Consider the following 243793-nt stretch of genomic DNA (forward strand, 5'->3'; position numbering starts at 1 on the left):
GCATGGTACAGCATGGCTCAGCTTCAGAGCAGGCAGCCCTGTGTTCCTATACATTTCTTTCAGCGGTGCATGTGTGCAAGGAGGGAGGTCTTGGGGTGATGCTGCCTGTGTGACACCACACAAGGTGGTGGATTGATTTGCATCGAAATCTGGGTCCTGTGTACGTCTGTGCGTGGGTGGGCGTGGGGGTGCATAGGCACTCGCATGAGGCTGGGAGCGCAGGGCAGTGTGAGATCTACAGCAGGATGCTCTGCGAGCAGCACACCAGGGCAAATGCCACCCAAAGACCGCAGCCCCTCCTTCAACCTGTATACCCCCCGAGCATCACCTGGCACAGGGGGGCTGGATGAGTCACCTAGCCAAAACTCTGTGCTGGGGCTGCTCCTTCTGTGCTGACATGCCCTCCTGCTGAGCTGCACCGAGCCTCAGCTCTCCAAGAAAGCTCCTTCCCTGCCTGAGATCTGAGGGCATGGGGGAGAACGGGCTGGAGCCCATCCCCAAGATACTCTAAACAAGAAAAAAAAATAGAAAATAAAAAAGTATAAAGCAATAAAGATGACCTTTCAGTGCCTGTGGAGCCCCAAGCCACCATCAAAGGGAAGACATAGGAGCCTTGGGTCCCTGCGGTGGGCAGCCTTAGCAAGTCCAGCCACCATGATGCAAAATCCAGGGGCTCTGATATCGGGTGTATGTATAAGGCAGAGATGGGAACCCCAGTCCTGGGGGGGCAGTGGCAGGGATGGATGCAGCAGTCGTGCTTTAACACATGTAGTAGGTTCTTCACCCCACACCCTGCCTTTTCTGGGGGGTACAAATACTTTCCTTAGACACCTGGCCAGCCCTAGGGGATGCGGGTATGCTTTCCTGCATCAGGATGCTCTGCCCAAAGGCTCTCTCACGTGGCAAGTGGAATTGGGCACCTCCCACGCTGATGGCACCTGCCTGTGGGTGGACAGCAGGCTGGGGCAGCACTTGTCCGAGGGACACCTTGGAACCGGTGCAGCCACTCCTCTGCAGCGAGATGGGAGCCTGCTCCCTCCCGGCCTCACTGCAGACCATGCTGGGCTCGGGACTGGGGGCGCAGGGCACCGCAGATGCAGCCAGCAATGCACTCCCCACGCTATTCTTAGGAAGGGTAAAGTTTATACAAGAAATTTAAGCTTTAAACCCAGGCACCATAAATAGTCTATTTTTCAAGGGCTCCAAGTCAGTTGTAGGCTCAGAGCCAGAGCCAAAATTTGGCAGCTGTCTTTGTTTAATGATTAATTAAAATGAGGTAACAAAACGAGACATATCTATTAACGAGGGTATTTGCAGCGTCAGTAGAGGATTCCAAATGGCTGATTTTTTCCCCTTTTAATCTTCAAACTTCTCGTTAGGAAAACAAGCTTTTCCTCCATCCGCAGCCGGGCTGGGCGGGAAGGGCTGTGCCGTGGCCCCTCGCCCTGGTAGCGGGAGGGGAGCAGCGGGCAGGCAAGGCTTTATCTTTATGGTCCTCTTCCTTTAAACAAAGTGAACCCTCCGCATAAAGATTTTTCCAGTTTGGAAATTTTATTAGACCTTTAAGTAAACTTCAATGGAGAGACCCTTGGCTGTGACAGAGGCAGGAGGGGGGGAGGTTTGCACGTTGCTTCGGCTCTGTGCCGGCCTTTCCCCAGTGGGTGCTGCACAATAAGGACTAAAATGGGAGCGATGGAGGCAAAGGGGCATTTTCCAGGCTCTTTTTCATGTGTGCCAGACAAATGGGGACAAACCCACGTCCCCACATTGCCTTGGGGCAGCAGCACAGAGTTTTCTGGGCATCTTGGGGAGGTATGACCAGACAAGGTGAGAAGGAGGATGGTGCTGATGGAGCCTGGGAGGCTTGTTCCCATCCGCTGTGCTCTTAGCTCATCCCCTGACACTGGATACATTTTCTAGCTCAGAAAACCAAGTGGAGCACAAAGCTGGCTCGCGTGGGAGGTGCCCGTGGTCAGAGGAGGGTTAAAGTGTGCGGAGAGGTCCAGGGGCAGCTCTGGGAAGGGGGTGTGCATGAAACAGGTTCACCCTCCCCAAGGCTCCAAAGACTTAGCCACATGGGAAAGCACCCAAGTATGAGGAAAAGGGAAAAACATCCCAAAATAGTTTAGTCTTGTTTTCTGCACTGAGACGCCCAGACAGGGTGGGAGTTCTGGTTGTGTCTGAGCTAAAAATTACAGTAAATAGAGAAGTGGCTGCAAAGCCCCATGTTCTGGATAAGAAGGACATGTGCAAATGCCGTCCATCAGGGTGAAGACGTGCTGGCGATGAAGGCCCATAAATAAACGAGGAGGGGGATGGAGTTAAATGAGCTCTGTGTCGAGGGGTGAACCATCAACCGCCTGCTGAAGCATGTCTACCCCGCAGTGAGTTTCATAGGACGACGCGGAGGGAGAGGAAGTGGCTTTGTACATAGGGACTGCTCCGAGCAGAGATGGGATTCTGGCATCCCCCTCTGCACATGGGTCCAGGACTGCTGAGCCTACCTGGGAGCAAAGCGGGGCTGGTTCTGCCCCACTGGCTGGAGAAAGGAGCGGTCAGGACGGACCTGCTCCAGGCTGTCCCACTCTCTGCACCACTCTCCAGGCACATCTCAGCTGCTAGTGAAATCCCGGCATAAATACTGAAGTCTGACGTTTGGAGGAGGTGATGGGGATGATGGGTGCGTCGTCCTTGTAACAACTAGAGAGGTCCTGGGCATTTGCTCCTGCGGGGATCTGCTCCTGCAGCACACAGGCCGTGAGTGGAGACTCAGAGTGGAGGAAGGCCCACTGCTCCTCCTGGGGGGATCAGTACCCCCGGGGGAGGACAAGGGGCCTGCTTTCCATGGGATGCTCCATGGCCCGCTTTAACTGTTCAGGGATCGCCCACACCAAGCTCCAGCTTCAGGCCCCGTAGCGGGCCCTGGGATGGGTGAGCAGGTGAAAACCCAGCAGCAACTCAGGGCCCTGGGCTGTCCAAGCCGTGGTGGGAGCGGAGCTGACCCAGGGGTGAGGGTGGGAAGTGGAGCTGGTCCTGGGTGTCGTGCCATCCTCGGTGAGGCAGGGTCCCATCTCCCAGACCTCTGGGCTGCGGTGTAATGGCCGCATTGGAGGGCGCCTTCTCCAGGGGAGGGGACAGGGCACCCCATGGGGCAGAGGTCCTGCCTGTGCAGCTGCTGGAGCTGGCTTTGCTTCCCTGGGCAGGGGTCCCTCTGGGAGCCTTGGCCCTGCGTGAGGATCCGCGCTAGGGCTGCAGGGCTGGCACCGAGGGCAGCAGCGGAGGAGAGGGAAGGTGATGGGCTAGCCGGAGGGTGGGAGCTCGGTGCCGTGGGCTGGGAGGGAGCGCCCGGGGTCTCCGGATGGGGCTGAGCCCGTCTGTAGCAGCAGCAAGCGCTGGGAGGGACACGGGACAGCAAGGAGCGGGGCAGCACGACGAGCAGTGGGGCAGCCTGGGGGGGGGACACAGGGCGGCAGGAGGCAGCACAAGGGACAGCGGGGCAGCACGGGAGGCGGCAGCCGGGCAACACGGCGGCAGCGCGGCGGGCGCAGCAGGGCAGGACGGGGGAAGCGGGGCAGCACGGGGTGGCTGGAGGGGACCCGGCAGGGCTCGGGCGGCTGCGAGGACTCGCGGGGGCTGCCCCGGCCCCGGCCCGCCCCTGCCGGGCACCTTCCCCCTCCGCCCCGGCGGCAGCGGCGCGGCGGTGCCTGCGGGAGCGCGGTGCCATCTAGGGCCGAGCCCGGGCTGCTGCAGGGCCCGGCCGGGACCGGGCTGCGCGGCTGCCGCTGCGGGAGCAGGGTCGGGCGCCGTCCCGGACCCCGGGCCCCGGCCGCGGGGCAGGAGCTGGCGCAGGCTGCGGGGCCGGTCCCGGGGCGGCGGGGCCGGGCGGGACCGTACCGTGGCACCGCACCGCCCTCCGCATCAATCCTCTCCCTTCGTGCTGAACGCGAGAGCTCGGCGAGGACCGGCACCCCGGCGCTCCCCGGGTGAGGGGCGGGGGGGGTGGGGGGGCGAGCAGCCAGCGGAGCAGCCGAGGGCTCTCCCCGGCCGGGGGGTCTTCTCCCCCGGGGGTTGCGGGAGGTGGCGGGGCTCTCAGCCGCGGTGAACCGCCGGAAAGCTCTGCTCCCGCTCCGGGGAGGCAGGCAGGGCCCGGGGCTGCGGCAATGGAAAGCCGCGCTGCGCCCCAGCGCTCGCCTTCCACCGCGGCGGGGTGGTGCAGGCACGGCGGGGGGGGGGGCCCGGGGGGGGGGCTCTCGGGCAGCGTCTGGGGGAGCACCCGAGAGGAGCAGCCCCGCAGATCTGCTTCGCGACCGTTGCGACCAGTGCTAGGCTTGGCAGCCACCCACCTGCCCGGCCCCCCCGTGCTGTGCAGCCCCACCGCAGCACTGGTAGCTCTGGGCTGGTCCTGTCAGTCTCCCCAAGCCATGAAGAGCCAAGGGAGGGAAAGCTGGCTGGGGGTATGGTCTGAAGGAGAAGATGGAGGCCGCCTCCTCAGTGCGTCCCCACGGGGCTAGTCCTTGGTGGGTGATGGGGCAGCAGGTGGAGAGGTCCCAGTGCTCAGAGTTTGTCCTGGCCCTTGCAACGTGCATCTTGCAGAAGGCTCTGGGAGCACAGCTGGGGCTTTCTTGACTTTTGGCATTTAAGCCGAGGGCACGTGCGTCAGGTCTTAAGTCAGTCTCCCAAAACTGCATGTAGCCTGCTTCCCAGAAGCACACTGGTGATGATGACAGTGCTGTGGCTGGACATCAGTCTGGTCTGCAACACCTTGCTGTGCTGTGAAGCCTTCTTCCAGTCCTTGGGAAGATCAGGCAGTCTCCCTGCCCACGCGGTGGGAGGTTTCTCCACGTTGCCTCTAGCTCTCCTTTGGTTTCAGAAGCAGACTGAGCCTTACCCGCTATTTGAAACTTGGCCCTGAAGCACCCCTCAGATTGGCTTCAGTCTTGTGCAGCTTGGTCATGGGGCTGGAAGCTAGTCACATAGGCACAGTGCTGGCTCTGCACGGTGTGATAAGACCCAGATCAATCCTCTGGTGGGACAATACCAACTTCCTGGGTCATACAGTAATAAGTACAGATGTGTCTTGAGAAGAGAAAAGCGGAGCACAGCAATAAATCCCTCTGAATCAGAGACACGGGCTGTTTTCTCTATGCGTGCAATTTGCCACAACCTGCAGCTGTCAAGGGAAAAGCTAACGAAAGAAAGGCTGGACCCGGGCACGTGGAGCCTAAGGGCAGCCCAAGAGTGATGGACTGGACAGCAAGGGGCTGGAGGAGGAGGAGGGACCAGTGAGGCTGAAGCTGAGGCTGCCTGCATGCCCTGCCTATGTGTTGTTGCATTTCCAGGTGTTTGGGTTTCCTTAGCATTGATTCTACAGCAAACTTCCTGGTCTCAACCTGATTTCTACTATCTGCCCCTCTAAAGGCTTTCACTCTATGCTGCCGTCTACAGTGTTCACTTCAGTCCCAGTTTAATGAAGTTTTGGCCTGGAAAAGCAGAGAGCACAGGGCATTTTCCACTGGACATCCTCAGGACACGACTGTGACACGCAACACACCTTGACAGAGTTGTTCTTCCAATGCTGCATGCTGTCCCCTCTCCAGGTCTAAGCCACACAGTTTGCAGTTCATGGCAGGTGGGAAAAGCCTCAGTTTATACATTTCAACTGCCCTGTCTCCTGCTGTAGAAGGGGAAACTCTTTGTATTCCTGCTCACTTAACTCACTTAAAATCAGCGACAAATTCAGCTATATGGTGCTGGCTGGATTTTCCGGTGCCATGGACAGAGGACAGAGTAAATTACAGGGAGAAGGACCCTGTTCCTTCTCAAAACAACAGGAATTGATTTAATTTATAGTTTGACAGCCAGAATTGAACATAATCAAGAGCCCCTGCAGCTGGGTGCGGAGTGTTTGCCTTCCTTTTATTGAAAGAGCAGAAAGTAATATCCCCCCTGACAGGGTGACTGGGAGAGAGAGCTTTGCCTCTGCAGGGGGTCAGACATATCCATGCATCCGCTCTTCTGGCAGAAACAGGACCAGGGGGTCTGTGTGAGATTATAGATAAGAAATGTAAATGCTTTTTTAATGAAGCTCCCCAGGTTACACCTTGCTGTTCGTTCCCTGAAATCATTCTAAATTCAAGTATTTCTGTGGCCCAAGGAATTTGTTTCTTTCCCAATTAGCTGCCTGTATTTTTGCCTATTTATTTTCTGTCTCTTTGAAGGTTTTACTGGCTAAGGCAGTTCCTGTGATGTCCTGTACCACTTTGTGAGAATGTCCCCACTCCTCTGTCAAGTATTGTCATTAATTGTCGGTGAGAAACAAGGCTTTTTCAGCAGAACGCCACTAATCTGAAGGATAAATCACATTAAGGTTCACCTCCTGTGGTAATTCTATCAATTAACTCCATTCAAATACCATATTTGTGGCAAAATAAGCATTGTCAAATTGATTTCTCCACCTGGATTCCTTGGATGTCTGTTCTTGATTACTTGATGTCATTGATAACTGCAGTTACTATATCACTCAGAAACAACAGGTTTGCTGGTAAAATCCACCACCATGGTTCTGCAGAGCAGAACTCAGCAGAATTTAAAAGATATCCTTTGAGCTTTTGATCCTGCATGTTGCAATGCTGAGCAAGAGGGGACTCTCTGTGAGAGCCTGCTGTGCAATTGCCCCATGTAACACATTTTGCAGGCTCACCACAATGCACCTGGTGATTTGGGGTTTGTTACACTTGTTACTTGGAAGGCAGTCTGAGAAGTCTTATGGGGAGCAAGGTTCACTCAGGAATCTTTGCTCACATGTAATTCCCTGTCAAGGGATGTTAGAGGAGAAGATTTAGGGATAACTTAATAATAGCCCCTTTGGGGAGCTATATAACATTGTGTGAGCAGCTTGCTCTGAGGATGGTGTTTGTGACACTGTGGCTCTAGTGTCATCCCTCTTTTGTTCACTGTCATATGGGAAGTCTCTTTTCGTGGTGCATTGGCTTTTTCTCAGGACACAGGCAGAGAAGAGCATTTCTGTGGGCAGGCTCCAGCCTTGTCCATATCGCATGGTACCAGGGATAACCAGGGTGGGCTTCCCTATGGAAAGCAAATACATGGCAGGCTGCTTCTGCCACTCCGATTAACTCCACAGGTTGTAAGCTGCAGCAAAAGTATGCGTCTTGGTCTCTGCCTTTTCTCTGTGGATTTATTTCTTTTTTGCAAATACTTCTGTAGTCCCCTGGTTATAGCCCAGGCAGAGTTTGCTGTTGGCTGAAGAGCCTTACTGAGCATCACCATAACATCAGCAAACAAATATCCTGCAGTGCAGTGCTGCTTCTCCCTCAGAGAGACTGGGGGAAGAGCTAAATCAAGCTCAGGCTCCATGGATCCCTGTGTTAGCTCAGGCAGAGAGCACAGCTAGTGCCCAGAGGCCTCCATACAATGGCTTGTTTCCCTGCATCCCCCCATGCTCCAGGTTTTATTTATAATCATTAGGATAGAAGCAGCGAGATGCTCCTGCTTTCTGCTGGATCATGGCTAATGGTACTCACACTGTATTAAAAGGCCCATTAGCACTTGGATTTCTCTCTCTTTGAAGATGCACATGCGAATAATCAGGTTGTTTCTTGACCTTCATTTTGGTAACACCTGGATGATGCATGCTGGCCTTTCTGCTCTGTCTCTGCATATGGAAGAGTGTGAGCAGAACACACAGATGGGTAGCACAGACCAGGGAGCTCCAAGGATGCTTCTGCTTTGCAACTGGCTTGCAGGCGAGGTCCTGCCTGTGATGGTGAGGGCAAGGGTGTGGGAAAAGCACAGAGGATAAGGAACCTTGTATCCACACTTTTGCTATCAGCAGCATGAACTTGGAACAGCCCAGGGGAATGACCTTGGTGCTTTGAATGCCCCTCCAAGGTGCACACTGAGGACTGGAGGATGGACACTAGCTAGTAGAGAGGAGATTGGTTACTGGATCACCTGTCTGGAGGACAGATCCTGAGAAGTAAGACACCAAACAAGGATCACCACCCCAGACAATTGTCTCATTGGATGTTGCAATGGCAGGAAAGGCTTAGGGACATTCACATGAGTTCCCAGAGCATTTCCAATTTTCTCCATGTTTTGGGTTTGTGTGGTGGGGTTTTAGTAGCAGGGGAGGGCCTGCACAGGTGGCTCCTGTGAAAAGCTGCTAGAAGCTTCCCTGGGTCCAAGTCGGACCCGCCGCTAGCCAAGGCCGAGCCCATCAGCGACAGTGGCAGCACCTCTGGCAGAACAGATTTAAGAAGGGGAACCTGCAGCGGGGAGGGGAGTGGGATGTGAGAGGAACACCTATGCAGAGACTGAGGTCAGTGAAGAAGGAGGGGGAGGAGGTGCGCCAGAGGAGGAGATGCTCCTGCAACCTATGGTGAGATGGCAGGCTGTTCCCTGCCCCAGCCCATGGAGGGGAGCAGGGGAGCAGATGCCCACCTGCAGCCCAGGGAGAGAGGACCCCACGCCAGAGCAGGGGGATGACCCCCAAGATGGCCATGGCTCCATGGGAAAGCCCGCACTGGAGCAGTCTGTGACTGAAGGACTGCAGCCCATGGAAAGGACCCATGCTGGAGAAGTTCATGAAGGACTGTCTCCCGTGGGAGGGACCCCACACTGGAGCAGGGGAAGAGTGAGGAGTCCTTCCCCTGAGGAGGAAGAGCGGCAGAGACAACGTGTGATGAACTGACCCCAACCCCCATTCCCCGTGCCCCTGCACTGCTGGAGGGGAGGAGGTGGAGAAAACCGGGGGTGAAGCTGTGCCTGGGAAGGAGGGAAGGGTCGGGGGAAGGTGTTTTAAGATTTGGTTTTACTTCTGATTATCCTTTTTTTGATTTGATTGGTAGTAGAATAAATTGATTTTGTTTTTTCCCCAAGTCGAGTCTGTTTTTTGCCTATGATCATAATTGGTGAGTGATCCCTCCCTGTCTTTGTCTCGACCCATGACCTTTTCTTTATATATTCTCCTCCTCATCCCACCAGGGGGGAGGAGTGAGCGAGCGGCTTTGTGGTGCTTTGTTGCTGGCTCGGCTTAAATCACAACAATCCATCGCTCTCCCATCAGCATCATCCACCCACCAATGCTCATGACACCAGGCAAGATGTGGTCCCAGCCCTGGAGTGGCAGGAAAGCCTCCCATCCCTTGGCACAGCTGACCCTCCCAAGTGCTGGGCATGCCCCGCGTTCACCGCAGTCCTGCGTCCTGGCTCAGTCACTAATGTCAAGCCATGGTCTTCTGCAGTTTCTGGCTCAAGCGCTCCATTTTACTGGCCAGCATCACCGCAGTCTTGACAGGCAGCTGGCAAACTTCTTGTCCTTATATATTACAGGCTGCTATGGCCTGGCTTTCATTGCTGAAAAAGGAGAACTCCTTTTCCTGCAGGTAACTAATGTGTGAGGACAAAGAAGAGGTAAAACCACAGGCTCACTTTGGGCTATCTGAGGCTATTCTGTGGGAAAATCACACCTTTTTTAAGAAGTGATAGTAATTTCATGATCCAAACTGGCATGAAGGTGGATGCCACTATGGACTCCCTCGCTCAGTCCCTCTAGTCTAGGAAATTATACCATTTTTATAGGACGTTATGATGTCCTACGTGTTCCAAGGACATGCTGGAATGGTGTGAAAACACAGGTTGCTGAACAGCTGCAAGCTCTACAGTGAAACAGGAAGCTGAATGCAGCAGTGTGGGTGACTGATGGCTGGACAGTTTGTGTAGTGATGTGAACCTGACTCCACAGAGAAAGCAGAAAATGGTTCTTTGTAATCTGGCACTGCAAAATGCCACCCCATCCCCAAGCTCTCATTAATATTACTCTCACATCCAGTGCAGAAGAAGAAATGCAATATTTAGAGCAAACTCCCTGCTTGGCCCACAGCCACCTCAGGAGCGTCAGACCCACGCCGACTTCTGCACTGACTGGCAGAAAGTGCACAAGCTAAATTCACTGGAACATCACTATTGAAGAAGCCTCCATCTGCAACCCAGAATGGGCTCAGCTCTTGGCCCTGACTCTACATCCTGCCAAGGAGAGTCTACCCCAGTCTATAGCAGCTCTGCGCTCTGTCAGGACACCCTCAGCTGTGGAGGACATCACCCCTGCCGTGCCTTCAGCTTGGGCAGGATGTTCCAGACACTAGTCCGTTTGGGATTCGATTTTGTACAGTTTACATGAGCTGGACTTGCCTCTGAGGTGCTGGCAGGGTGGGCAGGAGTGTGCCTGGCCCAAAAGGCAGTGGGAAAGGGGGTCTGGGACAGCCTCATCCTGGAGTACCAATGCCCCAGGGTCATGCTGTGCCTTGCAGGGAAGTCCATCAGGCTGCTGATGTGATGCTTCTGACCATCGTTTTCACTCCTGAGCAGCAGAGTCCTCTCTGGTGCTGGGCCAGGCTTTGAAGCACCTTAAGGGCAAAGGCTGGGACCTGAACACGCTCTGCAACGCTATACCCATTCAGTACAGAGGGCATATGCACCAAGCCCTGGCTCCAAACTCTTCCAGCTGCATGCCCAACAGCACCCGTCATCACCCAGTGCCTCCTGTCACAGGGTGACATCTCCATCTCTGGGCAGCCACGAGCAGTCTCTTGCAGTGTCACAGCTTCGTGATGCAGGACAGAACTGTCCCTCAGAGTGCCCTCTCCTGCTCCCTGGTGTTTCTGGGAGAATCCCTTTGCCTGAGACCAATATATTGTTGTTATTGTTTTTCCCTCAAGGTCTTCTATTTTCCACTAATTCTGCTTTGTATCTTGACCAGACTGGTTATCTTTACAAGCAACAAATTTTACAGGAAGCCTGAGTGGGCCACTGACTCACGTTAAGTCTTCATATTGTCCTGTGTCATCTTTAATCTACAGGTAAACCTCCTCTTCTAATAAAACTCCAGATTATAGGGGATAATGGATAATGAGTATAATATACAGGCTCTGTTAGCAAACAAATCAAAGCATCAGTATCATCTTGGGAAAGTCTTGGAGATAAACATCCTCCCTTGTCTGTTCATTGTATCTGTTGGGATATTACTTTTAAATCTCTCTTGTGGCATGGCTGATGTTATCACTTCAGCTGAATTAGTTAACCAAACTCTGCATTACTGTGTGTTATTTAAGTATTAATGGGTCAGATGGGGTGCATTTCCTCGCAACCCTGAGGCAGCACTGATTTTATAATGACTCTCCAAGCTGGGGCTGATTACTCATGTGATCTTCACAAGCTGGGAAGATAAGGCATTCGGGGGAAATTAGACTGTAATTTAGCATTTATTATCAAGGGGTCGGGAGACCTGTTCCAGGAGACTCGCTTGTTCCTGGAGTAGTACTCTGCTTCACACCCCTCCCCAGCCTGGCAGGAGTTCAGAAGGACCGTGGCTTCCCAGATCACCGACAGTCGCTTGCAGACAGCCTGTTTCAAGCGCCGGCACCGCACGCAGGACGAAGGGGCTAAGGACGACACCGGGACAGGCCATGTGCCTCATACAGAGCACGAGGAGCGCTGAAAGAACACACAGATAGGAGGCTGCAAACCAGCTTGGGCTTTCCCTGGTCAGGAGGCAGGTTTTGATCTCTGTAGCCTCGGTTAGACCAGAAAGCAAGCCATTGGCCCATTAATTGGGCACCCCTGCTGGTTGCTGCTCATCGCTACAATGGTGTCAAACAGCAGCATGCTGTTGGATGTGCTCCTGACACCCTCCACAGCCACTGTCAGACAGTCTGCCTTGCATGGACCTGAGCCCTGTTTCAGAACGGGACTTTGTGCATGTGAAAGGCATGAGCCATTTTCAGCCAGTCCCTGTAGTGCTACATAAGTGATTTTGAGCAATAGAGATGTTGTCTGCAGCATTAATGTCTCTGGGTGGTCCCTGGTCCTCATCACAACCCAGGCAAAGCTCACTGCCTCTGTGCACCCAAAACATGTACCAATAGACCACAACTGTTACTCCGGATGACTTTGAGATGGATGCAAAGGATGGCTTCAACATCCAGAATTTCTCAGAGAGAACTATTCCAAACTTTTACAAGGTCATGCCAAAAATTTGAAACCAAGATCTTTCCCAGCTTAATCAAGCACCCTATCTATAAGACAAAAAAGATAGTTTTCCAAGGAAATCTGAATCACAGCAAGAATTAAGTTGGCAAAATGTGTGAGTCATTCACTTTATAAGTACTACAGGGACTAAATTCTGGGATGTCCCTACTTCTCCGCCAACAAATCTGTTAGGCTAGCACCACTCTCACCCAAAACAAGGAGGAAAACTGTAAAATAAAAGATGTTTCCTCCTTAAGCATGAACCAGTCTTTGAAATTCCTCCCCAATACATGATCTGCCCAGACAACATTGCAGCTGAAACAGCAAAGGACAGTCGTGTGCTTTCATTAGCATGAACCTCAGATGAGATTCAGTTTTTTATTTACTTCCTACAAAATCTTCGTAAGACTGTTATTACAGCCAGTTTTGTCACTTTACAGAATTTTAGTGAAGTCACAGCTCTAAATAGTGGCTTGTGCACACAAAACCAAGCCAGCAAGGTTGGACAAAATTGCCAGGATTCATTTGATGAAAAATACCACACACCATCTCAGTTATTTCACCAACTAAAGAAACATTGGCTGGAAACCCCATGCCAGCTGGTCAGAGCCCTAAAAAAGCTCTTGTGCTCCCAAAGGTATTAAAAAAATGCATTAAGCACAAAAAAAAGGTATTTTCATACTTCCTAATTATTCACCTGAGCAGAAAATCATTGGCACAGGGAGGAAATGATGCAGCAATGGGGCAGGAATGCACAGATAGAGCGCTTGCCTTTGGGGAACTTCAACTTTTATTGGGAAACAATTTAAGATCTAAACTGGTTTCCCTTCCTATGTGGCTACAGGGAGCAGAGCCAAGTGCTGTGAGTGAGCTTTAGGCTGCAGGACTGTAACGTTTAAAACATGCGTGAACAAAGAGTTTGCCATTCAAAGGAACAAACCTTTTATTTCATCCAGAAGTGGGGAAAACCGGGAAAAAAATACCATGCTAATTTGAGCTATTGTGTGAAGAGATGGGAGTCAGAAGGAGAGACGGTAAGTGAAGTATAGGTTTGAAGGAAGACTGACAGAACAGATGTAAACAGCCACGGCAAGATCTGGAGGTTTGGACAGGTCCCCACTCAAAGTGCTTGCTTGGATCACTGGAAAAGAAAGGGGAGAGCATTGGCACTTAGAATAAAGGGAGACAGTGTTTGGAAAGCAAAGCACTGAGAAAGATAAGGTTTGCCTTTGGAAGTAAGGAAATAAAGGGATATTGATGATTAGGATTGTTTATGTTGGGGTACTCTGGTTACAGTAAAATATAGTGGTTCTTTTTGAAACAAACAGAAAGCCCGAGAAAACTCAAAGAGTGGGTTTAGAGAGCTCAAAAATAAACAGAGCTGTGGCCTGGATTGTCTAGTATTTGTAAACAGGCCCTGAACAAGGCTCATATGGAAGAGAAGATTGTGAGCCATGGGGAAATGGACGAGACTGCACAATCACAGGGTAATCGGGGTTTGGAGGGACGTCGGTAGGTGCAGCCTCCTGCTCAGAGTTGGGTCCGCTCCGGCGTCGAACAAGGGCGATCAGGGCTTTATCCAGCCTGGTCCCGACAACCTCCTGCGAGAGGGACGGTGCAGCCCTGCCGGGTACCTGACCCGGCGCCTCACCGTCCTCACAGGGAAGACGCTTTCCTTCCCCCCGGCTGGCACCTCCCGACACGCTGTGAGGAGCTGGGCTCGGGCTCCTTGATAGCAAAGCCGCGGGGCCCCGTCCCCCGCGGCCTGTCCCGGCCCCGCAGGCCCACGGCACGGCAGCTCCCCGCGGCGGGTCCAGGCCGGTGGGGGGGGGGAGGGGGAGGTGGAGGGGAGGCCGCTGAAAAGGGCGGGGTTGCTAGGCACCCGCGTTGCTAGGCTCCGCCCCTCAGCGTGACTGCAGGCAGGGGAGTTCCGGTTGGGTAAGCCCAGTCGCGTGACAGCGGACGGTGGCCGAGCCGGGCCCGCGAGCGACGCCTCAGGGGCGGGTCGGTTGGCGAGGCCTCTGGCTTCTCATTGGCTCGCCCGCATCACATGGCGAGGGGAGCCGCCGAAGCCGCCGCGCGCCTATTGGCGGCGGTAGCGGCGGGGGTGGGGGCGAGGGTGAGGGCGAGGGGACGCGCGCGCGGATGTGGGCCCGAGCGCGGGCGCCGCCGCCGGTTTTCGGCCTTGCGCGGCGGCTGGTGGCGGGCAGGGCCATGGCCGAGGGCTCCTCGGCGGCGCGGCCGGCGCGGCGGCCCAAGGACGTGCCGCGGCACGTGTGGGCCCGCGAGCGGCGGCGGAGCGCGGGCACGGGCCTGGCGGGGCCCAACACCGTCTACGTGCAGGTGGTGGCGGCCGGGAGCCGCGACGCGGGCGCCGCCGTCTACGTCTTCTCCGAGTTCAACCGGTGAGTGTGAGGCCGCGGGGGCGCCCCGCTGGGGGGCTGGGGCGCCTCGTCCAGGCCTGCCCTGACGTCCCTTCCCCTCAGGTATCTCTTCAACTGCGGCGAGGGCACGCAGCGGGCCATGCAGGAGCACAAGTAAGTGGGGGGCTACCGGGAGGGGCCGCCCCGGGGCTGCACCGGTCCCTGCTCACCCCCATCCTGCCCCCATCTCGCCCCTCAGGCTGAAGATCTCCCACCTGGACAGCATCTTCCTCAGCCGGGTGGCCTGGGCCAACGTCGGTGGGCTGCCAGGTGAGGGGGGGGCCGGGGGGGGCTGGCTGGGTGCCCCGGTGGCAGCCCGGCACGGGTTCCTCTCGCAAGGTCCAGCCACAGGCAGCAGCCTGTCTAGGCCAGAGGTGGTTGCTTTGTAAGCTGCCTGATGGGTGGCGCGTGGGGTCTTTTACGGGGCGGTGGAGAGATGGAAAGCGCTGTCAGAACGGCTGGATTGCACGTGGGGCTCTGCGGTGCTCTCAGATGCATCGTGGTCTCTGCGACAGTGGATGTCAGCACGTGGTGGAAGAGGCGCAGCCTCCCCAGCGTGCATGCCTTTACCTTCCCAAAATCTTTTAGAGTAGAAGGCATTACCAGTGTTGCATTGCTAGCAGGGAGCTATTTGTGAGTCAGACTAATTTGAGTTCAAAGGGAGCTGCAAAGGTTTCTGGCCCACTCCTGTCCTCAAAGCAGGGTGACATTACAACAGATTGCATAGGATCTTGTCTATTAAAATTCCAGATATCTTCAAGAAAGGAAGAGATTAACAATCTGCCCGGGTAACTTGCTCCAAATTGTGACTGTCAAGATTTGTAGATATTTTCTTTATCTGTGGAGATGAGTGACGTTGAAACTGCCACAAAGCTGAGGCAAAATTGAATTTGGATCCAAGTTAAGTCCTGGCCTTCATGGAAGAGGCCCAGCACTCCTGGGTGGTGAGAAGGATCTTTCTTGTGTGATCTAGTGGGGCTGTGATAAAGCTGTTTCTCTGCTTTCTTTCAGGTATGATTCTTACATTAAAGGCTATGGGGCTTCAAAGATGTGTTTTCCTAGGGCCACCAAAGCTGGTAAGTAGGGGAAGCTTGCAGAAGGGAGAGCGAACCCTTCAAATGTCAAAGCTTACCTTGGAATTGGGAGAGCTGGTGTCAAAGGAGTGAATCATCGTACAGGTGTAAAATGCTGGTCAGAGTTAGTGCCAGCCTGAAGGTTCTTCCAGAAGGGCTGGCTTTAAAAAAACAAGTCTCTTCAGATACACACAGGACAGCATCAGACTTTTGCTCCTTTAAAACTGTCTTGTCAGCTAATATTCTAGTGAATCATGTTTTGGAAAAAATGCATCCTCTGTTCTTCTGTCTGCTTCCTCCTCATTTTCTTTTAATAGAAACTTGGTCTCTGATCTCCTGCTTAATGTGATCCTTGCCAGCCTAATGCCATGTCTAGGCTGAAAATGTCCAATCCTCAGCGTTGTTTTAGTTCCTTGCAATATCTGCTGACTAATTATATTGATGGAAGGGATGGGGAGAGTGGTTCTGTATTTTCCTTTCTCTCTCTAAATGAATAATGCTCACTGGAGGTAGGGCACCTTCCCAGTGCTTTCTGGCTGGCTGTGTGCTGCCCAGGTTTTGCCTGACTTGGCATTGAGCCTTTGACTTCATTGAAAGTAACTGTAACTCCTGAAAGTGGCTTGTAATTGCTCTGCCTGGGCATGGTCTCCTGATACACTGTCTCTTTTCCAGCAAAACTACTTGAAAGCCATTCGACTCTTTCCTGGGCCCCTAAAAAGGATGGATTTAGGTATGTAGGTCAGTGATGTGTAGTGAATATGAGCTTGTAATTTCTTTTTGTTTCAGCTGTAGTCAAGGTTTCATTGAACAGGAACAACTTTTAAATAAATGCCTCTGGTTTAGATCCACTGAAAGAAAGTTTTAAACATTTGTTTTGATCTGACGCACTGTTCAAATCCATCACAAGAACTGCCTGGAAGAAAAACAGTGTTTCCAGCTCTGTTTCTGGTAGGCCACTGCCAGTCCGTCTGACTAGTAAACAGCATTTGGTTTTAAAGCACTGTAAAGGCAGTTTGCTTCCAGAGTCTGCCAGTGAACTTGCTTACTGTGGTATCATGGACTACTTTTTGTGGATGGTGGGCCTTTAAGAACTTTAATTATTCATTGATCTTTGCAGTTGGGCAGAAAAAGGGAAGGGGGACATTCAGCAGGTTTTGTTTAAGAAAGAAAAAAAGATATCTTCCTGATTGAAATTCTTGTAGAGTAGGAATCTCTTCTTATGAGCTTGTTAATGCTGGTTTCTGATCTCTTTCCAGCTGTGCAATTGCACACAGAACCTGAGTATAAGGATGAGACGATGACGGTCTACCAAGTACCTCTTACAGGTGAGCATGTGATGCTGTAGTCAGACAGGAGAAGCACTTGTTCAGTAACTATGCTTAAGGTGGTTAAAGGAGAGGCTTCTGTTTGCAAGCCTGAGTAAGGAGAGGTTTATTAATTTGCATGTTTTTCTCAGGAGGAGGATCTCTTTCAAAGAAACAAGACCTGCTGAGTCAGGGCCCTGGTTTGTTCCTTTAGGTGTGGGTGTATAGAATGACATGTGAAACATCACTGGATTTGGCTTTGTTAGCCAACTGAGTTTTCTTACTGCTGGAAACTGTGATACTTAGAGTATAGGCACAGACTTGACAGATTGTAGCAATTTTGAGAGAATCTGAAGGACTTGGATGATGGATGGCTCCTGAAATAAGTGACTAGAGTATGCACACGTAAGTCAGACTGGGGGGAAGAGCTCTGTATTCTGGTGCAGTTTAAACATGACTGTCATGGAAGAGGGAATGCTACTCATGCTTTTCTTATCTGTCCCTTTTGATTGGGTGATCTTCGTCTGGTTTTATTGGATTTGGGACAGGAAAACCACTAGCTGCTGAAAGTACGTTGCCTCAGAGTCCTGGAGCATCAACCCAAGGTGGAAATAGCCCTAAAGGGGACATAGGGCCTGGATCCCCAAGAGCTGCACAGCAAAGCTTGGAGGAGGGCAAGGAAAAAGAAAGCCCAAAGAAAACAGGTGAAAAAAGTGGAATGACCTTTTTAACTTTAACGAAATAACACCAAATTAAGGATTTGTCCTCTGAGCTGTTTGCTCTCTGGATGTGAGGTCTGTGGAGAAGCTCAGCTGAAGGATTACACAGAGCAGAATGAGTTCTGGTACTTTGGAAGCTGACGCAGAACTAATAAGGCCTAGAAACTGGATATGATTCCTACTTGGGGTGAGATTAGTCCTTGTAGTAGTTTACCCCTGGCTGGAGTGGGTGCCTCAGCCTTTGTAATTTAATTACGAGTGGATGTTGAGGTTGATTGCTTTTCAGTCTTGGGCTTTATTTTGGTTTCTCATAGCTGAAACCATGGGCTCTCTGGCCTTAGGCGCTTGTAACATTTTGCTGCTGGGCTCCAAGTTGGCTGGATGATGTTGTCCCTGTTAATACTTTAGTAAACATTGACATGTTTTGGCTTTAAGAAAAATGATAGTCAGTGATGATTCTAAGTAGTTTTGCTTTCTTTTACAGATGACGAACAGAAGTGTGCAAGCAGGCATTCTGATCTGGTGATGGCTTTCCTTTGTAAAGTAAGCTTGGACACAAAGATCTCTAAATCAATGTAGAATAGAATACAGAATAGAATAGAGTATTTCAGTTGGAAGGGACCTACACCGATAATCTAGTCCAACTGCCTGACCAATTCATGGCTGACTAAATGTTAAAGCATGTTATTAAGGGCATTGTCCAAATGCCTCTTAAACACTGACAGGCTTGGGGCATCAACCACCTCTCTAGGAAGTCTGTTCCAGGGTTTGACCACCCTCTCTGGAAAGAAATGTTTCCTAATACCATTAGGACATTTCATCCCGCTAAATAGATTTAATTTGAGATAGCATTTTCAAGCCAGACTTCGAAGCTATTTTGTGATTCTACTTTTCAAAGGTCAGTGTAACTGTAGCGTGAGTAGGAATGTGTAAAAACTAGAGGCGTTTTTTAGAAGTGTTCTTTATAGAGCAGCCCATTAAGAGTATACAGGTTCTGTTCTTGCTTAATGTTTACAGTAGGGAAGTCTGTCTTGCTTACTTGGCTAAAGAAGGAGCAAGAAGCAGCAGCGTGATCTCGGAAACCAAAAAGTCTAGTAAGAGCTTTTGGGGGGTAAATTAGACTAGTGGCTGTGGAACTGAAAAAGAAAAAAAAAATTCCCTCGGCTTGTGGGGAAACACTTAAACTGGAAGTATGTGGATCTTGTTTCCTGGCCCTCTTTATGTGGCTGATAATTCTGTTTTATTTTACTCTGTTCAGATTCACCCGAAGAAGGGAAAATTCCTAGCAGCTAAAGCACAGGAGATGGGCCTGCCAGTGTGAGTACAAGATCCCAGCCTGGCGGATGGGGCAACCCCAGGTGTGTTGATGTTCGCAAGCTAAATACTTCTATGGTCTTGTTTTCAGGGGAACTCCAGCCATTCTTCCCATAATTACAGCTCTCAAAAATGGGGAAAGCATCACTTTTGAGGGCAGAGAGGTAAGATGTATCTGTACTTTCTGCTGTGGCTTTGCCATCTTCCTTCCTTCACTGGGCTCCCAGGGTGACAATTTTTTTGTTTTGCCTACCAATAGGTATTGGGATATGTTGGATTTTTTTGTTTGTTTGTTGGGTTGCAGGTTTTTTTTTGTTGCCTTTTTTTGTTTTAGTTTTTTTTTGTTGTTGTTTTTTTGTTGTTTTTTTTTTTTTTAACACCCATCTTGAGGCAAGGGTGGATGATAGTTGTCTGCCTATTCCCTCTCATCCCTGCTAGGAGGTTGGCGTGGGTTTTGAGTGCCTACTTCTGGTTAGTAAGTGGTCTCTGTTTCAGCCCCAAGTTGTTGCTGAATGTGGCTCCTGTTGGGCGCATGTCTGGGGCTGTTGCAGGGGTATGATTAGGGAAGTACACTCTGAAATTAATTCGTTTGTGAGTATGGCTGTGTGTCTGCTAATTGTTAGACCTTCTTCACGTCCCCTTCCCAAAGCTGATACAGGTCTAGGAGTGAACTAGTGGAGTTAATCCCTGCATGTTTTAAATCTGGGGTTTGAATGCCTATGTAACTATCACTCCATTGTAACTCTGTTTGCACCTCTTGGACCAAAAGAAGTTCAGTAGTTCCTGTGTGCAGGGTCTTAATCTCTCAAGCACTAGTTTGAAGTGAGAGGCAGAGCCAGCTCTGGCCATGTCCCAGATGATCTGTAAGTGAAGATCCTAACCTGGGAGATAGGATTGACATATCTTTGCATCATAAGAATTTCTCAAAGCCTTTTTTTCTTAAGCATGCTTTTGCTACCATCTGAATCTGCTGTGGGAACCTAGACGCTGCTAAAATTCCCTTCCTTACATTAGGGTGTGGTTTGCTCTGAGACCAGGGTTGGGATTTGTTGTTACACAGCGAAATGCAAACTTGTGTAATGAGAGCAGAAAGGGAACAAGAACTGCAGTGGCTGGGTTTGCTGAGCATTGAGCCTGCTTGAGGCTGGCTAATACAGCACCTGCTGAAAGAGTCAGACATAATGATGCAAGAAGGGCTGCGTGTGTAGCTTGATTGTGGTGTGATATTTGTGTATCTGCCTGCAGCTCTTTCCTGAAGAACTGTGTACCCCGGCTGACCCTGGCCCAGTGTTCATTGTGCTGGAGTGTCCTCATGAGGGCTTTGTGGATGCCATCTGTGAAAATGAGACCTTCCAAAGGTAGTGGGACTGGATGACCTGGAGTGTTTAGGGGAAGGCATCTGTGCTGAGCTCTGCCAAAGAGAAGTTCTTGTCCTATCCTAGATGTGTTGGTTCTTGTGACTGATGTCTGAGCTGTTTGGCACTGTTAAGGAGCTAGAGACGCGAGAAAGGACTGGTGGTGCATTTTGAGCCTTTTAGGAAAGGCAGGCCTGTGCAGGACCTGTGGGGTTCTCTAACTGTCACAGGCCTGTCTTCCCTCAAGAGCCTCTGGAGAAGGAAATGTGCACTGGTGTCTTGCTGGGGAGCAATGTAGAGACTGCTCCTTCCCTGTGTGGTGGAAGCATGGACTGCATGTAACGGCATGTTAGGCTTCTGAAAGGCTCTGCAGATGTTGGTGCTCTTGGAGGAGAGGAGCTGCCTTGGGGGTAGAGTGGAGGTGTCAGCAAATGGCAGGCTTGACACTCATGAAGCCTTCTGCCTACTGCAATGTGGAGCCTAAAGCTCCTGGGCTGTGCTCTGAAGATCTGTGCTCTGCCTGCTTCAGGGGGAGCATCTCTGGTAGCACCAAGATGGAAGAGGGGAGGGGGTGCCAAGGTGATGGAGGACTGAAGTGCAGGTATTCTTTCTGTATTTGAATGTGCCCCAGGTACCAGGATGGACTTCCTGGGAACCAGGTGGCCTTGGTTATTCACATGACTCCAGAGTCAGTGCTTCGAGACAGCCGCTACCAGCAATGGCTGGAAAGGTATGTGATCTTCTGATTACTTGGTTTACTGTCACTGTTGGGCAGCAGTGTGTTCTTATGGTGCAAATGTTTTTCCTGGAGTAGAAATAGCTGTTGGCTGGCAGCAGGGCTCTGCTGGCTCCAATGAGATTTTAGCTAATGGCTCAGGCGTGCACATATGCCCAACTCTTACATGGGACTGAAGCTGTTGTGCATTTTATTGTCCTCCTACAGATTTGGACCTGGAACTCAGCACTTGGTGCTCAATGAAAACTCCTCTGCAGTGCACAACCCACGCAGCTACAAGATCCAAACTCAGCTGAACCTCATCCACCCAGAGATCTTCCCTCTGCTCACAACCTACCAGAGCAAGGTAGGCCAGGCCCTGCTTGCCTGTGTACCTCATGCTCCTGAGCAAAGAATGTGTTTAATGTCACTTCTCCCTGTAGGAAGAAGAGGCAGTGTGTAGTGTGCCCATTGTGCGAGGAGAGTGCCTCTTGAAATACCACTTCAGACCACAACAGGAGTGGCAGAGGTCAGTGGGAGTCTTCTTTTGACTTACCAGGTTTTGGGTGTTGGCTCAAAGCAGCTTTTCAGTGTGAGTCTGTGCTGAGGGAAGACTGTGCATCAGCACCCTTTGCAGATTCTTACTGACTGGGGTAGCTGCCAAGCTATCAACTGTGTTTTGGGGGTGTGTGTCCCTGTCCCTGAAAGTCTCACACAAGGTGTAGGACACGGATGAGTGAACCACTGAAAACACCACCTGGCCAGTGGTTTGGGATGTTGTTTCTGTCCCTTGCTCTTTTGTAGCCTTGTGCTCCTCTGTCCTTTGTTTTGATCTCATATGTTGTGCACCCAACCGTAGCTGTGGCAGAGCAGATGGTGGCAGGGAGAGACTTTTTGGGGAGTCAGGTGAAAGTCTTATCAGGCTTTCTGGGTCTTCAAATGGTATCAGAGCCGAAAGCCCTGGGTGGTTAAACAGTTGCAGACTTCTCCACTGATGCCTGCTTTGTGGGCAAGTGAAGCTGCTCAATGAAGATCTTGAGGGCCGGGGACCACATGGTGCAAGGGGGTACCAGCTGCCATGGCTCAAATTTGTGGCTCTGTTGGGCAGAATAAGAGGACCCTGATGCCAAGAAGAGTTTAAGTTTCTCAGCTTAAGGTGTCTGAAGGCCTGTAGTACTGCACATGCTCTGATGCAGGACCAGGACACAGGTCCCTTATGCTTTTGAGTGGTGCCTGGAGCCTTTTTAGGTGGTTGTTCCCCTTCCAGCAGTCTCCATGCTGCCTTGCAGTGCCCTCTAGTGTCTGGCAGCTCTCTGGATCTGGACAGTGCAGGGCACATAGTGCTGTCCCAGGAGCTTCTCCAGTTTAGTGGAATGATTATTTCTGTGGTGCGGTTCAGCCCAGCTGGGCCTTTTTGGTGCACACCATGCTTGTGGATGTATCTTCTCTCACCCTTCAAAATGGAACTTGGAAGGAACATTTGACTTTTTTGTTGTAAGGCTGTTTTGGCATGGTAGTTTGGCACTTTGCTGTAAGAAGCGCTGTCTTTTCAGTTCCTACCCTGCCCCATCTGTTATGTCCCAATTTCTCAGGACGATGACTCAGGTTTGCTGATTCCCAGGTCAGGATTAAGGTGAAACGACACCAGGAATCCTTTAACTCAACAAAACTCAACTTTTATTGGCTCACAACAAGAATTGGCATGCTCACCACAAAAATTGGTATGCTCACAACAAAAATTGGCAGGAAACTATGTCAGTAAACTGTGTAACATGTGCTTACCATGCATCACCAAACATATACTACAGGCCTTGCTTATCTGGGAATCAGTTCAGGAAAGACAAGAAGGAGAGCCCTCCCATTGATTCATGAGGTTCAGAGCGGACCCCCTTGCTTTCTAGACTCCTCAGAGAGGAGCCTAGGGGTGGCTGGATCCGCTCTTAGTCCCAGACGTGGTCAGCGGTTTATGTCTAAAGGGATGAGGTGTAAGGATTATGGAAAAGGGAAAGAGAGAGAGAAGAGAAAAATTTCACTGGTCCTGGGTCCAGCGTTGGTTCCGTCAGCTGAGGGGTCCAGTCTGCTGAGGGGTCTGATTCCGGTGGGCTTGTGCATGTGGGGCTTCAGTTTGTGTCCTTTTATCATTCCTGCCCTTCCTTCAGGCGGACATTAGGCTAATTAGGTGTCATGCGCGGTTTGTGAGCCTTTGGGCTTGGGGGTTGTTTGGGGAGTAACTTCCTCTTCCCTGCATGGTGAGTTGCCCTGTTCAGCATATCAGAACAGGGAGCTGTGCACCCTCCAGCACACCCTCCCCCTCCTGTTGCTGATGGGTGCTGATCGGCTTCTCTTTACCTGTGGTTCCTTGCTAGGCAGAGTTACTTGTTAGGTAGAGTTAGTCATTAAGCAGAACTTGTCCCACCACAATGTTTGAGACATTTAACTCTTTCAGTCTCTCACACCCATCCTGATACATGGCCTGTTCTTTCAGAGATGCTGTGACTGTCTGTGATCATGATGCATTTGTTAGTGAAGCCTTGGATCTCCCTGACTTCCAGACTCGTGTGAAGGAGTGCAAAGAGAGCCTCTCTGCTCTACCAGGTAAGGATCAGGAACTTGTCTTGGATCAGTGTAATGAGAATTAGGAGGTCTTGGTGACCCGCTGCTTTAGAGCCCAGACAAAGCTGTGAACATGCAGTTTTCCTGCTGCCTGTGAGGTGCTCCTAAGTCCTCCTGGAGCTGTGCAGAGGACAGGCTTAGTGCAAACTGAGTTAGCTCATTTCAGTTGGATTTACGCAGTGTTGTGCTTCTGGTTTTCTGAAGCTGCTAGGTTTGGGAATTGAGTGTCGTTGGGGGCAATTAGAGACAAAGCAGCTGTGTGTTATTTCTCTGAGTTGATCAGAGCTCTGCTCATGTTGAATGCTGTCATAGCAGCCACAGTGTGAATCCCTATGTCTGGGAGAAGTCTTGGTCTTAGAACCAGCTCCTGGTGGGGCATTTGGCTCTGAATTTCAATTGTCCTGTTGGCAGTGAGGCTTTCATGACATGACACAGCACCGCTCACTTGCTGTCTGGATCCTGATTCTGGGGAGAATCAGGGCACCATAGAGCAGGAGCCAGGTACTGTCATGAACTGCCAGCTCTGTCATGGGCAATGAGCAAGAGTCCTTGTTTGCCTGCCTTTGCATATACAGTTATGCGTTGTGATGTGTTTTCTTGGTGGTGCTTATTCTGTCTTCTGTCTTCCCTTGTAAACCTTGCTGCTGTAGGAAAGCCAGAAGCTGAGGGAGGCAAAAATGAACATGCTGACCATGTAGACTCTGGAGTTACTAGGCTGTTGAACTAAATGGTGTCTGACTGGGCAGTATGTGGATAACATTGACTTACAAATCCTTGTTGTCTGTTTTCTCCAGGTAATGTGGGTGCTTATCCTGAAATTGTGTTCTTGGGAACAGGATCTGCAATTCCAATGAAAATCCGAAATGTCAGTTCTACGCTGGTAAATACCAGGTAAATCCCAGTGTCATGCATTCTGCTTGGAGAGGCTCAGTGTCTCAAGAGGGTGTTGCCCAAGGGCTGGTTTGACTGGTGTGTTGATGACACAGGGAGAGTGCCCCTATTGTGGAGTCTGTAGGACTTCAATTTCGGGCACCTGTGTCTCCCGTAGGTGGGGAAGACTTGAGAGCCACCTGTAAAGACAAACATTTAATGTCTTCATTCATTTTACCATCTGCCCTAAGGGTGTGTTCAGCATCAACACAAGACCAGAATGAGCTATGCAGACGGAACAGTCTTTCTAAAGCCTTGGCTAGTAGGACTGGAGTAGCATTTAGAGATGTAGAGCACTAAGAACTCTCTGCCTTCCAACCCAAAAGATCCCCCTCCTTGAATGGACCCTGGTCAGAGCTCATACAGTGGCTGCTAAATGTCTTTGTCACTTGTCTTGCCAGCTCTACCCGATCCCTGCTCTTGGACTGTGGAGAAGGAACATTTGGACAACTCTGTCGCCACTATGGAGAGCAAGTTGACCAAGTGCTGTGTAACATAGTAGCTGTGTTTGTGTCTCACATGCATACTGATCATCATTCGGTAGGTTGAGTGTGTTGGAAGAAGGGGTTCTGTGCAGGCATGCTCTGCTGTTTGGGATTCAATGTAGCAGCAGCTGATGAATGTAGGCTGCCCTGCTGTTAGGGCTGCACTTCCCCTCTGCATCTCCCAGACACTGCTGAATCTGTGTTTCTACTCACCTCCCTTACTGTTAGGGGTCCCCTGCAGACTTGCTGGGATCATCCAGAGTTGTATTTTTTTTAGTAGTGTCCAACCCAGGTCACAGAAGTACCAGTTGGTCTATTCTAGGACTTATCAGGGCAGGCTCTTTGCTGGTCTGCTGTCTTGTGTCTGGAAACCACACTGGGTCTAAGATGTTGGGTAGAGACTTTCTGCTCTCTGCCCTTCTTTTGGAAGCAGACACAGCAGCACTGGGAAGGGCTGAAGGGCTTGTGTTGTGGGCTGCTGGCCACCAGCTTGGGGCATAAGCAGTGACAGTGTTACAGCAGCTCAGCAAGTTTCCAAAAACTGCAGCTTGCTGAGCTGCGGTAGCGCTGTTGCCACTTACGCCACAGATATTTCTGACTACAGCTTGCTGTCTTGTTTATTCCCTTTGCAGGGGTTGTTGAACATCCTGATGGAGAGGCGGAGGGCTTTTGTAAGTAGTACTGTTGTTTCACTGCTCCTGAACATGTCATGGAGTGAGGGTAGGGTAACTTCTGAGTAGTGGAAAAGCACCATCGTTTCCCTAGGTATTTCTTCTCTCTGATTTGGCATATACCTAGTACTGATTTTTTTCCCCCTGCCTCTGCTTTTCCAGGCAGCCCTTGGTCAGGCTTTCAGCCCTCTGTTTCTGGTAGCACCTGAACAGATCATGCCTTGGCTACATGAGTACCACAATCACTGTGAAGAGATTCTCGGAGACATCAGGTGAGTGTTCTGTGTGGTATGCAGAGAAATGTCCTTGCTGAGTCCTTATTCAAGGTGAAGTACTGTCATCCGTTCCCCCTACCCCTTTGTTAAAGGCAACTCTGACTCCTTCCACTGTGTGTAGAATTAGGATGTGCAGTTTGCAAAGGAGAGGATAGGGTTTGTCACTCAGTTGTGCTACTTAATAGAGGCTTACATGCAGGCTTTCCTTTTCCTTAGGAAAGGGGATTTGGGCAAGTGAAAAAAGATTCCTGGAAGAGAGTATTTGACAGTGGGGAAGATGTAGTTGGATGAGTTACTGCGGCACTGGATAGTGAAAGCAAGGGGGAAAAACAGATGGGTGCACAAAAATGTCTTGTTTGTAAGGTGCTGAACTGAGAAGGAGAAATAGGCTGCTTAAAGATAAGATCAGGTTTTACTTTGTACCTGTCCTTAGTTCTCTCTTCTCCCTTCCCTCACAGAATGATTACTTCCCAGTCTCTTGTGAAAGGCTGTGAGAACATCAAACCTAAAGCCAAATGGTTTGTCAGTTCTCTGTTAGAGAACTACGGCTTGGCTGAGGTAAGCTCATGAGCTGACAGGGTCAGTTGCGAAGAGGGGCAAGAGGGAACCCGAGGTGTAACACTTGTATCCTTGTTCAGTTTCAGACTTGTGAAGTCCAGCACTGTAAAAATGCTTTTGCATGTTCAATGATCCACAAATCTGGCTGGAAAGTAGTCTATTCTGGTGACACAATGCCCTGCATGGCCTTAGTACAAATGGGTAGGTGACAAAACCCCCCTGCTTCAAGAATCTCGGGGAGAAATGTCTTGAATTGTTAGTATCCGAAGCAGGCATGCATGAACCCTTGGTGCTATGCCTGCAACACAGTGAGGGGTTAAGGGGAGGAAATGAGAGTTCATGTAGGCTGTTGAACTAGTCTATATTCAACTGAAGAATGAATATATGATTATTTGCACAGGTAAAAATGCTACCCTGCTGATCCATGAAGCAACATTGGAAGATGGCATGGAAAGAGAAGCTATAGAGAAGACACACAGGTGGGGTGTGTTCTGCTGCCTATCACTATTAGGAAGGCAAAGATGCTGAGCTCGGTTTTGTCCTTGGAGCTGGCGGTGCAGGGCCCAAGTCCTGTAGATGGTTCTGGTGTGCGTAGAGCTCTACAACACTAAAAATGGTGTGTTACTCATTGCACCAGCTCTGTAACCCTCTGTCACGTCCCAATTTCTCAGGGCGATGACTCGGGTTTGCTGATGCCTAGGTCAGGATTAAGGTGAAATGGCACTGCGATCCTTTAACTCACAAAACTCAACTTTTATTTGCTCACAACGAGAATTGGCATGCTTACAACAAGAATTGGCAGGAAACTACATCAGTAAATTGTGTAATGTGCTAACCGTACATCACCAAACATTTACTACAGGCCTTGCTTCTATGGGGATCAGTTCAGGGAAGACAATAAGGTGAGCCCTCCCATTGAGTCACGAGGTTCAGAGCGGACCCCCTCGCTTTCTAGACTCCTTCTCAGAGAGGAGCCCGGGGTGGCTGGATCCACTCCTAGTCCCAGACTTGCTCAGCGGTTTATGTCTAAAGGGATGAGGTGTAGGCATTACAGAAAAAGAGAGGGAGACAGAGAAGAGAAGGATTTCACCAGTCCTGGGTCCAGCACTAGTCCAGTCCGCCAAGGTGCCCAGTTCCAGTGGGCGTGTGCACGTGGGGCTTCAGTTTGTATCCTTTGTCACCTCCTTGCCCCTCTTGCGGGCGGGCACTCAAACTCATTAGGCTAATTAGGTGTCATGCGCGGTTTGTGCTTCCAGAACCTTTGGGAAATGGGTCGGTGGGCTTGGGGGTCGTTTGGGGAGTCGCTTCTCCCTCCTGGCAGGGATGACCGACCTTTGACCTTTGTGCCATATCTGGTGAGCTGCCCCGCTCAGCCTATCAGAACCGCGCGCCCTCCGGCCTGCGGACTTGTGCAGTCCGTTGCTGGGCAGGGTTCGCTGTTCTGCAGAGCAGAACTTGCCCCACCACCCTGTTTGAGACATTAGCTCCTTCAGCCTCTGACACCCTCACAGCTCCTCTGAACATCCCCCAAGAGGAATGGGGAAAGGTTTTAAGTATATGGTAGTAACTCTACAAATAGACTAGCCCAAAGGAAAGGCCCTCTGCTTGATCACATTTTAGGGCTAAGCTCAAGAAGTAGAAGAGTCACCTTACCCCTGCAGCCAGCCACGCAATTCAAACTGAGCGTTGCAGCCAGCGATACCGAGTGCTGCCCCTAGCAAAAGTGGGGAGACCTGAGAGGAGCTTCTTGGAATTACATGTGAGTTACAATGCAAGAGAGCTGGGCTTGTTGGCACCCCTGGGATGAGTGTTTGAATAAGCTCATGTCCCCAGTTCGTGGAGCTCTTAAATGCAGAGCTCCAAGTAATTACAGCCGCTTTCCTGTACTCAGAGTCATTTGGAAGTCAGAGACTTGCCACCAGTGCAGGTTGTCAGAGGAAGAGGTGCCTGGGTGTACCTGCAAAGAGCAGGGACACCTTGTGCTCAGCAAGTGTTAGATGGTATCCGCTGTTGGTGTGATCTGACAGATGCAAAGCAGCCTGCCCTGCCCAGTTGGAGGGCAGTACTAGCCAACCTGTGTGTGACCGGGGTATGCGGTGCCATGTTCCTCTTTCTTTTGCAGCACAACCTCCCAGGCGATTCAGACTGGGATGAAGATGAATGCAGAGTTCATCATGCTCAATCACTTCAGTCAGAGATATGCCAAGATCCCACTGTTCAGTGAAGACTTCAGTGAGAAGGTTGGAATTGCATTCGATCATATGAGGGTAAGTTGCGAGCTTTGAGCCAGACTGTGGGAAAGGTTTCAGTGTTACTTTGGGATGGCTGGTGTCGTGGTTTAACCTAGCCAGCAACTAAGAACCATGCAGCCACTCGCTTACTCCCACCCCACCCAGTGGGATGGGGGAGAGAATTGGGGAAAAAAAAGTAAAACTCATGGGTTGAGATAAGAGCAATTTAATAGGACGGAAAGAAAGACACTAATAATGATAATAGCAACAATAATAAAATGACAATAATAATAATAAAAGAATTGGAATATACAAAACAAATGATGCACAATGCAGTTGCTCACCACTTGCCAACTAATGCCCAGTTAGTTCCTGAGCAGCGATCCACATCCCCCCCAGCCAACTCCTCCCCAGTTTAGATACTAGGCATGATGTCACATGGTGTGGAATACCCTTTTGGCCAGTTGGGGTTAGCTGTCCTGGCTGTGTCCCCTCCCAACTTCTTGTGCCCCTCCAGCCTTCTTGCTGGCTGGGCATGAGAAGCTGAAAAATCCTTGACTTGGTATAAACACTACTTAGCAACAACTGAAAACATTAGTGTGTCATCAACATTCTTCTCATACTGAACCCAAAACATAACACTATACCAGCTACTAGAAAGAAAATTAACTCTATCCCAGCCAAAACCAGGACAACTGCTTGTGAATTAAATTCTTCACTTGCAATGTATCAACACACCATCTCCTGAAGAGGAGTCTCCTCTGAAACAGCTCCTTTTACTGCTGGCAGCAGACATCACCAATGTGGGGAAAGAGTGGCACGGAGTGAGACAGGTGCTGATGGCTCTTGAGAACAGAAGTCTACTCTTAACATACCGGGTACTTGCCTCATGTCACCTCTTTCCTGTGCATGCCACTCCCAGCTGAAAACCTAATTTTGCTTCCATTCCCACTCCCTTCTCAATTGGTGTGTTGCTTTAATGGCTTTCTGCAGAAGACCTCCAGAAGCCAAAAGCTGCTGCGATTGGGTTGAACGCAGTCATAGCAGTGAGAATAGCTCACTAATTGATCAAAACTTGTATAGTGTCCACATCATTTCTTGTGAAGAAAATGTAAATAACTTGGCATATGGGATCTGTGGACTGACTGCTGTAGGGTCTAAAATTATGACCTGCCTGCTAGTGTCAATGCAGCTGAAAATTGTCAGCAATGTTAGGGCTCCTCAGTGCTGGGTGCTGCACAGAGGAATAGGCAGTGCCCTGCTGTCTGAACAGGCAAAAGATGGGGCAGGAGGAAGGGAAACAAAAAGCAATTCTAATGCAGGTGCTCCTGTGCTTGATGTATTTCAGGTACGTTTTGGTGACTTTCTGACCATCCCGAAGCTGATCCCACCTCTGAAGGCTTTGTTTGCGGATGACATAGTAGAAATGGAGGAGCGGAAGGAAAAACGGGAGATGCGGCTTCTGAAGGAGACTGCTATAGTCTTGGACAATCTGACTGGTGGTGAGAACAAGGAAGCACCATGCCAGAAACGGAAACAAGCCAAGAACCATCAGAAACTACCAAATAAGAAGCTTAAAACAGTAAACTGAAAGAAACAAGGTTGAGAATGCTCTGCTCTGTAAGAGGTGCCCTGCTCTCTGCAGGCCTTGGGAGTGTGCAGTGCCGCGGGCACCATGGAAAAAGGGGCTGGCCTCAGCGTCTGGGTTTGCTTGGTCATCAGTGGATCTCCGTGGGCTGAAGCTACCAAGCATGCTGTTAGCAGTGCGAGTCCTTGCGGCAACAGTATCTGCCCATACAGTTCCTGTTCCTGGGTTTCACCAGTCCATGTGTCATTTTTCTTTTAGCCAAAAGTTCTTCTCTCTGAACTGTTTTAATTTTTGGTTTTATGCTACAAGCTATTATTGATAATGTAACAGCAGCAGTTTTGACCTTTGCAAGAGATCAGGTTTGAGAAGCCCTTGAGGGGCTGTGGATTTGCCAGAGTAAAGTGGGCAGGCCTCTGGATTATGAGGAGTGTAACTAGGTATTAGAACCCAGATCACAGGAGCAAATTTCACATTAAAATGGGACCCAATTAATTTTTAGGTTAAATTAGGGATGTGAATGCTACAGTGTTCCCATTTTATTTTGGTTTTCTTGGCTGATTTTTTTTTTCTCATAAGATCAGTTTTCCAAAACCTTTATTTGGAATCTGAATAAACCCCTCGACATTGTATAGGAACCTGTGTTTTGTCTAGATTGCTAATGAGGACTTAGTGAGGGAAAAGAAATACCTGAATTGCTCCAGAGAATTGCCTCGGTTGGCTGTTTCTGCATTACAGCATTGGTGTAAAGACCAAGATCTCACCCTAATGCTGGAGCTTTATGCCTGTTCTAGCTGTGTTCTGTGCCAGCAAAATCATATCTGTGTCCGTTACCTTACAGGCAGGAGCTTCACTTGTCAGTTCAAGCTGGTACCAACTGGGGGTGGCTTTTGAATGGCTCCAGAACAGACAACTGTGAATTGCCTCAGGCAGATTCCAGTTGTGGATGCAGGGGATGGGAAAGCTCGCAAAGCAGGCAGGTATGGGGAAGGTCTGTGCTTAAGAGGAGTGTTTTCCAGGCTTTCTGTGCGTCAGCTTTGCTTCTGCCCTTACCAGTGCTGTAACTGTGCACGCGTTAGGAAGCAGGAGGGGGAGCTTTGCACTGTTTCAATTAAGGAGTTCAGTTTCAGAGGCAACTCAAAGGCACTAGGCCCCCCCGCACTGCTCAGCAAATGATACCAGCATATATTAAAGATTTAAGACTTCATTTTAAGGTGATGGAAAATTAAGGCACAAACCGGCAGCAAAGCGTCTTTTGTTCATTAGCTGCGCTTTAATATTATGCTCGTCTAAAGCAGAAACTGGGTAATTGACACAGCTGGGTACTACAAAAGAGGTCTGCTGGGCTTTTAAGAGTAGCAGGGGATGGGGAAAGACTAAGCAGGTACTTGTTATTGCACAGGTGTAAATAGGATCACATTGGGGGGCCCAGGGGAGGGGCACGGTTACTGCTGTGGTACAACAAGCAGCCCCTGCGCTACACCAGCTCCCCCTGCTTCTTTTCAGAGAAGTAAAAAAGGGTCTTCTATTTAGAAAATAATGAACCACTTCTCACGTAGAGGTATTAATAAAATGCAAATACAGCCGTGTTAGGAGACCAGAATGGACAAGATACAGCTCCGGGTGGCTGGTGCAAGTAGGGCGGTGTTGTGGAGCAACGCGATAGGGGCCTGTGCCTGGTGTAGAAAACTGAGGCGGGCCGGGGCTCGCCAGCTTCCCCTCGCGGGGGAGATTGCTTCTGGGGACCCCCAGCTGCGCCGGGGTACCGAAACACCGCGCTGCGAGGAGAGAAGCCGGCGTGAAGCCCCAGCCCGGAGAAGCTGCGTCTCCCGGGCGCTGGGGCCTGCCCTCGCCTTCCCGGCAGGAGGCCGGGGCCGGCCCCCGGGGAGTGCCGCTCCCGCCCGGGGCCGCGTCCCCCGGGCAACGGCGGCTCCTCCTCGCAAACAGCCGCCGGTGCCGGCCGGATGGAGGCGGCGGAGCCGGAGCCCGAACCCGAACCCGAGCCCGAGCCCGGCGCCGGGCGGCTGGGGCGGTGCGCGGCGCGGGGGCTGGGGGTGCCGGCGGAGCGCTGGGAGCGCTGGGCGGGCGGCGGGGCGGCGGGGCCGCTGCTGCGGGGCTTCCTGAGGGGGACGGCGGGGCCGGCGCTGCTGGCCTGGCGCGGCCCCGGCGGGGAGCTGGCGCTGGGGCCGCCGCCGCCGCCCCCCGCCGCCGCCCGCCACAAGGCCATCTTCTTCCTCCGGCCGCCCGGCGCCGGCGCCGGGGAGCTGCTCTGCGGGGACCTGCCCGCCGACGCCCTGGGGCACTTCGCCGCCCTCGTGGAGGAGGTAAGGGCCGGGCGGCCCCGCAGCGGCGGCCCCGGGCACCGACGGGTACCCCTGGGGCCGAGCGCCGGGGCCGAGCGCCGGGGCCGGGCACTGCCCCTCGCAGGTGGCCGCGGGGAAGACGAAGGCTCCTGGGCCTCCCTCCTGGCTCTGCTGGTGCGCTCGTACCCTCGACTCTGCCCCCGGCGGCACCTCCTGGCCCGCGGGGGTCTTTAGAGTTCACTCAAGCCTCCTAAACCCTGATCCGCATCAGCTCCGGGCCTGTCTAATGGTGGTGTCCTGGTGGGACTGATCCACACCGCAGAATGACAGAGGGGCAGGTGCTGGAAGGGACATCTCCAGGTCATCTGGTCCAGCCCCCTGCTCGAGCAGGGCCACCCAGAGCCAGTCGGCCAGGACCATGTCCAGGTGGCTTTTGAATATCTCCAAGGGTGGAGACTCCACAACCTCGCCGAGCAACCTGTGCCAGTGTTTGGTTACCCTCACAGTGAAAAAGTGTTTCCCGATGTTCAGAACGAGCCTCCTGTAGCTCAGTGCCCGGTTACCTCGGGTGGGCTGATGTTTTGCCAAAGGTCCGAGTGCTTTCTCTTTCCTGTGTTAGTAGCATGAACCAGACAGCATTGTCTAGATTTATTCCTGATGGCCGCTGACCCGGAGAAGTCTCAGCAGTGAGGCTGTAATGAGAAAGTAGAGGAGCTGCTTGATTTGAGAAGCTCTGGTGATGCTGTTGGTATATTAAGATGGTGACCGACAGATTGGATTCCCAAGAGCAGGCTGCCAGACTGGTTATCTTGGTTTTGTGGGATAACACAGGAGCTTTTGTTTTGAGGTGTTTGATGAGCCCTGCGGTCTTGGTAAGTCTGCACAAACAGCGGTTTTTGCATCGTGGCTTTGTTTGTAAATGATGGCAGATAGCATATGATAGGCATTGTAAACACCATCTGCTACGGGGAGACTTTGGGGTAGGAACACTTCAGCAGATCCTGTTAGATCTTCTTTTCTGGCTGCCTTCAGCAGCTGGGATTGTGCAGTCCTGACTGCTTGTTTGCAGGCTTTTCTCTCCGCTCTGCGCAGACAGATGCGGTATTTCTGTAGGGAGCAGATCGTGCCTGCGTTTGGTCCCACTTTCCCCTCAAACTTTAAGGAAAACAGAGCGGTGGTGCTGGGTCAGGAGGACGGGGTGGGTCTGCGCGAAGGAGAAAAAGGTCTTGGATTTTCTAAGGTTGGGGACATGCGTTGCGCTGCCTGCTGCACAAGCACTTCTTGCAGAGTTTGTTATCAGAGGTTTTTAGGACAGTCTTAGAAGAATTTGTCCAGTGAAAGAAATAGTTTGTGTCAAACTTTCTGTGGGTCATTTAGGATATCAGGAATAGACACACCAAAACTCTGTCTGTATTCAGTGAGGAAGTGCACAGCTGAGCTGTGGGTCACAGCTGGGGTGACCTTGTCTGCTTGGTACACTTCACTCTTGTGATGGCTGAAGGGAACACACCTCCGCTCTGCAGAGCTGGGGGTTCATTGTGAGTCTGGTTATCGTTTGAACAATCAAAAAGAAAATGAACAGCTATCATTTGACTGGTTACAACATTACTAGCATTAGCAGTCCACATGATTTAAGTAATAGAGACAAATCTTGCTAATAATGTAGCTAAAACTGTTGGAGGTGAACTTGGCAGTACCTGCCTGTGTTCCCTGGGGTTGTGGTCACCGTTTCCGTGGCTCCCTGGGCATGAAGGTTGCCGATGCCAGTCTTCCTCAGGTCTACAGTGCCAGTCATGGTTACGAAGAATCTGCAGCACCTTGGGAAGGCACCATGGCGGTGCTGGGCTGCTTTATTCCTTTTCAATTTTGTGTCTATTTGTAGCTATTTTTATACCTTTAGTCTCCCCTGAGCCTGGTAACACAAAGGGCTGTTGTTTGTCACCATGGACAACCTGGCTTTGCCAGGCTGTTGCCAAAGGCTGGTCCCAGAGCGGAGTAGGTGACAGACACTGTGCTGCTGTCACAGCTCAAACAAGCCAAAAGCAGCTCAGGTCCAGACAAGCTCAGCCCAGCTGTGAGACCCCACACTGTTGGGTCAGTACAAACCCTGGGAACTTTCACTGATAAAGACAGAAATCTTATTTAGTGGGCTGCAACTTTGGAAAATAACCTAAAAAGTAGCTGTGCTCAAGACGTGCAGTACAGTTTGGATGGGGACCTAGGGGACCCTCACCAACAGTAGATCCCGAGAGGTACAAGAAGACCTTCCCTTTCAGCACACTGGGGATTGCCATCAAGGGACAGCCTGTGGGTTCAGCCCAGCCCTGCTAGTCTTGAAACGCTGCCCAAAGCCTGTGACCCTGCCTCCCTCCCCTGCCCACTGGCAGTGAAATGGGAAGCAAGCACCAGGAGGTGTTGTGAGGGCATGGGGACAAGAGCCTGTGGAGCTGTCTCTAGTTGCAGGTTTGAGAGGCTGGGAGAGCCTGAGGACAGGGCTGCTCACTTTGTCTGCTGGTTTCCACCCTTCTCAGCTGCTTGGATTCGGGGAAGAGGGTGTACTAGTATACGAAGTGGGCCTGTAGAGAGGCTCACTCATCATCTACCCTTGTTTCACATAGGTAGGGAACTGCTTGAGACAGCAATAATATGGGTCTCCAGGCTTGGTGAAGCAAGAAGCTCGGAGCCTGGTGGCCTGTCCATCTCCTGCAGCACTTGTTTCTCCATTGCTGTTTCGTGACTCCTGCTATAGGTGATTGTGCCCATCCTGACAAACCAGAAGAACCATCAGGGCTGGCCACAAGTGGTGTCACAAGACATTATGCGTCATGTCCACAGCCTAAAAAGTACTGTTTTCATGGTTGTTGGCCAAGTAAAGGGCAAGACCTTGCTGCCTCTTCCAGCTGGCTTGGAGAGAATTGAGGACATTGATCTGGAAAACAAGAAATCGTGAGTACCACCCCTGGCTCTCCGCTGGGTTTTCTGCTGCTGATGCATGTGCTACGTCTTCTAGAGATCCTCCTCCCCAGTCATGGGCACTCTTCTTGCTCCCTGTCATCTGCTGCTCATTCAGACTGCCAAGATGGGTGTATTTTGCTCTACCTGCTCTCTAGTTTATGGGCTTCTTCTTTGGGAACTGTGCAATAGTACAGGCAGGAAAAACTCAGAAAGTGCAAAGGCATGTGGGCACACAGAGAAGCAATGAACTGCTTGGATCAGTGAGGAAAAAAAACCAACAAACCCTGTTGGCAAAACCTCTCCTGTTTTCCTGATGCCACTGAACAGGAAGGCAGGATTCTCTATTTCTCTGGCTTCTGTCTGTCAAAGCATGCTCCCAAGGTGCACTGTTTAGAAGTTAAATTACTCGCTTGTGAGTGATTCATGCTGCATGCTTGGTCAGGACTATTCTGCCTCCCTTTAAAACTGGATTTGTCATGCAAAGGTACAGGAAAAAAACACCTACAACTTCCTGCAAGCTCCTAAACTGTTCATGGTCCCATAGAGAGATTTGAAACCCGTTGCATCTGTCCTCCTGGAGAAGTAGGGTGACTTCCCAGACACCCACTGCATTTCCTTGTGTTTCTCTTCAAGAAGTAAAGGAATGACTTTGATAATTTTGGTTCTCTCCATTCAGAGTTAGACCTCCCTGGTTGCTGTCGTGATTCTGAAGTTCATTCACAGTCCTTGAGGGATAATCCCCAGTAAAGCCACCCCAGACTTTCTGACTAGTTAGAATCATAGAATAGAATCATAGAATCATTTAGGTTGGAAAAGACCCTTAAGATCATCAAGTCCAACCGTAAACCTAACACCGCCAAGTCCACCACTAAACCACGTCCCCAAGCACCACATCAACACGTCTTTTAGATACCTCCAGGGATGGTGACTCAACCACTTCCCTGGGCAGCCTGTTCCAATACTTGACAACCCTTTCAATGAAGAAATTTTTCCTAATATCCAATCTAAACCTCCCCTGGAACAACCTGAGACTGTTTCCTCTTGTCCTATCACTTGTTACCTGGGAGAATAGGCCGACCCCCACCTCGCTACAACCTCCTTTCAAGTAGTTGTAGAGAGTGATAAGACCTCCCATCAGCCTCCTTTTCTCCAGGCTAAACGACCCCAGTTCCCTCAGCCGCTCCTCATAAGACTTGTGCTCTAGACCCTTCACCAGCTTTCTTGCCCTTCTTTGGACATGCTCCAGCACCTCAATGTCTTTCTTGTAGTGAGGGGCCACAAAACTTAACACAGTACTCAAGGTGTGGCCTCACCAGTGCCAAGTACAGGGGGATGATTCCTGCCCTAGTCCTGCTGGCCACACTATTTCTGATACAAGGCAGGATGCCGTTGGCCTTCTTGGCCACCTGGGCACACTGCTGGCTCATAGCTGGCTGTCAACCAACACCCCCGGGTCCTTTTCTGCCAGGCAGCTTTCCAGCCCCTCTTCCCCAAAACTGTAGTGTTGTATGGGGTTGTTGTGACTGAATTGCAGGACCCGGCACTTGGCCTTGTTGAACCTCATGCAATTGGCCTTGGCCCATCAATCCAGCTGGTCCGGATCCCTCTGTAGAGCCTTCCTACCCTCAAGCAAATCAATGCTCCCACCCAACTTGGTGTCTGCAAACTTACTGAGGGTGCACCCGATCCCCTTGTCCAGATCACTGGGCAGCCATGGGAGGCTAAGCCCCATGTGCAGCCGCTCTTTATCCTGCCAGATGTCCAGCAGTTGAAGAATCCCCATCCTTTGCTACCTGATACGTCTGGCAGGGTGCTCACATTGCAGCTGGGGGGAACTTCCACCTGGTCCTCCCAAGAAGCCAGGTTGGTGCCCAGAGCTGGGAGTGGAAGGAGTTTGACTGTTGCAGTGCTGTGAGCCTGGCCTAGTCCAAAATAACTGAGTCTGGAAGATCCACAGAGGCATATGCATTCGCCCATTGTGTCATTGTCATGTCTGGGCTGTATGCTTGCACCTGTGGAACCTCAGGAGATGTGTTAGTAAGTGCAGTGGAATCAATCACTCCTTAAACAGGATGTGGTGCGGGTGGGATTGTGTGAGAAGTTACTGCTTCCAAGGCAATGGGGTGACCTGTCCTCAACATGCCAGCCCACTTTGTGTAGTTTCTTTCTGAATTAAGCCAGTTAATGACTGTGGGGAGATAGAATAGATTCAGGGAGAACAGTACAGGGAGAGATAATCTTGCTGGAGGTATGGCTTTCCAGGTTAGACCCTGAACCTGAATGGATCTGATGCGACAGTGATTGGCTGTGCAGAGGTGGCAACTGGCTTTTCATTTCCACCATTCATTTTATGAACAATGTATTGTTGCCTGCACTACTGCAGACCTTCATCCCTTTTCTCTACAGTGTAATTCCTGTATTAAAACAATGGCAAAATCTTATGGGTTTTGATTGTTTTGTGGTTTTGAAACATGAAGCTAGACTGTAGTCTGTAAAAATCCAGCTGCCCACAGGGTCATTTGAAGTAGATCCAATTGGACAATGCATTTCAACAAGTGGAAAGGAACGTTAGCCATGTGGTTTCTTTCTTGCAGCCTGGAGCTGATAGATAAATCTCTTGTACATGCCACTGAGTCGGCCATCATAGATTGGAGCTACCAGATCCAGGGAGCACTGAAGAAAGAGTCTTCAGAGCCCCTCCTGCAAGGCAGCAACCCTAACCCGAAGGTGGAACTGGAGTTCTGGAAGAACAGGTACCCTGGGCAGCCTGGCCAGGGCATGGTGATTGCTGACGTTGGTTTTGGGTGGAGGAAAAGTGCTGGTAACAGAGCTGCTACTTCTATGAGTTGAGAAGAGCAGGCTGCCTCGGGTTCATATAAAGATTTGAGCTAAGGAAAATTGCTCCCGCACATAAAATAATCATGATCTGCAAAGTGTCTGGGAGGTAACTGGGCAGCTGGCTGTGTTTTAACTTAGCCCCAGCACAGGGGCTACACCTCAAGGGAATTTTTTTGGAAATGCTCTTTCTGTCACTGTTCACTAGGAACCAGCCACAGGAGTAAGAGCTGATGGACACCTTCTGTAGGGCCTTCTGGAAATGGTGCACCTCAGCTGCCTACTGCTGTTCATCTGCCGATGCCAGAGGGGGTTTAGATGCTCAGGAGCCAGGGAGTGGAATTTCCTCCTGCCCTTTGAAAACCTTTGTGCCGTGTTGGTTTGGGCTGACTCAGGGCAGAACCCTACCTGCTGGAGAGCTGTTGGTAATGCCTGCAGAAACACCTTATGGCTTCTTTCAGCAGTGTCCTGCCAGTGACGGAGCTGCTGTCATGCTGAACCCCAGCAGCGTCTCTCTGTCCTGTAGGGTTTGTCCGTGCCTCCTACAGGAGCTTCTTCCCATTTCCTTTCACTGTTGGGACTCAGTCCATGTGTAGCTGGAGGAAATCCTGAATCAGGCCCAGGGGAAATGGATGGTGTGGGCGGACAGCTGATGCTATCCCAATGTGGGCTTGTAATGTGTCTTGGTTGCTGTAGGTGTGATGACCTGCAATGCATTTACGATCAGCTGAGAACAAGGAAGGTGAGGAACATGATGGAGGTGCTGGAGAGAGTTGAGAGCAGCTATGTCCCGGCCTTCAAAGCTATGCTCATGGATGTTGAAGCAGGTGAGATGCTGGGGCAACTTCACCCTAGTGCTGACTTCTGGCCTTTGTTCATAGCCTGGTTTTACTGGTTTCAAGCCCAATGTGGCTGTAATGGCACTGGTCATATGGAGTTTGCTGTGACTGTGGGGACTGCCACCTTGTTTCTGGACCTCCTTCTGGTTCATGGAGTGAAACTGGGCTGCTTGTACTTGATCTGATGCTTTTGTTTCCAGGCTGGGACAAGCATGATCACTGATCTGTTGAGCCGGACCCTTCCCAAAGGTCAGGGTGAGTGGATTTGGGAATTCACTCTACTGTAATAAAGCATTTGCATTATCCAGCAGGACTCACCCCAGCTTTCACCAGCTCCTCTGGTATCAGTCTGGAGGAATGGGGGTTCAGAATAACAGGACAGATTTTGTAGTTAACTGAAACAACTTTGCTAGACCGCTATTTCCCAGGCTTTGGCTACTGCAACCCGAGCCTCCTTGCTAAAGGAACAGCAGTTTGCACTGTAGGATGGGGACCTTTGAGCATGACGATTTCAAGGCCTCTGATGAAAGCAGGCAGGTGTTGTCACCTTTGTCACACCACAGGAAAGAAGGGTCCCTGCAGTTGTGCAGAAATCCAGGCAGAGCTGGGCAGAGGCAGAGCTCTGCATCCTGCGTTGTAGCAGTGTGGTGGGGAGGTCTGTTACCTGTGGAGGGGCTGCAGCGTGGGAGTGAGAGTGATGCACAGGGAGCATGGCCTCCTGTCCCACAGTCTGTCCACATCCCCATCCAGTAACGTCCTCCCAGGGTTGCAAGGGCTGGCCAGCTCGCAGCTCTCCTGGCCACCTTGTCAGGGATTGTTGCAAGGATGCCAATGGGATGGGTGACCTGTAGGTGGTGGTGTGCAACAGCGGATCTGCCTTCTCCTCTCCCTGATTTTGCCAATCTGGCATAATGCAGTAAGACAACAGAGCTTTGAGCAGAAAAAATGACAAGTTTGCATTTCCCAGTTTAGGGAATTAAAGACCTTTTTTTTCATTCATAAGAGGACATATAAGAAAGGATTATTTTTTGCCTGTAGGTGAAGCAAAAGTCTACCTTAAGAAATGCAGCTCTCTTGAATCAAGCACCATCTTTTTTTCTGGTGAACTTTGCTTAGGGGAGTTCAGTCCAGCCAAAGGAAACACTGCAAATTCCCCTCCATAGTGAAAAACAGTGTAGTCCTGCTGCTCCTTCCCCTGTGGACCAATATAGCTGACCCTCCATGTCCATCTTCAACCCAGCTGCTCCCTGGCAAGACAAAACCATTCAGACTTTGCTAGCTATGTATATGCTGACAGATAATGCTGTTCTTCACCTCTTCACGTGGAAACATTTAATCTTTTAAGGAACTTTGTCACACTCTACACTGTGCAATTTATACAGGCTAGAGAAACATGCCTTATATAAAGAGCCAAGAGTTTGTTGACTAATTAATGCTTCAAAGGTCTAATCAAAATACAACAAATACTTGGTTTTAATCCAGTTACAGCAATACTAACCCTAACTGGATAATTTGGACTAAACCCTAACTGGATAATTTGGACTGTAATTGTTAATTTCTGTTACAGCACAGTTCAGATTTATATGCACCTGCTTTTAAGTCTCTGCCCCTTTCCCTGGTATTGTGCCCTCCCTGCTGATGTGGTGGTGTGGCTGTTGTCTGTCTTTGCTGGGAGGATAATGTTGATAGTGGGAGTTTCTTCTTCCTTGGTCTTGGGTGTTGGGGGTTATTTTTATAGGCATTCAACCACTTCCATCACTTCTCTTCTTGTTGGTCCACAGGTTTAATTGCACAACAATCACCTGGTTTTATTAATGGTTGTACTCTGGGATAATTCTTCAGAGTAAAACCACACAGCTGTACAAAGCTAAACTAAAGCTTTCAACTAGTCAGACATTAGTTAACTTGCTATTGACAGGTTTGCTGTTACAGCCAGATCAAGTGGGACCATGATCATCTGCCCACTGGGCAAGTGACTGCTGTAGCCAAACCTGAGCTAAAATGAGCTCAGGCCAAGACCTGTGATGCTATATAGCCTGTGATGCTATATAGCCTGCAGTGCTATGTGGCAAGGCCTGTAGCCTGCTCATAGCAGTGGCAGTACTGTATTTTCAGTGCTGCTGGGCATGTTCCCTGCAGCTCATTTAGCAGTTGTGGACTCAGCTTCTGCACAAAGCCCTGTCCCAGCTCCCTGTCCCTTGCCTTCATGTCAGCTTATTTCCTGCTTTGGTTACTGCCGTAGCTGAGCAATGTTCAAGGGTGAGCAATCTTTAGCACACAGGTAGGTGAGTGTGCTTTGTGCTTGTCAGGACTGTTTGTTTTCCCAGGCACCTTTCCATCTGGTGAGGTGAGACCAGCATCCAACTTGTAACCCAACGCACCACAGCTTGGTGGATCTTACCACGTCTCCCATCTCTTAACACAGCTTTGACCGAAGCTCAGGACATTCACCTGCACCTGACACCCCTCAAGCACCACTTAGAAGACATAGAGATGGTTGAGTTCAGTGAGGTGAAGCCTTTCCTGGTCCCTCTGCTCCATGTGGTGTGTTTGGTCTGGGTCACCTCCAAGCACTACAATGTGCCCGTGCGGATAGTAGTGCTGCTCCAGGAAATCTGCAACCTACTCATTCAGCAGGTGTGTGGTCGTGATGCCTGCGTTTGCCAAGGTGTTGTGGTTTAACCCCAGCCGGCAACTAAGCACCATGCAGCCACTCGCTAACCTCCCTCACAGTGGGATAAGGGAGAGAATCAGAAGGGTAAAACTGAGAAAACTCGTGGATTGAGATAAAGACAGTTTAATAGGTAAAGCAAAAGCCACACACACAAGCAGAGCAAAAGCAGGAATTCATTCACTACTTCCCATCGGCAGGCAGGTGTTCTGGCATCTCCAGGAAAGCAGGGCTCCATCACGCTTAATGGTTATGTGGGAAGACAAAACACTGTAACTCTGAATGTCCTCCATTCCTTCTTCCCCCAGCTTTATATACTGAGCATGATGTCATAAGGTCTGGAATGTCCCTTGGGTCAGTTGGGGTCAGCTGTCTCAGCTGTGTCGCCTCCCGACTTCTTGTGCACCCCCAGCCTCCTCACTGGTGGGGTGGGGTGAGAAGCAGAAAAGGCCTTGGCTCTGTGTAAGCACTGCTCAGCAGTAATGAAAACATCTTGGCATTATCATGGGTCTGTGTTTTCAGCACAGATCCAAAACACAGCCCCATACTAGCTACTATGAAGAAAATTAACTCTATCCCAGCCAAAACCAGCACACAAAGGAACTTTTTTTAATGAAAGTCCCCTCTCTCCTGCTTTCCCCGTCCTCCCCTGGCAAAGTGATTCTTAACTTGAGAAGTAGGTTCAAACATGTTCAGTGCAAGAAGTCACCGTTTTCTGTGATGGCAGAAGTAACCTCTCGGGTATGATTTTGCTCTTCCAGGCCCTGGTGTACCTGTCTCCAGAAGACCTTCTGAAAGGGGAGATGGAAGAGAGCCTGGGCAAGGTGCAAATGGTGCTTGGCATCCTGAATGCATTCAAAGGGGCATTTGAGGAGAGAAGGGAAAAACTGCACACATATTATGAACCAGGCCAAGAAGTCAGGGAGTGGGACTTCCACGCCATGATGGTGTTTGCGAGGCTGGACAGCTTCCTGAAGAGACTGGAGGTGGTGGAGGTGAGACTGTGGTCTTGAAAAATATTACAAGCCTTCAGGAGAGCTCTGTAGCCATGAACTCACTTGCTGGCATCTTCCCTTCCTGTAGCTTCACCTGATGCCAGGGGATGAGGCTGCTCTTTTTGCTGTTAGGTCTTCTGCTACAGCAAGGCTAGGACCTTTTTTTACCATGTCCTGCTTGGTGCACGTGTAAGATACGCAGTCGTGTCCTTCTGGTCAGGTTGGTAGGTGTGTCATTGTTCCCAAGAGTCCCTTTGGACTCCTCGCTTCTGTTGGGGCAGGGGAATGGGAATTACTGGGGCCTGTGGTTTGCACGGCTGTAAATAAAGCAATACACTCTCCTAGTCCTCCTGCTGCCATCAGAGACACCCCAGAGCTGGGTCCTGTCTGACTTGGAGAGGCCACATGCTCACCTTGTGGCTGGGCACCACATGGCTGTGCCACATGGGCCTGGGAAGGAGTGGGGACATGTTCCTCACCAGGTCATCCCTTCATGTCCCAGTGATCTGTCCAACTGGGGTACTGTGGCTCAAGGGTGTCCCTGTTTGCCAAGGCTTGTCACTGTGAGATGGTCATCTGAGGCAGGGACATCTGGTGTCACGAGTCCCATTGTCCCTCAGCTCCCAGCATGGCCGAGGGCTCCTCGAGCCGGAGGGGATGTTATTCTGCAGAGAGCAGGTCTGAATGTGTGGGGACGGCCCCGTGCATATGAGCGCTCTCCTTGTCGGGTGGCTGCGTCTGGAGACCACAGACATACAGACATTGTATATACCTCTTATCTCTCGCGTGGTTAACAGCACACATTCATCTGCTATCCACACACTTCTGAAATGAATCTCTGTTTATCATTGCCATGTTTCTGGTGTGTAGAATCAGATGTGCAGTGTACCAGCTGCTGGCAGTTGCCTATTCAAAGGAAGGTCTGCGTTGTTTTTCTCTTTCTCTTGTTTTCTCCAGTGGAACAGAAGGTTTTACTGGTTTAAACAGACTGTACAACTTTATGCATTCTTTAATTAACTATGTTGAAAACCTCTATGACTGATGTCTGTTTTAAAACTATTCATAATGATAGTTTCCAATAGGATTCGGTGTGCAGTTAACCAAATCATGCTGGCCAGTGTAGAGAGGAATATAAGTAAACTCAGGAGTAACTGCAGGTTGTGAGAACAGTATGAGTGACAGTAATTACGCACTATCACTCTGCAAAGGCTCTGGGCACTGATTGCTCATTGCTTGGGTACTATGGATGTAGGCTACAGAAAAAAGCCAGAGGTTTTGAGCTACACATGCTTTTTGGCTGGTGCCCGTGACCTCCTTCCCTGTCTGTCCCACCCTCCCTGCAGTCAGAGGCCTGTGGAGTGAGCTGTAAAATAATAATTAAAAGCATAGCGCACACCAGCCTGTTAATGAGGAAAGCTTCTGCCTCTCCCCATCCCACCCCCCCTCCCCCTTCTTTTCAAGCAACCTTGCAAGACAAAGCAAGGAGCAGCTGTTATTTCTATGTTATTTTTGCCTTACAAGGTATTTGTTGAAGTGAATGTGCTCTTACTAAATAGTGTGTCAGCATTTGTTTTTGAAATTCATAAAAGCTGCAATTGTGCTGATTGCACGGGTAGCCCATGAACACATGCAGAGAGAAGTGGCTCTTTCCCCTGGTTCATCTCACTGTTTTGCATTGCATGTCTGTTGTAAAGCCTGCCGCCTGGCTGGGGAGGCTCTCTGCTCGCACCCTCTTCCCTCAGAAATGTGGGAGGTTCTCAAAGCAGCGGTTGTTTAGCTGTCAGGGACCTGTGAGCAGTTGTTCTCTTGGCTGGAAGCTGTTCCTGATAAGCCTGACCATGGCAGGAACTGTAAGCGTGCAGCATCTCTCTATCTCTGCCTGGAGCATCATGGGGTGGCACCAAAGCCTGGTGATGCCTCAGCGCAGCATGGGACGCTCTGGGCCATGGGCTGTGTCCTGGGCTGTGACCCATTTGGCAGCCCCTGTCTGAGAGGCACTGGCACTGGCTAAGTGCCATCTGTTTGGGGGTGAAGCTCTGTACCTGCTTAGCTCTGCTTTCGAGGTTGTCCCCTGAGCTCAGTGAGAGCAGGACTGCTGCCAGCACATTCCTGTGCTTGAGATCAGCACATTTCTCCTGGTCCTCTGGGACAATGGACATTCAACCAGCCCTTGCTTAGCCCTACCAAAAGAGATGGATGGGGTGGTGTGGTGGCAGGGCTGCCCAGTGCTGCTGCCATAGCTGGTTGAGAGGGGCATTTTCCTGAAAGGTGGCACCATGGGGGCAGGCCATGCCAGGCTGCAGAGAATGGGAAGGGAAGGATCCATATTCCCATCTCAGCAGAGCAGGCTAGCTGGGCAGGGCCAGTAACATCCACTTGGATGCATGGAGGTTTGGCTGAGCAGGAGCTTTGGACAGTTCAGGTACCTGTGAACATCACAGGTCTCTTCTTGGTTAATACCTCTGAAATTGGGATTCTTAGCTATGCTGGATGACATATCAGGGTCTCGTATGTTGCTTTGGATCTGTCCTCTAAATACCCTTAAAAGCAATTTTACAGTTGGCATAGTATTTCTAGTGGCATCAGCAGGTCCCACTAGGGAGGGACGTGTTATGAGCAGCCACTGATGCCCAGGACAGGTAGGATCTGGCTCCCCTTTCCCATTTGTGCTACTCAGCTTGAGCACCAGCGGGGTGCTTGGGGAGGTACTTTGGCATAACAGTAAGCACAGCTCTGTGTTGTGACAGCTGTTGTCGTCTTCATTTGTCAACATCCTAACCTGTGCGTGCCTCCATTGAATTTGCAGGATCTCCTGGCAACTGCCCTGGACCTGATGAAGCTGGAGAAGATTGAGTTCAGCGGGATTAAAGGGAAGGCCCTGAGCCAGCAGGTGCTGGACATGTATGAAGAATTCCAAGAGGTGTACAAGGTGTTTGCAGAGCGAACCTATGACTGCCTTGAGCTGACCAACATGGTAGGTGGGACCAGCTTGTGGGAACGCCAGCAACATGTGCATGTTTCCAAAGCAGCAGCTTCCTCTGTGATGAAGCCTTGGCTCATGTGCAGTCCTGCTGACTTCTTCCCAGCTCCTTCCTCCTTTCATTATGATCTGATCTGTCACTGTAGGGAACAGGCTGCCGCTGGACTTTCCTGCAGAGATTTGGGAGTTCTTGCAGGTCTATATTTAGCATATCTTGCTAGTGCAGGACCTTAGACCAGTGCAGCTGGGAAACCTGGATTTCCATGCCTTTTACACAAACTTTCCGTGGACCTGGTGCTTGCTAGTGTATATGAGCTGTACCAACATCCACGTCTCTTTGCTTTCTTGCTTTTGGTGTCTAGCTCGCCTGATGAGGGCCAGCTCAGGTAATCTCTGGGGGTGTGTTTGCTCTTGTCTGGATGAATGCATGGCATCTGGTACTCTCAGAATTTAAGGACTCTATATTTTATTATCAGTAGTGCTTTAGTTAAAGGAATATTCCCGGCCTTCTGGGTCATGGCTCAATGGCCATCCGGATCACAGATGCTCACAGTAGCGTATGTCGTACAAGCAGGGCAGAGTAAACATGCCATGGGCCTCCTTATTGTCTATTCGGAAACTCCTGGTGTTGGCTTTGACACCGAGCAGCATAGCCTGGGTGAGCTGTGAAGGAGGGGTGGGAATGACATTTTTGAAGGGGTCTGTGTCCCATAGTTGTGTCTGATCTTAGAAGATCTTTGACTTCTGCTGCTGCTTGTCCTGTTTGCCCTGGGGTCAGTTTGCTGTGTCTGGTGAGTGGGACAGGGTTAGGCCTGTCCACACATCTAGAGGAGGGAGTGCTAAAACTGGAGTGACCGTAGGGAAGCTCCATGGTGAGGAGCTCCACTCTCACACTGCTCATGGGGCAGCCATTCATGGAAGACATCCAAGTGGAAGGTAATCCTGGGGCAAAGTCCTCCCTCCAGCAGGCTCCTGCCTTGCTCCCTTCAAAAGGGCCACACTGGGGTGAAGGGTGGCTGCGCTGGCAGTGGGACACTGTCTGGTGTGGTGATGGGTGGCTTGTGCTTTGTTTCCTGTAGTTCCCGGTGCATTTCTGCAGTGGGTGGCACGTCCCCAGTGCTGCCTGGGAGGATCTTGCTGGAAAGCTGCTTGCTCCATGTCACCCCTCCTTCAGGAGGGAGGGCACAGAAAGAGTGGTGATGGTGGCTGTGCAGGAGCTGACTTGTTTTCAGTGACCCCACGGCCTTTTGTGTGACTCTGAGTCATGCTTGTTCTTTCAGTGCTTGAATATTGCACCCTCTGTTAACTTTTTAGAACCTCTTTTAGCTAAAACATGGCATCTACTTCTACTGGAGCTCAGCAGTGATAATAGCAAAAGCTGTTGCCTTATGCTTTGTCCTTTCAGAAAAGAGACACATGGCCTAATTTTTAGTGCTTTTGTCCAAGCTAGGACAGAAGGACTGAAGTCTCCCAGTTTGTCAAGTTCAGTCTTTGATTTGGGTCCTTTTACCTGTAGGAAAACAAACCTAGATTTTGTTTATGAACTTCAAAGGATTTATTACAATTGGAGCAAGAAAAGCAGTGCCAGAAGACGATGGAAATTACAGAAGCTGTCGAGGTTGGAAAGGACCTCTGGAGATCACCTAGTCCACCTCCCCAGCTCAAAGGAGCTCAGCTAGAGCAAGACTGTGACCAGTCAGGTTAATTGTGTCCAAGGTTGGATATGTCCAAGGGTGGAGACTCCACAACCTCTCTGGGCAACCTGTGCCAGTGTTTTGAAACTGCCTTTATTGTTACTGCACTTACAGCCAGCTCATGATCAAAACCACAGGCTTGATTTGGCTTGAAAGTAGATTGGATTTGGAACTCAGCAGGTGCATCTGTGGGTTTTCTGGATGATGGTGTGGTCTTCAGGCCAAGCTGGGAGGGAGAGGGCATGGAAATAGTCCATCTTGCCCCTAGGCTGAAGTTAGTGCTCGTTGGACTGTGGAAAGCTCTCAGGACCAAAGGATCCATCTCAGAGGGCCATGATCTTAGCTGTGGGACAGTACAGAAATGTCCTCAGGCTCCATGGGGCTTTGCTATGCTACAGTGGCTGAAGGTTGGCCAGAGGAGTGGTTTAATTCATGGTGAATAAAAAGAGGACAGATCTCTGGATCAGGAGGCTGCAGGTACCTTCCTGGTGCAGTCTTGCAGCCTCACAGCTTGGTGCTTTGTCTTCCCACAGGAGTTTGAGCAAGACGCCTTTGATTTCCAGCAGAAAGTAGAAGACATCGACCGGCGGCTGGGCAGTGTTTTCATCCAGGCTTTCGATGATGCCTCGGACTTGGAGCACGCCTTCAAGGTTTGTTTGTCACATCCCATCTGTTTTGTAGAAGGGAAATCAGGGCGCCTATGATTTGCCTCAGTGTGAATCACACAGAGGAGGCTAGGCAGTGCTGTAGCTACAGGCACACAGGGCTGGTGTTTGCTGATGGGAATAGACAATGGGACAATGAGACTCGTAGCTTTTCAGCTGGTCTTGGTTAGCGATGCTCATGCTTGTGGGTTCCTTGCAAACTGTCAAGCCATGGAGCTGGCAGCAGTGAGTTTGCTGAAAGCTTTGGGAATATTTCTGCTCTTCCCATTAAGACATAAACAGAATAGACCTTTGTTCAGTTTTACAAGGAGTAGTCAAAGAAGTTATTCAAATCAGGCTTTCGGATGCCAGGAGTTTCACTTGTGTCTCTGTCTGTGAGCTGGAGGAAATTATGATTTTTCTAGGATTTTCTGGTTAGAACTGTGGTTAAAAGCCAGGTGACTATTGTTAATATCAATTTGTTAATATTGTTAATACATGGATGTATTTTAATTTTGGAAACTCAGGTTTTCTAGAAACAAGGCTGTTTTGTTTACCAATTAATCTGTCTTGCAGAGAAAGTAAATGGTGTTTTCTGAAAAATTTCAATATAAGTGTTTGTAGAAAAGACTGTAGAAAGTGATAGTATTTCTCTTTCTAAGGTTTTTGAAAAAATAGCAAGTTTTGAAGCATTTGAAGAGTAACAGTTGGAATATGGTTCACCCACAGAGAAAGTATGAGCATGTCTGTAACAAAGGGAGGGACTACTTGGAAAAGCAGGGTAAAGGAAAGAAATTTCCCTTTTCCAAAGTTCCTATCAGTGCAGACATCTGGGCTAGTGAGGAAGATGAAGCATCTGGGCTAGTGAAGAAGAGCCCAGTGGGGCTCTCTGCAGAAGTTGGGTTTGTGAATTTTTTCCCCTTTCTTTCCCTCCTTCTTCACCTCCACAGTTGCTGGACATGTTCGGGAGCCTTTTGGAACGACCACTAATTGCTGCAGATGCTGCTGACAAATACTCTGTCCTCATCAGCATGTTCAACAGTGCCTTGGACCATGCTAGGCTGATCTATTCCAGGCACATTCAGGCAGAGCTGGAGCTCGGTGGGTGGCATGTGCTGAGTAAAATTGATTTTACAGGAAATTGGATTTAGATTAATTTTGCGGGGAAAACAATTTGCCTTTTCTAAGGAAACCAAAACTTCCCAAATTGCAAATGTTTTCGGCCTCTATAGCTGCTGGTGGAAATGGAAATGCCTGGGAAAGCTCTGTTCTTAGTACTAAAGCCAATAATCTGTTGGGGGGGAAAATATTCTTTTTTAAACATGTATACGTGATATGTGATTGGTCACTTCAGACACATGCTAAGCTTTTCCCCCAGCAAGGCTATGATAAGGGGTTTCTCTCCACACTTGTGTGCTGCCTCAATGTGCCCTCCCCAGGTTCCCCCCCTGTGCACAAGAACATGCCACCGGTAGCTGGGGCGCTGAGCTGGGCTCAGGAGCTGTGAACACGAATCCAGGTGCCATTTGGTCACTTCAGACACATCCCACATCTGTGCCTGTCTGTTCTGGCTAAGTTGCTTTATGAAATGGAAATTCCTGGGAAAGCTCTGTTCTTAGTATTAAAGCTAATAATCTGTTGTGGGGGAAAATATTATTTTTTAAATGTGTATACGTGATACGTGATTGGGAATGAAGACACATGCTAAGCTTTTCCCCCAGCAAGGCTATGACAGGGGGTTTCTCTCCACACTTATGTGCTGCCTTGAACACCCCATGGGACTTGCAAACCCACTCATGTGCTCTGCAATATGAATTTATTGCGTTTCCCTTGTAATGCTGTAAATGCAAAGTATGCAAGTGGGACTTTGTAACCAAGAGTTTAACCAGCCTTTTCCAGGTTTATTATTTCTCACGAATGTTGGCACTGGATGAATGGGTAGACTCGTGTCAGATTATGAGGATCAGAGTGTGTCTTTTTGAAGAGCAACCTGTTTACTTGCCTCAGAAAGACTGTACTGGAACTAGGCAAGTCCATAAGAGGCAGCACTGCTGGAACCAGTGCAGGTTAACAAAGGGAATGGAGAGATTAATGTAGGATGACTCCATCATTTACTGTGAATTTGGGAGATGTTGTTCTGTGGGTGTGAAATAAGATGGTCAGAACTAGCTCCTGGTCAGAAATCCCTACCTCAGTGTTTATAGGGAGCAGGGAATGCATCCCAGGTAAAGGATGCCTCTCTATCAGCTCTGTTTCTAATATATGCCAGGCTTCTGCTTGGATCTCAGGTCCTTATTCAAGGTCTATAGGCACTAGGAGACTTGCCCTGGTCACAGACCTACATCAGTGTAGCAGATGTTGGGTTTTAGGAAGGAAGCTGGGAAATCAGACCAATTTTGTGCAGATGAATTTCTGTTGGTGTATCTTTGGGGTTACAAGTCGAGTGTTCAATCAAATGCTGTTTAAATGTGCCCTCCCCAGGATCCCCCCCTGTGCACAAGAACATGCCACCGGTAGCTGGAGCGCTGGGCTGGGCTCAGGAGCTGCGAGCACGAATCCAGGTGCCATTTGGTCACTTCAGACACATCCCACATCTGTGCGTGTCTGTTCCAGCTAAGTTGCTTTATGACCATCTTGATATATTTTCTCTAATCAATCTGATTTTCTTTCTGTGTTGAACATTATCCAATGGTTATAGCTGAAATAATTCTTAGTCAAAGAGGTGTAAAGTGATTTCACTGGTGCTATTCAGCTTCCCTGTGATCATTTTTCTTTAAGAAACTCATTAATTGGATTTGTTTTGAAGTGGTTAAGAGGCACAGTGGGATAGTACATAGGCTATTCAGCTTTCAGACATAGTCCTAGGTTGCAATTGAAAGAGGTATTGGAACCTTTCCCACTACAATCCCACTCAGCATGTTCTCCAGGACATCCCTGGGAGCAGCCCAACCCTCGGCTGCAAGCCCCAGTTCTGGCATCATCCAAGCTGTGAATGGCAGAGAGGTGCTGGACTCAACTCATCTAAGATGGATCGATGGAGCTTAATTTCCAGGTTGGTGAACAGATGAGGACTTCTCTAGGCACTGACAGAAGACAACTTTCTCAGCATTAAACAAAGGAGCACTCTCCCAAGATCAAGGGAAGAAACTAGTGCTGGAATACTTATCACCTGAATGCTTGTTGTTATGGGTGGTCTTGGAGAAGTGTGGCCCCACACTTGCAGCTGCCACGTCTCATGGCACCATATGAGACAGCATTTAAGAGCCTTGGAAGCAAAGCAGTGTTGGACTTAGGACAACTGAAGGTGTATTCTGCAGCAGTAAAGACATCAGTGCAGTGAAACAAGCTCTTGGACCGTTCCCAGCACAGAGCCCAAGTTACCATGTCTGGTTTGAATCTGAATGGCAAATTTTGTAAACCATGAAGAAGGACCCAGATCTGCATTTTGCATTGATTTTCTTTCCTCCGTTTAGAGCAGTTAATAACATGCCCTGCAGCGGGGCTGACGTGATGCTCTTTCCTACGTGCAACTTGAAAGGGAAAAAGGATTAAAAAGGAAAAATTAAGATGGTTTTGCTGGAGTTTGCTTAGAGGACTTGTTTACTTCCAGAAGGTTTGATCAGCACTTGCCCAGTGGTGACTGTTCAGGCACTCCCTTTGCTAGCTTTTGTTTAAGTTAATTCAGGTTTTGTCAAAATGTCCTCCAAAATCAACAACCATTTTCAGGAAAACTTGGATATTGTAGATGAAACAGTGGGGAAAAGATGGCCTGATAGGAATTACTCTGGCCGGCTGCCTCCCTGGGTTCGGAGGCAGTTGTACAGCCCAGGCAGCGTGGCCAGGGTTCCGCCTCCCACGCTCTGGGATGCCTTTGCTCTTCACTACCCCTACAGTTTGAGGGGCACAAGTTTGGCACTGCAAAGAGCCGCATCTACCAGAAGCCACATGCTGCTTCCTTCTGAGCCTCTTTGATCTTAGAAAGTGCTGGCTGATAAGCAGAGATTGCCATGCTTTGTGCAAATACGGAGTGTGAAACTGGAAGATTTAGGTATGTTAAAGAGACCAGTATTCCTCCAGCAGCACTGAGCCCTTCTTCTCCCCTCAGGATGTGGTTCCCATTTTGCAGGTTGCCATGCAAACACCCGAGAGAGCGCACTGGGGCTTGGATAGCCTTTGTGCAGTGAAATGATTTTTAGGTGATGTGGTGGGGGTGAAATCCAAGGTCCCCGCTCAGAGTCTGCCTGCAGACTTGTGGGTGATCTTGGGAAGGGGTAAATACAGACTACAGCCTCACAGAGCTAAATGTAATGCTGAGATTGTCTGTTGTGCTACCAGCTCCTTGGACTCTGCTGAAGGAAGAAGGGTGATAGAGAAGTATGAAGAAATGATCCAGCTGCTCAACAGGTAAGTGGTGGCTGAGGCAAGGCTGTAACTGTATGAAGAAACATTCTCCTCCTCCAAGCCACCTTCCAGCACACTTGCCAGCCCAGGGCCTGGGAATGTCTCTTTCTAAGCCAGAGGGAATTTTCTGGTGGGAGAGCAGGAATCCTGTTGCTATATACCACAGTCTTTCTGTGGTGTCTCAAAATGAGAAGTTTGCGTGGGAAGAAGAGCTGTACAGCCTAGCAGAAATGTTAGTAAGAGCTTCTGTTGGTTGTAGAAGCTGCTGTGGTAGAAAACCTGGGCTGACCAGAAGTCTCAATCCATTTGTGCCCATTCACAGAGTGTATTTACAGTGGCTGTAATGTGTATATTCCACAATTTGGAGTGGGATTCATTGCCCCAGACTTAGTATGTTAATGTTTGGTAAATCTGAACTAGTCGCTCTGGGCTTTCCCTTGGGAAGAGCTACCTCCCCAGGAAGGAGATGGCTCTGCAGGGCCTGCTTTCTGTCAGCAATGAAGGGAGCTGAGACATCTGGCTGCTGGGTACCACAGTGGAGTTGGAGGGAGCTCTGTTTGTCATTACCAAAACAAAGGCTGAGTAATGCCTTCGTCTGCTGGCTTGGTAGCTACATGGTGGATGCTTGGTTTTTTTGTGTTTTTTTTTTCTGGCAGGTATCAGGAAAAGCTCTATGTAGGCTGGTCCCAGACAGTCTCTGAAAAATCACAGTACAACCTCACTCAACCGCTCATCCGTCGAGATCCAGAAACCAAATTGATCATGGTCAATTTTGATCCCCAGGTAAAAACTGCTGCCACTTAACTTTCCTGCCTGCCTGTGGGGATGTCTCCAAGCTGTGTGCCCCACTGTGCCTGGGAGATCTGGTGGGATTGGTACTAGATCTGTTCTGCTGAGGTCTATGGAGCTCCTTCTGTGGTGGGTAACATGAATTTACCGTCCTCTATGTGGGTTCTATGTCCTGGGAAAATATCAGGATTACAGTTTAAGCAGAGCAAATTCTAGTTAAAGCCAATGGCAGAAAGCCCCTGAGCAGCCAGATGTTTAACCGGTGTGAGCATCTCTGGACCAGATTTGATACTGGTGTGGGGAGTGTTGGGGCATCATCTACAGAGGTGGGTTCGTGTTATGTGTACCTGAAATCTGAGTTTCCTGAAAGGGTATAAATATTCCAGGAAAGGTTTGTTTTGTTACTCCAATGTTGTGGCTGTTGGATTTCCTTTATTGCAGTGCATGAGGCTTACTTCAGATTTAAGATCTTTTCTCCGTCTCCCTAGAGCTCCCCTAAAGCCTGTTTCCAGCACAGGGAGGATTTAGCATCCACCTCACCCAAAGCAGAAGCAGGGGTCCAAGCCAGCAGTGTGCATAGGTGGACTGAAATCTTCTGGGGCCTGGTGGGAGCCAGGGTCTGTCAATTGTAAAAGGGCCATTTGCTGGGGAGGTTCTGAAACTCAGGGGCCTGGGAAACGCTGGCATCAAAAACTTCCCCTGTTCCCTGGGACATGCTGCTGTTAAAGGAAAGTGTTTAGGTTTTAGAGCTCATTCAAGCTTTGCCCTCAGTCAAAGGATTTGTCCATCTCTTTGGAAGCTCCTTGCTAAGGTAGGAGCCAAATGGCCCCAGGGGATGTTTTCAACCCTTCACCCTGGTGACATGGTTTGGAGCCTGTGATGTGCTGACCATGCCTGTTCTCAGCTCCACTCTTTGAGTGCTTCTGCACTGCTCTTCTCAGCTTTCCATACTGAGGACTGCCTGATGTCCTCAAGTGCCTGCTTAGCAGCCCTTCATGCCCTCCAGAATAGGTAGGAGCACCTCATGTTGCCTAGAGGGAAGATGTTTTTGCAACCCTTCGGCATGGAAGACTTCCAGAGCTCACCTTCCATGGAGGAGAGGGAAAGAGGGGAAGACACCCTTGACCCCATGCTGCAGATGTCCCAGACATTCCAGTGCAAAGAAAGGAGGGGAGCTTGGTTCTATCTTGCTTGCCCTCTTGCTCCCTCAGTCCCCTGGTTTAACCTTTCCTCCCACTCCATCCTCCTCCTTCTACCTTTCCAGAGTGCCCCCTACACCCTTCTTAAGCCCTTCTTTCTTTCCTCTTCTTGTCACTGTGTTCATTGTCACTTTAGTATTGTAGATGCTCAGAGTGTGTTACGACTTATCTTCCTGACTTGCATTGCATGTTCCTCCCCTTTGCTGTCCCTGCAAAGGGAGCATGCTTCCCAGGTGCCTTGGTCAGTTCTGCTGGATGTTGGGTTTTGGCTAACATCAGGCAGTGGTGGAGAGGTTTCACTAACCCCTGTCTGTCACCCAGGGCAGTGACAAAGGTTCCTGGCCATGCAGTCCCTGTGCTTGTGGCTTCACCTACTTCTGTTCATACCTGGAGCTTTTTCCTATCAAAAATAGGGGCAGGGAACTGGGACCAGGGGGCATGAATGGGATGAGATCAGAGAGAGATTTCTTCCCCACATCTTTACAGGAAGGGATGATACAATCTGCCAGCCTAAGGGAAGGATGATTTTTAGGGTAAGCTCAGATGCATCCAGGAGTGGTCCTCACCCCTGCCATTGCCCATACAATGTACTGAACTTCTGTCACCCTGCCAACATGTGCAGTTCCAGGAGCATTTTACATCTCACTAGCCACTAAACTGAGCAAATATTTTTAGTCTTAGAAGTGATACATCGCAGTGGAAGACCTTGTGGCTACCTTTGTTACAGGGACTTACTTATACTTGGGTTTATAATTTAATAATCCCTCTCAGTCTGGTCCCATCACAACTCAAACATGCACTGCCACTGAGTGCTTTTAGTTGAGCTGGGAGAAGTGTCCAGAAAAAATCTTTGGTGGAAGGTAACCACAGGAGGATTTGAGTCACTGAGTTTGGAGCCTTTTTTTTATTTTTTTTTTTTTTTATGCCAGTCAGCCCAGCAAACCAACAGAACTGGGGCCTTATTATCTTTCACTTAGATAATTGCTAAGCTCTGCTTGCAAGCACGGTATTGCTGAAAGACTCTATTGATGAGGATAGCTGAGAGGACCAGAGATCATCATGGCTTTTAGAGGCTGCCTAGAGTTGGCTGGCTGCGTGGTGAACAGAGCTGTCTGTCTTTGGTTGGGAAGAAAACCAGAGGCAAAGATCAATGAGAGACAGATGGTACGGACTAGGAGGTGTCCAGGTCCTTTTCAGAGCATGCTGTTTTGTGAATAAAACAGCAGGAAACCCCTAAGATGCTCAGAATTGATTGGAGAGTGTCTGCCAGGTAAATGGGGAGGATTGTCTCATGTTCAGCTCTCTGCCTTGTTTCTCCAGCTGGTTTCAGTGCTGAAGGAGGTGAGCTACCTGTCTAGCAGCCAGATGGGAGCCATCCCACTGACAGCAGCAGAAATCTATTCCTCCAAGGAATCGTACCGGCAGATGGTGGCCAACTTGGAGCTGATGGTGAACAGATACAACAAGGTCCTGAAGACAGTCCTGGAGGTCGAATACCCTCTAATACAGGGGCAGCTGCAGGGTATTGACTTGAAGCTGAAAGAGGCAGAAGAAACACTGAACTGGAAGATGGAAGGTGAGCTAACTCTGTGTTAGGGGGGAAAGAGTGCATACACTTGGGTCTCATCAGATTCCCCCATGTGCCCAACCTCTGTCACCCGGTTCTCAACTGCAGTTCCCAGCAGGGCAGGGGACTCTCCAGCAGAGCCAGCACTGGGGGGATGAAGGGTAGCCCACAGCTTGCCTGCTCCTTCCCACTTTCCCCTCATCTGCTGGGGCTGTGGACAAGATCCTGCTCCCTTCAGGTTCAGCCTGGGCTTTTGGGGAGGAGAGGCTGCCCTGTAAGCAGTGCCACCAAGGAGATGGCAAGTCTTGGGTTTGCAGGAGCTGGCAAGGCTGGGGTTGAAGCGTCTGCTCACTGCCTGCGCTGGCCTCCCTGTGCCAGCCCAAGTGACCCACTGTGTGGCTGTGTGCCTGTGTCCCCGAGGCACTGCTTTCTCACCCAGTTGTGCAAGGTTTGGGAACCCTTGGCCCAGTCATCTGGTACTGGGATGGACTTGTCCCAGTGAGAGCCAGGGCCACCTTGTTATCTTTTCCAGAAGGATGAAATACTGCAGCTAGAGGTGGGTTTTGTGCACTGTGACTTTGGGATGATTTAACCAATGTTCTTGCCTGATCAGTTTTAACTGCAAAGCACAGCGGAGGAAGACAATTTGTTTCCTCTTGGTGAAAGCAAACTGCTCACAGGTGAAATATATATTTCTGTCATCAAGCTTGTGGTATGCACAGGAACAAGTGTCATCCCTTGGGAACATGCAAAGCAGAAGTCCTCATGCTGAAAAACTTTTTCTCCATTGCACAATAAAGATGAAAGGATTTTCCTACAGACGAATCCTAAGTTCCCTGCATCTAAATGCAGCCCTCGGTGGTATCCGGGGCTGGCACAGCCTGTGTGTTAGGGCTATGGGTCCCTGCTCTAGTGATGGTGGCAGTGACACTCAGCCTGATGTACTCATCCTCCCCATGCTGCTCTCTCTGGTAGCAGTCAGTGAGAGATCAAACCTGGACAGAGGGAAGTGGGAACTGTCAGACATCCCCACAGTGGTGGTACTCCTGGCTGAAAGCACAGACTGTGGCTGTCTATACCGTGGCTTGTTGGGGTAGGAGGGAGCTAGAAGTGGCTCTGTTGGTTAAGGTGGTAAGTCTTATGTGTTAATGATGGGTGAGAAATACATGAGACCACAGGGAAAAAGTCAGAGGCTGGCCTTAAGGAGGATGCACAAGAGCTCGACCTAGCAACTCTGAAAACAAATAGTCAATCATCTCATTTTTTACCAGGTGTCTGGGATCACATCTCCATGGTGATGTATGGTGTACATGACCTTGAACGGAGGATACAGAAAGCCAAAAACAATGTTGAGGAGATCCAGACCATCGTGCAGTCATGGGTGTCACCCATATTTGAGAGGAAAGATTGTAAAAGAGAATCACTGCTAAGCCTAGAGGACTGTCAGGACCGTCTGGAAAGGCGTTACAGCCTTGTCAGAGAGTCAGGGCAGAGGATTCATTCGCTGGTGAAGGTGAGGGGGGACCTTCCCTGGGCATTTGTTGGCTTTTCATAGGCTCTGTGTGTCTCTCTGGTCTGGTGAAAATGTCCAGAACTGTTTCACCTTAAAATTAACTCCCTTAACTCATTTGAAAATCTTACCCAGTGTCAATTAATGATAGCTTTGATGAGTGAGCGGGTATGGCTGTGTGGTGTGGGGCTGCTGGCTGGGCACCGCTGGGCACCCAGTTCAGGGCAGGAACAGGAGCAGCTGCAGCCCAGTGAAGGAGCCTGGCTCCCAGTCCTGGCTGTTGTGGAGCCACTAGAGGGGAGCCGTGCATCAGGCTTTGGGATCCTGCTCAGAGGAAAAATCCCCCTCCGAAATATTAACCTGAAAAAATAGAGAGGCAGCTGGCTGTGACTGACCTTTCAGTTTCAGATTTTTGTCCCTCTGTGGGAGCAGAAGGTGACGCTGACAGTCCAGGACGAAGCTGAGTGACAGGAGAATAGTTGCTGTCTGAAACCTCGGTGCTTTCCAGTGGCTTTGTCAGAGCTGCGAGTCCTCTTTGCAGGCCAGGAGAAAGCCCAAAGCTCTGCTCCTAACCTGCCTGGAACAAGGTGTTATGCATGTCAGGGGCAACACCTTGGCCTGGAGGGAGATGGATTTTAGATCCAGCCCTCTCCTGAGGGTCACCATCTGGCCTTGGAGTCTGGAGAGAACGAGCTGACCCTCTCTGGGACACTGAGCTCTTGTTGCTCACCTTACCTTGCTATCTGCAGTCAGCCCTGGACCTCTAACCCCCTTCTCTGCACACTGAAACCGTGGTGATGATTTTACTATGCTCATGTTGTTCTGCTGCCACAACTGTAACAGGCTCAGCCACCTCCAGCTACCACTCAGAAGACCAGGGTACTTGCTAGATTGGCCAAGGAGAATATGGGGTTGTTGTCATGGCAGGAGGGCTGGCACCACTGGTGTGGTGGGACTGCCAATGCTGCTCACAGGGGCAGGACCAACTGCAAAGCAGCATGAAGCTCCTGGGGAGGGAAAGGCACCATGGCCCAAAATGGGGTGTCCCCATGCCTCTGTCCTGTTGTACTGGTCAAACCTGGAAGAGCAGCAGCAGAGGGGCCAGGAGCTGGTCTGCTGGGCTTCCCTTGGTAGTTCAAGTCTTCCTGGGGGCAGGTGAGTCTTGAGGCTGCTGAGAGAAGCACAGTGAGCGTTTGGGTACGTGCACCAACAGGCAAAGGCAGGACAGCTAGATGCTGGCTTTCATTGCTCTTCTTTCACCAGGATGAGGCCTCTGGAGTAAAGGCTCAGTAAAACACTAGTAACAAGGGGACATTATCAAATACAAGGACAGGGAATGATGAAGAGAGGGGGTGCTTTCAGATAGGCATTCCCACAGAGTTCATACCTACGAAGTTCCCCTTTCTCTCATGTCAGCAAAACGCAGCCAGGGTGAGTGTGCAAGGGGCCAGAGCCCTGGCTTGCTCTGTTGAGACTTTAAGCACCCAGCTATGACGTGTCAAGTTGGGGAGCAGCAACTTTGGGTTGAATCGAGCCCAACTGGCAATGCTGCTCTCATGTGTGCCAAGCTGCCGTGTCAGCGCTGGGAATGGCACCCTCTCCTGTGCCCCCATACATGAAACGTTGCCAATGTTGACCCCCCAGCAACAGACAGTGTGTGTTGATTTCTGCTCACTGCAAGCTGGACCTTTTTTTTGCAACTGTGCCTGTGTTAAGAGCCCCCGGCAGGCTTAGGAGAAGAACCACTCAGAGGGCATAGCAAGGCAGGGGACAGGATCACAGCAGAGCCTGGGAGGCTGCTGGAAGGTGCAGGGAGTGGGTACACAGCCTGGCCTTGTTGGGATGGAAAGACTAAACCCAGGAAGTGTCTTGAGTCCTGTGTTCAGTTTTGGGCCCCGCACTACAGGAAAGACATTGGGGTGCTGGAGCGTGTCCAGAGAAGAGCAAATTGGTGAGGGGCCTGGAGCACAAGTCTTATGAGGAGCGGCTGAGGGAGCTGGGGCTGTTTAGCTTAGAGAAGAGGAGGGTGAGGGGAGACCTTATCGCTCTCTACAACTACCTGAAGGGGGGTTGTAGTGAGGTGGGTGCTGGTCTCTTCTGTCAGGTGGCTGGTGATAGGACGAGAGGAAACAGCCTCAAGTTGCGGCAAGGGTGATTTAGGTTAGATATTAGGAAAAACTTCTTTACTGAGAGGGTTGTCAGGCATTGGAACAGGCTGCCCAGGGAAGTGGTGGAGTCACCGTCCCTGGAGGTATTCAAAATGCGCGTAGACAGGGTACTCCAGAACATGGTTTAGTGGTCATGGATGTTGGTTGGACTCGATGATCTTGAAGGTCTTTTTCAACCTAAATGATTCTATGGTTCTATAGGATGGGTCCCTCCTATGACCCAGAAAACCCTGAATTTCCTGACTGGGAGCTTCCCTGGAGGAAGGGATCTCAATAAGCTGAGCCGGAAGGTTGTTAGCCAACCCTTTGTCTTCTGATCCCAATCTTTATCTGTTTTCACGTGGTTTATTTAAAAACCATTGCTTGGATTTAGAAGTTCTCTGGTCTTGAGATAACCATTTGTAGGGCAGAGGTGTAAGCAGTCCACTTTGAAGGGCTCATCCACTCAAGGTAACATTATGCGGGCCGCCAGGGCTGGGTCTTCATGCATTGGGATGAGACTTTGAGACCCCTGAGTGCTCCCTGCCCCAGATGTGCAAAGCACCCTTGAGCCCTGTGGCCTCAGAGAAGAGGGAGGAGAACATGTCGCAGAGCTGCTAAGCCTCTTCTGCACTCCATTTTTACCTGGCAATTATTTTGAGTTGTTTTAGACAACAAAGCAGCCCTTGACAGAAGGAGCAAATTGTGGCCATGCCACTAGCAGCAACATCTGTCTGTCTGGTTTCACATCCCTCCATGAGGCTGGTACCCATGTGCTCACTGGCATCAGTCCTTTGCTGTGGGCAGGTCTCTTGTGGGATAGACTGAGTCCCACTGTATTTGAAGGAATCTTCTTTTTCTTCCAGGAAAACCAGAGCCTTTTACTTGCAGACCCAGCATCTGATATCTGGAAGGCCTATGTGGATTATGTGGATGAGATAGTCCTGGACGGATTCTTCGCTGCTATTGAGTGCTCACTCAAGTACCTCCTGGAAAACACAGGTGACTGCTGGTTCCTCTCCCCTGGTTGCAGTGGCTGCTTCAGTCTCACTAAAGGGAGTTTTCTCTTTTGTGCTCTCCCTCATGTCTAAGCGTTGCTCTCTTCTTCCTGGCTTTCTGCTGTGCCTCTTGCACTGTCTACAGCAAGTGCTATGGGAGCCTTCAGACAGGGTGGGTGACTCCATCCCCCAGTCACTGGAGCAAAGCATTGCTCAGGGGAAAGGATAGAGACAACTATGCACCATTTGCAGGGATTAATGGACAGACAAAATTGAGGTGTCATCCTAAGTCTGTGCTTAGGCATCAGCCATCTCCCACCCTCACATGCACAAAGCATCAAGGTGATGCAATCTTTCATTTGTGGGGAGTCTCAAGAGCTGGTTCTGCTGATGAAAGGCATGAAAGAAAAACCTGAGCATTAGTCCAGTGAAGAGATGAGATGGGTTCAGGAGTCACTAAATCAGACCTCCTGCCTAAGGCCACCATAGAGGTTCATTCACACTGTTGAGAGCAACTTGTGTCCAGCTAAATCACATCTCCAGGAATGCTTCCCTCCTGGATGTGGAGGCACACTGAGTTGGAGAATTGCATCCAGTTCTTCACCATCTTGTTAAAAACATGCACATAATTTCACATTTGCATTTGGCTTCAGTTTCCAGTTGCTGCTTTTTTTTCATGCCTTCCTCCACTAAATGAAAGAGCCTCTTGGTTCCTGTTGTTTTTCTCCTCTGCAAGTACTTATGTGCTGTAATTGTTCAGCTCTCAGACTCCCTTTTGATTAGCTAAAGAGCCTAGTCTCTTTAAGGCTTTCCTCCACAGCAAATTTTCTGGTCTTTAATTCACGTGTGTCTCATCTGTTCTCCAGTATCTCCTGTGCGTACCAGAACATCAGCTAGTTTGCCAGCATCCCCTCCATCTTGTGTGCAGACACAATGTCACTGGACCCAGTGAGTAGGTGTCTGTGATCACACCTGCCTGGTGTCCCTGTGGGGCATATGTGCATCTTGTGGTGGGATGTTAGTGGTGGCTCAAGATCACTTTTCTCCCCTTGAAAAAGATCCTGGCATCTCTGTTCTTCCCTACCAGATCCCAAGGCAGGGCTCGCTCCCCTGTTTGAGGTGCAGCTGGATTTGGTGATCCCAGATTTGATATTTCATCCCTCCTTGGACCCTGGCACAAACGATGGCTTCTATGACATGGTGGAAAGTCTTCTCAATGATATCTACCGGATCTCATCACTGGTGCCCAGGCTGGCCGAGCACAGTGGCTTCCCCCACTACCAGGTCCGTGGCTGTGGAGCTCCCTCGTGCTATGTGGCAGTGAGGAGGTACCATGCTGCTCCTGCATCGCTGCGCTTTCTTCTCCTCTCTTATCCTAGGCTGACATGGAGGACATGGCTGATCTGGCTGACATGCGCCGTGACCTGATGGGACGTGTGCAGGCCGTGATGGTGGCCTGCTGCGATTACCGCAGTGCCTTCGACCACTACTCCTACCTCTATGGGGATGACAGAAAGGAGTTCTGCCGCCAGTTCCTCCTCTACGGGCACATCCTCACTGCTGCAGAAATTGAGGCCCATGGGGAGGACGGGGTCCCTGAGATGCCTCCCACACTGCAGCAGTTCAGAGAGCAGATTGACTCCTATGAGAAGATATATGAGGAGGTGAATTGCATTGAGCCCATCAGCATCTTCCAGAGCTGGATGAAAGTTGATGCTCGGCCTTTCAAGGCATCCTTGCTGAACGTGATTAAAAGGTGGAGCTTGGTGTTCAAGCAGCATCTCGTGGACCATGTCACACACAGGTAAGAGCTGTTCCTGCCTCCTCTCCCTGGGACCTGTGCTGACCAAAGGGGGTTTCTCTTGTCTTGGCTGGGCTTTATTGTTTCACATTGATAACCAATAGGTTAAAACAGGAGCAAGAGAAGGGGGCCCATACTACATGCCAACTCCATCACATCCCCTGTATCTTCCATCCCCTGGTGTTTGCTGGGAATTGGTACAGCTGAGTGTGTAAAGTGCAAACAGTTATATGGACTTGGTACCATTGACATCCCACAAGCCAATGCTCCTGGGACCTGCTGTGTGGTGTTAGATAGGACATCTGTTTGTCCGTTCATCCTGATCCAACTAATCTAATCTCTGCTAGGGCTCTGTGCTTACTTTGTTGAATTTGATATTAGCCATCAGTAAAGCTGCATTAATGCCATGAGATACTTGCTCTATTTCTAAATGCATCGCTCTTTTGAGTGCATTCTGTAAAAAAAAAAGTAATTCAGGTTGCCTGGCATGAGCAGTCATGGGGAGGTAGTTTCAAGGTTACAAAAAGGAGGAGTTCTGGATATAAGTTTTGAATTGACATGTATTCCCTGCTCTGAATAGCTGCTCAGTCACCAGGTCTGTGCAGGACGATGTGTCAGGTGATTTATTTGAGTATTTGCAACTGAGGCATCTTGGATGCTTATGAAGAAGTATTTATAGACATATGTAGTAGTGAAGGCTGCTGCATGAGGTGGATGATATGATCTCTTGTGTTCTTTTCAGCACCATAATTATGTTACATAATTTCTTTGCAAAGAGGTTTTTGTGTAGCTTAGAATGGGCATTTAGAAGTTCTTATTAAGAGTCCCTCACTCAGCAGTTTAGTCTTTATTAGGTGAGGTATTTAAGGATACATTTTGGCCAAGCAGCATCCACAGAATTTAAGTGGTCACTTAAAAAGTAAGTGTTTTGAGAAGAGGAGAATGACTGTGCTCAAAAGCACCAGAGATCCAGGAGACCATCATGCCTCTGCTGACAGTGCCTAGTAGCTGGCAAGATTAAAAACGGGGTAAGCAGGTAGGGAAACTTCCCCTGAATACTCTCCTTGTATCTAACGATTTATAACTCAAGGACTTGGAGAGGCAGGGGTCATGCATTTGTATTTAAAGACCTGGATGGATTTTTTTTTCTCCCACAAACATTCGGTTGCTTTTCTGAACTGCTGTGAATTTTTATCATCTGCATCCTCCTGCAGCAGGGAGTTACCCTGTGAAATGAGGCAGTGTGTGAAGAAGAATCCCTGTTTGTTGTAGCTTTGCAACCTGCCAGGTTCATTTGGGGATCTTGAATTCCTGCATTGGAAGAGATGAGATGAAAACTGTCCTTTCAAACTCACTCTCTCCAGACCACTCCTGAGCTCACAGGTCTCCGTTATGCTCCTTCTCAGATAACTTTTCTCCAACCTGAGAAGTCCCAACCTTTTTATCTGTTCTTTGCAGGAAGCTGTACCACGTCTGTGGATTTCTTTGAGCACGAATCATGGTTCTGATGCCCTCAGCATGTTGCCATGCAATGGACAGGGTTAGCCAGGCCTTTCCCCTGTCCATGACAGTCCAGCTGCCTGGCATAAGGCTGATAATTATTTCAATAGGAACTGCTCTCATTTTGTGCTTTCCTGCTTTGTGTTATATAGCTTGGCTGACCTTGACGAGTTCATAAAAACTGCCGATAAAGGTTTGAGCAAAAAGGTTGAAAAAGGCGATTATGATGGCTTGGTGGAGGTTATGGGTCATCTCCTAGCTGTTAAAGAAAGGCATAGTGTTGCCGATGCCATGTTTGAGCCCCTGAAGCAAACCATTGAACTGCTGAAGACATATGAGCAACAGCTGCCGGAGGAAGTCTATAAGCAACTGGAGGTGGGTGGAAACTTGTGGTGGACACACCGATTTGCTGAGTAGCAGACGTCAAAGAGAGTGTGAGCTTGAGAGCATTGCAGGAATATTTAGGACCCCACTCCCTGTCATTAGAGGGCCTCAGTGGATAGTATTTTGCTATTGCAGGATGTGCCTTAATAGCTCTAAATTTTGGAGTTATATTGAGATTTTTCTTTTAAAGCAGAGATTAAGCCTTTTGTTATGTATGAAAAACATAGAATTGCCTGCTCCAACTCCCAGCGATTACTCTTGAAAAAAATTAATGCATTTTCAAATACATCTGTTAATTAGGTTGAATTATAATTATTTTTAAATAAGCCAGTTCTTGGCAACTGTGGAGATGGGAAGGATAATGTTGGCAGAGGAGTTGCCTTCTCATAGGACTTCAGTCCTTCACTGGGTCTGTAAGACCAAATCTGCTTGGCCCAGAGGACATCACTGGGAGCAGGTTATGAAAGTACTTTGGCACCTTTCCACATCTGGCTCTGATGAATCAGGGTTTTTTGGGAAATTTTTTCTGGAAAGGAGACAATGAGATGGAGGTTAGAAAAGACTGCGAGGTGCCCAGCCAGCCTTGGGGAACAGGAGACAAGCACTGGCAGCAGCCAAGATGTTACAGTGGAGAAGCGTGTGGCTACATGCTGATGGATACCCTGTAGTCATGGGGTGCTGTGGGCAGAGGGGTCTGTGTAGAACACAAGGTTTAAAGCAGGAGCTTTTGGGGAGATGCTCCTGCCCTATGCACCTGTGCAGCAAAGGCTCCAGTTCTCTGCTGTAGGCTTGGATGGGAGCCGAGTGGGGTTTAGCAATCCCCTAGTTTTCTGCTTGTGCAACCGTGATCCGTAGGTGGTTGGGTCACCAAATCTGGAATAGTTAAGGGTTCTAAAGATACCTAGGTTCCCACAGACTCCCTGAAAACCAGGACAGCTGCATTACATGGATGGTCTGGCTGCTGCAACAGCTTCAGTCCAGCATAAAACATGGTGCTGTGGGGAACCCAGCTCTGCTAATTCCTCTGCCCGAGACCTGCTTGTTTGGTGCCTATTTGTGCAAGTACATTCAAATAACTGATTTATTTTTCTGATAGAAGAAATGAGGGATGTGGGGCAGCCATTCAGATGCAGGAGATAACAAAACAGTTTTGTTCTTTCTGGCAAGTGACAGCAACACGTAGTTGAATGATTCATTCACTCCTGTATATGGTGGGAAAACCAGAAATAAGTTCCTCGAGGTACTGCTCCCTCCATGGCTGTGAAGATGGGTGGGCTGGAGCTGGTAGTTTGTGTGAGAAGGACAAGGAAGCAGCTCCATGTATGCCCTGCTGTGGTCGTGGATAGTGATTTCTGTTGAGACTGGAATATAAAGTGTCAGAAAGAGACCCGTCAGGAGGGACTGGCCCTGCTCTGGCCATCTCTGCTGCCTCTGAGCTGCCTCCAGGTTATTTCCCTTCTTTCCATAGTATTGGTGGGTCTCCATTAATCTCCTCAACTATGTGAACTGGGATGAAAAGAAACCCAAAGGCTTCCCTGTAGGCTTGCACAGTACATGGGGAAGTGGGCTTTCTGAGAGCAAAGTACTGGGACTTGAGGACAGCAGAGCCCTTGGCTGGTGTCAGTGTCTGAGCTGAGACACTTGCAGCTTGGATGCAGACCTGAGAAAGAAACCAGTCTTATTTACTACTAATATTATATACACAGGGTGAAGGGATTTGCCTCAGAAAGCTCTCTAGAAGCCCTTCTGGTGTAACATCTTCTTCTGCTCTAAGAGCTGCAAGGAAGTTTCCCAGGATCTGTTTCTTAATTAGCTCTGGGAAGCCAGACAATCTGATGAGCTTGCATCCACAGCCCATCCTCCTGCCTTCAGCCACTCCCAGCAGGCTCTGGGTCCCACTGGGTTTGGTGTTAGGATCACTGTTCTCTCTGAAGCATGAACTATCCTGGGAGCCCAGGATCTGTCTGGAACCCTTCTTCTGAAGTTACTGAACACGTTTTTACAATCAGAGCAGTCAGTTACAAGGTCTCAGTCTTCATTAGTCTTCAAAATTGTGAGTAACTGGTAAGTTTTATCCCAAATTGTGTGTTTAGCCTTTGCATCAGAACAAAACTTCCTTACAGTTTTAGACATGGAATCTGTTGCTTTTCCTGTTCTGTGATTATCCATAACAGATCAGATGCATTGCATAGCAAATACTGCCTACCAGCATTTCAATTTTGCTTCCAGGAGCTGCCAGAAAAATGGAACAATATAAAGAAGCTGGCGATAGCTGTGAAACAGCATGTGGCTCCTCTGCAGGCAAATGAAATGACGGTTCTGCGCAAGAGCTGTGCGGCGTTTGATGTTGAGCAGCACAGATTCAGAGAGCGATTTCGGAAAGAAGCACCGTTCAGGTATGGGCAAATTACAGCATCAGAGAAGCCCTGAGGAAAAAATGCTTTATGGAATCATCTCTGAATGTCCTGAGGACATATGCTCGAGCCCTTGCATACATTTCCTACCTTCTTACAGTGTTGTATCTGTTGTGCCTGGGCTGTTTTGTCCCTGGGAACACTGTCCAGTGTTAGCAAGAGATTGCATTTGGATGCTGAGTGCACAATATCGCTTTAAGGTGGTGTCAGTAGTGCCATGTGGCTCTACCATCAATGTGTACTATAGATGTTTCATCTCTGCTTTGTCTCTTACAGGCACTGTTTGTTTTATGTTTTCTTTAGAAGTTGTTACAATATCACTTATGAAGAATAAACATTTCTTTCTAGGTTTGACACTGAAAAGCCTTATCAACTGCTGGATGCAAAGCACATTGAGATTAAACAAATGGAGTCAGCCATGACCTCGATTTATGAATCAGCTGGTCTGTTTGAAGTCATGGTGCCAGATTATAAACAACTGAAGCAGTGCAGAAGGGAGCTGTGTCTTCTCAAAGAGCTCTGGGATATGATCTCCCTTGTGAACACTAGCCTTGATGACTGGCAGACCACCAAATGGGTGGATATTAATGTGGAAAACATGGATCTGGAGTGTAGAAAGTTTGCAAGAGAGATTCGGAATTTGGATAAGGAAATGAGAGCATGGGATGCTTTCACTGGGCTGGACAGCAAGGTGAAGAACATGCTGACAGCTCTGAAAGCAGTGGCAGAACTTCAAAATCCTGCCATTAGAGAAAGACACTGGAATCAATTGATGCAAACAACGGGTGTGAGGTTTGTGATGGGCTTGGACACCACGCTGGCTGACCTCCTGAAGCTCAACCTGCATAACTTTGAGGATGAGGTTCGTGGCATTGTGGACAAAGCAGTGCGAGAAATGAGTATGGAGAAAGTCCTGAAGGAGCTAAAAATGACTTGGAGCACCATGGAGTTTCAGTATGAGCCTCACCCACGGACGAACGTCCCATTGCTGAAGTCAGATGAAGAACTCATTGAAACTTTAGAAGACAACCAGGTGCAGCTGCAGAATTTAATGACATCCAGATATATTGCTTTCTTCTTGGAGGAAGTGTCTGCATGGCAGAGGAAGCTGTCCACCGCGGACTCCGTCATTTCTCTCTGGTTTGAAGTGCAGCATACATGGTCTCACTTGGAGAGCATATTCATAGGCTCAGAAGATATACGGGCACAGCTTCCCAAGGTATGAAACCCCAAATCCTATTTTTCCTGTTTGAAAAGTGTTGAAGAAGAGCCTCCATTATACAAAATAGGGTTATCTATAATGCCAAGTTCTCCAAAGCAGGGCTTTTCTCCCGCTGCCTTGCTTTTTTGGAGGCTCCCTTAGTGCTATGGTAGTTTCCCTAGTGCTGCCCCAGGATGTTTTTGTACTGTAGGTTGTGCTTGAGCCATGCTGAGAAGCTGATTTTCTCCCCTCCACCACTGCATAGCAAATACAGAGTTCCTGGAGACTGAGCATGAAGCTGCTGGCTTCCTTCAGTGCTGCAGGCGTGTTCCCTCTTTCCTTGGAGGGAAGAGGACCAGCATAATTACTCAGACATTGCAAATCATCAAACCAGAGCTGGACCAGGCAGCTTTGGCAGCATCCCCTTCCCTGCCTTCAGCGCTGGTGAAGGGCGAGAGCAGCTGTTCTCCCACTCCTGCTTCGGAAAATGGAACAGAGTTGTCATTGGTGACCTCCTCAGGGGTGTCTTTGAGTCCAGCTTCCAGTCTTATTCCAGATTCCTTTGATTATTAAGAAAATCTTCCAAGCTTGTTCCTGGCCCTGCTGGACCACTTGCAGCCGTGCTGAGGAACCTGTCTTTCACTCATGAGTGAACTGCAGTTGACTGTGTCACTGTTGTCCCCATCCATGTGCAGCTTCACTGACAGCACTGCTGGGGTACTGACACCCAAGAGGGGGTGTGCACAGCCCAGTGACACCCAGACGATAGACCACCCTGTCTCCATCCCTTCACTCTGGTCTGCTTGGGCTGTTCCTCCCTCTGCTTTGGAAAGCACTGGGCACACCTCACTTACTGGGCAATGTATACAGGTGCTAATAACCAGTGCTCTGAAGGCTGTACTGTGTGCCAGCAAGCTGTTAATATCCAACAGCTATCTAATGGCATGTATGAAATCGTATCATGATTTAAATCTGCATCCTACTGGGCAGCTGTCTGCATCTCAATACTTGTCTGGCAGGTGGCACGAATCAGCAGCCTCTTCCCTTCCCTAGAAGAAAAGATGGAGCTCAAAGCCTCTGGAGGCTGAACCTCCTTGGGATGCATCCAGGGCTGGGGGAGGATGTGCTGGTAGGGCATGGGATCCACATCGGAAGCTGGCTACCCGGCTTGCATGCAGGGAGGGGCTGAACCCTCCAGCCAGAGCCTTGCTACCGGGGCTGAACACAAGTTAATGTGGAATTGTTACCAGGAAAGCTTGGAGCACTTTTATTCAGTGTCCTGGCTCACTCGGGAGGCCTGGCTTGGGAAGAAGGGAGGAGCAGAGACATTTTGAACATAGGTTTTTTTATTCTTCACTGTTAACTCCAGAAATTCAGGGTCCCTGTAGGTGCAGAGCATTAATTGTCAGCATGCTCCTCTGTTGCCAACGTGGGGCTTCCATGGCCTTACTCAAGGCAAGGAAGGGCTCTCCTCTGCAAGTGTCATCATACCCAGTTCAAGGATGGGCACTGGGACTCCTGTATTGTAGCAAGAGGGGAAGAGAGAACTCAAATGCAGTTGGTAGCCTTTCCCCCATATGGGAGCATCTCCTGCTGCTGTGGCCAGGGAAACTTGGTATTTCATCTGGACATGGGAGAGGAAGAGTTATGAGGAGACATTCAAAGGGGAGTTCAATCCCAAGAAAGTGGTTGGTCCTAGGCATTGGCTTCTGCATGGATCACTTTATCCACGACTCCTTTGGGATACAGTGAGAAGATGGCAAGTGCCCTATTGGAGACTTGTTTCAGGCACATGGCTGGAAGAGCCCTTCTGAAATGGTGGAGGGGTCCCTCTGCACTGGACAGGAGGCTCTCCTCAGACAGTCTTTCTCCTCAATCCAAAGACAGCACCCAGAGGATGGGATCTTTTAGCACAAAATCAGTGGTTTGCAGTGAATGTGTTCCTTTTATTGCTTTTTAGGACTCCAAACGCTTTGAAGGGATTGATGTGGATTTTAAAGAACTGGCATATGAAGCTCAGAAAACCCCAAACGTAATTGAGGCCACCAATAAACCAGGTCTGTCCCAACAACTGGAGGACATTCAGAGCAGGTAGGTAGAACTTCAAAAACCCCAAGATTTTGGTAGAGACTGGGATCAGATGTAATAAGTTTGTTTAACCTGTGCTCCAAGGCTTTCTTCCTAGACTGTACATACCTTGCATTCACAAGTTGCAGCACTTCTGATCTTTCTTAAGTCTTTTTATTTGTGATTCATCACCCTGAGGCCCTCAAAGTGGAGTCTGGCTTTGCGTATGTGCAAATCCTCCTCCTGAATATTGATTTGCACACATACAAAGCTAAGCATTCAGCTGGTTTTAATAACACATGACCTCACTGCCACCCCAAATACAATGTCTTAAATATCTATTTAGCAGTCCAAGCAGGGATATCTGCAGTGAGCTGAGCCCATGTTCTTTAATTTACAAAATTATCTCTGCATGTATACCCTTGACACATGGTATAACTAGACTCTCTGAGAAAGATCTTAGTGTCTTGAGATGGATACACTTCTCACTTAACATATGAGCTTGTCTACTTGGAACACACTTAAAAGTTAATATGATAGCTGTTGCATCAGTAATAACTATCCATTTAAAATAAAGAATTATTTTATTTTTTTAATCAGATAAGGCTGATGTTCCTCACAGAGGACATGTTATTTATGAACTTTGTAAGCTCAGCAGCAGTTTAGTATGAAACACTGAAAGATTCATTTTAGATCGGAGCAAACAAGTTTCCTTTCAGGCTTCGCAAACACAAAAAACTGATTAGGTCTGAATCAGACTTTAAAATGTGGCTCATTAGAATAAAAGCAGTTATGGAAACTTTCATCCCCGTGTTAAATCACCTGTGGCAGTTATAAGCTTGTCTAAAACTGTGGGTCAAACTGCAAACCCTTGCTAGCCCCTTCTTCCACCTGTGTTTCTGCTGGTTTTTATGAGGCTTTTCTGACTCTTAGGCTGTTTAACCCTTAGGAGTAGAGAGAGATCTATGAGTTACTATGTGCTATGTTGATCTGTTTGGAAAATGCTGTAGAGGACCAGCCTACAGGCTCAGCTCATGTCTGCCATTTCCCCATGGTAGAGGAGAATCTGCTTGATAACCCAAACTGTGTAGCATTAAACCTGAAAGGATATTTACCCACCTGTCCTGGGCTCTGTTTATCTACTTTGTCTCCCCAGGTTGTCTCTGTGTGAGAAGGCTTTGGCTGAATATTTGGACATGAAGAGGTTGGCCTTTCCCAGATTTTACTTCATTTCTTCTGCAGATTTATTGGATATTCTTTCCAATGGCACCAACCCACAGCTGGTAAGCCTTGTACTGCATCACCTTTGCATTTTCCAGCTGTCAGTAATGTCATGGTGGAAGACGCTGTCTTGGGACTCTCCTGTAGCTTTTCCTTTCTTGAGTGCTTTTTCTCCCACCCTCACTTGGATTAATAATAATTCTTTCACAGCTGGCCTTCATCTGTCATCTTTGAAAGGCAACATGTGCACTGTATGTTGTCTGATCTAACCCTGGTGATACTTGCAGATGGTTCTAAAAGCATAGCATAGGGTAGAGCTGTTTCTGGTGCGATAAACACAGTGGTTTTGTTTCTGCTGGGGTACAGTGAGGTTGGAGGAAACCATCTTTTCTTGAGGATCTCAGCCAAAACTTGTTGCTGACCTTGGATCCCCAACCTGGGATGTCACCAAACAGCATCTGCTGTTGAAAGAGCCACAGACTGGGCATTCAAATGTGGAAATGTTGACAACTAATGGCTTGGAGAGTTCCCTTTTTTTAGGTAGAAGAGGCATTTGCTAGTCAGCCACTTCTTCCTTCCTTCGTACAAAGGCCTTTGGGATGTCCTGATTATAGGGGGAGAGAAGAGCATAACCTGAAAGCGGTAAGACAGCTGGTAGTCGGACAGTGGCTATGGCCAAGGCAAGCAAGTAGATCTCTTGGGTTGCCATCCACCCCTGTGCAGCTCAGGGGCCAGGCTGGGCATCTCACCTCCTGCCCTGGGCTTCTGTGACCTCTGACTGAGAAGGTTTCTCCTCTCCAGGCTGGGTTTCTAGGGACAGTGCCTGAATGCCAGGCATGGGAAAATCACACCAAATATACCATTCCGCCTGTTGACTTTGGTGAGTTGCTGGATCATCCTGTGGAGGAACTTGTAGTAACCTTCCTGTTTTAGGAAATGGCTTCACTGTGCTCTTCCCCCCATGGCCCAGAGGAGCACAGACACTTCCTATCTCCCAGAGTTCAGAGGATTCAGTCCTGAAGATGTTTTTCCATACAGAGCATAGCAGTGTTAGGGTTGATTATTAATGCTACAGGTGTTGCTGTCAGGAAACCTTGGCCACTTTGCCTGGCAAAGCTGTGCTCTGGCTGGTGTTGTTTGGGATGCATCATTTATCCTGAGGTTGGTATGTACAACCAATGAAAATGTTCACAGCAAATGGAGAGTGTTGGATAAGGAATGAGTTCCTTATTCCATCTTTCAGTAGCAAGTAATCTCACCCTCTTTAAGCTTTTCATCATTTTCATCGTTCAAGTGAGCACATGAATGGAGCAGGTTTGCATGTGCATTTGGAAATGCTGTTGTTTGCCTCTAAACTTTAACACTGCTCATATCTGTTTCTGCTGCTGGGTGATTTCAGCCCGCAGAGTATCATAAATACATAGTTGATTGATACTTAAAATGGAGAGAAAAAAAACACAGGAAGAAAAGAAAAGAAAAGAAAAGATACTGTGTTGAAATGCTCTGCGGAGTAAGAAGAAATTCCTGGTGTTTTCTGTTATTCAAAACTATTTGCAGTAAAATCAAAGTAAATGTCAAGTAGGCTCATACATGGATATGGTCTCAGCCTTTCCGCTGTAGTTTCAAAGTCTGATCATTCCTAAAGGAGGATTAAATACACAATGATATTATCTTCTTGAACTGGGTATTGAACTTGTGCAGATTCAGGTGTGCTCAGGGCTCTGGCGGCAGGATTGCACTAAGTGCTGGGGTATGTCCGAAGCCCTGCAGACTGGCCAGGGTCTGGGAATGGACGGTGGGGATTTGTGAGCAGAAACTTCTAGACATAAGAAAAGGTTTCTATAGTTTACTTAGGATTTGAAAGGAGATATGCTTACCAGGCGGGGTGCTGAGTGCCTTTTGCTTCTTGAAGGTACTTAGCACCTTCCAGGATTTGGCCCTGCTTGAATGCGCATAAGAAGACCACTGAGCTATATCTACCTGCAGGATAGCTTGAGAGAAGGAGTGTTGTAATCCTTTGCGAGTCAGTGAGTCAGAATTAAATGGACAAGTCCACCTGTCTTTCTGTGAAAGCATTAGAGCACCATGCATCATGGGCTGTTCTCATTTCTCATCGCACCCATGGGAGTCTGTCCACCCCCCTGTCTCTGGCTGTCATTGAGAGAGGCAGCTCCTGTCTGCGACTGCTTTGTGAGCTGACCCTTGCCATGGGAATGTCAGTCCTGGGAGAAGGCTGCCTTTGTTTGCAGTGGTATGTGACACATGCAGTGAAGTATTTGTGTGTTATGTAGTGATCTGGAGCATTGGTGACCTGCTCAGCTCCCAGCAGGAAGGTGCCGATGTTGAGAGCCTGCAGCAGTGATGCTAGCATCTCCCTGCTGGCTTTTCAAACTCAGCTGGGTGTGAACAGGAAAGGACTGAATTATTCTTTTCCTTCTGGAAGAGCGCTTTTGGTCAAGATGGGTGTTTCATAGGAGGCATGGGCAGTTTAGGTGTTTATCATAGGTCTTGGGCAGAAATAAAGGTCCGTCTTCTCCATGGAGGAGAATTCAGGACTTCTCATTGGCACAGAATTGATTTCTAGTAGTGAAAAAACAGGAAGGTTCATAGTGAAGAAAACTCCACAGTGTGCTGAGAATAGGATGAGGTGGAGCAATGGCTAGAGACCTCTCATCACTACATGTAGGGAAATTTGGGCTAGGAGGTCATACAATGCTTGAATGTTTTCTGTGCTCTTGCCCTGTATGGGAGATTTCCCAGTGGAGAAATGCGATCTATGAAGGCATGTCTATTTTCTAAATGATGTAGAAGTAGGTGGAAGTATTGGGAGAGACAGCAAGATGCTTGCGTTGGCAGTATCCTGGCCATGTACGAGAAGGTGTGGTGCTACCAAGATGTCCAAGATCATGCTTTGTGAACATGATTATGCCTCTGACATGTATGGTGATCTCCATTCTGCTTGTCCTGTCTCAGTTGCTTTTTTTATACAATTCCTTTTGCAGGTGCAACGTCATCTTTCCAAACTCTTTGACAATGTGGCCAAGATGAAATTCCAGCTGGACTCTGAGCAAAAGCCAACCAGGGTTGGCCTGGGAATGTACAGTAGAGAGGAAGAATATGTCAGCTTCAGTGAACCCTGTGACTGCAGTGGGCAGGTGAGAGGGAAGACCTTGTCTATCAAAACTGTCCAGTGGAGTCTGCTCTCCTGCCCCTTGTGTGGGCATCTGTTGCTAAGACACCATAGAGCTTCACTACTCTTCCTTTATGCGTGAGAAAGGCTGGAAGAGGTAGTGTGTAATTTAATTCCTCCTTACGCCAGAGTCCTTGGTCCCACTCTGGATAGGTCCTTACTAAGGTGGGGCAGAGGTGTCATAGTCCACTCTGGGAGAGAGAGCTGTGGCCTTTTTCTAACTAGTTTTTTTTATTAGAATTTTTCTCACATTTTGAAGGTTAGTCTTACAGCTCGTTACAAATATCCTTGGTAAGGGAGGGGATGCAGACTGAAAATAGACTAAGCTATTCCATAGTACCTCTGTGTGGGTATCTTTTGAAAGAGAAGGCGTTTCTTCCTGTTTCCCAAATCTTCCTTCTTTCATAGGATAAGTACAAAATGTAAGAATCAAGCTACTGCTCAGCTTATCTGTCCCTGTAGTTGCACCTTTCTCTATGGACTATTAGAGGAAGCTAAAGTACGTACTACCAGCTACTGAGCTCCCCGGTGATGGAGCTTGCTGCATTTAAACTATCTTCTCAGTGAGGACTTTGGAAATACTAAATTCAGCAGGAATTGTGTTCCCAAGTTTGGCAGCAGCTTCCTCTTGCTGCTTGCAGATTGTGCCCAAGTCCCCTGAGTGATTCTGTCATGGTCTGGAGGTGGAACACACCGAACCAAATTACTCATCAGTAGAGAGAGTATGTTTTGGTTTCTTCTGTAGCTGGAGTTCAAGAAAAATCTGCCTTGTATTCTTGGTGTCTGGAAATAGTTGCTAATCCTGCAGTACCAGAATTGGCTAAATCCACCCAGTCTGAAGGAGGCTGTGAGGCTTGTTTAACTCAAGAGTTGAGATGCTTTTCCCATTCCCTATCTTCAGTAATTACCACAGGTGCTTAAGAAGAGCAAATGTGTTACTGTGTTTTAATCTTTTCTCCAGGTTGAGGTCTGGCTGAATCATGTACTAGACAGCATGAGGGCTACTGTGAGAGATGAGATGACAGAAGCCGTCATGGCTTACGAGGAGAAGCCGAGGGAACAATGGCTCTTTGACTATCCTGCCCAGGTATCTGCCTCTGCTCCTCATCTCCACTCAGGCTGGCATGTGGGAAAGGCAGCTCTTGGCTTCCCCTTCAGTTCCCTTCTTTCAGTAATGGCCTCTAGCTGTAGATGAGCATGTTTCTGGCCTCTGCTGTGCTGTCCAGGAGGGAGGAAGGATGAGTTGTCCTTTATCCTGGCAATCTCCTGATGGAGTTCCCAGGCTGAGCAACATGCTCTGATTGGGGCTCCAGGGATGATATGCTCTTGGCTGGCTGACAGAGCTCAGGGACTTGGGCAGTGCCTGCTGCACCCCATGGGTGATGGGAAGTCTATACACCCAGAGGAGAGAGAGGTGCAGCAGAAAAACAAAGTGGTGAGGCCTAGTGAGAGAGAAGAGCCCCTCCGATGCACCTCTGACAGCCTCATGGGCTCCAGCTCTTCCTCCTCTGCTGTGACAGGCATGTGAAGGTGCTGATTTACTAATAAGTATCTGCTAAATATGTCTACCGCTGATACGATGTTTTAAATTAATGTCATGGGGCAGATCCCTGTTGTCCTCTCTGCTGTGACTACTGTATGAAAAAATACTTAATTTCATGTCACGGATACTTCATCCTTGATCTCCCTGTGGATCAGACACTCTTGAGCGTAAAGAAGCTCTGGTGTTTTCCCTGATACTGAGCCAGCACATTTCCCTAGGTGGCTCTTTCCTGCACCCAAATCTGGTGGACAACCGAGGTTGGGATTGCCTTCGCCAGGATGGAGGAAGGCTACGAGAATGCGATGAAGGAATATCACAAGAAGCAAGTGACCCAGCTGAACACCCTTGTTACCATGCTGATTGGGCAGCTCTCCAAGGGTGACAGGCAGAAAATCATGACTATATGCACCATTGATGTGCATGCTCGGGACGTGGTGGCAAAGATGATAGCGCAGAAGGTTTGTGTTCGCAGCTCAACATGGTCCTGTGCTGGGTGTTGGAGCAGGGGTTACAGGACCGATAGACCAACCACAGGCCATTCAGATCACTGCCTGTCTCAGTGGGAGATAACACGACTAAATTTACTTCTACGATGTTTCCGGTAAGGAGGCAGAAAGGCACCGTAAGCCTGCAGTGCTGTCCTGTATCACAGCCATGCAACACCAAGGGGCTTGTACTTGCCACATTCACACCAGGAGTGACAGTGTGGCCCTGTGTCCTGTTGCCAAGGCACATGTTGGTGGATGATGGCATGTTGGGAGACTGCTGGATGAAGTCTCAGTTATGTCTTTAGAAAGTAAGATATAACATTTGGGCTTTTTGTAGCCTCCTTGGTCTGGTGTGGGGCCACAGGGACTGTGTTGGGACTCCTTTGTCCTGCACACCACTCCCCCACCACTCCCCCGTCCTTGACACTGTGTCAAGTGTCCAGCCCTGCAGGTGGGTGGGAAGGTGCCCTGAGTGTGCTGGATTGTGGCTTTACCCTCATCTGTGTCCTCTCAGAGGCAGCCAGGCTGCTTGCAGGGTTTTTGGCTTCAAGGCCCAGCTGGGCTTAGTGGGCTTGGTGGTGCCTTGGCCCAGTTTGTGGTGAAGTAGTCCATCTGCTGGGCCTGCCTGCTGGTTGTGCAGAGAGCGCTGGCCATGGCTATCCCTGTCCCCCTGTCCCCAGCCTGTTTCCCTGGTGCTGTCTGTGGCCCCTTGCTTGCCTAGACAGTCTCTGCTCCTTCTCTCACTCTGTTTGCATTATAAGAGCCTCTTCACGGCTTGCTGCTTCTTAAATCTCCTCTTCAGGAGTCTCTTTGTGCTGCTCTTTCTCTTGGGCATTCACTTTTTCCTCTCCGACCAATGTGGTTACTAATTTGGTTCCTACCTTCTACTGATGGGAGGTGGGGAGGTGACATTTCTCACCACATTATAGGGAGGTGACCTTCCTCACCACACCTGCCTTTGCAGTGAGGACCAGTCCATGCCCAATGAAAACTTCAGTGCAGTCACCATTTTGTCACCTGAGCTGTGTGTGCCTGGCATCCCTGGCCTTCCCGTGATGGTGCTTGTGGGTGCGTTGCAGGTGGACAACGCCCAGGCGTTCATTTGGCTGTCACAGCTCCGGCACAGATGGTCAGATGAGGAACGGCACTGCTTTGCCAACATCTGTGATGCCCAGTTTTTGTACTCCTATGAATACCTTGGCAATACCCCTCGGCTTGTGATCACTCCACTGACCGACAGGTAAGTCCCCGGGAAACATCATCATAGCTGGGCTTTGCCATGCAATTAGAGAAACAGCTGCCAACCAAAGATGGGTTTAGTTTGGACACCCACATCCCTCTTGTTCTTCCTCTGTGTCCTAGCAATCTAGTGACAGAGCTCTCTCACCTGGTTTGTGATTAGATGGTGTTACCCTCTGGGGTATCTGTGCCTGAGATCCCGGAGTGAGATTCAGCTCGCTGATTAAGACACTCACTTGTGGGTGTCTGCCTGTGCACAAGATATCCACACCCCAAAGAGTTGATGAATGTAGAAAGCTTTCATCCTATCTTGAAGTAGACATCTACCACTTCATTCAGTTGTCTCAATGGGGACACCTAGGGTGACTTGAGATGCTCTGCATTGTCCCACCTGGCTTCCAACTGCCAGTCCAGAAGCGTGCAAGTCTCCTGTGGACCCCTTGTCATATCTTTCCACTCTATGTGACATTTCAGTAACCAGGAGGATCTCAGTTGGCTCTAGTCACCCGTGTTAGTCAGCTGAGCCAAGCCCCCATGCATTATCAGGTTTTGTTGGCCATATTGACTACAGCTCTGTGGCTTATACAGGGAGTATAGACACCCACATGTGGACACCTCCCTGGTGTCCATCATCAGCATGATGGAGAAGCTTTGGGGCTTGCTGCAGCATTGAGTGGGATCATTCATAAGCCATCTGAGCAGGTTTCTGTCAGTTAATGGGGAATGGGATCCTTTGGGCTGGGCACTGGGAGGAGCACTGGGAAGCAAGAGGAAGGTCTTTCAGAAAAGTAGACCTTTTCTCGTACTATCTGGGACATATCCAATATCAATGAGTGGTATGAGGATCCAAAGAAAGTACAACCTGGATGTGAAGAGGTTGAGCAGAGCCCGGTGGAAGACAAGTATCTCTTGGAGAAAACACAGGTGAGCAGAAGTGGTAATTAACGCCCAAGAGGACTTTAGCTTAGATATGCACCCTGCTCATGTACAGCTTTTCAGAAGATAGGGTCTCCTGAGTGCATTGCCCTAGTGCCGTTTTTCTACAGCCAGACAGTGACCTGTTGGACCAAGTCTCAGTATCTTTCCTTTTTTCTTCATCCTTCATTGCAAAAGATGTTACATCACCCTGACCCAGTCGCTGCACCTAACCATGAGCGGAGCACCTGCGGGCCCTGCAGGCACTGGCAAGACAGAGACTACAAAAGATTTGGGGCGAGCCCTAGGCATCATGGTGTATGTGTTTAACTGCTCTGAGCAGATGGACTACAAGGTACTACTCCCACCTCGGCTGCAGTGCTGTCGTGTGGGGCTGGGGATGCATGGGGCCCAATGAAACCTGAAGGATCAGAGTAATCCAGCTGAGATCACTTTGATCCATCACTTCTCCTCAAATCCCTGCTATGTTCCTTTCTGCTAAGCACCTTTTTCTCCTCCTCCCTTTTCTTCTCTAAGACTTGCACAAGGTTCTTCAGGAGGCAGAGACTTGAACTGTGCTCTCTGCCTCGTTACGCCTTTCCCTTCCATTCTGGAGTTAGATTCCATGTAAAATGCTTCAAAACTTTTGGCCTGTTCAGTTGAGACCGAGGCTGTGCTGATACTTTGACCCTGGTCATTTCTTCTTGGCGTGCTCACAGGCTGACAGGCCCTGGCATGGGAAGGGATCTGTCCCAGTTTTCTGAGGATCCTCTCCCAGAATAAGGCCAAAATGTGCTGAGCCTTCAGCCACTGCAGAGTGCTGAATTGTTAGGCTGAGTCTTGCTCTCTGCTGGTCTGGCACAGTACAGTGATTTTGGTAGCCTCAGATCATATTTTATTCAGCTTATGGGCTCTCCCAGGAAGTGGGGCTGTCAGTAATTCAGCACAGGTGACCTTTAAATGAAACTAATGCACAGATATATCGAGAAAGTGCAATTAGCAAATCAAGTGGCAAACTGTGCAGAGCTATAAATATTATAATTGAGTTGTGCCTGCTGTTTCCATGCACTTTTCTAAATACCCACAATAGACTGTAAATTGCTATAAATAAACAGGCTGGGAAATAAAATCCATTTTTTGCTGGAGTTGATTCCATTTGTGATTTCACTCTTGTAATTTTTTTTTTTTCAGTCTTGTGGGAATATTTACAAAGGCCTTGCCCAGACAGGAGCCTGGGGCTGTTTTGATGAATTTAACAGGATCTCAGTTGAGGTCCTTTCTGTGGTTGCTGTACAGGTAAGTGGAGAAACACGCGTAAATAAATACAAACAAGGCAGAGCCATGCTGCAGCCTTTAGAGGAAGGATAAATAGGGAAAGTACACGTTTCTGGTTTCAGTTCCCTGTGTAGGCAGGTGAGGGATTATATCCCAAGATTAATCACACGAATATCACAGCACTGACAATATGTAGCAGTAATGTGCTGCAAATGTTTTTGTCACTTCTTTTCTTTGCCCAGTTACAGCATTTCTGTTGAGGCAATTCTTTACAGCATCTTTTCCCAGATCAGTATACACTGTGGCTCTGTACCTGTTCCTCCTGAGGAAGACACTCATGTCATTAATATGGTGTGAGATAATTGCAGCATATCATTTTAGGGAGGAGAGCTGCCTTGAATTATGGCTACTCAGCTTGCCATGTAGGGAAAAATTTTCATGGAGGGGAAGGGTGGTGTCTGGGGCAGATCCATGGCTTGCTGGACTGTTGGGTGTTGCTTGTTGCCTCCAGTGAGGCACAGATTGTGTGTCATATTCAACAAATAGGAAAACATTCAGAATTAATTTTCTTAACACTTACCTGTCACCAAGACTGTGCAGTGGTCTTTCCTTCCTTCTCTTTTCATGTGGCTGTAGATTTAATTCCAGTGTCTATAAAGAATGCTCTGTGAAATGGCTTTGGAGGGTATTCCTGTCCGAGTGGTATAATTCCTAGGAGGAATGCGTGCAGCCCTGTGGGTGCAGCACAGTGCTCCTGAAAGCTGGTGTCAGCTGGGTGACACTTGATAACTGGAACCTGCAGCAGATCTGCAGCCCTTGCTTACATGCTTGCCTAGGTTACCCCGACAGTGTGGGATTGAACCTAGGAGAGAGCCATTTGAGCTGTGCCCAGCTATGCATAGGTGTTTTCCCTGTAGAATGATTCCTCATCTCCTCCATAGTTTAACCGTTCAGTGCATTTTATTGGTGAGTCCCATATGAAGCACAGCAGCAGCCCTTGGAGAAAGGCTGGAAAGGAGACTGCCCTCCCCATCAGGCTACAGAGTCCTGTTCTCTTGTGCTTATATATAATCAGCCTCCTCCTATATATAATTTTCCTTCTCCTTCCCTTCTTCTTACTGGCTCATGAGGAAATCTGGAAATATTTTACACAGGGGAAAAGATTGCAGGAGGAGAGGGGCTCTGTACCCAGCTCATGCCTGCCCAGTGGGTGGTTGAGGGGGCACCCAGGGTAAGTCCTGCGGGTGTGAATCCCTTCTGGCAGGGGCTGAAATCTTGGGCAGCCCAGGTATAACCACAGGGCAGCAGGATGAGAGCAGGCTCTGCTACCGCTTCTGGCCCTTGCTTTGAAGGAGAGCTGTGTCTGGATGTTGTCCACATCCTAAATCTCATTGGTATCCTCTGAAAATGCCGGGTAAATCCAGCTAGCAGGGGAGTTTGAGTGGAGGGGGGGTGCTCAACTGCACTGTCCAGACTGAGACAACTCTGGCATGGGCAGAACTGAAAGTTTTGAGCCTTGGGGGACTTCAGTGCTGAAAACTGAAGTGCCAAAGTATCTAAGTTCTTCTGGACCTGAGTGTCAGCTGAGTGCAGGTTTTAGGATCCCAGTGTCTGACTGAGGTGCTGAATTCTCCCTAGACCCCCTTTTGGGCTTGGTATTGCAGAACGAAAGATGTAGAACCCAGAAGTTTCTACACTTTTGTAAATGTTTCAGTCAAAGACATTGTTCTGAACCCCTCCATGAACTCCTCAGTCTTCTCATCTCTCTCTCACTCATAATTGGTACTTTATGCGATGTCCCAAAGAAGCCCCAGGCGGGTACAGGAGTTTATGTATCGTTCCCTCTCAATTTCTCTTCCGTCAGGTTCTAGTTTAAAGTTGTCATTGAAAAAAAGTCTTTGAGGATCTTAAAATAAAAAGGGAAGCTGAACAAAAGAAGCCCAGATATGACTCAACTGCTAATGATTCCCTCGCTCCTGGCTGGAGTGCAGCATCTGAAGAAAGCAGCACGGCTGTCATTCCATCATCATGTCTCCTGGCTGCTATTAAGAGTGTAACCATGGCGATGTTTAATTGGCTGTCTTAGTCATGCAGCTAATGTCGATATGGTTCCTTACAGAGAAAAATTCGATTAATTGCTTAACTTTAAGATGGCAAACAGCAGTAAGGTTATAGTGAATATAGAGAGATTTCTCCTTCACTGAAGTGCTGTTTGCAAGAAGGTGATCTAGCTTTAATAAACTTGCTCTCTTCGGAAGGTGAGGAATGAGAAGAACAAAGCTGCAATCAGGCAAATATAAAAGCCAATACAGTATTAGTGAGTGAAGGTGTCAGGGGAGGTCTTACAGCTTCTGCCTTGTGGTTTTGGTTTTAAATCAAGCATCTGATGTCCCAAAATCTTTCATAGCAATATCAAGCGATCAGTTTGCAATTGAGCTGAGGCTAAGTTTATTGGGAAATGCTGCTCCTTTTCTGGGCCTAATCAAGGAACAGGGCAGGCACAGGAGGGTTTTGGGCTGTCATAAAGAGCAGTGGTGTGTGGGGAGAAGTGAAGATGGGTGGAGGGAATCAGAGGCCTGTATTGGGTCAGACTCTTGGGACTGCATTTGGGTGTTGGCTGTGTTGTGGATGCCTGGACAGCCCCTGCATCTCATCTCAGGTATCTAGCCTCCTGCTAGGTTGGGAAGTTCAAAGTGATGATTTAGCCTTTGGTGGTGTTTTTGCTGTGAGATGTGCTGAGAAGTGTCCCACAGGTGATGTCAAAAGCCAAGGTGAAATGCAGGCAGCTTTGGAGGCATTTCCTTCTTCTGAGCTGCTCTTCCTCAACATTGTGAGCATTGTCTTACAGAGCAACAGGGCAAATTCTTGCAACTTCTTTGCAGTTTGACTGCCCAGTCTCTTCAGCTCTCTTTTCTGGTTTGTCAGTTTTCAATTATGATGGGAGATTGATATTGCCGTACAGATTTACTCCAAACAGCGTATAAAGCTTTATATAGTCAATGAAAAACCCAAAACGAAACAGTGATAAGCCCCAGTCATCATGGGGCCAAGTGTAAGGAAGGCAGCACTGTTGTCTGGTGTGTTTTCCATAACTGAACACCAATACTATAACACTGTCTTTGTTTCTAGGTGAAGAGTGTGCAGGATGCAATACGGGAAAAGAAGAAATCCTTCAGTTTTCTTGGAGAAGACATTAACTTAGTTCCCTCAGTAGGCATTTTCATCACCATGAACCCTGGTTATGCAGGGCGAACTGAGCTACCTGAGAATTTAAAAGCTCTCTTCAGGTGAGTGCAGGTCAAGGTTTGTGACCTGTATTGTAAGACTGGCATAAATTGTCTTTTGGAATATCCAGGCTTGACTTCATTTCCTTGGAGAATTCACTTGCATCGGAGTCTTGCAGATAGTTTCAGCCTTGCACAACAAGCCTGGGTCTGGGAATGCACAGTCAGGGCAAAGGAGCTCTGTCCCTTGCAATGGGAAAGGCAGTGTGTGACCTGGCTCACTGGAGAAGACCTGGAAGATAAAGCCACAAATCCACTGCCCCTAAGACTTGTAGTCAAGAAATACTTGTTCTGCAATCTTTTCTTGCTTGTCTTTTTAGGCCATGCGCGATGGTTGTGCCAGACTTTGAGCTAATCTGTGAAATTATGTTGGTGGCTGAGGGATTCATCGAGGCCCGGGTGTTAGCCAGGAAGTTCATTACCCTGTACCAACTCTGCAAAGAGCTCCTGTCCAAGCAGGTGAGCCTGCTTCTGGGGCTGCAGTTACAATGAAGGCTGTTGATCTCCAAAATCAGCAGGAACATGGCACTCTGCCACTCACTTCATAGCTAAAGCTTCACAGCTTTTATTTAATGACTGCATTTGCACTAGCTGCTGGGAGAAGAGGTGGTTTGTGGTCATCAGGGCAATGAAATTTTCAAAGTGCTTTACTGGAGGATCTGCAGGGACAAAAGCACTTGACCAGCTGCATTAATGGGAGGGATTTTTCAATGGGCTCAAATGACACCATGTTTGGGGTAGTATCGAGTAACCCTTTGCTTTCCGGTCTCTTGGTTCCTATTGATTGTCCTGACTGCAAGGGATTTATGATGTGTGTCCCTCTCTGAGTCCAGCCTAACAGTTCGCTGTCGTGTCAGGTGTTGACAAAGTAGGGTCACTTCCAATGCAAATCTCTAATTAATCAAATTTTTCCTTGTCATCATTTGCATAGATCAAAGCTGAGTTCAGTGAAGAGTTGAATCAGGACTCCAGATGTAAAACCTGATCTTGGCTGTGCCACCATGAGGCTGGGTGGGAGATGCCTTGTCACAGAAGCTTTGTGCAGTGTCTTGGAGGTCTTGGTGGAAGCTGTGGCCTCCCACACAAAGCAGTCAGCTGTTGAGCTGTGCTCTGGAGGGTCTTAACAGAGCAGAAACATAAAGAGTTGCTTGTTGGCTTGAGAGTTCCTGTCATGCCTCTTTGCGGTTCTTTTTCAGCAATGCCCTTACTGGCCCCTGTTTGGTGGACTGCCTCTGGGACAAAACATGCCTGGTATTCTTGTGATGGGCAGAATGGAGAAACTTGGTTATTTGGGGCCTCATAATGGACTAACAAATCTTTCACCTTGGTATCTCCTGCAGATCCAGGGGTCTGGCTGGCCTTACTTTAGCTGCTTTATGATTTAGGTGAAACAAATTACTTAGGTCTCCAGAGTGCAAGTCCCACTGCTGTCTTACTGCCAACTCAGAGCCCAGGTAATGGTATGAACAGCTGAATTATTTGACTCTTTAATATTGTCCCTGATGGGAATCTCACCTACTGAAATGGAAATCAGGTAACTCAGGCTGGTGGAGGTCTCTGGCCGCAATGCAAATAATAGATTTGGATGTATTTCCATTGCTGACTTTTCTGGCAGTTTAGAGCTGCTGGTTCTTACCCCTGCATGGTGGTCTACTGTCTAAGCATAAGCTCATCCCTCTTTTCCCCCGTCCCCCACGCAGGATCACTATGACTGGGGCTTGCGTGCAATCAAGTCAGTGCTAGTTGTTGCCGGTTCCCTCAAACGAGATGACCCAGAGCGACCTGAAGATCAGGTTCTGATGCGCTCACTTCGTGACTTTAACATCCCCAAGATTGTGACGGATGATGTGCCAGTGTTTATGGGGCTGATTGGGGATCTTTTCCCTGCGCTGGACGTGCCTCGGAAGCGTGACCTGAATTTTGAGTCATTTGTGAGGCAAGCTGTGCTGGACCTCCGGCTGCAGGCTGAGGACAACTTTGTGCTCAAAGTAAGACCAAGCGATCTTCTGTTGTACTTACACCAGCACCAAATCATTTGGGTTTTCTCAACCATCTTTGCTTCTACAAAGAAAGCTCTGCACAATATTCCCCTTGCAGGCAGACCTTGATGGAGGACCGGGTCAGCTCTACTGGGCCTGATGCAGTTGCACCTGCCCCTAAAGCCAGTACTGGCCTGGTTCCTGAGTTTACGAAGGGGCTAACTCTTGTAGGCTCATGAAAGTGTGGCCCCTGGAGAGCAGAGCCTCATGGGCTGATGGCTGTCAGATGTAAATAGTGCTGGAAGTTTGTCTGCAGGCTGAGGATTTCACCCATCGTGATTAGAGTGGGTAGACCAAAACCAATGTCAAATCCATTTGTTTCTGGGTCACATCTTTCTAAAGAAGAGGCCCAATGGGAGCTGTTTTGTAGATCTGAACTTCAGTTTGGCATCTTTGTCTAAAATTTAGGAGTGTGTTTTCTCAGGTGGTGCAGCTGGAGGAGCTGCTGACGGTCCGGCACTCTGTCTTCGTGGTGGGTAACGCAGGCACGGGCAAGTCTCAGGTGATGAGATCCCTGAACAAGACTTACCAGATAATGAAGCGACGTCCTGTCTGGACAGACCTCAACCCCAAGGCAGTCACCAATGATGAACTTTTTGGCATCATTAACCCAGCAACAAGAGAATGGAAGGATGGTAAATGTCCTTTTATGCCTGAATTTGTAAAGAAAGATATTTTTAATGAACTTCCTGAGCAGCAGCAGGATGACTGGTTCTTTGTACGTGGGTCTAAAAGCCTAGGTGCTTGTCTGCTGCTCACAGCCATGTGAGAGTTTGTTGTTGAAAGGATACACAGGATGTTTTAGCTTTTTTATCTTCAAATGGGAAGTATAGCATAGACTTGCTTTATTCTCTTGCCATAAGAATAATTATCATGTCCATTAATACCAACACTTGCAAGTTCCTAAATAGGGCAGGCAGCTTTTTGGGGTTGGGTGGACCGGTGACGGAAGAGAGTTGTCTCCTGCCCTATGGTGTGCACTGAGGCCCCCCAAAATGCACCATCCCTAGGTTTCCATAGCTGGTAGCACACATGCAGCAGCCTTAAAGTGATGTTTTTCCACTTAATATTGCTGCCCCGTCTCTGTAGTACACCAGCATTTGCCAGTCTGTTGATCCTGATTGCTCCTGAGGAAAATAAGATGAGCATTTAAAGGTTGCTGAAAGATTACAGAAATCTGGAGTGAAAATGTTCAGTTGTGACTAATACGTAAAGGCAGCTTTGATTTACGTGTGTGGCTGGTTTGGGAGGTGTGGGGGAGGTAAGGGAAGATGTTGCCATAAATCATCTTTGGTCAGAAGTCTGCCAGGGTATGAGCTGCCACCCACTTCCCCTGGCCCCCGCCATGGACCCCTCCTGACCCCCTGCTTTGCTCCAGTGCCAGGGTTAATTTCTTTTTAATTGTAATTACAGACCCTAAATCAAAGTGACAGAGGGAAGTGTGGGATACAGCCTGAACTCTGCAGACTGGCTGCAGCAGTGACTGCAGATCAAGGACTGTGGGTGGCACTGAACAGCAGGAGGGACATTTTACAGGTGGCTGTCCAGCGGTTTCTAGCCTGTAATATTTCAAGGGAACTTACAGGACTCCTCCCTGAGGTTTCAAGGCAAATGTTTTCTGCATTAACCATCGCTGGAAATTTTGTTTCTTGTTGTCAAAGACCAGCAAGGCAATCTTCACCACAGCCTAACAAGAGATGATGTGTTCCCTTACGAATAAGCCCCTTCTTTTCCTCTTCCCGTTTTCATCCTGTCACTCCTTTCATTATCAGGAATTGAAAAGGTTATATATGTTAGGTGATAAAAGGCCCCAGAAGGGAATCCTAAAAGTGTCCTTTGTAGAACCAAACTCTTCTTTTAAATCCCAAGACCACTCTGTGGTGTGGATGCACAAAGTTAGGAGAGAGGCACTTTTCTCTCCACCTCTGTCATGGTGTATATGAGGGAAGCATTGATGCTCAGAGACAGTAGCTATTTCTGATACTAATGATGTTGGAGCAGTTTCCAAGGCATGTGTTCGACATGCGAGGAACTGATCTGAGGCAGAGCCAGTGAATTGGGGTTTTTTTGACCTGATCTCAGAATCGGATACCTGTTTCAGGTGAGCTGTCCTGCATTGTTGTGCACAAGCTTTTTCTTCAGTCATATAATGCCACTAGCTGTTCCTGACCTGAATCACAAAGCAATAGCTTGTCCTGGAGAAAAAAAAGTGTGCTTGTCACAATTCACCAGAAGAGAGGCTTTTTTTTAATGTTTGCCTGATGTTTTTTCATGAAGACCAGTGTCTCCCTAGGTATTTTCACATGTAGAGGAGAGCGATAGTTTTGTGGAGTTTTCATTTGCTCTGCAGTACTGCTGCTCTATTCCCAGCCTTCTTGCTCTTCTTAACATTCATTATTTACCCCCCTCGAGACACTGTATCCTCTCTGTCTCCTTGATTTTACTGACATTTTGTTCTGTCATTCAATGTCATTCTGTACTTGTTCTCCCCTCAATCTCACTAAAGCCATGACCCAGCATTTAATGCATCTTGATTTCCCTGATATACTTCGAGCCACAAAAAAACATTCATAAGAATTTCCAAGGCATATTCAGATGGTTTTCTCTGCATTGTGTAATTCATACCTTCTTTTGCCTCTGAGTATCTGCTCTTCACTTTTCTTATCCCTTATGATTCTCAGTGGGAAGGAAGCTCGTGTGTAGGTCTGCAGTCCTTTTCAGTGGTGGTAACTGATAATGTCTTTTTTCTTCAAAGCAGACTAGACCCATATAGTGTTATATTTACGTACAGATGCATAGAGTTTTGAATGCTTAAGAGGAAAGCATTAATTGGGATAATTTTTAGTAAGTTACTAGAGAAAACTGTTACAGCAGGTGGCAACTTCAGTGTTCATCAACATATTCCTGTCACCCTCCCAGGACTGTTTTCATCAATAATGCGAGAGCTGGCCAACATCACACATGATGGTCCCAAGTGGATGGTACTAGATGGAGATATTGATCCAATGTGGATTGAATCTCTTAATACTGTGATGGATGATAATAAGGTAATGAATATAAGTTAAAGAAGCAGGTATTCCTTGACTGCGTGTTGATATTCAGCCTAGGAGAAGTGCAGATGCTGAAATAACACCTTCTAGAATAATGCAGTTGTGTTTCTTCAGATATACCAAACAATATTGCATAAAGAAAATGATGCATGGGAGAAATAGCTCAAAGCATGTTTTCATTGGACTTTCCCTTTCCTGGAGAGTCAGGCTCATGAGTAACCACAAATGCCCTGATCGTAACTTCAGGCTCTTTAAAAATAGAGTGGGGTCATAATCCTACACCTTTTTTCCCCACCCTAAGGGACTGCTGTTGATTCTGGGTTGTGGAAGAGAGAAGGATCATTCTACTACCTTTTAGAAATCAGCTGCTTTGCCTTGAGGAACTGGGCTGACAGCAGCCAAGCTTTTTAGTGCAAAGTGCTGAATGCTTTTCATTCCTATTCCTGGGGGAGGCCTTTGTCTGTCTGTCTGTCTGCCACATACAGGTGCTGACCCTGGCAAGCAATGAGAGAATCCCTCTGAACCCGACGATGCGGCTGGTCTTTGAGATCAGCCACCTGCGGACAGCCACCCCAGCGACTGTGTCCAGAGCGGGTGAGTCCTGGCCTGAGCTTCACACTGGGATTTTGCATGGACCAGGTAGGATCTAGTGCCATTAACCAGTCTTTTGTTGGCCAACTTGGTCCCTCTTGAAAGATCCTAACCTGGGATCACAGCTGCCTTTGGTGGATGGCTTAGGGTAGGTTCCTGAAGCACATGGACAAACTGAGGATTCTGACCCCAGATCCATATGGGGAGCTGTCATCATCTTGGAGATTTACCCAGAGCTCTCTGACTGTTGATGGGTGATTGTGGCTTCAGCATCACTGAGAGACTGCTCCTGTTGTGCAAAACCCTGTATGGACTTGATGAGGAGAAGGACAGTCCCTATCCCAAAGAGCTCCTGATCTCGTGGAGGAGTGCATGAAGTATGGGAGGAGTGAATGAAGGTGTCTCCTACTTTTACACATGGAGAAATGGGGCCTAGAGCAATAACATGACTCGTGTTCTGAATTTGGGGCAGGGTCATGAAATGTGTCCTGGTTGCCTGAGTTAAGTCTCTTCACTGTTAAGGTTTCTACTCTACAGTGGGGCAGGAGGAGGGGGTAGGCAATGGGGCACCCAGGTGTATTTCACAGGGTTTTAGCTGTGTGAAAGTAGCTGAGAAATTCTGCTGGAGAAAAGGAATCGTCTCTGCTGCGTCCTTACTATACGTTCTCTCTTATCCTCGGCCTAAAGGAATCCTGTATATCAACCCATCAGATCTGGGCTGGAATCCCCCGGTGAGCAGCTGGATTGACAGGCGAGAGATCCAGTCTGAAAGAGCCAACCTGACCATTTTGTTTGATAAGTACCTGCCGATTTGCCTGGACACCCTCAGAACAAGGTACCATCTGAAGAGTGATTGTATCTCCGCTGGCAAGGGCAGGGGGACACTCGCCGCTTTCCAGACCAGCTGTGCTGTGCTGGGGTTGTGCTGCATGTGGCACGGCTGGCTGGTTTACTCCTCGCCCCTGAGACTCCTGAGCATCATTGGCTTAAGCTCAGAGAAACAACAGGGAGAGGTGAGGGAGCTGACACTCCTGCTCATCCTGTGTTGGTCAGATCTGGTTTTCATCGGATTTTGATTTGATTGTTCCTGTACTTCTTGTACCAGTTCTGTATCTCTTGGAAATTAAATCCAGGAGATCCTAAAGAGAAAGTCTTTTCAGCCTCCTGATGTGTCACTCCACAAGTTATTTTTCAGTAGAGCAGATTTCAGACTACTTCTGAAGGGAAGTTTTCTGTATGCAGTGTGGAAGGTGGAGAGAACAGATCCTCTTTCATCCTCTCCCCACTTCTTTTTCTGCCCCTTAGTGATGAGAAGGAAGTTGGTGTTTGTAGGAGAGGGTGGGATTGCTCTACAGGCAGTTCTCTCTTGAATTTCTTTCCTGATGCATTTGAACAAGATTAAGTCAGTCTGTGTTGGCATCCAGCGTGGGCATGTTTCATGGATGGATACCAATCCAATGAACATGAAGAAATTGGATGTTTGGAAGGGCCCTGGTGCTCCTTGGCTTGAGTTAGCTTCAAAGCAATGCCCACAGAGAAGTCATGTGATTCTTGCTTATCATCATGGGAGACAGCTCTCTTACTCATACTGTGGTGAGGACTGGCCAAAGTGGAGTCCCAACAAACTTGAGTAAGGGAGCTTCTCCTATCCTCTGCTTGCTTCCCATAGTTGCACCTTCATTTAAAAAAAATAAAAAAAATCAGTGTACAATTGAGCATGAGTGTTGTCAACCACAATGGGGATGTGTCCGAAGGGGCTGCATTAGTGAAAGCAGTGGTCTTTGGAAGTAGGAGTTAAACATCTTACTAGGGAGCTGCTCCCTGGGTGACCAAGCTGGTTATAGCTGTTGGCAGCAAAGTCCATTGGACATTTCCCACTCTATTTACTGAACGTTGTGTCAGACCGTGAAATCCACGGGATTAGCTGCAGGCAGCCCTGAGCTGAGTATTTTGGTAGCTTGCTTAATTCAGAAATTGTAGAATCGACCTTTCAAATAGCTATAATTACTTTATGGAGGACTTCAGTGCTGCTACAATATTAGTTTGGAATTCTGTAAGTGTAGCTTAAATGAATGTAAAATGGCAAGATGAAAGGTTTTATTTTATTACTCCTCTATTTGACCGCTTTTGAACTCATCGTGTTCACAGGAAATCATTGCCTTTAGCAAGTCTTCCATTTTACTTCTTTCAAGAGGATCAAAGTTTTAAAATGCTTGAAACTTCTGATTACTGTTATTACTTGTATATGTGCCGGTGCCAGCAGGTCCGAAGGAGAGAATGGGTGTTCTCTTTATTGCTGTACCCGGGAATAAGACACGCACTGCTGACAAGTAAAATGCTAATATTCTGAAAAAGCATTTCTAGGCTTGCCTTCCTGGGTTGTGAGTGACTGTGTTGCTGTACCCAATTATATTTCCCGTACTTTCAATTTCTGTCCCTTAGATTTAAGAAGATTATTCCCATTCCTGAGCAGAGTATGGTTCAGATGTTGTGCTACCTCCTTGAATGCCTCCTGACAGAGGAGAACACACCTCCCGACTGTCCCAAGGAGCTTTATGAACTTTACTTTGTCTTTGCTGCTGTCTGGGCCTTTGGTGGATCAATGTTTCAAGACCAGGTAAGAAGGAAGATGCCACTTCAGCATCTTTTACACAGGCCTTTTTTTTCTTTTTTCTTTTTTTATTCTTTCCAAAACATAGTGCTGTATCAGTAATGCTGTTTTCCTGGGGCTTTTGTATAGGTGATAATAAACTAGAAAGCTGAATGCAACAATTGCCTTTGCAAAAGACCTTGTTATCCAGGGTGTAACACCAGAGGAGAAGGGCTGAGAGGTCAAGTGATAAAGGTGGAGGGATGTTTGCTTATGCAGACATATTTCACTGGGGAGAAACAGGTTAATTTATAGATGCCTGTGGAAGTGCATGTGATCAAGTTAAGACTGACTTATCAAATGAATATATCAGTGGAGCAGTCTTTCAGCCATCCAACTGCACAGGTAGATGTTGCACTATGTAAGACAAACCAGCCAGTGCTTTGTACCACTGACTTTTATTAAACATAGGTGGATGTCAAGAATTGTCTGTCCTCAATTTCTGATAGAAGTACATAAGAAAGAGGGGTGGTCAGCAGGGCAGGATGGGCTTTGGGGATTATGTGCTTCCACTTAAGTGGAAGTAGTCAGTGGCTCTGCTCTTTGAAATACCCTTTGCTGGGAGCATGCTGATGAGGTTGAGGCTGATGGTTGTAGGCACTCAGCTTGAGCTGCCCTCCGGGCATCCAGCTGTTGGGTGGTCTCTGGCATGAGCTGCTGGGCTCAGTGAAGCTGCTGGTGGATGGATGTCCATATCCAAGACTGTAGTGCTGGAGGGCACAATCTAGACACCAAGATCTTCTTGGGCCAGGAGGATTAATCAGGCTGTGGTTCACTAGTGGTGTCTCTGACGTTCAAAGTACATTCATGTCCAAGAGGCAGAGGAAGACAGGGCACTACCTTCCATGCTGCTTCCCATAGTACATCTATCCTATTATCCTATGGATTAATTGCAGTGGTCAGCCTCTGAATTTTCCATTAGACAAGGTGGGTGTGATCTCTTGTATGATGATATTATTATAAGACTGAGTTTTCTCAAGGTCGGCATTTGATAGTGCATGTTTTCAGGCCCCTCTTCAGGTCCTGGCCCTTAAACATGGGAGAAGCACAGACATTTCCAGCTGGGCTGAAACACAGCTGCTTTGGTGGGACCTGGAGCATGTGAACAACAGGGATCTTGGGAAGGATCTTCCCCAGACATGCCTGGGGGAAGCAGGGTTGTGCCGATGTCTTGTGCACAGGAGAGGAGAAATGGGCATTTCATTTCACCCCAGTGCCCCGTTCTATGCCGTTTCCTGGCCTCATGGCTCAGCTCAGCGCAGCAGGGCTGTCTCTTGATTTCCAAGTAATTGGAAAAGCTGCTGCTGTTTTACAACTTCCAACTGTTAACAGTAATAATGGACAAGAAGACAGCGGGCTGCGTGTCAAATCCCTGCTGCCAGTGCTGCTGACGTTGGGGCCACCCTTGGCTCCGTTCCATGGCTTTGTGCCCACGCTTGCAGGATGGCTTTCCACCGTCTGTTGGCGTTGCTGTTTCCAGACTGACGTCTGTACAAGCTGGAGATTTTCAACATGACTGGTTCAGAGGCAGGCAGGAGAAACCTGAGGCACTTGTAGAGGGGTCTAAGAGCATGGGTGGCACCTGAAGGCCTAGATTTTGAGTACCAGGTTTTCAGCAAGCGGCACAGGGAGCTCTGTGAGTAGTGCAAAGCCTGCGGGTGGAAGTACACTGGGCATCCGCTGGAGCTGCTTGTTCTGGTTCTGCCCCATCCCTGTTAGATGGTTGCATCTCCTGGTCAGAGGATATACCTCATCCTCAGGCCTAAAGCATGTCGTCCTGATATGTGGGTATACCCAGTGACAGGGCACTGCTGTCAAGGCCTCAGAGATCCGTATCTGGTCTCTAGTGGACTTATGTGAAGCTCTGTGTTGTCTGGAGTATGTGGGAGGTCTCTCCATGGACCTGACACCGGAGATCCTTCCCCAGCTCATTTGGTGGCACCGCCATTCTCAGAGGCTGCTCCAGTGCTTACCGGGATCTCTTTGTGTTCTTTCCATATGCCTCAATGAGAGACCAACGTCTGCTTGGTGCTTCATATTTGCTTTGTGCCAAGGAGCAGATGCTTTGGGAAGTGATAAACAAAACAGCTCAAGCTCAGCTTGGTGCTCACCTGATGCCATCGTGCCTTGTGGCCATTGAATGACCTGTGTGAGACCAGCTTTCTCAGTCCTTGTGGAGGACTTAACCCTCCATTTCCCATGTGCCAGCAGGGAAATACTCTGCCTTAGTGTTGTCAGTGCTGGGTGACTTAAAATAAACCCCACGATAAAGCCTGGGAAGCACTGCTTGTCCTCGCTTCAGCAGTACAAGCTGCTGTCTAATTATAGGAGCTTATAGCTCCTCGAGCAAGTCGGCTGGAGTGCGGTCGTGTGGCAGATGGGCACCGCGTTCCCTGCGCCATAGCAGAGTCAGTCCCTGGCATCACAGGCTTTGCTGCCTGCTGTCTGCCTGGTTCCCCAGGGGGTGGTGGCCTTGGCGCAGTGTGCTCTTGCTGGGCTGCTGTGCGGGTTGCAGGAGGAGCTGTGCTGCATGGGCACAGCATCCCTCTGGGAGGTTTGACTTTGAGACTGGACTGTGCATTGCTGCTTGTGATGCTCTGTAAATGTCAGAGATGAGAGTGCGAGGATACAGCAGTCCAAGCGAGGGGAAGTCTGATGAAAAATGATCCAATATAAAGTCTGTTTATTGCTCTCCATTGAAGGTGCCCTTCGTGCTGACCTTTTGCTGCCGAAATGTCAGGAAAAACAGTCTGGAAGGCTTCCTGCTACTCTGCGCTTGTTGGTGGGTAGTGGGGCCCCTGTATAAAAACAGATGATAGATTTGCCATTTCCAGGCTCTGAAATTAGCGGAAATCCATATGGGGCTTTTATTAAGGAAGCAGTTTGAGTTCAACACCGTTCTGGCAATAGAGCCAGGGCTGGAGCGGCTCCGCTTAACTGCTCAGTTAGGAAGGGCGGGCAGCCCATCACAATGCAGCTGCAGGCCGTTTGCCTGCACAGGGGTAAGGGCACCCTTGTGAGAAAGCTTTTAGCAGTGATGCATGTCCCCTTCTGCTGCAGGCTACTCTGCTGCCAGCGCCGAGGAGTTAAAACAACAGGAGAATGGAGAATTACAGTTATTCTGCCTCTCTGAATAGCATGAGACTGCGAAATCGTGGATACTAATAATGTGTTTTTCAAATCCTCTGGTCTTTTGATGGATGGTGGCTCAGGAGACTTTACAGAGGACCCTTGGTTCAGTTCAGCTTCAAACCCAGGTTTCCTGATGGAGGCAGAGCAGTCTATGGGCAATGTGTTGGTGGTACCACCTGGGCTTCTGGCCTGGGAAAGCATGTCGAATAGCTATGTGGGGGAGAGACCCACAGATGTCCCAGGAAGAAACTCTGCTGTTCAAACTGCCTAAGTCATGCATCCGGTATTTCACAGACATGTTTTTAACAGCACTTTTCCCCTCCTTCCCCCACCCACTTCTCCCCAGGGCAGAAGGCTGTAGTCCCCGTTGTCTGCATGGGTAGGTGTTCAGGCAGAGTGACTGGCCCAGTGTCATACAGGAGACCTGGGGCAGGGGAGGGGACTAAGCACATTTTGCAAGTCCCAACCCAGCATCTAAAGCAAAACTGTCACCCTAGCTCTTGAAAAAATTCAGATGCTCCAAAATCTCCATGCATAAAAAGATATAATGGGGAAAGACGAGAAAGTGGGTGCTTCCAGGGTGATAGGGCAGCGCAGAAACATGGCAGAGCCAAAGGGGCACTGTCCCTCTCTGGTGCTTTGGTACACTGGTGTCTGCAATCCTGCTTCTCCAAAACATTGAGGCTTGAAAAGAGGCCAGAAGACAACAACTAAGTATTAATAGAGTGGTGTGATTTATGAGGAAAGGCTTTAATATGCATGCTTTGACTAACCATGACCACAGATGTAGACGGATGTTGTGTCCTTGTCTGTTGGAAGAAGCAGGCACCAAGAATCAATCAAGCAGTCTGTTTAGTCATAGGCACGTATTTCTCTTTTTCAAATTGATCCATCTATCTAATCTCAGACATACCAAGAGTGATCAACACAGAGGATGAATTATTTAGGTGAATAAATAGGAGTGATGAGAAGAAATGAAGAAATGAAAAATTACGCTTAATAATAGGAAAAAGGATAAGTTTGTTATGCTGTGGAATACATTTTAAGGACTAATCCCACTCTGGTGGACTGGGATAGATAACATTCTCCATCGCTAATGAATTTCTCCAGATTAGCATATTTTCTCCACTTTTTGTCTTGCAGCTTGTGGACTACAGAGTGGAGTTCAGCAAGTGGTGGGTAGCAGAATTCAAGACTATCAAGTTTCCTTCTCAGGGAACAGTCTTTGACTTCTACATCGATCCAGAAACGAAGAAGTTTGAGCCTTGGTCTAAACTTATTCCCCAGTTTGAATTTGATCCAGAAATGCCGTTACAGGTATGTGAATCTTGCATGCTTTTCATCTGGGACGAGTACATGCATTTTGGTGACTGTACACAGGCATTTCAATGAAGTCTCCTTAAAGGTCAAGCACTTCATGATAAGGATGGCATTCTTTATTAGGAACAACTAAATTACCCATCTTTCTTTACTGTGCTTTGACTGTGAACACACATCCTCCATCCATCTTCCAAATATGAGTGGTGTACATGAGGGACAGGCTCAGAGCCACCCCAGTGACCCAGGAGCTGGTGTGCCCAGGGTGCATTTGGCCTGCAGAGAGAAGCGGGATGTGAGAAAATGTAGTGACAAAGCCCCTGAGACACCATGTCGTCATTCTGTGTGGCTGAAAGTAGAGTTGTTTCTGTGATTTGGACAAAAAATGAGTTTCTGCAGGTAGTGAATTGCATTTGCCAGCTACGCTTTTCTTTCCTTTTGGAAGTGCCACAGTGATCAGATGACTTGTAAAAATTGTTACCATTTTAGCAAAATGTGTGTTTGTGGGGAGATCCAGATACTGCTCCCAGCATCCAGCTGTCAAGGTTTCATCTGTACAGACAGTTTGATTTTAGTGGTTGGCAGCAGCGTATCATTCCCTTCCTAGTGCAGTCTAGAAACTGGGGTTACATTACTCATTCCTGGCTCTCCCAAATTTACTTGTCCCCAGAAAATGGCTGTGGGGTTGTGGCAGGGATGGGGACACTTACTTGCTTGTTATGCCCCTCTCAGGCTTGCCTGGTGCCCACCACAGAGACAGTCCGTGTGCGGTACTTCATGGATAGGCTCCTGGAGCGCCAGCGCCCGGTGATGCTGGTGGGCAATGCTGGCACAGGGAAGTCTGTACTGGTGGGGGACAAGCTGTCCTCACTGGACACGGATGCATATGTGGTGAAGAAGGTGCCGTTTAACTACTACACCACCTCTGCCATGCTGCAAGGTAAGGCACCGGCTGAGTCACAGGACTTCTGCCTGGCAGGTTACCAAATTCCTGGGATGTTCAGTGGGGTTTGGAGTGGGGTGTGCACCGTGGTGCTCAGAGGAGGACCTGTGGGCGAGCTGCCTGTGTCATTTGTGGGCACTGCACTGACACCCGCAGACTCTTAAATCCCCCTGTGCAACTCTCAGGTCAGCAGACCCCTGGTTTTGTGGAAGATGGAATTTTCCAACATGAGGGTTTGAATTCTGAACACTACAACTCTGGTTCAGGGCTGTGCCAAAGCACATGCTTAAATCTGCTGCTGTTTTGTACAGCAAACAGCTCATACTTGACTTGAGGTGTGTCTTTAATATGCCTGAATTTAAGTCCATGCTGAATAGAATGGGTTTCTTGGCTAGGATCCAAACTGTCCTCAGGGTGCAATGATGGGAATTGCATCCCAATTAGCAGCGAGGATGTTGCTAATGGATATGTGCAGGCTGTAAGCCAGGGCTGCCGGTTCCTGGTGCTGTCCTCTGTGTCCTGCTGCAGCCCAATGTGCTGCCATGGAGCAGGTCCTGCATCCCCACCTGCCCAGGGAGCACAGGGCTTGCTGACCCTGGGGGGCTCAGAGGCCCTCAGAATTGCTGGCCCTGGGGAAGTCCATAAGAATATTGCTGAGGAGGATTTTGGCACATAAGTGAAAAATGAAGTTTGAGACCAAGATAAGGTCAGGTTTGCTGTGTAGTCTCTTCAGAGACAAAGAGAAAGGAGGGAATTCTTGAAAAGTGGCTCATTTTGGAATGGTGTTTTCACTTTGAGTTGACCTAAAGAGAGATAAAATAATTTTTTACATGTATTTATTAACCAGGAATGAAACAATCTGGTTTGGTTTGAGTTGAATAACAGCTCTGGGTCACCGTAAAACAAAATGCTTCCTTTATGTAGCTTGGTTTGACCCAAATGTGCTGACCCAGCCTTATAGGGGATTGCCATCTGTGAAGCATCGGTGAGACCAAGGATTTCACCTTCACTCTCTGGGTTGTTCCTGGCCAAGTGGTGCTAGGTGGGGACATGCTCACAGCCCAGATTGATGCCGAAGGCAGTGAGTCTGGGGCTTCTTCCGTGCTCTGCCAGGCTTCCAACATTGCAAATATGTTAAGAAAGGTGTCCGAGCTTAAAATTGCCCTCTGGGGCTGATCCGCTTGCAGAGAGGTGACAGCACAGGTTCAGCCCTGGGGCCATGTCGTGGGGCCACATCAGCTTTTTGGGGCAGATTTGAGGGGTTTCTGGTCTTGCTGGTGCCCACCCTCCCAGACTTTCCTGCCCATGCCGATCAGCCCCGCAGGATGGTGCCTGTGCCCAAAGTGTGAATGCAAATTATTAGGGTTACATATTCCTTCAAGCAAAAAAATGGGTAAAAACTCACCCTTGGGCAGTCTTGCAGCCCTGAGCAGTGTGATGGTTATAGCCTTCCTTTTCCCCTCCCAGGTGTCCCTTTTCCTTTTCTCCCTGTGCAGGGTCTCTGTGAAATGCCCTTGAGCTGGTAAATGGGCTGAGCTGTCTGTCTGTCTGCCTAGCTGCCTGGGTGGGGGTATGTGTGCTCATTTATCTCCATCTGGATGGGCGAGTGTGTGCAGATGTTGAGATTTATACAGGCAGACCTGGCAGCACATCCCTATTTACTCTGGCCGTGAGCTATGGGCTGAGACGGCGACTTTCTTCCTCTGCAGAGAGGAGCAAGTCATCTTGCGTGTGGATGAAGATGTGGCTGTGAGATTTGCATTGGGAAGCATGATTTATACTGCTTGGCCTGGTTCCCTACTGCTCATTTTTTTAGAGTTAATTTGTCCCTTTTTGTGTAGTTTGTCAGTTGGCTGCTTTTTTTCCCCAGCAGGCACCTCTTTAAATTTGTAAAACATGGATACAAAGCAGTTTTAGATTTTTTTTTTCTTCACTTAAAAAAGAGCCTAACCTGAAAGCCAGTAATTTCTTACACAAGGTGCCTGTTGATACAGAGATTTATAAGGTGCAGAGCATGCACACTTTAGTGGAAGTACAGGTATGTGGTTCAAACCATCCTTGTGGGTCCTGTGGCTTACAGAATTGCCATGTGCATAGGGATTAAAAGGAGCCAGACACTCTCTCTACCCAAACCTGGGGCCAGTTTGGGGATTTTCTTTGGTGTATTGTGACTGAATACCACTTTCTGTGGCATTTGTTGCTCTCTCAGCCCATTGCCCGGGACCTCGTGTCTGCTGCTCGCTCTGCTTCATGCCCTCTTGGGCCTCTGCTCCTCCTTGCTCCTCCATCAGATGTAGCTCTGGCTTCTGTCATCCAGCACCTTTCTGCTCCAGATCTGCCTTGAGAAAATTGCAATAAATGTTGTTTTTTTGGTTTGGGGTCTTTTTTTCCCCTTCTTGATCAACAGCCAGCAGGCAAGAGGAATCACACTTGCTAAGTCTCGTTTGCAGTGACTGTTTCTTTCAGGTGCTAATTTGAGTATGTCAGGATCCCAGAGGCAGAGACATGGACCCTTTATTATTATTGTGAGATGCGGCTTTGAATTAAAATGCAACTTTCATGAACATGTCACTTGATCCCCAGTAATTGCATTTCAGTGTGATGAATCTCCTGCATACTTGTTTAACCTCAAAAAGGGCTGATTTTATATGTTAATTAAGGACTAATTAAATTTAAATTAAATGCTTATTTGAAACACTTAATTTAACTTGCTACCAGAAATTTCAAATATTGTGGCTTTATTGAAGGGGGAGAGAGACTCCACTGAGGAAAGATTCATCATTTTTCTTAGCACAATTCATTCCTTTGTGCAGCAACTGTCTATGACAAGAAATCAGCTGAATTTTGAGTAGTGGGAAAGACAAGCTGTCTGCAATGCACCGAAGCAGTAAAAAAAATGGTGTTTTAAAAGATTTGTGGTCTGAAAAAAACAGAATATAAATCTTCCTTAATAACTTCTGCACATGATAATGAATGGCTTAAGTGTACATTTTCACAAGGAGATTTTTATAAATATTCTCAGTCCCATTTACATTTACCAGTCTTCCCTAGTTACAAACAATTGCTACTTACCATGCTGCTCTACAGCACCTTATAGGTCTGTTGACAACCCAAAGCCATGTAAATGAAACAAATTCTGCCTCCATCTTCAGGAAGGCAGTGAGCTCCTGAGACCAAGGATGATCTCCAAGTAAGCACACGGCAGAAAACCCATCCCAGGGTCTGGGCAGAGGAGACCTGCTTCTGTTTGCTTTTCCACTTACTGAGTCAGTAAAGGTTGCTCGGGCTGCAATCAAAGGAATCAATAACCTATAAAACATTATGTGCAGCAATGTGGGGTGATTTTTATTAAATATCAGCCCAGCATTATAAATATTCCCCACATTTTATAATTTAGAGCAACACATAACCTCAGCCTTCTGCTAAAACAGATTAAAATCTTCCAAAGCTTTGAAATGAGGAACCTTTCTCTCCATGCCTTCCCTTGCTTATTCGTGACCCCACTTAAAACTAGGTGGTAATTTGACAGCTTCTATTGAAATTGAGTCTTGTCACTTATCTGGAGGTTTGAGTAATGCTGGGGAGGGGATCAGAGAACTTATGGGTATTTGGTGCATTTAAAGAAAAAATATTACTTTGATTGTTCTGAAGGTGAACAGGAATTTGTCCCCCAAATCAGCTATTTGTTTTTTCTTACAGAGGTAGAAAATGCACTTACATTCAGAAAATCAGCTTTGCTCATGGGTTTCTGTGCCCACAGCATCTTCCCAGCCAACTATTACCTGTGTTAATGGTGCGGTCACTGTATTGCTGGGCAGGCAGCAGAGTATACTCACTGCTCTGTTGTACAGATCAGAATAACTTCAGCAAGCAAGTTTTATTTTAAAAAATTATGCAGAAGGGCTTCAGAAGGCTTTATGTTGCATGAAAAGCTTTTGTTTGCTCTGAATTAGACCTGTTTTGTAGCAGACTGTTAGTTTGTCATATTTTCTTTGAAAGGAGGAATTGAGAGCTTTCTGACTTGGGTTGAGTCAGTCCAAAAAGCTGCCCAGGGGTCCCTGCCAGCCCCGTGCAGGTCTGCCAGCTGCTCTATAAGCTGCAGCTTGGGGACAACCAGCGTCCTGCTGGTGAGCAGCACCCTGTGCCAAGACCAAGTCTTCCTCCCCAAAAAGCAATAAACAGCCCAAATGCCAGCTGGAGGGGGCTGGGGGCTTCCCCCTGTGCTGCGAGATGAGCCCTGCCTGTCCTATGGATAGCCCAGCTCCTCCTGGGGCTGCTGTAGCTACACACAGCACAGCATTAAGCTGGGTTGAGAAATAATTTTTATTTTGCAGCAATGATTCCCCTGGTAGCTTAGCTTTGCACCTCTGCCTCCATACAGGTGTGCTTGAGAAGCCTCTGGATAAAAAGGCTGGCAGAAATTACGGCCCTCCAGGTACCAAGAAGCTTGTGTACTTCATCGATGATCTGAACATGCCTGAAGTGGATGCTTACGGGACGGTGCAGCCCCATACGCTGATCAGGCAGCACCTGGACTACGGCCACTGGTAGGAGGCTGCTCAGGCTTGATCATCCGAGACCTTTTTCTTCAGCTCCAGTGCTGGGGATGGGGTTTGAGAGGAAGTCAAAGTGCAGATCCCTCTTCCCATTCTGCGTTTGCCGTCGCATCCTGCTGGGCTGGGCTGGAGCTTGCTGGAAGGCTCTGGGTGAACCAAGCTTTCTGGACCCTTGGAGTTTCCCCTGTCCCCAGCAAACAAACTCACTTGCTCATAGCCTGGTTGAGAGGAGCTTTGCTCTGCGCTTCCTGTGGCTTGTGACTGTGGTCCCAGTGCAGAGCCTGCAAAGGGAGCATGATGCTCGCCCTTGATGTCCTGAGATGCTGCGAGTGGAGGAAGGCCATGGATTTGGCCTCAGCTGGTATGAACTGCCCCTTCTGTGAACACCTAATACTGTTTTTACTCAGGCAGCAGCAAACAAGCATTTTCTAGGCAGAGGTAATTTAAAGGAAAAACAGTGACAGTGTTTTGGAAGGAGATCAGTGCATTTTACACTGTAGCCAGCAGTGCTGCATGGGACAGGAATATTTGCAGGTCTCCCCATGGGGAATGCAGGGCAGGGACTCAGCAATTTCCAGTCTCCTCAGCAACGGTCATGCCTGAGCTTGGCCAAAAGCTTCCTAAGTATGGAGACAGTGGAATGGAGGCAGAAATTTTGGGCCGTGGGTGTCGGGGAAGTCAGGCAGAAAGAGGGCTCTGCTGTTTGCACGGGAGCATTGGAGGCATGGGGGGACACACACGCAGTGTGCTGTGTGTCCCCTGCCAGGCACATCCAGGCTTTCTGCCTGTGCTCTCAGCAGTGCCTGCCAGGGTGTTGCACACTTGGTGCTCCCTCTCGCAGTCACCATGCCACTGCTTTTGTTTTGCCCAAAGGTACGACAGGACCAAGCTGTCGCTGAAGGAGATCACGAATGTGCAGTACGTGTCGTGCATGAACCCCACTGCGGGGAGTTTCACCATCAACCCTCGTCTGCAGGTAAAGTCCTGCGCAATGGCAAGCACATCACTGGTTTTATTTTTGTGTGGATTATTTAAACATGAGGCTAGAAGAAAACATCAATTCCTAATGGTGAAGCAGCAGACTTGCTCCCTTATTCCCTTGTTTGTTTTTCCTCACATTCTGCTGCTCAGTCAGAGGAAGAAGTCACAAGTTGCCAGCCAGCTTAACACCTACTTTCAGGACAGCCTTCTGGTTCATACAGACAGATTTTGCCTTCATTTAGCTAATATTTACCTCTGAAACATAGTTCATTAAAGCCTCTTGGTTTCTAAAATTTCCTGATGGAGCTGGCAGTATATTCTCATTAAAAAGAGGTGCGGGGAGGAAACCTGAACAAAGAAAACCACCACCACCCCCTAGTTGGAAGGGACGTTGAAAGATCATCTGGTGCAACCTTTCAGGGGAAAGGGAACCTAGATGAGATTATTTAGCGTTGTGTCCAATCGCATCAAGTCCCCAAGGGCATTTTGTTGAGAGGTGGTTGCCCATCTCTCTGACCTTTCCATGTCTTCCTTTCTCTTCCTCAGCGTCACTTCTGCGTCTTTGCTCTCTCCATCCCTGGTCAGGATGCCTTGTCCAGGATCTACAGCACCATTTTAATGCAGCACCTGACAAGTGGGAGTTTCTCAGGGGCTGTGCAAAAATCAGCTCAGCAGCTGATTGCCCTTGCCCTGGGACTGCATCAGAAAGTAGCTGCTACTTTCCTGCCAACAGCTATCAAGTTCCACTATGTTTTCAACCTGAGAGACTTCTCCAATATCTTCCAAGTAAGTGCAGTTGCTGTCCTGTGGCACTTGGAGCTTGTCCTGATGCCATGGTGAGCAAAACACAGTCTCCCACCTAGCAATGACACAGCATGTGTGTCCCCTGAGTAAAGGGGAGGACCTTGGGCCTTTCCCTATTTCCTGATTGGTTTTGGATGGATTCCAGAGCCATCACCCATGACTTTGAGGAACATCAGTTAGAAACCTATCTACTTTCCAGCCTCCTGTGGTCAACAGGGAGGGATGAATTGTTCCAGAAGGAGGTGCAGGTTTTGGGTGGGTTGAAACGCCCTCTGGCTGTAGAAGGGACCAACTGAAGGGAGCTTTGGGCTCCTGACTTCAGCACAATTAAGTGACTGTTGGTAAGTGTGATGGAGCTGGGATTTTCTTTGTGAGCCTCAGTTCCACATGTGTCAAATGTTGGGATTAATGGCACTGCTCCACCACACAGGGAAATTATTTTATTGCACTGAAGCAGGTGGTGGATACTTAGTGGGCTACTGGCCCTGAAGATAGGAGAACAGTAACTGGTTCAACTGCTCTGCCTAGAGCCAGTACAGCTTGTTGGCCTATACTGGCATGTCCTCTTAACTTTTCGATGGTCAGGTACTCAGCATGTGCATGAAGCATGGCATTTAAAGAGTTGATAAATAAATCAAAACCAGCTTTGACTTAATTGCTGAAACCGAATTACCACTGGAGCCACTTCTGTATCAAGAGGAAGTTGTTCAGCTTTAGAAATGTTTTCTTCCAACAGTGGAGAGATTTATTTTTTTCTTTTTTCCCCAGAAATCTCATGCTTTGGAGCAGTAAGTATTACTGCTCAAAGAGCTTTTCAGAGTTTAAGGCTGATCAATGAAGTTTGAGAAAGTTCTCAGCAGCCAAATCAAGAGGTTTGAAACACCATAACCTGTTTTAAACCCCCAGTTTGTAATTTGTTGCTGTCCTTATTAACATCTGTTTTACAAAGTATGTACTGAAAGTTCAGTGCCTTGTGGTCTGGTCCATCAGACAAGAGTTGAAGTAATGACAGGCAATGGGAAATCCAAGAACAGGACCTTGAAAAAGTTAATAACTCCATTGTGTCAAGAAGGAATCAGACCTGTCACTTCTGCTCAGCTAAACATCAGCAGCCTTTGACGTTAGATGTGGGTCATGTTAAATCCTGGCTTCTAGTTAATCTGTGCTTTGAAAGACAGAGGGAGAGAAAAGCAGCATTTCAATGGGAAGCTTTAATTTTAACTGCAGTCTGCTTGAAAGGTGCTAAGGTCGTGGGGTATTTGAAAATGTCCTGCCAGATCTAGATGCTGGGCTAGAGGGTAGGAGCAGTGACAGGAGCTCAGATGGCTTTTCGTTTATCACATGGCTGCAGGAGTGGGGGAGTCTGGCTCCTGGGTCTCATAATGTTTATTTAAATTGTCATTCATTTTTTCTTGAAATCCTTTCTTGCCTTTTGCTATTCATTCTTGATTATTTCCTTACCTTAAATATTTGCGGGTTTTTGAGATCTCCTGATTTTCTGTTTGGCTTTGCTGGAACACAATTTTTTTCTTGAAATTGAGTGTGGAAGAAGCTCTGGACTCTGGGAATGCATTTCCATGTGTTGCATTTGTTACATCTTCATAAATTCATAATTTAGTTCAAGCTCTCTTGTCCAACCTCCTGCTCAAGCAGTGCTGATTTCTAAGTTAAGTCAGGCTGATCAGACAAATTTTGAATGTTTCCAAGGCTGGAGTTCCCATAGCCTCCCTGACCCTTGTTGCACTGCTAAATCTACTATGGTGAAGTTTATATATTTTTATTTCAATTGGAATTTCCCTTGCTGCAATTTGTGTTTGTTACCTCTTGTCCTTTTGCTATGCACCTCCAAAAAAAAATTTGGCTCAGTCTTCTCTGTAACTCCCCATTAGGTAGTTGTAGACAGCAGTAAGACTTCCCTTTGCCTTTTCCCTGGGCTGAACACACCCATTTCTCTCAGCCTTTCCTTGCATGTCCTGTGCTCCACTGTTTTACGATCTTGGTGGCCTCCACTGAACTTGGTCCAATACATCAACGTCTTGTACTGGTGGACCCAAAAGTGGATTGAACCTCACACAGCTTTTCTCCAGCCTGTCAGGGTCCCTCCCTTTGGTGTAATAACCTCTCTGCTTGGTCAGCATCATCTGCAGACCTGCTGAGAGCGCACTGCCCAGGTCATGGAGAAAGACATTAAATGGTGTTGCCCTGGTACCAACCCCGGAGGAACTTTGCTGGTAGTTGGTCTCCAGTTAGAGCTTTGAGCCTGGTGGTCCAGCCAGTTCTCACCCCACCTTGCAGTCTACCCATCTGGTCCATGACCCTTCATGTGATGCTATCTGGAAAAAAAAAGGAAAGAAAAAAGAAAAAAAAAAATAAAGGGGGGAACACCCCCCTTTCCCCCCCAAAATCAGGGCCATCTGAGTTTCCTCAGCCTGGGGGAAGATGGAGAATTGGTGGATGTAAGACTTGTAGGTTGGTGCATAACGCCCTTTTCAAATTCCTTTTAATCCTGGACAAGCAATCAAACACCGGGTGCATAATAGCTGCATATATAAAAGGCATTTGGGGATTGCTGTTTTATCAGCTATTCTGTAATTATACAAGCAGCCAATGCTAACTATTAAAGGCACAAACCATATGCAAATTGCAGCTGTGGAGGAGTCAGCCCCTGGACTTGCTGCCACTGTACTGTGACACTGCTGGCTCTGCACAGGTCATTAACAATGGCTCCATTTGCAATCTGTCCAGTGGCTCTGTCATTATCATACTATATTAGATATTAATACTGTACCTAAACATTTAAGTAGGGCCTTACAAATCCAGCTTGATTCCCCTTGTCAAAACTGCCTGACAGCTCTTATGACAAGGATCCCTGTGTTAATTGTCTCATTACGAAACACTCCAAGAACCTGTATCTCAATTGCTGCAGCTAATGAACAATGAATTATTTTGGACTTGGTATGCATGCGAGTTCCTTGCACAGAAAAAGGAAGACTGCCCCAAAACAAGTCAGCAGCAATTGCTTTCAGCGGACAGATACAGGTACTTACTGCTTTCACATTTTTCCTTCTGCACCCAATACCTATTGCTGCCTGGCCTGAGCTGATCAGGCTGATGTCTGTGTTGCTTGGTGCGAGGGTTCAGCTGAAGGTGACTCCAGAAGGTGTTCACTCCAAATGACGGCAAAATGCCAGAGGGATTTGTCTAGACAAATACAAGTATTGGTGAAACCAAAGGGAAAAAGAGCAAGCTATACACCCAGGGGTAGAAGGCTCGACAGGCAACAGCAGATTGACTTTGTTAAGCACTGTTCATGTTTGTCCTGACTAATTGGAACGATCATCTCTGGAGATCTAAGCATCTTCAGTGGGATTCCTTTTTGCCTGGCTAGTCGTGTCCTCTCCCTCAACAGAGAATAATGGCCATTTCTGTATGTATTTCAAGTTCAGCTCATCCTTACAGAAACATGGAGAAGAGCTCTGAGGGACTGTGCTTCTGAAGCACCTCATTCACTGGAGGTGAAAGGAGTCTGAGGTGACTGTCCTATTGTCAGACATGGGCACTTTGCTGGTCTCAGGTGGGATTTGGCTCCGATTTAAGATGCTCAGATTCAGGTGTGTGAGGATATCTAGGTTCAGCCAAGGCTGGAGAGGCCAGAATACTGTCCAGCTCCCCCTGCCAGGGGCACAGGAGTGGTTTCACTCTGTTTCCCAATTGTGGGTGTGTAGTGCTTTTTGAAACACGTCAGGACATCCCACCTGGGCTCCAGTGGCTGTACAAGGACACAGGTGTCTTCCCCTGTTGTATCTGCCTGCTCCCTGTGGCTGTCTTGTCTGAACTGCTTGAGCTGTGTTGCTTTTGAGGCTCTCTTGGCTGTAGTGTAGGGGTCCCCTGAGATGAACCACCTAGTTGTGTTGACTTGGGATGGTTGTGGGAAATTCCACGTATTCCCCCACATCAATGATTTTATCCACTTTCTCAACTTGATTTTTGTCTCTGGACTTCACCTTTATCAGGACAACACTAAATACCTCAGCGTTGTACTCAGTGGTGCCACTGCTTCTTCTGGTATCAGCTGGCCAAGGGCCATAGGGCAACACTTTGGTTCAGGTCCTCACCTAGAAATAAGCCGGTCTCTTTTGTGTGGCACCAGGGTAATATGTATATGCCTACTGTGGGAGGGCTGGCTCCACAAAGGGGAACACGAGTCTCCAGGGAGGTAGGGACTGGCAGAAGGGCTGTGGGTGAAGAAGGGGAACCAAAGAGAGAAGGAAGCAAGCACCAGGAATGGTTTCTCTGATGAACATACAAACACAGGTCACTGCTGGCCTGGAAACCCACTAGGGTCTGGATTGAGGGACACTCCTTCCTGATTTTGAAAAAGAATAACAAGGAGCCTCAAAGATCTGTGATCATCTTCAACCCCCCCCAGGCTCATGGGCTGGTTTTGAACGGCTACAGAAGGCTCAGCAAGTACTGTAAAATCTGGCTGTAATAAACCAGCTTAAATTTGCTGTCACATCTCACTGGAAACGTTTGGGAAACTGGAAACCACAGTCCAGGCAAAAAGGGGCTGGAGTAGGATTAGGCAAGATCTGCAGGAATGGCAGCCCTGGCTCCTTGTCCATGGACTATATTACTTACTGTTACTGATGTTACTGTTGCAGAGGCAAGGTCACCCTTCAGTTCTTTATAATCCTTTGGGCATATCAGAAGGTGTTATCAGTTACTTTCTCTCTGTAGCGGGTCCCATCTGTGGTTAAAGTCCGACACTACTTTGCCTTGCATTTCTACAGCACCTTTTCATGCCTCTGGGTCCCACCATGCACTGCAGAGTTAAATTGATTGGTACGCTCCAGGCAATTTACCCTTGATTAAAGAAGACAGGTCTCTGCAGTGACAGAGTTGTGGATTATGCTTTTTAAAAATATATTCCCTGCTGGCTCACACCAGAGAAAGCCTTGTTGCTGTCTTTCTTTCCATCTGAAAGGGTTACCATGGTATTATGCTCTAAATTATATCTGTCATCTCTGTAAAATAATAATCATAGACTCAGCAGGGTTGTATTTTGCTTTTTATTCCCATTTCCAACAAGATTTTCAAGCAGCATGTCACATTAAGATCTGCGGCAGTTGAGGAAGAACGGCCTCTATCTCTTCCTGACAGCAAGATGATAGCAGTGGCTCTGGCATGCCTTGCTCCAGCTTCGCTTCGCCTCCACACGGGCTTTAGCAGCCGGCAGACTTCACGCTCCTTTCCACGGGGAGGGATTTTCATATTTACCCATGGCCGAACTTGCCAAAGAGCCCTGCAAACTTCAGGCTTGCAAACGCTGAAATGCACCTTGTGTGTTGCCGGCTGGTGTGTGGCTGGAGGGGGCAACAGCAGCGGCTGTGAGACTGGTGCAGGGTCAGCAGCACCTTCGTTTTGTTCCTTGGTCTGGCGCGGTTGTTTGGCATCACTTAGCCTTGGGCTTGGTTGGGATCTGGTTACCTGAACCAGTCTGGTTTCAGAACTTCCCCCTCCTTCTGTCTTACCATCTCTGCTCTTTCTCTTCCTAACAGAGATCCAGACGCCAGCGGCTGGGTATGGGCTGCTCCATCACACGCAGCAGCCACAACACTATGTGGTGCTGGTGGGGTGGCTGGAGCCCCTTGTCAATCCTCCCTGATAAGCATATTTTAAAATTGGTACAATACCTTTAAATAGGACTTTGGGTTCATGGCCCACATGCTGTTGATAGTAATGCTGTGTTTGTCACCATTTTCATGTCACTGCTGTCCCCAAAGTGCTGAGGCTGCTCCAGGAGCCCCAAGAGTAACATCAGGGAGGAGGAAAGCAGGGTGCCGAGTCCAACAGTGCAGGACAGCTAGAAAGGGGTCACTACGCTGCACAAGTTATTATTATTTTAAATGTTCTTTAGACTGCAAAGAAAGAGAAAAAGTAATTTATTTTTCCTACCTTTTTATGCCTGGGAGACTTTCTGTTCTGTCACCTGATCACCCCGTCCGTGGGAGCTTGCTAACTCTTCACATTCAGCCCTGCACTTTCCCTCCCCGTGCAGGGGGAGCTGTGCTGTACATCCTGATGCTTCCCTCCCGTCCCCTCACTGGGCTACCCACAGCAGCACTAGCAGGAAGCCAGCCTGCTGGCAGGAGCCTTGCAGGATGCAAAACTTAAGCAGTGGAAGTAATTATCAACTTAGCAAGCCTGGTGTCCAGGATTCACATTATGTTGCTTCAGACCTTGATTTCTGGACCTGTCTTATAGTTTTGCAGGTTTTACCAGAATGGCTTGAATGTTTCTGGTGGTGCTTCTTTTTTTTTAAACCCAAACATTCAGCTTCTCTCTACATTTAGTTTTCACTGTGTTCTAGGTAGCAGTATGCAAAGTCTTTGACTTTCCATGGTTGTCCTGTATGTGCAGAGGCCTCTTCTGTTTCTATTTTGGCTATCTATGTGCAACATATTTCCATGTAGAGATGAAGTATATATCTTTCTTCCACGTATGCCCCTAAGAGCATGGTAGGGTGCAAAGAGAAAGAAAAAGTTAAACGTCTCTCTTCACTGGACCATCTGACCATATGACTTTGAATATCTTCTTTGAAGAGCTGCTCTATTACCAAAAATAATTTAGCTGTGTGATGTAGGACTTGAACATGCTGTGGGCAGTACCAGAGCTATGCATCTTACTATAGAAAAATAAGCAATCCTTTTATTTGTGGGTGGCTTCAAATTAAATCTAGAGCACCTGAACTTACAGATGAAGAAAATGATATTGCATGGAAGCTGGTCTTTCATGGAAGGCTTCTGAGCTTTTGGGGGGAACTGATGGTTGTGGAGGGGGATACAACTGAAGAGAGCTGCCTGGAGTGTGTGGCTGTGCTGGATGGTTTTTGGAGACCATTCCTTGTCAGAGGGTAGTGATAATGCAGCGTTCGAGGTAATGCTGTGGGCTTGGACTCATTAATGGAGACACAGTGGGAATTGTCCTGCCGTGGGCCAGGGCTACTAATTGCCCAGATGTGCTGATGTATACTTGTCACTGTTGGCAGAGCCCTGATGGGTGGCAGAAATATCTCCTGGACTTCCCTCAGCAGAGCTGTAGTGGGTGCAGAGCACATGAGGTCCTGCTGGGAGGAGACACACATCCTGACGGGCTGACAGGGTCATGGGTGCTCTTTATTCTCCTCCTTTTCACGGAGATCATGGGAAAAATCCAAGCAACTGGCTGAGGTCAAGTCCTGCCTTGTCAGAGCCATGACAGCCCGTCTCCGCTAGCATGTTGATGCGTGACGGCAACAAGTCTTGCTGGGATGATTAGCATCTTCCTTGTTTCTGTGCCAAATATGTGTCATCTCCTGGGGTGATTATGAAGCTGCTGAGGAGCCTGTCACTCAGAATTACTTGGTAATAAATCCTGATCTGATGAGTCTCAGCCGGAGGGTGGTGGTTCCCCGCAGCCTAGTGGCGATCCCCTTGCACCCCAGTGGGCACAGCTGCTCCTCTCAGCAAAGGTCATTTCTGGCGTTTTGCTATTTTATCGCCAATGTCATGGTATTTGATATCACTGTCCAGAGAAGCCTCAGTGTGGCAGGGAGGGTTTCCTAACCAGCTTCTGACCTTCCTGGCGAGGAGGAGAAGCCAAAAGATTTGGCTGAAGTACAACCTGAGGACTCAACAGCCAGATGGATAAAACTTGCATTGGTGTGGCAAAGGGCAAGGGATTATCCATTTTCTTTTTTTTTTTTTTTTTTTTTTTGATGTTGGCACCACATCCATTGCACATGCAGTGACCCATGACCAGGCATCCTTTGTGCATTCCAGCTGTAGATGCTACGGCATCCCCTGGAAGCTCAACCTCACACACAGAGTAACCCCATTGCTCTTTGGGGATGCAGCTGGTTGTGTTCATGGAAGAGCCTGGTAGCTCTGCTGAGAGGAGTGAGGAGAGTCAGGTTTGCAAAGTGAGAAAAGGAGAGATGTTCAGGTGTCAAGTTAATAAACTGATTGCAGATTTGTGAAGGGTGGATTTTCTTCCCTCTGAGGTAGCCTTACGTGTGCTTGCATCAAGAACACAACAATTTTTGTGGCTTGGGGTGTCTTTAGAGTGACTGAGTAATTTTCTTTTTATTTATTTTTTTAAATCAGTTTAGGACCTGATGGGTTTCACTTTTCTCTCTTTGAGTTGTCAGATCTTCTCACTATTTTTTTTTCTGAAATAAATAAAATAACAGTTTGGCATCTGTAATGACAAATGTGAAACCTAAATTATTTGAGCTATGGGCCAGTGAGCTGAGAGGGACTGCTTTACATTGCTTTTAAAACATTTTATATTTTATGTATAAATAATTAGATGTTAGGAATAAAATCTGTCTATTTAATTCATGCCATTGAAAACCCTGTGTGCTGTTAATAGGCTTAGTTATAGGCGACACCTCTTTGAAATATAATTCTTTTATGCATTTTAATAGAGTTCATGGTAAACATACTGTGATAAGCAGACAGCAACTAATATTTCCTGCAGGCAGAATGCACCTAATTAAAATTAATTGATTAAAAAAAATAAAAATCATCGCCACTAAAATTTCCAAACTATTTTTTCTTCTTAACAAAGCACCCATGGTGTGGTGTTGGGATGCAAAAAGCCGCACGTCTGGGCTGGTGCCTGACTCTGCATGCACTTTGCTGCTGAGATCAGGACCACCAGCCGAGCTAGGCTGCATTGGGGATGCTGTTTGGGGTATTAAAATGACTATAATGAATATAAACTGCTTTGGGAGACTGGAAGTAACAAAGGGCATGTTCTCCAGGGGCTGTTGAGTAGGGGCTTATTCAGAAGTTCAGTTGCAAGTTACTATAATAACTCTGCATTTAGAGTGATTCAGCCCTATTCTAGTGTGATAGCCTGGATGCTGAGGGTGAGGTTAGTCCCTTAGGGTCAAGATGGGGTTTACTTACTGTCTCTGCTTTCCACAGGGCCTCCTGTTCTCTACCCCTGAATGTCTGAAGCAACCCCAAGACCTAGTGAAACTCTACCTGCATGAGTCAAATCGGGTGTACCGGGATAAGATGGTTGAAGAAAAGGATTATGGTACCTTTGATAAAATCCAGCTGGAGATGGTGAAGAAATTCTATGATGTAAGTATTGAAGTTTGTAACTGTGATAATAACATACATGCTTACAGGAAAAAAGTTCCTTGGGAAGGCAAAGTTTGACCCAAGGTCTGACCATCTCTCACTTGCCTGGAGGGCAATGCTCTTGCAGGAGCAAAATCTCTGTCATCCATATCCTGGGCTGCCAGTGTTGTGATATGAGTAAATGATGCACTCCATAAGGGCATTGGGGAGAGGAGATTTGGGATCTGTGAATAATTAAATTCCTTTATTTAAGTGCTTTGAGTCTCATGTGGCAAAAGCAGAAGGGTCAGATCCCTGGTCTTGATGGGAGCAAAGTGAAATGCAGGCACAAATCCCTAGTGCTTTCCCTTTTTCCAAAATACCTTTCAAATGAAAGCTCTAGACTGGCTTTCCTTCAGGCCTGTCATCACCCAGAAGTGCTGCCATATGAATGACACAAGTATCACTGAAGTGATAAGTAGCGCAGACAGCACTTTTTACTCCAGGTGTTATCATTGTCCATGCAATAGCCTAATGCTATGGCTATTGCTGCAGGGCTTTTCTTGTGGCCACATTCTCTTACGGCAATGAGTTGAGTTTTTGTGATTTGCAAAAAGTTGTCAGAGCAAAAGAAGTCAGTACTGGGGATTTTTCCTTTCCCCCTCTTTCCCTCTTGTCCCTCTTCCCTCTTTTCCAACAGGCAGGTGCAACTATAGGGGCATAAAAAGGCATTTGCTGGAACATCATACTTTACTTGGAAAGATGGCATAGAGCTGCCATGTTTTTTCCTATACTTGTTATATACATATATTTTATTTTTTTTTTCATTGACAGGACATTGAGGAAACTTTAGAGCAGACCAAGCAAATGAATGTTTATTGCCATTTTGCTAAAGGCATCGGTGAACCCAGCTATAGATCAGTTCCAACCTGGGAGGAGTTGAACCAGATTCTTGTGGAAGCCTTGGATAACTACAATGAAGTCAATGCTGCCATGAGCCTGGTACTATTTGAGGATGCCATGTGCCATGTGTAAGGGGATTTTCTGGCTTTATGGTCTCATCATAACATTTATCTACGCAGATTGCTTCCATGAAGTTTCCTGGAGGATGTAGGTATCCATAATTATAGCTGATAGAGCTGGAGGTGTGCAGAAGTTTCGTCTGCCCATGTGGCATGTCCAGTACAAACACTGCGCTGCTTCTGTAGCTGGTGTTTGGAGGGCACTTTTGAAACCATGAGGATGCCTGGGGCTGTCAGATGGAGGGACTGCATGCTGGTGGTTATTTTAAAGTCTGGTTGCTGTTATGATATCATTGGCCCTTGATGCTCTGCATATGGCATGAACATTTATTGTACATGACAATGTTCAAGTGCTTTATTGTCTTCACTTGACAGCCAGCTGCAGAGCTAGCTATACTGGGATTTCCCTAAATGCTTTCACAACTGGTTTAGAGCCATGTTTACACAGGTTCTTAGTGGGATTTTCAAATATATATAAAGTGAGATTATGTGCATTCAGGCTACTAGTTTAAATGGATTGAGGCATTTAAACTGCTTTGATCCTTTCAAAATCCTGCTTGCATTTAGATGCCTGGAGGTCCAGATGGATTCCCTTTGGAAACTGGACATGTGGGACTATATGAAAATAGCCAGCCTCCAGTCAATAATTACAAAGCTATTTGCATGTCTGTGGTATAGATAGTGAGGCGTACCTCCAGCTTTCAAATATGATTTAAATGCTTGTTGGGAACCCCAGCAGAGACAGACTGATTTCTGCATGCTGAAATGCAGATCTGGCCTTAGATCACTTCAGAAGATGGACCTGCCCTGTAAATCATAGTTTTAACTCATTTTGTGTGAAAACATTGTATCAAGAGGTGCAGCTTTGTGACTCTAATCTAGAAGGAAGCCGCTGTCCTGCTCCACACCAGTGCGGGTGATTTCAGTTCTTGCTGGACCTGGCAGCCTAACACAGTTACTCTCGCGTAAATTAAAAGAATACATATAAAGTACTACTTCTTTTAACAAGCTGTTTAACCATTTCTGTTCTGAGGGCTCAACAACCTGTTACTTTTGCAGTGTAGTGTGCCAGCTATGCTGGGGCACATTTTCCCTTATAGTATGGGCATTTATTTCTTTGTATTAATGAGTCATGTGCAACCTGATGTCCATAGATGTTTCTGCTTGCATTGCTTGCAGAAAGGTGACAGTAATATTAATCTTGTGTTCCATTTGCACTTTACATAAATTGGGATTTGCAACAAAGCGTGGCACTATCCCTCCAGTTAATATTGTGAATAATGATGAAGGCAAAGTTTGAGTATTCAGCATGATTTTCACTGGAGCTGGGTGAATTTCATTCATTGCATTTAGAAATTGCATTTTGCTGAAATACACAACTTATTCCATCTCAAACAGGTTATGAATGTCAGCTTGAATTTGCTGAAAATTTTCAGTTAGGAAAAAAAAGGAAAAAAAGAAAAAAAGAAAAAAAGAAAAAAAGAAAAAAAAAGGAAAAAAAAAAGAAAAGTAAAGGACTTAATTTATGTAAGGAAGTGGGAGATACCTGTCAGTCATCTCCTAATCCAGGGCTCACTGTGCACATTCACAAAGCATGCAGCCCTGGAGAGCACATCAAGGGCAGAGACCACACTGTCATCTTTGGGGAGAGCTAGCCTAGAGAATTGAAAGCAGGAACACTAAAACTCTCCACACAAACTGGATTGCTTTTCTGGGTATAATTTCACAATCGGTGGTAGTCTGTGCATAGATCAGAAAGTACTTGAGTTGTAATAACGCAGTACAGTATTTCTCGCAGTCTTATTTGAAAAATTGATTAGATTAGTCTAGGAAAATACTCAGTTAGGGGAGCTGAATAAAGGCAATGCTGTGAAGAGGGGAATGGTGCTTGCATTTAAGACAGGGCAGTGAGGTTTTCACAGGTAGGATCCTCTAAATCTCCCTCACTTGGGATTTTAACACGTGGGGATGTCAGCAACTGCTTAAAGAGAATAAATTGGAGGCAGACAGAGATAACCATGCAACTCTCAGACAGGACAAGTGAACAGACCTGGAAAACAATAGCAAGTTCATTTTAAGAGTGAGAAAATCTCACTCTTAAGTAGTGGTGGTTTGGATAAATAAGAAACAGGGACTGTGTTTTCCAGAGAGGTTTTATGCTATTCTAGACATACATGAATATGCTTTAATGCATAGCAGGACTCTTCACCTGAACATGAACCCCAAATGCTTTGTGAAGAGAAACCTTTACTGGCGAGGTATATCAGGGCCTTGAATTTTGTTCTCAGTTTTTGCATGTTGATGTAATGTGCTTTTTCCCTTGTCCTCTCTGCAAAGATGTCCAGGCCTTCACCTTAAAATAGTTGGGTCCAGCAGGACTTGGCAGGTGGAAAAGAAACTGGACACAGTCTGAATTGACACCAAACTATTTTTTCCATCAGCTACATCCTTTGTATAGGTCTCAGCAGAGATGGGGATTGATTGCTGACATGTCTCTTAGATTGACATTTTTCATCCCATTCAGAATACAATTACTTAGCGAATAAAATATGTATTGAAAAGCACCAGGCAGAGAAAAAGAAAAACACTCTTATTAATGAGAGATTTTTGTATGCTTCAATTTAGTTGCCGCATCAACCGTATCCTGGAGTCCCCCAGAGGAAACGCTCTCCTGGTTGGCGTGGGCGGAAGCGGCAAGCAGAGCCTGACCAGACTGGCAGCCTTCATTAGCTCTCTGGAGGTTTTCCAGATCACTTTGAGGAAAGGGTATGGGATCCCTGACCTGAAGGTAGGTGACTTTTAAAGCTGAGGTGGAGGGGAAGGAACTAAAAAGCAGAAGTGACCCTGAAAACTTTGTCTTGTTGCAAATGGAGTGACACTGTTGTGAAGATACTAAAAAGCTCCAGACACGATATGGGACTGCAGGGAGGAGCAATGCTTCTCGAAAGACCTTGCTGAAGCATGTCTGCATAGGAGTGCAGGCAGACCTGATGTCTTCTGCCAGTCCTCTGAGCTGGCCAGGCCTGAGAGCATTCCAACTCAAGGCTTAGAGTCAACGTTGGGCTGAGCTAATGCACACAGCAGTGTGGACATCCACTTCATGCTTGTTCAAGAAACCATAAAGGACCAGAAAATTTCTATTTTATTATTATTTCTAATTAAACCAAGATATGGTAATTAGCTCATCTGTGAGGTGCCTGTTGTGGAGTGATTTGGAGGTAGAAAAGGAGCAGGAGAGAGTAGGAGGAGAGTTCTCAAATCGTATCCAGTTCTTCCTCTGCCATTTTGTATAAGGGAGGGACTGAGTTGATGGTGGATGGTTCACTATAGACAACATGTTCCTGTGCTTATATTTCTGCACAGGCTAGTGAGCTTAGGAGTTATAAATTAACATTTTAAAATATCACTGCAATGGTTTAAAAGCATTTTAGCTGCTAGCAAAATGATTCTCATTAAAAATGTAAAAATCACAATCACGTTAACTTCACTCTTTTCTGCCTGGGAGACACGATGGCCGATGAACCCTTGGTTCCTTCCCCATCAGTGGCACCACCTGGTGACCTGTGGTGGTGTACAAGTTGTTTTCATCATGTCACACAAGCCTGTCCCACCATCCGTTAGGTATTTTCATCTCTTCTCTGTGTTTTTCAGGCCCACTTGTAAGATTTTCTAGCTCCTACCTGCCTATTTATTGAAGAAGCCTGCACTCCCATCTAGGAATATAGTTTGATACTGGCATTAATAAACTTGTTTTCAAAGCATCTCTTTGCTTCTCTGTCTATGGAAGAGGAAGATAATTTGATGTTCCCTTCACTCTGTATTCATTTTCAAATAATTTATGAAATACGGAGTAATTTTTTTTCTCAGATATGGAACAGCAAGATGGTGACAGATTACCCTGTCTCCCATTGGCCCCTCCTGCTGTTACAATTGATCTAATCCAAATTTCCAGTGATGAAAGTAACAAATTATTCTTTTGGAAGAAGCATGTGTGTTTGCTGAATTTCTAAGTTTCTGAAACGTTGGTCAGTGCTTTCCTTCAGGGTCCCCTGCATGTCTTGTATCCTGCCTGGAGGGGCAGGAGGGGAAGGATGGAGTTTGAGCTGGACGATGGTGTTTTTCCCATCTCATGAACAAATTGGATTTCAAAAAGATGGTGTCCTTCATGAGGAGGACACTGTCCCCTTTGAAACAAAACAGCTTTTCCATGTGATCAGGCTCTCTGTCAGCATCACTGCACTGAGTGGGAGACTGAAGAGTGAGTCCCTGCTTGGACTGTGGAAGAGAAGGAAGAAATACACAACTGAAAAAATCCATGTTTGCACAAGGCATCCTCCTCCCTTCCTCACAAACAAAAAACCAATGTGTTGCAGCTCCTCAGTTAAAAAAAAAAATAAAAAAATTATTCACGTATACTTGTGAAACCAGAGAAATCTACAGCATGGGGATACCAAAGACCAACATTTCCAGTCACTGCTGTCTCTCCCAGTCCCTATGGTCCTTCAGCCTCCCTGTGTATGTGACTTACTGTACCCACAGCCCAGGGCAGAGTAAGACTTTATGAACTCCCCTTGCAGTCTCCACAACCAGGGATTGCATGGATGTCTTCAGTCACATCCATTGACCTCTAAATGTTTCAGCCACAGGCATTTCCCTTTGTCTAGCGGTGCTGGCCAGGGCTTTCTTCTCATTTTTGTATTATACAGACCTGGGCATAATGTCAAGTCTTACTTGGTAATGTCTTACAATCATGATAGTTATAGACTCTCCCATATAACCTGGAAGGCTCAGCCGTGAAGATGGAGAGTGGCCAAAGTGCAGTTTCATGCTAATTAATTGCAATTGCTTTGTTCTCAGTTAATGGGAAGATTCTGAAATATCCTGCTGGTAGGTGTGGCACCTAGCCCATGCTATGCAGAATGTAGGTGCAACCTCTAAGTCCACTTGCTTTTCAACCTCCAGGCAGACCTGGCAAACCAGTACCTGAAAGCTGGTGTGAAGAACATAGGCACCGTGTTCTTGATGACTGACGCGCAAGTGGCAGATGAGCAGTTCTTGGTGCTGGTGAATGACTTCTTAGCATCAGGTACATCTCTTGTTGCTTTGATTTCTCCTCTCCACCTTTTCAATGTAGTTTTGCTCATGGTACCATCTGTAGTTCCAGAATATACAGAAGGGCAATATATGAAGTAAGCTAGAAGATACGTGGGTTAAGCTCTAGAGTAAAAGCAGTGCTAAGGTCTCCTTGGTGAGGATGCACTCCATCATCTGGTAGATTTTTTCTTTCTCTGATGTCCTGTACCCAGTTTTTCCATACTTCATGGTATACTGCATATGATTGTTAAGTGATGTGTCTGTTGTGATATTACAGCTGAGGATACAGCCGAAGGAATGTATTGACAGATGAGGAGTTGGATCTGTGGATCCCATGCATCCACACTCTAGTTGCCTAATAAAATAAGGTTGCTCCTGGCTAGAGTATTTGAGTGGAGTATCTGCAAGTTGGTGGATGATGCAAAGCCACCAGATGACCATGTCTGTGTGTATCAGCTAGCTGCTTATCCCATTCCAGTCCTTTTCCTCTCTATGTTTCCAGATGCATTTATGTTTTTGAGTTAATTGCTGAAACAATTGCAGAATAGTCAGTCTACATGCCAATGCTCTCTTCCCTGCAGAACATGGCACAAGTATGTGTGGATGAGCACGCCCTGTGTTGGTTGCGCTGCAGCTACAGTGCACATAGGAGTGTGCAACTGTGTCAGTGTGACTGCACTAAGTAACCCAGGGTGGGCATATTCCCCAGGCTCCCTGGTAAATCCCTGCTACTAACTGCGTGCCACTTGTTGCCTTATTTATGAGTCAGGAGTGGGAAGATAGCAGCTGGTTCAGGTGACCTCCATGGATGGTGAGGGGTGGAGAGTTGACAGCACAGTGGAGCGACAGTTTGTGAGTTGACATATGGGACTATAAATTGGCCAGATGGTTTCAGCAGCAAACAAGCCTTGCCTGTGATGAATTTTTAACCAGGCGTAAGGACAGGGGTTGTTGTGGAGGGCAGTGGGTATCTCCCACCACCTCTTACGCTTGGCACAGACAACACAAAAATCTCATGACTCGAGGTGAAGCTCTGCAGTGTCCTGCAGCGAGGGGCAGGCCAAGCAGCCTGGCTTTGGGTTGTCCAGGTCATCTTACGGTGGCTTTGAAAGGCGTTATGTTTTCCTGTGGTTGCTATGTGGGGAAGTGGGAACAGATGAGAGGTCCTCACTCAGGGTCCAGGGAGGCAGCGCAGAATTGCAGCCGGGCTGAGGAAGGGACCATGCAAAGACTGTGACTTCCCATGATGTGAGTTTGTGCTGCCCAGTGGGTGCAGACTGATGGGTCTGGCTGCTCTCTGCTGTTTGCATACTTGTTTTTCCTGCTTGTTTCACTTCTTATCATCACTAAGAAGCTAGAATGAAATATGTATTTTAGTTTTTCTTATAAATGAACAGATTTCTGATTAGTGTATTTTCCTAAGTGATTAGAGCTCATATTGACAGTATCTCACTCAATAATGATGATTTCAATCAAATCAGAAGCCAGAAAGGAAATGAATAGGTGATAAATTAAGGAACCACTAAAAAAAATATTTGGTTGGGTACATTTTTGGCAATCAGTTGCATAACTATTAACTTTTAAACATTTTTAAAAGATATCTAACTTTTAAAATATTTTGGTGATCTGGGAGTTATTTGACCACTGCTGGAAATGGCATTGAACACCTGCAGAAATTGTACACATAACTAATTCATTTGCAAAACTAAAATGATTTCATTAGCATGTATAGTATATTAGGTATTTGATTTATTTTTTTTTGTAATCTAATTAGCACTATAGATCTGAAAAAAATAGACTTTCTGTACTTTGACTCTATTCTGTATTTGTTTACCTTGTGCTTTTGTAAGAAAGTTTGCTCTCACAAGTGTTTTGTTTTTTAACAGAATGACCTTCTGTGCCACTTATCTGCTGCTGGGGCCCGTGGGCACCTGACGCAATGATTTATCTGGAGGAAGGGGCTTCCCTGAGCCCCTGAAGAGGAAGGCAACCTCATTCTAAGACTGCAACAAAATCCAGAACAGTAAACCAAAACGTGCCCTCTTTTTTTAGGTGAAATCCCTGATCTCTTCCCTGATGATGAGGTTGAAAACATCATCAACAGTGTGAGGAATGAAGTCAAAGGCCAGGGGCTGGTGGACTCCAGGGAGACTTGCTGGAAGTTTTTTATAGAGCGTGTTCGACGACAGCTGAAGGTGAGACAGGCTGGGGAAGTTCGGGTCCTCACCACTGACCCTGGTGCAGGGGCACAGGGTAGAGATGCTTTGGGCTACCTTGTAGGAGGTCAGACTGCAGCCTGAAAGGCTTTTCTGCCTGTGCATGATGTAAACTGTGATTCTCTCAGCAAGTAGTACTAAAGTGTAGGAAATGCTGTCTGTTTTCACCACTTCTTGGGCTTTAGAAAGCACTATGGGAGCTGAAAATTTTCTTTCAGGAGCTGAGCAGGACCAGCCTTTCCATTTTCAAAGCCATGCGCAGGGGTTTAACTGGGGTGCTTCAGGACTAAGTCTTGGTGCTTGGAAAAGTTGCACAGGGGATCAGTCTTCATGTTGTTGATAATCTATAGCCAGAAGAATTAAAAAAACATTATCTTATAAACAGAGTGCCGGGAACTGAGTGGGACACAACATGCTTACAGGCTTTCTTCCACTGCAGTCCATATTCCAGCATAGAAAGGCCTTATAAATATGTCCTAAGATCCCAATACAGTTTCAGGACTTCCCAGATATGCCCAACACGTGGAGAAAGTACAGTGCAAGAAGGAGCTGGACCCTCCCAGAAGGTATTTACCCATCTGCAGGACTGTACAGTGCTGCAGTCCCAGAGCAGGGAGGTAGGGTGGGAATGAGTGAAGGCTTGATCTTTGCTTAATGAAAACATATCCTCCTTCTTACTCACTGCTTTGTGTCAGTGGAACATGTTCACTGAGGTAGGGTGGCCTGTTCCCTTTTTGATGTAGGTAGGTACATGTTTAGGACAGGGAACAGCCAGAGAATTGATTTTTGAGGTAAAATCTGGGGACCATGCCACAGGAGATCATGCCCAAGGAGTCGGAATCCAGTTCTCCTCTCTCTCCCTTTCCCAGTGTAGAGGGGAGCTTCTGATGAGTGCTGGTGCTGTTTTGTAGCTCTTCTAGCACCTTGGGCGTCTTCTGCCTGGTGTACCTCCCTAGATATATTCCTGTTAGCTATTGAGGTACACTGGAAGGGCAGCATGAATGTGATTTACTTGAGGGTGATCCCTTTTCCTTGTCTGCCCTTCTCCTTAATGGCGTGTTAGACCAGATGGATGGGGTCAGCCAGGAAGCACTGTTTATTCTCCCCAGCGTTTTGTGACAGCATCATGTGCAGCACAGAAAGCTGATAAATCTGTTGCTGGTCCAGGGCATGCTGGACCTCTGGGAGCAGCACAGGAGTGGGGCTTGGCCCAGCGGAGCATGAGCACCAACATACCTTCTGCCTCAGGGTCTTGAGAGAGAGTAGTGTAGGTGCAGAAGAGGGCTTTTGTACATGGATAGCTTCCCAAAGCTTGTCTGACCCTGTGAGAGCAACATAGAGGTGCCCGAGTCTCATGCTTGAAGGTGTAGGAAGGATTTCTATGTGTCTGTCCCCTGCGTGTGAGCGTGCAGTGGCCATGTCAGAGGAGCAGAAGCTCTGAGTTCAGCTGCCTCTTCGGAAATGGAAGTGAAAGTGGATTTGTTACAGGCTGGCTTTTGCAGCTTCTAAAAAACAGACCTTAGCTCATTGTGGAGGTGGTGACACCTTATAGAGACAGACGTCTGAGCCGACAGCACCCTGCCCCATGGTGCTTGCAAGGCTGTGCGGGTACCAGCCAGGGCTAACAAGTGGGAGAGGGATGATGTATTGAGTGAGATATGCTGCTTCCCAAACCAGCCCTTGCTCAGATATTGCTACTTCATTGCATGGTGGGAACTTGCCTGTGTCCTCCTTTGCGCCTGATGAGCAGAGCTGGTAAATCCATCTGCAGGGGACCTGCAGGAGAAGGGCTGCAATGAATGGTGGTGGCAGGTTTTGGTCCTTAGGTCTTATTTTGCTGTTAAAGCTGGTGGTGGGGCAGCAAAGAGGAAAGGTACTTCACCTTGGCCTGACTTTACACCCTGCGTGAGGTGTTTCCTTCTGGAAAAGGGAGAGCTTGTACCTTCCTGAGAGGAGCTGAGCAGGCTCGCTGTGGGGGGAAGGAGGCTCCCAGCCTGCAGGGAAAGGCAGGTGGATGAGGGAAGGTCACTGAAGGCTGGAGGAAGGAGAAACGCTGCAGGTCTGGGAGGGTGCTGAGCAGGGGAGTAACAGGCCTTGACCAGGCCCCAGAGTAATGTGAAGAGAGATTTCCCAGAGACCCACGAACACCGTACGATTTGCTGCAACTCAGAACGTTTTAGCAGCTGTTGGACTAAGAAAAAAGCCTGAAAGGCAAAGGACCTGCTCCGCAAAAATGTAGTGAGCAGGGAAAATGCATTCACAAATGCTTCTATTTCCATTCAGCTTTGTTTTCTGATTTCTCTATTTTTAAAAAATTCTCATTCTGGTAAAAGCAGGTTTTGAGTTTGAGCCACCTCAACCCTTTTCAATGGTGGCTTTCAGGGAGAAAATCCAGGCAGTCCTGCGGCCAGGAGAATTTAGATCCATTCACTTTAATTCCTGGTTGCACCACTTGAATCTGGATGCCAGTTCCCTGCCAGGCGAAGCTTTGTGTCACTGCTAGAGCAGGGAAGAATGGTTATGTTAAACCCGGCTGCAGCCTTGGAAGTGTGCCAGGCTTCTGCTTCTGACCATAGCCATGCTTAACACCACTGCTTGTTTTTATTGGAGAGAAAAAAATGTGTTTACTGCTAGATTATGCCTTTTCCAGACCAGGCTTGCTGGCCTGAAGTGCAAGGACTCAAGGACAGAGGTTGCTGTACCCTTAGCTGGTGGTGTGAATTCTTCCGTGGGAAGTGGCTGGTAGAGTCCAGGCTGGGCTGCGTGGCTAGAGCTGGTGCCTGCTCCCGGCCATAACTTCCCACCTTCTCCTTCCTTGGACTCTACAGGTTGCATTGTGCTTTTCGCCTGTCGGTAGCAAGCTGCGCGTCCGCAGCAGGAGGTTCCCCGCCATCGTCAGCTGTGCGGCCATAGACTGGTTCCAGGAGTGGCCACAGGAGGCCCTTGAGTCCGTCAGCCTCCGCTTTCTGCGAGAAACAGAGACCGTGGAGGTGAGCACCTCACCCGCAGGCATCTGTGGGTGTGTGATCTTGCCTGGGTTTGAGTTCCTCTGCGGGGTGCAGGCGGTGGCCACCCCTGGCCGCACGGTGCTGGTGGCAGCCAGGTGTGACCTCGTCCCTCCGTTCAGTGCAAGCAGTGACTCACACAATGAGGACAGTATCGCAGAGAGGGTTTGCTCACCTTTATTGCCCTCCAACACTTATCCAGGACATCTGAGAGACTGTTCGGAGAAGAATTATTGATAGCGGTGTAGTGCATTAAACTTAATCGAACCGTGCTTGAAATACAGTCCAAACTTTTCAGAGAGGGGCATGGATCTCAGCAGAAGTACGGCCATGGGCACCACGCTCGTGTGTGTTTGTACACTGATAGTATTGCCAGTGAAATGACTGCTTTGCTAGTAAGAGACACAGCTTACAAATCGGTGCAGAAAATAACCTAATACTTATGATTATTGCAGGGAACATACGCTTTTCTCTCCGTATGCGTGTCTGAGCGTCTGTAATTCTCAAGGGCAAAAATATGTCAAGTTCTCATTGATGACAACCTGCTACTAGACTAAAAGAGATTTATTTCTGTTTATTTAGCTTTTCTGGGCAGGATTTTGGAAGAATAAAGTCTACAAAGTTTTTTTTTATGAGTGTGCACTTTCCCCATTTGTACAGAAGAAAAGCTCAAATTTATACTTAAAAGGCTGTTATTTTTTAGAGCCGAATGCTAGAAAAATTGCTTGGAATAAGATAAAGTATGAGATAAAAAGATATAAAAAGTGGTATAAAGTACACAAGCAGGCAAAGTTATTTTAGAGATAACAAATGAAAAGGATCAACTTAGAAGTTACATCCTGGATTTTGCTGCAGCAGAATAAAAAGTTAATAAATTCCTTTATATACAGCACAGGTCTGTGTAATATATAGTTGTTCTGGTTAAAATAGTTTCTCCTTGTCTTCTCATCTTACCTTTAGGATTCAGTGAAAGATTCAATAAGCAAATTCATGGCCTATGTCCACACAAGTGTCAACGAGATATCCCGATTGTATCTGAGCAATGAGCGACGGTATAACTACACCACTCCGAAGTCGTTCCTTGAGCAAATAAAACTCTATCAGAATTTGCTATTGAAAAAGGGCAAGGATTTAAAAGCAAAAATGGAGCGGCTGGAGAATGGCCTGGAGAAGCTCAACAGCACATCTGCACAGGTAAGCAAACCTTTTGGGGTTAAAAGCTGATGGTTTTCCTTTTTTCTCTGTTAGAGACATCTTTGCATCCTGGCTCAAAGGAAAACTTTACAGGCTGAAACTGTACAGGGTGTAAAATTTGTGCTAGATCCTGTCTCTAGTCTGGCTTGAACTGGGTTCCTGAAGGAGCAGAAGTGATGTTCTGTACCGGAAAGGAGAAGGGAAGAGATGTGTGTCTAGTCTCTGCTGTTTGGGTGGTAACCGTGAAAGATCACGGTAAGTAAAATGAGATAGGGATCCAGCTGGCTGTGTACATCTTCTTTTAATGGTTAAATTTCAGCTGTGGTGACAAAATAGCTTATAAAATACAGGAAGACCAATGATTTTTGGAGTTGCATCCAGGAAATCTACAATAACTTGAGCAAGAATCCTCTCTTTCAAACTAAATAGAGCATCCTTTTCAAATAAGGCTGATTTTCATTTTTCTGTGCATTAAGCTATCCATTTTTAAGGAAAACTAATGCATGTCTGAAATGTGGGTTAGCCATCCCAAAATCCCCCTGTTAAAGAGCAACACTCACTCTTCTGTGGTAATGACTAGATGTTGTTCTGAGTGTTTCACAAATGTCTCTGCAGTGACACAAACTGCCTTTCAGAGCTTTGCTGTCTACATCTGTTGCTAAACTCCCATTTTTCAATCCATTTCATATTCTATTAACTCTTACAAATGCTCACTTACAAGCTTCTACTGTGGCAAATGGGCCACTCCTGAAGCTGTTCCAAAGAAATGCAGAGCCTTGATGTGAATGAAGGACTAGCAGGTTCAACCCCTTCCATATATATGCTCTGGGTAATGCTGGTGGCATAAATCATGTCTGTCACACTCAATAGGATACGTGCCTCACTGGAGGGTGATGTATGGGCTTTATTAGTGCCTCTCAACTCTGATAGTCTACATCTCACTTCAAACAGTTGCTTTCTTCATGGTGCAGGACAGGTCTTGAGGACACAGGAGGGGAGTGGACATGTTTCATGTCCCTTTTTCAGGTTTTAGCATCTCCTTTGTAAGGATGTAGCTGAGGTTGAACAGCCAGTAGCAGAGAGCACCCATCACAACCAGTGACACCAACCAGAGCAATAAGTATGAGCCCTCACTGCAAAGCAGATCTTTCATCTACCTTACTTATGGAGACAAATAATTTTGCTGACCTGTGGGGTGCTGCTGTTTTTGATGATGCCCCAGTGGTGGACAAGATGGATTATGTCTATTTTTTGTTGGGAGCAACTAATATGAAACTAAACTTTTGAGAGGAAACAAGTCCCTGTAGTGTTGGTCAAACATGGGGGCCCTTCTGTATTCTTCTGGAATATCTTCATATGGGTGTTATGTTGGCAAGGCCTTTCTGATGAGCCACAAAACAGGTGCTCAGCAGTATTGGAGGACTGGGGAGGAGATGGGAAGCCACAGCACCTGTGGGTCTCGTAGGTTTTGTTATTGCAAGAAATGTAAAAGAACGCAAAGTTTGTAACTGGTTAGAGTAAGTCTGGGTCGAGAAGCACCTGTTTGTGAAGTTGATTAAGATGCAGAGCAGTGAGGACAAATATGTCAAATCTGAATCTAAAATTAGCACTGGGTGCCTAAAATTAAACACCTAAATTATCAGATGTGTGCAATAGTCAAAACTGCTGTTGATTTGAAACCAGAGAGTGGATATTTAGCAGCACTGGAAATCATACCAGAATGTTCAATCTTGAATATGGATTTTAAAGTCTGAACTTTACATTCATCCATGGAAATGGTTGGTCTTGGTGCTGAGGAAGTGACAAGTCTTCTGTGTCACTCAAATGTGTCATCTCCAGGTTGTGTTCATGGTGCATGGAAACAATTTACTGTGGCTTTTTTTTTATTTTCAAAGCAAAGGAGGAGGATTTTGATACCTGGGTATGACCTGGCTGTGCCTTAGGTCTGAAGACTAGTGCTCCCATCATCAGCATTATCCAGATTCCTGCTGCTTGGATGCTGTGACAAGTTAATTATGAGTTTTTTGTATTTCTATAGACTGTTCAGTGTGGCCTCAGCATGAGGGGGCTGTTGTGCAAGTGGTTGCAGGGTACTTTTTGACTTAGCCATTCCACTTTCAAAATAACTTCTCCCCCTCCTTTTACTCTTCTCCCCCAACCTGCTCTTTTTTTTTCTTTTGAGATTTGAACATCTTAATACCATTGACTTTTCTTCTAAAGAAGTGTTTTGCTTTAGCTTACATGCCTAACCATGTTTCCCTGAAGACAGTGGCTGTCGTCAGTATTCAGAAAAGCTGGCTTCCAGTTATTAGGACATAACAGACTTGGGAAGATGTGTGGGATGAGTCATTTGTTTTTCAGATTGATGTTCACTGTGAAGAGGTCAGCGCTCTGTTCAGAGCCCATTGCTGAGTAATTTTTAGGATGGCTTTGGTTAATATTGCATCACTGGATTCCAGATTCAAGTCTTGCTTGCTCTATCAATTAATCGCCGACCTTTGTGATGTATTTTGTGTTCTTGAAACAAGGCAGGGACAATCAGATAAAACGAGTCTTCTGGGAGCCTACCCTCCAGGTTTTCTATTCTTTAATAATTCTTCTCATGCTGTCCTGGTGGTAGGCAAGCACTTCTTCCTTCCCTGTTGGAGTCACAGTACATTACCCTTGAATCTCTCGTTTACTTTGCTCTTTCCCTTTCTACCTCACGTTACTAATTGCTTTTCAGATTGTTCTGGACTCAGGAAGCTGCTCACAGGTTTTTCACATTTCTTAGCACTGTTTGGGACCAATTACTGCCCTTTTTGTGGCCCTTAATGATATTCCGTGGGCTAAGACATGTGCTGGATCTGTCAGCTCACACCTTGATCTGGTTATTATCCTGGTGTTGCCTATGGGAAGGAGGGTAATAGCATTCTCTCTTCTCTTCGGGATGACAGTCTGCTGTGATTTTTCCATGCCACCTCAGTCTCTCTTTGTACTGTTATTCTCTTGTAGTTCTTGCTTTCTTCTGCTTACCAGCTACATGTTACCCAGAAGGTATCTTCTGCTTTTACCAGTTTTGGCAGACACTGGAAAAGTCAGTGGTGTTTTTCTCACCTCCCCTGAATGTGGTAATGAGTTTTCTGTGGTATGTCTGGATGGTAATTTATAAAGCACATGTCTGTGGCTGCTCCACTCCAATGTCCTGGCAAGAACCAAGCAGGACAGGTCACTGCAGCACCCTGAACTCCTCTGTTAGCTGTGAGAGCTCATGCCTTTGAAGAGGTGTGAATCTCCAATCCCATGCTCTTGTTTTGGACATAAAACTGTCTCTTCCTGCCCCTCCATGTGGAGCTGCTTCTCTTTATCTTTTTTTAGCAAAACCCTGTGGCCCTCGTGGCCTTGTTGTGCATGCCTGTGTCCACGTGTCAAGTGCCCCTGCTGCATGTATGTGTGCCCTGTGCCATTTAGTGCCTTCCTGAGCTCTGTCTTGCAGACTGGTGCGTTTCTGGTATTCAACCTTCCCCTCACATTGAGTGTTCTGGTTTCCTTCACACTGAGGTGTAGTGGGTTGACCTTGGCTGAACACCAGGTGCCCACCAAGCCGTTCTATCACTCCTCCTCCTCAGGAGGATGTGGTGGGGAGAAAATAAGATGGAAAAGGACTCGTGGGTCGAGATAAGTACAGGGAGAACATTCACCAATTACTGTCACGGGAAAAACAGACTTGACTCGGGGAAATTAATTTCATTTATTGCCAGTCAAACCAGAGCAGTGTAATGAGATATAAACCCAAATCTTAAAACACTTTCCCCCCCACCCCTCCCTTCTTCTCAGGCTCAACTTCACTCCCAATTTCTCTACCTCCTCTCCACAAGTGGTGAGTGTTGTGATCAGTTCACCACACATTGTCTCTGCTGCTCCTTCCTCCTCACACTCTTCCCCTGCTCCAGCGTGGGGTCCCTCCCACAGGAGGCAGTCCTTCACGAACTTCTTCAATGTGGGTCCCTTCCATGGGCTGCAGTCCTTCAGGAACAGACTGCTCCAGTGTGGGTCCCCTGCGGGTTCACAAGTCCTGCCAGAAAACCTGCTCCAGCGTGGGCTTCTCTCTCCGGGGGGCCACAGGTCCTGCTAGGAGCCTGCTCCAGCACAGGCTTCCCATGAGGTCACAGCCTCCTTCGGGCATCCACCTGCTCTGGCGCGGGATCCTCCCTGGGCTGCAGGTGGAGATCTGCTCCACTGTGGACCTCCATGGGCTGAAGAGGACAGCCTGCCTCACCATGGTCTTCACCACGGGCTGCAGGGGAATCTCTGCTCTGGTACCTGAAGCACCACCTTCCCCTCCTTCTTCACTGACCTTGGTGTCTGCAGGGTTGTTTCTTTTACATGTTCTCACTCCTCTCTCCAGCTGCAGTTTCTGTGCCCCAGCAACATTTTTTCCCTTCTTAAATCTGTTATCCCAGAGGTGCTACCACTGTCGCTGATGGGCTCGGCCTTGGCCAGTGGCGGGTCCATCTTGGAGCCAGCTGGCATTGGATCTGTCAGACATAGGGGAAGCTTCTGGCAGCTTCTCACAGAAGCCACCCCTGTAACCCCCCCCCGCTACCAAACCCTTGCTGTGCAAACCCAATACATGAGGCAAAATCAATAGGGCTTCCTGGCTTCAGTCTCCAGAATGTTGTCACCTCTTACTTGTCTCCATCAGTCTTCATCCTCTCCATCTGAGAACGAGCTCCAAGGAACAGGCATTGTATGACATGATATTTTCTGCACAGTTCTCCTTTTGCATCATGGTGTTTTGCCTGTGATGTTGTTGCATCATGGTGTTACCTGGGATATTGTTGGTAGCCCTGACCAGGAGTGCTGTGGAGCTGACCCAAGAATGACCAGGGAAGAACAACCTGGAAATAAGCTCAAAGGGTGGTGGATGACCCTGCTCCTGTTGTGAATGTTTTATAACACTGCTGGTTTTCACAGGGTGGATTAGGAGTATGGGGGGTGTCAGTGCAAGGAGGGAGACTGTGTGTGACTGTTGGAGAAGTTCTGGGCTGTGACAGGACAGAAGATGAGAGCTGTGGTAGGAAGGTTTTCTGCACACCCTGAGATAATACATGTTAGTGGTGGTCGGGCTTGGCCATCTCTGGGTTTTGCAAGTGCAAAATATGCAATATTTTTAATGGCATTATGAATGAAATATGACAAGCATCTGAGTTTTTCAAAGAAACAGAAAATAGCTCTGTGTACAAGCTGCCATCCTTTTCAGATGGAACGTCCTTTTTGGTGTGAGAGAGGGGAATTTTGAATATCTTCTGTTACTGTGACATAGAAAGAGAACTTTTCATGCCTTTATTCCTAACATTGCTCTGCCAGGGGTGGCTCCACACGCCATTGATGGGAGCACATTTAAGATTTCTGCTGAGCCTGTGCCTCCTGAAGGCGGTGGCATGAGGCCTCCCTCCTTACTGGTGTCTCATCAGGCATTTTTATGTCTGAGCATCAGGATGTGTGGGAAGGGAGGAGAGATGGATGTGACAGACTGGTTTTGCTGTGGGTACAAATATAGCATTAAGGGAAACTTGTTTGCTGTGCTGAGGGGGTGAAACTGGAAGAGTAATTTCATAAATGTACATTCCCACTGCCACCCCCAGGACATCACTAACGATAGTGAGTTTGGTTATTTAGGCGTAGCTCCTGTTTCTCTCTTTCCACTGCACAAACACTATTAAATTGTCCCTGCTCAACTGCATTTGAGCTTTAGCCTCACTGGGGAAACACAATTGTTTCCTTTCATGTTCCAAAATCCTGCTGTAGGTAAGGGAGGCTGGAGGTGATCATATGTCCCCTAGATGTGGTGTGGTCTGTTGGCAGAGGGTCCAGCAGAGCCTCAGGATACATATCACAGCTCCAACTTGCATCGTTTCCACTTGGAATTTAACATGTAATCCAAGCCCAGCTGGGCAGGAGCCTTCATAGTAACATACACTTCTGGGCTTCCAATTATTTCATTCAGGCAAAGCCCTAACTGAATTTCTTGCTTTTTTTAAATCCTGACAATGTTACAGCAAGTCATTTACCCTTCCATTATTGCATGTGCTTGGCTGAAAGCAGGTTTTGTCAGGGCATTTTCTATTCTCACAGGCTGCGCTGGGGGCTGAGTTTACATCTGCTCATTTTGTAGCACTGTTGAGTGCTAGTGGGTTTTAATCCCTTGCTTGTTTTGTCATGGCTGTGTAAACCCCTAAAGCTCCCATTTGTATGTGTATCCAGCACATGATTACTGATTTTGGGGCAGAAGGTCATGAGCCATATCTGCCATCAGTGAAGTCTCCCACTTCAATTTCCTGCAATCCCTGAAGACGTGGAGCCGAACAAGAAGCTGCTGCTGAGTTTGCCGACTGAAGGGATTATGTGCTCCTGCGAGCCAGAGTCGTTTGGATTTACAGTCGTGTCTTTGTCCTGGTGAAAACAGCATTGTAGTGCGAGGCAGCAGGGGATGACAATGGATGAAGTGCACAAAGAGACTCCTAAGAAACCACTCTCCACTTGAAGCTGATGCCGAACATCAATAGCTTCAGTTTATAAGATTGCAAAATGTGCTCTCTCTTCTGGTATAAAAATGGAATTATCAACAAAAGCAAGTGCCTGACTTCCCTTCTAGTAAGTGTTTTTATATAGGTAAAGATGTACCCCAGGAGTTCTAAGCAGTCCTTTATGAGCCTGATGGCAGGACAGTGAAAAACTCCATGGTCTGCACAGAGCCTGTGTAAATTAATTGAAACGGGTGCTTTTAGAAAGACTTTCTGTCTTCAAGTGAGAGCCATTGTGAGCTCCCCCACCATGCAAATGCTTCAGCCTGTTGCTGGAGAGGGCTCCTACCTTGCTGGGTGTGAGCAGATGCTCAGTGGAGCAGTGTGTGAGGAGCTGCCACCACTGCCATGCCTCTTGGCTACCGGCTAGATGGAAGAACCCTTCTCAAGCTCATTTGACATCACATTTTAAAGCCCCTTGAGCCTTGGACCTCTGACAAGGGCTGTACCTGTCAGCAGATCCCAGCTGTAATGTTTCTGCTGTGAAAAATGCCCTTCCCGCCACAAGTCCGTAGGACCTGATGGTTGCAAGGGAACTGATGGGGTGTTGCCTCTGCCTTGTGTGCGTGGGGCATGGGCTGGAGGGGTGGGTGAGCGGCAGGGTGCACCTGAGTGAGCAGGCGGCTCGGGGAGTGCTGGTTCCTGGTGTGCAGGTCCTCCTCAACACCTGCATGTGGCAAAATACCATGTGCTCTGTTCTGCTGGTGTCAAGGTTGAGAAGTGAAAGAAGGTGTAGCTGAATTGTAGCACATCTCATCTCCACTGCAAAACACACGTGCTCAGCACATGCACGCCTCCTTTACCAGTGATGTGATGTAACATCAGATTTCATGATCAAAGCTGGTTGTATTTGGCTTTATAATGAGACAAGCTTCCTGCAAATGCCTGGTCCATGGTGAGGCTTTTCTGTGCTGCCAGGACATTGCTTGCTTTCAACACAGGCCCTCCATGCTTTTGGCTACTGCTCAGCCCCACTCGAGTGTGAGTCTGTGCTGCTGGGCAGGGCAGAGAACAGGTTGGTGACTGTCCATGCTCCCACATGTGTTTCTTCCCTCTAGGTGGATGAGCTGAAGGCCAAGCTGGCAGCCCAAGAAGTGGAGCTGAAGCAGAAGAATGATGATGCTGACAAGCTGATCCAGGTGGTGGGGGTGGAGACAGAGAAAGTGAGCAGGGAAAAGGCAATTGCTGATGAGGAGGAGCAGAAAGTGGCACTTATCACCCAGGAGGTTGAGCAGAAACAGAAGGACTGCGAGGAGGACCTGGCCAAAGCTGAGCCTGCCCTGGCAGCTGCCCAGGCTGCTCTGAACACCCTCAACAAGGTATGGTGAAGATTCCTATGGGAATCCAGTATCTCCCCTCTGCATTGTGGAGGGCAGTGTCATCTGATGGCCCAAGTTCTTGGGCATTGTATTGACCCTCCTCCAGCTTCTTCCCAGCTGGTGTATACTTGATCCCTGGCATAACTTGGAGCAGCCACAAGGCTGCACCAAGTTATTCTTTACTCATGGCCATGGAGAACAGGAGGAACTGGAGGTGGGTGCTTCATTTGCACCTCTTCTCCACTGTTGGCTGGCTCCACTGCTCATCCTGTCCCACAAGGAAGGGGAGGTCACCTTACTGTCACCCTCCTTCAGGACCTAGGGAAGAGTGTCTCAGAAGGATCACCACTTCTGTACCTCTGTCTTGCTGTCTGGGTGCTGTCTCTGGCTCAGACCTGTCTGCTAGCATGGAGGAGGACACGCAGGATGGAGGGCTGGGCTCCAGGGCAGCGGCACAGGCCAGATCTTGCTCCAGACTTTTCTGAGGTTGTTACCCTTGAGCTGTGGGGAATGAAAATGTAGAAGGGGAGATAGGAGAGGCTGCCAGTGCTCTCAGGATGACTGTCAGCTGTCCTGAGCGTCCTGTGGCAAGGAAGACTGTGCCTTTAAGCTAGTCACAGCAGAGGTGCAGGAGGTGTTGCAGGACAGGTGGGGTGAAACCTGAACACCTCTTTATTTCAGTGAGAGACAGTATCAATGCTGTTTGCTTGGGGTATTCCTGTGCAAGTGCACAATCAGCACAGCGGAAGCTGAGAACACTCCAAAATACCGACAAGGCAGATTTTACTCCTAGCTACACTGTGAACCTTTCTTCCCAGCAGTATAGCTGGTGCTGAGAACATTGCACAGACAGATCTTGTGTGAGCCCCATAGACCTGTGTTGGTGGGTGTGGGGCTGGCAGTTTGTGGCTGCAGCTGGCAGTGAGCATGGGCGTCCTCCGAGTTCCCACTTAACCCATCTCCTGCTTTGGAAAGGGGTCTGTAATGGGAAAGCTCACATCCCCCTCTGAGTTTGTGGCACAGTGGGACAAGTGTCTTCCTGCAGCCCACAGCAAATGCCTTGCTTGGCCAAGGGGGAAGACAAGCTTGGGGGAAGAAAGATCAGAGATCCAGAGGTGCAATGGGGAGAGCTGGTGACTTCTTGGCCTCCTCTGGGCGTATTTCCCTTGTGAGTTCCCTGCTGTTGTAGGGACAAAATGTGGTGGCCTGAGGGTTTGGACTGATCTTCTCCAGCTGTATTGGGGTGGGATTTGCCTTGTCCTCTCTTTGTCCAAGACGTTCCTCAGGCCTTGTTGAGTGTGATGCTCAACGTCTGATACATACAGCTTGGCTCCACAGGTGCATTCATAGGGTGTCTTTTGGTTTGACACAATAAGTGATGGCACAGAAGTCTCATTCCATGTTTGGGCTCATCCAGTACCAGGGCTTCTTGGGTGGGGAGAGGACCTGTTCTTCAGCAGGGTCTGTGGGCCAGGCAGTACGCTGTTGTGGATGATGGGTAGTTGTGTACCGAATGTGGGGTGACCTCTTGGTAGACCCATATGTTGCTGCAGACAAGGTGACTCGGAAGGAAGATGTGACTGGGGAAATGTATGACCTGGAGATAAGGACTGCTCTGACTGCAGGACACTAAATGGTTTAGGGAAGGCTTTTGGTACCTTGGAAAGTTTTTCCTCCAATGGCACTCCAGGAGTTCCCATTTGGAGTCTGGCACTTTGAGATGTGTCCCAGAGACACATACCTACAATTTATCTTGGTCTGCAGTTCACACAGCATCCTGGAGCAGCAGCCTCTGGCTTCACCCAGGGCAGAGCAGTGGCCACGCACTAGGTGCAGCTAGAAAATCAGAGTTATTCCCACAATCACAGCAAGGCATGGCTCAATCACGCCTCAAACCGTGGCTCAATCATAGCCCTGTTGAGGGAGAGGAAAGCAACTCTGAGTCATCAGGAATGGGTTTTCTGTTTGATTAGCTTTCAGGAAATGTGGCTTTGCTGCAGAGATGTGTTGCTTTGTCTCTTGTTCCTGGAAGGGAAAGGACTGTACAAAGGGAAAATATTTGTCTCTTCATTAGTTTTTGTTTCATGCTGGAGTTGCGGAATATCTCATTAGGCAAAGATTAGGGAGATGCTGGGATTTTCTCTAGGGACCTGTAAAGCAGCAATAGCAGAGCACTGGAAGGCATGGTCTCCCTTACCTTCTGATCAGAAATGCATCAGAGACCTTGACCTGCTTGCTGACATGAATAATCAGCAGTATTTATGTGTGTATATATAGTTTCTCCCCAATTATCTAAGCCATCTTATTTGGACAGCACTGTTATATGCAACATTAATAGGGAAAACAGTGAGAAAAGCTGCTGAGTAGAATGCGGTAATAAATATATATAGTCAGCTACCAAGGAGGTCATTAAGTATGTGGATACATGGACGTCACCTGCTGGTTTGAAAGAAGAGCAGCCGTGTCCATTTGGACTTGTATCTTTTGCAGATAGGCTGCATGGAGAAGGAAGCAACAGGGGATGCTTTTACATTAATTCCAGGTGAAGGATGAGTGAGGCTTGTCAGCAGACAGCTGGTTGCCCTTGGTGGGATGAGTTTGCCCGACTCACCTGGATGGGACAGCTGCTCTAAAGCCATGTGCCTCTGCCATTGCTGTGTGGGAACTGGGCTGGCACCCAGGCTGTCTGTGGCATTACACGGGGGCGATCTGAGGTCTATGCAAGAGAATGGGCCAGGGAGGCTTTTTGTCAGTTCCGTGCTTAACAGGGCACTAACTCAAGGGATCAGCCTTTCCTGGCAGGCCAGAGATCCCTCATGAGGTTTGCAGCTGAAGGAGGGAAGGAGAGCGGCACAGAGAAGTTCAAGTGGAGCGGAGGAGCATTAGGCAGCCATGGGTAGACCCATTGCTCCCAGAGGGATGAAGCCATCGGGGCAAAGCAGAGCAGGGGTAGCAGTTAGCAAGGTGTTAACCTCTGACATGGGCATCTGCAGCAGCAGCAGCTCATTTGAATTCCCCAGGGCTGTGTGGCAGGTGACTCAAGCAACGGGGGGCACGCCGCTGCTGGAGGCACTGCCATGTCGCCATGTGCTTGCTTGCACAGCCCCACAAGTTTCCAGCCGGATGGTTTCCCATCCCCTCCTCCCTTGCCACTGGCTGCAAAGCAGTCTTGTGTTCGGTAAAGAATGCCATAGGCCCATTAAACCAAAGTTGCTGTTCTTCATTCATTACTGTCATCAGAGCGGCTGCTCTTCATGAGACACTTCCCAAGCAATGCTAGTTATGAGTAACAAGTGCATGTTATTTTTTTTGGTACTCAAATTATTCCAGCAAAACTGAAAATACTTCACCTGATCAGTGTGTGATCAGTCGCAGCCTGGCTCAGCCCAGCTTCAGCTGGGCAGTGGCCGCAGTGGGGGAAGCTGCTGCAGCCACTTGTTCCCTGCTTTAGTGTTAATGTCTTGTGCAGGGTTTGGTGGCAGTGCGAGTGCCTGCGGCAAATTGAGAGGCTATTTAAGGTGTTAAAAAGCGATAATTACATAGAAAAAAAGAGATAATTACATATATTTATATAAAGGTAATTATTATACGGACCATGATGAATGATGTGGGTTATGATAGACCCAGCACAGAATACCTGCAAAGTAAAAAATGCAAACCCTGACCTGATTGTGAGTTTGAAAACTCAGAAAAACAGGGTTTAGAGACAAAAATGCCATTTTTGCCTCTTACAGTGCAGTATGTCTGCTCACCCTGTGAGTGCACCTGGCCTCTTTCTCAGCAGCCGCATCCCCTGGGCCCTAAGGACTGCAGGACATGAGGCTCAGCGGGTCTGATGTTTCAGCATCCTCATCTTTTTGTGGGGGGTGGGAACAGGAAGATCATGGCACACGGAATCTGGGACTGCCTTCCCCTGCCAGTGGATCTCTGCTTGGCACAAAGCACTTTCCAAGAGGAGGCAGCAGCTGTCCTGCAGAGACGGCTGGGCAGTCTGTGCCCCCTTGGAAAGGAGGATGGTGCTTGGCCAGTGCTGCTCAGTCTCTGCACAGGTTACAGTGAACAGAAGACAGTGACAGTATCAGAAGAAATGAAATTCCCATGCAATTACCTACAAGGGATATCCCCTGGAGATGGTCCAGAGGCATTTGAGGATGCCATAGTGGTTGGTCTTCCTGAGGCACATGGCAGTGTCCTGACTGGTTTCCATCCCAGGGATACTCCAGTGTGCAGGAGAATTCAGAATGGTTTGTTAAAATGCAACCAATTGATGCCATCAGGGAAAAGGGCAGAGCTCCTTTTACCTGGTACCCAAGTTCACCAGCATGACACTCACCATGGACCTGGCTTACCCTCTTCCAGTGATGCCAGAGACTCTCGCAGTAAGGCAGGAAAGTGGCCACCCCATGCTGCTGAGATCTTCCTCAATCTGGCTGGGACAGCATCATCCTCCCTCCCATTCAGGGTAGTAGTGTCACCGTTCCTGTCATGTCATGGAAGGGCTCACCTCCCAAGGAAAAAGCAATGGTACCAGCTCAGCATCCCATTGCCACTGAGGTGCAGGCTATTAAACACAGGCTGCTTTGCCAGAGGCCTCCCAGCCCCCCTGAGCACCAGCACCCTGCACACACGGGGCTGGGGAGAGGCCATGTAGTACAAGCTGCACAGGGTGCTTGCGATGGAGGAGGGCATGTTGGGGTACTCGTCTGTGCTCACGGTTGGCTCCATGTCATCGAGCATTTTAATTAGAGACGTTTTATGCTGGAAATGCACACAGCTCCCAAAGGCCTGTCTCTGTCAGCTCGATCATTAACAAAAGCTAAAACCAAGCAAAGACACATCTAGGAATAGGTTCATAGCAGGTGCCTTTATCCAAAAAATGGGTGCTCAAAAGTATCAGACTATCCCACATTGCTTCCAAAGACAGAAACTGATAGAAGCAAGATAGCAGAGAATATACATTAAGAGCTATTCAAAACTGATAGAAACAGGAACTGAGAGAAGTTCATAGATTTTTCTCAAAGTGGTGTTAAAACAGCCCTTATCCTTGTTTTGACAACAGCATGTCATCTGAGAGCAGCTGATTTACCTGCACTGTTTTTTCCTATGCAAAAGCTAACTTGCATGGGTGTGGTGAGAGGATTTTAGGTGTCAGCAGATCAAACCCTCAGCACTGTGTTGTTGCAAGTGTGTTAGGAAATGCATGCTTTTTCCACAATTCAGCTTTTTTTGCTTAGGTTAACATTCATCCCACTTAATATTAGGGTCTCGCCAAAACCACCTGTGTTGGTAATGGAGGAGGTGGGAACTCCCCCTTGGACAAGGGTGTGCCCAGAGATGAGCTGATTCTTGTGGGGGACTGCCTGTTCACCCCAATGACTGCTCTCCTGCTGAAGGTGCTTGCTTAAAGTGCCTAAATTTGGGCTGGATGATGGCCCCGTGGAAACACGGGTGCAGCAAGTAATTCAAACAAGTCCTTAACGCATGGGTGTCTGGCACAGGGAGTAGTTGAACACGAAGGGAAGATCTGCAAGGCAGTTTTAGAGGGGCTGGAGGCTATTTAGAGAGGTTATTATTTGGAAAGGTTTCCTTTTTTCCTTATCCTGATCTTTTGAGAGGGCAGAAAACCTCCTGCTCCCCCAGGCAGCAGGGCTGGCAGCAGGGAAAGCATGGGAGTCTGGGGAGGAACACTGCGCTGTGCTGGCCCTGGGTGGGATATAAGGAGCTGGATGCAGGGTATTGAGCACATGTGCTGTAAACATGCATAGCAGTGATTTAAAGGCAGTGATGTTCAGGCCAAGAGAAACCTAATTTATCAGATTGATAGCTTGGGAGCCTGACTCTATTAGTGGAAAAGTAAAAAGAAAGCCCATTCATTTTTGCCTAACAACCTTGTTTTCCCCTTTTCAGAAGAATCTGACAGAGCTGAGGTCCTTCGGGTCGCCGCCTTCAGCCGTCAGCAATGTCACTGCAGCTGTGATGGTGCTGATGGCCCCAGGAGGAAAGATTCCCAAGGACAGGAGCTGGAAAGCAGCGAAAACTGCCATGGCCAGGGTGGATGGCTTCCTGGACTCCTTGATCAAGTTTGACAAGGAGAACATCCACGAGAACTGCCTCAAAGCCCTTCAGCCCTACTTACAAGATCCCAAGTTTAGACCCGAATTTGTGACCACCAAGTCCTACGCCGCGGCTGGCCTCTGCTCCTGGGTGGTAAACATCGTGCGTTTCCACGAGGTGTACTGCGATGTGGAGCCAAAGCGGCAGGCTCTGAGCAAAGCCAACGCAGAGCTGGCGGCTGCCCAGGAAAAGCTGGCCAGCATCAAGGCCAAAATTGCCGTAAGTGCTTATCCTTTGGTGGGAGCCATCACACTAGTCACTGCTTGGGAGAAATCCTCAGCTTTGGAGAAAGTTGCTTTTCTGCACTCATGTATTTTTAATGGAGGGATGGGAATCCAAAGATTGGGTAGATTGTAGTCTTTTCTATCCCTTTTATCGCTGCTTTCTACATTTAATCTGTTCTTCTCCAGCCTTGCTTACAGCCTAGGAGGAAGGCTAATTATTAATTCTTATTATTCCTACCTAATTTTTAAAATGTAATTTACCTCGACTCATGGGTTCTCAGAAAACTCATTATCTCAAACCAGTATGTTCCTGGTATGCTGCACAGAGGCAGGGAATAGGAACCGGAGGCTGATTCAGAGTGCTGGTAGCACAGAGCTGGGCTGGCTCCCCACGCTGAGTCCCTGGCGATGGGCATGTTTTGCAGGATGACGACTGCTCTAGTAGGAGCCTAATAATTTGTCATGGCACGGCTCCCTGTCAGCATATCTTATGCATTATCCTTATTTAGATTTTTGCTACTTAAAAAAAAAGAAATTAAAAAGATCACTGAATAGAAGAAATTACACTGTGATTAGGAGCGCATTTCTACAGAGAGTAGCTTCTAGCCTTTCTCCTTTTCCTTTGGAAAATCGTCTGTGTGTTGAAAGACGTACTGCTTTTCTTCCCCCCTCCCTCCCTGGCCAATACCTGCTAGTAGCAAAGTGTGGAAAGCAGCTCAGGGGGACCCCACCAGCCCATCCCTCAGACGGCAGCACAGCATCCCATCACTTGCTGTTCTCCAGGTCCCTCCCGATGCTTGCACTCCCAAACCTGCCTTTTTTTTAAGGTGCTGGGGATGTGGGATTTCTCTTTATGAGTGGCCGTGGCTCTGATCCTCTGTGGCTGTGCTTTTGTACTGACACCACAGTTTGTGCAAAATAGCCGTTAATAATCAAGGTGTGTTGGCAGCCAGGCTGACAGTTTTGTCTTTAAATATGTGATTTTGAGATATGCACCTGGAGAGGGGCAGCACAGTCCCTCCAGCTGAGCTCATCTGAGTATTCATCTCTTCCACCAGCACATCTTCATGTTAGAAATACATAACTCTCTTGATACCTCCTAGGGCTTATTATTCTTAAAATGCTTACTACACTTCTTAACTAAAAATATAAAAAAAATCTCTAGAGCTCTCCACCAGCCGCTTCCTGCTGCAGATGAGAGAAGGGTGGGTACAGCACCTGAAGCAGGGATGGATTTAGAGGTCTTTAGCCTCTAATCCTCCCATCTCAGATGTGAAATATGGTGCTGGGGAATTTTTTTCATCCCTTTATGCTTCTTGTTTCCAAAGCTTTTAATGCCTGAGCTTTTCTTTTTTCTTTCTTTTTTTTTAAAAGAAGTGAGATTTTGTTAAAGAAAATGGCAGTCTTTGGGGAGATTACTGGTACTCCACTGGCATGCACTTACAAAACTGACTGGTTTAGGTGAGTTTTCCGCTCTGCAGACGGGTAGTGATACACTGCTCAGCATGGGGGTGGATGTGGAGGTATATCCTTGCTTATGAAGCTGGGATATCTTGGATACCTTCACTGATGTGAGGCTAATTAATACCTGCTCACAACCAGGCCCCGAGCTGTCACATACCCATTTTCAGTAATAAATGAGACTATTCTGATTGTCAAAATCACTAAGTACCTTTCCCTCTCCTTTGTCTGCCTGGGAAATATGATTGCTATGAATCTGGGGAGGGTAGATGTAAAAGAAAGATGTATACTCACAGTTGCACACAGAAAAATTTGTGTGTTACTGTAGAGTGTGTCTGGTGGGGTACTACAGGATCTGTTCTTCATAGCTCATAGATACTCATTTATCAGATCGTGCTTGTATAATGGGATTATATATATATGAGCATATGTATGCACATACAGTCATATGCATGCAGAGACAGAAACTTTTTGTGTTAGTATTCCAAAGCAGGTCAAGCAGAGACTGCTTTGTGTTCTCGAGTATCCAGGAGAGCTGCATATATCCCTAATATAATCCTTTTTCATTTTCAGGTTTGTTTCTAGTGTGTAGCTCAGCGTTAAAGTGATTTACAAGCAGTTTAGCCTTAAGCAGTTTGCAATGGGTGCAGATAAAATCAATTATTACTTCTACTTCTCTTATCAGAAGTGAAGTGCTCCAAGTGCCTGTGGGAGCCGTCGATTTGTTTTAGACCAGAGGGTGAACAGTTCTGTCCAAGCAAAGTGCTCTTTTCCTTTTCCTTTTCCTCCAGGTGGTCTTTCTGCCCCTTCTCAGCCCGAAGCACTTTGCAGCTGACCTGCATGTGGGATCGTCCCACCTAGTGCTGGTTGGGCTCCTCTGCAGGAGTGTCCCATGGCACATGCTCAGGCAGCTTTAGGAGAAAAACAATTTTATTGACTTGTTTGTTGTATTCCCTTCTAGAAACAGGGTGTGGGAGGTATGGCTTGGAGATTGTTCAAGCATAGCTCCAGCTGCTTTAGGAGCCCCTTGGGGATTTGAGCACAACTTGGTGAATCAGCAGACCCTCAGGGACTGAACTGAGACCAAGAGGGCTGCAGCATCAGGAAATACATAATTCTGTTTTCTTAGCTGCCCTGCTTATTTCTCAGCCATAGCACCTGTCATTGGTACTTGGCCCTAAGGACCCCCTTTCCCAGTTTAAATTCACACCAGGGCAGACCCCCAAACAAATTAATTTTCTGTGTTCTTTGCCTCTGCCCTGTGCCAAGGATGTGAGTTACAAGCATGTAAAATAGCACAGCACATCGCTGCTCCGCACTGGCTCCTGATGCCGCAGTACTGTGTAGGGGCTGCATCCTGGGTGCCAACCTGGGCAGCGTGAGTTGTGGTGGAGCTGGGCCAGCCCTGCTCGCAGGGTGAATCATCTCTGGAGAAGGGTTTTCCTTAAAAATGTGCTGTTATTTTCTTCTTTTTTTTCCTGTGCAGCGCCTCAATGAGAACCTGGGAAAGCTCACAGCCAAGTTTGAGAAGGCCACTTCAGACAAACTCAAATGTCAGCAAGAAGCTGAAGCTACAGCTTGTACCATCGCTCTTGCAAATCGACTGGTGAGTGTCAGCAGATGCAACTCTGATGGCATGAATGGGAGGTATCAGGTGCTGCTGAGATGCGAACCATGTGCACACAGTACATTACATCCTCTAATTTTTTTGGAATACATTTCCTGCACTGCAGCAAGTTTCAGTAATGAAAATGATTTTGCATTGGCTGTTTTCATACATCAGGGTAGGCACTGCTAATATTTAAAGAGACTGGCTATACTCTCTTTACAGCTCTCATCTCCTTTTTGTTACTTAGATGTATGATCAAGTACTAATAGGCCAAAATTATATGACTCAAAAATCATATCGTAAAAACAAAGGCGGGAATATGCCAGTAGCTTTGCAAGTTTTGTAATGACAAAAAGTTAATAGTGAAAAGCTCTAAAAAAGCAGTACATGTCCCTGTTATCAGTCCATCGGTATGCATCACAGTCTGTTGTATCTTCAAAATATGCAGCTTCCTAGTCCTCTGCGGGGGCAATGCCCTTGTCACTGCTTCACAGATAAGAGACTGAGAGATAATGTCTTCTGTTCACACTGTCCTATAAGCTGGAGCCCCAACTCACATCATATGCTGCAATTGCCCTTAAAACTTTGTTTTTTGGCTTCTGCACTGGCTATTAGCTTGGAGCAAGCCAGTTCTTCCTCCAAGCAAGGAAAGAGGGCTGCAGGAGACTGTCCTGTGCTTAAGCTCTGCCCTGGCAGGCAGTGGGGCTGGGGCTGGTCCTGGCAGCTGGCTCTGCTGACTTGAGCTCACCCTCTAGCACACGAAGGCAGCAGTGATAGTTGTCTCGGTGGAGAGCCCAAATTGTTTTATGCTTTTAAAACATCTGACTGGCTGCAGTGAAGATGCAGGTAGTGGTTTGGACTTCTCTGAGTACAGACTTAGGCAGTGCACTCCCACATTGCTTCTGCTGCAGCTTTTGGTGCATAAAGTGCCTGTTCAGCCCTGGTTTGGGTGTGGGATGTGTGCGCAGCTCAGCACATGGCTCCTGCCTGAGACCTGACAAAACTCACTGAAATGCATGGCCCCTTCCTTGTGACCACACAGCCTGGTCTTGTAGCAGCACTGACAGAAAAGCTGCTGTGCTGCCCTTCCTCCCAGGAGCAGCAGAGATGTCATAGAGAAGAAAAAGATAGCCAAATGGTTAAACTTTTTGCTTGGGACATGGAGAGTTGTGCTCAGTTCTGTATTTTTCCCCATTTCCTACTCTCAAACCTTCTTAGGTGACCTTCAGCAAATTGCTTTAGCGTGGATTTTTTCAGAGCTGTTTATATTTCAGGTGGGTTTTCATGGGCACATGAAAAAGGCTGCACTTAGTGGGGCATCGAATTGCTCCTGAGAACTGCATGGTCTACCTGCTGCATGCTTAGGTACTGGGAAACTTCTAAAAAAACCTTTCATCTTTAATCTTTGCATGCCTCCTTTGGAAAACAGGAGTGCAGCACCACTTTGCAGGCAAATGCGGTCAGGACTGTGATACATTCAGATACAAGGGGTCAAAGACAAACAGCAGAGAAGTCCCTTCTTATACTGATTTAGATCTCTCTTATGCAACCACCGCAAGATTTTTATGCTTTCATGTTCTTCAGGTTAAATCTCACTGAATGCTTCCAAAACCTTTAATTAAGACAGGAAAGTAGCTTTTTCATTTGAAAGAACCATTTATGTTGCTGGGGAGATTTTGCAGGATGAGTATTTCCCTGTGTCTTTCCACAGCCTAACAAAATCCTGTTTAACATGTGATGTGGGGGTAGATTGTGGCTTACATAGGAGTCAGTAAACACAAAATACAAGAAGAAAATGTTTCTTGAAAAAGAAACATAAAAATGATGGATTTAGTTCTTTTCATATAAGTATATGTGTAAGTGTATGCTTTACACTGAATACAGCTTAATTTCACCTCAATTAGTACCACTGTAACAAACAGAACATGATTTCTTAAAGGTGCATGCTTAGCATGTGAATTATTGGCTTAAAATGTGAATCTTCATTCAGGTACAACTGTGATATTGTGATAAGGAAAAATTGTGGAATTTGGGTTTGTTCAGGTTTTTTTTGCATAGCTATATTAACAAAATGTTCTTGTAAAACAAAACGAGCAAATATTTTAACAAGATAGATTGTCACCTGTGATGTATGTTCCTACGTGACTTTTCAAGTTTAATAACTTCCTTTAAAAGAAAGTATTTTGATTCTGAAATCAAGATAAGACATAGGAATGAAGTTTGAGAAAAACTTTGGTTGCAGTTGCATTTTTTGCAATGTTGTATGCATTAGTCCGTGGCCTGACAGAACTGAGTTTGTGTCACAGGCAGTATAATCTCAGTGAAGCAACAGGAATATATTTGCTTTTAAGCATGTTCCTTACCTTACTCATGAACTGGGACTGCTCACAGGCTCAGGGTCAGCACCTGCTTAAAAGCAGTACTTGTTCACGTCCTTGTCTGAGCCCACGTGCTGGACTATATCCTTAACTGTTAAATACCTTAGCATGTTTTTCATTGTTTAAGCACAGTCTTGATGATTTATTTTGTATAGCATTTTAGCTGCCTTGACTTCAAAGCCTCGCTGTTTCTTTCCTCTTGAAATGCTTTGGATGCACTGATGACTGGTTTTGGAAAGAAATCTTTCCCTGTCCAGGCTTCAGGAGAACCACAGCAGCAAACTTCGAAATCCTGAAGCCATTAAAGCAATTAGGAAGTGGTTATACACAAACTGCTTTTCCCACCCCTCTCTTATTTGGTGTTGTGCAAATGGGAGAAACCGTGCATGGCTCTGTCCAGTCACCAGTGGGGACATCGGTCGTTCCTCTAGTTATTTCCCTCTCTTACATATACTTAAAATGAGAATCTTTAGGTGACTGGGTTTCAAGTCTCTCATTGAAGCAAACTGAAAATGATAAAAGTAAAAAGGAGGATGCATTAGTGTGCAGCCTGGCGTATGCATCAAGAGAACTGGGTGGAGGAGGGTGGTTTGATTTTCTGGGGGTAGGTAAAGGACATCATGCAGGTATAGGCTTTCTACTTTGAATATGACTGTTATTTTTCAGCCCTGCCAGTCCTTGCTGCGGTTTATAAGCCATTTTCATTTAGATTGAATTTGAACATCTGCTCAAATAGTGTGCATTACCATAGTGGGGACCATGATTAGATATGTCCTCCTGTGCTTGCAAAAGGTGATGTCCAGGGAGGCTGGAAAGCGGTTTTGCTCTGTGTTTGTGTAGCGTTTGCTACATATCTAGGTGCTGCGACTAGATCACTGGTCAGCCCGGACCAGGGAAAGAGACAGATAACACACAGTGTGAGCGTCAACTTCCACTTTTTATTGCGCGGTTAATTCCTTTTATACTAACAAGGGTAGGCGGGATTACAGATGCGTCATAGGGCTGCGACTAACCCTCCATCTTTCCATAACATCGCAAGATCTTCCGAACGCCATACCCTACATGTTTGAAAGCATGGACAGCTTCCCCAAGCTACGCCTATCTATGTGCATAGATGAGACAGGCTAAACATTGTTTTCTCCGTAGTCTGCCAATGTTGTTGCCTTCTACCTCCTGTCTGCTGCCAGGACACGTTCTCTCCCAGGTTGAAACACCCTTTCCTTTCATCATTAGAGAAAAAGCAGAGACACGTGGAAGCAAATCTCTATTCCTGCATCTAGGATCACACAAAACTGAAGCATCATACGACTGGCACAGTCGTTGCAGTGGTGAGGAAGATGGGTGCTGGGCAATGCCCTGGATTCTGCTAGAAAAAAGCGGTGTGGTTTTTATTGATCTCTAGCTGGTAAACATCATGTGCCGCACTTGTGCTGGGTAAATTTTTCAGCCTGATACTCACAGGAATTGATAACAGATAAGAGGCTGAGAGCTTGGGGAAGCCAGTGTCAACCCTGGGCTTTTATAAAGCAATGAAGGATCGACTGGGATTGTTTGCATTCTGGTTTTGTCTATGGCTTGCTGAGAGATGAATATACACATGTACACACAAACACACAAAACACTGTTGAGAGTCTCCTGTTGCTCCAGACAATGTGCAGTCTAAAAAAGAATGCAACAGCAAACAAGGGAAGAAAACTAGATATCTGTCCCGTTCAGTGTCTGCTGCTGCCACATCTCCAAATGCAAAGATTCACAAAGAGATTTGAGTGATGCTTGGAGCTCTCCTAATGCTGCAAATAGGGTCATAAATTATCTTTCTGCTGCTCCCTCACTCCCAGCCCTCTTAACCCTACCCAACTGTGCCAGAAAAACACTGGAAAAGATGTAAAGACATAGCAGCCCCCTTAGTAGTGCATGAGCCACCTGGACAATGCTTCCCGCAGAGACCCTCCGTGGCTGTTGTCTTGGGACTGGAGTGTAGATGGAGGGACTGTCACATTCAGCTTTCCAGCCCGAGGCTTGGAGTGGTGTCTAGTTTGCTGGAAGGGTTTAATCTCTTGCTGCCACGCTGAGGGCTCCAACTTCCCACTTGCATGGAACTTTTTGCAATGCAGCCAGAAACACGTTGCATAGACAACTGCAGGCGTGTGCCATCCTGGAGTCAATTAAGCCTCGGGACCTGCAGGCAGCATTAGCCACTGATGGGCAAAGTCATCCAGACTACATCCAGAAACTCTGTCTCTCATTTCACATGGAAGACGAGCGCAGGCTCATCTGTCTCACAGGTCTCTGCTTACTGTGGATCGTATGGAAAACAGTAGAAATGATTAGCATCAGGGATGATTTAAAAGTCTGAGCAAGGCCAGGGTTACTTCTGCTGGTGGAAATTATTAGAGTTCAGTGCAACTTGTTGGGAGAGGAGTGAAGCACTCAGTCCCTGGGAAATCAGCTATCTGCCTGCGGCTGAGATAGGAGCTGCAGCAATTGTATTGTGGTTTAACAGAGAATCCATTCACTTAGAGGAGGTTTTATTTAGACGGGAAATCTTAGCATGCTTGCTATAAGATGGAGAGAAATGCTGGAGGAGCAGGGACACCACATCCCAGGCCATGTTGGTCACATCTCCTCCCTGCCCCATGGTCTGGGAACAACGTGAATTGAGACACTTTTGGGTTCCTTGAAGTGCTGTGCATCTGCAGGACAGAGCTGCTGTGGCGAGGAGCTGCTAGTAGGCATCATAGCTGAGGGAGCACTGAACACAGTCAGCTGTAAATGCAGACAAGAAAGAGTTATGTCAGTGCCAGTTCCACTAGCTGTTTTTAAAGGCCTAGTTAGAAAGCACACAGCTTGCTACTACTGCTGTCAAAAATGGATCACTTTTGCAGTGACTATTTGCGTGCCAACTTACTGTTGTGCAATGCACACTGTCTCCTGTGTCATCTCTGGCTTTGATCTAGGAATAGATCCTGACAGCCCTTACTGATGTGCAATTTATTTGACATCCAAGATGTGTCACCTATGTGACTGTGGGCAGAAATAAATTCCCAGACTTTGAAATAAACACATTTGAGGTTGTATGAAGAATACACCTAACTGAACACAGATAGTGTTGCTTTGGATTGAAAAATGAATGGGGGGTTGAAGGCAAGCTTAACTTTTACAGTGCATTAATTTTAGTTTGGCATCTCGTGAACTTTAGATAACCTAAGGAAGATGCTCTAGGATCCAAGGGACAGGGACCAGGGAGTGTCTAGGGATCTGTGCACCAGAAAAGGGAGGATGGCTGATGGGTGCTATTTGTGAGTGGATATGTGCTAATGTGGCAGATGAAATTTAGTGATGACAAATGCAAAATAATGCATGCAGGGAAAATGAACTGTAATCATGCATTTACATTGATAGGTCCTAATTGCACTATTATCACTCACAGAAGAGCTCTTGGAGTCATTGCAGAGAGTTCTCAGAAACAGCAGCGTGGTACTCGACTGGAGGAAGAAAGGCAAATTGAATATTAGTAATTGGTAGGAAAAAATCAGGAAGCAGAAGTTAAACAATTGTTGTATCAGATCTATCGGTGCCTACGTCTTGCATGCTGAAGAGAGTCAGGTTACCCCATCTCAGAATGCTGTAGGTGACCTAGAAAAGCTACAGCGAAGTATATAACCACTTCCATATGTGAAGAAAGGAAATAGATTAGGACTCTTCATTTTGGAAAAGAGACTGTGTACGGAGGATAGATGTGACAGAAGCCTATAAAATCATGAATGGTATGCAGGTGGTGAATAGGGAATGATTGTTCACTATCCCTCATTTTCAAAGAGCTAAAGGTAATCAAATGAGATGACTTTTGATTTGCTACTTGTTAAATAAAAAGAATTCCAATGACTTCTAGTATCTGAGGTGGAAGACACCTGGGATTTCTTTAAGATACTAAAACTGGAAGTAGTGTATGACCCAAGCAAAGGAGAAGAAAAGACCCCTAGGACATAAGTGGATAAAAAATAACCCCAAGAATTTAATTAGGGGTATGTAGACACTCTACAAGTATTAGGAAAATCAGATCAATAAAGACATCTTGGTGTTAGAGGCTATGGGAGTAGTATGAGAATTGATCTCAAGGAGGCTGGAGGGAAGACCTATAGGTACTTCATCTATAAAAACTGCAAAGGAAAGATAGAGGAAGTGGACATCTATGCACTGTTACTGGAGTTGAGATCAAGGATAATTTAGGTATGATCCTTAAAAGTAAGCAATAACTTAAAAGTAGTGCTTTGCTTCTTTTTCAACAAGTAGGATCACGTAAGAACAGATATGCAGGCTGAGAACAGGGTCTGTCCAGCTTCAGCTGGACTCCAGCAAATGTCCAGAACAGAAGAGGAACAGAGCAGGTATATCCTATGCTGCTTGATCCCTGATATTTTCCAGTCTTTGTATGCTCCACTTCAAAGACAGACCTATAAGACTGAGAACACAAAAATGGGAATTCCCACAGTTAAAGAGGAAGCATGACTGTAGTTGAAATAACTGGATGGTCTGGATATGGGAACCAGAGGAAGAGGATGAAATTCAGTAAAACAAGATGCCGACATGTAATTATGGATTTATAACAGATTGTTTCACTCTAAACCAAGAGCACGTTGCCAAGGCTTTGCCCTGCACATCATGTAGCCCTAAGAAAGGCAGATGTGGTCCTAATCATATCAAGTGTAGGCTTTCTAGCAAGGCTAAGGGAATATCAGCATGCACTGAGATCAGGAAAAGGCACTGGGGAAACCTTCTCTACAGCTTTGTGAGTAGAATGGTGGTTCATGTTCATGAAAGAGTAACTCAGCTGGAACAGGCTTAGGGACAGGTCTTAGGTTGAATGGGGCAAAGAAAAACCTGTGGCCTCTCTTTCTGCTCCTGGAAGGAGACAGACTGCCCAGAAGGCAGTTCTCACTGATTTAAAGGGGCAGATTTATCAAGGCAGACAGGCCATCAGAGGTATTTTTGCAGGTGTCTGTTAGTTCTTGTGTTCATCAGAATAATCATAAACGATCTGGATGAGATGGTGTGTAAACAGGTCACACTGTTTCTCAATAATATGTATACAGTAATGATGGAGACTGGCTGTAAAGAATTGTAAAAATTATACCAAGTGATAGAGGTATGAAATGCCAGGTACATAAATGTAAAGTAATGCCTATTGGAAAAATTATTTTTTACTTTACATGCCCTGTAAGTGATGCTGAGCTAGTTATTATTATTCAAGAATGAAATGATGGAGTTAAGAGTTCTGTGAGTATGTGAGCTCTGTGCTCCCAGAGGCAAAAAAACCCTCAACAACCCCAAAACTCAAGCCAAAATTGAATGTTAGGGTTTATTAGGAAAAGAAGAGAGAACAAACCAGAGAAAAATTACAATCTCTATATAAATACATTCTAAATAAATCTTGAATGTGCAGCTGTACCTCTGCCCCCTCTGCTGTACCTCAAAGGATGTAGTAGAGTGGAAAATGGCACAGAGAAGGTAACAATAAAAAGAAACTGGATAATAAAGATTACATAATTCAGTAAAGATAAAGATTGCAAGGACAATCAAAAGGCTTCTTCTGTGTGAGGAATTACTGAATAGGCTAAAGCTCTTCAACCTCAAAAGGAGACAGCAGAGCGGGTATCAAGGACTTGAAATCATGAGTGGTATGGAGAAGGTGATGCGAGCATGATTATCTGCTCTTTTTCTACTGTGCAAACCTGTTTTAGCAATTGAAAAGCTCAGGCAGCACATCGAAGGATGTACTTTTTTTTACAGAAAGTGTAGCTAAACTGTGTATCTCCTGGCCACAGGATGCTGTAGATGCCAAAAGGTTGGTTGGTATCCAGGGCAGCCTAGACTCAGTGATGGAGGAAAAAAATAATCAGTGGCTGTTAAGCACAAAGATATAAGCTCTGTTTCAGAAGGTCCTTATACCTCCAGTTGTGGGATGCTGGGAGATTATGTCAGGAACTATTCCCGGGTGCTCATTTGTATAGTCTTCCCAAGTCATCTGCTAATGGCTGCTGTCATTGGACAAGATGCTGAAGGAGGTGGACCTTGAGTCTGGCTCAGTAGAGCTGTTCCTGTGGTTGTGTATTTCAGAGGGGAACTAGATCAACTTTTTTTGCTTAGCCAAGCAGAGCACATTCCCTAGAAAATACTGGCTGTTTATGAAAGCATCTGGAGGTACACATGAGGGTGAAAGGAGAGGTGTTTGAGCTGGATGACAGTGTCTGCATGAGAACCCATGGCCTAAACTGGCCAGGCGTAAATTTGTGTTGGAAATCAGAAAGTGGCTCCTAACCCTCAGAAGGTAGCAAGATTCTGCTAGAAATAGGACTTGGTCAAGTTGGAACTTGTGATGGTGGAATTCAATGAGGATCTGGAGGTGGGGCCTTCCCATCATGGGGACCTGCCTTCTGCATATCAGTTTAAGATGGCAAAATAACCCAGTTTAGGGGAGTGAGTTATTCAAGGTGTTCATAAGGTTTATCATAGGGCTTTGTGTTAGAGCTGGTCCTATTTAACAGTGACCTAGAAGAAGGAGACAGTGTTGTATTAGTCACATTTGCAGCACTCTCTATTCAGGGAGGTTTGCAAAAAAGAAGGATATAGAGGAATTCTTAATGAAAATGAGAAATATGAGAAATAACCCTAAGCTCATGTGGACTGTATACTGAAGAAGAAATATAGGAAGTGCTGGTTGGCCCTGGTAACAAAGGCCTGTGAGTAGAGGGGATCTGTACGTTACAGGGATGTTTCCAGAGGACCTTGATCACAGGAGAGAGATTGTGAATTTGACCATAAAGTTTGGCATTCTCAATCTCAAATCAATGAGGCCAGCTTAAAATTGTTTTGGGTTTTTTTGGCTTGTGAACCTGAAGGATGCATTCCATTCATATTTCCAAGCTTTGTTTCTCAGTTAATAGAGCTAAAGTTTTCTCCTAAAAAAATATATATATGATAAAAGGGAGGGGTGGGTGGTCAGGATATCTCTTATAATCACAAGACATCAGGAATGAGGGACAAATGGTACCCTGAAAAGTACCAATGGTCAAGGAAGTTGTCCGTGCATGTAGAGATATCTTATTTTACAAAGAGACGGTGTACCCTCTTCAAAGCTGGTAAGCCCCCAGTTGGACTGTTTGTGCATTGGATGCTCATGAAAAATGTCTATGAGGAAGTGTTTTCTGGACAGAGCCTTAAGGGAAAGAAAAAAGTAGACCCAAGGGAATTGTGATCAAAATCCCATCTACCTGGGGTAATAATAAATTGTGTGAAATAGCTGAAGGTTGTAGCTGTTGGAGGGGAGTGCTCTGAGAGAGGATGTGTGAGTAACGATGTGTGAGTCTGTGGCATAAGGCAATTAACAACTGATGGGCTGCCTCAGCAATCCTTATGCAGATACCTTTATGTGAATTCCTGCTGGGGAAGTGATGGATCCTCCCTTGATGATTCTAGAGGAGTTGTGGAGCAGACAGCTTGGATTTGACTGCAGGACCAGTCTTTCACTGAATGGGATGGGAAGGCAGTTAGCAGAGTAACTGTTGAATATTGCCTTCCCCAGGTTTTAAACTTTAGCAAGTGACAGTTGACATGAGGAACAAGGTATTGGACATGGCCACATCCTGAGGTATTGCTTAAAGAACCACTGTAATGATCAGTTTGACTTGGGAAATTGTAGGTTGGGGGACTCGCCTCTGAGAATGTGAGATGGGCTGAAGCTGTGAAGGACTTCAAACAGCAACAGAGCACCTTGTGTGGAGACGTCTTGCTGATTACGGCCTTCGTCTCCTACCTGGGCTACTTCACCAAGAAATACCGTCAAGACCTCCTGGATGGAATCTGGAAGCCATATTTGCACCAGCTAAAAGTAAGCCCTGATTTCTCTGAAAAGCTGTTGTTACTGGAATTAACATGGCCATAAATTTTGAAGTCCACAGGGGATCCCCCAAGTGAGGGGATCCCCCAAATAAGGGGCATCCCTGTATCCCCACTGAGTTGGATCGAGGAGCAAGACATAGCCACACTTGATTTACTCCTCTCTAGGGAAGATGTTGCATTGTCCTTGCTCTGTGCAAGTGACCCGATTCCTGCATGTACAGAGGAAAATCCCCAATGCAGCAACCCAAACATGAAGCCCAGTACCAATGCTGTGCTGTTTTAACCAGGTGTCAGGGATGGCCTAGAAAGAGGGAGGTAGTATGGAGAAGGAACTGCTTGGAGCAGGCAGAGCTCACTGCCAGCTTCCTAGTAGGCTTGGAAAAACTCCATATGGTTCTTCATGCTGGACACAAGCTCTGTTCACGCTGGCCGTGCCTCTCAGCTGGGTTTACCCATGCCTTGCTCTTTGGACCAGATGGAGACTATTGTGCTTCAAACTTGTTTAATATTTCACTAATTTTTAAGAGGTCCTCTCATACATCAGTAAATGCAAGCTCTCAGTCTCCTGCAGGATTGAGCTTTTGCACATCAGTACAGTAACTGGATGTTATAAATCCTGGTGAAATGCCAAGAAGCTTTCAAATAAGGTTCCAACAGGGCAGTGATGCCCAAATCAAAAAGCTGAGAAAATCAGCAAGTTCCTTAGAATGAGAGAGGAAAAGCTTCATTCTGCATTTCTTAATACTAAGCCAAAAATTTAGTTAAGAACGGCAATATTGTTCCAAAAATGACCTGACTCTGTGCTTAGAAATTTCAAGGAAGTGCCTGTATTTCTAACAGAGAATTAAAGGCCCATTCTGCTCACAAAACTGGCACAAATAACTTTCTGGTTCTCACACCCAGAAATGGCCTCCCATGTCAGAGGAGTGTTTCTGGAACTGCTAATGCTGTTTTGCAACACAACAGCAGGCTTACAAGGGTGTTAATTATATTCTTCCAAGCTGTCATCTCAGAGAGCTTGTACACAGCAGAGCGTGATCTGAGTCTGCTTGGCTGGGCTGTGGCCTTTTGGGGTGCTTAGTGCTCTGCAGGCAAAAATCTTTGGGTTGCTTGCATAATTTGTGTTCATTTGCAACAGGATTGGGAAACGATACTAGATTAAAACTATCCTGTAGAATGGGAAGCCACTGATAAATATGACTTAGCAGTTTTTAATTAAGCCAACTTTTCTTGAAATACTTTTCTTGCTCATCTCTGGAATATGTTGCAAGTCGCACTCGCCACTTTTTGCTGATACACTAGGAAGCATTTCTCCTCTCCTCCCAGGTGCCAATCCCTGTAACTCCATCCCTCGACCCTCTGACCATGCTGACAGATGACGCTGATATAGCGGCTTGGCAGAACGAGGGCCTGCCAGCTGATCGGATGTCCACTGAAAATGCCACCATCCTGACCAACTGTGAGCGCTGGCCCCTCATGGTGGATCCCCAGCTGCAGGGTATCAAATGGATCAAAACGAAGTATGGAGAAGACCTCCGAGTGATCCGAATTGGGCAGAAGGGGTAAACATCAGCCTTATCACATAATAATACCTTTTAATGGTTATCTGCCTGTCATATTTGATGAACAGTGTATATTTAACTGCAGCCATCTGAGCCAATTACATTGAGGAAAACCCTCAAATGTATTTGTGCATCAGCTGCTTATTCATTACCAAAATGATAGAGATTTCTCATTAAATAGAGGGTTTGTTTAGTGCTTGTCTCAGTTACCATAGAAACTCCTCTGAAACTGAGAATGGAGAGAGCTGTGTGCTGGAGGCTGAGTTACATGTAAGGCTATGGCATCCTCCATCGGGCTCATCCTATGTGTCGTGTCCTGACTCAGTTTCACCCAGGAGGGTGAGTAGGGCTTCCTACATCTTGGAAGAAGAGAGAGGGCCTGGGTACGGAGGGTGAAGCTGCCACGAGGGTCACCATGCCCTGAAGACCAGCTAGGTTAACTCTGCTCCCACACTGGCACCAGCTAGGAGGTTCTCATTGCAGCACCCCTGCATTGATCTGGCTAAATCTTTTATGGGAAGGCTTTTCTGCTCCTGGCTTTTACCTCCACTCAGTGCACAGGCCAGTCTTCTGCTACCTCAGTTTGCACCTATTTCTACTCACTAGTGAGGAGTCCCATCTGGGATGGAACAGACCCAGAGTCAAATCCCTGCTTGGGTATGAGTGCTGAGATTATTTTTTTTAATACAAAGCAAAGCATTAGCGACAGACGAGAGTGACCCCAGCTTGGTGCTTCCAAATTCTTGTAGCTTTGGAGATGTCTTGGGGTTGCCCAAGTTGTTTTGCTGGTGCCTCCTCTGCTTTCCTCAAAGAAAATAACAAGAATTTAATAGATTTGATCTTGTGTGGGATGAAAATACAGCTCATTATTCACTAGAGCAAATTTCTATTTCCTGGCCAGCCTGGTCACCATGCCTTGCAGTTATTCAAAGCAGTCTGTGAAAAAGTAAGGATTCCAGAGGAGGCACCTAAATAAAAATCTCCAGAATGGAACAAGAATAGACCCTGTAACATTCATATGCTGCCATTACAGCTTGCTGTGCAAACACAGCATCTCTTTTTCCCCTCCCTCCCCAGCCATACACCAGGCTGGCAGATACTCTAAGAGGGGAATTTAGTGTGTTGCTGTGATCTCAGGGCCATTGGCTAAAAGCATCATTCACTGCCCCATTATAGTAAACACGGGAGTGTTTCATCATCTGGGAAATGGTGCTTCTTTGCTTTCAACTGCTTTAAGAGTTTTAAACCCACATCCCTCTCTCCTTCAGGAAAGGGCCATTTGAGCAGCTCTGGAGGCAGCTGCTGTCATTCTCTCTGACTGTTTCTTTGTATAAAATATTCCTAGACTCAGAAAAATGGGGGCTGCTGATCAAGGATGGGGTTTGCATTGTGTCAACCTGTTCCTTTAAAGGTTAGACCTAAAAGTCACTCTGAACTTCTTGTCTTAGATTTTTCTGTTGCCTCTTTGGGTCCCAAACTGTCTAGATTAGACAAGGAACCTAAATTTTAGCTAGTGGAGTTAGCTGGAGTGATTCAGTGCAGCAGTGCTGGTGCAACAGCACCCAGAGCAACCTCACTGCCTGCCCAGGGCCCTTCTCTCCTCTTTACAGAGAAATTATGTGAAGTGCAGAGCAGCCCTGAAGGAGAGAGCACAAGCACTTGACCCTGCCCTTCCCAAAAAGCATCCCAATGCAGAGCATCCCCATTTTACAGTTAGGCACTGGGCAAAGAGATTCAATTCCCTCATGAGGAAAGAAGCTGTCCTAAATGTGACACTAAACCCTGGGCAAAATGGAGCTGAAACATGCTCTTTGTCCTTGCTTTTATGCAAGATTAACTGCACCAGTGGGTTCTGGGGGAAACAAAGTATTTGCTAAAAATAACTCCAAGCTGTCCCATCTTTGTTCACTGATGCTTGTGCTCTTTTCTTGGGAAAGAGGACGCAGTTGTTATTGCTTGCCCTTGCGACGTCTGAGACCTGATTCTCTTTGTTGGACAGCCAAGAGTCTGCCAGTGCCACTTTCTGCACTGAATGTTGACACCGTCTTACCCCTCTTTCCCCCTCACAACTGCTGGCATGTGTATGTAGTTGCCATCACAGTGTGGAGCACCCCTCTGTCCAGCATGCATCCTCCTTGCTGCAAAGCATCACATCCAGCCTTGCTGTGGTGGGTACCAATGCTGTTCCCCACAGGTATTTGGACACGATGGAACGAGCCCTGGCTGCAGGAGAACTGGTTTTGATTGAAAACCTGGAGGAATCCGTGGATCCAGTTTTGGGGCCCTTACTGGGGCGAGAAACAATCAAGAAAGGAAGGTGAGCTTCAGGGACATTTAATGGCATGTGTGAGTGGTTTCTTTGTGCTGTTGTGCTTTTTGTTCCTGGCCTCAAATTGTGGGTGTTCACATACAGCAGCACTAACATCCTGCCTTCAGAAGTGAGGGCATTTTAAATCAGGCAATCATAGGTAATTCAGTCATAGGATGGTTTTGAAATAAACCTAGATTTTTCATTTTGTTGGACAGTGTCATTCAAACCTCATGTAAAAGAGACCTGTAATTCTCCTTTTGTATAGTGACCTTGGTGTCTGTAATTGGCTATCCTGACACTGAATTATTACCAAAATAGCTATTGCTGTTGTGAAGAAAAAGTAACCTTGAATTTTAGCAAACACTGTGCACTGCTTAGGAATGCAGCTACAGGTTTAAGCACTAAGAATATATAAGTGTTTCTTAATGAGATCAAGTTCTTCATGGCAGCTGCTGGTCACCTTCCAGCTGAGAAGAGGTCAGTGAGAGGGGCAGCAAAGGAGTTCACTTTTTCCTTCTTTCTATATGTAAAGTAAAATAAGCACATTTTAATGTGTGCTCAAATAATGGCAACAAATAAAACCTCGTGTTCAGTGCTGAACTTGATTCAGGGACTCTTTTGATGTTGTTTTCGCTGGCTTTTGCAGAGTGGAGTCATCTGCCTTTAGGAGGATGCATGTCGTTCGGGCTTTTAAAAGTCTCTGTTGCCAACAGCTTTGCCACTTGCAGGAGCCCGGCATGGGCTGACCTCTGTGCCTGCTGCAGTGCCTCACAGCACGGTCCTACTCTTGGCTTTGTGCAGTAAATAACAAAAAGCCTGTTAAGCTCTGCCTTTCACATTCCTTAAGTACTTTGAGGATCGTTTCCTGAGGTGCCTAAAATATCCTAGGATGATGCAAACTGCTGGGAAAGGCAAGCTGTGTGGAAAGTTTGCAGGGGAAAAGGGTGGCTGATGGTGGCTTCAGCTGCAGGACGGAGGGAAAGGATCATTTCAGAGGGAATGATGGTCCCAGTGAAAGGGATTGCAATGTTTGAAAGCAGAGATGGGGGTACAGCAGAAGTGGTGGGACTCCTGAGCCCCCCTACAGTGAAAAACCCAGACATCCCCTTTTGGGATTGTATGTCTCTGCTCTCAAAACTCCCTATGAATTCACTTGTTTCCTAAGAAAGGGAAAATAAGTCACAAATCAAATAAAATTCCACAGGTTTCATGTTTTCCAGGACATGAGCCCAGACTCCACAGACAGATGCTGGTAGTCCCAGAGCAAGAAGGTTTTTTGAGGTTGGGGCTCTCGGCAGTATTTCTGGGTGCTGCTGTGAGCTGCGTGTGCTGCGTGATTTCTCTCTGCCTCGGTTTCACAGCTGTAAAAACAATCGAGGTGGCCAAGAGGACACCTAGTGAGCTGATGTTTGACTGGAAAGTGTATTCAAATTCCCGTGGTAACACCACTGTTCCCGGAACAGTCCAACTGCATCCCTGAAAGCATTTCCAGTTTCTCTTTTCCTCTGGCTCCCATGGGCTTTGTTAAACTTGGTTTCAGAGCATGTTGACTCTTGAGGTGTCTGTAAGTTTTAGACTTGATGTCAGAAATGCAGAACAGGAGAAGGCTGGGTTTCCTGAGCGGTGTTACCTCCCAGGAATGGCAACCAGCTGCTCTCCTAATCATCTGGCTTCACCGCTCAAGCTCAGTGCAACCACAGAGTCGGCCTTATCTGACTAGGCAATTTTAGCTGTGGCTAAGTAAAATCTCAATGCTGAGAGGCTTTTCCTCCATGTAACTCCAACTTTAGGTAGAATACAGCCTCTGTTAAAATCAAGGAGGGTTCATGGTTGAACTGGCCATCCTGCTGCTGGAAACCATGACCCTTCTCAAGTAGGATCCAAAATTTGGGGGCAACTGTCTGGGGTTTTTATCCTAAGGCAGAAGTGATTCAGGTGTATCCAATTTTAAGTACTTTTTTGCTTTAATAGTGATTTCTCTGTGAAGAGTGCAAAGTCCCATGCTGGTAGATGCCGTTGACTGATACCACCATTTGTCTTTGGGTGAAATGTCCTGGAAGAGACGTGCACTCATGCTCCTTTTGCTCTAATTTCAGGTACATTAAGATTGGGGATAAGGAGTGTGACTTCAACCCTGCTTTCCGTCTCATCCTCCACACAAAGCTGGCAAACCCTCATTTCCAACCCGAGCTGCAGGCACAGTGCACCCTCATCAACTTCACTGTCACGCGAGACGGCTTGGAGGACCAGCTGCTTGCGGCGGTGGTCAACATGGAGAGGCCTGACTTGGAAGAGCTTAAGGTCAGTAGCTGAGAGTTTACACTGGGAGCAAGTATAAATAATAATAATAATAACATTAATAATTATAGTAATAAATAATAATCATTATTGTTATTTAAAACAAATAGCATTTCATGTGCAAGGTTGCAGAAATTGCTGAGCTCATCATAAAATCAGGTGATTTCCCTTGACTGACAAACATTGAGGAATTTTTTTCTTCAGTCTTTTGTTTTCTTGGTATTTTGGGAGCACTTAGACGGCAATTTCAAGTTTTTTCTCCAAAAATTTGGGAGATTTCTTTTCCTACTCCTCTTGCAAATGGAAACTGAGATTCTCATTATATCATTTTTTTCTGGACTTCACAGACTTAATTTTAGAGGTAGGATTCATCTCACTCAATTTTAGGCATTTATGGTATAAGATTCCCACTGTAAATATTGTGAGGCTGGTAATGAAATTTTTCTGTTCTGGTTCTTCCTCCCACTTGATTGTAAGAGGCAAAAATGTTCTCTCTCTCTCTCTCTCTCTCAATAAGTATGGCTTCAGTTTGAAGATAATTTTTTACAGAAAATCCTTTATTCTAATGGCACATTTACCAATGTAACAAATATGTATAATACTAAATATTTACTGAGAATGGGAACAAATTTACTGCACATGTTCAGTCAGGCCAGGCCAGTTTTGTAATAAACTTTTCATTTAATGAGGTTCTAAAGTACGTTAGCTGTGCAGCCTTAATGATGCATTTAGTTTTAACCAGATTCATGTGCTAACGAGCCAAAAGATGGCATCAAAAATACATAACGAACTGATTTAATGTGTAAGCCATGGCTATCTCACTGGGACTGTGAGAGACCCAAAGCCTCTTGATCAGGCACCCGTAGCAGACGCTCAGCACTGGGTTGCAAATGCTACAAACAGCCGCTTTCCTTTGCTGATTTGCACTGAAGGGAGCTGGGGGGCTGACAACGATTAGCATACTGGTGTCATTAACGGCTGTTATGTTAAGGACCGTTTCTCTTAGCCTCGGCAGCATCGCTGTTAATGGTTGCTGTCACAATGAGAAAGGCAAATTCAATATCATGTGCAGTCAACAAATCTACAATTAGGCTCTGAAAATTAGTAACTCAAAACCAACAGCACTTCCCTCCCATGCTGTAAAAGAACTGCGTATTAGAAAACAGTGAAAATGATGTGAATTGGGGATCGCCTGTTTTGAAGTCCCTGCTTCTTCAGGGCGTGTGTGTTGTGGGAAAAGGAGGTTGGGCACAGGACCAGGGAAATGCGTCCCTGGGTGCCAGCTGTGCCACCAGCTGTGGGGGATGTGGGGCTGTAATCTTGCTTCAGAATGCACTAAGCAGATACAGATTGGTGTGGGATGTAATTTTCTTGTCGTTTAAGAATATTTAAGACTTTTTTTTTTCTCCATATCACCACAGCAAGGTAATATCAGAGCCCGCTATCTTTCCTCTCCCTCTCATCTACTTTCCTCCTGCTACAGTCCTGCTGCCCCAGCAGGTATCAGGGAGGAGAAAACCAGCCTGGTATTCAAGATGTTCTGCGGAATGGGGAACAGTCAGTCAAAAAAAATCTCTTCCATGCTGGGATAAAAGCAGAGACTTCTCTCCTTAGACATGGTGAAAGGGGCTGGCAATGGCTGCAGGTGCACTGACCTCTGCGGATGACTGCTGGCCAGGGGCCCAGTACCTTCTTCTGCCCCTGGTCTATTTACTGATGTGAAAAAAGCCACTAAGGCTGTTGTCTGATAGCTGTGGGGAGCTCCTTGAAGACACAGATTTGAGTCTTTGGATTCCCCAAAGGTGAGGCTACTTCTCTAGGTGTGTTTTAATCCATCCTCTCTACCCTGGGACAAAAGGGGGAAGGTTTAGGGCTTGGCTCATGAGCAGATGGAGGTGACTGCTACTGTACTGCGCAATAGTTACTGAGCTCAAAATCTTTTTATGGGCAAAGATGGAGCCTAGAATTTATTGTTAGTAACCTAATCAAAATTCATCAAACGGCTTTTATTAATCCAATTACAATAACAGTAACATTTTCTAAATGTTTTCTCAACACCGTCTGTTTCCATAATCTTTTTCTTCATTGATTCCCAGCTATTCAGTCTTTCTGTTCCTCCTTATCTTTGAAGCTATCTTTATCTGATCCACAGGATTCCACTCCTGTTACAATGGGTGTTCAGAGTCTGAGACCACATTTGCACTCTACCATATTTTGGTTCTAGAGACAGATCAATCTGTCCAGAATAACTACTTACTCTGACTCTAAATTAAAGCCAGGCTAAAACAGTTAAGGCAGTAGTGACCCGGCTGTGAGACAATCACAGCTAAGAGAAGCTGAAACCAGTTTAGGCCAAGGCAAGCAAAGCCAAGTCCTGAGACCTTCCCTCTCAGGTCAATACAAAACTTCTGGTCTTTACTAGTCTCATTTGCAATTTCCTTTTGCAAGGATGACTGTGGTCCATGTGCTGGTGGAGCTGCCTGTGGTCCACATAGTCTCCCACCTTCACCACACGTCCCTGTTTGGACTGAAATGTCTCAAATAGCATTTGCGTCAAATTCATTGTCTGTTTAGTGCTGAGAACAGCTGTAGGAAGGATATTTTGGCAGTTGTGTCCCAAGCTATAGGTGGATAAGCCATGAGTTAGGGTCCTGCCTTGCTGATTCAGTAGGTAATGTGTGTGTGAAAGTCCCTGCACATTTAGTCTGTGATGGACAGTGTTGAAGTTCTTCTTCAGTAAAGAAGGTGCTTTGCAGGAGTGCACTGAAAATATAAGGATTATTTTTTTTTTCTCTGGTTTGTGATATTAAAATAATACAATAAAAGCAGCAGAAAGGACAAGGGGAGGAAGGTGGCTACTGTGGCTGAGCTAGGAAGGGGTTGGTAGTGAATCCTGCAAAACTGGCCTGTAGCTCTGGTGAACTTTGTTTGTTTGTTTGTTTTCATGGAATAAAATTTTGAAGGCTCTTGGAGTAACCTGTTTCCCAGAAGCAGCACTGTTATCTATCAACTGTGAAATAACAGATAATGAGCTCCACTGCAAAAATAAGAAATGATGACCTTGCTACTGCTGAAAACAATAGCATGATAAAGCTGCAACAGATGGAGGCTGTTGTGGGGAATACAGCATTGTATGCACTTCTAAGGGTGCGCTTCAGAAATTGCGTGGTGATTACAAGCTATTGGAGCAAAAATCACACACATCCTCATTAATAACTCCAGGGCTTACAGTCCATGGTCTGGAATAATAGCTTGCAAAATGTCGTTTTTCAAGGCATGCTATGCTTGAATGACAGGAATGCACAAAATTAGCCATGTTAGTTTTCTGTTTCAAGACTTGTAAAATATTTACCACCATGGGCAAACTCCTCTGTGTAATGCCTACAGAACAGGCCTTTAAAACCAGCCATTTATAGCTGAAATACCAATAAAAGGCATGCTTCAGTGCACACTCTGCTGAATACTTGGGTTGACATTAACATAGAATGAGTGTGTGTGCAGCAAGTATATGAAATTTCAGCCCAAATATTGAAAGATGACTTATTAATGAAAGAGTTAGTTAATCTGCTTGAATACCTATGATAACAGAGCAAATACTGCTGGCTCCCTTATGTGTTGTGGGATTCAAAGAGACATAGGGTCACATTTCCCATTTCTGAGGCTCTTCCAGACCCCGTAGGTGGTTGGAAGGTGTGGGTATGTTTTCCAAAAGCTCTCTTTGGAGCATTAAATCACTTGGTGTATGACATTGAATCTGTCATGTGCCAGTCACCGTGACCCAGAACTTGTCTCAATTCCACGTGCACCACGTCTGCTACTTCATGGAGCTGGCTATTTTTTGCAGGGCTATAAAACCCGCTTTTGCAAGTTTCTTGAATTTCTTGGTTGTGTCACTTAAATACAGTCTGAGGATTTAAAGCTGTGTGTCACACAGTAGTGTTTTACGTACCAGGGTGTTAGCAATTGACTTCATTTATGTAGAGAATAGTCACCAGGCTTATATCTTAGCAGCTTCCAAATCAGATGGACAGCTTTTGCACAGGATGTTTTCTGTGATAACGCTAAAAATAAGCATTCACAATAGGACCATGTAGCAGAATAACGTAATATACCTGAAATCCAGGAAAAATGCCATTTTCCTCAGCAAACATAGAATAGGGCAATCACATTTCATGGGAGAAAGCCTATTCTGGAGGATCAGTTCAAAAGGGAGGTGGATAAGAGTCTTTGTTTCCACCATGAACAGCGTTAATGACTGGCATTTCTGCAGAAGAGAGGGAAATGGAACAAGTAGTGGATATTTCACATAAATTGGAAGAATTTGCACTATAATTCAGAAAATCTGCCCTTGAGGCAAGAAGGTTGTTACTGGTCTGTACCTGCTAGGCTGTCTTTGTGCTGAGTTTGCAAATCCTTTGGCAGGGGAACTTTGTCTTTGCATGTACAGCTTCTAGCATGGTAAGCCACTGGTCCCAGTGAGATCTCGAGGCCAGAATACAAACAGGAGCAGCAATCAAGTGAGCCTGTGATTTTGCCCTCAGTTCTGAGCCTGAGATGCGTTGTACTCATCTCTGGACCCAAGTGACCTTGCTGCTGGTTTTGCCATCAGGTTTCAACTGTGTGGTCCTCGTTGCTGGTGTGACTGGTTCTGGTGTGTAGTGGCAAGTGCAGGGGTTCACCAGGAGTGGTGAGAAGCAGCAGGGGCTATCCAGGCTGACTTCAGCCCAATAGATACTTCTAAGACAGAGGTGCAGGAGATATATTTGAGATGGGGGATGAAGGTCTTTTCCTCCTAATTAATTTCCAGAATTTTGATACGTTCCTAGTGAAAGGGCTTAGTTCTCCTGGTGCTTTCTGTGCTGTTCAGGGTTTCTCTGAGTTGATGGCTTGTTGGATATGGAGTGATCAAAGAGTTCTGCCGATGCCCAGGAGTCGCAGAGAGCAGGAGTAAGCAATATTGGACTATGGCAATTGTCAGTTAGAAGCCTGTTCCCATATCAAGGTAGTTAATCTTTATTTTACCATGTGTTTTGTGGCTAAAACTTTCTGAATTTGTTATTTGCAGTCAGATCTCACAAAGCAACAGAATGGATTCAAAATCAGCTTGAAAACGTTAGAGGACAACTTGCTCTCCCGGCTGTCATCAGCATCTGGGAACTTCCTGGGAGACACAGCATTGGTGGAGAACTTGGAGATCACTAAACAGACGGCTGCAGAAATTGAAGAGAAGGTACAAAGATAGTGATAGCCTAGAGAAAAGCATGTGTGTGATGTTATCTTTAAGGATTTCTGGGTGGAACGTAACTTCTTTACTCTGCCCATGTCTGCCCCTTCTGCTGAGTAGAGAATAGAAAGTGGTATAAATTGAAGTGCTCTCCATTCTGGACAGCTTCAGGCCATTTAGTTCTTTGGAGCTTTTGTATGTTAAATGGCCTATTTAAGACCAAGAGAAAATGTCAGTGCCTGATGTAAAGACAATAAAATTTACACACTGTATCAAGGCAGCTTTAAACTGTTCCAGCATAATCTTGAATACATCACACTTCCTCAATTAAACTGGATTTTAGTACTGACTGGGGACTGGAATCTGTTGAGTTTGCGATCTTGAGTAAATCTGCAAGAACTTGGGTATTTCATACCCTTCCATTCCTTAGAGTATAAATCAGCGTTTGTATTAGCTGTGCAGTGTCAGCATTGCCACCTACCTAGTTCACCTTGCTAGCTAAATGGGGTTTGTTAAATGCACACTCTGCCACTGAGGGAATTTGAGAAGTGTGGTTGTCATACCAGGATTGCTATAGGACTCCTGTATAGCCATTCTCAACTGCTTCCTTCTGCAGTCCTGCCATCTTCACAGCCTACACTCGTCCTCCTCTAGCTCACTGGCCCATGCTGCCTGGATAAGTTACCCATGTGCTGGGGTTGGGCTGGAACTGCCTCTCACTTCCCAGTGCTGTAGCCCCAGCAACCAAGAAACTAAGTGATCCTCCACGTTAAAAATAGAAATTATTTCTGCTAGCCATATGTGGTACGTCAGATGCATTCAGCTCCCTAAGGAGGGTTTGCTTGAACCCCCAAAGGGGATGCTGAAGGGATGTTTTCACCTGGCAAGCTTGGCATCTCCGTCTTGAAGTAGGTGTTCCTCAGGTGCTTCAATTTCTAAACAAGTTGTGGTCGTAAAGCTGGTCACTGCCAGCTCTGTGGCAATAGGGATGAATTTTGGAGTTCGCACATGGTTTTTATGAGTTTGGTACCCACATGGAAAGCTGTCTCAGGGCCCCGTTAGAGGCTTCTCAAGTCAACCCTTACTCTGTTTTTTGTCTGTCTACCCAAAGAAAAATGTTTGGCCAACATTTTCCTTCCTATGGAAGTCCTCCCTGTTCTATTTATGGAAAGCAACTGTCTTCCCCACCTGTGGCTTTTATTTTACTAGATTTATTAATCGTTTTGGCAATGGGATATCTAAAAGTTAGTTGCCTAAGTCTAAGCTGGACTCTGGGCTCCCTTTGTAGTCAGTGGAGAGACATGGGTGCTGTCAAAAGGGAGACTCATCTGATGTAGACAGGTGATTCATGGCCTATGCGGATGCTTGTTTCTGCAGTAGATGGTGAAGCTGCTCTTTGGGGTCACAGATATTACAGTCCATCATTGCTCATAGGGATGTGCAAACAGACTAATCCCACAGATCCCAACATACGTTGGGTGCACACAACAGATGAAGGCTCAGTCTGTGCTTCGTTGGGAGAGTTTGATGTGCCCCAGCCAGATGTGCTGACCAGCTCAGGTCACGACAGAGGGAGACCCAGTGGCGTGTATTTTGGTGGGGGCTGTGGCATGCCCTCATGGCTTGTACAACCTGTGCTGAGCCCTTTTCTGCCACATCCCCGTTGCATGGTTTGCTAAGCTAGCTGGATCAGCACTGGCTCAGCAGCATGTGGCTGTGTTGCAAGACACTTACGACTGTACATAGCCAGAGTCTAAAATAATGCCCAAGAGGCTTGAGGATGTCACTTCATGCTGCTGAAGTGGAATGAAAGAATGAACAGGACTGAGACAATAATGGGGTGATGTATCTGCCAAAAGAATTTTCACCATGTCCATCACAGCAGACACCTGGCCAGCAAGGTAGGGGTGTGTTAAATGCTTGTGAGGAAAGACAGCAAAGAGCTGTTATAAATTAGCAGTTTTCAGCCTTGGGGAAAGCTGCCTCAAGAGCAGCACTAAGTCTGTTCAACCCTGTGTTATTAATGACCTGCACAGGAAGGGGGATAATTAGAAGGAGAAACTCATTGATGAGAAAAAACAATTCCAGTTAGTAAAGAGCAGGGATCCTAGTGAGAAGCCTGGAGGGGGCTCAGGAAAACAGAGGGTTGGGCAACAGGGTGGTAAAAGCAGTTAAATGGAGAATGTGCCAGAGGAAGGGGGTGGTGGGAGCAGGTGGCTCAAGCCTGGCTGCACCACGGTTCAGAGGGCAGAGGCTGGTCCCTGCAGTGGTCACATGCAGGTTGCCCACTGCTTGGCCTGACGTCTTTGTGGCAGATGTCAACGCTCCCCTGGGCTGCGTACTCAATTTGCAAAGATGTTTTCACAGTAATTTTGTTCTGTGTTTTCCTCCCAGGTCCAGGAGTCTAAGGTGACAGAAACCAAGATTAACGAGGCCAGAGAGCACTACAGGCCTGCTGCCGCGCGGGCCTCTCTGCTGTACTTCACCATGAATGACCTCCATGCCATCCATCCCATGTACCAGTTCTCTCTGAAGGTACTGTCCCCATGAGCCGTGGGCCGTGCCCACGGCTGCCGGAGGCAGTACCGCTGCTTCTCTCTCTTACTGAGGTTCAAAGTCATCATCTTGGGCCTCTTTGGGGTATTTGAACTCCCAGAAAAAAAGGTGATCTAACCGAAAACATTCTGCTGATCTGTTTTTATGGAGAAGTTGCCTGTAATTTATTCCTTTATATGTCTTCTTAACATACATTACTCTTAAGTTGTGTTGTGATAGTGTTTAGTGCTCATTGGGAAAGATTTATCCCAAACACTGCAAACGCTGAGCAGAGTGCGTTCATTGCTGCCCTCGGTGGAAGGAGCAGAGTTTCAGCAGCACCTGCACAGACCCAGTGAGGAGTGGTCTGAATGCCAAAAGAAAAGGTCCCTCTGTGCTGAGCACTGATTGTGGGCCAGGGTCCCTACTCAGCTCTGAATTTGTCAGTCAGCCCACTGCAGGTGGTCAGATTGGGATCAGGTTAGATGAGCCTTAATTAGCTTTTCTTTCTTTTGCTTGGTTTCTTTCTAAGCAGTTGAAGTCTTCTGGAAACACACAGTCTGACTTAGCAATGCATTAACATCCTTTAGTACTAAAAATCCAGGAAATCTCTTTGCAAAACACAACCTTACAAGCCATTTGTTCTTTCTTCTATATTCACAGCCTTGGTGTGGCAGAACAAGGTGACCAATGGATTTAAAAATATCATATGGGAAAAGAGCCAACAAAGTACTTTTTTCTATGTATTTTATCTGTTTATGCACAGAGATTTTGCATGGCATTTGGAGTCACTTGTTCCATTAGTTAATCTTTTCTTTATATTTACATTGTTTCTGTATCTGTGATGCCATCAGGGCCCTAATGCCTGTGCAGCTATTTCATAAGTTAACAGGAATTGCCACAGCGCTTAACAATTATCCAAGACCTTGATGTTGCAACAGTCCTGACTTCCCAAATGACACAGTATTAAAACGTCGCATCACTCTCTAAACGCAGTCCTGTCCCACTGAGACCACATCACCAGGGATTTATTGCCACCTTCTGTACAAAAGGCATGTAATTCCCTACTTCCATCTCTACAACACAAGAAGGGTCCCAAGCAGCTGGGCCTTCAGGAGCTTAGATGCTTCCTACATTACAGTTACAGAAGCCTTTCAGGTAGTCCACAGCATGGTGTGAAATCTTACTTTGGGTTAGTGTCTGTGTATGATCGGTGTGAAGGAATAGGTAGTACGTGCATGACATGAATGTTCACCGCCTTTTGGTATGGGCCTGCACACATGCTTAGCTACAGTCTGGGAGTCCTCTGGAGGGCTGTGTTTCTGCTCTTCTCACAACATTGTGTGGCCATCAGACAGACAAGCAAGCCTACAGCCTAAAATGTCCTTCGACTAGAAGTCCAGATGGGATTTATGGGTGTGTTACCACCTTGTAGTGTGGCCGCTGGCAGTCTCAGCTACAGGCATGCTCATGATGGCAGTATGAACACCCCAGTGGGGACCATGCTGAGAGGGAGACCACTTCTTGCCCTGTGCTCCTAAAATAGATGTGGAAGAGACATAGCCAAAGGGTCTGCACTCCAAAGGCCTTGCTGCTTTTCTGTCTTGTCTAAATAGACTACCCTTCCCTGCATAGCAAGTGTAGCTCTGTAGTACATGGACATGTTACATGCAGAACTAGGAGTGATGTCCCTCCCTTGGAGAACATTCCCACCAGGAGCTGTTCTCACCAGAACACTGGGAGAACATTTTCAGTGTGACAGGTGATTTCAATATAATTATTACTACTGATAGTGATGGGGCTGAACCATCCCACTTGCCACGTGGCAGCAGAGCCCCGTGGGAAGCCAGTAGCTTTTTTGGGAATCAGCATGGCTGTGTTTTCCAAGCTTCTTGACTATCTTTGAGACACCAGTGCTTCTCTTTATGGCAGGTGTGAATAGACTGAGACTCCGCTTGCCACAATGGGAGCTAGATCTTTAGAACAAAATATATGACCAGTAGTGAATTCATAGTTCACGTTTTTGCTTGATGCTTGGGCATCACTTGATCAGTTGTTTTCTGTTCCCTGACTGGTAGGAAGTGGTCCCCTCTATCTTTGAAGCTGCTTAGGCAGGGGTCTCCTCTTTGTGTGCTCTGCATGTGCTGCCCTTGACACTGGGAAGTCTGGGTCCCTCAGCAGCTTCTAAGGACCTGCTGCAGTAAAAATGAAAGTACAGACAGTCCGTTGCCTTGGCAGAGGAGTCTCAATAGGTCTGGCCAGTAGACACCCAAGGGCCTTTCAGGGTATTTATCAAAGAGTTTGGGTTTTAATGTTTTAATAAATAGAAGACCTTTTTTTATCACAGGACAAAGGTATTTTGAGGGATGGAGGGTTAAATGAGATGGCATCCTAGTCTAGAACTTCTTCCAAATTATTTTGTACCTTGACAAGTGACCTGGAAAAAGTAATTGAAAAGAAAATACAATATTTTGAGCCTCATCCACAAAGAAGCTTTTCTTTTTGATATCTACGACTCGTATGTTGAAATAATTTTACCAGGAAAATGTACAGAATATCTTTTGTACAAGGGTGCCCTTTGAAAGATTCATTCCTTACACATACATAATAGATATAGGAGTTTCTGAGGTTTCACCTTTAATCTATGTCTTCTGTATTTTGTTTGGTTTATGTTTTCCAGTTAACACTAGCAATGTGTATAAATACATAGGAAATTATTGGGTGAAATGTTTTTATCTAATAAATTTTGATGACAGATCATAAAACATTGTGTAAAGATGCACAGAGATGATTTTAAAATACTTACCACACAGCTAGAAGCCCATTATAAATTAGAGCACACAAGATTTATATGCTACTCTGCAGCATGTTTTAACACAATTTAAAGAAATGTTAAGCAGGAAAATGCATTCTGCAATTATTTAATAATGCAGTAGGTATCAATGTTACTTTAATTTGTTGAAGCATCATTCTTCCTTTGTAGAACCTTAAAAATAATGCTGCCAACACAGTCATGCCTTGTCCAGTTGGTGCTATTAATTTGTATTGGCCTGGTTATTTCCTATTAGTTGGGTCCCGGTGTATGGAGCCTTTGCATTGCTAATCAGGATTTAGGCTTTTTTTTTCTTTTTCTTTTTTTCCAGTTGCATTTGATAATTTGCTAATGGGTTTTCTTTGGACAGCTCTGAAAGTTTTTTGTCTTTTTTCATTTAGATCAGAAATGTTACAAGAATCCTTAGTATCTTACAGGAGAGTCATTCTCGATTCATGCACTCATCCCCATGGGGACTTTACTGATTGGTTAATCCCACTTCCACAAGGCAGAGTCCTACCTGCCCTTCTCATCTAGTCCTTTGCTGAATCCGGAGGGTAAAATACTCACGGGACCTTTTTTTGTATTTAGGGGGATTGCTTTTTTCTAAGTTGAAACATTTGTGAAATGGGAGGTATGCTTCCCTCTGGGAATACCACTGTCTTTTGGTTCAACATTTGCAGAGAAAGTGGACTGTGTAATCCCTATGAGAGAGCACATTTGGTCAGAGAAATGTTTCCTATATCCATTGTGTCTTAATTCAGTCAGCCTGTGTCTGCACTGCTTTCTCAAGCCCAAGAGAGTGCAGTGTCACAGGGAATGTCATCATTGCCTGGCTGTATGTTCCTGAAAAAGCAGCTAAAGGCAGATGCAGTGTCTGGTCTCTAGATGTGGTCCCCTGCCTCCTGGAGCTGGTGGGCCACGCTGCTGGGCAGATGGGAATGCTTTGTTTGTGGCCCCACAGATACAGTATCTGAGTTGGCTTCACTTATTGCAACACTTCAGATGATACGCAGGAGCATGTAAAAGGCATATAGAAACCACTGGTGTCCTTCTGTGTCTCCCCACCTAGGCGTTCAGCATCGTGTTTCAGAAAGCCATTGAGAGGGCACCTCCAGATGAGAGCCTCGCAATGCGCGTGCTGAATCTCATCGACAGCATTACCTTCTCCCTGTTCCAGTACACAACCCGGGGGCTGTTTGAGTGTGATAAATTGACCTACACCGCTCAAGTTACCTTCCAGGTAAACTTCACCATTTCATGCAATTTGTATGCAATGATTTATTTTACAGGCAAAGATATTGGCATGCAGAGAAAGATCAAACTGTCACAGCTGTGGCCTTCAGCATCAGAGCAGCAAATACAAGGGCTGGGGAACTGATTTCTTCTCTGCCTCTCTTGCTGATAACAGTCACAGATGCTGTGTTTGATTTGCATTATGCTGACAAATGGTTGGGAGTAATACCTGCTTGCAAGGCCTGAAAAAAAGGGCAAAGCAAGCTGGTCTTGAAGGCTTATTGGTTTTATCCAACAGAAATGCTTGCTACATAGCTGCTATCTTTTGTCTAGTACATTAGTATAATTTTAGTCTACAATCTGAGCAAGGAGACCTTTGTATATCCCTATGCTGAAATAAAATTCAATCAATAAATAGTGCTTGGGATGATGTTGCGAAGTTGTTATTAAGTTTGTGCAGTGAATGACTGTGTAAATGCCCTGACATGTAGAATGCAGATATGAACCAAGTTTGAACTGCTGAAATATTGTGCAGGTCTAGTTAACCTTGTCCAGTGATTGCCATGATTTTTTTAATTTTACATAACAAAATACTATGTGTAAAAGGGAAAGTAAGTATATATATATATATACACACATATATATACATAAAATGGACTCTATGAATATATTGCATTAATAAATTGTCTGTGTTTAAAAAGTCAGCTTATATTGTGCAATGTCAGCCTTAATTCTGACCCAAAAGATACCTACATTTTCTAATATATAAAGTATTTAAATAGCACATATTGTGCTTGTAACTACACTGAGCATTAAAAATAGTTAGTGGGTCACTTTAACCTGTCAGGAAAACCATCATCCAAAATTTCAGTGTGTGGAGGCAGTTGAGTGATGAGGCACAGGATTCTCCCATATGAAAAAGCAGTTGGCTCTTGAATTGAGTACCTCATTACCGTCATTGGTGGAAGAGATGCCAGGCACACTTCAGATGCCGCTGCCCAGTGGGCAATAATGAGATACAGTCTAGATAATCTGTGACAAGGAAATGACAAACTCACCACTCCAGCACTGTTCTTTTTCCACCCAGAATTAACGTTCAGGATTTTGGAATTTGTCTCTGAGATTTCAGAAGTCTGGCAGTGCACTTGGAGCAGTGGCTCCAGCTGGGCTCATGAGCATGTATGGCTTTCCAGAATTAACTTGAACATTGCTCTGGCAGTTATACTCCATGTATTCCTGAAAATCACCATTGATGGTAAAACCATTGGTAATAGCTGAATAGCCCAGGTGCTTTTCAGTGTTTGAGACCTCAGGGACCTGCTTATTCTCTTGGTGCATGTACCATAAAGGTTTTGTGTGGGGTTTTTGTTTGTTTATTTTCCAAAACACTCTCAGTATGTCTCCACTTACTTTCAAAATTGAACAGGATGATTAGAGATGGACAAGATCTTGGTAGCGAGCCCTACTGTTGCGTTAAAGCGTAATGAAGTTTGGCAGAAAATAAAGCCCCTTGCATTCCAGCTTGTCCTCAGATATCAGAGGAGCTGGGGGTGGCTAGGCTTACATTCTGAGTGATGCCCAATTCAGCACTATAAGTCCTGTCATGTTCAATATATTGAACTATCATGATTACGGATGCACTAATAGTGCACTGTACTTTTGATTTAGTCACGTTCAACGAACTAGAATGGCCAGACTTAAGGAGTTTGGTCATGTTCAATGAACTATCATGGCTAGATTTTAATGAACAGTACAGTTTATTAAAGCAACAGCAGAACAGGTTCTTTCAGCTTGCCAGTGATAAGTACACTGTCTGCAAAGCACATGCAAATAATAATAGTCGTAGACAGCACACTACATTATGGAAAAAGTCTATAGAGATTTCTAAGTTTTCCAGGAAGCATTCGGTATAACCAAGTGTTTGAATCGTAGCCAATAGGTGTCCCTATGACGGGGAAAAGAGATTCAGCCCATCAACTGATCCCAGAAGTCAGTGATGTCCTCCCGACTTGTCTATGGTGGTATCTTCCCTGACATTCCTCCTCTCTTAAGCCCTTTTATACTATTTTATTTTTAAGTGGAGCTTGAGTGACTCTAGTCATACCTTTATTATGATTGGTGTAAAATCTCCTTGCTTTACTTTTAAAGGTATATGCTAGAGAAAATTCAGAGCACATGCTCAGTGAGGGGTTGTCACACCTTTGAAGTGGGTAGCTTTTAGGATGGAGGTGTGTTTTGGTATTATAATGAGATTATAATGAGCAAAGGTCCATGTCAGTAGTCCAGAATGGGGCACTTATGATATAAATCAGAAGTAGGGCAGTAGGTTGACAGAAACCCCATTATTTTACCTCCTTATTTCAGTGGATTCAATGCAGGGACCTTCCATTCTTGTTCTTATGGTTCCAGTTCCCCATCCCTGCAGTGATATCACAGAGCCTGGCCACGGTGTCTCCACTCCGCTCCACCCTCCGTGTTGTTTCTCAGAGTCAGCATACCAAGCTTCGCTGGTGTTGCTAACATCTAAGGTTGCAGGTTATGTTGCTTAGGGGATTATTATGGAACAGATTCTGTGTATGCCTACCACATTCCATCCCAGAGGTTTACCTTCCCTTAAGAGGGGGATATATCAGTAAGTCACCTCCAGCAATTGTTCCACACCTAGGGATGCATGCTCTGGTTCCTTTCAAGAAAGTTATCTGTTCTCTAGCTGCAGATACCAAGCACAGGGACCTGCAGCATGCCCTGCAGCCTGTGTCTTTCCTGGCAAGGACTTCTCCGTAGTGTGTTATCTATGAAACTGGATCACAGCCCTTGCTACATAGTTTTCCCAAACTTTGGTCCTCTTATATTGCCAATCTCCATACTCTTTCTTGGTCCTCCTTTGGGGACACCCAAAGCACCTACATGGTATGTTTCATCACACCCCTCCAACATGGGGCACTCTATTTTTTAGCCACACGTTTGGCAGCTACATGAGTTGAATAATTAATCTGCTAGAGTATATTGCTGCTCTGTATCCTGGCTGCTCAAGGATATTTTGTTTGTTTGGAATTACAGATACTTCTGATGAGTAAAGAAATCAACACAGTAGAACTGGATTTCCTACTAAGATACCCAGCACAGACCAGAGTCACAAGCCCTGTGGAGTTCCTGTCTAATCACTCCTGGGGAGGAATCAAGGTATCTGCTTCATTTGAACCGTGTGAAATCAGCATCCCTTATCTCCTTTTGCCTTTCAGCAAGCTTCAGGTTGGTCCTTATAGCTTTTGGTGAACAAAGTTCTGACCATACAAGAGAAGTAGCACAAAAATGCCAGAGAAATGGAGAGTTCTGTAGGTAAAAGACTGACTTTGTGGGCTTTTCATGACTGTACCCCTGATGATCTGTGTGTCCCCAAGAAGGTGATTTTTCCCTCTGAGATTTAGGCTTCTCTCTGTATAAGACAGGAATGAGAATATCCTCTGGTTTTTGTTGTTATAGATTGTAAAGGACATGGAGATCTTCACTGTATTTGGGAAGAGGTGGGAATTCAAGGTAGATATGACCATCTGCAGGGGTGTGCTGAGGACAGAGTAGTGACAGCTGACAGACCTGCATAAAAATACTGTCATGGCAATAAGAAGGTCTTACAGCTGCTATGTGTTTGGAGTGAGAGGTGAGGAAGAACATCCCAAAGGGATGTGAGTTATCCCATCTTTGCTCCTATTTGTCAAGAAATGTGAATTGTGCTGGATTTGAACCTGACTCAGCAGGGTGTGATTTGTTTTCTGGAAGGGGTCATAATGTTCTTCAAGTTAGGCATGCTCATTCACACCTTGTTGGATCTGAGATTGTATCTTTTGTTTTATTGTGGCTTCTGATCAGTCTCTGGCACCTGCTGTGATTTAAGAATCACTTTCATTTATAACATGCTGCCTTTGTGGGACATTTCTCTGGTACTGTAAAGTAGGGAGTGAAGACATCCTGGTTTCATTGGGATAGTTCTCAAATTTTCACCTGGGTTTTCCCTTTCTCTCTCTTCCACCATGCCGCACAGAGAATGTATCTGTTTCCTGGAGGATGACCAGATAAAATATCTTCATCCAGGCCCAAGTCATCTCTGATATTCTTTTCCTGTATGTATTGTTTTGTGGGGCTTTCCAGAGTTTTGCAGGAGCCCTGGCTTATGGTACCACGTGCCTTTCTAGGCAAGCACATGCTAGGCTGTGTTTCACTTGGCAAACGCTGTCTTTTAAGGTAACACAGAGTTAGAGCTCTAAGTTGCAGAATGCAGTTCAGAAGTCAAAGTTTCTAACCCAGGTCACCCATAGCAATTTTAAATGGTAGCATGGAACAATTCATGCCAGATGTGTCTGCCCTGACCAGGAGTTATCATCTCTGTCTCTTCACTGGCTGTGAGGATGGGGCCTCTGCCTCATTCTGCACACCCACGTGACAAAGCTCATGTTGCAAATGTCATAATTCCATTTTCAGCCATAAAATAAGCTTGGAACTTCTCACTAAACTAGCCCTGTTCATCCTCTAAAAGGCATATTTCCATAATAATGGAGGAATTAAAAAAAAAATTCTACACCCTCTCTTTAATCATCTTTTGTTCAGTGGTGGTGTTTTGCTGTTAGACAGCAGCAGTTTTATTTTTGCTTCTCCTTTGAAGACAAATTAAATGGACACTTAGGGTCAACACACGTAATCAGAGGAACTCAGCCATGAAGCCTATGAAATACATGTTTTGCAACAGCATATTTTGTCTTTGGGCTGTGCAGTCTGTATAGATTGTAGATGTACGTACAAATTACTGCTTGAAATCTTAGGCTTTCTCAACTCTGCTCTGTCCCTGCCCGTGTTCAGCATGGGGATATATAGGGTGAATGGTGCATTTCAGTTCTTCTGGAGTCCTTCTGGGTTGGCATTCTTCACTGTTTGGAAGCGTTCTGCACCGCAAAGCTTCTTTCTACTTCAGTCCTCTAAGTTTCCTTTGGAAAGTGAACTTCCTTCTACCATAGGTTTCAGGCTCTGACTCTCATTTTGGAGATCCTTTTATGCATCTTGGGAAACATATTACTCTTGTAGTGCCCAAGGATGCCTTTGCTAGTCCTGCCTGCAGGTGGTACATTCTCCAAGCAGACACCTTCTAACTTTGCAGTGAGTTTTCTTTGGGAGATAATCCCTTCTGTGCTGGCCAGTTCCATTCCGTGTGGATAAAATGGCCTTTCGTGTTCTCTGTGTGCTTCATCATGATTGTTGCAACTGCCTCACTGCTGTGATGAAGTTGGTACAGTTGCCAGCTCACGGTCATAAACACCGGAAGGAACATCAACTCCCAGTCATTCATTCTTCAGGCTTTATTCTTGCATCACTATTTGACTTATTCAGGAGAACAGGCATTTCTCTGCATAGAGTGTCAAAGTACATAGCATACTGTGTCAGAGCCCACTTTGAGACCAGCAGTAAGGAACTTCTACTCATCAGAGCTCAAACCCTGTCAGTGGCATCGTTGAACAAGGTCTTCACCCCTTCCATCAGCTATGTGCCCCAGCTTCATCCCTACCAGCAGCCTGCACTCCGTCATCCCTCGGCCATCCAAAACTGATGCAGTGTTGCGTATCTGTCATGTAGTCATTGTGTGCGTGGAGTAGCTGGAGACCTATCCCGAAGTAGGCAGGAATTGAGAGGGGACTGTCATCTGCAATAACTGCTTCTCTTTGAGATGAGCCCTTCCCAATCAGCTTCCTCTCTCCCACTGAGTGTCTGGGGGTTTGTGGTTGAGATGGAAACTATGTGATGCCAAGAAATGCTTCTCTGCATCTAGCCTTTTGCTGAGCTGTGAGGTGGCAGAATGTAGATGTATTCAAGTGTGCTCCACACATCAGGTGTCTTCAGCCTCAGTGTGCATCCACTGTCCCCATGAACTGCACATCTCAAAGAGCTGCAGTCACTGGTCAATAATCTGTGTTAATTTTATGTATTTCAGCATTTTCAGATAGTGAATTCTATATTATCAGATACTGAATACTTTTCAGATTGTCTTTTGTGATGATTGTAGTATTGATTTTGCTATAAATAATACGGCTGGCATCAACTTTATTAGTGTTTATGTTCTATTAATGTGTGTTGGTTTATTAGTCTTTGAGTTTTTGGCAACTCCAGTTACTTGAGGCATGGTTTTAGTACAATCACATTTTGTCACAGACTGCTATAATTAGGTTAATTAGTCATGGCTTCTACACAGCTTATTAGCAGGCTAAAATCTCTTTTTCTTTCATCAGGAAGATTAAGTGCTGTAATAAATTGTTTCTTCAACAAAGCTTGAGCAAAGTACATTTCAGATTCATATTTCAAATTTGAAATGGAATTTAGCATTCTGCTAATTTTTCACAGAAACACTGAAAATGTTCCTGCCCAAAGTGCTCCTCTTGCCAGGGGTTTCAGGCCAAGACAGTAGTGCCAAAAGAAATCAATATTGATATTTGTGGCCCATTCTGTGCCTCCCATTTTGGGCCCATTAACTTCAAAGGAAACCTCATTAAATGTTGAGGACTCTGGGCATGCAATCAGCCTCGTGTGATTTGGCTTATTATTTATTGTTATTGTTTGATTAACAGTTAGATTGTTATTGTTTGATTAATAGAGACATTAATAGTAGATATAGGCTATTAGTCCTTTGCAGTTGTGCAGCTGTTTTCAGCTCATGATGCTGGAGCATCTGACACACATTTATGATTTAGTCTTCCAGCTTCTTTAAAGTTCAATAAAAAGTTTCACAGAGCTTTTCGCTGTAACCTGTGTGCCAGGGTAGCTCAATATTTACCACTGAGTGAAGAAACCCACATACCTGTCCAGAAGGGCACAGTTTGTAGGGAAGGGTAATATCTTTTATTACATCTGCTGATAGACTTGGAAAAATAGGGAAGTTTCAGGCTTTTTAGTACTTCTTTAAGCCTGAAACAGGAATTGAATTCAAACTAAGTACAGATCGAGAAAAACTGCTCTGAGCTTAACTTGATTCTGTTCATCAGTCAGCCTATATGGGAGAAAAAGTAGTACCTGTGGACCCCCTGTGGAGGCACATTAGTTAGCTCTGGAGCAAGGGGAGATGTTAGCAAAGGACACAGCCATTAGCCTCAGTGCAAATACTGCCTCTGGGTCATTGAAGGGTTATTTAAGAGCAGGAAGGGGAGAAAATTGTATCATTTAATGAAAGTAGTACCTTTGCTGAGTCCCTGGCTCTGGTGTTCAGTAGAGTTGGTTGTTTCAGTTCTAAGGCCTGTCTTTTGCAGGTACTTAATAGTGATCTCTTGAGAAGTCAAAAGTATTCTTTCACTCTTAATGAGGTTTTCTGTCTTTTTTCGATTTCCTTTATTACATAGTATGTTATACTTTCCTCACCCTCTGTGTTCCCAGTACCTAGCTCGAAAGTTTTTACTTCTGTTGGTACTTCTGAAGAAGTTTTTTGTGTGCATGCAAGGCTGTCCATTTCTCCCGACTTGGCTGTTGGTTACCTTACCAATAAATGTGTGGACACACCTTGGAACACAAAGGTACAATGATGCTACTGCTTGAACTGCACAGGACATCAGGCCACAGCCATGTGCAAATGGCCATTTTGATATTCTTTTCATGTGACTGAACTTAACAAAGAATCAGTGTAGAGATTGTCCTCTGTAGGATTTTTCCTCAGTTTTTTTCTTCTTTCCTTCACTGGAAGGTCTCCAGTGTCATAAGATGAAGGTGTTGATACCTAGATGGGCGGTGAGTTTTCTCTGAATTGATGCACTGTGGTCCCTTCAACCCTGTGTAAAGCCCAGTCTGCTTGTTGAGCTGTTCTTCGGTTATCCACAGAGCTAGGACAGACAGCTCATGTCACGGTTCTGCTCTGAGCATGGATATAGAAATGGCATCGTTGGGTTTTATGGTTGTTGGATCTTCCAGACTATGTCTGGACTAACAAGTAAAATGGGCCAGCAGTTGTTTTCTGGCCCTGGCAGCACCTGAATCCATACAGTGGAACTCCCCTCACCTCACAGACAAGGAAGACCTCATATGTTTTTTACTGTGGGCAGTCCCTGGAGTGTCCTATGCTCTGGGCTGTGTCCAGGCATTTCCTGAGAGCAAGCGAGTTCACCAAAGTCAAATGTGAGCCAGCAAGGTACTAGCAAACTGTGTGGCTCATGGTGAGCTTGTGCCTGAACCTCTTCTGTAGCCACAGATTCAGGAGCATATCAGCAGGCAAGAAAAAAGTATGTGTCTTCTCCTCACTGCGTAGGTATGCTGTGGTCTGAGACAGGCAGATAGAAACTCCTTCTCCCCATAGTCTGAGACAACCTTGCTTTGGAACAGCTTTATAGATGCATGAGCGTGGTTTTAGACCTGAGCTAATACAATCTGCCCATCAGTACAGCTTATTAGCTTAGGTAAAGCCTCACAAAAGGCATAGTTATGCATCTTCTGTTCCGTGCCCAGTGCCAAAAGACCATGCTTGTGTTTCTTAGGGGTTCCGCAGAGCAGTTTGTATTTGCCTAGGAAAGATCTTAGGAACATACCCACCATCAACCTGGGCTCTCCTTGAGCTTCACCACTACTAATAAAGCCAGTGGTTGCCCTTATGGTCTTCATTTTCATGGTTGCCTTGGCCAAACCCAGCCTGTTTTAGAAGATGAGGGTTGTTGTCAGGCCACTGAGACTAGCTGAAAGTTGGGTGAATGGATTTTCCTGTGACCTCAGTGATCTCTGCTGTGAAATTCTCCCATGCTCCAACTCCCTCCATGCTGTGCCCTTCCTGGGGAGCTGTGTCCATGTTGGCTCACTGTGTGCCTCCTGCAGAACTGCAGTCCCTGATTAACCGTGTATGCATCTGGCTTTCACCACGGCAGCCTGTTCCCACAGGCTGGATGCAGGCAGCTCTGGATCTCCTTTGCACAGATATGCATTTCCCAAGTCTGATTTTCTTTGTGATATTTTCTGCAGCGCCTCTTCATTGCTGAATGCAGATGTGTCCCATAGGATAAGTGAAGCTAGTTAATATACAGCAAGAATACACCTGGCCAACTTGGATTACTTCTTCATCCAAATCATTTCCCTCATCTTTTTCTGAAGGGGAAGAATTTTCATTATGTAGATATGAAAACGCTACTGAAAGGGCATTGTTTAATAAATGTGATGTTGAATAATGAGCTCTAAATACTGAATTCAGCTTTCGAGGAGGAGAACAGCAGTAGACAAAGTAGTATATTAACTCCATATTTATAATTTTGCAGAATGCAGATGATAAGATTGTGTGTGTGGCTTTTGAGATAAAATACCAAATCATATTTAACATTTAAGAAAACTGGATTTTTTTGACAAAAGAACAGAAATCTCTCTTCCAACTTTCACTTTTTGTACTTTCTAGACACTGAAATTTTTCATTCTTGTCAATGATTCATTGTGACACAATCTGCTGCCTACATTGTGCTCTTTGCGCATAAGCAAGGTCCTTTGATCACGATGGTCAGATATGAAAGGCTTGCAGCTCACAGCTTTCCATGTGCGTTCAGAATTATTATTATGCCAGAAAATCATAGTCTTAATTAAATATCTTCCATTAACTGAATTCTTCAGATGTACAGCCTTTTAGTGCGTCCTTGATAGAAAACATTGATTATGACACTTCGATGTGCATTGATCTGCTGTCATCTAGAAGTTTCCTAAGGACATTTATTTGTCCTTACCAGCACTTAAGTCCCAGAGGAATGTTCCCAATGTCTCACAGAAATACTACTTGAGAACATTTTACCTTTTTTTTTTCCTTTTCTTTTTTAACCCGCTGGCTAACGATCTGATGTTTATCTGAAATACAGCAGAGATTTTGATCACATCAAATATTTAAAGACATACTTTGTTGGTTTGATTGCGGTGTGGAAATTGAGTTTTTCTGGATGCCTCTACAGAAATGTCAGCCTTTGTCCTTCATTCTCAATCCACCCATGACACAAAGCCTGCTGTCAGCTGGTCATTTTGAATGTAAAAGTTCTTTCACCTTCTAAATGGAAGAGAAGGGAAATAATTGCTTCATTAGAGTTATCTTTTAGATATCAAATGTATCCTTTTTAGACATTGTATATCTTTTGAAGTCCTATTGATCTGCTTAAAAAATAGAAAAAAAATCAGTTGCAGTGCACTTCTGAAAAGATGCCAGTGGACTGTGGACCCAGGAGTGACCACAGAAAGGTCTGATGGCTGAGCTGTGCTAGCAACTAAGGGCGTGCAAGCAGTCATCCTATTCTGGACATGATGTGCTGTACCTAGATGTGTAAGATGCTTTTGGAAAGGCAATGAAGACAAATGGTTTGGATTTGGCTCTTCTTTATTAGTTCTTCCTTTAAGCCCAGATCTGCCACAAAGGACCTGTTGGAGCTCCTTGTTTTGTGGTAGAGCTCATAAACGTTTCCTTTGCATGGCAGTTTGGTTCACGTGAACAGCTGTGAAGACTGCAGATTAAGGGCTCAGCTAAATTTCAACTGGGAACAATCTCTGGAACCCTGATGGTAACACCAAGGCTTTACCTGTGTTGCAGCACATGAGATGGCCTTTTCTGGAAGCGCTCATGGTCTCTGTATCATCCCCAACGTGTGATCAGAGTGCATCAGTGGACCACAGTATCGCCAGTACCTGAATAGGAGCATCTCTGTGCAATGAATATAGTCTGACAGAGCCATGGGGACATGCTTTTCACTCAGAGTTGGTCAAGCCTCTGCCGTAATCTGGTTTGATCTTTGAGTATTGCATTTTAAGAAAGATGCAGACCACCTGGAGAAAGGGTAGAGGAGAGCAGTGAGAAGTTTCAGATACCTGAAAACATGACTGTGAAAAGAGATTGAAGAGAGGGAGAAGGGGAAGGGTTATGTCTGAGGACCTCAAGACTGAGGGGACAGGAGGGTACAATCTTCAGAAAGTGTCCTCCAAAGGCAAAAAAGCAATCAGTTTTCTGTATCAGTAAAGGGTAGAGCAAGGTGCATCTCAAAGTACTGCAAGAAAGATTCACACCAGACATTTGGAAAATCTTTGTGGTAGATGTCCTGGTTTCAGCTGGGATAGAGTTAACTGTCTTCCTAGTAGCGGGTACGGTGCTATGTTTTGAGTTCAGTATGCGAAGAATGTTGATAACACTGATGTTTTCAGTTGTTGCTAAGTAGTGTTTAGACTAAAGTCAAGGATTTTTCAGCTTCTCATGCCCAGCCAGCAAGAAAGCTGGAGGGGCACAAGAAGTTGGCACAGGACACAGCCAGGGCACCTGACCCAAACTGGCCAACGCTGTATTCCATACCATGGGACATCATATCTAGTATAGGAACTGGGGGGAGTGGGGGCGGGGGAATCACCGCTCGGGGACTAGCTGGGCGTCGATCAGCAGGTGGTGAGCAATTGCACTGTGCATCATTTGTACATTCCAGTCCTTTTATTATTACTATTGTCATTTTATTAGTGTTATCATTATCATTATTAGTTTCTTCTGTTCTGTTCTATTAAACCGTTCTTATCTCAACCCACAAGTTTTACTTCTTTTCCCGATTTTCTCCCCCATCCCACTGGGTGGGAGGGAGGTGAGTGAGTGGCTGCGTGGTGCTTAGTTGCTGGCTGGGGTTAAACCATGACAGTAGGGAATAGTGAAGGACTGGCACAGATTGCTTGCAGTTCCCATTACTGTGGTTGTTCGAGCAGGTCATGTGAGCACGTATGGGGATTATGTCAGGGGCCTGAGAGCACCAGCTCTCAGAGAAGAAGCTCTGTAGCTTAATTCCTCTTCTAGTCTGGTTGCCTGTTCTCAAGGCCAGTTCTGCTATGGTGTCACCATGAAACCTTGGGTGAGGTCATTGCTGTGAAAAGAGCTGTGAGAAACCTTATCAAAGGGTGAGTCCATACGTATGTGTATATATATATGTATATCAAGACACAGAACCACGGACCCTGAGAGCCTTCCAGCAGGTGACATGCTGGAACAGATGCTTCAGCTCAGCTCTTCCAGTCCATGAGACTTATTTTCCCTTTCAGTTTTGCTGTGCATTTGCCCATGGTGCTAGCCCTTCTGTGATTTATAGCAGCCAAATCCAGGGAACTTTTCAGAAATACACAAGTACCACCTTTCAGCTGTCATCAGGGACCCATGGCCAGCTTCTGGTCCTGGGTGTGTGTCCCTAATTTGCTGGAGAGCATCAAAGAGAGAAAAGATGGAGAGTATGGCTTGGCAGAACAGCCTGACTTTGCAAGGCCCATTTTCAAAACCACTTTGAACAACCTTTGCAGAAAATGCAAGTAAAATGTCAATATGAACCTAGCTGTGAAACATCTTGGGCAAAATTATGAAAATTTGGTGGGTGGTTATAAGCAAGCAGAATACAAAGATTATGACTAAATCTCATTTCTGTTGCTGACCTATCCTATCCAGTAGAGCTGTCTGTAAAAACATACTAGTAGGAAGGACTTGAGTGCTGATGCCATTGCCTTCTGATTTATGATATAGGTTTCACTGGCAGTTTTCCAAGAAGAGGTAGCAATATCCAACCCATCACTCCTCAGACCACTTCTGTCGTCCAACCGCAAGGTGTCTGCATTTTGTGATGCTCTAGGAAGGATGGTACAGATAAACAGAAGGATGTTTTTGTATAGTGTCATGTCATGGCACTACATACTTTTTATCCCCAGTATAATTTAGACACGTGGAAAAAGCAAGGAGGAGTTTGAATGAAGACAGGGGCATACAGTGCAGTGAGCTTGTCAGTAAGCTTTTTATGAAAGAAGAGGATTAAAAATAACATGTTTGTGTTGAAAGGTGATTGAAGTTTGGCAAACCCATCATATCTTTATTTTTACCGTTGGTAGAGATTTTTCTTATGAGTTGAATAATTTAATTAGTGCAGCTAAACAGAAAATAACACCTTCGGTGAATGAATAATACAAATCAAAACCTTGGGAAAAGGTTTATGGGAACGATGGCAAATAATCCATCATTTTCTACATTAATCCTTACAGTTAACAGTAGTATTCAAATGGAGTAATTCATCTGCCTATACGTCTACTTCTTGAATGATCCAATATATCAATTCGAGCCAGATGCAGGTTTGACTTTACCATTCCTCCAGGAGCTGTCTTTCTCCAACCGTTGGAATGCTGGTTTTCCTAATGACATTTAGGCCACCTGCAGAAAATGAATGAAAGAAATTATGAATATTTGCAGAAACCTATATAAGCAGAACTCGCAGTGCACATGGACAGTGCAAGACCTTAGAAGGTATTTGGAAAACGCATGTTTGTTCCCAAGCATCAGGCATTCATACAGGTGCTCTGCTTTAACCCTGTTGCAAAAGTTCACACACAAGCTGCTTCAAACTCTACAAGCCCAGGTACAGACAGACAACTGGGAAGCTGAGTTGTGGTAGGACTTTCCCAGACCTCCCTGGGAACCCGTGTCCCTCAGGTTGGTGAATCACAGCTCCAAAATGCACAGCCAAGCCACAGTGACAGCTGCACAGTTCAAATGCTTTGAATTACTGGAGTGTTTCTAGACTTTGAATCTAATCCTGGTGCTGGTATTGAAAACACTCAGCTGAACCTGGATAGCTTTGCCGCACGCCTCACCTGACATCTAAAAATGGTTCCCCTTCAACTATCATTAGCTTATGGGCTTGGCTTGCTAAAAGCCAGTCTTTTGCACAGTATGTGCACATCAGTGCTGGGGGCCATCCCTGCCCACTGAAACTCTTGCAGCTTCTGCAAATGACATCGCCTTTCCAGAAGATAGTCTCAGGGTCAGTTGCACAACTGCTGAGCACTGTGAACTTTTTATTTCTGGAGCCTGCTCTGCTTAAAAACTGTATAACGTAATCCATAAAAAGACATCTCCTTAATTTTGCAAATGAAATCGGCACTAATTGTTAGGATTTAATAATCTCACATATTATTAAAACTGCAAGAATATTAAATATAATTTATTTCCAGTGTTGTCAAGTTGTATGATTTTTATAGAGAGACTTTTGATCTTCAGTGTGTTCCTTATAGACCTCATTTTTTTATGTAGAGGTGGGTTTTTTTTTTTAAAACCAAGATATATAAAATGCTAAGACTGAAAGTGTGAATCAGGTATAACCTGAAGACTCAAAAAAGTAAAGATAGCTTTTTAAAAAATAAACCTCACTTTTTAAATTATGATTTCATTAGGTCTTTTTAAAAACCAGTCCCATGGCTGCTGGGGAACTTGGTAAATAGGTGTTAGAAGCTCACTCTGGCAGCACTGGTTTTACTTGCACTGTATTATTTTCCACACTATGTCAGCACAGAGCATGGTAATGAGATGCTGTTTTGACTTCCCTTGCCCCAGAGCTGTTCTTGAGTCAGATGACTCTGGGGCAGGGTCTTTTAAATTATGGAAATAGTTTAAAATACTAAAGAATCTTTTTTTTTTTTAAAGAATAATTTCCTTTAGAGCTGAGGGGAAGAAAACATGGAGATAATCTCTTTTTTTTTAGTTTTAGATTTTATAAAAACTTATGAAGCAATGGCCAAACTTGAGGCCAGTTTTGACCAGATGGTGTCCTTAGAATAACTGCCTTTAGTGATAAGAGCAAGTGTTTTCTCTAATAAATTTACAAAAGCTTGTTGTAGTGTTTCTGGCACTAGGAGATAAATTGCATGCAATAGCAATGACACCAGACCTTTGAAGTTGTTCTTTTCACTAAAGACTCGGCCCATCCTCTGGAGGCAGCAAGCAGTGAGGGGAAACTGAGTGTGTCATCTCGTCGTGCCCATCGGCCTGGGACTTGTAATGGCAACTAGGATTTCTTTCTCAAAGCCAATGGCTGATACATGTTGTATTTCCTACAGCTGTGGGGGGAAAGAGAGTACTTTGCATTTGTGAATGTGTGAAATTCACAGATCTGCTGACATATCAGCTCCAGTTTAAAGCTGGTTCTGACTTAGAAGAGAAACTGTCAAAGAAAACTAAAGTGATAAAGCAAGTTGTCTGTGATTCAGTGAATGAAAAATCATTTTCTCTGAGAAAACAATGATCCTTGCCTTGACGTGGTGTGAAGAGACCTGTTTTGCTGGCAAAGTCTCATTTTGAGATATAAACTCAAGACCCTCCTGTCTCTTTCCAGCCATCAGAGATGATTATAGTGTGGGTTGCAAAGATAGGAACTGGAGTCTTCCAGCCCTTTTGATCATGTTTTATTTTGATCAATGTTTTTTGTCTCTCTCAATTTCCATGACAACTCTAATTGACAAATGTATTCTTTATTATGTTGACAAAAATAGCCATGCTGCACAGGTTGATGTGTAGTACCCATCTGCTGTCCCAATGTACCATTCCTGCTTTTACTCCTGCTGCTTGGAAACAGTGATGTATTACTGTTGGTGTAAGTTCCTTGGAAAAATTCACAGCAGAGGTATTGAAAAGCAATTAATATTCACAGAAAGATTACTGATTGAGATAGCTTTCACTGCACCAGCTTTTAAATAGCAGCATCTCTTATTAATACCATCACTTCTAATAAATGTAATTAAAATTGTTGACTAATGAAAATTTTAGAGTTAATTTATATAATACAGATTTTATATTTGCAATTAGAGCTTTCTTGATTCTGCAACATGTTGTTCAGGGAGAGACAGACTATCATCTCTGATTACATGTCTGTCATTTAGTAAGAAGAAAGAAATTTTTCAGTCTTCCTTGTTAACATCAATGAAGAGACTTCAGCCAAAGTTCTGAAGCGGTATTTTAAGTAAGTCACTTCAGAAGTCAACAGTGTTAAGATGTTTTATATAAGCACTTGCACTGATGAATCCACTGAATTCAACATTTGCCGTTGTGTTGTGTTCAGCTATGAGAGGTGCATCAAATAAATGTATTGCTGCAAGGACAAGGTTTTGGCAGATCAGAATACACGGTATTGTTCCTGTCAATGTCAGTTTCTCATGTTCTGTGCTCTGGTTTCTAGTTTTCCACAGAAAGCAGGATATGGCGCTGAATTTGGAGCAAGTACTTCTGTCACTGACATTTCTCCATGTTAGTGCTAATCCACACATGGAAACAACATCTGTTGAATCACTACTTTGCTCACACTCCTTTTCATGAAATTCTCAGGATCCCTGGGAGTTTGGCATGGAGACGGTCAGCGCCAAACTGAGTCAGTCTATGCTGTAGCTCTCAAGTGGTATTGCAAGCACTCTGCTCTTAGCTATGCCTTTTGTGGAGGTATTGATGAAATTGTGACTTCGGGCAAGGCTTGATTTGTTGCAGAACATTTATAGTAATATCTACAAGCACTTCTCTGCCTATAGCTCTAATTTGGCCCTAGAGCACATGACCTATGAGGAAAGGTGGAGGGATTTGTCCAGCTACAAGATGACAGAGCCAAACTCTCCTTGTTATTGGCATGTGAAGTAATAAGGATCAACTGTGACAAATTGCAGGTAGGGAGGTTCAGCTTGAACGTATTACAAAAAAAATTTTCTTTACCAGAAGGATAGTGCAGCTCTACATCAGGGCACCCAGAGAGGCTGAGAGAGCTTCATTTTAGAGGTCATCATTTTGGCAGACAAAGACATAGCTGACCTGATCCAGTGCTGGCTGTAGTCCTAGCCCGGGCACAAGGTTGGACTAGACACCTCCAGAAGTTTCTTCCAACCATTGCTTATGTGATGCTATGAGTGTATATTTAACAAATGTCCTGGGTCAATGGCACCCACTGGGAACAGCTTTACAACCTCTTTCTCTCTGTCGCCTATAGGCATTCCCACTGCTACAAATGTGAACTCATTTGTTACAAGAAGCCCCTTTTTCTGATGCCTGCCTTCCCTTTGTTAGCTCTCTGTGTTGAAATATGGCTTCTGACTAAACTCAATCTATTAGAAAGACTGAAGTTTTACTCTGCTCTTGTCTTCTCATTGGGAAGCCTTTCTGGAGGGAAAACATGGCTTTCCTGCAGTTTTTAGAGCAGACTGACCTTCAGTGTCTTCTGCCTCATTTGCAACAGCATCGTATCCAAGGCAATCTCCCAGCGCTTCTGTCAGGGCACTTGCATGACTTACAAAGCCCCATGGCAAGTGCGTATTTTTTCAGTTGATCTGGACAAGGTGTGACATCAGCATTTTTCAAGGAGCTTTCTCAGTTGCTTTCCATAGTGGAGCTGTATGGGATGTGAGCTGGAGCATTAATGGTGCGGAACACCTCTGCCCATCAAGAAGCTTCGGCTTCACTATGAGTGTGCCCTTCTGTTTCTATAGAAAATAGATCATTCACTGTCTTTTATACTTTACTAGTCTTTCCCACTTCATGTTCAACTGCTTACAGCTTCAGATTATGCAAAATGCTCTGAAGATGTTTGTTTCAGCAAGAATTTTGCTTGAAATCCAGAAGAACCTTACAAGCTGTGCAATACGTTTTGCCACCACTTGTATGAACGATAATTTTGATTCTTTACTTCTCTGCATAACATTTATAGTTGCCACTTTCTAGCTACAAAATCTAGCTACATTTTCATTGTAATTATCATTTAGTTACTGCCTTGCTCAGCTGCTCTTCGGGGTATTCTTCAGCTACCTGTTTCAGCTACAGACTTGTAGCACTAAGAAGTTAATATTTGTGTGTATTTGACAAGTATAAATCTGAGTGATTTGTTTTTTTCCAATGGCACAGTATGGTATGCATGCTTCTACAAAGAAAGCATCCACCCATTTACAGTTTGCGTTATGTTTATTGAGATTTGTGGCTCTGTGGTCACCACAATTGCATGATTGAGTCCCAGTGTTGTGGTTTTCACGGAACGTGTGCATCAGACTATGCAGATAGAGAGGTATATGCATGGGGGAACAGGGAGAGAAAAATAACTGCATGTGTATAAAGATGAAGACAATTAATATTGCAACTGTGAAACCCCTTAAAAAACAGTTTTGGTGAGCATGGCGTGCCTGAGTCTCTGTTTAGCTTTGGATACTGAGCACCCTGGATACAAAACCACATTTTTCCATCAGTTGCTGTGATTTTTTGCTGCACAATTGTCTTTGTCTCTGTTGAAGCAGTAAGGAGACTGTTTGCAGACTTGCAGCTCACGGGAATGCCAGCAATGTGCTCTCCTGTCAGACATGGGCTCAAAATTTCCAGCTGCTATCCAAAACACATTTCTGGGATAACTGACAGTAGCAAGTGCTTGTCACCTGAGATTTTTCAGTTCTGGTCTCAAAACAGGAGAGCAGATTTCTTCTCACTTTGGGTTATGGAGACCTGCATTGTGGATGATGCCAAAGTCTTTCATCCTTTCCTTGTATTGTCACTTCCAAAATCCCATGTGTCTGCAACTGTGCTGCAGGGGAGAAGGCCTGGATGCCATGTGCAGCTTCACTGGCTGGCGAAGGGCGTTGCAGTGATGTGGGTGAGAGCATCAGGGAAGGCTGTGTTAGGTGCAGCATGATTTTAGAACTGACATTCTGTGGGCAGAAGTTCAGAAGACCTTCCGCAAGTATAAAACTGTCCTCGGTCATACTTTCCTGTGGCCTCGCGAATGGGCCGTGTCGATTCCTGTTCCTGTGACAATGTGCTGACAACAGGGTTGGGAAAAGGAGAATGGACAGAGTCTGATCTGGGTGGGTTTCTGGCTGTGGCTCCCAGGTTCCAGCTATGACCTGTCTGGTGGAGCAAAACATGAGCAGTCAGTGATGTTTAGAGAAATGGTTCAAAGCCATGTAGGATTGTTCTTCTGAAGACCTTCCTTGAATTTTTCCAGGCGCTCTCATCCATGGAGGAATTCAGGAACCTAGATCGGGATATTGAGGGGTCTGCAAAACGGTGGAAGAAATTTGTTGAATCTGAGTGTCCTGAAAAGGAGAAGTTCCCTCAGGAATGGAAGAACAAGTCAGCTCTGCAGCGCCTGTGCATAATGAGAGCCATCCGACCCGATCGCATGACCTACGCTGTCAGGTGGGGACACTTTTTACTATCTCTGTAACTCTCTTGCTTAACAGGCAACTTTGGGTCTGTGTTTTCTGGGGGATAGGAGTAATTCAGAAATATGTTTAGATTTATTTATTATAGAATGTGAGTTCTGCAAAATGGATTCCTATAAAGGACTCTGATGAATGAGTCATCCCTGAACTGTGTAAGACAGTCAACACATTTTATTTAACTAGAATTTCTTGCTTAGGGAGATCTAACCCCAATGTCACCGGTAGTGATGGAGAAGTATAACTAGCACTGGGTGAGAAGCAGACATGCCAAGTCAGAAATGAGCATGATCATACAGGTGTTATGCATCTGCTAGAGTTTTTTAATGATCAGTAGAACTTCTAGAGTTCATTAAGGTTGATTTTAGTTACTAGATCCTTTATGGCTGTTACTTAGGCACAAGAATAAAGTGTAGAAGTGAAGGAAAGTCTTATAGAAGTTTTCTCTTTTTTTTTTTTCCTTGTAAAATGCAAAATTTATGCGATGCTAGTTCTGAAAGTTGTAGTTGTAAATTATGTAGTGAAGGTAACTAGGCAAGTCTAAACTTTATGGAAGTATGCAAAAGCAATATGCTTGTTCCAGGAGAAACTAAAGGTCTTTCACTCCATTAGGACTTGTTTTTACCTTCTCTGTCCTAGTAGTCTATGATTTGACATTTCTGCAATGTCTCTCATGCTACTGCCTCTCAAATAGTTTATATTGCTCCACCATCTGGCATGTGCGTGTATATGGGTGCATGTAGCAGATCGTATTACTCAGTGTATGAACTAGATTTCTGTTTGTGCTTTAAAATTCACAGAAGAATGCAGATAAGACTGAGTGAAGTCTCCCTATGGTCAATGTTATTATCTTTTATTAAATTAAATACTATAATTTATCATAATCATACTATTCTAAACCATCTTCTTTTTAATTTCTGACTCTTTTAGGGCTGGATTCTCCATGTGTTCTCTCAGCTGAAAAGATTGTTTTTCCTGTTGTTTTTTAGTTTGAGTAAAATAAACTCTTGTCTTTCTGAACTTTTAAGTGCGTAATTCATTTAAGCAAGTTTAATTCATTTCCTTCAGTCAAAATGGTGCTACTCACATAGCTCAAAAATAACTGGAACATAAAGTTTCAACAGCTTTCATATTTCTCTTTTATGAAAAGGTAAGGGAATCCAAGTTCAAAAGCTTGGCTGGATATTTTTAGGGTCTGGGCATGTCAAGCTTTTCTATTTGCACAGGAGTATTTAAATTTTTGTTTTGTTTTTCTTCTTATCTAGAAGTAGGTTAGAACATAAACATGTGCAAACAGTAACAGTTCACAGTGCCTTCCCCAATACTTTGTACATGTTTGTGACTAAAATTCTTCTTGAAATACAGGATAGTCAGACACTAGGCCCAAAAGGCTTAAGAAGAGCTTTTGTTTAGGGAAATCTCATACCCCAAAAGTAAGTCTGAAATTATTAGTGGTAACAATGACAGTCAAAATGTTTGACTACCTGGTTCGTCCTTGATAGCATCATACTCCTCAGACCTTTCTTCAGCAAGCAGTCTGGCTAAGACAGATACTGTTCCCTTAGTGAAGAAATTTGTTGTTCCTAAGACATCCATCTCTATGGAAAAAGTCTCTTCATCTGTCTCATGTCAGTTAGTGAAGAAGGAAGGAAAAGTGGTCTTTGGATTGAGCTTAATGCAGTCAGCATTCCTGATAGCCACCACACAGAAGGCTAATGGTCATCTGGTGTCTCGTTTTCCTAAGCACAGTCAAAACTTCAAAAAGTGGGGGATCTTGTAGAGCACTGGTGAGCTGCATACTCCAACCATGAGGACTTCAGCTTCAACATCCCTGCTTTAGCCAGTAGTGTTTCAAGATCTTGTGTGTGTTAACAAATTCATCAAGTTTTAGATACCTGCAATGTCGTTGGATCCCACAAGTTGTTTTGCAGTTCTCAACTTGCAGATCTCTTCCTTCTGTATATCAGTTAAATATGCTAACATTAAATACCTTACTGATGGTCAATGGACATCACTACTAGTCCTAACCTTTCTGTCTCTCTGAGAGTCTTGACAAGCACTCAAGTGCATTTTGGGAGTCAAGGAGTAAGTTGGTAGCCTAAACACAGGTGACTAGGGGTATTTTAGGTGCCCTAGAATATCCCTACCTCATTTCCAGCTGCTGTTCAGAGAGGTGCAGGACCCTTTATGTCCCATGTCATTATGTGCCAGCTCCAAAAGATGGTCAAGGAAGCTCTTCGGTATCTAAAATGATCCACTCCTGTACAGGCTTCTTGCATTTCCCTGTCTTGGAAGTTAGGTTTTTCAGCCACTCTTCATAGCAGATCCCTGGGGATATTTGCAGAGGTTGTTTTATTCCCTAGGCCTAAGAGGCCATCAGAAGAAACCACTCTTACCCTGACTCATTTCTTATAGCTTAGATGGGGGTGGTGCTCTATTGTCCATCACCAAGAACCATAATTTCCTCAAGAGGTATTTTCGGGTGTAAATACCTATTTCATCCTTCACTCTTATTGAAGAACATCAGCAAGGATCTTCTTGCAACACCTTGTGCTTCCATGCTTCCTCATCCATGATGAGGTCAGATCAGTCCAGCCGCTACTAGCAAGGTATAACTTGGTCATGGTGAAGTCCTTCCAAAAGCAATGGTACTACTGCCTTGAGGGATAGGCCTTTGAAACAACACGGAATGACTAAGGACCCTGGTAGCTGGCACCTCCAGCCATGGTTATGAAACTTATATGGACTCTTCAGGTAAAGGATCTTAAGCAGCTGTGGCTTTATATAACCTAGATAAGCTGTAAACCAGTCATTTGTCTTGCAGGGTATTTTTGCTTTTTGTTCTGGCACCATTTCTCAAATCCTACTGCTTATACTGTGAACCACCCCTATGAATACCTTGTTTGAAAGACACCAAGTGTAGGCACTCTTCCAGTCCTGTCTCTGAAGGCAGGCCTTCCTTTCCTGCATGTGTGGTCCATTTCAAAGTCTCCAAGTCACATTAGTTGTGTTTCTGAATCTCCAAGGCATCATTTCATAGAGCTGAGACTTGATGTAAACCAAGAATGTTGTGACCTCATATCTGATGGACTTCTTTAAACTTTGTGAACTGAAGCTTTCCAGCGACTCTTTACCAAATCTTGACCCAGAACAGAAAAATCTACTTGAAAGAGGCACCAAAGTGGAAGCTTTTTCTTTTGCAATCCTTTAGGCATTTCTATTCCAATTGCCTTTCACTAGTCCTTGAAGGAGATTCTCAGCTCTCTCAGAAAGAATCTGGCTGCCTTATTCTGGTAGTACCTACTGGGTGAAAACTGGCTTATGTTTTTCTTACCTGTGGTACTGAGGTTTTCAAAAGGCCTGAGTCATGCCTCTATGCTAGAAGAGTAACTGCTTATTCCTGGGGTTTGAATATAACATTCCTACCTTTGAATCAATATTCACTGTATCCTCTTTTTCTAAAGCAGTGATTTTGGAAGCTCATGCTGGGGAAATTCAGCCTGGACATTCTTCATGCCCTGTATTCTGTTCAGGCAGCAGCTGTGGAGCTGAATTTTTTCCTGTTCTCTCAGTTGTATTTTTCCTTGTGACTCTCACGCAGAGGCTAAGCTACATGCACTAGATATTCTTAGAGCTCTTCCCTTTTATCTTTCCAGAACAAAGCAATTTTGTAAATCATTTGGACCTTTTGTGACTTTTGGTGATAAATCTAAAGGAGTGCTGTTTCCTCTCAAAGGCTGTATGGATTACAAAGTACACGGCAGTTTTCTGTACATTAACTTATTTCTTCTCTTCTGAGAAACCTTTGTTAGAATCAAGCCAGTACTTGTATTGAAATTCTGAATACAGCGTTGGGCTGGTAGGTCCCACTGTTTTCCCTTCTTATTTCCTTTTGTTTGTCAGATATTGGTGTGCCATGTGTCCTTTTACTTCTGTAAAAAGTGCTAAACATTGCTATTGAGTGATAACTCCAGAAGCCTAGCCTGCAGATCCTGTCTAAAATGATTTCATGCCCATTTTTTTCATTTAGTTTCTGATTTGTTTGAATCAGCAGAATCAAAACTAATTAAGTGATTATTTGCAGGGGAATCTGTCTTTTCTGAACAATAGTAAACAGGCAAAACTTTTTTCTTTCTGGCAGAGATTTTGTAGAAGAAAAGCTTGGCAGTAAATATGTGGTAGGGAGATCCCTGGATTTCGCAACAACCTTTGAGGAATCAGGACCTGCAACCCCAGTGTTTTTTATCCTGTCCCCAGGAGTCGACCCACTGAAGGATGTGGAGAAACAAGGTAAATAAATCATGTCTCTAGGCATACCACAGCATTACTTTTTATCTTCTGCATAATTATCTTGGCATGACATTCTTGTTCTGTTTTTTTTTTTCCTCATCTCTTTGTAGATAATGGAGTAATCTGTTAAAAATAGATAATTGTGAGAGAATGTGATTAGGTTTTTTTGTTTTGTTTTGTTTTCTTTTTTTTTTATTAAAGGATTTTGGATTTTCATCTAAAGTTTAAATTAAAGTTGTCTCTTTCCTGCATTGCCTGGATTCCCAGTGTGGTTCACACTGCAGCAATTTCTGAGCTGGTCTTGTACACAACCTATAATTTACATCAGAGATGTCTAATATGCTGTCAGATGGGTTGCTTTTTGCCAGGAAAGGTTGGACCAGATGATCCTTGAGGTCCCTTCCAACCTGGTATTCTATATGATTCTATGATAGCTAAAAATAAGTGACAGCTCTCTATAACAGTCTGCTGGTTAGTGGCAGAGTTTCCAGTTTTTAATCCCGTCCTTCCTGAGTTGATTTTAGTGTGGATGGTCAGATGTAGTGCTGTCAGCTGGCTTCAGAACCAAAGGGGCTTCACTAAGGTGCCTTATTTGAGAAGGCAGTGATTTCCGTTGTGCACCGACTGCTGTAGTCAGTGCCTGTGCTCTAAAGCTGCCAATGTGCAGAATTTGCTCTGGGTCTCAAATCTACTGTGGAAGGATTGCCATTTTCGGCCTGACCATAGCAATTACAGTAGGTCTGGAAATGGGGTCACTTCTGACTGTTGAACAGAGGTAACTGCGGTCACTTCTTTCAAGACTGTTACAGTGGAGGGGCTCCATCCCTCTGGAGCAGAGGAGTCAGGTGCCTTTGGGTACTGCTTTAGGGCTGCTCCTGATTGCCATTCTGCTCATCAGATGTCTTTTCTCTTTCTCCAGCAATGCGCTCGACATATCCCCAAGACCATGACTTGTGGTCAAGCCCCGATGCTCCCAGCGATGTGGAGTATAGTATATTTAAACTGTATTAATTACATATCAGACTACCCTAGTACTGCTGCTGGCTGGTTTTTAGCAGGCAGGTCTCCATACTAGACATCAGCAGGGCTGGCAGCCCCAGCAGAGAAACCAGTAACACTGAAGTAAGCCATCATCCAGGCGAGTGGTGGAAGAATGCTGACCTGTGGATTTCTTTTCCTCTCTATGATGCACCTTCTGGGTCATCCCAAAACAATGTTTAAGTCAGTCTTCACCCACATTCCCACAAGCAGCTTTCAGAGATGTTAAAGCCCAGTGCAGCCTGAGCCACAGGCCAGATCACAGTGCTCTGTCGTGGGGTGTTCCTGGGCTTTGCATTGTGCTTCATGCTCTTTCTGCCCTGATACCAGGTCTCATTATTGTGAACTGAAGGGGACCCCCTCTGAGGAAGGTCCTGTCATGTGCCTGGATTCCATTTGGAGCCACATCAGTGAACCTGTGCTCACTGTGTTCTTTTCTTGTATGGGAAATGAAGCACTAAAATCCAACCATGAATGGTTTAATTGGAATTGTAAAGATGAGTGTAGTTGAACACCTGGGGTTAGTCAGCCAGAAAAGTTACAGCAAGTAAAAGTGAAAAAAAATCTAATGAAGTAAAACCATTGTTTCAGTACAGCTGCACTGGCCTTAAAGTCTGCCTCACTGGGGTTTGGATTGGATTCATTATTCGGTATTTTCTCTGCCCTTCATGAGGTTTTATTAAAGCGCAAGTCTGGCTAGATAATTCTTGTGAATGGCAGATAGCTTCTTCCAGATGCTGCCCACCCGTGGGACCTTTCCTTGGCAAAATGGGGAGGCCCCTGCAGCAAACACTGGTGGGCTTGGAAAGCTCCCCCACCTCCCTGGGGCAGCCTGACTGCACCAGCCCCTCTCCTCTCCAAGCCAGCAAGGAAGGAGGAAGGCTGGCATCATCTTTGGTGAGGCAGCCAGCACAGGCTCACTGTGTACCCTTCTGCAGTCCTGTTCCTATCCTTGAAGTGGAAATAACAACTGATACTGATTTTATTATTAATCACCTGGTTTGGGGTAGCAGCCTGCCTTCTGTAAATTGGCCCCATCCCTTCTTGAGAGGATGGGTCTTGAAGGCAGAGGAGAGATTAGCAGCTCTCAAAGTTGTCATCCACCAGAGATGGTGAGAAAAGAAAACTGGAAACTCTCAAATATGGGGAGGGCAGTATCCCAGGGGGTTGCTGTAGTAAGGCTAAGCAGAGAGCTCGAGCAACTGGAAGAGTTTGGATGTTTGTTTTACTTATGGCATCTGTTTCCAATCTTGTACCAAGAGCTGAATCCTAAGTCTTGCAAGACAAATCTTTTCCTTGTTTTACTATAAAAATTGTCTGCTTGTAGCAGAAATCAGGAATTAAGGGTGCACCATCTGCGTGAAGGCAAATCTGCATGCAGAGATAAGTGTAGGCAATCCCAAGGGATCAGCACACGGGGACATGTGTACTGACTCCCTGGCTGAGCCAAATGCATCCTACTATGATGCGGGGAGCCAGTGTGGATGTTTGTCGGGCTGCTTCCCTCTGACAGCACAAATTGGTGCTCATCTTCTGAGGAGCACGCAGCAGAGAGAGCTTGCTCCAGGCAGTTGCTTCTCCTGTGAGACGAGAAGCAACTGGAGTCCTCCATCTTTGGATGACAGACAGATTCAGAAAAATAAACAGGAGATCTTTAGCCATGATCAGTTAAAGGGTCTGAGGCACTGTGGTGCTACAGAGAACTCAGGGGAGTCTGAAGGAGTATCACAGACTAAATGAAGAAACACTAAATAGATGCCATCCTTCCTCCGGAGCAGGATAGTAAATTACATGGGGTTTGGGATTCCCACCCTGCACTGTGCAGACAGGGATGTCGAAGGGACTGTAGGAGATGGTGGCTCCTGGAGCACCCCTTCCCGTGGGCTTTTCTGCAGTCCACTGACCGTGGGCCTTCACACACGTGGGTTGCTTCCTACAGTGGTGGTGCACCCAGAGGTAACTCCACACCTGCCAAAGCCCATGATGATCCAGGAGAAATCTGCAGGGCTGACTGATCTCTAGATCCAAGAAATCTGGGAGGCCTTGGTCGAGGCCGCAGAAAGCTCACACAGATTTCATTTCAGCTGCCCTCTCAAAACTGAATACGTTCCTAAGATTACTGCTGCTTCTAGCATGCATCGCAGGGTGCATTTCCCCACCGAACAATGTCTTGTTCAAAGCCTATTTAATCAGCAGGAAATTATTTTAATTTCCTATCACTGTAAAATATGTTTTTACACAAGGTTGCAGGGGAATACTGTTCTTTAAACAAGAGGCACTTTGTAATAATGTACCTTTGTGTTGATGCTGCTCTGTAATTAAAAGTAGTTTGGAAGAAGCCACTGCTGTTTTCAGTGCTTTGGCAAGGAGTGTGTGAGAGACAAGATAACTATTATAAGAAGTGCGATAGCTCTTCTGTGAGGGTTTTTGATAAGACTGAACTCTGCTTCACTGCTGCTGTGTGAGCTCAGCTATGCTGCCTGCTGTTCCAGGTAAAAGTGCTGAACATTGCTCTTTTTTTCTTTTAGGGAAGAAACTTGGTTATACATTTAACAACAGGAATTTCCACAATGTTTCCCTTGGACAAGGTCAAGAGGTAGTTGCTGAACAAGCTCTAGATCTGGCTGCGAAGGAGGGTCACTGGGTCATCCTTCAGGTAGGGTGCCTTTGGAAGCAGTCCTGCCGTTCTCCCGGGTTACCTGATGCTGATCACCTTAGCAAGGGCAGTCTGTTGTTCTTATGTGGTGGGAGATGGGACAAGGTGTCATCTGTGTGTCCAAAGCAGCCACCTTCTTGCTGTTATCTATTACTTTTATTGGGCATTGTCATTTTGGTTTTCTTGCTCTTTGAGCCTTCTGTAGGGTGTGTAGTTGTAGGGAGTCCTCTGAGGGAAGGTTGTGCTACACTTCCCGTGCTTTTATTTGCTTCATGAATAAATAAAGAGCTTTGTTCTTAAGAGCTGTTAGACCAGTTCTCTTACTACCTCTCAAAATTTACCATGTATTTAAATGAGCAATGAGAACACGCACACCACCTTAGGAAAGGCAGAGACAGTGGCGCCAATTCCTTTATGCATCCCAAAACTGTTAAATGTTTGAAGCTCTTATCACAACTCGGCAAAATGTTTCAGAGCCTTTTCGGCTGTGAAGGGAGCTCTGTCTTTGTCAAGTGCTCTCTGGAGCCACTTACTCAGTGAGTACTTGGGTTTGCTAATACACAGAGTCAGTGATGCCAGCTCTCATTACAGGTCTTGGGAACCCCTCTGGTTTCCTTGATGGGGATTTTATAAATGTTTATTATCACTGAGTTGTTTGGATAAAATTAGATTAAGACAAAGCCTTGTGTCCTCATCTAAGACTACAGGCCTGATTTTGGATTTAAATTAAATGCCATTGATATTTTGATCTTAATTTTTGCTTTTTTTGAAAGCTTCCTCTAAGGTACTTCCTCTAAGGTACGGTGCTGAGCTTTTCAAGAGCTTTTAATACAGATGGCTGCAATACTGGCATCTGCCTTTGAGATGGTGAAGAAAAAAATGTGCAGCTTTTTGAGACATTGTAGTCAGTAATGCAAAGCAAAGGGTTCTTTTCTACAATGATGGTTAGATCCTGTAAAGGATCTGTTAGCAATGTCAGCTTCCACGTCTGTTGCTTCAGTGCTAGCAGATGAGTGCTGTGGGTCTGAAGTATTTTATTTCATCCATTCACATCTTCTCTAGTGGGCCGAGCAATCAGTAAGGGGTATCTTCTGATTTAAGAGCTGCAGAAATCAGATTTATATGAAAGAATGATTTTGATGGTTGGGCTAACTGGTTTTCCAGCAACACTTGCCAAGTGTGACTATCTCTGGTGGCACAGAGCAGACAGTTTACCCCGTGAGCTTAGAGAGGATCTTAATTCATCTGGCCGCTAGCAGGTTTTGATGCAAACTGCATGGGGCAAACTCAGCAGTCACAGCATTGGCCATTAGGACAGGTTGCCTGGTGCCAGTGTTGGACCTCCTCAGGGTCAGTCAGTCATCTGGGGTCTTCTCTGGTGTAGTCTCAAAACTGATAAAACTTTATACATGTATATATTCTAGTTCTGTGTTGTGCTTTGGAATAAAGCAATATAGGCAAGACCGATTCAACACAGAGATCAGAGCTCTTTCTTCCTTTGTTTTTATGTTCATAGACCTTCTGAGCAGTGCAGGTAGTGAGGGCCCTGCTAGGAGCTGAAGTAATGCCTTGGTGGCACTTCACTTCTGGGACAAACTTTGAAACACCAGCAGGTGTTTGAGGCAGGCAGTACCATTTCTCTCCAGCTTCTGTATTTGGTGTCTCAGTCAAGCACCTGGAGTAACAACAAAGCAGTGGAACTTAATTGTCACTCAGATTGACCAAGCTGCTCAGCTCCAGAACATGTCCCTGTATCTCACTTTGTGTTCCCATCTCCTTCCAAGGGCTGGAGCTTCATGTAAAATGAGAAAGAGGGAGAGCAGCCTGAGGGGTAGATATGTGTCTCCTACATTGACAGTCAAGACTCCCCTAGTCAAAACAAAACTCTTCTATGGTCAGCAGACATCCACCTGAAATTAAATCACCCTCTGGACAAACTATTTTTTATAAGGTTGGAGAAACTATTTTCACAAGGCTGAAACTCTGACCTCTCCAACTACTGGTAAAATCAGTATCCAAACTCATCACAGCAGGAGTCAGTGGGTAAGAGTCCCACAAAGGATTCTCCTGTCATTTCAGTCATAGGTGGATCATAGCAAATATTTGCCACATGGTAGTTTATTTGGCAAGATCTTTCCTGCAAGGCTTTTGATAACAAATGCCTTGCAAAGAGTTTCAGGAGTGTTGTAGGTCAGCTGCACAGGATCTGGAATGACACAGACAACTCAATTTACAAAAGTGTCCTAGGATTTGTGAATCATTGCATTAATAATAAAAGAGAGGACAGAGCAGTCTCAAGAGGCAGTCGGGGTAATTTTACCCAGGTTAATTAAACTCATTTGGAGGCTGTATCCTACCCACTAGACAGTTATAGTTAGGCTTCCCATTTACTTTTCAGCAGACAAAAAGCAACTGTTAGGTTCACTTCTGTATTTTGCTGTCCACTGAACAACTCAGCTCACGTGGAGTAGACCTCCCCTTCCATCCACTGAATTTGCTGTCTGATATCAACTCATACACACGTTCTCCAAGACAAATTCTTGATATGATCACCAAGTTGCTCTTATGCATGTAGTTCATTACTGGTCCGTGATTGGAACCAGAAATAATGATAGTCAAGTAGTTTGAGCAATAATGAGTTGAGGAATTAGGTTTGTGGGAACTGCTTGTTAAGGGATATTGAAACAGTTGGGAAGTCCTTATTGGATTACAGAAGCAGGACCACTGTTGTGTTGGGAAGGGCTGATGTCCTGGGACCAATTCCTTCTTAATTGTATTGACCAGCCAGTGTTGCCTTCTGACATCGTAGGAAACAAAATTAAAAAAACAACGTCCATGTCTCCCCTGGGAATTTGAAAGTTTGTCAACTCACTCTGAAAATGGAGATTTTCATGAATTACTAATCTTATAAGAGAGAACAACAGAAATCCACCCAATCATTCATTCCCATGGAAAGCAAATCACTCTCACACTGGCAGAGCCTGGCCAGTGCAGCTGCCTGCCCCTCTCTCATCAGCGTTGTACCTATCTTGTACCTTCAGCTTTGCTGAGATCCTACCCCTTGCCATCACAGTACCCACACTGGTACTATTTGATGACACAGATGATGAGAGAATGAAATCCACGGATAAAATTATTCTCTACAAATTCAGGTGGTCCAACTGCAAAATAGGAACCCCCGATGGCAAAAGTGCAGTTGTCTGAAGAACTTGTTACTTGAGGGCTGCAGACACAAACCCCAGCGCAAGCCCAGCAGCTGCTCTTTTCTAAATTGTTGGCATTAGAGAACTGAGGCTGATCTTTGAGCTCCACAAAAATCCATTTGATATCAGGTTCAGCCTCTGGGTCTCCTTAAAAACAATTCATAGGTTTGGAGGGTTTTAAACCAGATTTTTCTGGCTGTAATAAGGGCACAGAACATTAGTACACCATCTAACCCCTTGGGACTGAGCTTCCAACATCATACGTCAAATGTAGTTTGAAGTGTTAGCAATGACTGGTGGAAAGGGGTCTGCTGTGGAGGTAGGACAACAATGAAGCAACATCTTGAAAGACTGAAGAAAGTTTTACATAGATTTAGATTTTTGTATTATCACAAAATCACAATTTTCTCAAGACCCTTTTTGTTGCCAGGAGTATTTAGACCTGTCTTTTAGGTAAGCCCTTTTTGTAACTGTGTTGTTCATGGTCTGTAGTAGAAGATTTAAGGAAAAGGCTGCACAAATGCTTGGTGGTAGCTGTAATGCAGCTTACAGAGCAGGTCAAATCAATGCTTATTCTTTTGGTGACCCTCAGCAGCATGTTTCCTGATAGAACTGATCATAGGGGCTGTGAAGCTGCTACACCATACCTGGTTAACACGTTGATTGATCATTACAAGATAGAAGCAGCAGATAGAGTGGATATTGAAGCTGCGAGAGCAGTTTTAAAGTCTGTATTCAGACAGGGTGGCATCAATCATGTCTGTACCAATGGGCTAGGAGGGCTGAGGCATGCAAGGGGACCTGAGGAAGGTGCATGGCTGTGGACTCACCCCACTCCTGAAAGTGCTTAAGGCCCATGAATGGGAGTCAGGTACATGAAACATCTCCAGGAATCACAGCTCCTATATAACCAGTTTCCCTCTTCTGCACCAGTTGGTGTTTCTTGTATTTTGGTGCTTTTTCATTTTTATTTTTTGAATCTTTATTTTTGCCCTCATTAACTTGCACTTCTTATCAAAAAGGATTTTTGGGGGAGAAAACAGCAAGTTTTTTTTTTTTTTTTTGCTGCAAATATCAGTGCAGAGTGTTTGATTATTCCAGAATGTCTTAAAGAAAAGAAACAGGGAACAGAAAAAAAGGATGTTACAGAAGCCAGCCTTTGGCATGTAGGTTTCAGCTTTGACACATTGACATCTTCTGCCCAAGAAAAGATGTGCCAGAAACCTCTTGGCCAGCTTTATTGTGCTCTACATGGGGCATAGCTCTATGCTGGTCCCCAGCAGGCAGTAGCCTGCAAAGGTTTGGTCTCTGGTTAGGTCACACCCAAATGGCTGTTAACAACGGTTCAACTGGTCTTCATTTCCATGAGAAAGAAATTGAGACAAAGAGAAGAACCAGAAGTTTCTTTTATAGTAGGTTTTTTCAAATATGCAATCCCACTGCTTTGGCACTCTGAAAATCCACAAAAAACATCAGAAAAAATTCAAATGGAAACAAATGCACATATTAGTAGCTCATCCCCCCTCACCTTAATATTTCTTTCAGGTTATAAGAAAAATTTTAATAGTTTTTTGTATTCTCATTGATAAGGTTGGGAGAAATGCAGGTTCTGTCAAGCCACAAGCTGTGGGATACTCTGCAGGTCATTAAATCAGAAAATGAATTTCCTTTTCAAGAGTTTTCAAATGCTGTATATTCCTTTTGCCCCAAGCAAACAAACGTTCTTTTTTTTTCAAGATGCGAAATGGAGTTACATTTGAGTATTTGGCTGATGGAAAGTAGCTCATTTCACAAAGGCTTGTGCTATCTCATTTGAAAGGGAATAAACAGCTCTGGCAGGGAATGAAAAGCACTTCCCATAGGTTCACACAAGCACTTTTCTGAGAGGCAGGTGGGAAGAGCACAACATTGGCATTCTTACAAGGAGTGTCTCTAGCAGTTTAAGTGCAGAAACCTGGAGGTCCTAGGCATTGCACAAAAGGCACATTCAAGCAGGAGGAGATTTGGCAGTTGGGCTGAACATTTATTTAAAGTCTGTTCTCTCTCTTGGGTTTCTCAGAAAGATGGGAGGGGTGCCCAGCAGCTGCAGCAGTGGGACACCCCGAGAGAAGCATGATCTGTGCAGATCCCAACTAAATCATACTGTCGTGTGATGCCAGCATCTCAGCGCTGCAGCAGTGCCTCTTGGGGCTCTCCAGGGTGGATGGCCATCACCTCTTGGGCCTTCTGTTGGTTCCTCTGTGTTGCCCACCTCCCCAGCTGTCTCTGTGGGGCTGGATTGATGGAGAAGTTGTCCAAACTAGGACATTATTCTAGGACAGGATGGTGGGGGAACACAGGGCTGGAGGATGATGGTGTTGCACACACACAAAGTTTCACGCAGACACCAGGCACCACCTTCCTCTCCATAGCCTTCCATTCATTTGAAAGAGTAGCGTTCAATTTTAAAGTGGAGATAGAGCTAACTACCAGTTTGTTACTTGTGGCAAGTTCTGTAGCCTGGAAGGTAGGAAGCAGCTAGGTACCACAGCTAGGAGATGGTCTGAGAGTACAGCAGGGCTCTGCCCTCTGCAGCTGACATTGGACGGAAGCTTCCTGTGATGAAGATCTTTCCACCTTGTATAAAAATCCCCACATATAGTTGAATAATCTCTCATCTCTCGTCGTGCAGCTTTGTTGGAAGATGAATCCCAGCAGGCGCAGCAGACAGGGCTGTGCCCTTCCAGTCACAGCATCTTCCCAAGTTGCTCGTTGTGATTCCCTGGTCCCTTCCTGGAATATTTTGGCTGTGAAAGTCTCAGTGCTGGCTCTCTTCCAAGGTTGAAAGATGTGCTGTCCTTGAGGGCTGGCTGTTTGAAACTCCCACACAAGCAAACTTTTCTTGAAAACAACATTTATTAAAAATAGGAGGAAAATCAGATCAAAGAGCATGATGTGCTCAACTGAGAGGGCCAGATAATCTGTATCCTAGAATATTAAAACTCTGGCAGAAGAAACTGCAAGTCCATTGCAAGTCTTTGTAATGATTCTGTCAAATCAGAGGATGCCATCTGACTAGCAATTAACAGATTCTTTAGCATCTGTATTTAAAACAGTGGGAAATTATTGGAGCAAATGAATTAGTCTAAACTCAACAGTATGCAAAGTTTCAGAGCAGACTTTGAAGGACAAACTAAGTAAACAATTGTAGGTAAACGTATCAAATGTAATAAGAATTTGCTAAAGATGGATGAGGTCTATTTGATACTTTGCACTGTGAAGGTAACTGAAGTTTTAGAGGAAATACAGCAGCTCTAATTGATGTGGACTGTAGTAGAGCTGCAGAGACAGTGCCACACAGGAATGTGCTAGGGAAGCTGCAGAAGTTGAATGTTGCTAGCAGAACTCCTGAGGAACAGTCATGGGGCTAGTCTTACTTTAGGCATGACCTTGTCTTAAAAAAATGAGTATGTGTCAATGGCTTTGCACTGACACATTATTAAGAGAGGTGTCCTTGATAGAGAAGAAGATCGAAATGTGATACAGGAACACTGGAGCAGCCTGTAGGTCTGGAGTTGTCGTAATGGGATGAAATTTAATAGAACAGTGCAAGGTCATGTACTCAGGACTAATAACAAAGAGAAAAAGAGCTGCTTCAGGTAGGAGATATTCTTGTAATGAAAACAGCAGGTATGAACTGGAAGTGGAACGTTCTTTGGCTGGCTGAGCAGTGAAGGTCCACCACAGCCTCCCCAGAGTTGTGGTGGCAAAGCCCTAGATGTTTTTAAGAGGGTGTTTAATAAATTTATAGGTGGGTCTTGGCATGTCTGTTATGTCTTATTTCCTGTCTTTCCTGCTGTCCTGATTTTGCAGGCACTTCACATCGTAGTATCTGCTGCTTTAACTGAATGAAAATAGGTAATAGCAATGTGGGAATTTGTGGGAGATCGTGCAAACATTAGGCAAGGTGAGAACAGAATGAACCCGATTTATATGATGTACCTGTTGTAATCTGGTTTCCTGTGAATAGCTGTGGGCACTGAAAGAATGATTAATCTCACCTCCAGTCTTAGGTAGGAAGGGTATTCTGAAGGATATTCTGTTCTTCTCTCTGGGCACACTATAGGAAGCAGAGATAACCAACTGAGTCTATAATGTTTTGACAGATGAAGCTTGGGGGTATCCATGTGGAGAGCCAGTCCTCGCACACATTCCTGTTTGCCTTGGTAGGGGTCACATCCAACTGCACCAAGGGCAGCCTCAGCATCTCACACACAGCATGGGGAACAAACAGGAGGAATTACAGATCCGTGTGCAGTCATAGGACTACAGTCTCATCGGGGTCCCCTAGATGTGCTGTGATAGCTCGTGTGACTGAGTGCTGCCATGCATGTAGAGCAGCAGGAATGGGAACGGGTGAGGAGCCAGCTGAGAGCTTATGGGTCAGGATCAGTTGGCAGATCAATCTGGCTGAAGTTGTGGTGGGTTTCTGCTACAGACCACCTGATCAGGAAGAAGAAGTAGATGAGGCTGCGTTCAGACACCTGGAGGAAGCCTCACTTTCACAGGCCATGTTCCTCATGGTGGGATTTCAACCACCCTAATATCTGCTGGCGGGCTAATACAGCAGGGCACAGGCAATCCAGAAGGTTTCTGGAGGGCATTGATGACAAAGTCCTGGCACAGGTGATTGAGGAACTGATGAGGGGAGGTTCTCTGCTGGACCTGTTGCGCACAAACAAGGAAAACTGGTCGATGATGTGTAGGTCAGGAGCAGCCTTGGCTACAGTGACCATGAGATGATGGAGTTTAGGATCCTGAGAGAAGGGAACAAAGCAAAAAGGAAGATCACAAGCCTGGATTTCAGGAGAGCAGACTTTGGCCATTTCAGGGATCTGCTTGGAAGAATCCTGTGGGCTATGGTCCTGGAGATAAGAGGGGTCCAGGAGAGCTCACTGATATTCAGGAATAACCTCCTCTAAGCTCAAGAATGGTTTATCATCAGCATGAAGTCCAGCTGGAGGCCCCAGGGGTGGTACTGGGTCCTATACTGTTAAACACCTTCGTTAATGACCTAGATGATGGGACAAAGTGCACCCTCAGCAAGTTTGCAGATAATGTAAAAGGGTTGAGAAGTGATTGATAGACTAGATGGGTGTCCTGCCATTCAGAGGGATGTGGACAGGCTGGACAATTGGTCTGGCAGGAACTTCATGATATCCAATAAAAAGAAAAGTCGAGTCCTGCACCTGAGGAGGAATAACCCCCTGCACCAGTATGCTCTGGGGACCAACTGCCTGGAAAGCAGCTTTGCAGGAAAAGGATTTGGGAGTCCTGGTGCACAACAAGCTGTACATGAGCCAGCAGTGTGCCCTTGCAGCATAAACTGTGTCTGTTTCTTTTCCCTCTCTGGGCCTACTTGAAAGCTTTTTGCTAAGACAGTGACCATCACAATCACCAAATTTTGTTTATCAGCCTAATAGCAAAGAAACAGTGAAATTTGTTTACATATTTACAGAGGTATGTCTGAATGAACTGATGCAGGGAAAAGTTCAGACATTAGATATTTCAAATTTAATTGTAGTCTTCATCCATTAGCCAAAATGTCACTTCCATCTCTTTGCGATCAAGTTAATTTAATTCATGAGCATCTTTCCATTTTCATAGGTTGTTGCTTCACTGAGTCAGGTTCATGTACTAAATTGAATAACAGTGAGCTCCTAGAGCAAAACTGTATGAGATTCAGACACTGGCAGAGCCCTTCTTATTGCATCGTAAATACAATGGAGCCTTTTTCTGTGCACTTCACAACTAGTCCTAGCTACAAGCAAGAGAGATATATTGTCCTGTATGAGATATATTGTCCATTCAAGGCACATATAAGCATTTGGCACTGAGCCTCTGCTCCAGTAAAGAGACTAATTTTCCTTCCAGCCATAGTATCTTTTCCTTCCTAGATGTATACAAAAGGAGAAATACCCACTCTACCTCCAGTTCTCCTTCATGATTTTGGGACAAATACTCAGATGGAGAAAGGTATTGGATTTCAGACAGCTGTTTTCCTTCCCATTTCATGTCACAACAGCCATTCCCAAGTTTTTCCAATTGCAAATCCACTTACAGACCAGCAAGTAATCCAAATATTGATCTGAGATGGAATTAAATTTCTGTTGGGCTTTCAATACCTTTGTAACTACTGCAGTCCCAGTTTTGTTGTACAGCTGCTCTGGAAACCTCTGTCTCAGGACATATTTTGGGTTAAAACACAAATGTAATGGAGTTCTCTTGAAAATAAAGTTTCTTTTCCTCCATTTCTTGAGATTAATCAAGCAATTGCCCTTTGCTGTGCATTTCACCTGCTTATCACTACCTACCTTTACAACTTATGAAGTGAAATTTGATAAGTTCCAACACTGTCTTTAAAATTTTGGGGAGGTCAGGTCAGTCCAGATTTTCTGTAGTTCATGCTTGTTTGCTCTCCGGCCTGGTAAATCCCAGCAGTTTCCCATACCACTAATGGCTGCTTTTGGGCTGAGGTCCAGATCTCAACTCTGGACTCTGGGGTTCAAGCAAAGGATGAAACACTGGATTGGTTGGAGAAGAGATGAAGACAAACTCAGATGCCTTCCTAAGCCTTAAATTGTGTCATATTCTGTATAAATACAGTGGATCCATGTGATGCCTGTTTTTCTGTTGTCGTATTTGATCAAAAGAAAAAAGAGGCCAGAGAGAGACCCAAGGTAGCAGTTGCCATTGCAGAAATGGTTTCAATGCATCTCTTCAGAAAAGGCAATATCCTGCCTTCATCTCTCCCTTGATTGCCCTCTCCTGTCTGACCATGGACTGCTGAGTCCACTGACCTTCTGTTTCTCCTGGGTACTACCAGCCTTCATTAGACCCTCACCATGCTCTATTCACTCATTCAGTCCCCATTTACTCTTCTCGTATTTTTCTTTGTACCTGAATTTTTCCTTCCTCTCTGCCATCATCCTGAGGCAATGTCTGTACTTGTCAGTTAAACAGTACCAGGAGACATTTGTGGGACTGGACCTCAGCTGTCTGTCCTGTCTCCTCGTCAGCATAGATTCTGCTTCTGGTGTTGGATGAAGAGGTCTGGCTCTCCCCTTGGCAGTTCAGGAGTGAGGATAGGCCAAAGATCATTCACAATAGACATCTCATATATCACCCATCATATTTTTGAGCATAAACCAGATCAATAGTGTAGAAAGGGGCAATTGTGAACAAATTAGCCCAGGAATAGTCTTAGGCACGTTTCCTTTACTATCATCAACATTAAAGCATGTCTGTGCTAAAAGAACATGCAAAACATATTGTACTAATTTGAAAAATTGTCTTAAAAACAGATGTTTGCTGATATCCTGGAAGTGCTGTGAAGATTTCAGACCAGCCCTCTTTTGTTTTTTTTCTTCTGTTTCCTTTCTGCACTTGCATCTGCCTTCCATGTACCTTGACCAGTGAAAGGGTCATAGAACAGCCTATTTTTGCTCCGCTTTTAGTGGAAGAGGGCTAGGTTCTCATTTGGAGGAGGGACTGCAGCAGATGTGGGTATATACAAATCCTGAGAGCAGTAAAGTTGCTACAGCACAGCTTTAGTATGGGGCCAGTGGTGGCCCTGCCAAGAACCTGGGTGCTAATAGAGGTGTAAAGCCCCCTCTGATGCTTGTACTGACTTGACTCAGCATTGCCAGTATCTATATAGCTAGACCAGTGCTGCTTCTATGTCTATACTGGTGAAATCACATTGCAAATTGTGGAGACACATCCACAGAGGATAGGAATAGATGCACAGTTTTTAGTGCAGCAAAAGGCAGAGTGGTGCCACCATGTTCTTAATTGCTTAGTGGCTAAGGTGGGAGCAGAGAAGTGACACTGTTTGTAGATGACAGAGCTACTTAGTTTAACAGAGCCCAAGTAAGATGATGGGGAACCTCATAGGGCCCAGCAATACAAGAGGAACAGGCACTGTGTTCAGAGGTGAGTCTGAAGGATAACAAATTAATTGCACTTGCTTTTATGTGCTGTAATCCTCCGCCCTGATTGTGTGTGGAGAGGCTCAATGGGGGTTAAGGATTTCAGGGAGGGCTCAGCTAGTGCTGGCTGCAAGGATCAAACGTGTTCTTCCCTATCAAGTGTGCCCATGGTGTGAGGTCTGAAAAAGCCTCAGGGTGATACTGCTGAAGTCCAGGCACTTCACAGAGGTGAGAATGTGGTGCAGCCCTCACTGCCTGCCAAGTGGGGCACCTTTGGTAAGCTGGCTGCCGTAATTTCTCAGCTAGGGGAAGGCACATGCCAGAGGCAGAGTAAAACTTGTCTGGTACTTCCAGAGCTCTGATTCTGCCTCTCTCCACATAAAACAACAGCAAGCTTGTTGCTCAGAAATAGCTTGGTCTCATAGACGTATGAGCAGGTGTTAGTGGTAGGGTCTCTGCTTATCCATTTTGGTCTCTGAGTCCTGTAACAGCATTCTCATGATCGTAGGCCCGCCTGTGGAAGGATAGAGCTGTTCCTGAGCCTGTGTGGCATCGTCTCATGTGATGAAGCCTCACACTACCATTGACAGTAAGCATGGCCAAGGGAAGAGACTCTCTGCAGCACCTCTTCCCTGTCCTTTTTTTTATACCCCAATATGATGCAGTGAGTATTAAAGAGTTGGGTTATCTCTGGACTGTAAAGCCTAGCTTTCAGATTTACTGTAAAAGCAGTGACTATTTTCTGAGAGCATCTTGCAAGAGAATAAGACTTTGTAAAAACAACTAATTCTCATTGCTCTGGGAGGTGATTTGTGATACAGTGTGAAGGAGAAAGCCACTTTCAGAAATGTGAAGGGTCTCCAGTTGCTATCAGCAAAGGGAATGCATTGTGGAGTGTGTGCTGGTTTATATATACATGGTGCTATTTCTGATGGTTACCATAGCAACACTTGCGTCCTGTGATATATGTTCTGCCTTGTTAAGTACAAACACACAGAGGTGCTGGGAAGCGACTTCCCAAAGAAAAGCCTCTGGTCTCCCACGTTCCTGCACGTGCACCCTAGCCCAGGTCTTGCCACAGATCCTCATCCTCTGATACCTGCTCTCAGTCATGCGCACTCCATAACGCAAAGTGGGAAAACAACAAAGGGCAAGGTACTGTGGTAATGGTCAGTGTGCATGGGAGGATGTTTCAGATTTCTTTTTTGCCTTCTTTTCAGTAGTTTGCTTTTTAGCAGGAATTGGCCCCCACCCTCCTTTCATAAAGCAAGGTAATGAATTTGAGACTATTGCCTATTTCTGTCTGCAGCACAGGCCTAGACATGAGCTGTGAAAAACCAGAGATGCTAGGGAGTTGTCTTTTATCCTTGCACAATAGCTCTTTCACAGACTTCAAAATCTGGCTAAGAAAAAATGTAATAAACCAATGAATTACCTTGCTGTGTCCTAGGTAAATGTGTCTTCAGGGGGGTCTTATGGAATAAGGAGCATGTAAAACTGGTGCAGTGTAAACTGTACAGTGTGGTTTAGGGAGATAGTATTGGGAGTGCATGAAGCCCTGAGCCAAAGGAAGGTGGACAGGCTGGACTATCCCCTCTTTCTCCTGAATAAGATCTAGAAGTAGCCCATGAAATTGGTGGAAGGCAGGTTTCAAAACAAGCAAGAGGAGGTGGTTCTTTGATCAACATGTAGCTCAGCAGTGATTGGTGTTAATGCAGCATTGTCTGTGTTATGTCGTTATTGATAATTGACATATCATTCAATTATTATGACCACATAAGTTGTCATTAGTCATGTTCTGTCAAGTTGTGTTATCTGACTGCTCAGAATTAATTTGCAAAGTTTCCTTCAAACCTGCGAATCCCCTCCACAGCATCTCTGTCTGTTTTTTGCAGACATACTCATTTGATCAAGTTATGAATTATTAGTACCAACCCATGTTTTGCTGCATATATTCCTCTTTTTTATCCCTTCTATCACAAAAAGATAGTATATAAATGCACTCAGTTATCATTAGATTAGAAATACTCCCTAAGTCGGCTGTTAGAAAGCAGTGATACTGACAAATAATGATCATTGGTGTCATGTTGACACGAAGAAAGCAATTATTTTTCAGCCATCTAACACCACAAAAGCAGATGTAGGAAGAAACTACCAATTAAAGGTGAAAATACTTAAGGTCAGGTGTGTAGTCTATTGTTAAACAGATACTTAATGCAGTTTTTCTTTTGCTATTTTGTTGAGCTCTTTCTCTGTATTACTAAATCTCTGTGGCTGTTTGAAACACTTTAGTTACAGGTTTCAGTCCACTCCCACTTTATTATTGGACTTGTGTTTTTAGAATGAGTTGGTTGCCTGGACCCTGGGGATTACCTCATCTCTTGAAATCCTAAATGCATCAGGCAAGCACTGGTGCATCAGCAGTCAGATATAATTGCATTTTGTCTACTGCTCTTCACACGGTCATTGTTTATGACAAAACAACGCTTCCCCACAACATGTTTCCTTTGTTCAGGCATCTCCTCCTTGTCTCCCCGCACCCCCCAAACTCCATTTCATCCATGTAACATGAGCACAGCCCGAAATCCTTTCAGGGAAGGAGGCTGAATTTATGCAGTTCTAAATAAAAATGTTGTTCCCAGCCATGTGAATCAGATTTGGGGCAACAGGACTGGAGGGTGCAAGATGTCCATGGCTTCCCCAAACAGTAATTCTGTTGACTCATGTTTCTGAAGCAGCTGCCATCTCAGAGATGGAGGCTTGACCTCTGGCAGGAGTCATCTAGCAATTTATTTGACTTAGGGCATCAAGACAGCCCCATAAAATCTTGTGGAGAAGAGGGCAATATTGAAGCTAGCAAGCAGCAGAGAATGTGGTATTTACATCTAAAACACAGAGGTCTTGGGCAAGGAGACAGAAGCACAGGAGCTTTTCCTAGTTCTTGGTACACTTTGTACCCAGCCCTACAGAGGGTAAGAAAATGGAAATAGTTAAGTGCATATTTTTAAAAGATGTTGCAGTCTTGAAAATGCAGTTGCGCACTTGCTGGGTTATTTTCTGATACTCCTGAAGCCAGTGAGACTAAGGTATCTCCCATATTACTAGAAGGCTTCTGAAAGCACCACGCATCCCTTTTAACTTCAGGTGCCTGTGATAGAAACAGCTCCATCTGACCCAGTCACCACAGCGCCCTTTTCCAGGCCAGGGAGAGAGCTGGGCACTCTCACCAGAGTGATCCATCAGATGTACTGCACTCATCCGTTTTAGGATAAGATAACCTACCTGCCCCATGACTCTCCACTGGGATGACTAGTTCAGCCGCAGACATCTCTGCTCAGACATACCCATATCCAGTACCCTTGAAAACTGGTACAGATCCACAGGCATAAAGCCATTGTGAAGGGAACTTGTTCTGAAATTGTGCTTGTGCAACCAAGAACAGACTAGAGCTCTTGGTTTGTGACACTTGAGAGGGGAGTTACTCTCTCCGCTGGGTAAAAAACTGGCTGGCTGGACGAGCCCAGAGGGTTGTGGTGAATGGATTTAAATTCAGTTGGCGGTGGGTCACAAGTGGTGTTCCCCAGGGCTCAGTATTGGGGCCAGTTCTGTTTAATATCTTTATCAATGATCTGGATGAGGGGATCAAGTGCACCCTCAGTAAGTGAGCAGATGACACCAATTTGGGAGGGAGGGTTGATCTGCCTGAGGGTAGGAAGGCTCTACAGAGGGATCTGGACCAGCTGGATTGATGGGCTGAGGCCAATTGTACGAGGTTCAACAAGGCCGAGTGCTGGGTCCTGCACTTTGGTCACAGCAACCCCAAGTTGCAGCAGTACAGGCTTGGGGAAGAGTGGCTGGAAAGCTGCCCTGCAGAAAAAGACCTGGGGGTGCTGGTGGACAGCTGGCTGAATATGAGCCAGCAGTGTGCCCAGGTGGCCAAGAAGGCCAATGGCATCCTGGCCTGTATCAGAAATAGTGTGACCAGCAGGAGCAGGGACGTGATCATCCCCCTGTACTGGGCACTGGTGAGGCTGCATCTCGAGTCCTGTGTTCAGTTTTGGGCCCCTCACTGCAGGAAAGACATGGAGGGGCTGGAGCGTGTCCAGAGAAGGGAACCAAGTTGGTGAGGGGCCTGGAGCACAAGTCTTATGAGGAGCAGCTGAGGGAGCTGGGGTTGTTTAGTCTGGAGAAAAGGAGGCTGAGGGGAGACCTTATCACTCTCTACAACTACCTGAAAGGAGGTTGTAGTGGTCTCTTCTGTCAGGTGGCTGGAGATAGGACGAGAGGAAATGGCCTCAAGTTGTGGCAGGGGAGGTTTAGATTTGATATTAGAAAAATTTCTTCACTGAAAGGGTTGTCAGGCACTGGAACAGGCTGCCCAGGGAATTGGTTGTCACCATCCCTGGAGGTATTAAAAAAGCACTTAGAGAAGGCACTTCAGGGACATGGTTTAGTGGGCATGGTTGATGGTTGGACTCAATGATCTTAAAGGTCTTTTCCAACTTAAATGATTCTATGACTCCATGATTCTATGAAGGAGGTAAGCGTTCCTGCTAGCCCAGCTGCTTGTAGAGGCTGGGTGGCATTCCTTGCAGAGCCAAGACTCAGATCTACATACATCGCCATCTCTATTAGGAATCTGGAAGTCAGCCTTCACCATGATAACTACATATATAAATAGGGGGAAAAAAGTATAGTGAAGATACCAAATGTAAGCATACCAATCCTTAGCAGGATTCCTCTACAAAAGTGAGAGGTGACACTGATTTTTGCACCCAGGACTTGGCAAGGACATGGCAGTGTGCAAGGACAGTCACTGATGTGCAAAGGGGGCTGTTTCTGGATGTGACTGAGCTCTTAGTCTCTTCTCTCCTGAGGCACCCCAGCTCTTCTGGAGAGATGCATTACCATCTGGTCCTTTGTGATTCTTGGTCTGAGTGCTGACCCATCCCCCCAGCATTTGCAAGTACTGCAAATAATCTGTGACAGCAGCCACCACTCTGTCCCAACCTGGCTAAAGGACTTAATCTTTTCCTTTTCCACAGCTGTTCATCCTCTTCTCCAGTCCTGGCTGGGATATCTCCATAAGTAGCTCATGAGAGGCACCTGAAACCTCCAACAGAAAAGCCAGAAGAGAGTTTCTGTGTTCTCATGAGGCAGCTGCCTTGATGTTCCTATGTGGCAACAGTCTATAAAAGCACCATACTGGGGCAGACCAAAGTGTTGCCAGCCCAGCTCCCTGCCTGTGAGAAGGCACATTCAGAATCTGAGGGAAAGGGTGTATAAATATTGCCAGTGTGCAGTGATGTTTCCATGGATCTAAGCTCAGCTTCATTCTGCAATTCTCTCAACTTCCACAGAAACCTGAGACAATAAATTCACAGTTTAGTTATGTGTTGTATGAAAACGTACTTCCACTCACTCTTTTTAAACTTGCAGTCTGCTCTATTCATCCCTCCATTCTTGTTCTTCACTCACCCCCTCCACCCTGATCTCCTCTCTCCCCAAACTGGCGAGTCCATATCAGTTTAGTGTCTCCTTGTGTGGAAGCTATATGCTTTTGGGGATAGAGAAGTGAGAATTGGGTATTGTTTTCAAGATGAAGGCCCACCATTGGTTTACGGAGTGGCATAATAATGTTCGCAGTTTTATTCTCTGTTCTTTTGCTGACATTTGATTGCTTTCACATTATTAAGCATTGAACTGTTATTTGCAGGAAATAACTGTAAGGAGTCTGGGATCTCTTCCCTGAGTGGTAATGGCTAGTTCTGAACCCATTATTGTTTATATCTATAGCTAGGGTTGTTTTTCTGTGTGCATTACTTTGCATCTATCAACACTGAATTTCTTCTGCCATATCATTGCCAGTCACTTAGAATGATGGCACACTTTTGCAGTTCTTTACCACCAGGTTTTATTTTCAGTACTTGAAATTACTTTGTCTTATGACTAATTTTGTCAGCTCACTAATCATTTGCTCTTTCAAGTAGTTTTTTATTATGGTGAGCAGCTCAAACTCCATCGGTAGATTCCCACCCAGTTTCCTGTGTCTTAACCGGTTGGTAGCCTATGATACTTCCCTCTTACCTGCAGTAATACTGGCAACTGAAAGATAAATAGCTGATACTGATGAAAATCCAAGCATGGAGATATACTGGCCCGTGAAGGCAACTCCACTATCCAGGGCAATGCCTGAAGCCGGTGTGGTGAGTTGCCTGCTGGAGCTCATCTTTCTAGAAACTGCAAAAGGAGTTTATGGTGACAAGCTCAGATTTGGATATCCCCCTATTAGCTATCTAAAATAGGTTGGAAATTTTAGATTCCTGGTTTTCTCTGACTCATACTGTTTGTGCGTTAATTCATGGTTTATTAGAGCACCTGCCAATTTGCCTAGTGCATACCAAGGAGTAATGCAGCACTTCCATATCTGAGTTTCTTTAGTGTGGATACCATCTGGTCCTAGTAAATTGTTATTATTAGTTTATCAGTTTTTCCAAAAAACTCATCTGCTGCTTCACTTTAAGAGTCTTTCCAATGATTGAGGGATTGGAGCATCTGTCATATGAGGAAAGGCTGAGAGACCTGGGATTATTTAACCTCAAAAAGCAATGGCTTAGAGGGATGTTTAAATACCTCACGGTAGGTGGAGTACAGAGGATGGAGCCAGGCTCTTCATAGTGGTGCCCAATGAAAGAGCAAGAGGCAATGGGCACAAATTCAAATACAGATTTCCCTTAAACATTATTATTTTATTTTTATTTTAATTTTATTTTTTACTGTGAGGATGGTTGAACACTGGCACAAGTTACCCAGACAGGTTGTGGAGGCTTCAGCCTTGGAGATAGCCAAAAACCCAACTGAATGCAGTTAGCAACCTGCTCTAGCCGACCCTGCTTTGAGCAGGAGGATTGGATGGATGATCTCCAGAGGTGTCTTCAGCCTCAGCATTTGAGTGATACCACCATGTAACACAGGCTGTAACAGTGAGACCCTCCCCAAGCTCTGCAGTGAATATTCCTGCAAATACGAGCTGTTTTGCGGTGGCCTTGCCTCTCTTGGGCACTCCCTGTACACCTTGATCATGTTTTAGTTTTATAGGCTCTCTGGTAGGTTTCTGGTTTCTGGAAAAGGCTTTATTATTAGTTTTTATGTTTTTCAGAATATTGCTTCTTAAAACATTTTTTGGCCCTACCATGACTGGATTTTGTGCTGTTTTCTGTTTTTCTCTTTTGGACACAATTTCCACTTTCTGAAGAATGTCATTTTACTCCTAACAGTCTTCGTTACTCTGCTATTTAACCATGAGAGCTCCTTTCTGGTCCTTTTTATAGGTGATATATATTTATTCTAAGCCTCTAATATGGTTCCTTTATGTAATTTCCTTGCCACCTCCAAGCAGTTTATCTTTTTGGTGGCTGTTTTTAATTTAAGTTTAGTGAGTTCCTTGTCCTGTCTTTGGACAGGATAAATCACGTTCCAGAGTGCCTGTTAACACAGTCAGCTTGGATTACACACCTAACTTTAAAATGAGGGTAGTTTTAGCCTATGAATCCATGCTGTGTGTGACCTGCCCCATTCGGAATATTAGAAAAAAAGCTGTTTTCTTGCCTGGAAACTGCAACACTGTATAGGACTCTAGCTGCAAAACTGAGGCTTCTCTTCATCCATTTCACCATGTCTGCATAATACTGCTTAATTTTCTGAGAGATATGTCTAATTAGTTGCATGAATAAATAAATACTTTATGTTAAATGTCTTTGTAAAACCACCTGCTTGACTTTTTTTCCCAGTAGCTGATATTGAGGGTCCTCACTGTTATTCTGTTAAAAATGAACATTTTCATTTGAGCTTGGTAGATCTGGGGAAATAACTCTACTTCGTCAGCCATATATTACTGTAACAAGAAGGAGAGTATCATCACTGAGAACCCAAACAACCCAATAGCAGCTTGCTTCATTGCTGGTGATTTATATTGATTATTTTGAATTTAAAAGTGTACTTGATGTAACTGGGTATTTGGGGCTGTGAATTGCACACAGGCACTGCTGGGACAAGTACCAAATTCTAGAGCCTTGGCAGGTGCCATTCATTGCTGTGATGGACTTGTTGCCTGCTCAGCGTGGGTGTAAATGGCAAGGGGACTGACAAAGTCTTGTTCTGTTTGTCCCTGCCAGAACATCCACCTGGTGGCCAAGTGGCTGAGTTCTCTGGAGAAGAAGCTGGAGCAGCACAGCGAGGGCAGCCACCAGGATTTCCGTGTCTTCATTAGTGCAGAGCCGGCACCCTCCCCTGACAGCCACATCATTCCCCAGGGCATCCTGGAGAACTCCATCAAAATCACTAACGAGGCCCCGACCGGGATGCATGCAAACCTCCACAAAGCCCTCGATAACTTCAACCAGGTAGGACCGCAGCGGGGCTCGCACCAGCAACTGGCCATCAGGTCAGCTTGGAGCTGCTGGAGCCCCATGTAGAGTGGGATGTGTGTGGGCATTGCCGCTCCCAGGCAGGAGATGTGTGAGTCCCTTTGCATCATGTAATCTCTGGATCCAACAACCCCCTCCTCTCTTCTCCATGAGCTGGGCACAGGTCTTTTCCCAAGCACTGATTTTCCCAAGAGAGGACTCAGGTAATCCTGAGAGGCCTCTTTCTTGCAGAAGGTCACAGGATACCAGACTTCTGCCCAGTTTAATAATATTCTCACCAATGTATGATCCTTAGAAAGGCTATTTTGTTACAGGATCAAACTTCTGAATGCAGCATTTGGGAGACTTTTGTCATGTTTCAACTTGATTTCTGTGTCTAACTCCTTTTTGGGCTGGCAAGTGACATTTTACATCTAACACCCAAAGACATGGAGTGGCAAGCAGGTTAAACCTTGCTTTTCTGCCCTTCTGTTTGATCAGAGTTAGAGGTTCAGAACTGCTGATACGGTCACATCCCACATCACTCTTCAGAGCAGCGTAGGGGGACTTGGTGTTGTGTGCCCAAAGGCCATTCAGCTCAAAACCTTGCAGACATCAGAAATGTTGCAAATTAGAGCTGAAATCTCCCTGCAGGGAGGACTTGCTTTGCCAGACAAGAGTGAAAAGTAGGCCATCTTGAGAATTGCTGGCCCACAAGAAGAATAGCCAATGGCAGGTTGCTTGTCGCTTTATTGCATGGTGACCACATACACACACTCCTGTTACAGCAGGCACTGTCCCCACTCTTTTTTGCTGGAACTGGAGCCGAGTCTCTTGTGCAGGGGACACAAAAGTGAAGTGTGTGGAAATGATGGGAAATATCCTTTTCTTGATGCTGCAGATGGTGTGGATCAATGTTAGAGTCGTCGTAATGCAGTGATTACATGAGCCTGCTTTGTGGCCTCACTTGGCAGCTCTGGGCAGGAGGTTGCCAACAGCATCGGGGCATGGATCAAGTGCCAGTGGCTCCCCAGGGAACAGCCTGTGTGTCAAGGCATGCTGGAGCCTGGCATGTCTCACTGCTGGAGGCAGCCGTGCTTCTGCTGACCCCGTTTTCCGCATGACACAAAAGGCTAAGGGCTAACCGCTCGCATTTATGATGATACCTTTCCTAGAGACACAGACCATTGCATTCTGCTGCCCTGAACACTCATTACCTTCATTCACACATTGCCATTATCTTGGCACGCTGAGCGCTCACAGCAAGACCCTGGCTGTTAAACACAGAGCAACCAGCAGGGCCTGAAGGTACTCTCACCCCTCGGACTGCCTTTTTGGATCACTAGTGCTGAAGTTACTACGGCCTCTCCATTCTGCTGATGACTGTGCCAGGAACACATAGGGCTAACATTGCAGGACTGCTTTCTTATCTCTCCATGCAGCCTCATGTCATTTGGGACTAGGCAAGAGCAACCACAGCCTGTTGTGGACCCCAGGCACTGGTCCGCGGGGCAGAGAAATGGGGGCAGTTCACAACCATTTTTGCACTTAGATGTTGGTATGGAGGGAATTTCAAGTGCAGGAGCTACCATTGCTGAGCAGGTGAGGCGGGGAAGCACCATGCAAGGATTAATGCGAGTAGTCAGGGAAGATTATTCCATTTTTATCTACTGTCATTCATCATCTTGAACTCCATGAAACGTCCTGGAGAGCAAGGGAGGGGAGAACCCTCACCCCAAGTAACATTTTCATTCTGCCTCTGTTCATTTCAATCAGATAGTAATTAGCATTTTCTAAATTGCTGGAGTATTATAAAACATCTCTTATCAGAAATCCTGGAGCGAGTGGGTGGGGCCCCTTTACACCTCATTTCCCTGCTTTATAGAGAATGGGTGTTCAAATTTAGCTTTCAGCTGAAAGCTACAAAGAAGGCCCATTATTTTATGTGGGGAATATTGTTCCTTGTAGCTGAAGAAAAATGCACAACTAAATAGAGAGGCCGAATAAGACTGAGCTGGATTCTTACTCAGTGTTCATTCAGGCAAGCTCCCCTTGAAGTCCAGGGATGTTTTCTAAAATGAGAAAGGTGTTCAGCACATATTTGAACCAGTTCTTCATCACGTTGCTGATAATGAAGGGAGCTTAGAGTGCTGTCTAATCAAGGGGAAAACAGGGTTTGGGATGTTCTTGATCGTCTTAGGCAGTTAGTCAACATCTTGCACACTTTAGAGTAATGGATTTCTCCTTTTCAGCACAGACCCTGAGCTCTGTTATGCTCCCCAGCTGATTAGAGGTATAACACTATATTTTTTTAAGATAAAGATAATGAAGGGAAGTCACTTTGTAGTCTTTGTCACATAGCAGAGTAGACTTAAAGGGGCTGTCCCTGGGGAGGGAAGATGGAGGAGCTGGTGTAGCCACTCCCTCCTTACTCAGCTGCTTGCTCAGCTGTGCAAGTCAGAGCCACTGTACCCTGGATATGCTATTCCCAGGGAGGGTTTGCAGGGACGTGGGTGAAGGTTCAGGCAAGCCCTTCCCAACATGTTCATCTCCCAGGTCTGGGCAGATCTGTACTGTTGGCTGTGGGAGATTCCATCAGGTTCCTACCATGGGGCAGGGGATCCGCTGCCCAGCCACACCGCTCTTGCCAACGCAGAGCGAGGGCCAGAGCTGTGCAAGCCTCCACCTGGCTTCAGCCACAGAAAGGGGGTTCAGTTTCCCCTGTGAGAGCTGAGCTTCAGCCTCATGCCATGCACACAGCTCCAGCCCTTCATCCCTTCTGCTGTTCTGCTCTCCCGTAACGTTGATGTTCATGCTGCTGGGAACAGGCATGGCTGCCCAGGCTTCCCCTTGGTGCCTGCCTGCTGAGACACCACTCCCAGCACCGTTAAGAGTTCTTTAGCGACCGGTTCCCTTTGTTCATTCTTATTGACTAAGTGACTCAGGCTCCCACTCCTCCACCTCCGATATCACGATTCTGCCTATTTGTTTGTAGATTTTCAAACTTTGAGCATCACCTGGAAGTTGGGAAAGGAAGCACCCATTGCTGTGCTGACTTTAAAGGGCTGCATTAGATTTTTTTTGCAAGTGTTTGATCTCCCCTGCTTGGATTTTTAGCAGTTTCTTACATCCCTGCTTTGGAGTGCTGAGCAAGATTGTGCAGTCTGCAAATACGCTGCTGTAGCACATGGCTAGGCTGGCTTTGTGCAGAGGCTCGCAGCAGCGGGAGCACAGCCTTTCTGGGATAACTCCTTGCCACTTCAGCCCTGCAGCTCAAAGAAATGCTGCCCCAAGGAAACCTTTGGTACTCAAGGGGCAGGATGCACTTTAGTTCTTCCAGGCACAGTCCTCCTCAGCAGGAGCCTTGCTTAGGGACACAGTCCCACTCCCACTGCTGGCACACTTGCCCTGTGTGGTGCCTCTCTCCATCTGTGTGGTGTGGGATGTGGGGCACATGCAGGTGATGGGGCATTGGGTGAGTGCACATGTCTTTCCCTTCTCTGCTGTCAGTATGTGTTCCTGTGCAAAGCCACCTTGAGTTGGAAAAGAAAACATTAATTTGGAAAATATGCATCAGAATTTGCCAGTAAATTTGCAATGCGAAGCCACTAATTTAGAAAATTAGCAAATGTGTATATTATGCAGAAATTAACTGATTGGGCAAATCAATTCACCCCTGTCCAAAGTCCAATGTATCTGTGAGGCCCTGAGAGTTGCTGAGACTGAGGGCAGTGCAGACTTACACAGCCCTGCCTCTCTGCCTGTATTGCAGGATACCCTGGAGTTGTGCACTCGGGAGAATGAGTTCAAGAGCATCCTCTTTGCCCTCTGCTATTTTCATGCCGTAGTGGCAGAAAGGCGCAAGTTTGGCCCCCAAGGCTGGAACCGTTCTTACCCCTTTAACACTGGAGACCTCACTATCTCTGTGAACGTGCTGTATAATTACCTGGATGCCAGTTCAAAGGTATGTGAATCAAAGGTGGGCTGTTTCTTGGCTTTTAACCACCAATGATGGACTGGCTTGTGCTGAAACTCCTGGGAAGTCTCCTTAAATGCCATTTCCTTGGTAACTTTGTGTTTATAACTTCACAGTTCTGTATACCTTTGTGGTGAGGTGGGAAGCTTCAGTGCCACTCACATCTGTAGCAGCTTACAAATCGTAGCAAATAGTGCCTGTGGTCTTTATTCATTGAAAATATGTAGTGGTCTTTGGTTTAATGGAGCTTAGAATAAATTTGCCTTTCAGTGGGCAACTGCATGAAATCTATGCTGTGATCCAGTTTTCCTTGGACAGGATTTAACTACTACCTAATGTTTGTTTACTCAGAAAACTGAAATAGTGAAGTGGAAGCACTCACTGTGCAGATCAGTGCTTAGTACTGTAGCCTGCAGCTCAACGACACAGCTGGTGGAGCTCTGGCTGTCTGAACTCCTTCATGCCCTCCTGGTTCATTCTTCAGGTCCCATATGATGATTTACGCTACCTCTTTGGTGAGATTATGTACGGAGGTCACATTACAGATGACTGGGACAGGCGGCTTTGCAAAACCTATTTGGAAGAATTTATTAAGCCAGAAATGCTGGAAGGAGAACTCCTCCTTGCTCCAGGATTCCCCCTACCAGGGAATATGGACTATAATGGCTATCATCAGGTAAGCTCTTTGTTTTCTGGCATTATTTATACACATAAATGTAATGTCTTCCAAAACTGCCTTATAATCTGTCTTAGGAGGCAGTGAATAGGATTGCGGTGTTTCAACACACCTCCTATTATTTCCCATTATGTTCTGTTTCTGTAGATGTTTCAGGATTCCCTTGGATGAACCAAGTCTAATGGTAATTTGCTACTTCATCACGGGCTCATTCTATTCATGCATGAACAGAACAACTGTATTGGTTCTTGAGACTAGAGCGGGGCTCCTGGAGAATTACATCCACATACTGTTTGCTAAAATGGCCCCTTCAAGCTCCGTTTATCATCAGTTTCAATGAGAAACACTGAAGGGTCTTGTTGATCTACTTACTGATCTCATCTGTTCTTTGTACACAAATGCAGTAGCAGAGATAGGCATATTAGGCTGTTTTTGTTCATAAAACTTAACTACTGGAAGCTAAATTCCCACAAGAGATTTCAGGATATTGATGCTGAAATGCACAGTGGATAATTGCTAGAGAAGGTCCAGGCCTGAGATATGTAGCGAAGCCAAACTTTAGCAATTACTAAATTTTCACAGCAGGAGTAGAAGCAGTTCTGTAAACAATTGTACACTCCTTTCTCCCATCAGTTTGTTGGTGTTTCAGCCACAAGCAGAGTTATATTAGCCTGGGCTTACTTGGATGGGTAATAATTCCAGCACCGTGAACTCTGCAGGCAAAGTACCCTAGAGACTATCTAACCTGAACCTGAATTTCTCTGTACAGTACATAGATGATGCCTTGCCTCCAGAGTCTCCTTATCTGTATGGCCTCCATCCCAATGCTGAGATTGGCTTCCTTACCCAGACCTCAGAGAAGCTCTTTCGCATCGTGTTGGAGTTGCAGCCCTGGGACACCACCGTGGGCGAAGGAGGAGTGGTGACCAGGGAAGAAACGGTGAGAGTGGTAGAGGAAGAAGCTTCTGAATTTTGATACCTGTCTCATTCATAAGTAGTCCTGTCTACCTCAGGTTTGTCTTACAACTGCTTATTATAATGTGTTCTGCCTTTGCTGGATACAAACCGAGTGTCTAAAACTGCTAGCCTCATATTATGCAGAACATCACCATGGTGGGATGTAATTGGAGTATTGTCAGTAATAGGACAGTGGCTTTTAATTACCCCCTGAACTGCAGTGCCTTCATTATCATCCTGTGAAGATGTTGCAAATAAACCTTCTGTGGCCTCCACTGTCTCTGAGCCCCCGGTCCCTGTGCACCATCCTGTGACTGGCATATGAATGGGCTCCCTGAGCGTACCTTCTGCCAGGTACAATGTGCCACCCAGAGCTCATCCCACCTCTTACTGCTGTCATCAGGTCCCACCCTGCTCCAGAGCTCTCAGGGGCCTTGTAATTCCTTATAATTCAGTTCCACCTGAACTCCTTTGCTATGCCTATGTACTGGGCTGATCTCAGCCCTTCCTCTTGAAACTCACAGCTCATTAAAATCTGGCCCAAGCATTCCTAACAGGATCTGAAACCAGCCAACACTTGCTCAGTTTTTTATTTCTGCAGTCTTAAGGTCCCAGCTCTGTGTTTCAAGCTTTGCAAATTAATGAATGGCTGATAGAAAGCTTATATGAAGTCTGTGGTTTCACACATGCTTCCTTTGGCTTGGCGTGGAGCTGGGGAACTTACTACCTGCACCTAAGGGGCTCTTAGAAGTGCTCAGAATGTTCAATTTTCAGTTCATACTGGAATTTGAGGTGAGGAGAGTAATCCAGAGGTAGCAAAGCCAGAGGAGATGCTCAAAGATAGCAAATGTGACTACTTCTTCTCCTCTCCCAGTCCTTTTGCTATTGAGATACAATTAAACTCCTTGGCCAGAGAAGCAAAAGTATCAGTGAGTGATCCAGCAGTGGTATCACAGGGCATGGCTACCCTGCAAACTCCTGGTGACAGTCAAGAAGACTGTCACAGGAGCACAGAAATCCTCATGGCTTTTATGATCTCTCTGAGAAGAAAAGCTGCCTGAAAGCAACCTGAGTGTGGCCCCACTGCACCGTGTTGTGCTGAGGGGGATGCTCCCACAGCTGATTTCTTCTGGAGGTGATCTCTCTCGTTATCTGAGCTATAACTGGCACTGACTGTATCCCTTTCACTTGGTCCTTGATTAAGAGTGAGTTAAGAGTTACCTCTTAGCTCCTCCATTTGAGGATTTCAAGCCCCTGGTTTGGCTGAGGCGATTTTAGGGAGCTTGCAGGGAAACTGCGAGCCCATCATTTTCCTGAGGCTCTGACAACTCCAGTTACTCCCACAGGTTTCTGAGGCCACATTACAGAAAATGAGCTGTAATTGTTGTGAAAAAATCACAGCCAAAGGGATTTGCAGGGGAATTTCAGATTAGAGGATATTTCTATACTGCACCTGAGGTGCAGCTGAAGAGCTTTTCCAACCGAGCTTTAGCTTTAGCCACCTAGCTGGTTGCAATAACAGCCTACACATCATCACCTCTTCGTAATGTCTGGTGTGAGTGTGAAGGGTTTAGAGGAGCAGCAATGAGAGGAAATTGGAGCACAGAGTCCAAAATATGAACATCGGTGGGCATGGCAATAAAATTACCCTGGGCTGCCTTTGCCACTGGCTGGCAGCTGTCACTGGCACCCACACGCCAGGTTTTGCACATCAGATCATGGAATTGTAACTGTGCGTTATGCATTCCTGAAAAATCCCCAAGAAGCAGAAGTCTTGCTCAGTGTCCTGGTTTCAGCTGGGATAGAGTTAACTGTCTTCCTAGTAGCTGGTACAGTGCTATGTTTTGAGTTCAGTATGTGAAGAATGTTGATAACACTGATGTTTTCAGTTGTTGCTCAGTAGTGTTTAGACTATAGTCAAGGATTTTTCAGCTTCTCATGCCCAGCCAGGGCACCTGACCCAAACTGGCCAACGGTGTATTCCATACCATGGGACGTCCCATCTAGTTTAGGAACTGGGAAGTGGGGGGGGCAGGGAATCGCCGCTCGGGGACTGGCTGGGTGTCGGTCGGCGGGTGGTGAGCAATTGCCCTGCACATCATTTGTACATTTCAATCCTTTTATTACTATTGTTGTCATTTTATTAGTGTTATCATTATCATTATCATTATTAGTTTCTTCTTTTCTGTTCTATTAAACCGTTCTTATCTCAACCCAGGAGTTTTACTTCTTTTCCTGATTTTCTCCCCCATCCCACTGGATGGGGGGGGAGTGAGTGAGCGGCTGCGTGGTGTTTAGTTGCTGGCTGGGGTTAAACCACGACACTCAGATTCTAGAACAGAAGAAAAGCACTGTGTGAGAGACTTCCATACCAGGCTGCCTAACGGTCCACCTAAACCCGAGAGATACAGCTGATCCCATGAAGATTAGGGGCTTCATGCCTCACTGTCAACCAGACAGGTTTTTGTTGGTTTTATTTATTTTTTAGATACTAGACATCCTGTTGCATTGGAGTTTTCCCTGTTTAGTATTTAGAGATACAAAGCACTGTTTCCAAATCAAGCTGTGACAGTGACCAGAAAATAATTTTGTTTCATTGTGCTTTTCTTCCATGGCTCTATTAGTTCAGAATGCTAAATTCAACTTGAAATTATATTTTGTATAATCACCTCTCTCTATCAATACACCACAGAAACCCACTTCGTAAGCCCAGTTGTCCTGAGGCTCAGCTGAGGCTATAGCCGCACCCGTCTTCCTGCATTGAATCTGACCTTAGGAGAAGTAAGAATACAGGCTTGAGACCCAAGAAGAAAGGAGACTGCTACATGTCATAGTGACATTTTTAAACCATCATTTTGAAAGCTTCCCATCTGACATTAACTTTTGTAAGCATTTGAATTTTAATAGGATGGGACAAGCTCTTTGAAAGGTGCCATGCCCAGTGCAGCTGACACTGATTGTTTCAGAGACACTAAGTGGCAGATGGAGTTTTCATACTGCATTCAGGCAGCTGTCAGCTGAGGAAGCTCAGTGGGTCATTCACTAACATCCCTCTCTCTTTTCCCTTCGGCACACAGGTGAAAGCTCTTCTGGAAGAGATGTTAGAGAAATTGATGGATGAGTTTAACATTGCAGAACTGATGGCAAAGGTGGAGCAGAGGACGCCGTACGTTGTTGTTGCCTTCCAGGAATGTGAGCGCATGAACACCCTCACCAATGAAATAAAGCGCTCTCTCAAGGAACTGGATCTGGGGCTGAAGGTAGGAGCTCTGGGTGCTGGCGAGCACAGCGTGGGAGAATCTTGATGAATGGAAAAGGCGTTCAGGGAATAAAAGGGGTCACACTCTGTATTCAGCACTGCTGTCTGCAAAACCAACTGGACTCCACAGGGAAGCTTTCACAGATGGATTTCAGATGGCAGTTGTCTGCAGGCCACGAGTGCAGGCACTGGGAGAGGTTAAAGATACACATAGCAATGACTGCTTTTTGGGAACAGAGGCCAGGCACTTCTGTCCACTTGATATTGTAGCACAGCAGCAATAGGTCACTCAGAAATTGAGATGTGGCCTATTTAAAGGTAAGCCAAAAAATCACACCTTTTCACAAAATGCCCAGGTACGGGGGCAGGGAACTTGTAACAAAGCGTCATTAAAGGCACAAGCTGAGCTGAAATCAAAGGAAGGATTGGTCATGTGTAAGGACACAAAATGTTCAGGGCTATAAGAGAAAAAGCCTAAAAACTCAGAGTTTTGAAAGAGATACAATTCCCCTTGCTGGGAATGAGTCATTTGCTAATGGAAGAGGATCAGGAGCAGACCTTCCCTATGGAGATACTGTCCACGATCGCTCCACCCACAGTTGCTTCTTCACACTGGTAAGAAACTAGGCTCTGCTCTAGGAAGGTGATGTCTGTGTCTTTCTGGGTGGTGGCTTTGGCCCTTGCTTATGGAAAACAGTGAGGAGCTCTGAGGCTGGCAGGACACACCAGGTAGGATGCAAATTTCTGGGTTCAGCAGGATGTGCCAGACGGCTGTGCTCTGAGGCTGCATCCCCTGGTAGGGGCAGTCATCTGCTGAATCCCCTCCCAGGCAGTTGGTGGGACAAAATATAAAAGGCTGCTGACTGCCCATTAGGGGATAAACCAGCATAGATCAGACTGCAAGTGAGGACCTGCCTAGCCAGCCCTGGTGCACTGTAGGAACACTTCTCCTTCACCATGTTGTCCCAAAAGACTCTTCACCACATCATCCCAAAAGACTCTTCACCACAGCCAAGTTCTGTACACCCATTGGAAAGGCCAAAGTGTAGCCAAGGAATGCTGCCTGGAGCTTGCAGCGCAAAGCTGGTGCCTTCAACACTAGCCCGATGCCTTCCCTGCATCGTGAACACAAAGTTGCTCCCTGGATGATTTCGTGGTGTGAGGCAGCAATTAAAGACATCATTTGCTGGTCGTTCCATATTCCATCAGCTCACAGAAATACTTTACATAGCATGGGAACTATCACACTTGAAAGAACTGCAACTATTTTATATGACCCCATTATTAGAAAGAGCTGACAGGTGAGCAAGGAGGACCCGTCCTGAGATTGAATGACAATCCCAACCCTCTTCTGAGGGCAGCTTTGAAGAGCAATCTTCAAAGGACATATCTGCAGCATGCATGCAGAGGTGCTAGGGTTGGCTCTGGGATTTTAGGTAGCTGCAGCTCTGCAGGGATAGGACTAGGCTGCTTTTAAATCCCAGCTGCATTGTGCTATAGACTGTGAACCCAGCAGCTTGGGTCCATGCTAGCTCAGACACTTCTGCATTGCATTCACTGCTGATGCTATTGTCTTGATTAAAGAGAGAGACATATCATATACACTTTGTGGTGGTCCAGTACATACAATCAATTTTAAAAGAGGCTGATATTTATGTAGTCAATTATTATACACAAATTTCCTTTATTTTCTAGCATAAGGCAGTAGAATTGAAAATTCTGTTTCCTGAGACAGGTAAACAGAAGTGATTTAATGTTTCAGTGCTGGAGCACCAAACAAGACATAATTGTAACTGGGACACTGTGTAGCAATTAGATTTAATGTGGAGAAGAATAAGCTATTTAATATTGGTAGGGGGAATGAGTGGATGCATGGGCTTAAATAAACCACAGACAAAACAAACCACAGAAATCAGGCAATAATAGAGGGTGAAAATTTCTCCCTAAAACCCTGCCACAAATCACAGCAGGGAAATGAGATGGTATCTGCAGAAAAGGCACCTCTAATAACTACATAGGTTGGTCCCAACAGCCTCAGTACCTACGCGGTGTGATTCTGAGACACCACAGGGCCAGGACTTAAGGACTACTGAAGAGCAGATGAGTAGCCGTATCTATTTGTGTTAGCATTTCTTCATCTTGTGTATGCTGAAGAGGCAAATTTGAAGGGTCTGAGATACCACCAGTGGGCAATACTTCTGTGCCTGCAAGCAAGGGTTACATGTGGGTCCCTGCAGAGCTGAGTTAGACGTCGTGCGTGACCTGTGCCGCTGCCCAGCATCCCCCAACAGGCCCTTCCCATGCCTTGGGTACCATATAATGGCCAGGGGATGCTTGGCCGTGCTGTTGACTCTTTCTGTAGGCAGTGTCACTGTCCTGACTTGACAGCTAGGTCTCACACTGAGTTTGGGAGAGAAATCATTCTTTAATTGTTCCTTCTGAGAGCAGCTCCTATGAGAGCTGTTGATGCTTGTTAATCTCTGGGATTGGGGATCTTTACTGACAGCACTCAGAGGAGGAGAGTTTACATAACAGGAATGACAGATCTCAGAAGAGAATAAATAAAACACAGGGGAAGCAAGTCTTATTGTTTTTAACTGACTATCTGCTTAAAAGAAGGCTATTTAGAAATGTCATGCCTAATTTGAATTTTTTGAATAATTCATTGTGTCTTTGTAGCAGAAAGTGATTGTTTGGTCCAAAAATAGGAGACATCCCATTAAGAGGAAGAGAAATTGCAATAGACTGGTAGCCATCAAAAATAACTGGCATGTTGCATTTCAAAGCCCTTTGTTCTGGATGACTTCAGTGAGACCAGAGGCTGGGCTGAAACACTTGCATGTTAATGTTGTACCCAGTGTAATTTTTCCAAGCAGATTTTCTATTTTGCAACTTCAGTGAAGGATAAGCCTCCAAAATGAGGATAATAAATATTATAAAAGAATGAAGTAAGACCAAATTTTGTAAGGCTAGCTGGGTATTTCACTGTATCAAGTGAAAATAACCTTAACTGAGAAAACAATTTGTGACAATAGTCTGCTCATCTTGAGGGAATGTCTGCAGGCTGATTAAGATTTCCTTCAAGGGTGTCTTTAATGAAAATTACTCCCAGCGTTTTGGAAAAAAAAAAAGCAACTTGAATCATTCCTGATGCACTTTAGTATTCAGCATCTGAAATGCAAATTTATGCATAATTGTGTTTGGACAACTATATGAGATAGCTGCTATAGATGCTTTGAACCCTCACAGGAGATTCCAACAAGTATGCTTGAGTGCGCAGGCTTTAAAAATTGCTTTTCTTTAAGCCTTCCTGAGAATTACATTTGCTAATTCATTTGTTTCCTGAAAGTAAAACTAGACAGGATATATGATCATGAGGGTTATGTCTTTAAATCAATTTGACTGCTTGCACACATTTTGCAATATTTTTACCACTTTCAAACCTTTCCAGGAGTGCAAAATACTTCTGACTGTCACTATTAGAAGGCCCTGTGGTTCTCAGTGTCCTGCTGTGACCAGCACAGTACTTTGCCATGGCTTTAGCTAGAGACCAGCCTATTGAGTAGGTCCTCTCAGTGTCTTAGTTCTCCTGAGATGGGAGATGGTGACCCGTGGGATATGAACGCACAAGCAACCACAATGGTACTTCAGAGTTTGTGTGCCAACAGAAGTTATTAAATAACAAAGCCATGGAAACTGCCCCCTGATGAGGTCAAATCATTTTGACAGCCCTGTGAAGCTCATCACCAGCCCCTCTGATTAGACCCCCTATGCTTTTCTGTTGTGTGAGCTTTAACTGTGGGTCAGTAAATTGTCTTAAAGTGTGTTATACTTAAAGTGAAACAGCTCAGATGCCTAAGAGGAAATACACAGGGCATGCACTGCCTTTGTATTTCTTTGCCACTTCATGGCAAATACCAAAATGAGACATGTCTCATTTGAGTTTGACCCTTGTACTTGGAATTACCCACGACTTTAAAGACCTTTTACTCGGTAACACATCATTTTGAGATTCCTTACAAATGTCAAATCATTGAATAGAAATAATGAGATGATTTACTGGCAGAGACTTACCTGGTTCCTGCTCACATGAACTGACAGAAGGTGATGTGTATTTTGAAAGGTGGTTACAGTTGTTCCTCATGCTTTAGGACTAACTGCAGATAGTCCTGCTTCTACCTTTTCATTTAATCTTATTTGTTGCTTTTAGCTACAAGAATGTTAAAACAAAGACCATCTTAAAACCTTTGTACACATGATTTTCTCCATCCACCAGAAATCTGTTCTCCATGGGGAAACCCAGCAGGTTCAGATGCTTGCTGCCTTTAAAAGCTTACTACTTTTAACAAGTCATCTTTAGAGCAGAGGTTTAATAGTGCCTTGTACCAGTCCATCCTGTTGAGAGATGAACATTTCCTGGGGGGGGGTTGCTGCATAGTAAACCACAGATCTCTGGGGCGAGCAGCTCTGAATAGAGATCCCAGGGCTGCAGAGGCTTCCAGGCATGGGGGCAGTACAAAAATGCTCTCAGCTCCGATTTGAACTGGTGGGTGCTGGGGAGACACATCCCCTTGAAATACTGCCCTTGCTTATTGCCAGACAAAATTAATTTTATCGTGGATGCTTAGAAACTTTCACAGGACCAAAAAAAAAAGAAAGGGGAAAAAAAAAAGATAAGGGTTGTAAGTCAAGTGCTAAAAAGCCAGAAGTGCTAGAGTGGACATTTCCAGTGCTTCAATTCAGCTGACATGCTTCCTCCCTTTGATAAGACACAGTGTATGGGGCAGATGTGCATTCAAGCCCTTTGTTTAAGCCGTCATCCAGCAGCTCTAAGTGTTGCATTTGCAACAGCGTGGTTACCTCAGAGGACTTCTGTTCTGATGACGAGTTGTATTCCAAGCTCAGGAGTCTCTGGTCTCTTTGCAGTGTGCTTCCTTTGAGAAAATGCTTGCTAACCTAAGAGTGCCAGCGTACTTGTTTGTCCTAAGTCTGGATCGCTCAGCACTGAGCCTGCTTCCGCTTGTTAGTGCCAGATGCAGTATGGCCCATCAACAAAGGCACTTTCTGCTGTTCTCCCATGGTCTGGTTGGGTGTCTAGCTGTGATCTTGTCCTACTGTAGCCTGTCAGTGTGATATGCAGATCAGAGCTCTGCGGGGCATGGTCAGCATAGGAATAAACTGCAAAGATTTTTAACTATTGCACTCTGACAAGCATTGCTAAACCTGTGTTGGGGCTGCTTTAAGCGGATTTCAGCTTTTGCTAAAGCTTCATAGATTTTTGTGGCCGCAGTAAAGGGCACCTCTGCTGACCTCATGGCTGGAGGCATTGAAGTCCTGTGAAAGAACAGTTGGAATTTTTTAATGTGAATAGACTGACCCAATTCCCTCACCCTTGTTCTCAGCAATGGCTCAACTGATTTCAGTTAATCTTTCCAAAAACGCTCAGCCTGAGGCAAAGAGAAATTGTAAGTCAGATAAATTTTGGCAAAATGATAAGGGGACAAAAGTATTTATAATGGGAACCAGTGATCAACATTAACTATAATTCTCCAAACTGCCATGGTGTGTTGTACCCCTCTAGCTCAGCATGGGGCATGAAAAAATTTAAATTGTGAAGGGCATTATGTACCGGTAGAAGCTGAGCCTGCATTTGCAAGTTTTTGTCTTTGCAGACTGCTTGTCTTGAGTGTCACAGAATCACAGATCAGTTGTTCTGGAGATTATCTAGTCCAACCCCATGCTTAAAGCAGGGTCAGGTAGAGCAGGTTGCCTAGGACCATGCCCTGTTGGGTTTTGTAAACTTCCAAGGATTGAGACTCCACAGCCTCTCTGGGTAACCTGTTCCAGTGTTCAACGACCCTCACAGTAAAAAAGTTTGTACTTGTATTTCAATATAATATCCTGTATTTCAAGTCGTTCCCATTGCCTGTTGTCCTGCCACTTGACACCACTGACAAGTGTCTGACTCCATCTTCTTTACTTCTTATCATCAGGTATTTATAGATATTGAAAAGAACCACCCAGAGCCATCTCCTCTTGAGGCTGAAAAATCCCAGCACTGGACCCAGCATGCCAGACGTGGCCTCACCAGTGCTGAGCAGAGTGCTGCCATTAACCTGCTGGCAATGCTCCTCCTAATGCAGCCCAGGACACTGGTGCCCGCCTTTGCTGCAGGAGCACATTGCTGACTTGTGGTCAGCTTCTTGTCCACCAGGACTGCCAGGTCCTTTCCTGCTACTGCTTTCCAGGCAGTTGGTCCCCAGTGTGTACTGGTGCATGGGATTATTCCTCCTCAGGTGCAAGACGTGGCATTTCCCTCTGTTGAACTTCATGAGGTTCCTCTCAGCTCAATTCTCCAGCCTGTTCAGGTCCCTCTGAATGGCAACACTTGCATCTTTGGGTATCATTGGTGATCCTGTGGAAAAGTGTAAGGGGATAATAGTCTGAGGGCTGGACAAACCTCAGCAGTCTTTCCACTGTGTCCTGGGTCCAAGCTCCCGGCATGCAGTAAATGTCCCCAGACAGCAAGACAGGTAGATGGGGGCCTCTGTCCTCTGCAGCAGGGAGTCACCTACTACTGTCACTTACTGATCTCTCCTGTGCTGTTGCATGACTTGGGCTCCATTGGCATGGATGCTTTGATGAACAGAGTTCCCAACCTCTCATCTCCTAGCTGGGCACTGAACCTGTTCTGGAGCTGCAAAGCTGCAGGGGGAACAGAAGCCTTGTTCCTGTGGCTGGAAGTCACAACTTCCAGCCTTTACCATCGTGGGAGTCTCCCCTTCCCAAGCAGATAGGTACAGACTCTGCCTGCCTTCCTTCGATACTGTTGGGAGTTGAGGCTCCTCTTGTATCTGCAGGGTCTCAGAGAAGATCCAGTTGTTCTCTTTCTCATCTCTGTTGCTAACCAGTTTGCTGGCCTCCTCCTGCAGATCCGTTACTTGGTGGCACAGGTCCTCCACCAACGCACATCTCCTACAGGCAAGGAGGCAGTCTCCCGGCCCCAGGCTCCGTGAGAGGGTCCAGGCACTGCCTGCAGTCCCAGACATGATGAGCTCCAGCCTCTATCAGGAGTTTGGTCTGAGCTGAGGCCTCTGCTGTGCCAGGGACAGTTGCTCCAAATGGTGCTGGGGACAATGCCCAGTGGCATGTCACCACCATTGCTAAGCAAGTGTATGCTGCCCTCAGCAGAGTTTGTGAGCCCTGTCTGTGTGCCCCTCTGTGCAATGTGCTGCACAAACTGCTCCATCTCTTAATGGCATCTCTTAGCTGCCCTTTCAGCATTGGTACCATCCAGGCATCTCTCACTTAATGTAATTTCAGCTGGGTACAGCAAGAATTTTCTTAATTTTAGACTAGCAGACAGTGGGGACCGTCTTTAGAGTACCAGAATTTCAAGAGGGATGCTGTTATTGCTGTGCAGAACCCTTTTTTGGCCATGCAGTGATGTTCCAGCTCTTCTCCTACCTGGGCAAAACTGATACAGGTTTCTAAAAGCTTTAAAAATAATTAATTGCTGAAAAAAGAAAAAGTCAAACCTCTCTCTATATCTCACTTGGCTGAACCATATCTTAATTTGTTGTGTGTTTCCCTGCTGTGAAAGAAACTGTGATTACATTTGCAGACAACATGTGAAGTCAAAATGAAAGACTTGCACTGCAAAGTAATAAAGGAGGAACGGAGCGAGGGGAAGTGGAGGAGAGGAGGGGGATAGGACTTGACATAACTAACATTTGGCCAGTTTGGGAGTAGATCATCAGAGACTCCAGTAACCTGCCCTGGCAGTGTGAGTGAGAACAGCTTTGCACCTCTGAAAGTCTGCCCTATAAAGATCTTCAGTCAGTGAAAGAAAACAGAAACAACACTGGGACAACTGAGGGACACTCATGCTCACTGTCACTCTGTTACACAACTTTTCCTTCAAGTAGTATTTCTACAGTAGGGAAGATGAGGATGCAGGAATATGCAAAAGAAGGTGTTCATGAAAACCCAAAACTCATGAAGAAATTCACAGTATGTGAACACTAGTGACTGTGTAGAGTGTCATGCTCTTCCACACTTCCTAGCTCAGCTTCTGCTTTCAAGCAGGCTTTGTTCAGGTTAAACAGTTGTCAGTGCTAATTATACCCTTTCTCACTCAGGGAGAACTGACCATGACAAGTGACATGGAGAACTTGCAGAATGCCCTCTTCTTGGATATGGTGCCTGAGTCCTGGATAAAGAAGGCTTACCCTTCTACTGCCAGCCTGGGCACATGGTTTGCTGACCTCCTCACTCGCATCAAGGAGCTGGAGGCCTGGACAGGAGACTTTTCCTTACCCTCCACAGTGTGGCTTGCTGGGTTCTTCAATCCCCAGTCTTTCCTGACAGCCATCATGCAGTCCACAGCCCGAAAGAATGAGTGGCCTTTGGACAAGATGACCCTGCAGTGCGATGTGATGAAAAAGAACAGAGAAGATTTTGCCAGTCCTCCTCGGGAAGGGGCGTATGTCCACGGTTTGTTCATGGAGGGTGCTCGCTGGGATGCACAGGTGAGCTCACCAAGGCTCTTGTGTTGCAAGAGAAGCCATGGATGTTATGCCCTTATTGATTGGTACTTTACTCTGGGGAACTTCTCAGCCCAGATAGGTGCTCATCTAAAATAGTCATTTGAGCTGCCTCTTCAGGAATGGGAAAGATGTGAAAGATGGGCCTCTCCTCTGCAGCCTAGAGTGCGTATCCAAGGTGGTCAGATGAAGCATCCCTTGGAGTTTTCTGTTCCATGGTTGTGAAGGGAATTCGGGGTGGCCAACTTGGACTGATATATCTACTTTTTACAAGGTGAATCTAAACCTCAGTGTACATTGACTAAACTGTGGTCAGTACTCATGGTGTTACTGCAGACAGAAAACAAGGGGTGCTCTCAGGGCTGTGTTGTCCCTGCACCTTTGCATGGTTGTGATTTCACTGCTGCCTCCAAAAGTGCTGTGGCAGACTTCTGCAGTGTTACTACTCTGTTGCCTGTTTAGCAGCAGTGGGGAGAAAGGAGAGGACTCTGACTTCCTACATCTTCACATTCCCAGAGCTGAATGGTTGGGATGTGCGAAATCCAGACCACTGTCCTTCCACCATCAGGTGCTGCAGAATGTCATCTGCATATATAGGGTTTGTGACCAAAAATTAATCACATCCTTTAGCCATCCCCTTAGGATGCCAAATAAAGCTTGCATGAAGGTCTCGCCTGTATGGTCAATGCGGACTCAGGCTGATGACTTAGCATGGGGAGGTGGGGGGTAGCCTGATCCTGGACAAACAGGACAGTGTGGGTGACCCTTGATCTTCTTCTGTCCCCTTCTGGATGTGGCCCAGTGCTGTTCAGTTGTAGCACAGCGAGCCTCTGGGCAGCCAAGGTGAGAACCATACCCACCAACTGGGCAGCTGAAGGGAAGCTTGCACACTTGCTTTTTCCTGCCCATATAGCTGTCAGTGCTCCTCTCTCAGTGCACCTCTCAGAGCAGCCCAATTGTCCCTGTCATTCCTTCTGACAGTTGTCAGCTGTTGGGAGCGCAGTCTGCAGAGTGAGAGCCATTAGGCTGACAAATCCCCACTGGGCTTGGTCCTCCGAGTTGCCTGGCCCATGGTACCATGACTCCCAATTTGTGCTGCGTGTGAGAATTAAATGACAGTGATTCATGCAGCTTTTACTCTGGGCAGCCAGTGCAATGCTCCTGCTGCCAGTGATCTGTGAGAGAGTGAAGGCTGATCAAAGTGGGTCACCCAGAACTTAATTATCTGTGTCAAGTTTACCCTCTCACAAGAAGAGGCTTTTATTTCAGAGGCAGCTCTTCAGAGCCTTAACCTTGAAGATCCTCCTTTATCTGTTGTGGGTCTTGGTGGTATGATGCTGAGGAGAAAGGCCATGCCTGTTATATACCATATCCCAGCCAGACCTTGCAATTCAGATCTAATACTCTCCACTTATTTTTCAGCTCCATCTCTGCAATGGTTTTCCATGAAGGATAGGAAATTAGGCAAAGCTTTGAACTCACTGGCTGATGGCATCCAGTGCATTTTATGCAGGCTGTTTTCTCTCTGGAAATGGGTTGATGTGTGCATTGGGTCTGGAGAGCCAGAGGCAGTCAGAAACATTGGCAAAGGCCCTGTCAGAAGATTGCAGTAAAGATCATAGAATCATAGAATCATAGATCCATTTAGGTTGGAAAAGACCTTCAAAATCATCGAGTCCAACCGTCAACCATGCCCACTAAACCATGTTCTGGAGTACCCCGTCTACTCGCTTTTTGAATACCTCCAGGGATGGTGACTCATCCACTTCCCTGGGCAGCCTGCTGGCCACACTATTAAGATCTCATGTGGGTATAAGGTCAGATCTCCTGCCTCCATGGTTTTGACTCTGCTAATAGCAGAAGTTCACAGTAGCAGAACAGAGACCAGCCCAGTCCATTTCCCAAGCCCTGGTCCTATAGTTCCCTGCCTGTCCCCTTGTCCAAGCTTTTGGTGTGGCTGCCATATAAAACCCCTTGCAGCTCTTGGAGATCACAACCCCTTACTACAGGGAGCACTGGATTTCAGTTACCCTCAAAAATTGACATTTTAAGCTGATACAAATCAGCTGGACACAACAGTGCAGAGAAAGTTTAAAAAAATTCCTGGTCTTGCATATTGAATCCTCCATTAAAAACAAATTCCAGTGACTGCTGTTATGTTTTCCTTTACCATCATTACCACTATTACTAGAAAATATAATGGTCAAAATGGCTGAGTTCTGCCTGGGTTTTACCCATCCCCAAGTGGTAGTGGAAGTGAAGAGTGAGAAGTTTAGGTGGTGCAAAGCTTGAAATCTTTTGGGAAACACGTGGCTTCTCCCCTCTGCCTCCCTCCAATAACTGGTATGGATAATTGCATTCAGCAATGAGATTTGTCTTCAGAGACCATCCAGACTTTAGTAAATGTGGTTTTGTGGTTACATTTTCCTTGTGATTGAAAGATACTGAGCAATTACATTTATAGAACCATTCATAATCTCTGAGTATCATGCTTCAATTTATTTCAGAGAGGAAAAGAATATTTTCATGTATTGGTGCTCACACTGAAATATCATTTCCACCTAGTGGAACTATTCATTTTACCTGTAATCCAGTGAGCACCAGTATATATTAATGGATGCAGCATTTTTAAAAAAGGTGCACAGTTCTTTTGGGTTGTGTACTCCTTCCAAATTAATCCTCTGATAAGAATGGCAGGTCCTGTTTAGAAGAACTCCTCTGGGGAACACCTCCACTTTAAAAATAATATTTCACATTTAGATTGTGCCTCCAAAAAAGGAAAAAGTCCCTCTATGTTCTGCTACTCACACTTTTCTATTTATTTAAACATTTATGTTTGCCCTTGGGTGTCTTAAATTTATAAAACATTCATTACGAAACAGCAGGCAGCTATTAGATGAAATGAAACCAAGCAGGTTATTTTGGGTCCAAATGATCTGTTGCTGTAGCACTGTTAAAGTCAGTGAGACTCAGTGAAAGATAGTTTAACTGGTGACACTGTGAGACATTTTTTCTCAAGCCATGGGAGATTGCTGACTGATTCCTGGCTTTCTTGCTCCCAGCAATGGAGAGTTTGATGCCAAGTATGTGCTCTGCTACTCACCAAGGGTACTGGAGCATGACAGGACAAGAAGAGAGGTGGGGTTTGCACTACATGTGCCACATATAGCTTTGCCAGGTGTAGGCAGCGCACCACCTTGTCCTTGGAAGAGATGCACAGTCTGTGCACAGTGTGCTGAGTAGTGGTTTAACACTGAAGGTGTTGTGCCTCCTTCAAGTCACACCAGCTGTGTTTTCTGTGTACTTTTTAAAATGAGTCCTATGTAAAGCATCAGTATTAAACCAGTAGAGAGGCTTAGAAGGACAGATGTCTGTGGCAAGGAACAGTCACATTTATTTGATGGTTCAAGTAGCTCGATATCTTTGGGAACAGTTGCACACCACTCATTTTTATCTGAGATGATACTCCCAGCAGCGGATGCAGATGAAAACAACATCAGTGTGCAACCCTGACACAGCCCAGTTGTGGTGCTACAGTCCAAAACATCACAGCTCACCACGTTCTTCTGCAGAGGCACCAGGTACATCAAATCTCATGCATCAGACACTGATATTTTTCCCGGAGAGGTGAGCTGGGACATCATGTGACGCCTTTTCCTGTAGATGTCAACTGTCAGTAATGCCCATGTATTTGTGAGCTATGAGAGCAACAGCAGGATGTGGCTCAAGCTGAGGTCTCCAGTGATAAACTAAGAATGCAACCATGGAAGGGATGCTTGCAAATTGTGCTGTGAACAGCCAGTCTCTTATTTACAGTTGTTTTGAAAAATTAATAACTTGGCAAACCCTTTTCCATATGTATCTCAACTCTTAAACTACTCAGTGATAAAAATTGCTCTCTAATTTGGCTTTACTGGACAGCACATCATTAGGTCTTCTTCACTGCATGCTCCATGGATGGCTCTTTTTCTCATTCCCCATGCGCAATTGAAGCCACTAGCTCCAGCAATCTCTGGACCACCTTGAAGTGATGTTCCCTGCTGGCTACACTGCTGGTCAGGTCACCAGCCCCTCTTCCCTGCAAACAGAGGCAACTCTATTTGAAAGACAACTGAGCCATGCTGAAGGTCTTTAAGCCAACCGATCCTAAATCAGCTGTGGTGCAGGTGCGCCTGTGCTAGTAACACCTCAAAATGCAGTTGAGTGGGAGGGGATATTGGCTTACTGCACATGTATTTGGGCCCATCTCTTAGCTCCCTGGCTTGTGACAGCTGTTTTGTGTCTTTGGACCCATCGATATGTGGCAGTGTAACATGTCTGCTTTTCAAATTGCCTGTTGAGAAGCCAGGACAAGAAGTGAAGACTTCTTTAGGATCTGAGGCCTGAGCTTTCCAAGCACAGAACAGTGGCTTTTTACAAGGTGTGCTGTGCCAGTAGTTAGGGAAAATTGCTTTCAGAGTAGAATTAATTTCTGATGATGGGAATGATAAAAAATGCAAATGCAAATCAGCCCAGACATAACAAAATTATATGTTCCGTAGAGATACCTCAGGAAGATTTCAACTCTTGTTAATCCAGAAATAGGTTGAATATATCTTGGAAATTTGATTTGAAGAATTGTCAGCAGTAGGAAAAGAGATCTGATCAAAATCCAGCCTCAGAAATGAAAGTTGTGGATTTAAAAAGAGTGCATAATAATGTTTGATAAATAGCTTCTTTGCAAGGTATTGTAAGAATTATTTAATGTTTTTTCAGCATGTTGGAAACATAAAATCCTAAATCAGAGCTGGATTTATCATAGCTTAGTATAACAGATGGCATTAGTACAATTAAACTAAGGTGTGTTGCAAGAGGGATTATTTTTCTTCACTCATTTGCAGAACTAAATAAACTACTAGAGAGGTTGAATCTCATCCCACAACTCTGATCTAAGAGCATTTGAAATAATAACGATACATGAAGCTAAGCTGCAGCGAGAGGCAGTTTCCTGAGCACTGAGAAGTTTTATTTCCATTTCTGTATTTGTTTTCATTTGGTCTCTCTAGCCTCCATTAAGCAATTTTGCAGGCTTTCCTGGAAATTGATGGATGTGTAGGGCATTTTATTGTCAGAAGGAGAAACAGAAGTTGCCAGAGAGACCCAAGTTAGAGAAACAATCCGCTGATTTCATGCCCTGGCAGCATATTATCCTTCTCCTGGGTCGGGCAGCCTGCTGAATGACAACATTGCTTTGAAGAAGATAATGTGGACTTCTTATTTAATGGTAATATTCCCACAGGAACAGTCCTTCTGAATCTCCCTTGCTTGCGTGAGCACCTGTGAGAGTGGAAACAAGCATGTGGTGCCTTTTGGGGCTACAAAAAACTCTGTGTGCATTCATTGCCCAGCCAAGTGTATCCCAGGTCATGCTCAAATCCTGCTGCTGTGGTGGGACACTTACTTGGTGCCTCTTAGACTCTTCTCAAGTGAGCGTTGTTCTCCATCCCAAGCCCTGTTCAGGCATCCATAATTGGTCCTAGCACAAGCAACGCTTCCCATGAGGTGGTTCTGGTTTGGCAAAACCTTGAGTAAAAGAGCTGCACGAGGATGATGTGGCTGGACATAGCCAGGAACATTGTTCCCCTGCAATGTCCTGCTCAGGTGTGTGTGGGTTTGAGCATCTGATGAGAGCAGGCATCTGTACCCTTGGAATAAGCTATGCTTGAGGGAGGCTTCTGATGAAACAGGGTAGGTGTTTGATCCAGACCCTCCTTACCTCAAATAGACTCATCCACCCCCTTGATCTCAGGAAAGATGTTTGCACTTCCCCAATAAGACCAGCTTGTATAAACATTACAGAGGATAATGTGTGTCAGCGTATAGCTGATGGATATCTTGGAAATCTAACTAAGACTTTGTCTTCTTTCCTTTGTAGACTGGGATAATCACAGATGCCAGGCTCAAGGAACTAACCCCGGCCATGCCTGTCATTTTCATCAAAGCCATTCCTGCTGACAAACAAGATATCCGTAGTATGTACCCATGTCCTGTATACAAAACACGCCAAAGAGGGCCAACTTATGTGTGGACTTTTAACCTTAAAACTAGAGAAAATCCTTCCAAGTGGGTGCTTGCTGGTGTGGCATTGCTGCTACAGATCTAGACTGACCAGCAGAGCACCTAATTTGCAAATCCCTAACAATGTCTTTCTCAGACAATTTAAAAAATAATATCCTGAGATTGAACCCAAGCTCCATCTCTCTGAGTACTGGGCACAAAGCCTAAATAGAGCCTGCAAGGAGGTAACAAAGGTTCAGAGGGACACATGGACCATATTCTTGGCTGCTGTAAATCAGTACTCGGTAATTCCTACACAGCACTGGAAGATCCCAACCCACAGCCAGATCTTCCACACCCAGAGAGTGCTAAGCTCAAATCTGAATTAAATGTTTATTTCTCTTTCGTGATCCAAAGTAGTTTTAAAGTCATTGGCCTTCTCCAAAATCCTTAGATAGTTCAGTGACCTGCGAAATTATTCAGACATTATTCTTTTCTATACATGAGTGTTTCTTTGTCATATGCATAATGTCGAAAGTTGGGAGATCAGCAGGTGTTGTGGATATAAACTGTTTCTTGCTAATAATCCTATTAATTTTAGAAACATTGAAAATAGTGTTAATATCCAATGTGCTTAATGTAATCAACAGGGATTAATGTAATGGCACAGGGATTATTTAAGAAGAATATTTCATAATAGAAATTTACTAATAAAATTCATTATTCCTGGACTAGTCTCTAAAAATTGCCTGGAGGTCTGTATCACACGTTTACTCACTGTATGAAGAATGCATGCAGGGTCAGGTGGGACAAACACAGCTGTTTGGCTAGTTGCATTTATAATTATGAATGGAGTGGGTGAGAACTGATGTGTTTCTAGAGCAGAAAGCACAGAGAGAGATGACTGGGGTGTGCATTATCTTAATGAGCCAGACACACAGAGCATTGCTCTGGACTGCAGAAACTGAGCACTCGGGAGCTAGGAAATGTGAGAAGTTAGGTTGATTGCCTGGGGAAATGGAACTGTGCCGTGCGCTCCGTGCAGTCCGCAGTGCTTTGTTGCACAGTACAGGTCTAATATTTGCTGGTTTTCTTCCTCATTTGGTACACAGTATCCTCCCGCCCCTCACCATGCAAGAAGCCATGGGGTTTTCATCTGTAGGGTTCACTGCCATCTCCAGGCTCACTGCAGGTATCAGCTTGTGTGTCAGCAGGGAGGCTGTGTGGGAGGGAAGGGGATGATGGCAGATGTGCAGAGGATTTGGTCTCAGTAGAATCAGCACCAATGAGCACCCCCAAACTTTCCCACCCTAACCCAATGCTAGGTTACAATCTCATGGCCAAACTCAAGTCTCCAGCAGGGACTGTGACCCTCCTTTGGGAACACTACAAACCCTGTTACTCAGATGAATCCCTAAAGTCAACGAGCACCTCAACAAACACTGCCTCATCTTGAGAGGTCCCCACTCACCAGAGTTGGCCCTGAGTGGGCTCAGGTGTTTAACACCAGCTGGGGAAAGGGGAGGATCACCAGCCAGCTGTGTTCCCACTGCCTACGTGGTGGCACTGAAACTTTCAGGATCCTGTTTCCAGGCAGCCGTGGGGTTCATAGGGTGGCAGTCCGCAGCCTGGAGAGACCTGCAGGTCTGAGTGAGTCATCTCGAGCTGCCCTAATACTCCATGAAGGACTTGGTCCTCCCACCTCATCCTCCACTGGTTATCAAAGAGGGCACAGATCTGGCTCTCATTTCCCTGCACTCACTGTGAAAAAATGGAGTGAGAGGCTCAGACCAAGATGTTTAACTTCCAGACTTCTTAAATAATTTGAGCTGGGCTTGATCAGCCTGTTGTATGCCACTTCAACCATGGGAGAAAGATCTACCTGCTGGTTAGAAATTATGCTTTCCAGCTGAGTTTGGAGCTTGGCATCACAGGAGTCCTTGTGCACCAGTAGGCAGGAAAGAGTAGTGGGTTGGCAAGGGCTGTGCATCCCGTGTACCATGTCTTCTGGGTCGCCCAGCAATGTATTTGCACCTGGGACAAGCAGCAGCAGTACAAGATGGTCTATTGGCCTGAAATGCAGCTGTGGTGCACGTGCAGTGCTCGGGATGGTGGAGCGGATCTTGGGAGGAGGATGGGGAAGAGGGTCATGTACAAACCACAAAGGGTATCTGGGGATTACTTGCTCTATCTTACTGAGCTCACTCTGACCTGCCCTATGTCACCAAGCCCACCCTGCCCATTTCAGGAATGCTGTGAAAGGCTCCTCCAAAACCTGGGCCAAGCCCATTGCTGTGTCTCAGTGAGCAGGAGCCCGCCAGCATCACTTGAGAGCTCTACAGAGAAAGCTTTCCAGAGAGGCCTATAAATCAGAGGTTTCAACAGACTATTTGTTCCTCAGCCAGAGCATCCTAAAGAGGACGGTACCTGTGAAATCTCCTAACAAAGAGAAAGCCAAAATCCAGGAAGTAACAGTGCTGATGTCCCCCTCTGAGCTCTACTGTGCTCCATGTGTTGCAGTACCTGGAAGCATGGGTGTGTTGCATGGTCCTGCCATGCCCTGAGAAACTCCCAAGAGGTACCACAGTCACTCCCTTTCTGTCACTATATACCTTATACTACCACCCTTCCGTGGACTGCTGGGAGATGTTCCTGTGTTCAGGGCAGCTCTGCACAGCCCTATATGCCATTCATTTATGGCTTTACCTATTATTTATCTCAACCGATGAGTTTTCGCACTTTTACCCATCTGACTCTCTCCCCCATCCCACTGGGAGGGAGGGAGCAAGTGGATGTGTGGTTCTTGGCTGCCTACTGGGGTTAAACAATGACAGTGATTCTGTGGGTGGTGTTTGGTTTCTCAGAGCCTCATATCAAACTGAACAGCTTTATGGGTGGCCTCAGCACACAGTGGTGGGGACATGGTCATGTCTCTGCCAGCCCAGCATATGAACTTTCCACAGCATATTGTCCTCCTACCCAGAGTAATGTAGGAGGGTAAAGTCCTCAGGCTTTGCAGGAGTTCCACAGTAACTCTCTTGGTCTGAGCAACATAGCAGCTGTCTTTCTGCAGGAATGAGGAGATGTAAAATCCTTGTCTTTGCAGTCCTGGAGAACAACGACCTTCTGGATGAAGATGAGGTGGGAAAAGTTTCTGGTAAGAACTTTGTTTAATTGCCAAGCAGTGTCTCCAAGGCACAGCCCCA

General features: G+C 46.2%; 2 protein-coding genes across 2 annotated transcripts; both read left to right on the forward strand.

Annotated features, from left to right (window-relative positions):
• The first annotated feature begins 14095 nt into the window (after nucleotides 1-14095).
• Nucleotides 14096-30928, forward strand: ELAC2 (elaC ribonuclease Z 2). Its single transcript, XM_075044847.1, is given in 25 exon segments — nucleotides 14096-14179; nucleotides 14182-14450; nucleotides 14532-14582; nucleotides 14668-14738; nucleotides 15480-15544; nucleotides 16214-16271; nucleotides 16798-16866; nucleotides 17394-17549; nucleotides 18049-18107; nucleotides 18823-18881; nucleotides 18970-19042; nucleotides 20124-20236; nucleotides 20865-20963; nucleotides 21177-21315; nucleotides 21392-21477; nucleotides 23434-23543; nucleotides 24356-24452; nucleotides 24893-25031; nucleotides 25609-25647; nucleotides 25810-25919; nucleotides 26381-26480; nucleotides 26561-26681; nucleotides 26881-26959; nucleotides 28603-28747; nucleotides 30060-30928. Coding segments are annotated over 25 exon segments (2634 nt in total). The 3' UTR covers nucleotides 30303-30928.
• Nucleotides 30929-32260: 1332 nt separating this feature from the next.
• DNAH9 (dynein axonemal heavy chain 9) lies at nucleotides 32261-241270 on the forward strand. The gene is made up of 69 exons (XM_075044848.1): nucleotides 32261-32620; nucleotides 35349-35545; nucleotides 38149-38307; nucleotides 39086-39216; nucleotides 41654-41865; nucleotides 42661-42894; nucleotides 45701-45868; nucleotides 48102-48218; nucleotides 49163-49313; nucleotides 50694-50808; nucleotides 52548-52616; nucleotides 53270-53396; nucleotides 55922-56177; nucleotides 57440-57681; nucleotides 60692-60827; nucleotides 61911-62107; nucleotides 62203-62627; nucleotides 64277-64499; nucleotides 66738-66904; nucleotides 67271-68141; nucleotides 70084-70214; nucleotides 71347-71473; nucleotides 74414-74566; nucleotides 75563-75688; nucleotides 76363-76602; nucleotides 77712-77872; nucleotides 78985-79141; nucleotides 79978-80082; nucleotides 83191-83348; nucleotides 83666-83804; nucleotides 85046-85333; nucleotides 85809-86019; nucleotides 88304-88431; nucleotides 88920-89028; nucleotides 89713-89860; nucleotides 91468-91642; nucleotides 95951-96124; nucleotides 96857-97064; nucleotides 101449-101614; nucleotides 102497-102599; nucleotides 103151-103390; nucleotides 112384-112545; nucleotides 113359-113555; nucleotides 116172-116334; nucleotides 118509-118632; nucleotides 120693-120835; nucleotides 123685-123846; nucleotides 124822-125055; nucleotides 132680-132940; nucleotides 138848-139273; nucleotides 142226-142345; nucleotides 152426-152614; nucleotides 153952-154187; nucleotides 156382-156504; nucleotides 158595-158799; nucleotides 163862-164026; nucleotides 166415-166555; nucleotides 170440-170610; nucleotides 173664-173786; nucleotides 189359-189552; nucleotides 193717-193865; nucleotides 197432-197559; nucleotides 216907-217134; nucleotides 220910-221101; nucleotides 221598-221789; nucleotides 222559-222729; nucleotides 225824-226006; nucleotides 234147-234536; nucleotides 240466-241270. Exons 1-69 carry the CDS (start codon nucleotides 32261-32263, stop codon nucleotides 240691-240693), a joined length of 13404 nt encoding a protein of 4467 aa, XP_074900949.1. The 3' UTR covers nucleotides 240694-241270.
• The last annotated feature ends 2523 nt before the right edge of the window (nucleotides 241271-243793 follow it).

This window comes from Buteo buteo, chromosome 13 (genome assembly GCF_964188355.1).
Source record: "Buteo buteo chromosome 13, bButBut1.hap1.1, whole genome shotgun sequence".
Classification (NCBI taxonomy): Eukaryota; Metazoa; Chordata; class Aves; order Accipitriformes; family Accipitridae; genus Buteo; species Buteo buteo.

Coding starts and splice junctions, on each gene's coding strand:
- DNAH9 (XM_075044848.1), top strand. CDS start 32,261: ATGGAGGCGGCGGAGCCGGAGCCCGAACCCGAACCCGAGCCCGAGCCC. Junction 89,861..91,467: donor CTGGACACCCTCAGAACAAG/GTACCATCTGAA, acceptor TCTGTCCCTTAG/ATTTAAGAAGATTATTCCCA. Junction 166,556..170,439: donor TGTACCAGTTCTCTCTGAAG/GTACTGTCCCCA, acceptor CTCCCCACCTAG/GCGTTCAGCATCGTGTTTCA.